The 270,849-nt window shown below is 42.2% G+C and overlaps 1 protein-coding gene across 2 annotated transcripts; it reads left to right on the top strand.

Annotated features, from left to right (window-relative positions):
• Positions 1-50,139: 50,139 nt before the first annotated feature.
• MAN2A1 (mannosidase alpha class 2A member 1) lies at positions 50,140-258,171 on the top strand. 2 transcript variants are annotated; one of them, XM_025292149.3, is made up of 22 exons: positions 50,430-51,149; positions 90,215-90,472; positions 97,701-97,845; positions 116,483-116,654; positions 133,589-133,716; positions 143,317-143,490; positions 146,394-146,580; positions 150,390-150,567; positions 159,922-160,124; positions 162,913-163,095; positions 167,411-167,525; positions 168,636-168,703; positions 200,210-200,375; positions 202,515-202,733; positions 203,451-203,573; positions 206,638-206,752; positions 226,114-226,247; positions 229,015-229,156; positions 231,707-231,840; positions 241,091-241,285; positions 253,496-253,606; positions 255,366-258,171. In XM_025292149.3, exons 1-22 carry the CDS (start codon positions 51,015-51,017, stop codon positions 255,516-255,518), a joined length of 3,438 nt encoding a protein of 1,145 aa, XP_025147934.3. In that variant the 5' UTR covers positions 50,430-51,014; the 3' UTR covers positions 255,519-258,171. The 2 variants fall into 2 exon arrangements, with proteins under 2 accessions (XP_044803183.2, XP_025147934.3); XM_044947248.2 differs by lacking the exon at positions 143,317-143,490 and having other exon boundaries at positions 50,140-51,149.
• The last annotated feature ends 12,678 nt before the right edge of the window (positions 258,172-270,849 follow it).

Below are 270,849 nucleotides of genomic sequence, written 5' to 3'. Positions count from 1 at the left end.
ATGCTTTGGCCCCTGATGAAAAGAGCTGACCTATTTGAAAAGACCTTGATGCTGGGAAAGATTGAAGGCAGGAGAAGGGGATGACAGAGGATGAGACGGTTGGGTGGCATCACCAACTTGATGGACATGAGTTTGAGTAAACTCCGGGAGTTGGTGATGGACAGGGAGGCCTGGTGTGCTGCAGTCCATGGCATTGCAAAGAGCCAGACACAACTGAAAGACTGGACTGAACTGATAGGACAATCAAAGGTAGTTGAGGTGTGGGGTTTGGGCACTCCTACAATATCTGGGCACATCTCTGTCTGTAGTACTCCTACACTCAACCTCTAATCATATGCTACAGAAGCTTCGATAATTCTATGCCGTTTTAAGCTCTCCATTCCTGCCCACCTAGACCTACTAAAACTTTGGTGACATATGTATTTTTGAAAGGTATTTATGAAGTTGCCATGACCTCAGAATCTCTTCTCTCACTCATCCCCTCCAATGAAATTTTGCCTTATTGTGAGATTAAAAAAAATGCACACAAAGCTGAGCTTAGTTTTGTCCTTAATTTTTTTAATATTTATTTTTAATTGGAGGATAATTGCTTTACTAGTCCTGTCCTTTAAGCAGAGAGTAAGATCATTATTTTCACTGCAGTGTAATTAGTTTAAATCTCCTCTTTTTCTTGCTTCGCTGTCAGCCACAGAAGTACTTCTTCATGACACACTTAGAACTAAGAAGGAAGTGTGCATCTCACACAGGAAGAAGTGAGTGTGTTCACAGACCACAAAAAGCATAACTGGCAGTTTCCTGGGCCAAGCCAGAAGTGTGGCTTGCAGTGGGAATGAAAGAATAGCTTGCATCTCTTCCCTCTGAACCCTAGTGGCAGAATGATTTTCTGAAAGATGACACTGATCATCTCATGTCCTTACTCACAATTTTCCAGTGGTCTTCTGGATACAGGAGACAGGCAGCTTCCGCAGCCCACCACTAAAGAGCCTTACCCTCAGGCCCACAGCTGCTAGTTCCAGCCTCCTGTTCCACTACTTATCAGCACTGCTACGTGGAGGTCCCCCAGGGAATCCTTCCTTTCCTGCATCACACCCTTCACTGTGCTTTATCCCTGGAGCATCCTCTGTCCCATACAACCAAAATTTGAAATTACCTTTTCCTTTCCAGAAAGTATAAGGCTGTGTTCCTACTAGAATAACTATGGGCTTTGGACTCAGACAGATTCACTTTAAAATTCCATGACCTTCAGCAATTTTTTCACTTTTTTAGCCAAAAAAAAGCAATGATAGTAATTCTCTTTGGGGAGGATGGCCATAAGAATTGTGAATGCATTTAGATGATCAATACATATTTCCTTTCCTTTATCACTGAAATAGCATTGCTTTCTATTGTGGGTTTTTGAGAGCAGGTCTTATTGTTTCTGTAAGACGATAGGGTCCTTGAAAGCAAGGAAGGGTCTTTTCTTAAGCACATTTAAACATTCTCTAACACGAAGAAGAGTGTCTTGCACTTAGAAAAGTAAAAATGAAAGTGTCAGTCACTCAGTTGTATCCAACTCTTTGCGACCCATGGACAGTAGCCTACCAGGATCCTCTAGCCACAGAATTTCCCAGGCAGGAATACTGCAGTGGCCTGCCATTTCCTTCTCCCTTGCTAAATTGCTGACCCAGGGATCAAACCCATGTCTCCTGCTTGGCAGGAAGATTCTGTACCACAGAGCCCAGTGCACGTAGACAGTCATCCATAAACATATTTGATGGCCGAATAAATAAATAAAATTTCTGGTCCTCTGTTGGATAAAAGATAATGGCTTCAAGGAAAATGGGGCCTACAGGATGGTGGAGTAGAAGGACAGACGCTCATCATGAATGCAGAGTTCCAAAGAGTAGCAAGGAGAGACAAGAAGGACTTCCTCAGTGACCAGTGCAAAGAAATAGAGGAAAACAATAGAATGGGAAAGACTAGAGATATCTTCAAGAAAATTAGAGATACCAAGGGAATATTTCATGCAAAGACGGGCTCGATAAAGGACAGAAATGGTATGGACCTAACAGAAGCAAAAGATATTAAGAAGAGGTGGCAAGAATACACAGAAGAACTGTACAAGAAACATCTTTATGACCCAGATAATTACGATGGTGTGATCACTCACCTAGAGCCAGACATCCTGGAATGTGAAGTCAAGTGCTAAGGAAGCATCACTCGAAACAAAGCTAGTGGAGGTGATGGAATTCCAGTTGAGCTATTTCAAATCCTGAAAGATGATGCTGTGAAAGTGCTGCACTCAATATTCCAGCAAATTTGGAAAACTCAGCAGTGGCCACAGGACTGGAAAAGGTCAGTTTTCATTCCAATCCCAAAGAAACGGAATGCCCAAGAATGCTCAAACAACCACACAATTGCACTCATCTCACACGCTAGTAAAGTAATGCTCAAAATTCCCCAAGCCAGGCTTCAATGGTATGTGAATTGTGAACTTCCAGATGTTCGAACTGGATTTAGAAAAGGCAGAGGAACCAGAGATCAAGTTGCCAACATCTGCTGGATCATCAAAAAAGCAAAAGAGTTCCAGAAAAACATCTGCTTCTGCTTTATTGACTATGCCAAAGCCTTTGACAGTGTGGATCACAAGAAACTGTAGAAAATTCTGAAAGAGATGGGAATACCAGATCACCTTACCTGCCTCCTGAGAAATCTGTATGCAGGTCAAGAAGCAACAGTGAGAACTGGACATGGAACAACAGGTTGGTTCCATATCGGGAGAGGAGTACATCAAGACTGCATATTGTCACCGTGGTTATTTAGCTTATATGCAGAGTACATCATGAGTAATGCTGGGTTGGATAAAGCACAAGCTGGAATCAAGATGGCTAGGAGCAATATCAATAACCTCAGATATGCAGATGATACAAGCCTTATGGCAGAAAGTGAAGAGGAACTAGAGTCTCTTGATAAAAATGAAAGAGGAGAGTGAAAAAGTTGGCTATAACTCAACATTCAGAAAACTAACATCATGGCATCTGGTCCCATCACTTCATGAAAATAGATGGGGAAACAATGGAAACAGTGACAGACTTCATTTTCTTAGGCTCCCAAATCACTGCAGATGGTGACTGCAGCCATGAAATTAAGACACTTACTCCTTGGAAGAAAAGCTATGACCAACCTAGACAGCATATTAAAAAACAGAGACAACACTTTGCCAGCAAAGGTCCATCTAGTCAAAGCTATGGTCTTTGCAGTGGTCATGTACAGATATGAGAGTTGGACTATAAAGAAAGCTGAGCGCTGAAGAATTGATGCTTTTAAACTGTGGTGCTGGAGAAGACTCTTGAGAGTCCCTTGGACTGCAAGGAGATCCAACCAGTCCATCCTAAAGGAAATCAGTCCTGAATATTCACTGGAAAGACTGATGCTGAACCTGAAACTTCAGTACTTTGGCCACCTGATGCGAAGAACTGACTCATTTTATTCATTTCCCTGATGCTGGGAAAGATTGAAGGCAGGAGAAGAAGGAGATGACAGAGGATGAGATGGTTGGATGGGATCACCGATGCAATGGACATGAGTTTGATCAAGCTCTGGGAGATGGTGATGGACAGGGAGGCCTGGCGTGGTGCAGTTCAAGGGGTCTCAAAGAGTCGGGACATGATTGAGTGACTGAACTGAACTGAACTGAATAGAGTTATTTCACAAAATGTTGCCATGATCAGCATTAATGATAATTATGGAAAATGCATTCAATAACTTATCCAGTTGTAGCCTAGCCTGTCTAGAGTTCCTGGGCATGGACATGAGAATTTCCACTTCACAGAAAAATTGTTGGCCTTATGTTCTGCACAAAAAGGGACCAAGAATCACAGAAAAATTAATTCATTGACATTTGATGTCCTTACATTTGCAATGTGAAGAATGAAATAGGCGCTTACAGTTTCCTGTTTAAAATTCTCTTTAATAAACTCCCACTCCTGTGGAGTGTGGATGGCTGCTTAGTGTGTCAGTGAAAAGGATGCTTCAAATCCCACGAGAACAGGAAGGTGCGCACGAAAGGGACGTGCTATGGACAGCCCAGGTGGGACACAGTGTCTCCCCACAACAGGGACAGAAAATCACACTGAACTTGAAACTGAGGTTCAGCGTATAGAAAGGCTGGTGCTTCCTCAGGAGCAGAGCTGTTGGACAGAGAAGATGCTGGAGGAGTTTCTGTTGCCTCGGAGGAGACGTCTCCGTCCTCGCTCGAGAGAGAAAGAAGAGAGAAGTGGCTGTGATGCTTTCGAGTGTTTACTGCTAAAACTGCTAAAAAAGCACTCATAGTCTTATTAATGATGTAAGAGCAGGCTTGGTTTTATATTGCAAGGGAGGAATGAACACTTGTTGATGTTTAAGATCCATTAGGACTTGCAGGTAAATTGAGACTTTTGACAGACGACCTTGAAACAGAGCGCTGCAGCGTGCTATTTCTCTACCACCAGAAAGAAAAGACAGTTTTGACAGCTGAGAAATGGGGACTAGATCTTGAAGTCATTTTTTTTCCTCTTAAAGGAATTTGAAATATAAAACTTGGGACAGAGGTCACATCTTGGTTAGGATACTCAGGAGTTTAAGGTAATATTAAGAAGGCACACTGACTTCTAATCATTAAGTTTCTGAGGGAAAACAAGTGATACGATTCAGTGAGAATTAAATTTAGAGCATAGTTTAACAATGCTTCATAACTTCACAAGGACAGATACTTATTCAGTTGGACCTTTATTGCTGTATATAATATTGATGGAAAAATACAGGTTAACATAAAAACTCTTTGATGTAAATGCATGATAACAGTTGCATGTTTATTTCTCCAGCTCATTCTCTTTGGGGCAATAAATATGATGCAAATTAAACAATGGTGCATTTTATTAGCACATTCAAGACTTTTTATAATCTGGATTATTTTTTCAGCTCTTATAAAACCGTTTTAAAAGAATGAAAATCACTTTTCACTTTAATGATTGACTTAATAGCTAGTGGATAATCAATGACTCAAGATTGTTTTTCTGAAAATCTAGAAATAAAGCAGGAAGTAAAACTGAAGGGAAACAAAATAATGAAATTCTAGGATCTATCACTGTCACAAGATACAAAACATTTAACAAGAATCAGGTTACCAGCGGTGACGTTACTGTTATTCTCATTTACCAAATATGACTGTTAACACTAGAGGCTTTTTTCAGTTTCTTTCTGACCTAAGTCTATAAATAAAGAAAAATATCTTACAATTACTTATTATCTTGTTGAAGGGCAGCTCTTGCTGACACCGTTTCTAAGATGGACTCCCTTTTTGCAGCCTAAGCTATATTTCTAAGTTTTACCTTATGATGTGTAAATATAACAGACTTAGTGAAAAGACAGAATACAAAACGGGAGCTCATGTTTTAAGGTGTGCTCTTCTTTATATTTTCCTTCAGTCACATAGCTGATACGAGGCCATAATGTTTCCCTAACCAATGAAAACAGAGATGGAAGTATTTTCAAAAAAGTGTTCTCCCTGGAACTGATCAAAATGTATTAGTCTTTATTTCAGCCTAATTATCCTCAATAAACACCTTTGTGTTTGGTCTAGAAGTTTTTTTCTTTATCTCCCAGGTATTCTCTCTTAATTGCTTCCACATTGTAAAGAATGTGAATGTCGTCATGACAACTAAGAGGAAATTTTGCCACCAGAAGTTACTCAGAACACAATGAGATACTAACTGTCAGGCCTTCCAGTGTTGGCTGAAATGATAAAAATGTTCTCTGTGACTCCCACCTCAATCAAGACCAAAGTACTTTGGACTAATCTGTCTGCTTACATCAGGAAAAAGAAGTGTTTGCTTTTATTTTTTGTGTGGGCTTAGCTGAATACATTTTATAGTAGTGGTACATTGAAAAAGAATGCTTACAACCTAATTACTTTTCATGGACAGGGAAAGCAGTGAATACTCAGTGGGAGGAGCATATAGCCCATCTTAAAGCACATGTAGTTTCAGAAAGGTGCACCAAATTAAACACGAATGGGCAGGGCTAAGAACTATAGGGCCTGGTGTACTTTTGGGTGACAGAACTGTGAAGCAAAGCATTCAGGAGGTAATTATGAAGTTAGCAGTTGCTTTTGAGGGACAGGACAGATGATGTTGGGACAACTCATGTGGAGAGGGTTTTGTGGTGACCGGTGAGGAGGTCACAAGGATGTTAGCTTCACAGTAATTCATTAAGCTGTACATTTATTTAGTTTTCTGTATGTGTTTCATTTTACAATAAGTAGTTAAAAATTTTTTAAGAATATATAGCTTTAGGTTATGAGCATAATTCTGTAAACTATAATCTTGGGGCATAGTTCCTTGGACTTTAAGCAATGCCTTTCCCTTTATTTGTCTCAATATTGTACAGAAAGACTTAGGGACCAAAGAGACAGATCAAGAAGAAATGCCAGCAAGCAGGGAAAAACTAAATACTTGAAAATAAAATTTTACTTTAAAATTGCCTTTAAATACTTATTATTCAGGGTAGTAATGGTATTTTCCCAAAAGGCTACATGCTGAAGCATTTATAAACACAATATCTGAGAGCTGCCTCAGAAATAATCCAGTGGGGGGTGAGATATGTGGAAGGTGGGGTTACAGGTGAAACCAGCGTGCCCATATGCTGATGACTGTTGAAGCTGTGTGACTGGTGTACAGGAGGTCATTATACAATACTGTCTACTTTTGTGTATGTTTGAACACTTTCATAATACAAAAGTCTTACAAGTAAAACGTATTCTAAAGTAAAAAAGAGTATACATATTTTATGAAATGCCTTAGGATACTGTAGTCTTTATGAGGTTTGTAGCATTCCAATCAATGTATGTACCTAAATATGACTATTTGTAAAAATTCTAACAGAACTATCTTAGAGATGAGCCCTTCATTTGGGACTAGCTCAATTACAAATTAATAGCTTAAAATAATTACAATCATAAAGTCTTGTAACTGAAATAAGACAAGTCTAGCGTGTAAGCAAGTGGGGAGTTTGCTGCTCTGGCCTCAGAGAGTTTCTCCTTATCTCTAACTCACAGTGAGGAGAGGAAGGGAGACTTGACCAAAGTGGACCCTGAACAGCCACAATGGAGCAGAAAACTGAATTTATTCCTTACACAACGCAGGGGAAAGTGCCAGAGGACAGAGATGGCTTCTAAGGAAGCAATGGAATTCTTTTTTTTTTCCCTCAAGGTACCATACCTGTTCTCTGGAAAGTAAAGTAGTTTGTTTTGTCTTACACATTGTCATTTATTTAAAGTAAAATGTTAAAGCTATACATAAATTTGTTATAACTTACAATCTCATATTCCTCCCATTAGAATTTTATTCATTCTTAAGCTAACAACTTATCAGTGTAAGAAAAAAATATCTTCTCCTGGATCAAAATAGTGCTCATAATCAGCTTCTTTAGCTGCTTTCCTACTTACTGCCATCTTCTTTAAGATCACTGTCCTCTAAAAGACAGAAAAACAGTTTACTCAGACCAATTCTTAAATAGAAAATCCCTTTTCAGATGAAAAAGCCCTTTAAGTATCTTTCTCAAAAGTATAAGAAACATATACAAGTCCCAGCAAACAAACAAAAAAACCTACTCTTTTTATTTGGAAAGAATTTCAACGTATACAAAGATACAAGAATATTACAGAAAAAACCCAACATTAACTTTACTCAGATTCACCTACTGTTAGCATTTTACTCCATGCTTTGCTTTTGCTTCCTTTCCATCTATCTATCCCTCTATCCATCCATCCATCTTGTGAATATACACATATATGTATGTATGAGTATATATGTATATAGTATTTTCATCACCAACTTGAGGGTAGCAGGTAACCATCACCTTCTTTATCCCTAAATACTTCACCATATTAATATGTTTCACAATATTAGTGACATTCTTTTACATAAATAACCACAATAGTTTCCAACTTCAGTAAATATACAATGAAACATTTGAAAAAATTTACCATCCATATGTCAATTTTACCTATTAACAAAATAACATCTTCATAGCATTTTTTCCCTCCAGCATGTGATCCAGTACAGAACCAAATATTGCATTTATGTATCAGCCTTTCAATGGAACATTGAAACAGGCTTCGTCTTTCATGTTATTGATTTTTTTTGAAGTATATAAGAATATACAGCAATATCTCTCATTTAGGGTTGTCTGATATTTCCTCTGATTTGATTCAGGTTATACATTATTGACCAGAATATCACATAAGCAATGTTGTGTCCTTTTAAATGGATTGTATCTAGAAGGGTATGATGTCTATTTGCCCTTCACTGGTGATGTTAATTTTGATTATGTGGAAAAGGTGTTGTACTATTTTTTTAATATAAATTTATTTTAATTGGAGGCTAATTAGTTTGCAATATTGTATTGGTTTTGCCATACACTGACATGAATCCACCACGGGTGTACACGTGTTTCCCATCCTGAGCCCCCCTCCCACCTCCCTCCCCACACCATCCCTCTGGGTCATCCCAGTGCACCAGCCCAGAGCACCCTGTCTCATGCATCGAACCTGGACTGGCGATTCGTTTCACTTATGATATTATACATGTTTCAATGCCATTCTCCCCAATCATCCCATCCTCGCCCACAAAGTCCAAAAGACTGTTCTATACATCTGTGTCTCTTTTGCTGTCTTGCATACAGGGTTATTGTTACCATCTTTCTAAATTCCATATATATGTGTTACTGCTGCTGCTGCTGCTAAGTCACTTCAGCCATGTCGGACTCTGTGTGACCCCACAGACGGCAGCCCACCAGGCTCCCCCATCCCTGGGATTCTCCAGGCAAGAACACTGGAGTGGGTTGCCATTTCCTTCTCCAATGCATGAAAGTGAAAAGTGAAAGTGAAGTCACTCAGTCGTGTCCGACCCTCAGTGACCCCATGGACTGCAACCTACCAGGCTCCTCCATCCATAGGATTTTCCAGGCAAGAGTACTGGAGTGGGGTGCCACTGCCTTCTCCGATATGCGTTACTAGAGAGTCATTATTTGTTACCTTGTAACTATTAAGCAACCTACGAGGATTTCTTGAAGACCATGCAAATATCCTGCTCCCCTTCAAAATTACCCCTATATTCAGCATCTACTGGTGACTCTATCCTGGGACAATCTTTGGGAATTAATATTTATCCAGCCTCAGTTTCCCTCTGTGTTTGCCACTCTATACTCAGCGCCCTACTATAAGCAAGAGCCGTCCTTCTCCCCTCGATTTATCCACCTATTATCAGTATGAACACATGTATTTCTATCTTATAATTGGTTTATAATTCATCACTGTACTCAGTTATTTTGGCATGAAAATTGTACCATGTTTGGCTGGTGTTACCACCTTCAAACTGATCTCTATTATTTTTTAAATCACTTCCTTTACTTCTGGCATGACAAAATGTTATCGGTTCATCTTGCACCTCTTCTGCTTCTGTCCTGTAAACAGCCCTTTCTCTAAGAAGCCCTGATCCTCACACTAAGGGATGTTAGTGATGAGAACTTTTCCCGGCTTCAGTGTAGTTATGGTATACGTTTGAAACACAATTATTTGTTTACGGCAGGTGGTTTTCCATTATAGTCTTTTCCCCCTTTTCATCTTGGTGAGATAATTTTATTTTCAATTTGTAGCACACTAAATGGCAACCCACTCCAATGTTCTTGCCTGGAGAATCCCAGGGACAGCGGAGCCTGGTGGGCTGCCGTCTATGGGGTCGCACAGAGTCGGACACGACTGACGTGACTTAGCAGCAGCAGCAGCAGCAGTGTGCTTCCAAAAGCCAAACCTGTGCTGAAAGGTATGAGAGCCATGGAGCGCCTTTCGTCTCTCCCCTACCCTACTCACTGTCCGCATTGTAGGTAACCAGGTTTACCGTTCTCTGGTTCATCCTTTGGCTTTAGTTTGGGAGAGTTGCCATAACAAGACACAACGGACTGTATGGCTTAAATCACAGAAGTTTCTTTTCTCACAGATCTGGAGGGTGGCAGTCCAAGACCAAAGAGCCAGTGATGCTGCCCTCCTCTGAGGCCTCCAGGCCCGGCTGCCCATCTGCTGCTGCTCTGTATGGACAGCCGGGGCTCCTGGCGTCTCTGCGTGTCCTGACACCCTCCTCCTAAGGACACCAGTCAGCCTCTTATTTGCTGTTGTTGTTTGGTCGCCAAGTCTTACTCGACTCTTTGCGACCCAGTGCACCGTAGCCTGCCAGGCTCCTCCATCCATGGGGTTCTCCAGGCAAGAACATTGGAGCAGGTTGCCATTTCCTCCTCCAGGGATCTTCCTGACCCAGGATCGCACCCGCGTCTCCTGCACTGGTAGGCAGATTCTTTTCCACTGAGCCACCAGGGACGCCCAGCTGGTACTTTACATCAACCCGAAGAAATTCTTACAACAAATGACAAGAATGCCAGCAAAACACAAAGGGAGCCTCGCAACTCCAAACATGGGGCTGGAACCCCGGCTCCTGTTGGGCAGCACTTACTGCACCCTAGTTTTTAGCCCTTCATCAACCTGTCGACCCGAGAGCCTTCCGACAGGGCCCTCGGGGAAAACAGCTTTCACCAACCCTTGCAAGTTCTTCTCTGCTCAGATGCTTAACCCACTGTATTTCTCATGTCTCAGAGGGGACGCACTCCCTCAGTACCCCTGCTGTTATCTGGCACTCCGTGTGGTCAGCAGTCGCTGGGAACCAAATGTGAATCACCTTCAGTAACTGACTGGAATGAGCCTTTGCCAAAAGCTTGCTGCTGCTCTGTCTCAGTGCAGCACCAGCCCAGAACTCCCCCAAAAGGAGCAAAGTGTGGGTGACGGGTTTTGATTTTTTGGTCTCGCCACATTGTGATGGATATTATAAACAGTGCATTTCTACTAATCTGAAAACCAATGGTATTTGTTCTTAATCAGATGGTTCAGCTCTGATGGTTACTGTTCTTAATCAGATGGTTCAGCTCTGATGGTTACTCTGCAAGCCATGTGATATTGTGCTTTTGATAGTGAAGTACTCGATCTGGAGTGCTGTGCAGGTCCTTTGATTTTAGGTCGAGCTGTATACCAAGAACATTTCCCCCACTAAAGCACCGCCATTTATCTGAATGGATTTATAAATCCACCTGGGGTTAGGGTCCACCCTGGTGGTCTCATTTTAACTCAGTTACCTCCTTAAAGGTCTTATCTCCAAATACAGTTACATTCTTAGATACTGGGGGTTAGTACTGCAGCATATGAATTTTAAGGGGACACAATTCAATCAATAATACATACCTATGCATGAGTCTGAGTGAACTCCGGGAGTTAGTTGGTGATAGACAGGGAGGCCTGGCATGCTGTGATTCATGGGGTTGCAAAGAGTCGGACATGACTGAGCAACTGAACTGAACTGATGCTTATTTTTGTGGAGAAAAGTAGATATATAAATGCTTTCTTATTTCCCTTGTTTTCTACACAAATGGTAGCATAGCATTTATATTTCTTTGCACTTTTCTGGCTTATTTTTTTTCAGAGGCATTTTGCTAAATATAGTTTTGAATTTTAGTATCCCTGGAGAAGGGAATGGCTACCCACTCCAGTATTCTTGCCTGGAGAACTCCATGGACAGAGAAGCCTGGTGGGCTACAGTCCATGGGGTCACAAAGAGTTGGACACGACTGAGTGACTAACACACACACATACACACACACACTCACACATCCATTATGTACCATCTGCTCCGTATGTCCAATAGACTTTCAAGATTCAAGAATTTTTACTATGAGTAATGACTGCATGGGTCTTAGCCTCATAGAAATTATGTTTGGACTAGACGCTGAGGAGTCATTTTGGATTTCTGGCTTACCAAGGGGTCCTGAAAAATACTAATTTCTAGGTATAGTAACTTAATCCATTGAGGTGGATATGAAATAATTAAATAGCAAAAATTCACATGGCTAGCTAGGAGGCATTTGATGTGTGAGATAAGAAAAATAACTCCTGACAAGAATAAGAAATTTTTTTAAAGTATAAATTAATATTTTCTCCAGAAAGCAGGGTGGTCTGAATAATCCTTCCCATTTTCACAGCAAGCAAAGAGAAAAAGCATAGAAATATAAAAGATATCTCTCAAATGCCTCTCCTTCGATCTCAATACCTGAAAGCAATGGCACTGTAGATTGCGTTGTTGTTCTTTGGTTGACAAATCTCACCTGGCCCTTTGCAGCCCCATGGACTACAGCATGCCGGGCTCCTCAGACCCCCACTGTCTCCCAGAGCTCGCTCACATTCACGCCCACTGACTCAGTGCTGTGACCCACCTGCCTCAGCCTCCGTCGTCCCCTTCTCCTCCTGCCCCCAATCTTTCCCAGCGTCAGGGTCTTGTCCAATGAGTCAGCTCTTCCCATCAGGTGGCCAAGGAGATTCAGCTTCAGCATCAGTCCCTCCAATGAATACTCAGGCTTAATTTCCTTTAGGGCTATAGTCCATGGGGTTGCAGGAGTCAGAGACGACTTGGTGACTAAACCAACATTTGCCACAAAATGATGGAACCAGATGCCATGATCTTGGTTTTTGAATCTTGAGTTTTAAGCCAGCTTTTTCCCTCTCCTCTTTCACTTTCATCAAGAGGCTTGCTAGTTCCTCTTTGCTTTCTGCCATCCGAATAGTATCATCTGCATATCTGGGGTTGTTGATATTTCTCTCCAGCGACCTGGATTCCAGCTTGTACTTCGTCCAGCCCAGCGTTTAGTATGGCACACTGCACTGAACTTAAATAAACAGGGTGACAATACACAGCCGGACACCCTCCTTTACCAATTTGGAACCAGCCTGTTCTGGTTGTTCCATGTCCAGTTCTTGCTGTTGCTTCTTGACCTGCATACAGATTTCTCAGGAGACAAGTAAGGTGGCCTGGTATTCCCATCTCTTCAAGAATTTTCAGTTTATAGTGATCCACACGGTCAGAGGCTTTAGCGTAGTCAGTGAGGCAGACGTAGATCTTTTTCTGGAATTCTCTTGCTTTTCCTATGATCCAACAGATGTTGGCAATTTGATCTCTGGTTCTTCTGCTTTTTGTAAATCCAGCTTGAACATCTGAGAATTCTCATTTCCCATATGGTTGAAGCCTAGGTTTAAGGATTTTGAGCAGTACCTTGCTAGCATGTGTAATGACCACAATTGTGCAGTAGCTTGAACATTCTCTGGAATTGTCTTTCTTTGGGATTGGAATGAAAAACTAAGTTTTCCAGTCCTGTGGCCACTGCTGAGTTTTCCAAATTTGCTGGCATACTGAGTGCAGCACTTTCACAGCATCATCTTTTAGGATTTGAAATAGCTCAACTGGAATTCCATCACCTCCACTAGCTTTGTTCATCGTGATGCTTCCTAAGGCCCACTTGACTTCACATTCCAGGATGTCTGGCTCTAGGTCAGTGATCACACCATCGTGATTATCTGGGTCATGAAGACATTTTTTGTACAGTTCTTCTGTGTATTCTTGCCACCTCTTCTTAATATCTTCTGCTTCTGTTAGGTCCCTACCATTCGTCCTTTATTGAGCTCATCTTTGCATGAAATATTCCCTGGGTATCTCTAATTTTTTTGAAGAGATCTCTAGTCTTTCCCAGTCTATTGTTTTCCTCTATTTGTTTGCATTGATCACTGATCAATGATCAATTGATCATTGATCATTTCTTATCTCTCCTTGCTTTTCTCTGGAAATCTGCATTCAGTTGGATTTATCTTTCCCTTTCTCCTTTGCCTTTAGTTTCTCTTCTTCTCTCAGCTATTTGTAAGGCCTCCTCAGACAACCATTTTGCCTTTTTGCATTTCTTTTTCTTGGGGATGATTTTGGTCACCACCCCCTGTACAATGTTACAAACCTCCATCCATAGTTCATAGACATTCTGTTCACCAGATCTAATCCCTTGAATCTATTTGCCACCTTCACTGTATAATCATAAGAGGTTTGATTTAGGTCATATCTGAATGGTCTAGTGGTTTTCCCCACTTTCTTCAATTAAAGTCTGAATTTGGCAATAAGGAGTTCATGATCGGAGCCACAGTCAGCTCCTGGTCTTGTTTTTACTAGCTATATAGAGCTTCTCCATCTTTGTCTGCAAAGAATATAATCAATCTGATTTTGGTATTGACCATCTGGTGATGTCCATGTGTAGAGTCTTCTCTTGTGTTGTTGGAAGAGGGTGTTTGCTATGACCAGTGCGTTCTCTTGGCAAAACATTGTTAGCCTTTGCCCTGCTTCATTCTGTACTCCAAGGCCATACTTGCCTATTACTCAAGGTATCTCCTGATTTTCTACTTTTGCATTCCAATCCCCTACAGTCATAAGTACACCTTTTTCGGTGTTATTTCTCAAAGGTGCTAATTCTAGAAGCAGATTAAGTTTGGTCTGTACAATAGCAAATTAGGAACTTTGGTGGCTAATTCAACAGACATAAACTTGCTCAAGATTCCATAGCTGAACCCTGAATATACCTTATTGAAACAGAGACCAAATTTCTTGGCAGAAATTGTCTAACTGTGAAAAGTTTGCACAGGTTTCAGAATCAGACATCTGCATTTTTGTCAAGTGTCTCATGCCATCCTGCCAAATCATTTTTTCATGTTTGAAGAATCTGCTACTGTATGTATAGGTCAAGTGGAAGTCAGGATCTAGATTCCCATGATGGAAGAAAAAATAAGAAGCTGGTTTACTGTTACTGACTGAATTGTGTGCCTACAGAATTCATGTGCTGACATCCTAACTCCAGTGTAACTGTAATTGGAGATACAGTCTTTAGGAGGTAATTAAGGTTAACTGAAATCATGGGGTAGGGCTCTAATTTAATAAGATTAGTGGTGTTATGAGAGGAGGAGGATAGAGAGTGGCAGGGGAGGGGGAAAGAGAAAGAGAAATCTCTGCCGGCACACTAAGAAAAGGTCATGTAAGGATACTCTGAGTTTCAGGCCATCTGCAAGCCAAAGAGAGGGCACTCACAGAAGCTGACTTGGCCAAGTCTCGACCGTCTACTCACAGTCTCTGAACTAACAGAAGCATACTTCTGTTATCTGTTGTTTAAGCCACCCAGCCTGCGGTAGCTTGTTACGCAGCTGTGCTGACTGATACACTTGCCCAGACCCAAGCAGATGCTTTCCTTCCTTAGATCCTCTCCTTCTGGAGCCAAGAATCCAGAAAAGGTTCAGATGCAGAGAGCTTATGTTCAGGATGACAGCAGCAGTTCCAGAGTCCTAACCAGACCCTCCCATTAGCATTTAAAGAATCCTTTATCACAGTTATTACAGAAACATGACTTCACATAAATGCAGAAATGTAATTATATATGTGTGGTATATCTTTTCAGGTTTCTTTCTTTGCCTTTTCTGCTTGATTCCATTAACTCTCATCCAGCACACCCTCCCAGCCTTTTCCCGCCTCAGCCAGTCACTTCTGGTACAAGTACTTTTCTGCAACTTGCTTTTCTCATTTAGCAATTGCTCATGAAAATCTATCCACGGTACCAGGGAGAGCATTATTCATCTTAATAAGTGGCTGCATTATATTCAATTAATTCCATCATAATTTATTCAGCCATTCTCCTTGATGGCCATTCTCTGTCTCTGCATCTTTTTCTATTATGAACAAGTGGCATGACTTGGGCTGAGCTTGAGAATCTCCTAGCCTCCCCTGTGACCCTCTACTTAGTTCTGAGTCTATTTCTCTGCATAATATTGTACTTTTATGAAAGGGGAAACACACACACACATATATATAAAATTTCTGGAAAGATACACACAGATGTTGTGAGGTCTTTGATATTCTTTCAATGAACTACCCTTTTACTTTATGTTAACCAGAATCAGAATTACTGTTTTTGCAACCCAGAACCCTAAGTGGTACACCAGGGTTCCCATCTTAGCTTCTACAGTTTTTAGCTGGGTGTTCTCTCTGAGTTCACACTTCCTGGTGGAATTAAAAGAGACTGGAAAATATATACAATGTGGTTGGCTCAGTGCTTGACACATGCTAGGTTCCCAATATATGGTGACAAGAATCATCCTTAATAATAGTAGTTACTGATAACAGTTAAAGGACATGGATGAGGATCAGTGGAAGACATGAAAGAAAGTGAGCATCCAAATGGGACCAGGCTCAAGACATCATCTGTCCTTCAATGAGAAAGATTTGGGGTTACTGACAGGACCAAGTAGTATTTGTATGCCTAATCATTTATGACCCCATATTTCCATTCCCCAGTGTGGATTCAGGCCCTCTTATTTTGGCCCTTCCACTGTCATCACAAAATTCCACATTACAAGAATCCCTTGTGATATTAACATGAATACTGAAAGGAGAGAAGTAGTAGATGCATCTGATAACAAGTATTGGCCCAGAATAGGTAAAGCAAGGAGACAGCTCCTCCCACCCCAAAGGCTACCCTTTCCAAGTGCCACATTTAAAGTGCCATTTGATGCACTCCAAAAATGTGTATATCCCTTTGAATTTGCCTTTACCACGTAAGGGTATGGTCACAGCAGCTATTCCAATGAAAGGAATGTCTACATTTAGATGCCGATATTTTAAGTGGGTCATGAAATTGAATTTCCCTTTAGTAGAGAGCATCTGTTGACAGGGATGGCAGAACTTTGAGTGAGTGTAGTTAGGAAGGAGGGAAGAAGCCTTCTGTCTTTCAGATGCATATTCATGGGGAGACTCATAAAGCTCTTTGAGAAAAGTTTCATTTATATATTTGATTCTTGATAATTAAAGCAACTGACTGAAAGGGAACCATTAGCTTCACAGTTTTGTTGGTAACTTAGTACTGTTAACACATGGCAACTAATGTGTTTACCATATTGTTCAGCATTTATTTTCTGTTTGTTTTTAGAATTATGAGATAAATTTATTTCCATTGAAAATTATCTACCTCACTTTTTTGACCAGATGATTTCCCTTTCTTAAGTTTTCAGTTTTTTCTTTGATATAGTTGATATTTGCCATTAACTGTCTTTACAATTTTTTAGTAAATTTGTCTCAGTTTTTAACTAGTTTACCTGTGGTAATTAATTCATGCTCATAGCTAAAACTTTAAAGAATATGAATGTATATACTCTGAAAAGCACAAATATACCTCTCACCACAGTTTATCTCCTAGAGGTAGTCACTGTTCACAATCTCTTGTGTATCCTTCCAGAAATAATTATATTTAGGAGAAGGCAATGGCACCCCACTCCAGTACTCTTGCCTGGAAAATCCCATGGACGGAGGAGCCTGGTGGGCTGCAGTCCATGGGGTCGCTAAGAGTCGGACACGACTGAGCGACTTCACTTTCAGTTTTCACTTTCATGCATTGGAGAAGGAAATGGCAACCCACTCCAGTGTTCTTGCCTGGAGAATCCCAGGGACAGGGGAGCCTGGTGGGCTGCCGTCTCTGGGGTCGCACAGAGTCGGACATGACTGAAGCGACTTAGCAGCAGCAGCAGCAGCAGATATGTATTTTCCCTTTAAAAAGGTATATATATGATCTAGTATATAACTAGAATATCTTGAATACTTCTCTATATCTTGAGTACATCTACATCTTATCTATCCATGCTAATTATGAGATTCCTGTAAAATATTTAAATATATGTATATTTGTATACATGTATATTTGTATACATGTTATTTTAATAGCTGATCAATACTGCATTGCCCTGGATCTACGATAATTTTCAGTCTTCAATTTATCAACATTTAAGATATTTAGAAGTTCTTTGGTAGATTACTATTTTATTGAAGTATATTTGATTTAAAGTATTAATTTCTGGTGTACCATAGAGCAATTCATATATATATATCTCTGTGTAAAAGTTTCAGTATTATATATATATTCAGTTATATATAATTCAGCTATATATAATCTTCCCAGATTCTTTTCCATTATAGTTTATTATAAGTATTGAATATAGTTCCCTGTGCCATACAGTAGGACCTTGTGTTTTTATATACAGTAGCTTATATCTACTAATCCAAAACACTTAATTTATCCCTCCCTGACCTTTCTTCTTCTGTAACAATGAGTTTGTTTTCTATGTCTGTGAGTCTATTTATGTTTTGTAAACAAGTTCATTTGTATCATTTTTTAGATTTCACAAATAAGAGATATCATATTTGTCTTTCTCTGTCTGACTTACTTTACTTAGTATGATAATCTCCAGGTTTATCCATGTCGCTACAAATTGCATTATTTAATTCTTTATTTCTGAGTAACAGACGTCTTCTTTATCCATTCATCTGTTGATAGACATCTAGATTGCTTCCATATCTTGGCTATTGTAAACAGTGCTGCTATGGACACTGGAGTGCATGTATCTTTTCAAATTAATTTTCTCCAGATATATGCCCAGGAGTGGGATTGTTAGATCATACGGTAACTATTTTTTTTTTAAGTTTTAAACATATTTTTATTTTTTTGAGGAACCCCCATACTATTTCCCATAGTGGCTACACCAATTTCTATTCCCACCAGCAGTGTAGGAGGGGCTGCCTTTTCTCCACACTCTCTCCAGCACTTATTATTTGTAGACTTTTTGATGACAGCCATTCTGAACTGCTGTGAGGTGGTACCTCACCGGAGTTTTGATTTGCATTTCTTTAATGCTGAGCATCTTTTCACGCATCTGTTGGCCATCTGCATACCTTCTTTGAAGGAATGTCTATTTAGGTCTTGCCCACTTTTTGACTGGGTTTGTTTTTGAGTTGTATGAGCTGTTTGTATATGTTGGAAATTAAGCCCCTGTTGGTTGCATCATTTGCAAATATATTCTCCTAGTCTGTAGGTTTCCTTTTCATTTTGTTTATTGTTTCCTTTGCTATGCAAAAGCTTATAAGTTTGATTAGATTCCATTTTCTTATTTTTTTCAACTGCCTTGGGAGATGGACCTAAGAAAATACTCCTGCAACGTATGTCAGAGAATGTTCTGCTAGCGTTCTCCTCTATGGCCTCATAGTTAAGTCTTTAGGCCACTTGAGTTTGTTTTTGTGTATGATATGAGGGAGTGTTCTAACTTCATCGATTTATATGTGGCTGTTCCGCTTTCCCAACACCACTTGCTAACGATACTTGTCTTTTCTCTATTGTATGTTCTGGCCTCCTTTGTCAAAGATTAATTGATGTTAGGTGTGTGGATTTATTTCTGGGCCATCTATTCGGTGCCATTGATCCATAAGTCTGATTTTGTGCTAATATCATGCTGCTTTGATTACTGTAGCTTTGTAATCTTGTCTGAAGTCTGAGAGGGTTATGCCTCCAGGGTTGTTCTTTTTCCTCAGGATTGGTTTGACAGTTCTGGGTCTTTCATGGTTCCATATAAATTTTACAATCATTTGTTCTAACTCTGTGAAAAATGTCATGGATAATTTGATAGGGATTGTATTAAATTCGTAGATTGCTTTGACAGTCTGGCTATTTTAACAATATTAATTCTTCCAATCCAAAGCATGGGATATGCTAGATTACTTTTAATAAAACGATGGATATCAATTAAACTATCCATCCTGTAATTGAGTAATGGTTATCAATTGGCCAGAGGAGAGACTTGAAATTCACCAATATCCAACCCACGCCAGCCTCTGTCCCAATAACAATTCATACTCTGCTTCTCTAGGAGTGCTCGATAAACCAGTTAACTAAAACAACAGCCTTCTGAGCATCACTACTCTCGTCAGTAAAATATACTTATGCTTTTGTTTCTAGGTGAGAGTTTGCTATGATTTAGGAAAACTGATTATTTTGATGGCCGTTAGATAATTTTCTTTTGGATGACAATGAATGCTCACCAGAAAGGCTGTGGATCAGTAAGATCTCAGCTTAGCCTGTGTACATTGCATAACTGTCTGTGTGATTCCCATACGAAATGCAATAATAGCAGCGAGATAATTCAAAGTGAAAAAGAGGATTCAAAAAATCTTCTACAAAATGCTCCAAATGCCTCCCACTTATCTCATTTATTTTTGTAGAGTTTTTGGGTTTTGTTGCTTTTGAGTGTTATACAATTTTTTAAAATGGAAATTGACTTCTTACCTTTCTATTAATGGATAGATTTCTCATTTTTGGTTGGCATTCCCTTATTTTGTTGTGTTTACTAGCATAAAACTAATAGTGAATATGAACAATTTTATCTTTAAGTTTTCATCTCTTTCATTTTCTTAATGGCATAGATCTCATAAATAGTCTCTTTTCATTCTTTTATTGACTGCTTTTATTTATTTCTTGAGTCATCCATATTGCAGATACCCCAAGATACATGTGTTACATGAACTTATTTTCACCTTTTCTGTTACATAAATAATTCCCAATGCAGGACATTCCTGTGCCTCTTAGAATGGGCTCAGCTGTCACACATCGATGGATTAGGCATTCTCCAGCCACTTCTTTATTTTACTTCCAGCTCTGAAATCAACATTATCTTCAGCTTCTTGACGCTTCCTCCATTCCTCTGTGGCAACATGTGAAAACTCTTATGCTTCAGAAAAAAATACACTACCAGAATCAAAACCAATATTTTAATTAGATTGGCTGTCAATTTTCAAGGTGTATTCTTCTTCGTGTTCTCAGTACCTTAGAACAGTGGCCCTTAGTAGATGGTTGGTAACTGCTTGTCAGGGGATTTATTTGCTTTTTTGAATGGATCCCAACTGCTATATGTGCAACTGCAAAATTATGCTTGATGATGGACAAATTTGAAAAAGAACATAGAAAAATAATGACTGATTTGTTAGGCTGAGGAGGAGTAGTAGGTACTTTGCTACCCTTTATCACTAGGTATGATTGTACTACTGACTGATGATAAAGTTCTGTGCGAGTCAACTGGTACAGGCCTGTGCCTAAATTCAGAATGGCCTCTTCTTATGCTAACAGCTTGGGAGAAGGCAATGGCACCCCACTCCAGTACTGTTGCCCGGAAAATCCCATGGATGGAGGAGCCTGGTGGGCTGCAGTCCATAGGGTTGCTAAGAGTCGGACATGACTGAGCAACTTCTTTCACTTTCCACTTTCATGCACTGGAGAAGGAAATGGCACCCCACTCCAGTGTTCTTGCCTGGAGAATCCCAGGGACGGGGGAACCTGGTGGGCTGCCGTCCATGGGGTCGCACAGAGTCGGACACGACTGAAGTGACTTAGCAGCAGTAGCAGCAGCATACTAACAGCTTACTCCTTGGAAGACGCTTACTCCTTGGAAGAAAAGTTATGACCAACCTAGACAGCATATTAAAAAGCAGAGACATTAGTTTGCCAACAAAGGTCCATCTAGTTAAAGCTATGGTTTTTCCGGTAGTCATGTATGGATGTGAAAGTTGGACTATAAAGAAAGCTGAGTGCTCAAGAATTGATGCTTTTGAACCATGGAGAAGACTCTTGAGAGTCCCTTGGACTGCAAGGAGATCCAACCAGTCCATCCTAAAGGAAATCAGTCCTGAATATTCACTGGAAGGACTGATGTTGAAGCTGAAACTCCAATACTTTGGACACCTGATGTGAAGAACTGACTCATTGGAAAAGACTCTGATGGTGGAAAAGATCGAAGGCGGGAAGAGAAGGGGACAACAGAGGATGAGACGGTTGGATGGTGTCACCGACTCAATGGACATGAGTTTGAGTAAGCTCCGGGAGTTGGTGACAGACAAGAAGGCCTGGCGTGCTGCAGTCCATGGGGTGGCAGAGTCGCCACGACTGAGTGACTGTGCTGCACTAACAGCAGAGTGTGTTGTGGTCTTCCTCTGACTTTCCTCAAACACTTTTTGACATAGTAAAATTCAACTGAAAAGAGCATTAAGATCTGGATTAAGGAAAATGATTAAAAATTAAAGCCCAGATTGCTCATCCACACTATTTAGCACCTTGCTGTAGCACCACATTTAACCCTCCTGACACCATCAGGAGGTAGGGTTACTATTGTTTCTATTTTAGAGATAAGGAATCAAAGACTCTGAGAAGTTAAATAACTTATTTGGGAAGGCCCACTAGCTGGAGTGTGTCTCCCAAGTCCTTATAACCATAATGGAGCCTGCATAAGCAGTTCAGAATGGGGAGCTGGCAGGTACATCTATTTTGTTCCAACAGGATTAATGGGCTGATTGACTATTATTCTTTGTTCAAGGGTTTTCACTCTTGCTTCAGCTTTGTTTACCCAAGACTTAGATAAATCAGAATATAACTGAAGAACAAATAGGGTGGATCCATCAGGGAAATTATTTGTATGAAAGATAAAGACATAGGCTGTGGAAGGGAAAAAAAAAATAGGGAAAGCAACAATAAAAACTATGTTCTCATTCTTCATAAGGAAACAGTCAAGACTGCAGGTCTGATCTAAGGCTAATCACTCAGGACCAGAGAAGGCATCTGTTCAGACCCATAACAATCCCTGGGTCTGGGGCCAAAGGTGTTTCAAGCAAGATCACCAAGGGGCTATTTCTTACTGTCTCTCTGAGGCTTCGGGACCAGCACTTTCTAAGCCACATAACCAACCACATATGGACCAAGGGGGCACGTGTGGGTGAGAGACACTCTACAGTGCAGCCTTAAGGGTCTTGGGTGCAGGAAGCCGCAGCAAACACTTAAACAAAACCCCAGAAACAACTCTCCTCATGAGCTCATGTGGAACAGCCCTCACGTCCGTCCTTGGCTCACAGAACCTTCTTTTCCTCCCTGGCCTTTGGACTTAGTCCCACTGGCTAAGGGTCATCGGTACGAGAATTTACCAGGAGAATTTACAAGGGAGAGCAACCTTGTGTAGTTTTTGTTATCAAATACTGTTGTTCCAAAAAGGTGGTGAGCTCTTCAAGGGCAAAGATAATACTATTTTTGCCACTCTAGTAGGACTCAGGACAATGCTGGGCATAGCACAAGCAAGTTGATAAGTCCTCATTAACCTGACACGAGTTTATTCAACGAGTTTGATCTTACTGTTAGCAACTCAAAAGACGGCACAAAGATTGCTGAGAGGTATAAATGAGAAGCACCCCTCCTTCCTGGCTATCACCCAGGACAGCACTGTTTGGAGAAGATTGAAATGCTTTCTGTCTCTACCTACCAACTCCCTGGGAAGCCAAGCCGAGCCTGGAACGCTGCTTAACAATGTTAATGTGCGTCTGTAGGCGGTCAGGCAACTCTGAGGCTTGCTTTCCACCTTCCCCCACTTCCTGAGATAGAACTCTTCTGATTTTCAGAGAGCGAGGGAGACTCAGGGCTGGGGGCTGGAGAACAGAGAGACGTATTTACAGGGATGCAGACTCCACTTTGTGTACACATATCCTACAGGAGTGTACAGAGCACTGAACTTTGTAACGAGACAAAGTTCTTTGCTTAACCCTGTCTACCACATCAGAGTAAACTAGGAGCCAAGAACCGAGAAGAGACGGGATGCTGTAGGCAATTTAGAGGCCTTCTCACTGAAGCAAGTAAGGTTTCATATAAAAAATAGCCACAGCCTCTAGATCTCAGTGACTATGGGAAGAATAAAATACCACAACATGCCTGACAGATTAGTCTTTCAGCTCTGCTGTTTATTTATACTTCACCACATACTTTCTTGACTAAGACCCTGTTTCTCTAAAAAATGTTATTTCCAGACTTTACCCGCTGCCAGGTTTTTCTGCTGATGACTAGGTGTTTATGAATTTGCTTGCCCTCTGACAGAAATAAGTGGTGGGCTGACTTGTGGTTACAGCTAAGTCTGATAAAGCATACTTATCCAGTGCAGTCAAGAACCAACACTGGTGCAGGAATCAATAACGTTTAGCCTAATTCCTTACTGAACCTCCGCAAGAATCTCATCTCTTTGAGCCCCATTTTATTCTTATAAATGAGCAGGTTGGACTAGCTGCTTTAAAGGATCCTCCACCACCCTCATGTTCTATGCTCTCATCTAGGAGAGAGCGCTGTACGACAGAGAGGTCCAACTGCAAACTGGAAGACGAGGCTTAAGGTCCCCACCTCGCCATATAACAACTCATCAAACTTTCCTGAGCCCTGAGTTCTTTCATCTACAAGATCCATTCAAGTTCTAAATTCTACGATATTTTATGACATTGCTTACTGAGTCTGAAAATATCACAAACATAAGGTCTCAGAAATTACCTTTAAGATTGTTGTACTACACAGATTGCATCCCATAAACAATCTAATTTGATAATCGACCACCAGCATTTATTGTGCAAGCGAATCACTTATCTGCACAACTGTGCAGGGACGAGAGGATGCATATTTTGCAAACATCACTCAGCAGTGACGATTTTATTTGCCTGATCTTAACTGAATTTTAGATCACTTAATATTCAGCACTAACTACCACCCATGATTGGAGGCTCCTCCAGTATTCGTGCCTGGAGGAGCCTATGGACAGAGGAGGCTGGTAGGCTATACAGTTCATAGTGTTGCAAAGAGTCAGACACAACTGAAGCGCCTTAGCACGCACGCGTGCACCACCCATGATACGTGGTTTTCGTGAGGTTAAACACTGTTGAATCGCTGAATTCTATATTTTTAACAGTCTTGGTTGTCTGCTTTCTACAGAATGGTGCCACTGGAAAATGGACAAACAAGTCCAGATTGGAACCTTCACCCAATTGGCCATTGGAAAAGCGCATTCTGAGGTGCTTATGTAGTCTGCTTCCTGTAGTAGCTTCTGCTTCATGGTTTGACCAAATCAACTCCTTCCTTTCTTGGGGAATAAAGTGCCGTTTTTGTACCAGCTTGATTGGAAGTAGGCTGCTGTGTAAGGTCTGAGAGGGCACCGAGTGAAGAATGGCTGTTGCTGAAGACAGAACCTCTCAGGCGCAGAGGCGGCCTGCACTGCTCTGGGGGGCTAACCGTGTGCTCATTGTTGTCCAGACTGTCTGGCTGGCTTTCCTCTAAAAGAAAGAACAGAAGTGCTGGCTGCCGTAGATGGTCTCAACCCTTGTCTGGCAGCCGCCAAAGTCAAAGAGGGAAGAAAAGAGGCGGGAAATAACATTCATTGATCACCTCTTGTGGCAGCAGACGCTGCTGACCTCATGCAGTGCTCACGAGCTGGCATCAGACGTGAAGCAGCCCCGGGCGCGGCAGTGAAGGCAGGCCTCCGTCTCCGTGCTCCAGCTCTGCTCTTCTTCCCCAACTGTCCCCACAGAGGCTCTTCTCGCTCGGCAGCGAGATGACACCAGTGCCATCCTCACGTCCTCCTGGCTCAGCGAGCCCATGGAGGGAAGACTTCTCCTTCCCAGGTGTACACAGCGATCCCAAGCAGGGTTCCCTTTGGGACACGCTCCGCATGCCACATGTTTATGACTGAACCAGTTTCCCACTCCCCTTACCCAGGCATGCCGAGTGTGTGCAAGAGTCAGGGTGGCACAGTCCCAGTACGGAGGTGGGTGGGGAGTTTCTTTAAAAAACCAAAAAAAGAAGGGGACTACCCTTGCTGGAGAGACAAAACCTCTGTCTGTCCAAATGGCTACCTCAGGTCAATGCAATGAGCAACTTAAAAATAATGCTGATGTGAGATGTCAGTCTGGATGTTTCCTCAAGCAGAAGGGAACTGAGAATGCAAAAGGGGAAGGTAAGGGCAGTTCACCAAACATCAGTGCACATATACATTAACATACATTTATCAGACAAGCCACATAAATCTGTCTTCTTTCATCTTTTGATGAGTCTTGTGCAGAAATGGCAGCTAGCTTTCTCTTGGATACATATGCAGTCATCTAGATTTAAAGGCATATGGTCTATCTTGGATCGCTTACAGTTTGCAAGATGGCTCTGGAGCCAAACTTGCTGCTTATTTCATGCCCTGCACATTTAATTACTGCTTGATGTGAATGAAGCGTTTTATCCGAAGCCATGTGCTACTGAAATTTTAGATGGGTTGAGTCATAAAACAGTTTTCAACAGATTGAGGGAATCTTAGAGGGAAGTTTGTGAAGAAAGTTGGCTTGATCTATCTCACTGTATCTCATAAATGTTTGAGTCAGTCTGAAGATTGCTGGATAAGACAACAAATACAGGTGTTCCTAGTTTAAGGCTTTTCTGGAAAATTTTTAAAACCACAACTCTTCTATTGGGGTTAATCAGTATTGGTAACTGGCTAATCATTATTAGGAGTTATTTCTGAAAGAGAGAGGCATTTCCCCTAGTCACGTGTTTCTTTCGGCGTGGGGGGTGTTGTTCTTTACTTTTAGTTTGGTGCAAACTAATTTCTCTGCAGCAGAGCTTTTCTTGGTTTCACCTTGGCTCAGCTTCCGTGCCTTCACACCAGTTCAATCCTTCCTCTAGCTGGTCATCTCAGGGGTGTACTAGCCTGGGGCATGGAAGAGGCAGGAACTGGGGAGCCTCTGCAGCCTGGTATCTCAGCAAATAAATAAAGAGCTTATGAGTCCTGCTGTTCTGTCTCATGGGTTGCTCTACCAATTTCAAATTATGTAAATGAAGTAAACAGCTCGGTTTACTTGAGGAAACAATGCTAGCGAACTGCCCGGCGTGGTGTCTGGCACGTGGCCCTCATCGAGAGCGCCAGGCCTGGTTCTCATCGCCAGGCTCCGCCCACACCGGCTCCTCACGTGTTGGAGGTGGGACAGCCCCTCCTCACCCCAGGCCCTTCAAGGCTGCTCTGAGCTGCCCCTCGCCTTTTCTTTCTTTACTGCCCTCCCTTTGTGCCAAATAACTCTGACTTTACAAAAAAAAATTTTTTTTTTTTCTTCCTTTTTTAATTCAAGCTCTGATCCTAAGAAACAGAATAGAGAAAGCAGTTTTACTGACTTGTTTAAACTCCTCTGGAGCATGGCACCCTCTCTCCCCGTCAAGAGTCTTCACACAGGCTGTTCCTTTGATCTTTTCCTCTTGTGTTTGTGCCTTCAGCTTGCTCACAATCAAGGCCTTAGTTTCGATTCCTGTCTCCTGCAGAAAGCCTTCCCTGACACTTGACCCCACATCTCCTGGGTTTTCTGTCTCCTGGCACATCAGACCTTCCCTCTCACTGCAGGGCTCATCCTGGTGACTGGCTCAGACAGACTGTGAGTTCCAGACAGGGCAGAGACCGTGTTTGGCTCATCGGTCTGTATGGATCATTGCGCCCTCAGCATCTAGCACCCAGCAGGCACTTGATAAATGTGCTTCCTTGGAAACACACGTCAGCTCCTTTTCTAGAAGGGCCCCAAGGATCATTTACTCTTTTGTGTCTCCTCAGTTACCCGTCTCCTGGGGCAGTACTGCTCTGATGGGGGAAACGTCCCTGAGCTGCACCGGCTGGCAGAGTAGACACTAGCCGCGCCGCTACTGAGCCTTTGAAATGCGGCTGTGCGACCAGGGGCCTTGCGTGAATTTAATCTGAATTCAATGTTCGTAGCCACTTGCTATCCCATTGGCTGGCACGGTCCAAGAGGGTAAGTTTTAGAAGTTTGTTTCGAGGAGCTGTGATTCTCAGAAATTTAACTTTTCCAGGGGATAGAACTGTCACAAAATTCATAAGTTTGGCATTAACAACCAAGTTTAGTTAACGTTTGGAAGTGAGTTCCCAAAGAACACACATGTTGCATCATTTTGGGGGGCTGTGTGGGGCATCTCAATTTTAGGCAAAGAAGTGCTGTGCTTGGGTTAGCATGCCTGCGCTGATACCTTCTGCTGTGTGACCCTGAGCAAGTCACTTAACTTCTCTGTGTCTCAGCTTCCTTACCGAGAAAATGGAGCTAACAGTTTCTAACTCAAATTGTGTTAAATGAGAATGTGCTGCTGCTGCTAAGTCGCTTCAGTCGTGTCCGACTCTGTGCGACCCCACAGATGGCAGCCCACCAGGCTCCCCCGTCCCTGGGATTCTCCAGGCAAGAACACTGGAGTGGGTCGCCATTTCCTCCTCCAGTGCATGAGTGTGAAAAGTGAAAGTGAAGTCGCTCAGTCATGTCTGACTCAGTGACCCCATGGACTGCAGCCTACCAGGCTCCTCCGTCCATGGGATTTTCCAGGCAAGAGTACTGGAGTGGGGTGCCATTGCCTTCTTTGAATGAGAATGTGAGTGTGTGTTTATGTGTGTGTGTGTGAATGAGCGAGAACAGTCCCTGGCTCATATCATATTCTCAAAAATGCTAATCTCTATAGTTATTTCATTTTTCCATGTTTCTAAATCAACATGGCATTTGGATATACATGTGTGTGTGTATACACACACATCCCAACAGAGCCACTAAACCTGCTTCATAATTTTTGATCAGACAGAACAAGAATGTGAGTGTAAAGTGCTATGTGAGGGTTAGAGGACAGGTATATCAGAATGTTACACTGGATCATTATTAGCGAAGGTAACTCATTTTAGAAGGGTAAAATATCTTCAAATGTTATTTTAAAAGAGCAACACTATTCCAAGTAGGGAGGAGAATTTTGGCTCGCAGGAAGATTTCTGCAAACATTTCTATTTTCTTCTCCACTGTTGTCACCTGACAGGTTGCCCTTTTGCCATCCTCTCAACAGGCAAAATGTTCAGTGGGCAGCTGCCACATACCATGTGCCAAGGGGACGGAAATGAGCTGATGCAGTGAGTCGAACATCCACCCATTCAAGTTTTACTATTCGAATCAGTGTGCTCTACAAAGTCTGTATATCCTCTGTGGCCCTGAAGCCCCATTAGAAACCGTGAGAGGAAGGGCAGGAGACAGGGAGATGGGTCCCGGAGTCAGTAGCTGATTTGCAAGCCTTAGGAGTTTGCATGAAAGGCAGCAGTATAAGTCAGTCATCAGCTGTGATATTCACAGTGAGAGGGAAGAAAGAAAGACGAGAAAGCCATGAAATGTTACTAGGAAGTCAGGCAAGTAGAGAGAGCCACCCAATATCACTCATACCTTATTACCAGTTCTTCGTTTTTTATGTAAAGTTTTTTTATGTGTGATGCATGTGCGGGGTCTTTTTTAAGAAACAGAAAAAAAGAGTCCTCCTCCCTCTGGTCAATGGTGTGTGATAAGCTACTATGTTCTTTCACACAAGAAATGGAAATGAACTAACCACAAATGCAGGAAGATAAGGTCTACAAAGCAATATAAAGTTTTTACTTCCTCTGTTTTTCTTATGTTAGAAATTGGGGAATCATTCTGAATTTCAAATAACCTGCCTGGTCCCAATACCAAACTGTGGCATATTTTTGCAAACTTAGATGCATTTAAAAAATGTTTTGTAAAATAAATCTTATATAGAGAAGAAAACATATAAGAAGTAATTCTCACATGGTATTAGAATATCTACTGAATTGTAAATAAGGAAGCATTAATTTTATTGTCAATATAAATACAGAGCAATAATAGGGAGTCGCAGATGCTTTGAACACTGTTGGAGCTACTGAAATGACACAAATTAGAGTTTTAACATGCCCTTATAAACTATCACTATTTTAAGTGCAGAAATATCTGGACTCATCACTTGTTTTTGTATCTTTGATTTATTATTATCCTGGGGAGATTAGACTATGGTGCTTGGAATTCTAATTGACCCTCCATACTTGAAATTATTCCCTTCTACCACCTAGCAACTAGAAAATAGGCAAGCATTTAGGGGGAAAATATGTTTAAATATACAGTAAACTGAAAAACACACATGTAGGAGTGAGACACGACTTAGCGACTGAGCAACAGCAGCCCTTTCTTTAAATGTCTTCCTGGGTCTTTGAAAAGCATTCGTTTTAGCACAAAATTGCTTCTTGGATTAGAATTAGGACCCTTTGGGAAGGCTTATAAAAGCATTCACTTTTGGAAGGCTACTGGGTTTCCAGGGTGATGAGTGAACCAGATCAGCAGTAACCATAAAATGTTAGGTTCTGAGGTCAGAGAAGCTCTGTCCACCCCTTATTTTGTATCTGAGAAGGCCGAAATCACAGAGGCTGATGGCCTTGCCCAGGCCACACATGTCAGGGTAAGGCTATTCCTAGAATGGCACCTCTTGACCTCATCTGGTTGCTCCTTTGACCATAGCACGCACCCTGGAATTCAGTAGCACCCAGCATCCCCTCCAATGCCTGGCAGTTAGTGGGCTTACAATAGATGTGTACTGACTGAGCGGCCTAAGAGCCTCAATAATTTAAAATACCATTTAAAATTAGTTACAAACACTGAAATTTTCAGACAGGCTAGCCAATTGCAACAAGATCATTTTGAACAAGAAGAGGGACTGCTGAATAATATAAACAGGAGGAAAGAATTCAACCATAGCTTGTAGTAACCAGCTAAAATGTCCCATAATGAGGGGCTGGAAGAGCTGGTCACCCGTGACCGTATCAGGAGCATGAAAGCATCCTTGGCGATGATGGAATGAAACACAGAATGAGATTCCTTTGCTTTCTGCAGCTGTTCAAACAGCAGGTGAATGTTCAGAATGGCTCCTTAGAGAAAACAGGGTGACATTTTGACATCCAAAGGTCTTGAGATAACCACAGTAATGAGAATGACCACTGAGGGAAGACCATCCTTCTCTTATACTGAGTTAGAATATAGCTATTTTGAGCATTATTATTCAAAAAAATGGAAATTTTGCTTAATTTCCATTTATCCTATTGTAAGTCTACCAGCATTGCAAAGCAGAGGCATGATTGATCTTAAAATGTCAATCTTGCACCTAAGGAGAGGAAGAAAAGATTTATTTAAAGAATAAAATGTCATAGGGGTTCTTGAGAAAAGCTCCTGGGTTTGGGTTTTCTTTGACAGCCAGGCTTCCAAATGAGTAATTTTCCCCTCTGTACATTTTGTGGCAGATCCCCAGATGGCTATGAGTGAAGACCTACAGACTGGCAAATGCTTCCATGTTTCAAAGTCCCGTTTGGCAATTAATCTCGCTGGGTGCCGACTTTCAGTATAGAGTTCTTGGGACTGAACAAAAATCTCTTCAGGACTTTGGGGTGATGATAAAAATCTATGCCTGGACACACTGATCCCAGTGAAAATGCATCCACCAGGCTGGGGTTGGCGATGAAGCAACTGGCATTTAATGCTTTTGGTTTAGTGCTAGGGGCTCAGGGAGGCAAGTGAAACCCACAATTTGGATAGCTCACCTGACTGCGTTTTCAAGTATGAGTGGGTACAGAAAAATGTGAATGGATTCATCAGAGAGCCTGAAGAATTCTCAGCATCTATACGCAGACTTCACACTGAAGATTTAATATGCACATTATTCTATATTTCCAGCATCTATAACAGTGTCTGCCTAGCATGAAGTAGGCATTTGATGATTATTTGTGAAAATGTTTCAGTGTTAAAATTAGAGGAAATCTCCCACTGTTTAGATGCAGAAGGAAATTTATATTATTTATGAAAATGTATCATTATTTTATGACCTTTTCAGTTAAAAAAAATGAGTTTAAAGACACCTTGGATTTTACCTAAATTGGCCTCATGTTTCAGAAAGAATCTTCCTCAAATCACCCTGGATTAATGAATTCTATTTCTAAAGACATTTAGGTGGAGAATGGCTATGCATAAAGTCCTGTGACTGCCATATTGGCCTTTTCGTGCGAGGATGAATGATTCCTCTTCTTCAGGTATTCTTTACTTTCCAGAGGGTGGGCAAGGTTAATGGTGCCTGTTGCCATTGCTCTGAGCTAGCTGAAAGACCCCTAGTCATCCTGACAATCTGGAAAACCAGGTCCCTCCTTTTACCCTTGCAGTCGTTACAGAGGGACAAAAGGCCAACAGGAGCGCCACTGTCATTGCTGAGCACCGGACCAGGAAAGAACCACTCCAAAGGCAGGAGTTTGCGACCCCCTCTCACTCCTGGGGCGCATGGGCAGGGAGCCAGTCTCTCCAGGGACCAGCAGGCCGCCAGCTCTGAAGAACCTGCCATGTCTTCCTAGTGGAAGGGCAGGGCAGAGGTGTGAACACAGCTGTAGCTGGCCGCAGCGACTGCTCCAGAGCACGGCCCCAGAGAGAGAAGGGACGGGCTGTCATGGCCTGGGCATGTCACTTCAAAACAATTTATATTTTTATATCCTAACCCTTATGGCAGAAAGTGAGGAAGAACTGAAGAGCCTCTTGATGAAAGTGAAAGAGGAAAGTGAAAAAGTTAGCTTAAAGCTCAACATTCAGAAAACTAAGATCATGGCATCCGGTCCCATCCGGTCCCATTCATGGCAAATAGATGGGGAAACAATGGAAAAAGTGGCTGACTTTATTTTATTTGGCTCCAAAATCACTGCAGACGGTGAGTGCTGCCATGAAATTAAAAGACGCTTATTCCTTGGAAGGAAAGTTATGACCAACCTAGACAGCATATTAAAAATCAGAGACATTACTTTGCCAACAAAGGTCCATCTAGTCAAGGCTATGGTTTTTCCTGGTCATGTATGGATGTGAGAGTTGGACTATAAAGAAAGCTGAGCCCCAAAGAATTGATGCTTTTGAACTGTGGCGTTGGAGAAGACTCTTGAGAGTCCCCTGGACTGCGAGGAGATCCAACCAGTCCATCCTAAAGGAAATCAGTCCTGGGTGTTCATTTGAAGGACTGATGTTGAAGCTGAAACTCCAATACTTTGACCACCTGATGGGAAGAGTTGACTCATTTGAAAAGACCCTGATGCTGGGAAAGATTGAAGGTTGGAGACGGGGACGACAGAGGAAGAGATGGTTGGATGGCATCACGGACTCAATGGACATGGGTTTGGTGGACTCTGAGAGTTGGTGATGGACAGGGAGGCCTGGTGTGCTGTGGTTCATGGTGTCACAGAGAGTCGGACACAACTGAGCAACTGAACTGAACCCCCTAAAGGTGACGGACTAGGAACGGGGCCTTTGGAAGGTGCTTGAGTCATGAGGTTAGAGCCTTCAAGAACAGGATTAGGGCTCCAAGGAAAGAGATCCCACAGAGTTCCCTAGCCTCTTCTGACACTCAGGGGCTCAGTGAGAAGCTTGCCTCAGCATGGGCCCTCACCCGACCATGCTGAGCTCAGACCTCCAGCCTCCAAATCTGTGAGCGATAGGTTCTGCTGTTTATGAGCTACCCAGTCTATATCGCTATAGACACTTGAGCTGACTAGGACAGGACCAGACCAAAAATGTCATTATTGTTGCTTAGTTGCTCAGTCGTGTCCGACTCTCTGTGACCCCATGGACTGTACCCCGCCAGGCTCCTCTGTCCATGGGATTCTCCAGGCCAGAATTCTACAGTGAGTAGCTGTTCCCTTCTGCAGGGGATCTTCCCAACCCACGAATTGAACCTGGGTCTCTCGCACTGCAGGCAGATTCTTTACCATCTGAGCCACCAGGGAAGCCAAACTAAGAATGTTCCTAGTAAATTTTCTAAAAAAATAAATCCACCAGGAAGCTACCTAGTCCTGGTTTCCAGATTATACAAAGTTTGTTCATTTATTTATTCATTCAACAAATAGAGCATCTCAGACCAATATTATGGATTGGCTTAGTAAATATCTTTGCTTCTCAGCAGAGAATCAAGCAAGAAACTTACATGTGACTTTGGAGTATCCTTCTAAATAATTTCTATAGGTTACATAGTTACATGCTTATGGTCAAACATACCAAGGATAAAGGGAATATGATCTAAATAAGATCACCGTTCAAAAATTGCTTAAAAGGTCTGAAAAATTTTAAATTGAAGAGACAGTCACATGAAGTCAGGGTCTGAATGTTCAGACCCTGTTGAACCAGCAGTATCAGAACTGCTATATCTTAGCAAATTTCACCCTGAGGGGTAGCATAATATATGAAACCAAAAATGCACAGGTATTTGGTTTCCCAGTGGCTGTAGGGTAATACTCTCATTTATTTGGAATCTGTCAAGGAAACAGTTTACTCTCTCATTTATGTCTCAATTTATGTTTTTGAATTTTTAATAAGTTTTATTGATTTTTCTTGCCCATTTTTCTATGACACACAGAGGAAAGTAAATGAAGTGTTTTAGAATATTCTCTCTAAATGCCTTCCATAAAACGTGATGATATTGCTTTTCGTTTGAAGAGATCTTGGATTTTCTCCCCTGCCTTGTGTCAATGATAACATCATGGGAACAAAAGCGTTCCTACCAGTTCCTGACTTGGTATCTATATGGCTGTGAGTGAAGACATGGGCTTTACCCACAAACTGCTAGGGTCAGATTGCTGCAGACATGAATTAATAACTGCAGAACCAATGTATGGCTGTTACCAGGAACCAGAGAGTTAAATCCAGGATCCCAGACAACACCTGGAACCAAGAGTGGCAGGGATTTGTATTTGAGTCGTGGTGGGGTTCTGAGGTGTAAGAGGGAGGGTGAGATGGAGAGATGCAGAAAGCCTCATCACAGCACGCAGTGGTTTCTCCTTAGGAGAGGCTGGTGGCTCATTGTGCCTGTCAAGTAGGCTAATGTGCCTGTAAATTTCCTCTGACAGAAAACACATCACAGCAACAGCAGCACCAGAAAACAACACAGCCAAACTGTGGAAGACTGAAAGCCCAGCGCTTTCCAGGGTGATCAGAATGTAACAGAGTTAAAAAAAATACAAGGCACTGAAAATAAACAAAGAAAGGCTAGGAAGAAATGAGATCACTTTCTAAGAAAAACGCATTTATCATTTATAGGCCAAAGGAAATGCTTCTTCCACAGCCATTTTTTTTTAGATATATTTGGCAGTCTCAGTTCAAGGTCAAAAAATATCAGAGGGCAAAAGGAACATGACTCAAGATTTAAGATTTGTCGTGACTGGCTTTGTAATTGCATAAATATTAAATATGTAGAAATAATTGTATGCACATTATCTCCACATCTCCACTCGTTGCTTTAATTTTTAATGTAATCTTTTATCCGCCTTTTCCTGATCTGGCTGTGGGTCTGTGATTTGCATAGCTAGAATGATCTGGTGCCATCAATTTGGTAATGAAGTCCCTCATTGAACAGAAGAGGCTTCTGAAGGATTACACAAAGCTGCAGGAAAGAAGGGCGTGGAAATGGAGTTTTATATTTCAGGTGAACGGGAAGTTTATTTTACAGCACATTTTCCCATTATAAATTTAATATGGCGACTTTAAAATAAATTTGGAAAACAGAGAGGCAAAAACACACCTGCGTTTTCGTCACCCTAACAGTGCTTTACACTCTGGTCTCTCTATACGGAAGCGTGCAGATTTTTAATATGGATGCAGTCGTGTTCCGTGCGTGTGTGCATGCATGTGTACAATTCTGCACCTATGTTTTTCCTCTTATCAATATGATTTTCATAACTATAGCCTTTATGACTGTAAAATAGTAACAATAAAGGGGTCCATAACTAGACTCATCCATCAGATTTCCCCGGTGGCTCAGATGGTAAAGCGTCTGCCTACAATGCAGGAGACCCGGGTTCAATCCCTGGGTTGGGAAGAGCTCCTGGAGAAGGAAATGGCAACCCACTCCAGTATTCTTGCCTGGAAAATCCCATGGACAGAGAAGCCTGGAAGACAACAGTCTTCCAGGGGTCGCAGAGAGTCGGACACGACTGAGCGACTTCACTATCAGATTTCTTGTGGCTAGCAATAGCAGAGTAGTGAAGCGTCTGACACTGGGGCCAGGCGAATCAAACAGCAGCTCTGCTACCTGACTTTGTGGATTTGGACAGATTAGTGAGGACTATACCTCAGTTTCCTCAGATATGAAATGGGCATAATAATAGTGCCTCTACTAGAGTGTTCTTGTGAGAGTTAAATGAAAGAATCTGTGGAAAGCACTTAGCCTGCCTCTTTCATACAGTAAGTACTAAAACTAAGTGTTATTAAAGTCAAAAAAGTCAAAAAACATTACACTGGGGTTTAAAAAAGCTTAAGTTCTACAAAACTGAGTTTCCTGAGACATTGTCAACACCCTAGAAATCTCCACGTGCCCTTTTCCAGTAACAACTCCCCGCCTCCACCACTAATCAGATATGATGGTTAACCCTTGCTTGCTTTGCCTCATAGTTAAATATCTAAGTATACTACTCTAAGAGTACAGCTTTATTTCGCCTATATTAAACTTGATATAAATGGAATCTCTCTTTCTCTCTACCTGTACCGCCCCCCGCTTAAATATCATTGTATTTAAGAAGCACACAGAAACTTCCCTGGTGCTCAGGTGGCTAAGACTCTGAGCTCGCAATGCAGAGTGCCAGGTTCCATCCCTAGTCAGGGAACCCCGTCTCACACACCACCACTAAGAGCTTGCACGCCGCAACTAAAGATCCCGCCTGCTGCAAATGAGATCAGGCATAGTCAAATAAAAAAGTAGTAAAAAAAAAAAAAAAAAGCACACAGTCTAAGGCTTGGTTAGGTTGTGATTAAAAAAAGCTTTGGACAGGGAGCCAGAGAACTTGGCTTCTGGTCTAGTTTCCATAAGATCCTGAGCACATTTTTTTTTTTTTTGCTTCTCTGGGGCCTCCATGTAAAAATGTTTGGATGTGCTAAGTGTCTTTGAAGATATAGAGTACTAAACTGCTAAGCCCTTCCTCTTTGAGTATTGTGTTGGCATATGAGAAGTCAGAGCCAGGAAGAATCCAGAGAAAGGCCTGGGGCTTGCTGGAAATAAGCCTCCTCTTCTCAAAATTCAAGCCAATAACAGTGCCAGCAAACAAAAGGCTACAGAAAAATGAAACTGATGATCCCACATCGCAAATAATTTTCTCATTTCTAATATGTGTACATTTAGAGATGTAATTGGCCTTAACGTGCACAGGGACTATTTTCCCAGGATAAATCATAGTCATTAAGAGCACGTTAGGAGTTTGGAGTTCAAATAAATAATCACATCATATAAGCTTTCCAGGCCAGAGACAGTTTTGAACATTTTAACCCATTCTCCCCGTGGAAGTATTTTTTTTCTCCAAATGCTGCCTGGGGTAAGGACTACAGGCTGGCTCAGTGTCCAGTCGACCGTCCTCTTACGGCAGCTTTTGTAATGCAGAGACTGGAAGCTTAAAACACATCCTAGACTTTATGTACCAAGAGCTATGGATATGAATTAGGTCTGTCAGTTAAATACACTTACACAAGATTTAGAAAACACAAGGGAAGTTGAGGTAAGACTCTTGACTTATGACTGTACTTCTCTTATAATTAGGTTAATGGAAACATTCTTCTAGAGCAACGTTCCATAGCTCATTACTCACCTCCCAGCCTCCTGGAAGACAAGAGGCAGTTTACGGCAGCTATGAGGGCAGTAGCTTTTTGACCCCACCTTCTATCACAGGGTGATGTTCTTGAACCCCCTGCTCTGGTCATTCTCCGCAGTAATGGCTCCACTGACAGGCAACTCTGAGTGCTGGAGCTGTGCATCCTTACAGGCCTCGTCTGTCAGCTCACTTCTCCAACCCCGACATGGAGTTTTGTGAGCACCCTTTATTAAATACCTCCCTGCTTAAAACATTTAGAATTGTATCTGCTTGCACCAAACCCTGACTGATACACATCCTAGATATTATTTTGGAAAATCTATTCACCTAATAGGGTTAGGGTTAGGGTTAGGGTTAGGATTATAATTCAAGATGCAAAGTATTATAACTTTATAGAATGCTACAGCAAATAGGGGAGGGGTTTTGAAACCAGAAAAAAAATAAAGCTATATCATTTAGTAGCTATCTATCCTAAAGCAAGTTATATAACTTTTTTTGTATCTAACTTCCTATATATTCATATATATACACACACATATACATATATATATATATATATATATATATATATATATATATATATCAGTATACTAACCTTGCAGAGAAAGCAATGGCAACCCACTCTAGTACTCTTGCCTGGAGAATCCCATGGATGGAGGAGCCTGGTGGGCTACAGTCCATGGGTCGCTAAGAGTTGGACACGACTGAGCGACTTCACTTTCACTTTTCACTTTCATGCATTGGAGAAGGAAATGGCAACCCACTCCAGCGTTCTTGCCTGGAGAATCCCAGGGACAGAGGAGTCTGTTGGGCTGTCGTGTATGGGGTTGCACAGAGTCGGACATGACTGATGTGACTTAGCAGCAGCAGCAGCATACTAACCTTGTAGAGTTATGAGAATTAAATGAAGCAACAGAAGCAAAGTATCTATGACCTTAGTACCTAGCACCGAATTGTCACTCACTTTGTAGAGTTCATTTCTTTCTTTCCCCATGTTGGATGTCCTTTAGTGATTGAGGTGATTATAAAATAATTTGGGGGGCAATTCCTCTCAAAGGACTTTTTAAAAAACCTTGTAGGAACACAAAGATTTGGCACTGATTCACAGAGGCAAGACGAATAGGTTTGAACTCAGCTCAAGAGCAGACTTCTGAGTACTACTGATTTACCCCAACTGGTGGCTCAGGGCTCAGATAACTGGCTAATTATTTCAACAAATACTTGTCAAGACTCAACATGCCAAGACATCACTCATTAAGGTATAGTGGTAAATCAAAAGGTTCCTGAATTCCAAGAGCTTGCATTCTACTGGGAGAAGTGGACACAAAATAACTCAATACATAATTACAAACAATGAGAAGGACTATGAAAAACAGACATTCTTCCTTTAACTCTCTTTCCCTTACCTTCTCATGACTCATCCCTTCTTTCAGCTTCCTTCCGTGAGAGGAAAGGCACAGGGAGGTGGAGTTACGCCAATAATGCTGAGATTCTTAGATAGGTGAGTAGTTTCAGGACACGTGAAGGGACTGGAGCCTGTTACTCTTTCATGGACACCAACAGAAAGCAGAATATGCCTGTGTGAGAGACAAAGGAATGCGTCAAAGCGGCCTCAGCATGCTGACCCAAACCCCTGCGGTCAAAGGGGAGGGGGCCAGCTGGGTGCTGCAGATACCGCGGTTTTCTGTCCCAACCAATAAGTACTGAACTGCTTTCGTAGTGTTTGGCAAGCAATCCAGCTCCTTGTTTGGGAGAAGATGTTCCTCGGTGGCTCAGTGCTGCTCGCTGCACATCCAGCTCTGAAACTGACCCGAGTGAAGGCTGGTTTGGGCCCCACACCCTTGGTGTGCCAGGAACAGTGTGTAGAGACGCCCAGGACCCTCTGCAGGTTGCTTTTCTCAACAGGTAGAGGGAGTACAATAATGGGATCCTGCATCCTTTATACTTTTGTGCAATCATTAATATTTTCTAAGGTTCTAGAACTTTGTCCATGGGAAGGCAGAAGGAGAAGAGGGCGTCACTGGGTAAGATGACTGGATGGCATCACCGATGCAATGGACATGAACTTGGGCAAGCTTTGGGAGACGGTGGGGTACAGGAAGGCCTGGCGTCCTGCAGCCCAGGGGTTGTGAACAGTCGGACATGACGGGCAACTGAGCAAAGACAAAGAACTTTGTTTCTGCTGCCTTCCAAACTCTCTCCCCAGATGTGATGTCTTTAGACAATTGAAGACCTCAGACAGATTACAGAAACAGTTGCCAGACTGAGAGAGATACTCTCCAGTTACTACCAAATGTAACCTGAGGCTTCTGTTTGGATATACAGCCTCTCATTTCCTGAAGAATGGTGCTAGACCTTCTTGAAACTTCACCCTGTGTCTTTTCCTATTCAAGATGTCACTGAGTGTTCATTTTAACAAACCTCCACTGCAAACATATATTTACATGGGTAGGGAAAACAGGAAAAGGGCAGAACATATGTTCACAGCCGCAAGCAACAGCCTTGACGATTGCGCTTGAATCCTGGGAGAAAGGGTCATTTGCATGTCCTTCTCAGGGTCCACTTTCCTTCAGCATCAAGACAGGGAGAGAAAATTATAGACTTGCTCCACAACAAACCAGTGTTGTCCAATGATCTATGTGGACTCCACTCTCCACCTCCCACAGTGGTGATTTCAGACGTTCTCTACCCCATTTAGCCCTTATGGAATCCATTTTCCCCTTTCCCAGAGAAGGCATCTGGGGAATGTTCTCCTAACACATCCTGTGCTATCTCTTGAGTCCTGCAGCAAATGCTGAAAAATAGCTATTATTATCTCAATGTGATACATTAGAAAATGGTGTTTTGGAGAATTTATGTAACTTTCTCAAAGTGACAAAAGCTGTGTGTCCTGGAGAAGGAATCAGAAGAAGCCTTTATGACATGGGACCTTCCTCCTGTAGGCTTCTGGAAACAGGAGGAGCTCAGTTGGTAAAGAATCTGCCTGCAGTGCAGGAGACCTGGGTTTGATCCCTGGGTCATGAAGATCCCCTGGAGAAGGAAATGGCAACCCACTCCAGTATCCTTGCCTGGAAAATCCCATGGACAGAGGAGCCTGGTGGGCTGCAGTCCATGGGGTAGCAGAGTTGGGCACGACTGAGTGACTAACACACACACATTTTTAATTTTTTGTTTTCCTATGAGGTTCCAGCCTCCTAAGCCACAGAAATGTATGCAGTATAGAGACTATTTTCTTTCACTTTTTTCTAGATACATTCTCTCATAATATAAGGGTTAGATCTGTAGCTGCCTCTTTTTCTAATGATAGACTAACTGCTATAATCCAAAGGGTTAATAAAACCTCTCTTATCTTCCCCAAAGCAAAAAATTATTCCTGGGAAAGGACCCTAGCCTGGTTCTGAAGGTGCTGAGGAGCCTGGAGGGTCATCTCTCTAGTTATTTAAATGTCAGCTAGGATGAGGCCCTGGGGCTGAAGACATCTGGACTAAGAAGGAGACCCTCTCAGGAAAGGGAGGGGGACAGCTAACCTCCTTACCTTCATAAGCAGATAAAAATTACTTTTCCCTGTCCCTTGTCTACAGAGTATCTGGCCACTTACGAAAGAAAATCTCCATTGGCTTTCTTCACTTTGTCCCGGGGTAAGGCCCAGGGCAAGCTGGGAAAGGGTAGCATGAAGCTCTTACTCACTGTGGGGTCATAAGGAATCTGCCTCTGATCCAGAACACCTCGTGTGCTCACTGGGGGTCAAATGAATAAAGATGGATATGAAAAACCCACCACTAGGCAACTCAGAGGAGGGATAAGAATGCACATATTTCCAGAGCATGAGATGAGTAGCTACTAAAAAATACCTGGTCATAGTTGAAGAGATAGAGAGATAGTGTTTGAGTTTCCTTACATAGCATGAGCAGGAATTTGCTGGTGGACAAGTTGGCTGAAAGACATTCTAAACAAAAAGAATTAAGACAAGGATTTGCGGCACACCTTTGTTCAAGTTTTTGTAAAACTGACCCTTTCTTCAAGGTGGTGCTTAACTTCTGTTTGCCACAACACTGTCATATTAACTTTAATAGAGTAAGACAGCTTACTGCCATCTTCCAGAAAGTAGTTCCAGTAACCATACAGGTTGACAGTATTAGTAGTGTGCATGGCACTCCTTGGCAATGGTAAATGTGTGGTATGTGCAGCCATACATAGACCATTCTGCCTACCCGTTAGAGACAAGCTGTTCAACAGAACTCAAGTGAAGACTGTATGTGAAGGTATGATAGGAGATAAGCTGGATAGAAAGGCAGAGGTCAGACTCCCGGGCTTATATCCAAAAAACCCCAAAACACTAATTCTAAAAGAAACATGGACCTCAATGCGCATAGCAGCATTATTTACAATAGCCAAGGTATGGAAGTAACCTAAATGTCTACCAACAGATGAATGGATAAAGATGTCTCACACACACACACACACACACACACTATACACACACACAGTGAAACAGTACTCAGCCATAAAAAAGAATGAAAATTTGCCATTTGCAGCAACATGGATGGATTTGGAGGGCATTGTGCTAAGTGAAATAAGTCAGACAGAGAAAGACAATTACTGTATGGCATCATTCATATGTGGAATATAAAAAATACAACATACTAGTGAGTAAAACAGAAAAGAGGATACAGAGAACAAACTAATGGTTATCCGTGGGGGAGGGGCGGGGGGGGGGGGCAAACTACCGGGTGGGAGACGAGCTCGAGGATGTACGCACAACACTACATGCGGAGAATACACGCAGTATTGTGAAGTAACTGTAAATGGAAAGCAACCTTTAAAAATAGCATTCATTTTTAAAAGAAAAATAAACAAAGGCAGAGGTCAGAACTTGAAGGAACCTATGGTCCATACTACTGTGATCAGCATCAAATGTGATGGCACTGGGAAACTACTGATGGATTTTAGGCAATACTAGGAGATCGAAATTTTAAAAATTTCACAAACAGGGGATATTGGAAAAGTCATGATAGTAAGAGAAGGCAGGAGACCTGGTAAGAGATGGGTAGGAAGACAGCAGGAGTGCATGATAGAAAAGGACGGGGAGGAGGCTTCTTGGGTGGCTTCCTGTTGGGAGTGAGCCTCTCTACCAGCCCTACCAGTGATCCCCATCACTGTATCTTCTTCTCTATTATCTCGATATTTTACTTAACTCTTCTTTTTCCTGTGTCTTCAATCTCTCTCCACTTCACCCCTATGGCCTTCAGTTGCCCCAATATATCAAAGACTTGCTTCTGCTCACCCCTAGTTTTTCACATGAGTATTTTCCCCTGAGTTATAGTGGCTTAATTCCCTCTTCGGACTGGGGAAATCCTATCCTAACAGTGGCTGAGTTGCTCCTAAGTAACACTGCAATAGCTAACAGAGCCACAAGGGACACAACCGAAGCTTCTAGGTTGGCTTACCACACTTTGAGAGATGCAGCCATTAATGTGACCACAGGCTAAACTGGATTCAGACAATTTATTACTTGCACAGCAAAAACAATATCAATATAGCGCTATCTCCGCACATCTCTATCCCACTGAAGGACACTGGACTGGAGGGACCCAGTGATGGAGACAGGAGCAATGGTTGATCTGCTACTGAGAAGCCATCTCAACCATAGCCGGGCAGTTTCTAGACCTACACAGCTTAGAGCTGTATTTGCAGGAAGGTGCAATTAAATGGAATCAAAGTAATCAACTGAAATGAGGGAGATGGATGAGAAATGGTTTGATGGCAGCTCCTCACAAGAAGCTTAACTGCCCTGGCCGAGAAGCAACTGCAGGGCATTCCACCGAGACGCTGGTCAGACTCGGCTGTCTGGTCTACGTAAAGCTATGTAGCGCCAAGCGGTAGCAGAGCTGTCTCTTAGTAACTACACCCCTGACTTTTCATGCATCCAAGAAAGAATTATTATTTTCAGGAATTTAGGCCACCCATTACCTAATTAACTCTACTGATTAACTGCAGGGGCTTGAATCAAACATTTTCTATTTATCTTAGACTACTTCAGATGAGAGTGACCAAGACTTTGACTCCTGGCAGGATGAGCAGACCAACTTGAAAGCTAAATGGCAAACAAGACTCCCAGCCAGAGCTAAGCCAGCTAAGCACATCTCAGTACTCCTGAGACAGGCCTTGATGCATGTGCAGTCACTTCAGTCGGGTCTGACGCTCTGCAGCCTTATGGACTGGCTCCTCTGTCCATGAATACTGGAGTGGGTTGCTATGCTCTCCTCCAGGGGATCTTCCTGATCCAGGGATCAAACTTGTGCCTGTGTCTCCTGCATTAGCAGACAGAATCTTTACTCACTGAGTCACCTGGGAAGCCCCAGAAAGACCTTTGCTAATTGCTAAGTCACTTCAGTTGTGTCCGACTCTGCGACCCCATAGACGGCAGCCCACCAGGCTTCCCTGTCCCTGGGATTCTCCAGGCAAGAACACTGGAGTGGGTTGCCATTTCCTTCTCCAATGCATGAAAGTGAATACTGAAAGTGAAGTCACTCAGTCGTGTCCGACCCTCAGCGACCCCATGGACTGCAGCCTTCCAGGCTCCTCCATCCATGGGATTTTCCAGGCAGGGGTACTGGAGTGGGGTGCCATTGCCTTCTCCGCAGACAGACCTTAGAGAGCCACTATAATGCAGGAGATACATCGCTCCACCTGCCCTGACTTATGCATCTCAATGCAGCAACGGTGCTGGCATTTGAATGTACTTCACTTTGATTGGTCAGGAGTGATGTGATTGTCTATAACCAGTTGCATTAGATAGTTTATACTGGTTTTTGTCAGGCAAGTATAAGTCTGATGTCCACATTGAGAAGTAGTGTCCTGCATGCATGCGTGCTAAATCACTTCAGTCACGCCCGACTCTTTGTGACTCTACGGACTGTAGCCTGCCATGCTCCTCTGTCCTTGGGATACGCCAGTCAAGAATACTGGAGTGGGTATGCCTCCCTTACTAGGGGCATAAACTGTATTAGGAGTGTTTTCTAGTCATTTATCAGGGCGAGTCAATTTTGTGTCCCTTGTGATGGACAAACCCCTTGGTTAAACCTAAATTATTCCTGCAGAGCAGGGTGCAGTGCTTCTGAGGAGAACAATCTGCCTATCACAGCCAACCAGCCTAGCCTTTACAGCAAGAACTGCTCCAGGTAAACTAGATGCTGCTAATAGGTTTGTAGTCCAGCAACAATGTTTTGTTGACATGGGGGTCAAGGTTTGATTTTTCAGTGTCCAAATCTGAACATCTGTTAAGTATTTGGCAGTAGGGTCAGGAGACAGTGATAGACACAACAGTCAAATTCAGAGCAGTAGCTACAGTCTGGGGAAAGTATAGAAGAGAATTTTCTCTTAGCTAGTAAACAGAGAGCACATGGGACTGAATAATCTCAGGCTGGGGCAACCATATTAATGTTCAGAAAATCAATCTTGTTCTGTCATCGTTGGTGGAAGTCATCCATCCAAAAGGTCAACAGTCTTGAGTGTAAGCTCTAAGGACCAAGGAGCTGTGTCCTAAGGTCTAAGGGTCTAGGATCTAAGTTAAGAATGGGTATTCAACTACCAAAGCATCCTGAGACACCAGGCCAGGTAGTCTACAGGTAAGAGCTGAGGGGTCAGTGAGTGTCCCCCCAGTTCTCAGCTTCCTGGGGCTTCAGGCGCCCCTCCTTTCCCCGCTGTGCTGTTGCCTTCCTTCCACAGCCACATGAGGGGCTCAATCCAAGTCTGCAGCACCCACTTCCCTGTTTCTTCCAATCCTATAATTTCTAACCAACATCATCTGCTTGAATTTCTCTCTCACTGTCTTTTCCCTAGTATAGCTTGTACCATCCTAGAAGCTCTCCCGCCCCTGAGGTGTGGGTCTTGCCAGGAACATTTTGGAGTTGCCATCTCTCGTTCTTAATCACCCAACGCCCTCTAGTTCACATAGATCTTATGAAGGTGTGCTTCATACTTGCTGCTTCCTGCTGATCACCTGCAGTCAGCCTACTGCTGTCATCACGAACAACCACATGAACCTGTGTGATATTCCGTGGACTGTCAAGATGATCAACGTTTCTGTAGGCTATAGTAAGGAGGATGGCGAGGTATACTTGTAATAGGAAGAAGCAATCTGCCTCCATAGTTCATCTGTTTCTTTTACTTTAACCTTTGTATTCTATTGCTTTTGCTATGACAATGATGCCCATAGCCTGAAATAAACAAGACAGTCCATTCTCAAGATTCTCATCTTTAACAGTATAACACTTTTCCATTCACATAGAAAAAAAGCTGCAGAACAGAGAATAACATTTTCTTCTTGGGTGTTTGCAAGAATATTGTGATAGGATCTACATGGACAGCTGTAAGAACAAAGGATTCTAACACCAAGAAGTCTGCTATAACCAACCGCACCTCCCCTTTTAGTATGAAAGAAGCCTGAATTCTAGAGAAAGATGGTTCTTTGGGACACTAATCCACCATCTTCTAAATCTACTGGCTTTCTGAATAAAGTTACTATTCCTTGTTCTAATAATTTGTCTCTTGATTTATTGGCCTGTTGAGCAGTGAGCGGTTCAAGCCTGGACTCAGTAACATGCTGTTGGACCTGAAAGGTACAAGCCAGCTTTTGATGGTTTTTACAAATAAGTATAGAGAAGACAGTATTACTCACATTAGTAGCTATACCAAGTGCCAGGTACTGTATTGATTTGCTCCAGTAAAAATACTGCACCTGAGGATAGCAGCCACAATTAGAATTACCTCCTGGCTAAGATTATAATCGTCCATGGTGAATTTTTAAGATCTACTTCTGCACTGGCCAAACTGGTGAGTTAAATGAGAATAAGATAGGTATCAGCACCCGTGCTTTTTTTCAAGTCTTTTATGGTGACACTGAACAGGAAGAACAAAGCTGACTCTATCCTGGGTCTATTTCTTTTGCTTTAACCTTTGTATTCTATTACTTTCGCTGTAGGTTAATTACTTAAGGGATGTTGCCTATAGTTTAAAGTATACATAATGGCCCATCTCAGGGAGCCCAGCCTCCCTTGACTGATATTAAGCTAAAATACCTTTTTTAGCTCACAAGAAACATCCTGACCAGGCTCACCCGTAAAGATCTGCAGGAAAGAAGAAATTAAAATATTTCCTCCAGAGTCTGGCCAGAACTCAGAAATATTTGCAAAAACGCATCTTCCATTTTTACTCTATCTCCTCATCTCCTCCTCTTGCTCTGTCAAAGAGACCAATATCCAAATCTAGGCGAGATAGTTCACTGGGACACTGATCCACCATTCTCTAGGTCTGTTGGCTTTCTGATAAAGCCACTATTCCTTGTCCCAACACAGTCTCTTGATTTATTGGCTTGTTGTGAAGCAAGCAGCACGAGCTTGGGCTTGGTTAATAATATTAATTGCTTTAGTGTCTTGGAAGAGAGTGAAATTTCCAGGAGCATCCACTTAGCTCTTCCTACTCTAATGGCCCTCATCCCAGGGGTAAGAAAGCCAAAATGGGGATATAATCTGTTCTAGACCTCAGAAAATAATTACGCAGTTGGTTGGTGTGTGGATGAAGTGACCTAATGACCAACCGCGAGCTGGACACGAGCTAAGGCTTCATCTATCAAGTGACCATGGACACGAGCTAAGGCTTCATCTATCAAGTGACCGAGAGAAACTGCAGCTTTAGCTGAAGTGTCACAGTGGTGCTGTGTGTCCCCAGGAATTAGCATCAGTTCAGATCCAAGATCCAGAAAACTTCAGAAGATCTAGTTCCTTTTTTCCATTGTACTACCACTCTAGTATATGGCCACACATTCTGGGGGGACAAGGTTGAGGGATCATTTACAACATGTACTGTGGCAATGAAATTGAAGTCCCGTCCGACTCTTTCCGACCCCTTAGACTATAGCCCACCAGGCTCCTCCATCCATGTGATTCTCCAGCAAGAATACTGGAGTGCATTGCCATTTCCTTCTCCAGGAGATTTTCCCGACCCAGGGATTGAACCCGGGTCTCCCGCATTGTAGGCAGACCCTTTACCATCTGAGCCACTGTGGCAATGGTGCAAGGTTAACTCCTAAAGAGTACACAGACTCTCCTTCAATCAAGGGGTTCTGGGTCTGTGAATTGATATAGGTCTAAAAACTGAGAGAATCCACTGTGGTGACTCAGGTGGGATTTTGGCTACCTGATTTAGAGCTTTTCTTGTTAATAAATATCAAGTAGTATTCTCTTAGGGGGTTTCCCTGAGGTCTCAGGTGGTAAAGAATCCAAACATGCAATGCAGAAGGTTCAGTCCCTGGATTGGGAAGGTCCCCTGAAGGAGGGTATGGCAACCCACTCCAGTATTCTTGCCTGGAAAATCCCATGGACAGAGGAGCCTGGTGGGCTACAACCTATGGGGTTGCAAAGAGTCGGACACGACTGAAGCGACTGAGCACACATAGTATTCTATCAGGTTGCCTTTCTTTTTCCAAGGGCCTCTCTGTGGGCAGGCATTCTGATTGATTGCCTGAACACACCTGCTGCCCTTGCATAATGCAGATGGAGTCCCATCATTGGTGGTAGTCTGCTAATTTGGGGTTATCCCCATCATTATCAATGAGTCCGCCTTAATAGTGGCATCACTGACAGTCACACGTGGCTACAGAGGGAAACATGCACAGACATTTTCAGAGATGCATGTCTTCCTCTCACGAATGTATGTGTCAGTTCTTCAGTGGGGGAGTGTCTTCTGGGCCTTTGGGGATGGGTATGCAGATTACATGCCCTAAGTCTAAGGTAACATTTCCCTCAACTTTGGATTCCCTGCTGCACATTATGCCAGGGAAGCTCAGGGTTTCAACCTCACAAATTTCAGGCAACCAGTGAGTCTAAGTTTCCATCAATCAACTGAGTAAAGTACTACAACATCTCTAGCCACGTGAGTTAACACATATAATAAAAAGCATATTAATAAACTTGGCTCAGCACACTATTACATTCCATCGTCCATGGTCTAACACCTCAGAATCTATACAAACACACGTTCTCCAGGTTTCTGCCTATATATTAGAAAAGTCTTGTCATTCCTTTCCGTGTAAGTTACTCCTTCCTCCATCACAGTGTGCACCTACATCCCCAGGAACTTGCTGTAAATTGATTTTAGTTGTGACAACACTGGTAGGAGAAGGTGATTACCATGGTTTTTGAGGAGAATGTGAATTTCCTCTCAAGGCACCTGCCCCAGGTGAATTTTCAAGCAGAGGAAGCCTACCTCTTCAGAAACTGGAGGGCAACCTACTTCCACTAGTGAGAGGGGCTCAGAGTGACACGTGGGTGCAAGATTGCCCGTTTTCTCTGGGTCTTATGCACTCCAAGTTTGGGATCCTGTTATTCAACAGCACTCTAACTTTTACATGAGAAACTTAGCATATCCGTGAATTTGACAGAAGTTGTAAGGCAGTAACATGAAAATGAAAATGTGTTTGATTTTCAGCAATATCATTTTGTCACTACAATCAGTGAGCTTCCTTTAGAATTGTACGAAATCTCTGTGGTTCCCTTACCGTAATTTGGAACTGTGCTTATTATTTCTCTTTTTAAGCAGTCAAAGGAACTTAAAAGAATACATGTCACCCCACAATCCTTACAGTTACCTCACAGCCGTAACAGTCCCGTGTAACCGCCACTTGGGGCCCCAAGGCACTTGGTAGCCCGTCACATTCAGCCACAGGTGGCTGCTTAATTGGGATGCCCCCAGCACCGCAAAGCCCTAGCCTCCTAATTCTGCCAAGGAACTCAGCACCTAGCTCAAGCCCAAGTGTCCAACCAAACTGAACTATCTCTTGGGACTATAAGAAAAAAAGCTTAATAAAAAGAATTATGAACTACCACAGGGTTTTGGACTAATGAGAGATTCACTACTAAGATGAGTGAAAATACAGAAACAGCCACTATAGGGAGTCAGTCTTACAAATAATCGTGGGTTGGGAGAGTTGTTAAAGACGCGCTCTCCCTGTGCTTCCCAGGGCGCGGCCGGGCCGCCGAGTGGCCGGGACAGCGCGTGTGCCGGCGTTCCTCGGGAAGGGCCCGCCGTGTGGGGCTTGCTGTGAATCTGGCCTCCAGGGCGCTCAGAAAGTTATCAAGGACGTCAAGTCCGTTTTTAGCCCCTCTACTACGAAAATGGTTGGAAGGCGTCACTGACGAGATAGACTTGAGTTTGAGTAAGCTCCGGGAGTTGGTGATGGAGACGGAGGCCTGGCGAGTCCATGGGGTCGCAACGAGTCGGACACGCGTGAGCGACTGAGCTGACTGAACTACAAAAACACAGCTGGAGAAGTGCGCGCAAACTGCTGGTCCCTGAGCAACGCAGGAGCGCGGCACGGGGAGAGCCGGGTACGCTGCCAGGGCCTGCCCGCCGATGGACCAAAACCCGGCAGAAAACGCAGTTCTTCCCGGAACGTCTCCTCAGCCTTCCCCCCCGACAAGGCTTCCGCCTCTGCTGGCAGAGGAACGCTCACTTCGCAAGGCCCAGATCTATTTCCCCAGTGCAGCCAAAAAGGGTGAGCTGGGCTGAGACGCAATGGAGACACCGCCGGCACAGGGTTTCCCTCAGGTTTCGTGGCCTGGGGTCTAGACCTGCCGGGGGCTCCTGCCCTCAGGTTTGACCAGTCAGGTAGGCAACGGAGGCAAGGGGGAGTCTGAGCACAACGCGCAGCCGCCTTCTCCTCACGAGTCTCTGCCCACGGCCCCTCAAGCCTGGGCCTCGAGGCCACGAGACCCAGTCGACGAAAGGGAGGCGGGGAGACAGAGCGGCGGAGCCGGAGCCTGGCGTCTGTCCTCCCGCGCGGCCGCCCTCCCGCCGCGGCGCTCCCGAGGCCGGAGCGGGGCGGGCCCGGCGGGCGGCGCGCGCTGATTGGCCGCCGGGGCGCCCGCCCCCCCGCCCGCGCGTCGGGGGGCGGGGCCTGACGCCGCCTCGGCGCCGGGGCCGCGGGCGCCCACTGACCGCGCGGCGCTGCTCCGCCGCTGCTCCGCCGCTGTCTCCGCGGGCTCGCGGCGGCCGGCGCGCGGGCGCCGAGGGGCGCTGCAGAGCCGGCGTTGCTTTTCGCGGCGACCGCCGCCATCGCCGCGCGTGCGGGGCGGGCGGGGACTCGCGGCTGCGGCTGGAGCGGGCTTCTCCAGGGGAGGCTCCCCTCCTGGCCCCGTCGCCCTCCCCCGCGCGCCGCCGCCGCCCGCCCCCTGCGCCCCCCAGCGCTGTCCTGTCCCCGAGAGCCCGAGGGCCGGGGCGGCGGGGGCGGGAGGCCGGCCGGCGGGCGCGTACTCTGAGGAAAGTCCTGTCAGAGCCGGGCGCGCCCCGGCCCGGCGGCGGCGGCGGCGGCGGCGGCAGGAAGGGGCTCTGCCGGCGGGCGGGGGCGGCGCCTCGGGGCGGGCCCGGCCGTCCCGGCGCTAAGTTGTGGGGCCCGGCCCCTCCCTCCTGATTTCCTTCCCCGCGGCTCCGCGGACCTGGTCCCTCGGCGCGGAGCTGCCGCGCCCGCACTCCTGGGCGGAGAGAACGCGCCGGCCCGGCTCGAGAAAACTTTTCCTGCCGACCCGGTGCTCGCGACGGCGGTAGCAAGTCCGCGCGGCGACCCTGCCTGCGCCTGCCCCGCGCGCCCCGCCGGCGGCCGGCGCGGAGATCCGCGGCCAGGGCGAGCGGGCCCCTTCCGGGCGTGAGGCGTCCCGCCCCGGGGAGGGCGGCGGGCCGGGCCGAGGGCCGAGGGCGCGTGGGGGCGCCGGAGACGAGGTGAGGAGCGCCGCCCGGACCCGCGCCCGCGGCGGAGAGGAGCGCCCGCAGGGCGAAAGCCCAGGAGCCGGGAGCCTCCGGCCGCCGCTTCCCGGAGTCCGCGCTCCGCCGGCTCCGAGCGGGGACCGTGCTTGGGCGCCGGGTCTATCGAGGAAACATGAAGTTGAGCCGGCAGTTCACCGTTTTCGGCAGCGCTATCTTCTGCGTGGTGATCTTCTCGCTCTACCTGATGCTGGACCGGGGTCACTTGGACTACCCCAAGAGCCCGCGCCGCGAGGGCTCCTTCCCGCAGGTGAGCCCCGGGGAGTGGGGCCGCGGGGCTCCGGGAGGGTGCGGGCGGAGCCGGTAGTTACCCGCTGCTCCGCCGAGGCTCCGCGCTCGGGCAGGGCGAGGCCCAACTGGACGGGGGAGGCTCGGATCCTCCTCCCACCCGGGCGCCGCGGCGTTCGGACGGCGATGGCCGCGACCTGGGAAGCCGCGGCTTCCCGGGGCGCGCAGAGTTAGCAAAGTACCGGGCGGCCTGAGGTGGCGGGATCACGCCCCGGGGCCCGGGCCTGCGGGGGCGCTCACCTGCCGGCCGGGGCGCCGGCGCGTTGTGCGGCTTGCTCGCGTGCAGCGCCCCCTGACAGCTGTTTGGGGAGCCCCTGGCCCGCACAGGGTTAAGCCGCCGCAGACCCCCTGCGCGACCTCGGTCGCGGAAACCGATCGAGCAGACCCCATCTGGGTGTTTTATTTGTTTTCTAACTCCACTGTCTCCGGAGACATAAAAGTTTATTTGGTGTTGCAGATCTCCAGAATGAAAATCTGTAGGGTTGATTTTGGTGTCGTCATTCTTCAGCTGTTACCTCGGGTTTGTTGGGCGCAGTCGGGAGAACCTGGGGAAGCGCGTGTCATTCTCTAGCCGGAAGCTGTGGGGCGCTCCGTCCCGGGCCACGGTCACACTGTCAAAGGAACTGGGAAAACGACCCATCTTCAGTCTTTTATTTAAAGTTACTAAAAATAAGCGAACGGAACAATCGGTTTCTATTTGGGAAGATACCGCGCCGCCTGTGCGATTTGTTTCGTTATTTGCCAATGATCTGTAATATCTAGAAATTTTAGTAAAACTGGGTAATGTGTAGTATCCCCTGCAATGAATGAACCTGAAGAACCCCCAACCCCGACAAGCTGATACATCAGCTACTTAACAGCAGAGAAACGTAGGACGTGAACAAGTTGGCGTTTTTTGTTTTGTTTTCTATCTTTTGTGTGACACTGTAAATAACCAGAGAATATTTTTGCCTTTTGTTCCGGTGATACACTGGGACAAAAGGCTTGAATTTAATGAAATTAGACTAATTTTACCTGAATTATTATGAAAGTGAAAAAAGACCATGTGACACCATTGTGAATGGTGTCATCAATATACTTCACTCAAAATGCTTTGCAGATGAAGGATATTAATAATCTGATTGTAAACAGATGTATCAAAAAATTTTAAAGCTTTTGCTTTTGTTACTGAAAATGCAAGTTGTGTGTCTGATGCACAGTGAGGCCAACAATACTAAAACGTTGGGGTCTGGAACAGAGGCAGGTTTATTGAGGGTCATACAAGGAAATGGGTGGCTCATGTCTTAAGAGCCCCAAAAGTACTCAAAGCTTTCGTGAAAGCCTTTTTAAAAGCAAAAGGTGAGAGAGGGGCATGGTTAATTGTTGCAGACTTCTTGGTGTCAAACCCTTTATTCTTGAAGTCAAGTCATGGTAAGGTAAGGACGTTCCTGTAAATCTCTATGTAACGAATATTATTCTCTGTCCTGACAAAAAAAGGGCGAGATCCCAAGGGACAACTTTCCCCACCGAGTTCCGGGTCCCGGCTAAGAGGTGGCGGTCTCAGCTGCGGCTCCCTCAGGGCCAGGGCCCCAGACCCTGCCCCGGCCATCGCTGAGGAGCCTGGCCCCGAACCCAGCTGGCCCGCAGGCTCCTCAGGCTCTGGCCGGCGGGCCCAGGGGCCCAGGCTGTGTCCGTGCAGATGGCTGCTGCCATCAGGTCGCAGAGGCAGGGATGTAGGCAAGGGTCACCGCCGCCTCCAGGCTTGGGCCAAGGGGTGCTGTGCTGGGCTTAGTCGCTCAGTCATGTCCAACACTCTGTGACCCACTGGATTGTAGCCTGCCAGGCTCCTGTGTCCGTGGGGATTCCCCAGGCAGGAACACTGGTTGTCAGGCCTTCCTCCAGGGGATCTTCCTGACCCAGGGATCAAACCCAGGGCTCCTGCGTTGCAGGCGGATTCTTGACTGCCTGAGCCACCAGGGAAGTCCAAGAATACGAAAGCGGGTAGCCTGTCCCTGCTCCAGGGAACTTCCCGACCCAGGAACCGAACCGGGGTCTCCTGCACTGCAGGCGGGTTCTTTACCAGCCCAGCTGCCCGGGAAGCCCCAAGCCAAGGCTGGCGGTGACTTTGGGGAGGGCTCTGAAGCCCGGCAGGACACGGCTCTCAGCCTGTTCCCTGGGACCTGCAGCTCATCCACTTGCCCAAGGCCAGAGAACAGGCTGGAGGGGTTGGGGGAGAAGGTCAGGATCCGCCTCTTGGCCTCACTCTCTAGTGATGACCTCCACCCTACAACTATAGGCTGAAACCACCATTGACTGTTGGTTGCCAGTGGGCGGGGCCCACTGCGGTGCCAACCAATGGCTGAGCAGGACCACTAACGGTCTCTCATTGACCGTTGGTTGCCAGTGGGCGGTGCCAACCAATGGCTGAGCAGGACCTGATAATGGCGTAGTGATGCGCAACAATGGCTCTGTTCTGAGGGCTGCAGCTGCCTTGCTCTCTACACTTTTACGTAGTATTATAGAGAAAATGGAGAAGGCAATGGCAACCCACTCCAGTACTCTTGCCTGGAAAATCCCATGGATGGAGGAGCCTGGTGGACTGCGGTCCATGGGGTCACTAAGAGTCAGACAGGACTGAGCGACTTCACTTTCACTTTTTACTTTCATGCATGGGAGAAGGAAATGGCAACCCACTCCAGTGTTCCTGCCTGGAGAATCCCAGGGATGGCGGAGCCTCGTGGGCTGCCGTCTATGGGGTCGCACAGAGTAGGACACTACTGAGGCGACTTAGCAGCAGCAGCATAGAGAAAATACGGTGGGATGAGCACTATGGGGTATCATTAAATACAGAGTTTAGAGTTTGTCCAGTGCTTGTTGATGAGATTGGATAAAATAGTTAAAAAAAAATGGAGGGGAGGGGTGACACCCTGGGGTTTTAAGCCTTTCTAGAATATGTTGTATAATTTTGGGGCTTAACTTGCTGTGATTTTCGCCCCAGTAGTCCCACTTTCAGAATTTTCTCCATTAACAGGAAAAAACCATAAAAACTGATCTTACTCAGAATGTTATCTTGAGTAATATCCTTTGGGCTTGACTTGATGATCACTTGGAAATGATTTATGCAAACATCTGAGCTTGAGTTCTCTGGCAACCTTGACATTTGACTATTTCTAAAGAAGTGAGTGACTCATTTGGTCTCTGGAAAGTCTTAGGTGAAGTTAATTCCAATATTTTAGCATCCAGCCCTAGTTCTCATGAAGGGACTGGAGTCCTGCTTAGAACATAAAGCATTTAATGGAAAGTGACAGTAGCTGCTGGAAGAGAAGGCCGTCTGCTTATTTTGTTTTCAGACACAACTAAGCGACTTCACTTGCACCTTCATGCATTGGAGGAGGAAATGGCAACCCTTTCCAGTATTCTTGCCTGGAGAATCCCAGGGACAGCGGAGCCTGGTGGGCTGCTGTCATGGGGTTGCACAGAGTCTCACACGACTGAAGCGACTTAGCAGCAGCAGCAGCAAGGGGAGAGGGTTTGAAAAGTGGAACTTTTTATACTTAAGTTTGTCTTTCTGAGATTTTCATACTGGATTTTCAGTGCAAAAGACACCTTTGCTGATTTAGTTTTGAAGAGCCACTGAATCCCCAGGCAGGTGGACTGGATAAATATTCTTATAGCCTTGTATGTCTGATACTAGCCGATGTGTTTTAGTCTTACTTGATAAACTGCATTCACACAGTCACCACCACGTAGGTGAGGAAGCTCAGGCATGAAGAGAGTAACTTGCCCAAAGTCACACAGCTAAAAGCTGAGATTTCAACAGGCAGCCTTTGGAGTCTAAGCTCTCAGCCACTATGCTGTACTGCCCCTAGTGATCCTTTGCCTACTGTTTAGGCTCCAGCTTCCTTGTAGAAAAAAAGAGCATGTTGGCTTCTTAGTGTATGAATTTTTTAAAAGGAATTTTTAATATGAAGCCCTAATGAATGTGCTGCTGCTGATTTTTTTTTCTTTGATGCTTTTAAAAAATTTGTCAATTTTGAAATAATTATGGGGTCACATGCAAGTATAAGTAATAATACAAAGAGATAACATGTATCCTTTAACAGTTGCCCCCAGTGGTAACATCTTCCAAAACTGTAGGGTAACACCCTGGATATTGATATCTTGATATAATGAAGATACAGGATATTCCCATTGCCACAAGTACCCCTTACGTTGCCCTTCTATAGCCATGACCACTTCCTTCCTATCCCTTCCCCTTCTAGCCCCTGGCAACTACTCATCTGTGCCTCAATTTCTATAATTTTGTCATTTCAAGAATGACAAGTGAAATCGCATAATGTGCAACCTTTGGGGATTGGCTTTTTCCACTCAGTGTAAATCTCTGGAGAGACATCCAGGTTGTTACAAGTTTGTTCCTTATTATTTTTCGTTGATGTTGTCATCTTTTCATTTTTATTTTGTTCCTTATTATTAGTATTCCATAGACAGAGCATAGTTTGTTTAACCGTTCACCCAGTTGAAAGACATCTGGATTGTTTCCAGTTTGGGATAGTTTATTTTGAATAAAGCTGCTATAGACATTACAAACATTCACATACAGTTTTTGTGTGAACACATGTCCTGATTTCTCTGTGAAAAATGCCCAGAAATACAATTGCTGGGTCATATGGTACAGGCATAGAGTTTCCCACATAGTTCAATGGTTAAGAATCCGCCTGCCAATGCAGGAGCAGCAGGAGATGCAGGTTCAATCCCTGGGTCAGGAAGATCCCCTGGAGGAAGAAATGGCAACCCACTCCAGTATTCTTGCCTGAAGAATCCCCATGGAAAGAGGAGCCTGGCGGGCTACAGTCCACGGGGTCGAAAAGAGTTGGACTCGACTGAGCATGCACACACACATACTACACACATAAACACATACACATTCTACAGGAATACCTCAGAGATGTTGTGGGTTCAGTTCTAGACCACTGAATGTGCTCCTTTTTATGAAACATTTAATGCTTGAGATGTGTACCTCTCCTACAATATCTTCCAGCTCACTTGAGAGCTAAATGTTATAGTGGAAACCATTATGCAGCATAGCATCCCAGCATTTGAGTTGATTTTTATTTTTTTCACTCCTTCTAGCACCTATGTACACCTTAGTCTGATGAGAACAGCACACAGTGAAACTAGGTGGCACTGAGTTATGTTTCTTTGATGAGTTTGGGTTTTGAATCTTTAAGGTAGTCAGTTGGTCACTGTGAGCCGCTTTTGGTGTCTAGTGGAATGGTTTTTCTAGAAAGGGATTGATTTGCTCTGAATTGTCCATTTTAGTTTCTTCCAGTTAACATGGAACCTTAGGTGGTCCATCATGTAAACAAGATATGTTTTAAAACTGTCTTCAGTTGAGAGCAGTCTATTTGCTTTCGTTGTTTTTCCCTCCTCCCCAAAGTCTGTGTTTGCCACCGCCTGGCCAGACTCTGGTGGAAGTAAGCCCAACTCTGGGTGCTCCACTTTCTCCACCCTGCATATAGTCCTTAGAAGGCTTTCCTCTCGGTTGCTTGGAGGAATTGCTTTGAAGCCTTGAGGCAACAGTGGCTTTTGTGTGTCTATTTCAGGGTTAATAAATCTCAGCTAGAAAAATTAATAAAAATTCCACTCTGAATGAGAGGTTGACCAGAGTCTAATGCCCTGAATATGCTTTGAGGTAATGTAAGAATTCAAGCAAATGGAAAGGAGAAACATTGTTAAGGTGTTCCCGAAATTCTTTATTACTTTTCACAAGCAGATTTCACCGGTTGCTTACTATCTACATTGTGTTTAAGCAGATGGCGTATTAATGTCTTATATTTGGGTCTGGAGAATTAATGACTCAGGTTGTGTATAACAAAGTATCGATCTTTAGTATAGCATATGATATAGGGGTTAATTTTACCTCTTGAAAGATCAGAGATTGAGATTGATGGCAAATGTAAAATTGAAGTTCAGATTTTATCTTTGTGCCCAGATAACATTTATCAAGTGACAAAGTGGGAATGTCTTTAAGTATCTGATAGAAAGGCACTGGTAGAGGGAGACTTTTCTGCCCTTTTTTTTTTTTTGACTTTGACTATGAAAGTATAATACACCTATAAAAATATGCTAGAACACTTTACATCTCTACTACTTTCTTAAGAGTTAACATAGTATATATTTAATAAAAGTTGACCTGAGTTCCCACTTGTTTTTTCTTGTTTTTAAAATCTGTGACTCTCAAGAGTAATAAATAGAAAAATATGATCTTTTCTGCTTCTCCACACTTGAGTGCACTCCATTTATAAATTGTAGCACTTGTTGCTGGGGTTTGTGCAGGTGTGTATCAGAGAGTTTGTTTCATTTCCTGAGGTCTGCTGTTTGAGATCTGTGACTTCTGGGAAGTGATGGAACTTTGACCATGGTGGCGTCCAGGGATTTCAGAGAAACAAGTAAAACAACAGGAAAGGCCCGGAAGAGAGGTGGTTCCTCTTCCTCTTCCCGCGTCCAGCAGTCCTTCAGCGCTTCTCGCACCTGCGTGTTTCACTAGAACTCGAGGGTCTTCCTACAGACAGACGCTCGGGACTGCACCTGGCATGAAGGCTTAAGTTTTTTAAGTTTTAAGTTGAATTCAATGCTTTATTTCAGCACTGCTATTAGGACTTAACCAAATACTTCTGCTTGGGAGATGTTGCAATCTTATTTGTCTAAAGGAGATTTTTTTCTGTGACTCATTAATTGGCATTAAGGGATATCTGGGCTATGGATAAAACACACTAAAATTACCACTTTTGCTTGTTGTTTTTAAGTCAGCTATTGCTGTTGGTGATAGCTGTTAAAAGTTTGGCTTTTTTTTTTTTTTTTTCACAGACTGGACTAAGTGTTTAGATTTCCTAAAAGGAGTAGTTCAGTAGCTGCTGCTGATTCCCTGCTTTGCTCTTAGTTTTCCCTTGTTGTTCACTCATTTCCATGGCGGTCTTTAAGAAAACAGGAGGCTATTCAATAACTAGGATTCAATCTCCAGCTGCTGAATTGGACCTTCTGCCCTGGTAGCATCATCTCTTACAGTAAATGGAGAACTCAGGAGAGGAGGAGGAACTCTAAAGAGCAAATTAGTTGTGATTAGTAAGTTGATCAGGAGAGGAGGTAGACCATTTTAGCTAAAACAGGTTTCTGTTTCAGTAATAGGTGTTAATAGCAAAACTGCTATTTTTAAGGTTGAAACCATGTTTAGGTTCAAACAGGTTTGAGGGTTGATTGTACTGAAATGGAATTCAGACCTAGTGCTTGGGTATTGCTAAATGTGCTTTATGATAGGGAAGAATTAAATAATTTGAATTGAGTGAATTCAGTCTCTTGAGGTTACAATGTAGTTTTTCTGTGAGACAGTGTATTTAAGTTTAAGGTTATGTTATTTATACTTTTATGCCAACCGGTGCATAGTTGGTAGCCGGTAAATATTTTATGTTAAATTTGTAAACTTAACTATTTCTAAAGAAGGCCTCCCCGGTGCACCCTGGTTTGTGTGTGTGCCCCTCCCCTGGCGCCTCGCTGCCCTTGCTGCTGCCGTCTGTGGCTGCATCCTCAGGGTGGGGAGCTGTCCTGGGATCCGTACGCACCCTACCATGTGTCACAGCATCACTGTCTTTACCACGGGATGCCAGAAACGCCTTTGTCCGACTGGGAGCTACCAAAAATGTCTCCAGACATTGCTAAATGGCCTCCTGAGGAAAAATCAACCCTTTGAAAACCTCTTTGACTTCACTCTCGCCAAAGACGTGTTCTTTATGCTCATCGCACTATGTTGGAATTTTGCATTTTAGGAAAAAGTGATTAAAAGGCTCAATTCTTTATTTTTTAATTAGAGTTGATCTACAACATTATGCTAGTTTCTGGAGTATAGCAAAGTCTATTTAGTTATACATACGTGTGTGTGTGCTTTTACGTATTCTCTTCCGTTGTAGTTTAGTACAGGATATCAAATACAGTTCCCTGGGCTATACATTAGGACTTTGCTGTTTGTCCATTCTCTCTATGTAGTTTGCATCTGCTAGTCCCAGTCCAACCCTGCCCCCTGCGCCTTGGAAGCCACAAGTCTCCCTATGTCTGTGAGTCCGTTTCCGGCTCATGGTGAGTTTATGCGTGTCGTGCTTTAGATTGCACGCATGCGTGATATCATACAGTGTTTGCTTTCTGTTTCTGACTCGCTCTGTTTAGTATGATCATCTCTAGGTCTGTCCATGTAGCTTCAAATGGCATTATTTCATTCTGGTTTTTTATTTCTGAGTACTACTCCATTGTGTGTGTGTGTGTGTGCACGCGCGCCACATCCTCTTTATCTGTTCATCTGTAGAGGGACATTTAGATTTTCCCTCTGTCTTACCTATTGTAAATAGTGTTGCTGTGAACATAGGGGGCTACCCTGGTGGCTCAGTGGTAAAGAATCTGCCTGCAATGCAGGAGACCCAGGTTTGATCCCTGGGTCAGGAAGATCCCCTGGAGAAGGGAATGGCAACCCACTCCAGTATTCCTGTTTGGAGAATTCCACACACACAGGAGCCTGGCGGGCTACCGTCCATGGGGTTGCAAAGAGTTGGACACGACTAAGCAACTAACTTAGTATGAAGATAGGAGTACATGTATCTTTTCGAATTACAGTTTTGTCTGAATATATACCCAGGAGTGGGATTTCAGGATGGCAACTCTGTTTTTAGTTGTTTGAGAACCTTCCTTCTGTTCTCCTTTGGGGATGCACCAGTTTTCATTTCCAACAGCAGTGTAGGAGGGCTCCCTTTTGTTCACACTCTGTCCAGCATTTCTTGTTTGTGGACTTTTTAACGGCGGCCGTTTTGACCCGTGTGAGGGGTGCCTCTTGTAGTTTTGGCTCACATTTCTCTAGTACTTGAGAAGGGGAGCATCTCTTCTCATGTGCTTATTAGCCATCTGTGTGTCTTCTTTGAGGAAGTGTCTATTTAGGTCTTCTGTTCATTTTCTGACTGTGTTTTTTTGTTGTGTGAACTGTCTGTATATTTTGAAAATCAAGCCCTGTCGGTCTCATTGTTTGCAAATAATTTCTCCCAATCTGTAGATTGTCTTTTTGTTTATGGTATTCTTTGTTGCGCAGAAGCTTGTAAGTGTGAGTAGGTCCATTTGTGTGTTTGTGCCTGTATTTCTTCTACTGCCTTGGGAAGCTCAGGAAACACTGGTGCAGTGTATGTCACAGGGTGTTTTGCCTGTGTTCTCTTCTGGGAATTTTATGTCATGTCTTATATTTAAATCAAAAGGCTTAATTCTAATACTCAGGGATAACTAGCTTTTTCTTTTTTTCATGACTGAAATGTGTCCTTTAACTAGATGCCCAAAATTCACTTACATTTTTAGGATTCCTCATTACAATATGTTACAGAAAATACAAGCGTAGATTATGTTCATATGGAAGTTAGAAACGGAATATTATTATACTGAAACAATGAAAAAAAATTGGGCAAACTTTTTATTCTGAGAAAAGCATTTGATCAAATGATAGTAAATAAGCCATCTTTTCGTTTATGCAAACTTAGTTAAAGGTTTAGATTTATTCCCCTTGCCTTTTAGCACAGGAAGATAAGATATATTGATTAGTAATAAGGTAGTATGAAAGGCATATGCAAAAATAATTTGAGAGATCTGAAACTTTCTCAGGCAAGCTATTTACTTTCTTCAGAGTATTACTTGTTTTATTTCTTCTAATTATGATGACTTTGGTTACTGCATTTTTTAATTCCTTCTTGAGATCAGAAAAAGCTGGGAAGGAAACTAGAAAGTCGCTGATGGAGACTTCCTTCCCGTTCATTTCATTTTGTCCTAACTAGGCTTTTTAAAGAAAGGGGTGGAGATGGGGTGGGACAAGAGTGACAGAAGTTCTGGGCAAATGCTCTCCTTCCTTTTGCCTGGGGCTCTGGGCTTGAACTCTGGGGAAGTCAGGTAACTCAGCCCAGTCGGGCCTGCCGCCTGTTGTTGTAGGACCACAATGGGAGACTGGAGCTTACATTTTTAAATGGTTAAATAATTCACGACGTGGTCACTCTTGTTCTTGTGTGAATTGAATCGTCTCTGGCTGTTTTTGTGTTATAAGGGCAGAGAGGAGTAGTTGGGACAAAAACAGCATAGCGCACAAAGCCTAAGTTACCGTCTGGCTCTTTGCAGAAGTTCGCCAACCCCTGCTTTAAACTGTATTTCTCTGTTATTAACATTGGAAGCAAACAGTGTGGTTAGATCTGTTGAAGCAGACGTAGGCTAATTAAAAACAAACAAAATTCTTGTAAGCTGGTTATTAGGTTAGCATTACTCAAACTTAGTTTGTGTTTTGAGAGTATCGTTTAAAACTCCTGTTGTCTGCATGTTTCATAGATTTTTTCAGATGTCCTTCGGGAACTTCTGTGTTATAGCGCTGATATGCTTGACATGTTTAATTTGTTTCTCTTCTCCCACCTAAAGATTTCTTACTCTAGGACTGCTCTGGGATGGAGGGTTCTGGGGCAGGAACTGTGCAAAATTGATCCATAGTCTTGAGATGGAAACCGTGACTTTGTTGCATTTTAGATTTGTTGTAATTCACAGGTGGGCTGAGTCCTGAGTCTGATCTGACTGCTTGGATTGCCCAAGTCCAGGTATCTTCTTCATAAGCCAGAGATCCAGGCCAGAACTCGGCAGTCATCCCTGGGACCCCGAGGACTGGTCAGCTTGGAGGCGAAGAACCGACTTCCAGGACGTCCGCAGGGCCCCGTGCTAGTCTGTTTATCCAGGAGTAATTAATTGCCGTTAGTTTCGAGCCTTCTCTATGCTTCTCAAAGATTGTGTGTGACTCCATCGCCCCTTGTGGCGGCCATTCTCCCATGTACGTCCTCAGAGCCTTGGCTGCCACCATCAAAACGCAGTGATTGCACATGAGCAAAACGGCTGTAATGCAGCTCATTGAGGAATGCAGCTTTAAAGTTTTTTCCCTCATTTTAAAATATATTCATTTTTCATATGTAAATAGATTTCCACACTGGCTTCCTATGCATGTCGTCGCCTTCAGAAGTCGAGAGAAATGAAATTCCTTTTGGAGAGTCAGAGCAGGTCTCAAGTGAGGCCTGATCCTACCAGTGAACCTCACTGTCCTGAATCAGGGGTCTGGAGAGCCAGGGGACCTGCGGTGGTCGTTTTCTTCTAAATACATGTTTTGTCCAGATCTGCCGGTGTTTGGTTTTGTGGTGGAAGGCGGGGAGCTCTTCCTCTCCAGAGTGAAGCTGCGCTTTGGGCTGACGGCGTACTTTGCAGCGTTTGCCCTCTGTTCCCTGCCGCAGGTGTGGAGGAACATGGAACATGGACTCTATTGGTCTTGGCTTTTGTGGCAACATTTTTACCCTTGGAGCATTAGAGGATGGAAGCCTGACAGTATGACTCATTCTCAGAATTCTTTTCTGCATAAAATAATCCTGAATGTGCATTTTTTTAAATCCAGTGAGGTAGTCATTCTCTTAGCAGTCATCAGAATCTCAGAAAAGTCATGAAAACGTCATGGAAGTCTTGGAGTTGGGCAGACCCTTCCAGGGTTGGTAATTTAGTATTTGATTTTTCAGATAAGGACACAAACGTGTACACTGGACCTCAGCAGTTTTTTTCTTTTTTGGTCTGTGTCCCGTCCTGTCACAGCGTTCTTGGGACGTGCTGCTGTCCCGTAATCTGGGGAGCTTCCTGTTGTCCCGTCGCCAGCGCCGTTTGCTGGCTCGCTGTGTGTTACGTGCTGTGCAACTTGTGGCCGACCTGCCAGATACGTTCCTTGCTTTGGCAGAGCTTCTTAGTTGTGGAGACACAACTGCCATTTGTGAGACAGCTAGAGACAGTTGAGCGTTTAGTTATTCTTTAAAAGAGTTAATTTTGAGAAGTTAGAAGACTTCCTGGCACACAGCAAATGCTCAGTAAATGCTAGTTGTTACTGATGAACAGCTTTAAATAGTACACGTGAGGTACCAGGCACTGTTGTAGGTTCCGGGAGCATAGGAACTAAGAGTAAAACAAGAGTCCAAGGTCTTAGTTTGTGTTTTCAGTATGAGGGCGAGGGCCTTAGAGTTTAGAACTAGGTTCATGTAGTGGCCTAGCTCAAACTGACCATGACACAGCACAGGGCTAGGCTTTCCTGATCGGGTAGGACTTTGAGGGGAGAAAGAACATTCCTGTGTGAAGCATGACACCTCCAAAGGCTTGGAGTCCCAGTGGAGCCTGGCCGCGTGAGAAGGGCTGAGGGGATTGGTTTGATTTATGACCTTTGAACTTGTAGAGTAGCTGGGGAAAACACGGTAGGTCATTTGGGATCCGTTTGTGAATTGCCCTGCGAGCCAGTGCCGGGAATTATGGGGTGAACCATTCAGAATCGTTGAGTATGTCAGGAAGCTGCTTGAGAGAACCAATGTTGGAGAATTAATTTCATAGAAAATTTTAGGCCTGGAAGGGAGCTAAGAGAATATTCAGTCTGAATTATTCTGGTAACAGTGTGTAGGAAGACTCAGAAGCAGGAAGGCAGCTGAGAATCTGTTTGAGGTAATACAGACATGAGGCAGTAAATCCCTGTACCAGTATTGAATTGGCTGGAATCAAGAGGCAGAGGGGAAATATTAAAAGAAGCATCCGGGTTTCCTCACAGATTTGATAAAGGGTAAGGATAGGTGGCTTGAGTTAAAACAAGTTCTCCCACCTTTGTCCTTTGGAGCATTTGGAGACTGCTTGCTGTACTGTTTGCAGAAGGGGGTAGTTGGAAGGATAAGCTGGTTTGGGAAGCCAAGTTCAGTTTGGTTTGTGATGAGGTGGTTGTGCGTGGAAATAGCCAAGTGTGCTGGCTTGCCAGAGGGAGAGAAGGGGAGGGAGACGCGAGTGAGGAGCCTCGCACGGGCGGGTGGGGCGCGCACTTGGGACTTGGCTTTGTGAACGGAGAGCCAAGCGCCAAGCAGCACTCCTTACAGCCAGAGCCTACGCGCCTTAGGTTGAGAGTACTGTGTAGCAGATGTTAATAAAAGGCAGCAGCTTGTATTCAAATTTTCAGAAACCAGCTTATTGATGAGCATATCTCAGAACAGATAATGCTATCATAAGGAAGGATTTCAAAGAAGCATTTTGGTAGGAAATGAAAAAAGGCCCATCTCATCTTTGGCCCTAATTCTGGTCTGGAATTATTTCTTCTAGGTTATAAGAATGAAAGTAGATTATGTGTGCAGGTTTGTGTTGGAGGCTGGAGGAGGGAGAGGGGGAGAGAGAGGAGATTAAAGGGCCTCACAGCTCAAGGTCAGTCTGAACATCTCGGACGTCTGCGAACACCCCCAGTAAAGGAGAGCCTCTCCCATCTGACTGGTGAGTGGCCCCCACACCACTCTCATCCCAAACTGAAGAACTGTGTTGGTCCTCAGGGCAATTCTTGAAAATTTTTAGGCCCGAATGACGGCACTCAAGATGCAAGGTACTTCTTGTGACTTTCGGGGGAGAGTAAACTAGTAATTGTTTAAAAAAATGAAGAACCCAAGAAATGTACATCTCTAGCTCTTTGGTAGCCGACAGTATGATATTTAGCAGGTCGCTGTGTTGTGTTTCTGCGTGTGAAATGCCGTGCACTTCACTGTCACACTTGTTGTGCCCACGTGAGCATCATGCCCCTTTGCACCCTGGAGAGCAGCTGATTCAGACCCTTTTTTTAAAAACAATTATTTTATTGGGGTATAGTTGATATACAGTGTTGTGTTAATTTCTGCTGTACAGCAAAGTGATTCAGTTATACATATATATAATATTTTCACATTATTTTTCATGCTTTTTCCATGATGGCTTGTCGCAGTATGTTGAGTATAGTTCTCTATGCTATGCAGTAGGACCTTCTTGTTTATGTGTAATAGTTTGCACCTGCTAATCCCAAACTCCTCATCCATCCCCCATCCCGCAACCACAAGTCTGTTCACTATCATACAGATTTTTATAAAGTCACTAGAAAAGGATCAGTGGCAACCCACTCCAGTACTCTTGCCTGGAAAATCCCATGGGCGGAGGAGCCTGGTGGGTTGCAGTCCATGGGGTTGCAAAGAGTTGGACACGACTGAGCGACTTCACTTTCACTCTTCACTTTCATGCACTGGAGAAGGAAATGGCAACCCACTCCAGTGTTCTTGCCTGGAGAATCCCAGGGACGGCGGGGCCTGGTGGGCTGCCGTCTGTGCGGTCGCACAGAGTCGGACACGACTGAAGCGACTTAGCAGCAGCAGCAGCAGGAAAGGATTGGTAAAACTTTAGAATATTTGATGCTTGTAAATAAAAGTAAGGAAATTCAGAATTTATAATAATTAAGATGGGGCTTGTCTAAACACCTGACTCTTGTGAGTAAGGAACAGAGGGGCTTATACAGGAAACGGTTAGTATGAATAAGACTAAAGGTAGGCTGATTACCTACCTACTACAGTCCTGCCTTCAGGAGGTTCCCCTGAACAATTTCTGTGTGAAAAACTGTCTTAGACATGACACTTGCCTTTATTTTAATAGGCTGATGCTGTTCAGGTTGATTTGCTTTTTCCATTATTGGCAGTTATTCTCTTTTTACATTAAAATCGTGTTTATTAAGACTACTTGTGAAAATTATGTCGATAGAACTTTTATTAGGAGAACCTAAAATATAATATATGCCTTTCCTTCATGGAAAATGAGTTTAGGTAGTATAAATAGATCATGCATAATAACCCTGTGTACAAAGACAGGCATATGTCAAAAAAGATGAGACAGATTAACAACATAGAGCAGAAGTCTTTGATGAAATAAATATATGACGTATAACCCTGGTTCTCTGGGAATTTTTGCATTCTGAAAGTGCGTCTCATGAACTTTTGTGCAAGTTCTTGGGTGGGATACAATGTTGACATATTATTTCAGAGTGCTATATTTCAGAATAGAAATTCCATTAAAATATGAAATGTTTTAGAAGAAAAATCAGTGTGGTTTTTTAAAATGTTGCAAAATATAAAGAAAAGTAATGTTCCTTAGAGCAGTTTGCAAAGTGTGGAATTAAAGAAAGAATTCTATTAGTCAACACCTAATTTGCTAGTGTCAATTGCAGTTATTAAATGTATTTGAAAGTAATAAAATTGCACTGTATGAAAATATTTTACAGCTGAAACATTTTGTGCTATCTACAAGCCCTCGTTCTCATAATCATTTTTAAAAAGATGCCCGTTTTGCAGAACTTAGCTTTGTATGGTGCCTGGGTGCCTCTAGGTTGCCTCAACAGGAGGTGGTTTCCGTGCAGCTGCGTTGGGTTAGTGTGGGTGGGCACGGCTGGGTTCTGATCTCCGCGAGCGCTGGACACCCACGGGAGGAGAGCCTGCAGGCCGCTGCCGGCAGCTGCGGTGCTGCCCGTGCTTAGGGACGTGGGGAGGACGGGGTCACAAGGTCGGGGCCTGCTGTTTTTCTGGGTCTGGGCCGGACCCTTTGTGGGGATTGCAGCAGCTGCAGAGTGGTTGTCCACATGCGGCCATGGCTCTTCCGGGCCCCCTGCAGGAAGAAGGGCTGGTGGACGTGGAGGCCCAGCTCGCCCCTTGAGGGCAGCTTGGCGCTCCACCACACTGCCTTGGTGACTGTCGCGCCTCGGCAGGCGCGTGATCCATGAGGGACGGTTTCCGGGGCCCAGAGTGCCTTGGCCCCTGTGTTTTGACAGGGTAGTATGTAATTAAGTATTCTTTGTGCTCACATCATGAGGGCGTTTATTTCCTTGGATGGACAAGTAGAAGCACAAAGACAGTACCTTGGAAGAGCTTCAGGCACGATAAGTTCTAGGTTTGGGAAGCCATTGAGAGGTCATTAGTAATTGGTTTGGGGCTTGTTCGTAGAGTTACATACGTAACTGTGGCCACAGCTTTAGTTCACACTCTCTCTGGCCTCAGCAGTGCACATCTTAAGGGGTGAGTGGTCACTTGGGTGACTTGTCATTCAATCAAACCACAATTTCTTCCTGTTAAGAGCCTGAGACCTGACTAAACAGGGTTTTTCTGAATAGTTGAGCAGCAGCTAACTGCCCTGGGCTGTGGTGGGACCGCGGCACCCCTGCTGGAGCACGGGCTCTCTTTCACCAAGTCACTGTTCCTGTATCTAGCTTCAATGCAGTGGTTAACTGGGAATGTGTGAGAATTGCCTGGTGAGCCTTTTACAAAATGATATAAGGCAGACCTATGCACTCTGTCTCTGGGTGATCCCACTCGTCCCCACGGCTTCAAATTCGCATTGGTCCTGGCCGCTCAGGTTTCCACGCTCTCCTGCCGTAGGCATGCCTGTCTGTGTGACACCGCCATTGAGCGGTCTCATGGCCCCAGGACGGAACCTTTGCCCCTCTTCGTTCCTCCCCAGCGTGTCCTCTTTTCTCAGGATGCCACCCCACCCTCTCAGTTCCCCAGCTGCCTGAGCAAAACTAAGGGGCCGCTTTTCTCTCTTTCCTGGTGCCTCGCGGCCCCCCCCTCCCCGCCCCGGCTCGTTTGTCCTGGCAGAGCCTCTCACATTCCTCCACCTGGGCCTCCGTGGCCCTGGTTACCCTGGCATTTACCTGTAAACTGCAGCCACCTCTTACTCCACTGCTGCACTACAGTTCCAGAGGAGCTTTAACATGCTTTTTGTTCTTTGATCCCAAAGCGTCAACGGTGATGATACGGGTGTTTCTTTCCTGGTAAAATATGTTCAACCATGTCTTTTCCCGCCTCCTTCATGTAAAGATAATATATAATCTTGTTAGATCGCAGCACCCCTGGGAAAGTAGCGGATAAAGTCACATGGTCTAGCCTTCCTTGATCCATGGTACGAGCTCTCAGCTTCTTAGGCTCCCAGCCCTCCACCCCTTCTACGCGCATTTGGACAGACTTCTTACGCTGCAAGGGTCAGGATGCTTGCTGAGCTTCATGTAGGTCAGCTCTCTGCCATCTGTGTTATTGTTCAGTCGCTCAGTCGTGTCCGACTCTTTGCGACCCCATGGACTGCAGGATGCCAGGCCTCCATGTCCATCACCAACTCCCGAGGTTACTCAAACCCATGTCCATTGAGTCAGTGATGCCATCCAACCATCTCATCCTCTGTCGTCCCCTTCTCCTGCCTTCAATCTTTCCCAGCATCAGGGTCTTTTCCAATGAGTCAACTCTTTGCATGAGGTGGCCAAAGTATTGGAGTTTCAGCTTCAACATCAGTGCTTCCAATGAATACCCAGGACTAATCGCCATTAGGATGGACTGGTTGTATCTCCTTGCAGTCCAAGGGATTCTCAAGAGTCTTCTTGAGCACCCCAGTTCAACATCAATTCTTCAGTGCTCAGCCTTGTTTATAGTCCATCTCTCATATCTGTACATGACTACTGGAAAAATCATAGCTTTGACTATACAAAAGCTTTGACTATACAGACTTTTGTAGGCAAAGTAATGTCTCTGCTTTTTAATTTGCTGTCTAGGTTTGTCATTGCTTTTCTTCCAAGGAGAAAATGTCTTTTAATTTCATGACTGAAATCACCATCTGCAGTGATTTTGGAGCCCAAGAAAATAAAGTCAGCCACTGTTTCCGTTGTTTCCCCATCTATTTGCCATGAAGTGATGGGACTGGATGCCATGATCTTTTTCTGAATGTTGAGTTTAAAGGCAGCTTTTTCACTCTCCTCTTTCACTTTCATCAAGAGGCTCTTTAGTTCCTCTTCACTTTCTGCCTTAAGGGTGGTGTCATCTGCATAGCTGAGGTTATTGATATTTCTCCTGGCAATCTTAATTCCAGCTTGTGCTTCTTCCAGTCCAGCATTTCTCATGATGTACTCTGCATATAAGTTAAATAAGCAGGGTGACAATATACAGCCTTGACGTACTCCTTTTCCTATTTGGAACCAGTCTTTTGTTCCATGTCCAGTTCTAACTGTTGCTTCCTGACCTGCATACAATTTTCTTAGGAGGCAGATATGGGTCTGGTATTCCCATCTCTTTCAGAATTTTCCACATTTTTTTTGTGATCCTCACAGTCAAAGGCTTTAGTGTAGTCAGTGAAGGTGTATTAGTTTCCTAATAAATCACAATAAACAGTGGCTTATACAAGAAAAAATGTATTATCCTATAGTTCTTCAGGTTAGAAGTTTGAAATAGGTCTTACTTGACTAAAATCAAGATGTTGGCAGGGCTGCCTCTTTTGGGAGGCTTTACAAGAGAATATTTCCTCACCTTTCAGCCTCTGGAGTCTGCAAGTGTTCACTGGCTCTGAGGTCTCCTTCCAACTCAGCGTTGCTCAGACTTCCTGTTCTGTCTCTGTGTCTCCTCTGATTCTGATGCATCTGTCACCTTCTTTTCCATTATATGTGATTATGTTTGGACTTCCTGAATATTCTAGGACAGTCTCCCCATCTCAAAAATCTTAACTTAATCACATCAGCAAAGTCCTTTTTGCCATGTAAAGTAGCAGACTCACCGATGTCAGGGATTAGGACGTGGACATCTTTGAGGGCCATTCTGCTACCACACCGGGTGCTGTCTAACCTGGTTTGTGTGTGAAGGCTGACTTAACACTCATAACTGTCCTGTGAGTTAGTTCCTAACATGTGATCCCTGTTTTACAGATGAGGAAGACTGAAGCAGAGGATTATGTAATTCACCCGAGGTCATGGAGCCATTTATAGTGGAACCATAATTCAAATTTGGCTTGGCTTTATTTTTATTCTGTTTTATTTTCCAGCTTTATTGAGAAATAATTGACATATAGCACATAAGCTTAAGGTGTACAAGTGATCATTTGATACATATAGTGAAATAATGTTAGTTGACATATCCGTCACCTCACATAGTCACAGTTTCTTTTTTATGGTAAGAAAACATACATATACAGTGTCTTTAACTGTGATCATCATGCTGTACATTAGACCCCAGAGTGTGCTCATCCTCCAGCTGGTAGTTTACCCCCTTTAATCAGCATCTCCCCATTTTCTCCTCTGCCAGGCCCTGAGTGACTGCCACTCTATTCTGTGTTTCTGTGATTGTTTAGATTCCACATGTAAATGATACTACATATTACATGTATTTCTTTAACTTACTGCACTTAGCATAATGCCCTCAGAGTTCATCTGTGTTATCATAGATAGAGGAGTTCCTTCTGGCTCTTATGACTGAGAGTGTGTGTGTGTGTGTGTGTGTGTGTGTGTGTGTGTATGTGTGTGTGTCTGTGTACACCACATTTTCTGTATCTGCTGATGGGCACCTAGGTTGCTGTGTTGTCTCGGCTGTTGTCGGTAATGCTGCAGTGAACGTGGGGATGCAGGCATTTCTTTGAGATCCTGTTTTCATTTCCTTTTTGTACATACCCAGAAGTGGCATTGTGGGATCCTGTAGCGGTTCTGTGTTTAATTTTTTGAGGAAACGCCATGCTGTTTTCCGTAATGACTATACAGTTTACATTCCCACAGAGAGTGCACAAGGCTCTCTTTTCTCTACACTCTCACCAACACTTGTTACCTCGTCTTGGTAACATTTTACCCATTACGAGGTGATGCTGTTGTTTTGATGTGTGTTTCCCTGATGATAGTGGGCTGAGCACCTTTTAATGTACTTCTTGGCCATCTATATGTCATCTTTGGAAAAATCTGTTCCTCTGCCCAATTTTTAATCAGATTTTTTTTTTTGAACTACTGAATTGTATGAGTTCTTCATATATTGGGTATTTATCCCATATTAGATATATGTTTGCAAGTGTTTTATTTTTATTCCATAGGTGACTTTTTGTTTTGTTGTTTGCTTCTTTTGCTGTGCAGAAACTTTTAGTTTGATGTAGGCTAATTTATTGATTTTGCTTTTGCTGTTTGTGCATTTGGGGTCATATCCAAAAAATTGTTGCCCAGATCAATGTCAAACATTTTCCTTATGTTTTCTTCTAGGGGTTTTATAGTTGCAGTTCTCATGTTTGAGTCTGTTTCAGTGGTATAATTTGGGTTCTAATTCAGTTCTTCTGCCTGTGGTTTCTCATTATTCTCAACATCATTTATGGAAGAGAATGTCTTTTCCCTGTTGAATATTTTTGCCTCTTTTGTTAAATATTCTTTGACCAGATATGGGAGGATTTATTTCTGAGCTTCTGATTCTGCTCCACTGCCTCTGGGTCACTTTTTATGCCGGTACCATACTGTTTTGATTGCTGTAACTTTGTAGTACAGCTTGAAATCAGGAAATGCCAGCTTTATTCTTTCTCAAGATTGCTTTGGCTTTTTGAGATCTTTTATCATTCTATACAGATTGCAAGATTGTTCTTTCTATTTCTGTCAAAAATGTCATTGGAATTTTGATAGAGATTGCATTCAATTTTGATAGGGGTGGCATTGGGTAATATGGACATTTTAATAATAATTGTTCTTTTAACTTATGAACAAGGAAGATCTTTCCATTTCTTTCTGCTGCTGCTGCTGATAAGTCGCTTCAGTCGTGTCTAACTCTGTGTGACCCCATAGACCGCAGCCCATCAGGCTCCCTGTCCCTGGGATTCTCCAGGCAAGAACACTGCAGTGGGTTGCCATGTCCTTCTCCAATGCTTGAAAGTGAAAAGAGAAAGTGAAGTCGCTCAGTATTGCTCGACTCTTAGCAACCCCATGGACTGCAGCCCACCAGGCTCCTCTGTCCATGGGATTCTCCAGGCAAGAATACTGGAGTGGGGTGCCATTGCCTTCTCCATTTCTGCTCTAATATATGTTAATTCCTTCTGCTAGCTTTGGGCTTAGTTTATTTCTGTTTCTCTATTCCTTGAGTTGTAAAGTTAAGTTGTGTGAGATCTTTCTTTTTCTTAATGTGGGCATTTATCACTATGCGTTTCCCTTTTAGACTTGCTTTTTCAGCATTTCCTGGGTTTCTGTATGCTGTGTTTCCATTTTCATTTGTGTAAAGGTGTTTTTAGATTTCCCTTTGGTTTCTTCTTTGACCCATCAGTTATTCAGAAGTGTGTTATATAATTTCCACATATTTTTGAATATTCCACTATTCTTCCTGTTAGTTGATTTCTAGTTAGTTTCCAGTTAGATTCCATTCTGGTGGGAAAGGATACTTGATGAGCTTTCAGTATTCTTAAATTTGCTGCCTTGCTTTGTGGCCTATCCTATCATCTGTGCTGGAGAGTGTTCCTTGTGTGCTGAGAAAGAATATGTGTTCTGCTACTCTTGGATGAAACGTTTTATATGTGTCTGTTAATCTGTTTGTCCTAAAGTATGGCTCAAGACCAGTGTTTCCTTGTCGATTTTCTGTCTGGATGATCTATCAGTTGTTGAAAGTGGGATATTAAAGTCCTGTCAGTTCAGTACAGTTCAGTTACTCAGTCGTGTCCGATTTTTTGCGACCCCAAGGACTGTAGCATGCCAGGCTTCCCTGTGCATCACCAACTCCCAGAGCTTACTCAAACTTGTGTCCATCGCATTGTGATCCCATCCAACCATCTCATCCTCTGTCGTCCCCTTCTCCTCCTGCCTTCAATCTTTCCCAGCACCAGGGTCTTTCCCAATGAATCAGCTCTTTGCATCAGGTGCGAAGTATTGGAGTTTCAGCTTCATCATCAGTCCTTCCAATGAATATTCAGGACTGATTTTCTTTAGGATGGGCTGGTTGGATCTCCTTTCTGTCCAAGGGACTCTCAAGAGTCTTCTCCAGCACCACAGTTCACAAGCATCAATTCTTTGGTGCTCAGCTTTCTTTATGGTCCAACTCTCACATCCATACATGACTACTGGAAAAACCATAGCTTTGACTAGACAGATCTTTGTTGGCAAAGTAATTAATGTCTCTACTTTTTAATATGCTGTCTAGATTGGTCATAACTTTCCTGCCAAGGAGTAAGCATCTTTTAATTTCATGGCTGCAATCACCATCTGCAGTGATTTTGGAGCCCAAAAAATTAAAGTCTGACACTGTTTCCACTGTTTCCCCATCTATTTCCCATGAAGTGATAGGACCAGATGCCATGATCTTAGTTTTCTGAACGTTGAGTTTTAAACCAGATTTTTCACTGTCCTCTTTAACTTTCATCAACAGGCTCTTTAGTTCTTTTTCACTTTCTGCCATAAGGGTGGTAATATCTGCATATCTGAGGTTATTGATATTTCCCCCAGCAATCTTGATTCCAGCTTGTGCTTCTTCCAGCCCAGCATTTCTCATGATGTACTCTGCATAGAAGTTAAATAAGCAGGGTGACAATATACTGCCTTGACATACTCCTTTTCCTATTTGGAACCAGTCAGTTGTTCCATGTCCAGTTCTAACTGTTGCTTCTTGCATACAGATTTCTCAGGAGGCAGGTCAGGTAGTCTGGTGTTCCCATCTCTTTAAGATTTTTCCATGGTTTGTTGTGATTCTCACAGTCAAAGGCTTTGGTGTACTTAATAAAGCAGAAGTAGATGTTTTTCTGGAACTCTTTTGCTTTTTTGATGATCCAATGTATATTGGCAATCAAGCTTGAACATTAGTCTCCTACTGTTACTATATTATCTGTTTTTCCTTTGGGTCTGTTAATAATTGCTTAATATATTTTGGTGCTCCAATGTTGGGCACATATATATTTAAGATTGTTATATCTTGTTGATTAATTGATTACTCTGTCCATATATAGTGACTTTTTTGTTTCTTTTTACCATTTTTGGCTTAAAGTCTATTTTGTTTGATAGAATTATACTTCAGTTTTGGTTTTTATTTGAACAGAGTATCTTTTTTTCAAAAATATTGCTAGTTTTTTTATTTATTTGACTGAGTTGCACAGCTTGTCGGAGAAGGCAATAGCAACCCACTCCAGTACTGTTGCCTGGAAAATCCCATGGATAGAGGAGCCTGGTAGGCTGCAGTCCATGGGGTCGCTGAGAGTTGGACGTGACTGAGCAACTTCACTTTCACTTTTCACTTTCATGCATTGGAGAAGGAAATGGCAACCCACTCCAGTGTTCTTGCCTGGAGAATCCCAGGGACGGGGGAGCCTGGTGGGCTGCCGTCTGTGGGGTCGCACAGAGTCGGACACGACTGAAGTGACTTAGCAGCAGCAGCAGCAGCAGCAGCACAGCTTGTGGGATCATACTTCCCCAGCCATGGATCCAACCTGGGTCCTGGCAGTGAAATCACTGAGTCCCAACCACAGGACCACCAGGGAATTCTCCTGAATGTCTTTTTTCTACCCCTTCACTTTATTTATTATTATTATTTTTTTTACCCCTTCACTTTAAATCCTTGTGCCTCCTTAAAGCAGAAGTGAGTGTTGTGTAGGCAGTATATAGTTAGTCTTGCTTTTTGTCCATCCAGCCACTCTGTTTTTTTATCTTCAAATTAAATACATTTCCATTTAGAGTAATTACTAATTGGTAAGAGCTTACTAGTGTCATTTTGTCATCTGGCTGTTTTGCAGTTCCCTTGTTCTTTATTCCTTTGTAACTTGATTTTCTGTAGCATTATGCTTTGATTCTCTTTATCTTTTGTGAATCTGCTGTAGCATTTTGCTTTGTGGTTAACATGAGGATGAGGCTCACATGAAACATTCTGTAGTTGTCAGTTCAGTTCAGTCGCTCAGTGGTGTCCGACTCTTTGTGACCCCATGAATCGCAGCACGCCAGGCCTCCCTGTCCATCACCAACTCCCAGAGTCCACCCAAACCCATGTCCATCGAGTTGATGACGCCATTGAACCATCTCATCCTCTGTCGTCCCCTTCTCTTGCCCTCAATTTTCCCAGCATCAGGGTCTTTTCTAATGAGTCAGCTCTTTGCATCAGGTTGCCAGAGTATTGGAGTTTCAGCTTCAACATCAGTCCTTCCAATGAACACCCAGGACTGATTTCCTTTAGGATGGACTGGTTGGATCTCCTTGCAGTTCAGGGGACTCTCAAGAGTCTTCTCCAAAACCACAGTTCAAAAGCATCAATTCTTTGGCACTTAGCTTTCTTTATAGTCCAGCTCTCACATCCATACATGACTACCTGAAAAACCATAGCCTTAAGTAGACAGACCTTTGTTGACAAAGTAATGTCTCTGCTTTTTAATATGCTGTCATAGGTTGGTCATAATTTTCCTTCCAAGAAGTAAGCATCTTTTAATTTCATGGCTGTACTCACCATTTGCAGTGATTTTGGAACCCAGAAAAATAAAGTCTGACACTGTTTCCACTGTTTCCCCATCTATTTCCCATGAAGTGATGGGACCGGATGCCATGATCTTAGTTTTCTGAATGTTGAGCTTTAAGCCAGCTTTTTCACACTCCTCTTTCACCTTCATCAAGAGGCTCTTTAGTTCTTCTTTACTTTCTGCCATAAGGGTGGTCATCTGCATATCTGAGGTTATTGATATTTCTCCTGGCAATCTTGATTCCAGCCTGTGCTTACTCCAGCCCAACATTTCTCTTGATGTCCTCTGCATAGAAGTTAAATAAGCAGGGTGACAGTATACAGCCTTGATGTACTCCTTTTCGTATTTGGAAGCAGTCTGTTGTTCCATGTCCAGTTCTAACTCTTGCTTCCTGTATACAGGTTTCTCAAGAGGCAGATCAGGTGGTCTTGTATTCCATCTCTTTCAGAATTTTCCACAGTTTATTGTGATCCACACAGTCAAAGGCTTTGGCATAGTCAGTAAAGCAGAAATAGATGTTTTTCTGGAACTCTCTTGCTTTTTCGATGATCCAGCGGATGTTGGCAATTTGATCTCTGGTTCCTCTGTCTTGTCTAAAACCAGCTTGAACATCAGGAAGTTCACGGTTCACATATTGCTGAAGCCTGGCTTGGAGAATTTTGAGCATGACTTTGCTAGCGTGTGAGATGAGTGCAATTGTGCAGTAGTTTGAGCATTCTTAGGCATTGCCTTTCTTTGGGATTGGAATGAAACCTGACCTTTTCCAGTCCTGTGGCCACTGCTGAGTTTTCCAAATTTGCTGGCATATTGAGTGCAGCACTTTCACAGCATCATCTTTCAGGATTTGAAGTAGCTCAACTGGAATTCCATCACCTCCACTAGCTTGTTTGTAGTGATGCTTCCTAAGGCCCACTTGACTTCACATTCCAGGATGTCTGGCTCTAGGTGAGTGATCACACCATTGTGATTATCTGCGTCATGAAGATCTTTTTTGTACAGTTCTTCTGTGTATTCTTGCCGCCTCTTCTTAATGTCTTCTGCTTCTGTTAGGTCTGTACCATTTCTGTCCTTTATTGAGCCCATCTTTGCATGAAATATTCCCTTGGTATCTCTAATTTTCTTGAAGAGATCTCTAGTCTTTCCCATTCTGTTGTTTTCCTCTATTTCTTTGCATTGATTGCTGAGGAAGGCTTTCTTATCCCTCCTTACTATTCTGCAGTTATAACAGTCTATTTTACCATGATAACAAGTTACCCTCGATCATAGACAAAAATTTTACCCTTTTACTCCCCCTTTTGATGTTTTGATATCATGATTTACCTCTTTTTATATTGTGTATCCACTGACAAATTACTGTAGCTAATAGTTATTTTAATGCTCTTGTTCTTTAACTTTTTTTTTAATTAGAAGTAACAATACAGGCTACCATATTACAGTATTAGAGTATTCTGAATTTGACTATATACTTACCTTTAGCAGTGTTTTTGCATTTTCTATATTTTTGTGTTACTAATAAATATGTTTTCAGCTTGCAGATTTTTTTTACAGAATTTCTCGTAAGACAGTTGTTGTGGTAGTAAGTTCCCTTCACTTTTGTTTGTCTGGGAGAGTCTTTATATCCTCTCCATTTCTGAAAGAGAGCTCTGCCAGGTAAGGTATCCTTGGTTGGCATTATTCTTCTTTCAGCACTGTATCATCGCAGTCTCTCCTGCCCTGTAAGGTATCTAAGATTCCTGCTTAGAAGTCCACCAATAGCCTAATGGGGGATTCCCCTAAAATTTACAGGTTTTTTTTTTTTTTTTTTCCCCCCCTCTTCCAGCTTTTTAGATTTTTGTCTTTGACTTTTGTCAGTTTTATTATACTGTGTCTTGGTGTGGATCTCTTTAAGTTTATTTGGTGACCTATTAGCTTCATGAACCTGTTATCCAAATCTCTCCTTAGTTTGGGAAAGTTCTCTGCCGTTATTTCATTCAATAGGCTTTCTGCATCCTACTCCTCAAACTCCAATAATTTGCAGACTGGGCCTTTTACTGGTATACCACAGAACACGGAGGCTTCTAAAATTCTTTCTCATTCCTTTTCTTTTTTCTCCTCTGATGTGATGATTTCGATTGATCTGTCTTTGAGCTCACATGTTCTTTTTTCTGTTTGGTCAAGTCTGATGTTAGAACTTCTATTGATCATTGTATTCTTCAGCTCAAAATTTCTTGTTTGCGTCTTGCATGTATTTTCCTTCTCTTCATTGAACTTCTCATTTTGTTGTTATATTGTGTTCCTGATATTCTTATATTCCTTATCTGTGTTCTCTTGTATCTCTGAGCACCTTTTCAACAAGTATTTTGAATTATTTGTTGGGCAATCCCTGTATCTTCTTTTGTTTGGGACTAGTTACTAGGGGTTTACTGTATTCCTTTGGTGGAGTCATGCTTGTTTGCCTAGTAAAGGTACCTGCATTTGAAGAAGCAGTGTCCTCTCCCAAACTCCGTGGCTGAAGCCTCTCCCCTGTGCGTGGGGCATGCTGGAGCGTGCTGTGACCCCAGGTCGGGTGGCTCAGGGCCTCAGTGCAGCCACGTGTGGCTGCGTCAGCTTTGGGGGTAGTGTGGTGTCTTTTGGCTCAGGCCCCTGCGTTCTGTAGCGTTGATGTGTGTGGTTTCTGGCGAGTGCTGCAGGTGTTTGCAGAGGGCTCCAGGGCTGTTTGAGTCCTCAGGGGCCCTCCTGGGTTCAGCAGCTATGCATCAGACCATATGGCATGATGGCCAGCATGGGTGTGGACACATCTGGCTGCGGGGGCCAGCTGCAGGGACCAGGGTGGTGGCCAGGCTGGTTGCAGACATGCATGGCGCTGTGGGGCTCCAAGTCAGGCAGCAAAGCTGGAGCCAGCTGTGGGTGCGCAGGTGGTTGCAGGCATCCTGCTTGTTGGTGTGTTCTGGTGACGGCTCAGTCCCACTGTGGGCGTGCAGCGGCACGCTGGGGACAGGCACTCAGGTGGCGTGCAGGTGCCAGCTGGCGGGTCTGTGCCAGCGGGCACAGCGGCGCCTGCAGTGACAGCGGGTGGGACCTCGTCCTGGCCGACACGCCGCTGCGGGGCCTGCTGCAGGCCTGCCTTCCCGGGCTGCACAGTGTCGCGTGAGGAGGCAGCGGAGGCTGCTGACGGGCATCAGGTTGGCAGCATCTTGCAATGCCTGGCTGGCCGCCGCAGAGGCCTGAAGCGGCTGCTGATGTGGCTCCCGGGCTCCAGAGAGGCTGGGTGGGGAGAGCAGAAGAGGCTCGGGGGCTGGTGTTAGGGAGCGTGCCCGCCTGCGGATGGGAACTGGGTGGGGTCTGCGGGGCTCCCGTGGCTGCCGTGCTGGGCCTGGGCTCCTTCGGGAGCGACAGCTGAGGCTCTCTCTGGGAGACAGGCCTCGGAGCCTCTCCCACTGCGGCTCCGTGGCTGCTCCCTGGAGCCCGCTGACCCCGTGTCGCGCAGCCTCTGTGGGTCTCTCCACGCAGTACTCCAGAGTGTTGAGGACGTTGGCCCCTTACCCTGCTTCCTTTCCGAGAAAGAGGAACTCTTTCCAGCTGTGGAGTTCCCCCTTGGCACTGAGCAGCGCCAGCTTGGGGGATGGGACAAGCAGGCAAAGTGAAGCTGTCGCCCTTCTTTCTGTGTGTGGTTTTCTCGAGGGTTTTTTGTTCCACTGTGTTGCTGAAATTCTGTAAGTAGCCTCCAGAGCTCTCCCAGAACAATTTTGTTTGTGGATAACTGTCTAATTGTTGATCTTTGTAGGAAGATGGAGGTGAGGGTCTTCCATGCTGCTGTTTTGGTGACGCCACTCGTTTGACTTGGTTTAGAGTCTGCTCTTAATCACAGTTGTTGTTCCTTCAATGTAGTTTTAGAAAGCCGAACCTTTGCTACAGTAGTAGCAGCAGCGATGTCTTCTGGAGTGTTTACTTAGTGGCAAAGGTGAAAGTGTTAGTCACTCAGTCGTGTCTGACTCTTTGTCACCCCATGGACTGTAGCCCGGCAGACCCCTCTGTCCATGGAATTCTCCAGGCCAGAATACTGGAGTGGGTAGCCCTTCCCTTCTCTAGGGAATCTTCCTGACCCAGGGATCAAACCCATGTCTCTTGTGTCTCCTGTGTTGCAGGCAGGTTCTTTACTGTCTGAGCCACCAGGGAAGCCCTTCCCGTTGGTGGCAGACTCAGTGCTAATTCATTTATACCATTGCAGGCAGTGGGTATTAGCACCACATTTTGCCTATAATGAAACTGAGGCTTCCGAAAGTTAAGCTGCTTTCTCAAGGTCACAGTGCTGGTAAGTGCTGAAACTAGGATTAGAACCCAAGTAGTGTGATCCAGAACCCATCTACTTGAACTTTTTAGCTAAACTGGTTTTACCTTTATTTGGTAAAAGGGATCATTAAAAAGAAAAATAATCGTCATTTGCTGGTATTAAAAATGTGATCTCCTGCCACAGGAACACAAGATGGGTGAGAGTTACTGTCCCGTTTAAACGGAGGATCAGATGGTGCAGGTCTGGGAACTCACGCCACCCCATGGGGAGCTGAGCGATGATTTGCCAAGTGGTTGACTGTCTGCTGCATCCTCTTAGGCGGCAGCCTCCAACCTCTTTGGCACCAGGGGTTGGTTTTGTGGAGGACAGTCCCCACTGGCCGAGGCTGGGCGGTAAGGTCAACCTCTTAGGCACTTGGGGTTGGTTTTGTGGAGGACAGTCCCCACTGGCCGAGGCTGGGTGGTAAGTTTCGGGACGCTTCGGGCGCCTCGCATGTCTTGTGCCCTTTGTTACCACTGCATCAGCTCCACCTCAGACCATCAGGCATTAGATTCTGGAGTTTGGGGCCCTGCTCTCTCACTGAGATGCATGACTTCAGAGACACAGGTCCCAAACCTACATGGTCACCAGAGTCACCTGTGAAGCATAAACATTGCAGTTTCTGGGGCCCTACGTGACATTCCAGGGTGGATTCCAGGGATTTGTACTTTTGAGCAGCCTTTACAATGAGTCTTGATGGTCACTGTTGGAGCCTGTTCACCCAACTACACTCACTACACGAAGGGCACTTAAGTGACAGAATCCAAATGCAGAAAAATCCTGATGTGATGGAGTGATAGCTGACTCTAACAAAATTAGATTTAAAGGGGAAGAAGCATCAGGTATACACACAAGCATACAATGAGGTCAAGCTTTTTTCGTTAGGATGCTGCCTCTTTAGAATGCTGGTTGTATACATGTAATATTATTTCCTCTAGAGTTCCCTTAATTATAAGTTTGATTTGGTTGCATGAAGATTTCATATCACTAACATATTAGGAAGGATTCTAGAATTGTTTCAGGGTTCAGACGCCCTCAGTCACCCTCGTCAGCTGAAAATCATAGCTCATTGAGCCACGGTTGGTGACGGTTGTGAAACCTGAAGACATTTGATTGGACTGTACAGAATCCATAATCTTTGCTTTAGAAAGGAAGCCGCATTTTTTGCTCTACTCACGAGGTCATGATGGTCACCCTGTGGCTGAATATGGATCGGTTTCTCTCTCATTTCCCAGACAGTCCATAAAAATCATCCTATTTATTTAGGACTCCTCATTCTTTTCTTACCTACGTTTCGGGTTACAGTGAAGATTTTATCTTTCTTTAAAAATTGTTAGTTTCATTTGTATTTGTACTATAGGTGTATGTGCCACAAAATGACAGTTACTGCTTCTTTGTCTTAGAAAAAAGTGTTGCACACTTTTTTCTTTAAAGTAAATATTTTCAGTTCTGTTTTGTGCCAGGCGTTGTGCTCGGCATCAGAATGCAGTGGGTACAGTGGTGAGTAAACCGCTGTAGTGCCTGTTCTAAATAGAGTGATTCATTTAGTGATGAAGATGGGGAAAAAATACATGGATAAAATCGGCAAAAATACTGTGGAAGAATCAAAACAATAAGCTGACAAGAAGTGTGACACAAGGAGGCCTATTTTAGAGAGGACGCCTGGAGAAGACCGGGCAGAGGGGCGTCTGGGAAGCGGCGAAGCGCTGTTTACAGAGAGGGCCCGCGCAGGATCTGGGTGAGGCGGGGGAGCTGGCTAAGGGCAGGGACGAGACAAGGGGTGGGCCGCCGTGCCGGCGCAGACGGTAAGGACCCACCTGCAGCCTGGGAGACCTGGCTTCAGACGCCTGAGCATCTAAGAGCAGCACAGCACAGGAGAAGGGTGTGGCTACGTAGAAAGCGAAGAAGAACTGAAGAGCCTCTTGATGGAAGCGGAAGAGGAGAGTGAAAAAGTTGGCTTAAAGCTCAACATTCAGAAAACTAAGATCATGGCATCTGGTCCCATCACTTCATGGGAAATAGATGGGGAAACAGTGGAAACAGTGGCTGACTTTATTTTTGGGGGGCTCCAAAATCACTGCAGATGGTTATTGCAGCCATGAAATTAAAAGACACTTGCTCCTTGGAAGAAAAGTTATGACCAAGCTAGACAGCATATTAAAAAGCAGAGACATTACTTTGTCAACTAAGGTCCATCTAGTCAAGGCTATGGTTTTTCTAGTAGTCATGTATGAATGTGAAAGTTGGACTATAAAGAAAGCTGAGTGCCGAAGAATTGATGCTTTTGAACTGTGGTGTTGGAGAAGACTCTTGAGAGTCCCTTGGACTGCAAGAAGATCCAACCACGGCATCCTAAAGGGGATCAGTCCTGAGTGTTTATTGGAAGGACTGATGTGGAAGCTGAAACTCCAGTACTTTGGTCACCTGATGTGAAGAGCTGACTCCTCTGAAAAGACCCTAATGCTGGGAAAGATTGAAGGCGGGAGGAGAAGGGGACGACAGAGGATGAGATGGTTGGATGGCATCACTGACTCAATGGACTTGAGTTTGAGTAAACTCTGGGAGTTGGTGATGGACAGGGAGGCCTGGTGTGCTGCGGTTCATGGGGTCGCAAAGAGTCAGACAGGACTGAGGGACTGAACGGAAGTTGGAGGAGAGAAAGAGTGCAGTGGGGAGGTAGATATGCAGGTCCTTGTTGAGTCTAGTGTGAGGTGTTTCAGTTTTTTTTGTTTTAAGTACCATGAGAAACTACCACTGGGTTGATTAAAGGTGTTCCATCTTAGGAGGGCGTGGTTGAAGCTGTGGATCTAGAGAATTCCTTAGGCGGCTGCTTGGACTGTAACGGAGGGCAGCCAGGGGCGGCCAGTAGCACAGCCACTGCCCTGCGCCCTTACCCTCCGCCTCCGAGCAGGCAGGAGTCGCCGGCCCTTCGAGGTCCTGCTCTGCCTTTGGTCCGGGTGGGCCCCTCCGCATGCCAGCAGTCCTTGAGTGAGCTCGGTGCTCTCACTGCGCAGAGGGTGGTCCTTGGGTGGAGAGCGAGGTCAGAGGTCACAGGCAGCCCCCTTTCTCCTCAGGGTGCCCAGCTCTTTGGCCTCCGAGTAGCCGCCGGGCTGGAGGCCCAGGAGCAGGCGGGCAGCCTCCGAGGGCTCCCATCTCCCCACAGCCCAGGCCTGGGGGTGGTGGGGACCCTCCCCTGTGCACCTCTGCCACCCGTTAGCAGCGGCCCTGTGCAGGGACGCAGCCTGGGCCCCTGGGCCCGCCCTCCCAGTGCCTGCGGAGCCTGCGGGCCACTTGGGCTCCTCAGATGACCGGGGCAGGGTCTGGGCCCTGGCCCTGAGGGGGCTGCCACTGAGACCGCCTCCTCTTAGCCGGAACCTGGACTCGCCCTTTCTTGTAAGGACAGAGAAAAACATCCCTTAGAGAGAGATTACAGGATCATGGTTACCTGACCATAACCTGACCTCTAGGACAAAGGATCTAACCACATGATGTCTGTATCAGCTAACTGCATCCCTCCTGTACCTTTCTAGAAGAGGGCTGTGCTGAAACTTTCAGTAACTTGGGCTCTCAGGGCCTGAGCCTAATGACCCTGTCTGTGCTCCAAACGCCAGTGTCACTACTGTTTGGCCTCGCTCTGCAGGGGCACAGGGACTGGTGTTTTGGTAACGGGTACGGCCCTTGAAGGGAATGGCAGGGCTGAGGGGACACCAGAGGCTTTTTTTTGGATGGGTTGTAGTATTAAGTTGAACCCTGAGAAACTGGTGACATTTGACTATTTCCAGCTTAAGAGAATGGTAATTTCATATTCTTTGACCTAATTTAATCACGATGGTGTGATCACTCACCTAGAGCCAGACATCCTGGAATGTGAAGTCAAGTGGGCCTTAGAAAGCATCACGATGAACAAAGCTAGTGGAGGTGATGGAATTCCAGTTGAGCTATTTCAAATCCTGAAAGATGATGCTGTGAAAGTGCTGCACTCAATATGCCAGCAAATTTGGAAAACTCAGCAGTGGCCACAGGACTGGAAAAGGTCAGGTTTCATTCCAATCCCAAAGAAAGGCAATGCCTAAGAATGCTCAAACTACCGCACAATTGCACTCATCTCACACGCTAGCAAAGTCATGCTCAAAATTCTCCAAGCCAGGCTTCAGCAATATGTGAACTGTGAACTTCCTGATGTTCAAGCTGGTTTTAGACAAGGCAGAGGAACCAGAGATCAAATTGCCAACATCCGCTGGATCATCGAAAAAGCAAGAGAGTTCCAAAAAAACATCTATTTCTGCTTTACTGACTATGCCAAAGCCTTTGACTGTGTGGATCAAAATAAACTGTGGAAAATCCTAAAAGAGATGGGCATACCAGACCACCTGACCTGTCTCTTGAGAAACCTATATGCAGGTGAGGAAGCAACAGTTAGTACTTGGAACAACAGACTGGTTCCAAACAGGAAAAGGAGTACGTCAAAGCTATATATTGTCACCCTGCTTATTTAACTTCTGTGCAGAGGACATCATAAGAAATGCTGGGCTGGAAGAAGCACAAGCTGGAATCAAGATTGTTGGGAGAAATATCAATACCCTCAGATATGCAGATGACACCACCCTTATGGCAGAAAGTGAAGAGGTACTAAAGAGCCTCTTGATGAAGGTGAAAGAGGAGAGTGAAAAAGTTGGCTTAAAGCTCAACATTCAGAAAACTAAGATCATGGCATCCGGTCCCATCACTTCATGGGAAATAGATGGGGAAACAATGGAAACAGTGTCAGACTTTAATTTTTTGGGCTCCAAGATCACTGCAGATGGTGATTGCAGCCATGAAATTAAAAGACGCTTACTCCTTGGAAGGAAAGTTATGACCAACCTAGACAGCATATTAAAAAGCAGAGACATTACTTTGCCAAAAAAGGTCTGTCTAGTCAAGGCTATGGTTTTTCCAGTGGTCATGTATGGATGTGAGAGTTGGACTGTGAAGAAGGCTGAGCGATGAAGAATTGATGCTTTTGAACTGTGGTGTTGGAGAAGACTCTTGAGAGTCCCTTGGACTGCAAGGAGATCTAACCAGTCTATCCTAAAGGAGATCAGTCCTGAGTGTTCATTGGAAAGACTGATGGTAAAGCTGTAACTCCAATACTTTGGCTACCTGATGTGAAGAGTTGACTCATTGGAAAAGACCGTGATACTGGGAGGGATTGGGGGCAGGAGGAGAAGGGGACGACAGAGGATAAGATGGCTGGATGGCATCACTTACTCGATGCACATGAGTTTGGGTGAACTCCGGGAATTGGTGATGGACAGGGAGGCCTGGCGTGTTGCGATTCATGGGGTCGCAAAGAGTCGGACATGACTGAGCGACTGAACTGAACTGAACTGAATGTTATGCTATTGAGGAGGCCTTACCTTTAGAAGGGGAATTTGATGAGGCAGTGTTGAGGGAATTTAGCCAAAAAGAATACCTTTGAGCCATTGAGAGATGGGTGTAGAGATCGCCAGTGGAGTGTTGGCCTTTGAAGCAGAGAGACAGGAGGGCACATATTCTTTTCAGTTGTAACAGGAAGAATGATGTGCAGATACAGCTGTGCTCGAGTGGTCATAGTTATGGCAATCCCAACAGTGAGTGTCTTATATGGGGCAAGTAATTGCATAATGAATTTTTAACTGTAGCAGTAGATGTACATAGATTGATTCTGTTGACAGGACAGTATGAGTACTGATCCTGATTTGCTGGTAGTAGGCTCTGAATTTTCTCTCAAAAGTCTTTGCTATCAGTGATTTTTTTTTCCATTTACTCAGTTATTCTCTTTCACCAAAACCAGAATAAATCAAGTATTGTGACCTTCTTTCCCACTCCGTGGCAGTCAACATTGTGACCTTCCTTTAGAACTGATTAGCAAATCAAAGAATAAAGTGGTTTTCTCACAAGTGATTTTCTTGCCCTACAGAAAATTGTCTTTTTCAATATTACTATCAGTGTTCTTTGACTTGTCAGCATAATTGAAACATTGTCTATGATTTTTGTTACTTTAATGCAGACTGCAAGTGTATCTTTTTAAAGTCATATCACTCTTCTCTGACATGTATACAGATTTTGCTTATGGAAGTATGTGTATTTCAGGAATTTTAGATGTTTGGAGCAAGACTTTATTCTACCACATAATATAGTTTAAAAAATGATTCTCACTAGACTGTTATGCTAATGTATCCCCAGGCCATGATTTTCTCTATGGACTTACTATTCAGCACAGAGTTCCAGGTACTGATCACTCATTGTATCTTTAAAGCTACAATGAACTTAAAAGTCATCATAAGTGCCTGCCTGATCCTTTTTCATGGAGCATCGATCACCTGTAATGTTAATTTGCATAGTGCTCTCATCCATGGGTTATGGGACTGCGGCCACAGTGAGCACCTTCCCAAAAGAACTGAATTAACTCTTTTTCAGTGTGTTCTTTTAAGCTGCAAGTAACTTTGCAATGTGCATGGCTCCAAAATTATCTTATCCTGAAAGTACAGAAAGATCTGGAGAAACATAGCACCCATGAGTTAATTTATACGTTATAAGTGCCTGGTAAGACACACGGCATCTTTAAAAGCTCTGGAATGGTGGCGTTTTAGACTAAGGTTTTATTTTATGGGTGTGTAGCTTTTACTGCAGTCCAGACAAGTCAACACATTCTAATTCTGCTCGGAATCAGAGGAACTTGATTTACTGTTGTTACCTGCTGTGGTAGAAATTGTAAGTATCACTGAAGTAGGCTTGTGTCTTTGGTGCTGGAAATATTCAACAGAACTCATCAGAAGTGATTTCAAAAAGCGTCAGTCTGGGGTATTGTGATGATGAGTGAAGAAACATTTTCCCCTGTTTCAGACACAGCCTTTGACAGTGCATTCAGTTCAGTTCAGTCACTCCGGCGTGTCCGACTCTCTGCGACCCCATGGACCACAGCACGCCAGGCCTCCCTTCCATCACCAGCTCCCGGAGTTCACTCAAACTCATGTCCATTGAGTCGGTGATGCCATCAAACCATCTCATCCTCTGTCGTCCCCTTCTCCTCCTGCCTTCCATCTTTCCCAGCATCAGGGTCTTTTCCAATGAGTCAATTCTTCGCATCAGGTGGCCAAAGTATTGGAATTTCAGCTTCAGCATCAGTCCTTCCTATGAGTATTCAGGACTGATCTCCTTTAGGTTGGACTGGTTGGCTCTCCTCGCAGTCCAAGGGACTCTCAAGAGTCTGCTCCAACACCACAGTTCAGAAGCATCAATTCTTCAGTGCTAAGCTTTCTTTATAGTTCAACTCTCACATCCATACCTGACTACTGGAAAAACCAGAGCCTTGACTAGACAGACCTTTGTTGGTCCACTTAGGAAAATGTATATAGATTAGACAACTGTCTACCTAGCTCTGAAATATTTTTCGCTTCCTTGGGTGGACTCTGGGTTATGCCAAGGGATTGCCTTTGACCGTTGCACAGAGAACCAGTCAGCCGATATGGATGTGTGTCTGTAAAGATTTGTTCTAATGTTGCTCAGCTGCTGACCTGCAGCCTCCACAGTTCAGCTAGCTTCTCCTTGGCCCTGACCTGGTGCTGCACCGGCCCACCAGGTTTCCTTTGCTTTGCCGTTTCTAGTCAAGGATTGATCCATAGTCAGTCTCTCTTTTCACTAGGAGAAGTGGGGCTTGTCCCGCAGGGTGAGTTCTTTGCTAAGACCTTGCACTTCCTGCTTCTCTCTACCCTGATGAACAGGCTTGAGTTCTCCCTTGTGGAGACATGGCACCCCACCCTAGAGGTGACTGCTGCCTTAAAGGCTAGAGTTCTGACCTGCAGTGGGCTATTTCTGTCCTATATGTCTAAGTAGAGGGGCTCCCCTGGTGGCTCAGTCCGTAAAGAACCCACGGGCAGTGCAAGAGACTGCATGCAACATAATAGACCAGGGTTCAGTCCCTGGGTCAGGAAGATCCCCTCAAGGTGGAAATGGCAAGCCACTGCAGTGTTCTTCCTGGGGAATCCCATGGGCGGAGGAGCCTGGCGGGTACGGTGCGTGGGGCCGCAAGGGCCGGCCATGGGGAGCAGCCCTGCCGCCTGCCCCGGCGCGCGTCCGCGTGGGGGCCGTGCGGGCTCTCAGGCGCGCGGGCTCTGCCGCCATCGCGTGCTCCTCGTCTCTCCGCAGGCAGAGCTCCGGACACTGCTCCCCAGCGTTGTCGCGGCCCTGCCTGTGAAGGCCCTCCCTGCTGGCTTGCTCCCCTTGTGTTTACCTTTCTCATTCTGGAACACCTCCCCTCGCCCCTTCAGGCCTCTGTGAGCTCTCACGCAGCTTGCTGAAGCGACCTTCTCTGGGTAGATAGCACTCTGTTGATCTTTTTTCCCTCCTGTTGTTGAACTGGCCAATACCTGGGACTAGAATTATTCTTTCTCTTGGCTTCCCATTATAAAATCCACAACCACTCATAAGAGACTAAAGAAAGTATAAGTACCTGTAACCAGTTTTACCATCTTGATCACAGCTTTCTGTATGTCATTTCAGTTCAGTCACTCAATCTTGTGCGACTCTTTGCAAGCCCATGGACTGCAGCACACCAGGCCTCCCTGTCCATCATCAACTCCTGGAATTCACTTAAACTCATGTCTGTGGAGTCGGTGATGCCATCCAGCCATCTCATCCTCTGTCATCTCCTTCTCCTGCCTTCGATCTTTCCCAACCTCAGAGTCTTTTCAAATGAGTCAGCTCTTTGCATCAGGTGGCCGAAGTATTGGAGTTTCAGCTTCAGTATCAGTCCTTCCAATGAACATTCAGGTCTCATTTCCTTTAGAATGGACTGGTTGGCTCTCTTCGCAGTCCAAGGGACTCTCAAGGGTCTTGTCCAGCACCACAGTTCAAAAGCATCAACTCTTCGGTGCTCAGCTTTCTTTATAGTCCAATTCTCACATCCATACATGATTACTGGAAAAACTATAGCTTTGACTAGACAGACCTTTGTTGGCCAAGTAATGTCTCTGCTTTTGAATATGCTGTCTAGGTTGGTCATAACTTTGCTTCCAAGGAGTAAGCGTCTTTGTATTTCATCGCTGCAGTCACCATCTGCAGACCAGACCACCTGACCTGCCTCTTGAGAAACCTGTATGCAGGTCAGGAAGCCACAGTTAGAACTGGACATGGAACAACAGACTGGTTCCAAATAGGGAAAGGAGTACGTCAAGGCTGTATATTGTCAACCTGCTTATTTATTTCTATATGTATCTTTTATTAAAAAGGTGAGTAATCATGTCATACATACAGTTTTAAAACTGTGTTTTCATCACTTTATCTTCTGAAAATGGCTTCTCAATTTTTAAAATTGTATTTCTAAATTTTTACTGACTAAAAACTATTCATGACATTAGTTATATTGTTTGACTAGTCCTTCACTTTGGGACATATAGATGTTTTTTTCTTTTCTCCTTTCTGTCTTTCTGTTATTTACTGGTGAGAGACATTTCGTTTCTGGGTGTCCACATTTGTTTTGCTTTCCACGCGTTTGTTTTGTTACACCTTCATGAGGCCTTTTTGCAGCTGTGGGGCAGGCTGTTGCTCTGGCACAAACGCAGTGTGGCCTGGTTTGCTCATGTGGGGAACCATGTCTAACGCGTGTCTGTCTTTCTGGCATGTAGCGCTGCGCCTGCGCAGAGGGTGTTCACTCAAGCGTTCTTGTTGCGTGGAAGAAGTGTAGAGAGCTCTGTGACAAGCACTGAAGTACTGTGTCTTGGGACCCGGGATATCGGAGTGAACAAGACGAAGATTGGGACTGATGTGGGTTGCCGTTTCCTGCTCCTGGGCGCCCTCCCGACCCTGGGATTGAACCCTGGTCTGTTGCATTGCAGGCAGTCCCCTGCACTGCACGAGCTCTTGACTGACTGAACCACCAGAGAAAGCCCTTTACTTAGACATGTGTGACAGAAGTAGCAGCCTCCTACAGACCAGAGGCTGAGGGTTATTCTATAAAGGAAAGTTTGTGTGTAGAGGTGGCAAGCCTCTACGTGTGAGGATCAGTTAAAAGAAACAAAAGTACGCAGTGGAGTAGAAGCCGTCTAAATGACTTAAGTGCAGCTGCTGGGGCAGGTTCACGCCAGGCTTTTCACAATACAGCTCATTAAAGGAGTTGACCAGATTTTTCTGTTGATGGTAGTTCTTGTTTAGGATTGTTCACTAGTGTTACTGACTGAAATGGAATGGTTGTTTTCAAGTTCATACTTTTTGTTCTTTTAAGTAACTGGACTCATTTGTACCTCAATTTAAAATTTCATACCTGAATATAATATGGTATTGCACTTAGTGTTTTAGAGACCTGAAGGTCTTTTAGGACTGGGTTTGGGGTAATAGGAAATACAGGCCCCAGTCTTCTTGGTCTGTGTTTTGCACATTTTAAAATATGACTAAACAGAGGCTGCAGCCATGGAGCAGGTTTTCTGCTGTACACAGGCATCTCACCCTGCCAGCCGCGTGCCCTTCCAGTGACCCCACGTGTGCAAGAGAAGAGTGAAGGCTGAGCAGCTACCATCTTGGTCAGGCACATAGTTTCAAAAAAAATGCTGTCTGTCTCAGTAGAGCTGTCTTAGAGTTTCATATAGCTGTCTTTTTCTTTTTTATTATAGGGTCAGCTTTCAATGTTGCAAGAAAAAATAGACCATTTGGAACGTTTGCTAGCTGAGAATAATGAAATCATCTCAAATATTAGAGACTCAGTCATCAATTTGAGTGTATCTGTGGAGGATGGTACGAAAAACTCAAAAGGCAATTTCAGCCATGGTGCTGGCTCTCGTCTTCTGCCATTGGAACATTTGCCCCTCGCAGTTGGCCCTGGAGACTGTCTGTTTGCTTCACAGAGTGGAAGTCAGAGCTCAGATGTACAGGTAATGTATGCGTTCATTAAGAATCACTGGGCTTTGATTTGCTTTTGTCTTTTTAGATTTGATCTGGTACCTGTTTATAGTTGCTAAGTTCTTCGGATTATAGTTTCCATTTTTGTAAAATCATTTAATTGGTCACATGATCATCGATGTTCTTTTTAGTGATAAAATTATGTAATTCTATGTTTCTCCTAGTTTTTCTTTCTTTTATAATATGTGACTATGGCCTTTTCTGTGTGCTTCTTAGGTTTTATTTTCTATATTAGTTGAAAACCTTTAGAGGTTTAAATCTTGGCAAAGAGATTTTTTTCCCCCTTCCTTTAGAGAATACGAGAAAAGCCCTGCTCTTTCTGTGTATCTGCTATACATAAGAAGTTTCACACAGTGTGATGTCAGCTTCTCTTTACTGAATACGCCTCTGTGTGAGGGGAAGGGAAGAGCTCTAGAACTGTCCAGGATGAAGGTTGCTGTCCACCTGTGGTTAAGGAGCACGCCAAGTGTGGCGAGTCTGAGTTGAGATATGCACTGATATCCACACAAAGTGTTGAAGATTTAGTGTGGAAAGAAGAATGTAAAATATCTTGCTTATTTTATTTTGATTATATATTGGGATGGTAATATTTTGAATATATTGGGTTAAAATATATCATCAAAGTTAATTTCACCTATTTTCCTTTTTTTGGTTTAGTCAGAGCTGTATTTTAAAAATTAGTTGTGCAGTTATAAAAGGAAGTTGAAATATATTTCCCTAAACATGATCAGTTTTACCATTTTCATTTAGTAGGAGATATTCTCATTCTCTTTATGATCTATAAGGCTATTCATTTTTCTGATTGATTTCCTTTCTATAAAGGGTTTATTTATGAATTTTTAGCTTGATCCTGTTTTTATTTCTAGTATTTTTAGTTTGTTGCCCAGTAATATTTAAGGCTACTTTCAGGTAGTAACTGTTGGGTTTTAATTTTGAGATATTATATTTTGGATTTCAAATAACTTCTATCTTTCATTTATTTATTTGTTTATTTTTTCCTATCTAGGTAGTATGATTTTATTTTCTTTATACTTTGGCATTTATTTACAGAGACCTTCCTCTGCCCTGGATTCTTTTTTTTTTTTAATGAAATAAAGATGAATATTTTTAATGATAATTCACAAAGAAGACAGATGATGTAAATCATTAGACACCTTAACAATAAAGAAACGAAGATATATAAAGGAGAAATCAGAAGAAATATGAGGGAAAAGAAAAATATAGAATCATAATGAGATGTATTAACATTTCTCTGAGAATATCGAGTGCAGAAAAAATAAGAATAGGAGCATCTTGAATGATGTCATTAATAATTTAAATATAATTGATTTATATTTAATTCAGTTCAGTTGCTTAGTCGTGTCCAACTCTTTGCAACCCCATGGACTGCAGCACGCCAGGCCTCCATGTCTATCATCAACTCCCAGAGTTTACTCAAACTCATGTCCATCGAGTCGGTGATGCCATCCAGCCATCTCATCCTCTGTCGTCCCCTTCTCCTCCTGTCTTCAATCTTTCCCAGCATCAGGGTTTTTTCAAATGAGTCAGTTCTTTGCATGAGGTGGCCAAAGCATTGGAGTTTCAGCTTCAACATCAGTCCTTCCGATAAATACTCAGGACTCATCTCCTTTAGGATGGACTGGTTGGATCTCCTTGCAGTCCAAGGGACTCTCAAGAGTCTTCTCCAACACCACAGTTCAAAAGCATCAATTCGTCGGCACTCAGCTTTCTTTGTAGTCCAACTCTCACATCCATACATGACCACTGGAAAAACCATAGCCTTGACTAGATGGACCTTTGTTGGCAAAGTAATGTCTCTGCTTTTTAATATGCTATCTAGGTTGGTCATAACTTTCCTTCCAAGGAGTAAGCATCTTTTAATTTCATGGCTGCAATCACCATCTGCAGTGACTTAATTAATTTATATTAATCATGTCCTACACAAATATATTTAATATTTTGTACTTCATACATTGTTTTTAGATGTGCATAGGATATTTAGAAAAGCTGGCAAAAAGGTAGACATAACTAAATTCCAGAAAGTAGAATTCTTTTTGTTTGTGTGTGTAATTCAGTTATACACATATGTTATTTGTGAAATTATTTTCCATTATAGGTTATTAGAAGATACTGACTATAGTTCCCTGTGTTATACAGAAAACCTTTGTTGCTTATTGCATATCTATTTTTTAAAATTAGAAATCTAGAATTCTATTCATACTAAGTCAAACAAGTGGAATCAAAATGTCATAAACTTTTTAGTTAGGCAAAGATTCATAAGTTTTCTAAAATATATACATATTATTTATATATATGTATACAAAAGCTTTTTTAATATGCTTGATAAAGGCTTGAGAAAGAACATAAAAAAAAACCAAAATCGATGGAGAAATTGGAAAACATAAACTAAATGAAATGGAAACACTGAATATGAAATAGAAAAAGTGAAACAAGCTAGATAAAAGTAAAAGATTCTCATACAGTCTGGTTGTTTTTAAACATGACTGCTCATTAGAAACATATCTGGACCTCTGTCAAAAAAGCAATACCTGGGCATTTGTATTTTTTTAAAAATACCAAAATAATTCTGCTATGCATCTAGATTTCAAAAAGTGATTACAGGTTTTTCTATTAAATGGTAGTTTTGGTGATATAGAATTCTATCTATGATTTTCTGTTGACCAATCATGATACAATGATATTAAGTGAGTAAGAGTTACATCATCACAATAGTAAAAGATGTTTATTAGTTTTCACCATCAATAGCCAGACAAAAAATAAAATCTATACAAAAAATTGTATAGATTACAATTGTAAAGTATAATGGGAACTTGATTTATCTAACAATATAAAATAATTACATGCAGTTTAGGGGGTCAAGCAGAGTGATGTGGTAAGTGAAAATACATACATACACATGTTTTCATCTGCTAAGCCAGGCTGTGTCTTGGTTGGTGCATTTACTCCGTTTGCGTTTAAGGTAATTATTGATATGTAGACCAGAATTCGATCCCTGGATTGGACGATCCCCTGGAGGAGAGCATGGCAACCCACTCCAGTATTCTTGCCTGGAGAATCTCCTGGACAGAGGAGCTGGTGAGACACAGTCCATAGGGTCACAGAGTTGGACACAACGGAAGCAAGTTAGCATGCCCGCACACATGATCCTGTTACCTTTTTCTTAATTGTTTTGGGTTTATTTTCTGTAGGTAGGGCTTTTCCTTCTCTTGTTTTCTGCCTAGAGAAGTTCCTTTAGCATTTGTTGTAAAGTTGATTTGAGGATGCTGAATTCTCTTAACTTTGCTTGTCTAGAATGCTTTTGATTTCTCCATTAAATCTGAAGGAGAGTCTTGCTGGGTAGAGTATTCTTGATTGTAGGTTCTTCCCTTTCATCACTTTAAATATGTCATGCCATTCCCTTCTGGCTTGTAGAGTTTCTGTTGAGAAATCAGCTGATAACCTGATGGGGGTTCCCTCGTGTGTTATTTGTCATTTTCCCCTTGTGCTTTTAATATTTTATCTTTGTCTTTAATTTTTGTCAGTTTGATTACTATGTATCTTGTTGAGTTCTTCCTTGGGTTTATCCTGCCTGGGACTCTCTGTGCTTCCTGGACTTGGTTGATTCCCATATTAGGGAAGTTTTCAACTATTATCTCTTCAAATATTTTCTCAGGCCCTTTCTTTCTCTCTCCTCCTTCTGGGATCCCTATAATGTGAACTTTGGTGCATTAAATGTTGTCCAGAGGTCTCTTAGGCTGTCTTCATTTCCTTTCATTCTTTTTTCTGTATTCTGTTCTGCAGCAGTGATTTCCACCATTCTGTCCTCCAGGTCATTTACCTGTGCTTCTGTCCCAGTTATTCTTCTCTGTTTGTTCTTTAGTTCTTGTAGGTCTCTCAGTTCAGTTCAGTCGCTCAGTCGTATCCTACTCTTTGCGACCCCGTGGACTGCAGCACGCCAGGCCTCCCTGTCCATCACCAACTCCTGGACTCCACCCAAAACGTGTCCACTGTAGGTCTTTGGTATACACTGTTTGCATCTTCTCAATCTTTGCCTCCATTCTTTTTCCGAGATCCTGAATTATATTCACTATCATTATTCTGAATTCATTTTCTGGAAGGTTGCCTATTTCCACTTCATTTAGTTATTTTTCTGGGGTTTTTGTCTTGTCCCTTCATCTGGGACGTAACTTTCAGCTTTTTCATGGTGATTTTGTTTTAGTTGCTGTGGGATTCTGGTTCTTCTTGCTTCTTCTGTCTGCCCTGTGATGAAGGAGGCTAAGAGCCTTGTGTAAGCTTCCTGATGGGAGGGACTGGTGGTGGAAAAATCTGGGTCTTGCTCTGGTAGGCAGTGCCTTTCTCAGTAAAGCTTTAATCCAATTATCTGCTGGATTTGCACTCCCGCCCTGGTAGTATTTTGGCCTGAGGCCAGCCAGCCCTTGGGTCTACTGGCTCTGTGATTGGGTTATTGGGGACCTCCAAGAGAGTTTATGCCAAAGGGACCTTCCCAGACAGCTGCTGCCAGTCCCCGGTCCCTGTAGCGAGCCCTTGCTGACCCACGCCCCCACAGGAGCCCCCCAGCACTAGCAGGCAGCTCTTGTTCCCGTGGAGTCGCTGCTCCTTCCCTCTGAGTCTTGGTGTGTGCAGGGTTTTGCTTTTGTCCTCCAAGACTGAAATCTTTGTTTCCCCCAATCCTGTGGAAGTCTTGTAATCAAATCCTGCTGGCCTTCAAGGTCAGATACCCTGGGGATTCCCGTCCCTTTGTTGGGTCCCCAGTCTGGGAAGCGTGACGTGGGGTTCTGAACCTTCCCAAGAATGGGAAAACTTCTTGAGTGTTGTTGCTTTCCAGTATGTGGGTCACCCACCCCGATAACTTCCCTGGTGGCTCAAATGGTAAAGCATCTGCCTGCAATGCGGGAGACCCAGGTTCAATCCCCTAGAGAAGGAAATGGCAACCTACTCCAGTTATTCTTGCCTGGAGAATCCCATGGACAGAGGAGCCTGGTGAGACACAGTCCATAGGGTCATAGAGACTTGGCTACAACTGAGCGACTTCACTTTTCACCCCGATAGGTATGGGATTTGATTTTATCGTGATTGTGCCCCTGCTACATCTTGCTGCGTCTTCTTTATCTTTGGACATGGAGTATCTTTTTATGTTAGGTTCCAGTGTCCTCCTGTCGATGGTTGTTCAGCAGCTAGTTGTGATTTTGGTGCTTCGGCAGGAGAAGATTAGCGCATCTTCTGCTCCACCGTCTTGAACTGGAGGTTACCAATTTCATTGAATTAGAGAAATTTAAATTATGTATTTAGCTTGCATTTTATTGGTTTGCCAAAATGTTTGTTTGGGTGTTTTGTAATAGCTTAGAAAACACTCAAGCAAACTTTTTGGCCAATGCAATTTTTTCCTCCAGTAGCACTGCTCTTAGAGGGTAGTGGTGTTGAGAACTAAGGTAAGAAAGGACTCCTGCCTTTCTTAAACTTGGAGTGCGTCACTCATATTTATTCCGTTCTACAAATTGACAGAGAGCTATTTTAACGTTGTACCTTGGACGGGAAACTGGATCTTGGTGCAGGACCCTAAGGAGTGAATATTTTAAAGTTGGACAAAAGGAGTTGGCTCTGGCCTTGCTTTAGTGTGGAAGCTTTCACTGACTCTTGGGGACAGAGAGCATGATATGCTCTCGAGGCCGTGGCCCGCTTGTTAAGCCGGAAGCTGGGGACAGTGGGATTGGCTCTGTGCTCCAGCCTCATCAGCTAGTGTGTGGCCAGGTTCAGATAGGATCAAGATCCTGGGCTTTGAAGGGATATCTGTTTCTCTGAGGCTTGGCTGTGTTTAGGTTTTAATTAAGTACCTTTAAAGGGAAACAATAAAATCTTTTTTGGGTGGTCCTAAATCTGGGCCAGCTAGAAAGGAGTTGCAGAGCAGTCATGGAGCTCAGGCAGAGCGAGGCAGCAGGGTGCTGGGAGCTGCAGGGCCTGAGAAGGACCCGCAGGGCCAGTGGCGACTGTTCTGTCTCCTCTTCCTGCTGCTTCACAGACAGCCCTTCTTATCTTTGGGACATTTTATTTATATTGTAAGTTTCCAAGTAAAAGGTATGTTATTTTCTTAAAATATTTTGTGTTCACTTTCGTATAATTTGTTTGTTATCTTAAAAAACTGTGTTGTAACCCATTTATGTATTAATTAGGATGTAATTTCTCAAGTAGTTTAAATTTTACCAAAGGAGGGTTGTGTTCTTTGTCATACTTAGTATCACAGAGAGTATGAAAAATAAGTCTTTAGGTTTGTTTGACTTTGTTTTCTTGTAATATTTTTTTCTCTTTTTTCCCCCAAATGGATTATTATTTAGAAGAAATACTACTTTGGAACTTAGCAAACTTAGCAAACATTAATATTTTTTTCTTTTTTTCCCCAAATGGATTATTATTTAGAAGAAATACTACTTTGGAACTTAGCAAACATTTGAACACTTAAAAGCTAAATCTCAATTAAAAAAAAAATTATTTTAAACCTAGCTAACCCTGTTATAGTTTTATTTTTAGTATAAAAAAGGTAAACATACATAAGCTAAATTAAAGAATATCTATAGATCCATTTCCATTCAGATATAGAATTTAAAATATAGGAGATTGGTTATAAAATAAAGACAAATTATAAAATAATTTTCAGTACTTTGTTTGAAAATGCTAAAAATATTTGATCATAATGAAATTTTTTGTTAGCTCTTCAGTTCCCATCCTTTTCTATTAAATTGTATTGGAAGTAAAGTAGGGGAAGAGGAATTGAATGAAGTTATTTTATATTAGGAACAAAAGATGAACGGGGTTATTTATCAGGTTTATTATGTAGCACAATTTTAATCTTTATTTTAACTCTTTGAATGATGGTTAAATGTGTTCTGCCTTAACCTTTTTAGTTAAGGTCTACAGAAATAGTTTCATTTTTTTAAAATATATATACAAAGTACAGCAACAAGTAGTTTTGAGCAAATATTCCCAACATGAAGTTTAAATTAATAATGGTTATACATGATTAACTGGAGAAGGGAACAGCAACCCACTCCAGTATTCTTGCCTGGAGAATTCCATGGACAGAGGAGCCTGCCAAACTACAGTCCATGGGGTCATAAAGAGCTGGACACGACTTACTAACACGCTGCATACATGATTAAACTTAACTTTTTTGTCTTTCTATTTTAGATGTTGGATGTTTACAGTCTAATTCCTTTTGACAATCCCGATGGTGGAGTTTGGAAGCAAGGATTTGACATTACTTATAAACCTGATGAATGGGACACTAAGCCCCTTCAAGTCTTTGTGGTGCCTCATTCCCATAATGACCCAGGTAAAATCTGCACTTCAAAAATCTGGAAGTTATTAAGTCCTTGTAGGCCCAAAGTATTTTAATGAGAATTAGTTAAACCTACTTTTCAAATTTTGGGGATGTTATTCTCTGACTTTTAACATATTTTGTATGTTACAGTGTTCTCATTTTATCAATTTATGGGCCATTCAAGGATAATACTTGTGCAGTATCAAATAGGAATAAACACAAGAAGGTCTCAGCTTTGGGAGATGAAAAGTTACATGCGTATAAGGTAGTGATAGTTCATTTTAGTTACTTTGTAAATATTGTGTGAGAGAATTATTTCATGTCCATAAACTCTGCATTAGAAAATTCAGAATGCTCATGGTAAGGTTTGTATCTTTAAAATATAGAAACAGCATAAAGTGGTTAAGAGCCTTGGTTTCAAGCATGCATGAGTGTGAGTCCCAACCCCAACAGTGTTAGACAACTTTAGGCCAGAGGAAGTTTTTTCCCAGGTAGAGACAGGATCAAGTATTCACTTCATAGAGTGAAAGGTTCAAGGCACGTTGCACTGCCCAGGAATAACTGCTGTCATTGCCATTAATGCTGATATTCGTTCATGTGACACCTTTTGGTATTTATTGGGGCCAGAGATGTTTCCACCCAAGGTAGAGGAAAGTTGCTAAAATGATAATGGGAAATGTAACTCAATGTTAATCTTTATTAGTGTGAGGACACAGGTAATGAGTAAATGACCCATGAATTAAGTTGCAGGATTTTTTGGAATGTACTTCCAAAGACTTTTGAAGGACTGACTTACCTATGCTTCTGTTTGTTATTTTTCTCAATTTCATTGTTACTATCAGAGGCACCATATTCATTTACTACTTTGCATGTTTTTGCTCTCAACATTTGATTTTGTCATATTCTTTTCCACTAGTTTATATTTTTATGTGTTTCTTTCTCAGACAGTAGAGCTTGTTGCTTTACGTCTGGACGCATGCTTTGGTGAAGCCCTGCCTGTGTGTGTTTGCCCACGCATGCTGCTTTTAGATGTGAAAGATAGTCTCCAAGACAGAGCTTGGGTGCTGAAGCGTTCAAATCTCTAGTGTACTTCAGTATTTAGTATGAGAAGAAGGACTATATATATATGAAATCAATATTCTGAAAATTTGTGATGAGCAGTTACTACACATCAGCTTCTGATTTGGTTTCCTTGTCTTTGGTCTTAATGTCTTCATCTAGCTCTATTTGTCTCATTGACGTTTCCTCTTATGTGTTTTAAGTCATCACCTCAGCAGGTAAAGAATCTGCCTGCAATGCAGGAGACAAAGGTTCTGTCCCTCAGTTGGGAAGATCCCCTGGAGAAGGAAATGGCAACCCACTCCAGTATTCTTGCCTGAAAAACCCCATGGACAGAGGAGCCTGGCGGGCTACAGTCCACAGGGTCACAAAGAGTCGGACGCGACTGAGCAGCTAAGCGTGCAAGAAAGCCTGCACCGTGTAGGGGCTGCCGATTCGGGGCCAGCCTGAGTGAGGCATGCCTCCAGCTGTCCCTGGGCTTGTTTATTTGTGTATCTATGAAATGGAGGTCATGTAGGTGGAGCAGCATCGTAAGCGAGATTGAGTTATAAAGTAAATGTAGAGCGAGATTGAGTTATAAAGTAAATGTAGAAGGTGATGAAAATCATACCTAATCGAAATTTCTTTTGCTGTTTATTTACCCACGTGAGCACCAGATTAAATAGTACATTTGCATTTAGGAGATACATATGAAAGACATACTATCTTCATTTATATTTGGATTCACTCATTGAGGTGAGGTGCTCACACTTCACCTATGGGATCTGAGACCGTAGGACGGCAGATTTTTTTTCTTCCCCTATAAATCTCATTTACTCTGAAATATCCCTTCATTGAGTGAGATAGTGGCCAAGCTGGTTTTATTATTTATATTGTTCTCTCCTCTTCTTTTCCCTGCCAATCTTAGTTTAATTCTTATCACTTAATTGCGTTTGTGATGTGATTCCATTATGTTTCCATAATTCCAAATCCATAATAGGAGTTCCAAGGAATTCCTTATAGGTTTATAAATACACTTAACCAGTGTGTTTCACAAGACCTCCTCATGTGAACACAACTCTCCTTCCTTTTTTATTTTTTAGAGACATTTATTATCCTTTCCTCTTTTCTGCCATCCTCAATTTCCACTGATCTCATTTCTTGTTATTCTGTAACATGGGGTCTTAACTGAAATAATAAAATTTGTAGTTTACCAGGCAGGGTGCCAGATGTTTTATAAACAGCTAATGCTGACAATAACTTTTGAAGGTTAGTGCCACTATTCATGCTGAAGGTGTTACCAACTTGCCAAGGTTACACAGGCAGTAAGTGGCACCTGAGTACTTCCCTGTTGGTTTACCTGGATCGGCAGAGCGGCAGAGAACGTGGGTCTCTTGTTACACACTGTCCTCATTGCCTAGCCCAGTAGTTGGCATATAGTCTTCGCTAAATATGTGTAAAGCCTTCACTGACTTGCCTCCATGCCCCTTCACAACTTTTTCACACTGTGTACACACACACACACTTGATGCTTGCATATCAGCACAGATACAAACTTTTTATTGGTCTTCTTACTGGAGTGTAAGCTCAATGAGGGCTTGAACTTTGTTTTATTAACTACTGGGTTGTTAATACTCAAACAGTAACCAGCACATAGTACAGACTGATTCAGTTAAATAAGCTAATGAACAAAGGAATATGGAACAGCTGACTTATTCTTTGGCCTATTCTCTTAACTGTCCTCCTTCTTGTTGTCTATTTATTTCCATTCCTTTAAAAAATAGCTTCTTTAAAGTGCACTGTATAATTTTGAATACCAATAACAAATAATGTTAAGCTCTTAAAGGGCAGGGACTGTCTCTGCCTTTTAAACTTTGTTTGCATTAAGCTTCCTGTTGCAGTTGGTGTGTTGTTCTGTGAGAAGGCATTCTGAATAATTGTCCCTGACTAATAAATGAATCTGTCTGTTGGTATCCTAGCAACCACAGTTGAATCTTTTTGTCTTAGTGAAAGATGTTAATGACCTTTACCCTCAGGCCCTTCTCCACTTGAGTCAAAAGTAATGGTCAGAAACAGACCTTTTAAAACTAAAGCAATTTTTTGCTATCAAGCAAAATGCTAGAGAAAAGAACCTACTGACTTAATTTTCATTGCTCCTTAACAAAAATAGAATTTAGATAACTAAATTATTCTGTAAAAAATGGAATCATTCAGATCATGAAAAACCACTCTTCAGTAGAGGAAAAGAGATGAGTATGTACACATACATTCCAAGTTAAAATGTCACTCCGTGATAGGAAATATTTGTATAATACTCCTAAATGAACGTGCAGTTTACTTGTAAATGAAATTTATAGAGAGCTTTTCTTTTTCTGCAGCAACAATTTAAAACAAACTTTAGCCCAGTAGTTGATTTCATCAGTGGAGTTTTGTCTGTTGGGGCTAGAAATATTTGAGATAAATTTTTAGGAAATTCCTATATTAAGTCACCATACTTAAAAAATTATGTTCCTGCATTTTTGTGTGTGGAGATATTTTTCTTTTTGGGTTGAATTGAAAAGGTACATTTCAAGTTATATTTATATATTAATAAAATTTCTAACTATGTCTTTTTCCAGTACATAAGGACATGTAACCATTATCATGTGATATTTTATATGGTTTACATGAGTTAAAACAGACTTGGAAAGGAATTAAGTAAATGCTGATAATTGTGTACTGTTACGCTTTTGAAAAGTTTTGAATCATAGACCATGAAATTAAATGTTAGTTGACTGATACATGTTCATGTTGTATTTAATAAGCTGATTAAAACACCATTACAGCACCTTTATATCTACAATCTTAATTCTTTGCTTCCTGCTAGTTAACTGTGGAAATAGTTAATTTTCCTTCCAAGGAAAAAAGTGTGTAGAGAGAAGATAAGGTATACTAAATGAAAAATTGGACAGCATATTGCTAGTCAAGCAATTTGTAAAATGAACATTAGAAAATAATCTCCCCATGTGGTGTGACTCCAAAACAGAAGGAAGATCTGGGCCCAAGAGTTGCATTGGAAAATAATTTTCTTTCATGAGTTTTCAGTTCTTTTGCAGAATTTTTGACTCAAGAGTGTTTAGGATTTTCAGCCTTTTTTTTTTGAAAATTAAGAGAACGATTTTTGCATTTTGTATTATATGATAATTTGAAATGAGTTTGCTTATGTATCCTTATTCTTAAATAGTCAGTGGAAAAGAGAAATGTGAGGACGTCACAGGGGGAATGTTATTTCCCAGCTCTTCTGTTCAAATACTTTTAAGCACAGTCCGGAGAGAACATTTCTGGTTCTCCATGGGTGAGTGAACGTCCATGCAGGCGAAAGGCCGAGGGGACAGAGCTCAGGCTGCTGGAGGAGACCGCCAGGTGGAAGGAGGCGGTCGGGAGAAGGCGAGCTTTGTGGCAACAGTGGGGACTGCATATGTTTTTCTGTTTAGTTATTGTGGGGTAAAGTGAGTTCTTTGATTTTGGCTACTGTACAGGAAATTTGTGTTTCTGGAGCTAAGACACTGTGACCTTCATTGCCTGTGTGGCCTCAGGGAGTGTTGGGTGTGCGTTATTTAGTGTAACCTGTCCTGCAACCCTGAAAAGTGGTAAATTCAAATCCCATTTACCAGGAGAGGACAGTGGGGCTAGAGTAAGTGTAGTTGTTTTTTCAAAGTTAAACAGTTATAAAAGTGGCCGAGGATGGTGAATTGGAGCTCAGATTTGCCTGATGCTAAGCCTCATATATTTTCCATTTACTATACTGTCTCTTAGGATACTTTGTTTAGTTCAAATGACGCTGGTATTTCTTTTCTTCTTGCTTTATGGGCATTGGCTAATTTAGCACATTTATCTGAACTTTGGCTTGTTAATAGAGTTGCCAGATTTAGCTGGGGAAAAAAGAAAACAACAACAGGCTGCTCATTTACATTTTAACTTCCTATAAACAATGTATAATTTTTTACATGTGCTGCAAATATCATATGGTACACACTTACACTAAACATTTATTATTTATCTGAAGCTCAAATTTAACCTGTCATCCTGTATTTTATCTGGCACTCTTAAATGTTAAGAAATTTTGGCACTTGTTTTTAAGAGATCTCTAGAATTGGTATATTGATATTCCTTTTTAGAGGGAAATAAGTCTGATTGGGCTCTCACTGGACTGTATTCCTTAGGAGCACAAATGTCAGGTAGCGCCTGAAATGTAGGTAATTATTAAACATCTTGCAGTTACCCTATTTTGGTTACTTTTGCCTGTCTTCAATCCTGGGTGCTTCAGAGCTCACCACTGTGCTGGCTATACAATTAAGTGCTGGTGCATGGAGACTTACCATGTTCCAGGCACTCTTCTAGGTGTGTGTGTGTGTGTGTGTGTGTGTGTGAAAGCCGTGTCTGACTCTTGTGACCCCATGCGCTGTAGCCCTCTAGGCTCCTCTTTCCATGGGATTCTCCAGGCAAGTCTACTGGAGTGGGTTGCCATTTCCCGCTCCGGGAATCTTCCCTGACCCAGGGATGAACCCACATCTCCTGCACTGCAGGCAGATGCTTTACTGTCTGAGCCATGTTTTGAATCCATCCATCCTGTCAGCGACTTTATGATAAAAATCGTGTTTTCACCCTCATTTCACAGATGAAAAAACAAAACAAACTGAGACAGAACAGAGGATGAGTGCTGTGTCTGTGGCAGGGCTGGGTGTGAACCCGAGTCATCTGGGTCTGGAATCAGAATCCATAACTACTTTTAATATTGCCTCTTGCAGGTAATGCTTATAAAACCACACAAAGAGCTTCTAGGAAGAATGTCTTTAAGTTTTTCTAAGCCAAATGTCATCTACTTTAGTATTAATCGTATAAAACATCTTAGTGACCGTTGCTAAAGTAGACACCTCACTACACTGTACGCTATCCTTTCTTTTCTTCTGTCCTTATTGAAACAGATGGCTTAGTCCTTAAATACTGCATTAGTACATGAAATGGTGAGTGGTTTTTCTCATTGCTATATATTGTACAATTGGAAAGTGATTGAGAAGCAGTATTTTCCAGATTTTAAATGATTTCTTCTAGAAACTTTGATAATTTGCCCAGTATTGGCTTGCTCATAAGGCTAAGTTAGTAGACTCCTCACATATCCTAAGAGTAATGCCCCCAAAGGAATATGCGTGTCTCTCATAGATACTTTTCATTATTTCAACTGACCAAACTTTGTTTGGACACGACTTACTAGTCTGGAAGTATCCTCATTTGGTTCAGATAAATACTCAGGGATGAAATTCTTAACACGGGAGGGAAGTAACACAGGGAAGCACAGATTTAGACAATATTTTGGAGGGTGACCTCACAATTGCAGGTGTCAGGTATCAAGGTATGCAGGTCTTTTAAAGGGAATTTAGAAAAGCAATATAGAAAGAGGTCACATTTGGTCATTATACAGCTGCAGTGTGAACCAAATCCAGCTGTCCTGATCGAAATGCAAATGGATTCTTGTGGTGCTGGGTAGAATTTCCAGTGACAATATCTTACATAGGTTAAAAAAAAATGCTGTATCTCAAACAAGTTAATGGAAGTGAAGCTGATATGTTTTAAAAACTATTAGATGATACTGAATCACCTGGCAAAAAGGTTGGGTTCTTTTGGATATCTGAGTTCAAAAGCATTTAGAGGAATCAGCAGGTTTCTGAGTTTTCAAAGACTCATCTTCATTTTTGACTCTGCTTCTACTCTCTGCTGAAAATTTACTCAATTCCCTTCACTGTGCCTTCTTGGCCTCTATTTCCCTGTATTTGTTTCCACTGAGATCCATCACCATATTTAGCAGAATAATTGCAGTGGCCTCATGTCTTGTTTTTCTCCTATTTTTACCTTGTTCAGTTCAGTTCATTTGCTCAGTCATGTCTGACTCTTTGCGACCCCATGAATTGCAGCACGCCAGGCCTCCCTGTCCATTACCAACTCCCAGAGTTCACCCAAACTCTTGTGCATCGAGTCGGTGATACCATCCAGCCATCTCATACTCTGTTGTCCCCTTCTCTTGCCCCCAATCCCTCCCAGCATCAGGGTCTTTTCCAGTGAGTCAGCTCTTCACATGAGGTGGCCAAAGTATTGGAGTTTCAGCCTCAACATCAGTCCTTCCAATGAACATCCAGGACTGGTCTCATTTAGGATAGACTGGTTGGATCTCCTTGCAGTCCAAGGGACTCTCAAGAGTCCTCTCCAGCACCACAGTTCAAAAGCATCAATTCTTCAGCGCTCAGCTTTCTTCACAGTCCAACTCTCACATCCATACATGACCACTGGAAAAACCATAGCCTTGACTAGACGGACCTTTGTTGGCAAAGTAATGGCTCTGCTTTTCAATATGCTATCTAGGTTGGTCATAACTTTCTTTCCAAGGTGTAGGCGTCTTTTAATTTCATGGCTGCAGTCACCATCTGCAGTGATTTTGGAGCCCAGAAAAATAAAGTCAGCTACTGTTTCCACTGTTTCTCCATCTATTTCCCATGAAGTGATGGGACCAGATGCCATGATCTTCGTTTTCTGAATGTTGAGTTTTAAGCCAACTTTTTCACTCTCCTCTTTCACCTTCATCAAGAGGCTCTTTAGTTCTTCTTCACTTTCTGCAATAAGGGTGGTATCATCTGCATATCTGAGGTTATTGATATTTCTCCCGGCAATCTTGATTCCAGCTTGTGCTTTTTTCCAGCCCAGCGTTTCTCATGATGTACTCTGCATAGAAGTTAAATAAGCAGGGTGACAATATACAGCCTTGATGTACTCCTTTTCCTGTTTGGAACCAGTCTATTGTTCCATGTCCAGTTCTAACTATTGCTTCCTGACCTGCATATAGGTTTCTCAAGAGGCCGGTCAGGTGGTCTGGTATTTCCATCTCTTTCAGAATTTTCCACAGTTTATTGTGATCCACACAGTCAAAGGCTTTGGCATAGTCAGCAAAGCAGAAATAGATGTTTTTCCGGAACTCTGTTGCTTTTTTGATGATCCAGTGGATGTTGGCAATTTGATCTCTGCCTTTTCTAAAACCAGCTTGAACATCTGGAAGTTCACGGTTCACGTATTGCTGAAGCCTGGCTTGGAGAATTTTGAGCATGACTTTACTAGCGTGTGAGATGAGTGCAATTGTGCGGTAGTTTGAGCATTCTTTGGCATTGCCTTTCTTTGGGACTGGAATGAAAACTGACCCTTTCCAGTCCTGTGGCCACTGCTGCGTTTTCCAAATTTGCTGGCATATTGAATGTAGCACTTTCACAGCATCATCTTTCAGGATTTGAAACAGCTCATCTGGGATTCCATCACCTCCACTAGCTTTGTTCATCGTGATGCTTCCTAAGGCCCACTTGACTTCACATTCCAGGATGTCTGGCTCTAGGTCAGGGATCACACCATCGTGATTATCTGGGTCGTGAAGATCTTTTTTGTACAGTTCTTCTGTGTATTCTTGCCATCTCTTCTTAATATCTTCTGCTACTGTAAGGTCCATACCATTTCTGTCCTTTATCGAGCCCATCTTTGCATGAAATGTTCCCTTGGTATCTCTAATTTTCTTGAACAGATCTCTAGTCTTTCCCAATCTGTTGTTTTCCTCTATTTCTTTGCATTGATCACTGAGGAAGGCTTTCTTATCTCTTCTTGCTATTCTCTGGAGCTCTGCATTCAGATGCTTATATCTTTCCTTTTCTCCCTTGCTTTTTGCTTCTCTTCTTTTCACAGCTATTTGTAAGGCCTCCCCAGACAGCCATTTTGCTTTTTTGCATTTCTTTTCCATGGGGATGGTCTTGATCCCTGTCTCCTGTACAATGTCACGAACCTCCGTCCATAGTTCATCAGGTACTCTGTCTATCAGATCTAGGCCCTTAAATCTATTTCTCACTTCCACTGTATACTCATAAGGGATTTGATTTAGGTCATACCTGAATGGTCTAATGATTTTCCCTACTTTCTTCAATTTCAGTCTGAATTTGGCAATAAGGAGTTCATGATCTGAACCACGGTCAGCTCCCGGTCTTGTTTTTGCTGACTGTATAGAGTTCTCCCCTCCAGTACTCTTGCCTGGAAAATCCCATGGACAGAGGAGCCTGGTAGGCTGCAGTCCATGGGGTCGCTAAGAGTCGGACATGACTGAGCAACTTCACTTTCACTTCTCACTTTCATGCAGTGGAGGAGGAAATGGCAACCCACTCCAGTGTTCTTGCCTGGAGAATCCCAGGGATGGGGGAGCCTGGTGGGCTGCCATCTATGGGGTTGCACAGAGTCGGACACTACTGAAGTGACTTAGCATACAATAGCATAGAGTTCTCCATCTTTGGCTGCAAAGAATATAATCAATCTGATTTTGGTGTTGACCATCTGGTGATGTCCATGTGTGGAGTCTTCTCTTGTGTTGTTGGAAGAGGGTGTTTGCTGTGACCAGTGCGTTCTCTTGGCAACACTCTATTAGCCTTTGCCCTGCTTCATCCTATACTCCAAGGCCAAATTTGCCTGTTAATCCAGGTGTTTCTTGACTTCCTACTTTTGCATTCCAGCCCCCTATAAGGAAAAGGACATCTTTTTTGGGTGTTAGTTCTAAAAGGTCTTGTAGGTCTTCATAGAACCTTCAACTTCAGCTTCTTCAGCATTACTGGTTGGGGCATAAGCTTGGATCACTGTGATATTAAATGGTTTGCCTTGGAAATGAACGGAGATCATTCTGTTGTTTTTGAGATTGCATTCGAGTACTGTACTTCAGACTGCATTTCTTTTGTTGACCATGATGGCTACTCCATTTCTTCTAAGGGATTGCTGTCCATAGTAGTAGATATAATGGTCATCTGAGTTATATTCACCCATTCCCGTCCATTTTAGTTCGCTGATTCCTAGAATATCGTCGTTCACTCTTGCCATCTCCTGTTTGACCACTTCCAATTTGCTTTGATTAAATGCCTAAGATTCCAGGTTCCTATGCAATATTGTTCTTTACACCATCGAACTTTGCTTCTATCACCAGTCACATCCACAACTGGGTATTGTTTTTGCTTTGGCTCCATCCCTTCATTCTTTATGGAGTTATTTCTCCACTGATCTCCAGTAGCATATTGGGCACGTACTGACCTGGGGAGTTCCTCTTTCAGTATCCTATTATTTTGCCTTTTCATACTGTTCGTGGGGTTCTCAAAGCAAGAACACTGAAGTGGTTTGCCATTCCCTTCTCCAGTGGACCACATTCTGTCAGACCTTTCCACCATGACCCGCCCGTCTTGGGTGGTCCCACAGGGCATAGCTTAGTTTCATTGAGTTGGACAAGGCTTTGGTTCATGTGATCAGATTGGCTAGTGTTCTGTGAGTATGGTTTCAATGTGTCTGCCCTCTGATGCCCTCTCGCAACACCTACCGTCTTACTTGGGTTTCTCTTACCTTGATTGCGGGGTGTCTCTTTACGGCTGCTCCAGCAAAATGCAGCCTGTGCTCCTTACCTTGGACGAGGTCGCCCTTCCTGACCTTGAACGTGGAGTAGCTCCTTTCGATCCTCCTGCACCCATGCAGCTGCAGCTCCTTGGACGTGGGGTTGCTCCTCTTGGCCTCCGCCCCTGACCTCGGATGTGGCGTAGCTCGTCTCGGGGGCTGCCCCAGACCTTGGTCCTGGGGTAGCTCCTCTTGGCTGCACTTCTGCGCAGTCCGTCACAGCCAGCGTGCTTCTACACGGTCCGTTTTACCTTTTAGTTTATTCTTTACCTGGTGGCTCAGATGGTAAAGCGTCTGTCTGCAATGCAGGAGACCCGGGTTCGATCCCTGGGTTGGGAAGATCCCCTGGAGAAGGAAATGGCAGCCCACTCCAGTATTCTTGCCTGGAAAATCCCATGGACGGCAGAGCCTGGTAGCCTACTGTCCATGGGGTCGCAAAGAGTCCGACACGACTGAGTGACTTCACTTTCTTTCACTTTACACTCACAGTACAGATAGTTTTGAAAACCCAGCTCAGAAAACCTTAACTTACTTCCTTCTAAGTTTTTGGTGAGAAGCAAGGATGGTTTAGATTTTCAGTGATCTGATCTCACTTCTGTTTATTCAGTATCTTACTATATTCCCACTGTGTAAGGTGCAGTGAGGCCATACCCAACTGCCTTCTGCTCCCTGAAATTGATACATCATTTCCTGGCTTAATGTCTTTTCCGGCTCCTCTTGCCTCTGTTTGAAGCTTCCCCCTTTTCTCTCTAACCAAATGACATCTAATCTAAGAATCTCTCTTCCATTCTTCTAATAGGAACTTACATTTCTTTATTCTCACAGCATTTTGTTTATATTTTCACTGTAAAATGTTTTCATTGAACTTAGCTTTATTGCTTTGTCATTATTAGATGCTTGGATTGTGTTTGAATGAATAAACCAGAACAGAAAGTTAATTAAAACTCTTTCACAGTTTATCAGGGGGAAAAGTAAGGTTATTTTATACTAGAAATATTGGAATTAAAATTAATCAGCATGTGAGTTATGGTAACATCAGTTAAAGTTGTTTGTAACCCCTTAAGTGTAGGATTGGACGTTGCAGTTGAACATTGAAAGGTTTGACAAGTGATGTAAGAAACTTGTTGATCATTTATTAATATAGAATAACTTAATTACTAAAATAAAGGAGCTTTCTTTTTTAATGAACTCTACTTATATTTTTCAATTTGAAAATATGTTAAAATGGAAATTACTTGAAGCATGTTGGATTTTTTTCAGTGTTTATTATCTGGATATATCGCAGAATCTTTTTATGTTTTCTTAACAGTTGGTACCTATATGAGTGGAATTAATGTACTCATTAAAAAGTCATTATTGTAGCAATTAAAACCTTAACAGTGTAACAATGATTTGAGGGGCATGCCTTCTTCCGGATGTGTGTGTGTTTTAAATCATCTTAGGGCTGACAGAGCCTTTATAAATATAAAATAGAAACTTAGAGATATTGTTCAAAGATTATTGGGTTAGTATCAGGACTGTGAACATAATAGAGCTAAAAGTATGTGGTGTCTTTGACCTTTGGTTTCATTTTCAGTTGAAGTAGTAAATTTGCATTTTTTACTCCACATGCATATTTTTTCCAGTCCTTTTAGCCATACAGTTCATTCATCTATCAAGTACTTACTGACCTTTTGCTGTTGTGGACTGTACCAGGTGCTAGAGTCATGAGAATTGACTTGTTTGAAGTTCAGCTTGCACTGTTTATCTAGGCTCACTTCTAAAACTTGCATGACCTGGGGCAAAAGTACATGGAGGCCTTCAAACACTATGTGTAAACATTTAAACGTTATAAATCAAACTAATACATTGCTAAATAAAATAGATCTTTTCCTGTTGCCTTAGGATATAATAGCTCAGTGATCTGGAAGGCCAGGTGAGGATTTAGAGTGCCTGGGCTGCACTTCCGCATTGGCTGTGCTGCTGTGGGGAGCGTTAGCCTCTGGGCAGCCCGGCCCTGCCTGAACCCAGGAGGATTCTTCTGGCAGACACCCCAGCCCTCTTCCCACACCCCTGCAAACTGCACCTCCTGGCTACTGCCAGGCTATTGGCCACCTGCAAGTTCATCTGTCCTGGCAGGGGTGGCCTAGCAGAGGCCCTGGGAGGCTCAAGAAGCTGGCTGTGGGATGATCAGACGCGGATATCCAAGCCCTGGGGACTGAGAAGGGCACCACACAGCCAGTGGGTGGGCATGGCCTTTGCCTGGTGGGTTTGTCTTGTGGAAAGGGTGGGCTCAGAGGAGGAGCAGGGAGACCCCTGGGGTCCAGTGCGCAGGGCAGGCGCTCCTGCCCAGGCCCCTGGGTGGTCCTGTATGTGCCCTCTACCAGACAGACGAAGCGCTCCTCAGACCTCAGATCCCACAAAGCCTACAGACTTTAAGCTAGATCACAAGTCCACAATTTAAAAAATAAATTGTGTTTTGTTAGTGAACAGTTATTAGGTGTGTATTTATTTATGATTAAGAATAAGCAATAGTTTTCAACTGTGTTATTTTTATATTTTAGAAATTAAAAATTTTTCTGATAAAATAGTGATAATGACTTTAGAATTATGGCTGAATAAAACTTCTAATTGTGTACTCTTTGTTTTTAACATTTCCCCACTTATTTAAAATAGTGATTAGCTGTTTTATGGGTGATGGTGTTGTTAGAATGTAAAAGGATAAATTGAAAGGTATTCTTAATGCTGTTCTAGCCCTGTTTCAATTTCTAAGTATATTCAAGGGAAAGAAAAAGGCTGTGAATTGACCATTTAAGTAAATCAGTTTGCATCTGAATGTCCCAAGATTATTAAATCTCGACATAGGAATGTAATTTTATATTACAAAAATTTATCCCATACAAGTTTTTTAAAATGCTATCTTTGTGATTGGTCTCATGTTAATATACAGTTGGAGTTTTACAGTAATTTAGAGAAGAAAGAGTCAATTCAGTGTAAAAGGGAATACTTGATTACTCTATTGTATAAGAGCAATAAAAGCTAATTTACTGTTATATTACGCAGTATTGAAAACTGCAAGAGGCTATCTTTCTGTTCATTCTACATTAATTGTGCTGCATTGTAGTGGTATTCATATCTATTATAGATGAGTTTTATGGAAGCCTTTTAAGTTGACATCTCTGAGCTTGTCTTCTAGCTCTCGTAAATATCTTTGACATATTGTCTGCATGATTGTTGAAGGGCGAATGAAGTGTTGAAGGCAAAATGGATTAATCAGTCACTGTGATTCCTCTATGAACACTCCCCTGATAAACTATTCTTTGAAATGGCCTGAGTTCATCACAAAGTATAACTTATGAAAATAAGTAGTCGTATTTTAAAAAAGCCTTTAACTTATTAAACGTCATAAAGACTATTTCTTCTAAATTTGCCTCTTATGCTTGTATTTTATTATGAAATTAATTTCAGAGTCATTTCACTGCTGGTAGTTCTTTTTTTTAATTGAGTTTATAAGTCAAATAATTCGGATTAATTTTGACTTGTGTTAAAATTTAGGTAGAAAGTGGTGTCTTTGTTGTTCAGTCGCTCAGTCATGTCTGACTCCTTGCAACCCCATGGACTGCAGCATGCCAGGCTTCCCTGTCCTTCATCATCTCCCAGAGTTTGCTCAAATTCATGTCCTTTGAGTTGATGATAAAACCCAACTATCTCATCCTTTGTCGTCCCCTTCTCCTCCTGCCTTCAGTCTTTCCCAGCATCAATGTCTTTTCCAATGAGTTGGCTGTTTGCATCAGGTGGCCAAAGTATTGGAGCTGCAGCTTCAGCATCTGTCCTTCCAATGACTATTCGGGGTTGTTTCCTTTAGAATTGACTGGTTTGATCTCCTTGCAGTCCAAGGGACTCTCAAGGGTCTTCTGGAGTCTTAACCACTGGACCACCAGGGAAATTCCTTTTGGGCTCCACTGTTAATTTTACCACATTTACAGTGACTTCCTCTGCTAAAGTCTTGAACCCCTGAAATTATCCATGAAGACTGGAGTCAATACGTTCCAAAATCCTGTTGCATTGATATTTTGACCTCTTCCCATGAATTGCAGATGTTAATAATGGCATCTAAAATGGTCAGTTTTTTCCAGAAGTTTTTCAGTTGACTTGGCTCTGACCCATCAGAGAAATCACCATCTATGACAGCTGTATGGTCTTATGAAAGGTATTTCTTAAAGCATAAGACTTGAAAGTCAAAATTAGTACTTGATCCATGAGCTGCCGAATGGATGTTGTATGAGTGGGCATGAAACCAATGTGAATGTTGTTGTGTATCTTCATCAGAGATCCTGCGTGACCAGCTGACCATTGTTAATAAGCAGGACTGTTTTGAAAGGAATCTTATTTTCTGAGTAGAAGATTTCAGTAATGGGCTTAAAATATTCAGTACATCCTATGGTAAACATACCTGCTGTTATCTAAGCTTGCTCTTCCATTTATAGAGCACAGACAGAATAGATTTGCATAATTCTTAAGGGCCCTTGAGGTTTTGGAATGGTAAATGAGCACTGGCTTTAACTTCAAGTCACCAGCTACATTATCCCCTAACAAGTCAGTCAGCCTGTCCTGTGGGGCTTTGCAGCCAGGCATTGATTTCTCTTTTCTAGCTAACAAAGTCTGAGATAGCATCTCCTCCAAAGAATGCTCTTTCATCTACATTGCAAATGTCTTGTTTAATGTAGCCACCTTTGTTCATGATCTTAGCTAGATTTTTCTGGATAACTTGCTGCAGCTTCTACATTAGCACTTGCTGTTTCCCTTGCTGTTGCACTTGAATGTTACGGAGATGGCTTCTTTCTTTGAACCTCATGAACCAGCCTCTACTAGCTTCAGACTTTTCTTCTTTATCTTCCTCAACTCCTTCAGCCATCATAGAACTGGAGAGAGTTAGGCCTTGGTCTAGGTTTGGCTTTTACTTAAGAGAATGTGTTACTGGTTTGATCTTCTATCCAGAGCACCAAAACTCTCCATATCAGCAATAGGGCTGCTTAGCTTTTTATCGTTCATGTGTTCATTGGAGTAGCAGTTTTCATTTCCTTTAAGAACTTATCCATTGCGTTCATCGCGTGGCTATTTCAGGGCAATTCATCTAGCTTTTGGCCATCTTGGCTTTCAACAAACCTTCTTTACTAAGGTTAATCATTTCTAGCTTCTGATTAAAAGTGAGGGATATGGGACTCTTCCTTTCACTTGAACATTAAGAGGTCATTGTAGGGCTATTCACTGGTCTACTTTTGATTTTATTTTGTCTCAGGGAATAGGGAGGCTGGAGGAGGGGGGCGATGAAGAACGGCCTTTAGAGCAGTCAGAACACTCAGTTCACCGTCTTACACGGGCGTGGCTCGTGGAGCCCGGAGCAGTTGCAGGTGTAGCGTCAAGATCGCTGCTTACAGTTCATGGTGACAAATATGATCACAGTTAAAAATTTTAGAATAGAATTACTGAAATGTGACAGACACATAAAGTGAGCAAATGCTGTTGGAATGATGGCCCTGATCTCTTTGTTTGACAGAGGGTTGCCACAAACCTTCTATTTATAAAAAATGCAACATCTGTGAAGCCAAATAAAGCAAAGCGCAATAAAGCAAGTTATGCCTGTACTGGATTAGGCTCCATTCTCATGACATCATTTTATCTTCATCATCTCTTTGGAGACAAGGGAAGTTGCTCAGTCATGTGCGACTCTTTGCAGTCCCATGGACTGTAGCCTACCGGGCTCCTCCGTCCATGGAATTTTCCTGTCAAGAGTACTAGACTGGGTTGCCATTTCCTTCTCCAGGAAATCTTCCTGACCTGGGGATCGAACCAAGGTCTCCTGCATTGCAGGCAGACGCTTTACCTTCTGAGCCACCAGGGAAGCCTGTCTTTGGCAACATTATGTCCAAATACAGTCATATTCTGAAGTTACTCGCTGTTAGGACTTCAACGTATGCATTTCAAGAGGACAAATCCAGCCTATTAAAGGGACATAGAATGAGTTCTATGCTAACGTATTGGGTAACCAATATGTTTAAGATGTGGAGCCGTTTATTTAATTTGTAAATAAATTGTATACTTTTCAAAATTGGAAATTAGGAATATCTTTTATTTCTCCTTTGACCTGGTTTGATTGTAGAGATGTGAAAAGGGTAGTTAAAGGCTGATGATTATTATAATAACAACGGCAGCTGCAGCCATGTCATCAAGTGCTGTAGTGTGTCCTGAGCTTGGGTAGTTAAAGGCTGCTGCTGCTGCTGCTAAGTCGCTTCAGTCGCGTCCAACTCTGTGCGACCCCATAGACGGCAGCCCACCAGGCTGTCCGGTCCCTGGGATTCTCCAGGCAAGAACACTGGAGTGCGTTGCCATTTCCTTCTCCAGTGCATGAAAGTGAAAAGTGAACGTGACGTCGCTCAGTCGTGTCTGCCTCTTAGCCACCCCATGGACCGCAGCCCACCGGGCTCCCCGTCCCTGGGATTCTGCAGGCAAGAGCGCTGGAGTTAGAGGCTGATGACGCTTGTAGCCGCCGCCGAGCCGCCGAGCGCTGTAGCTGGGGCATGGAAAGGCTGAAGTACTCAGGTAGTGCTCTGTGGTGACACCCAGCTTAAAAGTGTCCCACGTCAAGAAAGTTCTTTAACGAATATTTTAAACTATATCCTATCTGGCGCATAGCTCCAATACCCATCACTTTGTGGGTGCTCAATAAATAATTGTAGAATGAACAGATTTCAGTTAAAGCCAAAGGGAGAAATGCAGTCCTAGTGGCAGTGCCCATTAGAATCTCATGTTTGCATTGTCAAGAGTATATTGCCTGCTCAGCCCTTGCACGTTTTTGTTATTTGTCAGCAAATATAGTATGCATTGACTATCACTTAATTGTAGACAGACAAAAGAAATAGCTCATGGGACCCTTTGTATTTTAGACCTCCCACATGTTTGAGACTTGGAAACAATAGAACAGCAGTTTTGCCTGTCTGTATAGAAACTCCCCTTCCTGTAAGATGTCACAGATAAGAGGTGATTCTCACCGAGGACATTTTATCTCCCACCAGTAGGTGGGATTGACGGCTGTGTGTGTTTTGCCTCAGCTTCTTGTCGTGTTGCTTTATTACTTGGCTGGATGGGGCTGCATTTGGAACTATAGATCTTGTTAAAAATGTTTCTTAATAGTCAAATTGTAAATGTCTTTAGATAAAATTTCCAGGATATTTGAGAAGTCGTAGGAAAAGGCAAAGAACTGAGTTGTCGCAGTTCTTTTTTGAAAACAACTTTATATGGATGTGTATACATTTGTTGTTTGATTATTGTCAATTTGTTCTTCAAAAAAAGTAGAATAATGAGCAGCTTTTTGGGAACTCATGGCCATTTTTGGCAGAATTCTTCTTGTTAGTATTCATAATATTTCTGTAATTACCTTATTGCTCTGTCTCTAGGCTTTTGATACACTTTGTACTTGTGATTTTCTTTTTCTTAGTTTTGGGTACTTAATGAAGAAGAAATTTTAGATGTGCTATGAGAGAATAAACGGACTTCACTGGTGGCTCAGTGGTCAAGAATCTGCCTGCAATGCAGGAGACCAGAGTTCAAGCCCTGGGTTGGGAAGGTCCCCTGGAGGAGAGCATGGCAGCCCACGCCAGTGTTCTTGCCTGGAGAATCGCACGGACAGTGGAGCCTGGTGGGCTGCAGTCCCTGGGTCACAAAGTTGGACGGGCCTGAGCAACTGAGCAGCAGCAGCAGAGAGAATAAAATTTTGATTCTGTATTAAAAGAGTATTACGTCCAACTTGCTAATGTTGTTTGGGTTTTTTTAATTAAAAAAAAATTCCTTAAATTAGAGATAAATTATAAGTAGTTGAATTAGATACTGTAATTGTTAAGTATGAATAAATGTTTTTCAGCTTTCTCATTTTTCTTATTGATATCTGAATTTGTACAGTTTTCAGAGTCTTTTTATCATTTCAGTATTAGTGGCTTTTTGAGTCTCATGTCCATTCAGTGGAATTTCATTAACTGAAAATATTTGCTAAATTTTTAGTTGTCTTTGTATGAATGAAACCCCTAAGGTTATACAAAATGCAATTGAGTGTGACTGAGTTTACATCAGACCTTTGTGATATATTTGTGTCTTAATTTAGGTTGGTTGAAGACCTTTGATGACTACTTTAGAGAGAAGACTCAGTATATTTTTAATAATATGGTTGTCAAGTTGAAAGAAGACCCACGGAGAAAATTTATATGGTCTGAGATCTCTTACCTTTCAAAGTGGTGGGAAGCTATAGATGTTCAGAAGAAGGATGCTGTTAAAAGGTTTGTTGTTTAAAACTATTGCTTTTTGAAATTAGGTAATATTAAATACATTAATTTTGCAGTGAAACATGTGTTGACTTTTCAGAAGGTGAAAACTCTTAGCTTTATAAATGAAACTTAAAATATTTCTCCATATCCTTTTATTACCTTGATTCTGGTTCATTTCTGAAAAAGTGACCTGAAACTTCTCCATTGAAATTCTTATGTTCCAGCTTTGTCCTTGCGATGGAATTACTACGTCAAAGGGGCTTAATGTTTTAAAGATTTTTTTGAAGCATATAAATCAAAGTGATCCCTGTAAAGGTGGTTTCAGTGTGTTCTTCATTTAGAAATGTACCAATTTCTCTGCATATTAGCAGATGAAATTCTCTGCATATTTGCAATGTAATTTTTTTTCTAAAACATCAATTTAAGTATTGGAAAATTTGCTTAGTGATAAAATTTTGATTAGTGATAGTGTTACATGTTTTCTCATGTATGCAGGCAGAACTTTCTGTGAACTGCTTGATCCTGTACTTTGCTTACTGATTTCTAAGAGTACTTATGCACACATATAAACCCTTATTTTTTATGAACCTTTAAATTTCTTCTTAATTCTTAGTGTTTGACAAATAGACTTCAAAAGTTTTTATGTAGTCTAATGTATTGATCTGTTTTCTTGATATTGGCTTTTCTGTCATACCCGAGTCTTAGCCTAAGAGGAGATCTTTTCCCCCCCTCTTTAGTGTTTTTACTGCTCCCTTTTATAAACCTTCCAGTTTATTCTTTAATGTGGTGTGATGGGGGCTTTTGCTTTGCTGTCTCCCTCCTCCCGCCACCCGCCCTGCTTCCGGGAGTTCAGGGTTTGTCTTAGCATAAACTACTTTTTTTTACTTATTTAGTGTCACATGTGCACCACCTACTGTATCGCTTCCTGTGTTAAGTACCTTACAAACGATAACTGATACTCTTTGCAGTAATCCTGTGCAGTGAGTCCAATGAGTGTCTTGATTGTACCGATGGGGTCACCCAGCGGGACATGCCACACTTACCGTCCAGGCCAGCCTCAGCCCCATAAGCCCTTCCCTTACACATTCATTCTCTCCACTGACTTGAAGTGCCATCTTTATTGTATTTAAATAAGCATTGATTTCTGGGCTTTCTGACCTCTTTCATAGACTTTTCCGTGTAACTGTAATTGTTGCAAGCTTATGAGGTGTTTCATTAACAGTTTAAATCTTCCTTTATTTTTCTTTATTGAAAAGTTCTTTTCATGAGTGACTGCTTAATTTTCCCAGAGAGCTTTGGGATTAATTCTTCCTACTCTATCTCCCAAAAAAGAGGGGGAAGATTTTGAGAGGTATTGACCTAAATGTTTAAAGGTATTTTCGGGAGAATTGGCTTTCCATTATTATCTATCAGACATTTTTTCTTCCCTGACAGCATCCTTAAAATGCTTACAAGAGTGGTTAGAAGATGTCAGAAGTGAGGGCTGTAGGCTCTGAGAGTCCTGCACTCACCAGGAGTAACTGTGGCACCCAGAGGCCGACCCCTCTTCCTCGCTTGCAGCGTGGCCACAGGAGACGGTGGTCAGCACAGTCTTCCGGTCAGTCACGGCAGGCTGGGATTCCAAGACACTACATAAAATGTATTGACTTTTTAAGTTGAAATGTTAGCAGCTGATTTATATTAACATGCACACATACACATCCTTAATTAAAATCAAGCTATCCACTGGTTTGCAACTTTTCAAAAATTAAGAACTGCCCTGTAATGCTCTATGGAATTGGTGCTTGTCAGATATGTAATTGTTTTTTTTTTAACTAAGTTTAAAGACAAATTTTTCTGTCTGTCTAGGTCTTATGTTGCTCCTTGAATATAAATAATGCTTTATAGTTTCTTAAATTATTATTTTATAGTGTTTTACTTAGATTGTGCAGATTTTAAGATTTTATTCCATCTGTAGGTTTTTTTCCTTATTATTTGGTGGGACCTGATTATATTTTTTATCTTGATTAGATTGGCTGAAGCGCTTACTAGTTTTGTTGGTTTTTGTACCCCCACTTGTTTCCTAAAAAACTTTTTGCACTGTACTGATATTTACTCTTGACTTTTCTGTTTTTATTTAATTCCTTCTGCCTGTTTTTTAACTAGTGCTAAATGGGCCAGTTGATTTACTTGAACAAGAAGTATTTCTCTCTCTGTATTTGCCTTTTAACACTGCTGTTAACCAGCATTCACATTTTTATGTGTTATTGTGTTAATATGATATTTTTTCCTAAATTATCTGTAACTGTATTATTGTTTTCTTTTGCCATATATCTAGGTATGTATAACTTATTACTAAATTTTTCATCTATCAATTCAAATACTTTTCATCTTATCTGTTTTGCTCTTACTGATTAGTTTTATTTCATTTCCTTATAATTCAGTTATCTAGTTGTTTCTGGTCTCTCTTTGGCATATGCTTTTTAATTTTTTTGTTATATTTACTGCATTTTATGCGATTTTTTTCAAGGTTTTTTCTTCCCACTTCACATTCAGTTATCGGTCATGTAGAGCCTGTTCTTTTCTGGCTTCAAATGCATGGTTTTAACTATGCTTTTTAATTACCCTTTAGTTCTGGATTCTTTATATTGTTGTTTATGTGTCCAAACATTTTCTCTTCTTTTTTTTAAACCCATCCTATGAGGAATAACGTATCCACACCTGGAATTTGTTTCAAAACAGACAGTGTGACTTCAATCACATCCCTTCCTTTTCTGACTGGTTGCTGCTTCCATCTCATTCACCTGGTTTCCTTTTAGGAAATGGTCTCCAAACACAGAAGTCACATCTTTCATTTTCCTGCCCCAGGTCAGACAGGTCAGCTGTTATCTGAGCTCAGCCAGTCAGTATATTATTTCCCAGGATCGTCAGTCCTTGGAGAGTGACGTGAAGGTAGACAGCTGAAAGGAAGGGAACAGGATGGAGGGGAGGCTGGGGCCATCCACTGTAGCACTGGTGCGTTCACAAGAGGCTTCCTGCCCTGTGGCAGAGCCCCTGTCGTGCCTGTGGCATGCCTTCTCACGGTTTCCAGTCCTCTGTTTAGCCTGGACTTGTAGCTTGCCCTCAGTCCTGTGTGCCCACGACAGCCTCCCCAATACATTTCCCATTCAGAGTCAGTCAGTGTTGCTTGTGGGGAAGAAAGCTAGCTGATATGTTGTTGTTTGGAGAAGGCAATGGCACCCCACTCCAGTACTCTTGCCTGGAAAATCCCATGGATGGAGGAGCCTGGTGGGCTGCAGTCCATGGGGTCGCTGAGAGGCGGACACGACTGAGCGACTTCCCTTGCACTTATCGCTTTCATACATTGGAGAAGGAAATGGCAGCCCACTCCGGTGTTCTTGCCTGGAGGATCCCGGGGACGGGGGAGCCTGGTGGGCTGCCGTCTACGGGGTCTCACAGAGTCAGGCACGACTGGAGTGACTCAGCAGCAGCGGCAGCGTGTTGTTATTCAGTCACTCAGCTGTGTCCTGCTCTTTGTGACCCCATAAACTGCAGCACACCAGGCTTCCCTGGCCTTCAGCATCTCTCTTGAGTTTTCTCAAGCTCATGCCCACTGAATCAGTGATGCTATCTGACCATCGCACCCTCTGTCATTCTTCTCCTCTTGTCCTCAAACTTTCCCAGCATCAGAGTCTTTTCCAGAGAGTTGGCTTTTTGAATCAAGTGACCAAAGTAGTGGAGCTTCAGCTTCAGAACCAGTCCTTTCAGTGAATATTCAGGGTTGATTTCCTTTAGGATTGACTGGTTTCACCTCTTTGCAGTCCAAGGGACTCTTAAGAGTCTTCTCCAGCACCACAGTTTGAAAGCATCAGTTCTTTGGTGCTCAGCTTTCTTTATAGTCCAACTCTCACATCCATACATGACCACTGGAAAAACCATAGCTTTGACTAGACGGACCTTTGTTGGCAAAGTGATGTTTCTGCTTTTTAATACACTGTCGAGATTTGTCATAGCTGTTCTTCCAGGAAGCAAGCGTCTTTTGATTTTGTGGCTGCAGTCACCCATCTGCAGTGATTTTGGAGTCCCAAGAAAACGAAATCTGACACTGTTTCCACATTTTCTCCATCTATTTGCCAAGAAGTGATGGGACTGGATGCCATTATCTTTGTTTTTTGAACGTTGAGTTTTAAGACAGCTGTTTCACTCTCCTCTTTCACCTTCATCAAGAGGCTCTTTAGTTCTTCTTCACTTTCTGCCTTAAGGGTGGTGTCAAGTGCATATCTAAGGTTATTGATATTTCTCCCGGCTATCTTGATTCCAGCTTGTGCTTCCTCCAGCCCAGCATTTCACTTGATGTACTCTGCATAGAAGTTAGATAAGCAGGGTGACAACATACAGCATTGGCATACTCCTTTCCCAATTTTGAACTAGTCCATTGTTCCATGTCCAGTTCTAACTGTTGCTTCTTGACCCTTATACAGGTTTCTCAGGAGGCGGGTTAGGTGGTCTTAACAAGGTCCCATCTTGTTAAGAGTTTTCCACAGTTTGTGGTGATCCACACAGTCAAAGGCTTTATCATAGGCAGTGAAGCAGAAGTAGATGTTTTAGCTGAAATATTTCTCCTCAGTTCCTTTGTTGAAGAGCAGGGCTCCAGAAAGGAAGAAAAAGGACACATGCGTTTGTTCCCGCTGTTTTAGATTCTGAGCTTGTCCTGTTGGCATCACTGACGCCTGTGGCATCATTAGCACCTAGCGGCCTCACTGACAGCATTGTGCTGTGACTGCTAGTGCAATGCTTATGCAGTGGTTTGCTTTTCCCTTTTTGAAGATGAATCTACGGATTAAATGTCTGTAGCTAAATTTGCAAGCTAGCTGTTGCAGAGAAGAACCTGTTAATTCTAGCAGAGTTCTCTGTAAGCTTTTATTGTCCCTGAAGAATACCAATTGATTATGGGAATTGAACAGAAACATAGCTCAAGTGATCCTCATAATCTATGCTAGCAATGACGTGTTTGACTCTTCCCCCTGTGGTAGCAGTATTCAGCTCTATAAGCTTTTTAAAATGAAAAATCTAGTTAACTAAAAGGAGATTCATGCAGACAACATCTACCTTCTTTATTTTATGTGACTCAATCAAGTATAGTCATGGTTCCTCCTTGTAACACATAGACAGTGGATTTAACAGAAACTGCCTTGTTATCATCAGCCCATTTTCTGTCTACTCTTGTTTTATTTTGAAAATAACTGGTATGTTAACATTCTTTTTACTTTTTAAACTTCATATTTGAATATTTTTTAGCTAAATTCGGTTTAAATACTATGTGATATTTATAATACATAGAAATGTGGACCCTTATTCAAACAGCTGAAACGTTAGCCTTAGCATTTCCTTTGACTGTCACCCAGCATGTTACATATTCATTTTCCCTCTGGGCTCTGAGATATTGAAAGGGTTTTTACATAGCATTTGCTTCTGCTACTGAGACCAGTGTTGAAGTGAGAAGCCCATTGAACTGTTGGAACCTAGAACAGTTTATGTGTTTGCCAGTATCTTGACCAGCTTCTCTGTGTGGACCTCTGATATGAAATAAGGCTCCAAATGTATGAGTTAGATATTGTCTTGACCAGGCTTCTGGATTACATTGCTTTGCCAGGCCTGCAGTCTTTCATCCTTCTACCATTCCCTTACATCTTTTTTTCTTAGGTTTATAGTTAAGTAAACCTTCTACCCTGTCCTAATAACTATCTCTGCTTACTGAAATCAGGAATGTTTGAGGTTGCTTTCTTAAATAATACAATTGCAAACGTATTGCAAACTTACATACATTCTATATCTTGAGTTCACTAGGAAAAATAACCTTTAAAGTTCTTACACTAGCTAATTTATTATACATTTTATACAGGTCAGATTTTATGGTATTTAACCAAAGGCTGCTATAAAATTTGCAGAGCGATGAGAAGTCACAGTGTGTCTTGTGATGTTCAGAGTAAAGTGCAGGTTTGGATCGAATTTAGAGCCTAAAGATACACAGCGTTTCATCAGAGGAGTCAGAGCAGTGCCCGTGTCTCAGATGGCTGATTCTAGTAGTGAAGCAGAGGTGCAGGTTTACTTCAGAAAGCACGTACTCCGTCCCGGCGCCCGCCCTCCAGTCCTGGCTTGTCCCTCCCCCTCTCATTCAGTTCAGTTCTGGCTTCCGCTGCATCAGATAGGGGCAAAAGCCTGGAGCGCTGATGAGCTGCTCTGTCTGTGGGTACTTTTCAGTCCTCCTAGGGGATTTCTTTGCAGTGTTGACACTGACCACTCCATTCACCTTGAAATTCTTTCCTTTTTTGGTCTTCTGTGGCCCAGAGCTCTTCTCCTGGCCCTAGGCGTGTATGGCTGAACAGAGCTTTTTCTTCCCCTTCATGACTCCCTCCTCTGCCCCTTCCTACACATTCCAGCTCTCACCTGTGTGCGGCTGCTGCTTCTCCTCTTCAGTCTGCGGGCGATGCCACACCGCTGTTTTAATTTCCAAGTTTGCAGGCTAAAGTTCCAACCTCACTTTCTTTTTCCCTTGTCAAGGGTAAGAGTTAACACCTAACACTGAGTGGTTACTCTACTCAGTGTAGAAGGCATATTCTCAACAGTGCTATGTATTCGTTCAGCTGGTCCTAGATCATTCCTGCGTGCTGAGATCCTGCATTATCCTCATTCTCCTGCTGGGGAAACCAGGGCAGAGGGGGTCAGGAGTGTGTCTCGGGTCCCAGTGTATGAGCCTGCCCGTGTCTCTTCTTGGCTTCAGATGCCTCAGTGACATCCAGCGTCCACAGGCCCAGTGCGACCCCTCCACTGGGCACACCCTTGCTCGGCCCAGTTCCCGCTCACATGTCTGCCCTTCCCTCCATCACTTCTCCCCTCACACACCTCTCTAAGCCCCGCTGAACCACGTGGATGTCCTCAGTCACCGTTATTCTCTCCTTCTTAGGAATCTGCTCATGAGTTTAGCTGAGAATTTTTTTTTTTCCTTTTGTGCATTGGATAATCTCAATGCTGTTTATTCTTTAAGACGCAACTGAAATATTACCTCACCTCCGAAGCCTTCCCTTATTTTCTCCATCGTCTATTCAGCAAGTATTTACTGTGCTAGACTCCAGGGATACAAGAAGTGAATTAGAGTTACCTGCTCCCAGCCCTCAGGGCAGGGGAGGGAAGACAATGTAATTAACACAGTATCACAATAAAGTCTTTCCTTCTATGGAAACAAGGGGGTCTTGGAAAGCTTCCTGAAGCAAGTGGTATTCAAGTTGAAACTGGAAAGGCTATTAGAATAGCCAATAGCAGAGGGTGGGGAAAGCATTCCAGGTTATGAGAGGAGAATTGTGATTATGGGCCAGGGATTCGCAAGAACGTGGCCTGTTCAGACGCCTGAAAGAAGTTTATTAGGCTGCAGCAGAACAGGGGAGGGTGTGTGTGCAGGGCTGAGCACAGTGCAGTCCTCAGGGAGGTGCAGGTTAAAACTGCCCCCAGGTGCTATCCAGAGCCCCTGAAAGGGGCTACAGTCAGAAGGACTGACAGCTCCAGGGCTTGGGAAGGATGCGGCGACCGTAACTCTCTGACACTGCTAGTGGGAATATAAGATGAGAAATTACTTCCTGAAAGGCTGCCTGAGTTTTCCAAAGTTAAGCATTCATCGACTTTCCAAGACCTTCTTGTTTCCATAGAAGGAACCTGCTTTACTGTGATACAGTTTTCATTCCATTGTCTTCCCTCCCCTGCCCTGAGGGCTGGGACTAGGTAAATCTAGTTCCTGGGGGCTTCTTCCTAGGCATTTATCCAAGAAAAATAAAAACATGTTCACAAAAAAAGACTTACATAGACATTTTCATAGCAGAATCTTTTATAATGACTTCAAACTGGAAACAGTTCAAATATCCATCAATAGAATAATGAATTAAAATTTTGTGCCATATTTAAACAATGAATTATCACTCGGCAATGAAAAATAATGTTACTGAAATATACAGAAATATGGATGAATCTAACAAACATGTTAGCAGAAGAGTCCTGACAGCAAAGCACATTGTATGGCTCTGCTTTGTGAAGCCTGAGAGTAGCTCATCTATTGGGGTAGGAGTCACAAGGTAAGGATGTCTCTTTCTGGTTGTTACTGTTGGGGGGAATTGATTGGAAAAGGGCAGAAGGGACATCTCTGAATAGCTTATGTCTTATTTTCGGTAGTAACGAGTAGAATTTTGGGCAGTAACGGGTATAAACAGTTGTCAAAATACATCAAACTGAACACATGTATATTATGTGTTGCTATATCTCAGTTATAAATACTTTAGCAAAAATGATCAGCCATAACATAATGATATATGTCTATTTATTGACATGGAAAGATGTTTATGGTATATCAGATCAGATCAGATCAGTCGCTCAGTCGTGTCCGACTCTTTGCGACCCCATGAATCGCAGCAGGCCAGGCCTCCCTGTCCATCACCAACTCCCAGAGTTCACTGAGACTCACGTCCATCGAGTCAGTGATGCCATCCAGCCATCTCATCCTCTGTCGTCCCCTTCTCCTTCTGCCCCCCATCCCTCCAAGCATCAGAGTCTTTTCCAGTGAGTCAACTCTTCGCATGAGGTGGCCAAAGTATAGTATTAAGTAGAATAAACTGGTTAAAAACTATGTCTACCATAACCCTTTATGTCTTTATAGAAGGACATTAAGAGTGAAATTTTCAATTTTATTCTCCAACTTCATGTATTTTCTGATTTATTTGAATGAGAATTTTATTGCTTTTATTTTTAAAAAATGAGAAAATGAAATACTATTTATTATACAACGAAATATTTAAAGTGTATCTTACTGAAATTTTACAGAAACTATTAGTTAAACCATCTAATATGATAAATATTCTTAAATGAAATTTCATGACTATTTTATGCTATAGTTTTGTTTGTTTTTAGTGCTTAAAAGAAATCAGGGTAGTATGGCATTTATAGTTTAGAGAACAGTTTAATTCATATTTTAACATAAGTCTGAACATATAAAGGGTACACAGTGAAAGGAAAGGTTCTGACGACTCCTGTTTCTTTGTCATCTAACTTCACAGGAGGCAGCTATTGTGATCAGACATATATAATTTATACAGAAATAGGAAAAGATACGTTCAGGTACATATGTGCAAAGACACGTTCATATGCATTATGCAAATGACAGCGTGCCACGCACATTGTGCTTTTTTTGAGTGCATCTTTTTTATTGTAGTGTAATGTATATAACCCAAAATTTATCATTTTAATGTTTCTCTGTGTGACATTCGCTGGCATTACATATATTCACATTGTTTTGCAACATACCCATCGCCCATCTCCAGAACTTTTTCATCATTCTAGATTGAAATGCTGTACCTATTACACAGTAACTCCCCAGGCCCCTTCAGTCTGGCCTGGCAATCACCATTCTGCCTCTGTCTCTGTCCGTTTCACTCTGTAGGTGAAATCATACAATGCTTGTTTTTTTGTGTCTGCCTTATTTCACTTACCATAATGTGTTTGAGGTTCATTCATATTGAAGCATGTGTCAGTTCCCTTCTTTTGCAGGGCTGCATAGTGTTCCGCTGCATGAATATGCTGTGTTTTGTTTATTCATTCATCCATCAGTGGACATTTGGATTGTTTCTACCTTTGGGCTATTGCAAAAATGCTGCTATGAGCATGAGTATATAAATGCCAGTTTGAGTCCTTCCTTTCAGTTCTTTTGTGTGTATACGCAGAAGTGGCATTGCTGGATCCTGCAACAGTTCCCAGTTTGATTGCTCACAGGCCTCCCGTACTGCCCTCCATACGAGCTGCCTGGCTTCACGTTGCCACTGGTAGTGCTTGAGGTTTCCAGCTGCTCTGCCTTTCTTATCAACACCCGTGTCCTGTTTTTCTTTTCTTTCTTTTTTTTTTATAATAGCCATCCTAATGAGTTTTGTACCATGCTTTTTAAACTTAATATATCTCAGAGAATCTTTCAGGAAACTTTCTTTTTTAAAGACTGTATAAAAGTCTTTGTTATGAGTGGGCCTTAATTTAACTTCTCCTGATTAATGGCCCTGTATTTTCTTTTACGGTCTCTTGTGAATGCATGGAGTATATCTTTATATTTAGTGTATACAGTCGGCCCTTGATAATCCTCAGAGGATTGGTTGCAGAGCCTGCCTCGGATACCAAAATCCTTACGTGAAATTGAGTCATATTTGCATTTAACCTACACACATTTCTCCTGCATACTTGAAACCATCTCCAGATTACTTATAATATTTAATACAATGTAAATGTTATGTTGATCAGTTCAGTTCAGTTCAGACACTCAGTTGTGTCCAACTCTTTGTGGCCCCGTGAACCATAGCACGCCAGGCCTCCTTGTCCATCACCAACTCCCAGAGTCCACCCAAAGCCATGTCCATTGAGTCGGTGATGCCATCCACCCATCTCATCCTCTGTCGTCCCCTTCTCCTCCTGCCCTCAATTTTTCCCAGCATCAGGGTCTTTTCAAATGAGTCAGCTCTTTGCATCAGGTGGCAAAGTATTGGAGTTTCAGCTTCAACATCAGTCCTTCCACTGAACACCCAGGGCTGATCTCCTTCAGAATGGACTGGTTGGATCTCCTTGCAGTCCAAGGGACTCTCAAGAGTCTTCTCCAACACCACAGTTCAAAAGCATCAATTCTTCGGCGCTCAGCCTTCTTCACAGTGCAACTCTCACATCCATACATGACCACAGGAAAAACCATAGCCTTGACTAGACGGATCTTTCTTGTCAAAGTAATGTCTCTGCTTTTGAATATGCTGTCTAGGTTGGTCATAACTTTCCTTCCAAGGAGTAAGCGTCTTTTCATTTCATGGCTGCAGTCCCCACCTGCAGTGGACTTGGAGCCCAGAAGAATAAGGTCTGGCGCGGTCTGCACTGCTTCCCCGTCCGTCTCCATGAGCTGCTGGCAGTTGTCAGTGCAGCGTCAGTGCTGTGAATTCCGGCTAGGCTGCGGCAAATCCAATTTTGCTTTTGGGACTTCCTGGAAACTTTTTCTGTTTAAAATTTTCCTTCAGAAGTTGGTTCAGTTTGCGGACACAGAGCCTGCAGATATGTAGGGCTGACTGTACAGTGCTTTTGTTTATTTTTATCTATTTTCTGACTTCATTTTAATGAGCATAGATAAAAGTATATATGCATTTTAAAATTTGATAGTTATTGCTAGTCTTAAGTAACAATACCTTTTTCTAAACATCCTTGACATCACAGTGTGTTGTACAACTTTTTGATCTCATTGAAGTTTTAATTTGCATTTCCTCATGAGTGACATTAAACGTCTTTTCATTTTTAGCAGCTAGTTATTTCTGAAATATCTGCTTCATATTTTTTGTTTGCATTTCTTTGGGGTTGTTGGTATTCTTTTCTAATAGGAACACCAAGATTTAAATAGTTAGCAAAACAGATATGATTCCTGCCTTCGTGAGCTGGTAGTCTGCTGGAGGACAAAGACCGTGAACATGAAAATGTGTTATTAAATTTTGTGAAAAGTGCCATGAAAAAAACTTTTGGATTTTATGCAAGATAACAATTTAGGTGGGGTTTGGGTGGAGTGTGTGTTGGCCAGAGAGGCTCCTAATGGATGCATTACGAGCCAGTGAGGCAAATATTGGGAGAGGCTCCTCCAGACAGACAGAGCATAGACTGCAAACTCAGAGACAGGATATGGTTGGCGTGACGTGAGGAGGAGGTGAGGACAGACGGCTCACTGGCTGTTTGTCCCTCGTGTATCCTCTGAAGATGGGCGTCTACAATACTCAGAAGAATACGGGAAGTCTCCCGATTTATTATCTGAGGAGTTTTAAGAGAAAACTTATTTTTACTCTCTTATTAGATATTCCTCATGAAAGGCATATAAATCAGATAATCTGATGAGCAAATGTTTTTAAATTATTAATTGATTCATTGGGAGCCTCCATCTTTTTAAATTTTCCATTTAACTAGTTTTTTATTTAAGAATGAATCCCTGTGTATCATCATGTGTTATTTCATATTTCCCTAGATGTATGATTACAAATTCAACTCTTTTTATCATGTGAAATTAATTTGTGATTCTTTGATGCTGTCAAAATGATGCATTGTTTGCTACTAAGTTATCTGTAACAGTGTCCCCGTTTGGGGACGAAAGCTCTTGGCGTCTGTCCTTCTGTGTGTGACCAAAGTCTGAATGTGTGATGTGTCTACACGGGGGAGAGGGGCTCTCAGAGAAAAGGGCTTGCCGCTTCCTGTGCTTGGCGAGTAGATTCACTCTTCACAGCACAATGAGCTTGACAGAGATGCTCAGCTTACTTTTGATCAGTATCTTCTAAAGCTTTTTATATCAAGCTTTCAAGCAGAGAAATTGTAGAAACAGAGAAGTGCATAGTGGCTTACAGATCAGCTATTTCAAAAAGTAAAATAAGGGTGTTGTTAATTGTGAAAGTTAGTGCCTGGCTTCCTATTTTCTGGACTTGCTGCATGTACGTACTCCTTTGTCTCTGTCTCTTTCCTTGTCTTTTCATTTGTTTCTAGATCTCTTGTTTATTAGGAAATGTTAGGAAGGGCATTCATGCAAAAAATTAACCAGAAACCAGACAGTGTCTTGGCAGAAATTAAACAATAAGACCCTATGAGGTCAGCGCAGCATTTTTGATTTTGCTTTTCCTTGTTTTTTTTCAAAGTGATGATAGTGGCTGTTATTGGGGAGTTAGAGCTGGGTGACTTTGTTTACAGTTTCTTCATCCTTTAAGTTTATCACTAGAACAGTAGGCATCGCTCTCCTAAAAGCAGTGCAAGGAGCTTGCTTGCTCGCTTGCTCGCTTTTCAGAAAGCACCTCTTATTGGAGCATCGTTGATTTGCAGTGTTGTGTTGTTCCAGGTACATAGCAGTGGGTCAGTTACGCGTGTGTCTGTGTGAATACGTATATGCTTCTTCAGATTCTTCTTCGTTTCAGGCTGTTGTGAGATATGTGTTCAGTTACGCGTGTGTCTGTGTGAATACATATATGCTTCTTCAGATTCTTCTTCATTTCAGGCTATTGTGAGATATGTGTTTCCCTGTGCCGTACAGTAGGTCCTTGTTGCTGTACTGCCCTGACAGTTGCAGGGAAATGGCTCAATTCATGCTTGTTGAGTGCTAAGTGAATGGAAATATTACTTGGGAACACCTGTATTTGCTCTAAGTAGCTTCTTCTCTGTTTCCCATTACTTGATTTTAAAAAATTATAAAAGTGTCAAATGTACAGCTTGCAGTCTGTCTTAACTTTATTTTGTTTCGTAACAATGGCAGTTTTAAATATGGTGCTTTTTGTAGGATAGCATGGCCTTTCTGCGATTGCCTATAAATATTTTTCCTGGTTAGTTCCTGGAGCGTCATTTCTGCGAGACTGTCAGGACTGCGTTTTGTCCCCGTCACTACACGACGCTGACGGCCGCTGTGCTGCATTAGGGCAGTGTTTGCGTGTTGATTTGGACCATTTTGTCTGTCGTTCCTCGGATGCTCCCTAAGTGCCTACCGCATGTGTCCTGGGAGCCGGGCTGCACATGGCGCGCCTGTGCGCTGCTGCGGTTCTCATGTGTGCATGCGCCTTGTTTTTAAACTGGTCAAGTGGCAGTTCTGCTTAACACAGTGAGTATATTATATGAAGCCTGGCCTTCCTACCTGTGAGACTGTCTGGTTTATAATCCGGTTTTCAGCATTCCTATGTGTGGACTAGAGAGTGAAATGGTACTCACTAACCTGGTTGTCTGGCCAGGTGTCCGTCTTAAATCATGCTGTCTGTCCTCTCCCATTCTGTTCCACGGGTTAGAGAAACTGTGCTGAGAAAAGCTACAGCCTGCGTTCTTCCTGGCTTGCTGTTACGACAGCACTTGCGCCTCTGTGAGCGCCTCGTGTAGTTTTTGTTAAAAATCTGTTTGAGCCACTGCACGTCAGCTCTTTGTCTTCCATGACAGAGCATCTTGGCTTTCTTACGAGCTTGTTTCCAATCACTCTGAAGATTTGAAAAACCAACTGTAATCCATGCTTCCCCAGTTACTTTAATAGCTATTTTAATAATATAAATATTTGTAAAATTTATTTCTCAACTTTATATTCTGACCCACTGATGTGTCTGTTTCTAAGTTGCAGTTATATGGTAGCTTTTTAAGCTGTAAAAATGCCTTTTACCAAGCAGAGGTGTGGGTTGCTCTTGATGACTCTCTCCTAGGTGGTTTCAGGATATAGTCGCAGATTTATTTTTATCTCTAACATTTCTTATTGCCTCAGTTTCCTCTTACACTTTCCTTCTACTTGTTCCTTAACTCTCCTTTGACTGTTTTCTCCAAATTCCCTATCCTTTTCTATTTCCTCTTTGTGCTGTTTCTTCAAGATGTAATCTGTATATTGGCCTTTTCCCCTAAACTTAGTTTTCTTTTTTGTTAGTTTCTTTTGACTGCCTCATTGTCACATCAAATAGCCTTATCCAAATTTATATGTATCACATTGTAAATTGTAAAATGACTCCCTTCTCAGCTGAGCTGTGCTGTGTGAGCAGCACCAGTCTATGAGACACCTGGAATCCAGTCCCATGTCATACGTGCTTTAGTGCTCGCTCTTATTTCAGGCGTTTCTTGATTCCCGCTGATGCTTCCTCAAGCGTCTCCTCTCTCTCCTTCCTCGTTCATTTCTCATACATAAGCCATGTTCCAGATTGCGTCACTTCATACCTGCATTTTTCACCCCTTTTTAGCTGACCCTTCCCTGTCCAATTTATTTGCCTATGTCTTTGCACTTCAGCCAATCAAAGACTTTATGTTAATACTGATTTTAAACTGAGAATCTCATTCATGGATTCCCTATTCATCTAGCAGCAGAGTGCCCATTATACGCCAAGTGAGTTTCTCGGTGCTGGCCTGGAGAAGTGAACACAGCAGCACGTCCTGGTCCCTTCTGTCCTGGAGCTGATGTTGTAGCGGTTGGTAGGACGAGGAAGGATGGGTATCCTGGAGGCTTCTGTGGGTGGGTTTATTTGAGCTGAGAAAGGAAAGACAGGAGAAAATAGTTAAGAAAATGATGAAAAGCAGTTAAATGAGCAGGGGCTTTCATGCCTCCCCTGTATTACAGATGGGATAGTCTTTAAAATAATCACTGTGTACAGATAAGAATTCAATCTCTAATCTCAGTAGTATCTTAGACATCATGGGGAGGGGAAGGGGTAAAGTATTTACAAATGGAGTTGAAGAAATTTAATATGCATGATTATTTGCTGGGTTGGCTGTTTCTTGGAGCCTATTTATGCCTATGGGACAGGAAATATGTAGCAAAATAAAACTGGCAGAAATAGATGAAAAATTCCATTGTCTGAGTGATTTTTTTTTTTTCCCATTTAATCTTAATAGTATTCAGATTAGTTACTTTATAGTTTCTATTCTCTGTTCAGGAGAAGCACAGAATTTGTTTTGGCCAGTTTATTTGTGATGTTTTCCCAAAGATCTGTTTACTGAAATACTGAGCTAAGGTGGCTAGAGATTAAACTCCAAATCTTTTCTGACATCTCAGGCTTCCAAGTACTGGCCATAGGTATAAGGGTCTGGGGCTGCCGTGGCCTCTAGAGTGTGGCTAAAGCAGGCAATCAACAGAAAGAGAAGAGGAAGAAGGAACCTTAAATGAAGTCCTGTTGGCAGGAAAAGTGGGACAAAATCGCCTTGGGTTTCGTTGTGTTCTTAAAGAGATACAGTTGTTAGGAATGCCCATCTTCTTTCTTGTAAGTTCTGATGTGGGCCTGTGAGAAGCTGAGGTTCGACTGGGTTTCTTTAGATACAGTAATGAACCATCATATTCTCCGTGGGAGATTGCATTAGTTGGTGATCCCCATGGTGACACAGATGTAATTAATACCTTTTCATTTTACACAAGGAAATCATTCATTCATTCACTTTTAGAAATTGTGTCCTTATCCATTCTGTCATTGGTTCTGTGTTTGAAAAAATCAGATGTTTTGTTAATGCTGTAGCTTGTGTTATATGCCTTGTATAAAATTATTCTTTATGCTTCTGGTCTGTTTTAGTTAAATTTGGCTTGATACTTGGCTGTTAAGTTATAGGTGTTCAGTGATGTTTATCCTTATTAAAACTGCTTTTCCTTCTGAAATTTTACAGCATTTTCAAAACCACCTTGTCACAAATTCAGAAGTCTGTGGCAGTTAAGATGTTTGCTAAAGTTCTTGACATTTATACTTCCTCATGTCGTTTTTCAGATTTTTTATTAGTTGATTATGTTTTTCTTTCTCTGAGAAAGATGTAACACTTTGTATGCTGTTATGTAGAGGAGAACCCAATGAACAGATGATGATAATGTTAGAGCTTTTCACTCAATAATGAAAGATAAACTTTATAGCCTATGTTATAACTGACTCCGGAGCAGGGTGCTCTATAATGTCTTCTGTGTTCCCAGAAGCATGTGTTACGATTAGATTTACCTTTATTATCATTACTTTTGTAGTTTGCATGATTAACTTATTAATGTCAGAAGTACTAAAGTAAGTATGATAAAACAAATGCTGTGCTTAAAATGACTGTCCACCAGTAGACACTCCTCAAGCATACACTCTGAGTAAAGCACTTTGCTAGGTGCTCAGCAACATCCAGAAATGAATGAGACGTGGCTGCTGACTTCAGGAAGCTGTGTGGGAGAGCATATCCTTTATGAAATAGATCTCCCAGAGTCACCTGTGTGGCTTTGTCTTTAGGACAAGTCACCTCAGATACTGTGCCATGCATGCTTCATCACCAGTGTCCCAAAGTGGAAATTCACGCACTGTGTGTTTTTTTTTTAATTAGTGTAAATACCAGTTACATTTAAAGGCTATACCTAATGTTTATGATGTCTTACTTTTTTATTTCAACTTTTCTTATATATGTTAATGTAAATTCTTATGTTATTTTCTCCCTAGTTTGCTAGAAAATGGTCAGTTTGAAATTGTGACAGGTGGCTGGGTAATGCCTGATGAAGCTGGTGCACATTATTTTGCCATAATTGACCAACTAATTGAAGGACATCAGTGGCTGGAGAAGAATCTAGGTACGTATGGGTGTCTTTCTCTTCCGTGCGGACTGTGCTGTGCTGTGCTTCGTCGCTCAGTCGTGTCTGACTCTTTGCGACCCCATGGACTATGGCCCGCCAGGCTCCTCTGTCCATGGGGATTCTCCAGGCAAGAACACTGGAGTGGGCTGCCATGCCCCCTGCCAGGGGATCTTCCTAATCCAGGGGTCGAACCCAGGTCTCCCATGTTGCAGGCAGATTCTTTACTATCTGAGCCACCAGGGAAGCCCAAAAATACTGGAGTGGGTAGCCTGTCCCTTCTCCAGGGGGTCTTCCCGACCCAGGAATCGAATCAGGGTCTCTTGCGTTGCAGGCAGATTCTTTATCAGCTGAGCTCTCAGGTAAGCCCTGGTAGCTCATGTGGACTACTTTGGGCAGTTCATTTTGGGAAAGGTGAGATGGGGTCTTTTATTTTTTTAATAATTAATTTTTCTAGGACTGATTATTATTGAATAATTTATTTTTCGTTGATTTATGTCTTTTGGATCATAAACTCTGTTATATAGGTATAACGTGGTCACTTTAAGGATCATCTACCTTGTTTCACCTATTTTATCAATTTTGTTTATTAATTTTAGTATTTTCTCCGAAAAATATCCCACTGGAATTTTAATCATATATTAGTTAAGACTCTTGATCATAAAAGGCAAACACCTAATTGCCAGAGATGGGGCAGCGCCAGGGCAGACTGGGCCCAGAGGACTTGGACTGTGCTGCCTGGGTGCTGTCTCTTGGGCCTGCTCACTCTTGCATCTCCTCCTGGGGAGTGTGATAGCCGGAGACAGCCAGGACTCTGGTCTTCCTAGCCCAACAGGAGGAGTCTGCAATTAATACCTTACCTAACTGGCCCGCTTTGGGTTAGATGGTTATTTCCGAGTCAGTTTTTTGTGGCCATAGCTATAGGAGCTGAAATCACTGAGACCTGGTTAGTTTGATGCAAATGGTCTCAAGGAAAGAGAGATTTGAGGCAGGGTCAGCCCCACTTGAACCAGGTGAATGGGTCCTGTAAGGGGAAGAGGATCCTGAACTGATAAAATCAGTTCATACAACTCATAAGAACATGGGACTAATTGAAGTCTTTGTGATATATGATATTTGCATTGTGCATCATGGTAAATGGGGCTTCCCTGGTGGCTCAGTAGTAAAAAATCTGCCTGCCAGTACAGGAGATGTGGGCTCGATCCCTGGGACAGGAAGATCCCCTGAAGTAGGAAATGGCAGCGTACTCCAGTACTCTTGCCTGGGAAATCCCGTGGACAGAGGAGTCTGGCAGGCTACAGTCCATGGGCTCACAAAAGACTCGATGACTAAAACATCAGCAAACAGCATGTGTGTAATTGTGTTCACATATTTTTCAGTACAATTCTGTAGTTTATAGTAAATATACATTTGCAATTGAAATTATTTATATTTTATTGTTTAAAAATTTTTTAAAATTATTCTGTTAGAAATGACACCCTCCCACCCCGTTAATATTGACTTTTTATTTTGGAATAATTTCAAATATAAGCATTCTAAGAGTACTACAAAGAACTCCCATAAAGCCCCCAATCACACTCACCGGTTATTAACATTTTGACACATTTGCTTTACTTTTTTCTCTTTCCATATTATTATTGTTGTGATTCTCGTAGAGTAAGTTGCGGATAACATACCTGTACTGAAAAGAGTTAGCATGGCAGGTCAGATGTTGCTATCCTTAGAAAGGTCTTGCTAGCAGAGTTGTTCTTTGGTGGGTGTCTGAGGTATTGAATTCTTCAACGATGAGTAACTCACTGTGTTTAAACTGCTTGTAAACCCAATGTAGCATATGTTAAACACTTGTTTTCCTTCTGGGAGTTGAATCATATTATGAACTAGACAGTGGGTACCCACATGTCCAGACTCCAGTGAAAGGCCTGGGTACAGTCTCTAGTGAGCGGTTTGGCTGACCGCCGTTCGGTGTTGTCCGCATTCCCTGGTGCAGTAGTTGACTCCATCTGGGTGATCTGGCAGAGGGAGAGCTCTTAGAAGCCTGGGCCTGGTTTCTGTGGGCTCTGCCCTGTGTGCCTTTTGTTTCTGCTCATTTTTCTTTGTATCTTTTGACTATAATGAATCATAGCTGTGAGTTTGACTTTATGTTGGGTGCTATAAGTTTTCTTAAATAAAGAAGTCTCTGGGTGGACTTAGGGACCCCCTACTTAGTGTCACTTTTCTTGAATACGGAGTTGGCCAAAAGTTTCCTTCAGTTTTTAAGTAAAAATAAAAGACACTTTTTTCCCCCCATCAGGAACTTTATTGAACAAAGTATTCACCATTTTATTCCACTACCTTCTGCCATTTTTCAGGCAACTTTATAATTCCGTTTTCCCAAAACTTTTTGTTTTTTTTTTGAGCAAAGAACTGTTCCAGGTGCCTTTTTATAGTCTTCCAGGGAATTGAAACTTTTTCCATCAAGAGAATTTTGTAAAGACTCCAGTAAGTGGATTTTGTAGATTTTTTCTTTATGGATGTGTAATTGACATGTAGTGCAACATATAAGTCGTAACTGTAGAGTTCTGACAGACGTATATACCCACGTAAGCCCGTTTTCATCATTCTAGAAAGTTCCCTCACCCCTCACCCCGAGCTTCCCCTGCAGCCGAGCGCTCTGCGTGGCTCTCACTGCAGCCCGTTTCCACTGGTTTCAGGGCTGCCGCTTTGGGTCTGCCTTCGTGTGCTCAGCATGGACGTTTTCCTTGCTGTCCTGTGAGTGACTGTCATTTGCTCCCGTGAAACCCTCCCGGCAAAGGGCAAAGGGCAAAGGGCAAAGGGCGCGGGAGTGCTGGTGGTGTCACAGCGTTGTGCAGCCGCGACCACCATCTGTTTCAGAACGTCATCAGTGTCCCCAGGAGGACCCTCTGCTTCACTGATAGTCACACCCCTTTCTGAGTCCTTCCTTCTGTGTCCTAGGCTCAGGTGACCACTAGTCTCCTTAGTGGAACACACACACACACACACACACACACACACACGCACGCAGATTTGACTGGTCTGGACATTTCACATGAATGGCATCATACAACGTGGCCTTTTGGGACTAGCGTTTTTACCTGGCATAATGCTTTCATGGTTTATCCATAGCATGTATCAGGGGTTTATTCCTTTTTAATGACTGAATAATATCCTGCTGTATGGATATACCATATTTGTTTATCCATTGTTTTCCACCTTCAGCTAATGGGCATTTAGATTGCTCTCCTTTTTAGCTGCTCTGGGTGATGCTGCTGTGCACGTTTGTGTAAGCTTTTGTGAGGACAAAAGTTTTCATTTTTTTGGATTTTTACCTAAGAGTAGAGTTTAATGAACACATTTGAGAATATTAATTTCCTTATTGTAGCTTTGACTGTAGTGAGAATACGTGTAGTGTTCTCAGTTTTGTTTGCTAAACAGTTTGGAGCAGCTTGTTTTGGACACTGTTTTTACATTTGATTTGGGGATACTTTTTAAATTAAAATAATTATTTAAATAATTTTAATTAATAAATATTTATTAATAAGTATTAATTAATAATAAATGATTGTTTAAATAATTTTAAATAACTAATTATAGTTCCCTGATGGCTCAGATGGTGAAGCATCTGCCTACAATGCGGGAGACCCAGGTTCGATCCCTGGGTTGGGAAGATCCTCTGGAGAAGGAAATGGCACCCCACTCCAGCACTCTTGCCTGGAAAATCCCATGGATGGAGGAACCTGGTACGCTACAGTCCATGGGGTTGCAAAGAGTCAGACATGACTGAGTGACTTCATTTCACTCCACTTCACTTTAAAATTATTTAGTCTTTGGTTGTTAATTTCTGTTTTTATACATTTTATTGTATAAAACCGACCATTAGAAACTTTAAATTTGAGTTTTTAAGGTTATCTTTTGCCTAAAATATGCATTTTGTAACTGTTGTCTCTGACTCATCTTAAGTTCTAATATTGTATTTGAAATGATCCAATTTTATTAATTATGTTATTCATATTGCTCATGTTTTGATTTTAAGTCTATTAGATTTGCCATCACTTAAGTGGTATGTTTTACTCTTTTTAATGATTATTTCCTGTAACTTTTCTTGCTTTTACTTTTATATATTTTAACAATCTTATTCTTACATGAAAACACAAAATCTTTCCTGGTTTTATTGGCACATACGCCCTCTTTTTAAATTTTGGATTTTTCTTATACGCATTTTCCCTTAAATTTGTCACTTAACCCCCTTTTAAAAATATTTACTTATACCAAGAAAAATCCTGGCGGGATACTGGATTTCCCTCTAAGTCTCTGTGTAGCTTTCACCTCCTTTCATATCAGTTTTTAAAAATTCACTCTTTTCTCTGTCATTACACCCCAGGGATTCTTTAATCTGTTGCAGCTAGGTTGCTCTATCCTGTGTATCAGGTGATTTTGATTGAAAAAGATCACTGGTGGTGATAAAATCTCAGACATCACTGTAACTTTTCATGTTGGATTTTACTCTTGTTTGTAAGCTTATTCTGCCCTTGTTATTCTGGACAATATATGAAGAAGTGAAGTCGCTCAGTCGTGTCGAACTCTTTGCAATCCCATGGACTCTAGCCCACCAGGCTCCTCTGTCCATGGGATTTCCCAGGCGAGAATACTGGAGTGGGTAGCCATTTCCTTCTCCAGGGGATCTTCCTGAACCAGGGACTGAACCCGCATCTCCTGCACTGCTAGGCGAGTTCTTTACAACTGAGCCGTAAAGGAAGCCGACTCATTGGAAAAGACCTGATCCTGGGAAAGACGGAAGGCAAAAGGAAAGGGGCAGCAGAGATGAGATGGTCAGGCAGCATCACTGACTCGATGGGCGCGAATTTGAGCAAACGCGGGAGAGAGCGCAAGATAGAGGCGCCTGGTGCACGGCAGTCCCTCAGGTTGCAAACGACCGGGCATAACTGAGCAGCAGCATCGCATTCCTAGTGCTTGTTTATCTTGTAACTGGAAGCGTGTACCTGTGACCACCTCATTCAGTTCCTTCTTCTCCCACTCCCACCTTTGGTGACCACAGATCTGATCTCTTTGAGTTTGCTGCTTTTGAAGTATAATTGATCTACAACATATGTTCCTGATATACAACATTGTGACTCTGTATTTCCATACATTTCAAATATGGAATCACAGGACTTATTTTGCAGCTGGAATTTTGTGCCTGTTAATCTCCCTCACCTATTTCTTTCTTCTTGCCAGTCTCCTCCCTTCCGGAAACCACCTGTTTATTCTCTGTGTCTGTGGCTCTATTTCTGTTTTGTTGTTCATTTGTTTTCTAGCTTACACATGTCAGTGAAATCATACATTGTTTATCTTTTTCTGTCTGACTACTTCATAGGGCAAATTGCCTCAAGCCTGGTAAATGTTGTCAAAAATGTTCTTTTATATGCCTGAATAGGGTTCTGTTGTATATTTGTATGTATACATACACATATGTATGTGTGTATATGTACATGTGTGGGTATGTATATATGTCCACCGATGCACTTATGGACACTTAGGTTGCTTCTGTATCTTGACTACTGTAAATAATGCTGCTGTGAATGTGGGGGTCTGTGTATCTTTTCAAATTAGTGTTTTTGTTTTCTTTAGATTAATTCCCAGGTGTGGAGTCGCTGGGTCATATGGTAGTTCTCTTTGATTTTTCGAGAGTTTTCTGTAGTGCTTACTGTAGTGACTATGGCAGCTTGCATTCCCACCAGCAGTGCAGGGCTTCTCTTTCTCTACATACAGTTTCTTTCAACTGAAGTATGTACAGTGTTTTAGACATAATGCTCTTGTACACTTAATAGGCTATGTAAACATAACTTTTATATGTACTGGGTAACATTTTATTGTGATATTCTCTTTATGGCAGTGGTCTGCAAGTAAAGCCTCAATATCTCCGAGGTATGCCTATATGGAATAGGATGTGTGTAGGTTATATGAAAATATAATACCGTTTTATATAAGGAACTTGGCATCCAAGGATTTTGGTGTTTTCAGGCGTCCTGGAAGCAGTCTCCCTTGGATAGCAAGGGATGACTGTAGTTAGATTCACATGCGTGTTTTTTTGAACCATGTAAGAGGAAGTGGGAGACATCTTGTCCCTTCAGTGTTACTTCCTAAGAAACAGAGATGTTTGCTTAGATAAGCAGAAGATGTCAAATCAGGAGTTTTAGCAATGATACCACAATCTAGTTCACAGTATATTCAAACCTCGTCACTTGTCTTAGTAATGTTCTTCAATAAAAGCTGCTGTTTTTCCTCTCCCAGCCCAGGGTCATGTATGACATCTAGTTGTCACGTCTTTTTGTCTCCTTAACCTGGAACACTCCCTCAGACTTTCTCTGGGTTTCTTAACCTTGGTATTTTTGAGGAGGTCAGACTTCTGTTGTAAAACGTCTCTCAGTTTGAGTGTTTCCCCTTATCGTTAGCTTCAGCTCATGATCTCTGGTCTGTCTGTTTTCCTGGGATGTCTCCACCGTTCTTTCCTGTGGGCTCAGTGCGTCTCGTCAGGAAGTGCTCGTCGCCTCTCTGTTCCCTGCTGGTGGCGCTGTCCGTGACCAGTCATGGCTTATGTTTCTTCTCTGTTCTTTACCTTTCCCCCCTTTGTGGGAGACACATTGAGAACAGGTAAGATTCCTCATCAAACTTGAGTATTTTAGTTTTAGGATCTGTTGATGAGTTTCTAACTCCACCATTCCTTCCGTAACTATTGGTTTTGCTGTTGTTTAGTTGCTTTGTCTGACTCTTGGGACCCCATGGACTGTAGTCTGCCAGGCTCCTCTGTCCGTGGGATTTCCCAGCAGAGAATACTGGAGTGGGTTGCCATTTCCTTCTCCAAGGGTTCTTCCTGACCCCGGGGTCAAACCCACATCTCCTGCATTAGCAGGAGATTCTTTACTGCTGAGCCACCAGGGAAGACCTGATTATTTGTTAGCATTTTACTAAAAGGAAGATGTTTCTTTTTTATTTCGTATTTGTGAGCTTGTGGGTTTTGTTTTATTCAGTGGGTTCTAGTCCAGTACTACTGTTCTTTATCTTGATGCCCCAGTTGTCCCACATTTGGCCAATGGAAGCCCCTTCAAGCTATCTCCTGATTTATTTTTATATAATATGTTTCCATGACTCTTTGGCCATTTCTTGACTTTATGCCCCAAATAATCTGTTCTAGGGTTATCTTGTACTTTCCCAGTCTCAGCCCTGAAATAAGCTGTTTCTCTGAGTTTATTATAGAGCATAGCATTTAGAGGTCAAAATCTAGGAGCAAAGTTCAGCTAATTGATGCTGAAGTGCTTCTGCATCTAGGCCTTCCTAGTGCAGTGAGCTAGGAAATGTGCGTGCGTGCGCACACACACGCACACACACACACACACACACACACATAGTTTGTTTAAATATATACGTATGTTTGTGTGTTTATTTGTACATTTATTCATAAGTTAGTACCGCTGTGTCCTATTTCAGCTCAGTACCATAGGGTCCATTCTACTCGCATATTTATAGGAACTGTTTTGCAGTTCCTTCTCTCAAAATATACAACCTGGCTACTTTACCTAACTAGTTTGCTCAGTCTTGGAATTCATGAAAGTTTCAGAATTGCTAAACCTATGCTACTACAAAAAAACCCAAAGTACTAAATAGGTTCAAGATTTCTTTATAATTTTTTGGAGGTAAATCCCATATGTGAAATGGGCAAACTTTATATGGCAACTTCTTTTAGTTTTGACATACACTGTTGGTTCTCTGACAGTTCAACTTTTCCTTCTCAGTCTGCTTTGCTGGCTTCATCTTCAGTGTTCTGCAGCGTTCTCTCTGTTTTCTTTTCTGTTTTTCTATGTAAACACCTTGCATGGTAATCTTTACAGCTATAATCAGGATCAAGATTAACTCATTTGTGTAATCCTAAGCCAGTGTAATCCTTTCTTCAGTTCAGTTCAGTTCAGTCGCTCAGTTGTGTCCGACTCTTTGCGACCCCATGAATCGCAGCACGCCAGGCCTCCCTGTCCATCACCAACTCCCAGAGTTCACTCAGACTCACGTCCATCGAGTCAGTGATGCCATCCAGCCATCGCATCCTCTGTCGTCACCTTCTCCTCCTGCCCCCAGTCCCTCCCAGCATCAGAGTCTTTTCTCCAACACCCCAGTTCAAAAGCATGAATTCTTCGGCACGCAGCTTTCTTCACAGTCCAACTTTCACATCCATACATGACCACTGGAAAAACCATAGCCTTGACTAGACGGACCTTTGTTGGCAAAGTAATGTCTCTGCATTTCAATATGCTATCTAGGTTGGTCATAACTTTTCTTCCAAGGAGTAAGCGTCTTTTAATTTCATGGCTACAGTCACCAACTGCAGTGATTTTGGAGCCCCCCAAAAATAAAGTCTGACACTGTTTCCACTGTTTCCCCATCTATTTCCCAGGAAGTGATGGGACCAGATGCCATGATCTTCGTTTCCTGAATTGTTGAGCTTTAAGCCAACTTTTTCACTCTCCACTTTGACTTTCATCAAGAGGCTTTTTAGTTCCTCTTCACTTTCTGCCATAAGGGTGGTGTCATCTGCATATCTGAGGTTATTGATATTTCTCCCGGCAATCTTGATTCCAGCTTGTGCTTCTTCCATCCCAGCGTTTCTCACGATGTATTCTGCATAGAAGTTAAATAGGCAGGGCGACAGAAGTTAAATAGGCAGGGCGACAATATAAAGCCTTGACGTACTCCTTTTCCTGTTTGGAACCAGTCTGTGTATGGAAAATGCTAAATAGATGTTTGAGTGAAAAAAATGCACGGTTAGATTACTTATGTCTATGTATAGGTAGCATATAGAAGCCTTCTTTGAGAATCCTGAATAAATATTTGCATACTGCCCAATGAATAATCTTATTTCATTAATTCTAACCTGTGCGTTTATTATGTTGATTTTTCATATGTTATCCTCTGTGAAATTGAGGTGTATCTTTAGTCCTTTACCAGAATTGGTGTGAGTCAGGTGTGAAAAATTCTATTGATTCCTTCTTGATAGCAAGTACCAGCATCAGAATGTCTTAAGATTTATAAGGACATAACAGCATAGTTATTTTGGCCAGTTCTGCTACTGTGTTATGTGATGATTTAGCACTATTGTACGGTATAGAAAGAGAGCCTAAAATCCCTTAATGTTGGGATTGGAGAGTAGAAGTTGAAATGACTTAGATTAGTTTTCTGTGTTGTATAAGAACAAGTTGCAGGCTTTTGCAGCTCCACAGAGGACAGGACTGTTAGCTCCTGGAGGGCAGTGGCTTGGTCCTGTGTGTTTCTCGGGCTCCACTGACTGCAGCAGCTTTCCAGTATCTATCAGATGACAGAGTGCTCACTTTAGCTCCAGCCGATTCACTTCCAGTGTGAGTCACCCTGCCTGGGAGGACGGCCGGGGCAGAGTCCTTCTCTCGGGGGTCTTGCAGGGAGTCTCACTAAGGGTGCTCTGGGCAGCCCTTTATCTTGGAATCCAGGAGACCAGGGAGCTCGGGTGGGTCTGAATGTGTTGTGACTTCTTCTTTTTCATTTATCAATTAAAAAAATAACACTTATTCTCTTTATCAACAGGAGTGAAACCTCGGTCTGGTTGGGCTATCGACCCGTTTGGACATTCACCAACAATGGCTTATCTTCTAAAACGTGCTGGATTTTCTCACATGCTTATTCAGAGAGTTCATTATGCAGTTAAAAAACATTTTGCATTGCATAAAACACTGGAGTTTTTTTGGAGACAAAATTGGGGTATGTAGGGTTAGATGAAAGTAGATCTTACTTGACCTAGATATTATTTCACAGGGGTTATGACCTCTTGCTGTTATGGGTTTTATTCAACGTGTCTTTCTTGAGAATCAGGTTGCTTAAAGATATACATAATTATTTTTTCAATATAATCGTGTCAGGAGTCTTTTAAGCATTGGTAAAAATTTTTATCTATAGAACATGGTAGATTCTTTTAAGCCTAAAGGAAGTAAACAAAATAAGAAATTAGTCTTTTGCAACTAATGCTTTCATTTGATTCTATTTTTAAATGTACCCATTTTACCACAAAGTTGATTGCATTAGAACTGATGTTTGTTTAGTTGCTAAGTCATGTCCGACTTTTTTGCGACCCCAGGGACTGTGGCTCTTTGGACTCCTCTGTCTGTGGAATTTTCCAGGCAAGAGTCCAGGTGTGCATTGCCATTTCCTTCTCCAGGGGATCTTCCCGACCCAGGGATGGAACCCGGGGCTCTGCTGCGTCTCCTGCGCAGCCGGCTGACCCTTTACCACTGAGTTTCTGGGGAATCCCCGCCAGTGTTCCTTCCTTCTGCCTCTCCTGTCTCTGTAGCTAGTTAGAATTGCCTTTTAAAACCTTCCTCTTGCCCTCCTGGAACAGCCGTCCTGTTTCCTTTGTCACTTGTTTTCACACTGTTCTTGGTACCCAGGGGATCCGCGGATGTACGCCTCCAGCTCTGTGCTGGAGGAGGGGTGACAAGATTCGACCCTCCCGAGAGGCCTCTGCCTTTCCCACCCCCAGGCCATTGTCTGCTTACATATTTTTACTTAGTGAGTCCTTATTATGGGACATGCATTGTGTTACATGCTTTATATTCACTCTCTCATTGAACCTTTGTAATTATTGCTAAGTTAGGTTCTGTTATTATAGGACCTCTTAAATGGTGAAAAGTGGAGGCCCTTTGCCAAATCTCATACAGGTGATAGGTACGAAGCCTGGATCTAAACCCAGTTCTGTGCTCTTCCGAGGCCTAGGCCCCCTGACCTCTAGCATCTGCTGCCAGCTGTACCAAGTTGTCAGTAAAATGTCATCTGAAAAAGGATTTCATTATTAAGACTGTTCAGCCATCACTGCATTACATCATACTTGTTCTCTGGGTAATCTAGACCCTCGTTAAGTGTCTTAGGAGCATCATCTGTAGATTTAGACAGTATCTTTCTCACGGGCACTGTTGTTTTTTCAAAAGGAAACAAATTAACTATATAACTTATTATCCTGGAAAACTGAACCTGTAGGGCAAACAAGAGCTTCTGGGGGGTTGCATCCTATATAATTTTATCAGATGCTTAGGAGCATATTAATTTTTGTAGAAAAGGGATCATTTATTTGAGGAAGCCCTACTTAAATTATTGCTTACATTCAAATTGCTTATAAATATCAGTTGGCATAAAATTAATACTTTTATGCACTTAATACTATGCTAAGAAGAAATATAGAAAACATCGTTGCCTGTAAAATTATAGTCTTAATTTGATAAAAGACTAACACCACCAAATGCAGCAGATAAATTGAAATGTGTAAATGAGCTGCTAAATAGTATGGTGGACCTACCCGATGTCTTTGGATATGTTGCTTGAAAATGATGTTTTGGAATTAAGGTGAACTTCTTTGTTTGTTCTGGTTGTTAATGAAGCAGTTGTTTTCAAATTTTTTAAAGGTATATGGTGCTTATTTGTTTTTTCTTGTTGTCTGTCTGTATTATAAAAGCAATACATTGCTGAGAATTGGAGATCTGTTTGTAGAGAGGAAGAGATATTTACAGGTCAGAATTAAAAAACAAAAAATGGCCATTTTTTAACTCTTGTTAAAGCCCTCCAGTCTTACTTTGTGGGAGGCGTCTTACCTCTCAAGGGCAGTGATGCCAGGACATACTGGCATTGAGGTTTCAATTAAAAACAGTTCTGTGTTGGGAAGCAGTACTCGTTTTCTGTATCTTTATTGTTTGCTTTGTTTTGATTCTTCTTCTCTTTGCTTTTGAAAATTATTTTTACTTTTCCTCTGCCTCCAAGGAGAACAGTCAGACTGGCCCTTCACTGGTAAGGGGCCCTCTACAAACTCTGCTGCAGAGAAGGCAATGGCACCCCACTCCAGCACTCTTGCCTGGAGAATCCCATGGACGGAGGGGCCTGGTGGGCTGCAGTCCATGGGGTCGCTGGGAGTCGGACACGACTGAGCAACTTCACTTTCACTTTTCACTTTCGTGCATTGGAGAAGGAAATGGCAACCCACTCCAGTGTTCTTGCCTGGAGAATTCCAGGGACGGGGGAGCCTGGTGGGCTGCCATCTGTGGGGTCGCACAGAGTCGGACACGACTGAAGTGACTTAGCAGCAGCAGCAGCACAAACTCTGCTGAGTGCACTTATTTCTTGTCACTGAAGACGAGTATTTCCCCAGTATTTTCACAAGCCCTTCCCTCTCCTTCTCTTATTCTCCCAGTCCCCCGTTTTGCTGCCTTCGTGTCTTCTTCACACCTGGCCTCTGCAGCTAATGGTCCCTCTCAGAGTCCCTGCTCCCCGAGGCAGGCGCAGATGTGGCAGGCGCTGGCAGCCAGGGGTGGCCGTAACTTTGGATGAGCTGGCTGTAACTTCTGCTCATTTATATCCTTCCAGGTCAGCAGATGCTGCTTTAGGATGGGGCCTTTCTGTTTCAGTTAAGTTTAGACAGAAGATGTATGCAGACACTGAGATACAAGTGTCGTCCTTCTGGCTGGTGGCCGTAGAATGCTGCTGCGGTGTGTGTATTAGTAGTTAGAGGGGTTGTTGCTTTAGGATGGAGCTTGCACTGTGTATGTGTAAAGCGGTGGCGTTTTGAAAGTTTGGGGATGAAACCTGTAAATTTACACAGGTCTGTCTGTTGCTGTTTGCTGTAGATCTGGGATCTGTCACAGACATTTTGTGCCATATGATGCCCTTCTACAGCTACGACATCCCCCACACTTGTGGACCTGATCCTAAAATATGCTGCCAGTTTGATTTTAAACGGCTTCCTGGAGGCAGATACGGTTGTCCCTGGGGAGTCCCCCCAGAAACAATATATCCTGGAAATCTCCAGAACAGGTATGAAAATATGCATTTTATAAGTCAGCATCTTGAACAAGTAAGTATTAGTGGCTTGTTGCTGAAGAGTTATATAAATGGTCTTTGGTAGCCAATATTATCCTTACTCAAGGCATTCATTCAAACGAGATTTAAAGCAGCTGAAAATTGCCAAAGCCTTGCCTGTTTTTGCCTTCTGTGTTATAACTTAATGGAAAGTGAACAATAGTAGATCAGTGTACAGTGGATAACCTATTATACACTGTTACTATGATCTCCTTTGCCTTTATTATAAAAGCCTCCTACTGTGTTTGATTGATTTCATATACTTTTGTTGATAATAAAACTTATAGTCTCTATGGTATAAATTGGTAAGAGAAGCAACCCAATTGCAAAAACATGTTTATTGAAATGGATCACATAAAGAGCGTAATTATCTGTTCCCTTAATAACAATCTCAGTAATCGTGAACACTGCCCAGCTCTGATGAATACATGTCTTTGCATCTTTCTGAAGTTTTTGACTTACCGAAAACTTTAATTAGGAATATTTATTCTTAAAAATTGTTAACTAAAAATCAGGAAATGAATTACTTATTTTTTCTTAGAAGAAAACTGTCCTAAAGATGGAAGCATCTCATTAAATCAAGCTACCTATACTTCTAATTCTGGTGCTTTTAAAAGTTTAATTTCTTCACTGTAAAATTAATGGTATGTAATACACTAAAATAAAATACTGTGTTGTAATATAAGACAAACTCTGCTAGAAAAATAATATAGCCTTTTAAATAAAGTAAGATTGTTGCTCTGTGCTCAATAAAATCTATTTTTAAAAAAGTGTGTGTGAGGATGAAGGTATGATTTGGGTCTCCTTGCACTGATTGAGCCCTTGTGGCGATAAAGGAAATATTGCAGTGTGAGCCTCTCACTGTGGCAGGCATAAAAGTATCTCAGCATGGCCGTCTTCTTAACGTCGTGGATCCTTTATGTATATCAAAATCTGGCTTTTATAGTTGTTTTGAAAAAAAAGTATCCCAAGATTCGGGATCTATTTGGTTTCTTTTTTGGTTCCTGGAGCGGTGAAGACCCTGGACAGCCTGCTCGGGTCAGGCTCGGGTCAGCCTGCTGGGGTCAGGCTGCTTGGACAGAAGCGGATAATCCAGTGCAGTTGCCGCAGAGGCGCAGCGGGAGGGGGTGGCGGTGGCTTGGTCAGGGCCGGGGGAGCCTTGCCTGCCTTCTCGGGAGAACACGTAGCTGTTGGCCGCTAAGTGGGGTTTGCACGCCTCCTCTTATTCCAGTGGTCAGGGGCTCCGGGAGACTTCTTGCAGGCTAGCTCGGGGAATCCCCGTGCACCCACAGATGGTGCGAGGCCCCTCTTTTTCTTTCTTGGGTGTGGCTGAGAGTGCCTGAGAGCTATTCTGCGCAATCCTGTTGATGGTCCTGGAACCCTTCCAAGACTACCGGCCCCCTCCCCAACCCCCCTCAGAACACACCTTGTGTTCAGTCAGTTCCAGTGATTCTGAAAGGGGCTTCCAGGCACCAGGGACATACAGATGAATGAACCGTATAATGCTTACATAGATTTTTTGTTGTTGTTTAGCTTATAAGTCTTGAAGTCTTGGTTCTGCGGGTTATTTCCCATGCAGATATCACCTTCCTTGTGATGTTCAGAGATCAAACATGGGCATTCCAGTTTAATGGCACTGGCTTTTTTAACACCCTAAAGCAAATGATTTTTAACTATCATGCACAGGTGATACGTTCACTATGCTTAGTTTATCAGGTTTCTCTACTTTGAAGACAAAGAAACTCCATTCTTTATCAAATTGGGTTTTAGATCTAGTACCATATAATTTGGGCTTCTCTGGTGGCTCAGATGGTAAAGAATCTGCCTGCAATGCAGGAGACTGGAGTTCAATCCTTAGGTCAGGAAGATCCCATGGAGAAGGGAATGGCTAACGACTCCAGTACTCTTGCCTGGAGAATTCCATGGACAGAGGAACCTGGTGGGCTACAGTCCATGGGGTCATAAAGAGTTGGACACGGCTGGGCAGCCGATACTCACTCACCGTGTGTTTTACGTATGGTCATGGTTTACATGTCAGGTGATGTGACGTCTGTTCCAGTCAAGTTGCCCTTTCCTCCCTGGTAGAGTAAGTGCAGAGCGATTGCAGCTGCGCACCTGTACCTGTGATGTGGCCGAGGCACCTGTCACAGGTTGCCGTGTGTAACGAGTGTCCACTCCCGACCAGCTTGGCAGTGTGGCCCCTTGGCTTTCCCAGCGCTGACACTTCCTGAGCAACAGCCTGGGAGTCGGGATGGATGCTGTGTAGAAAAGGCACTTCATCAGAGTCTGTGCTTGCTTTCCTCTTCTGTGTTTCACACATATACATGCAGAGCATGGTGTATCTAGTAGTGAGCCTTGGGATGCGTTTTTGTGCTACTTGCCTGGAGGATCTAGCTGGATGCTCATTTATACTTTATCTTATATCTGTGATTCATGTACATATTTTTCCTCTTGTTTCCTTAGGTCTTATACATCTTCCTGTGTGATTAATCTCATTGTATGTGTGCTTTATAATTATAAGTAATAATTTAAAATTGTTTTTTGGGAAATATGGAATATTAGTAAATTACTAGTAAAAATTAAGTTCTATATTGAACGGTAATCTCAGGAAACTAGGTATTATATGTTAAGTAAGAATATTATGGTTATATTTTACTCACCAAGTTATTACATTTTTGCTAATTTAATATTTGCAGAACAATTTCAGAGACCATCAATATAAAAAGAGCATATGAGATTCTAAATTTAGTTCAGTGTTTTTTCATAGTTTCTGTAAAATGCCTCCTTCCATCGTCGATGTTCTTTGAGATTTCTTCATAAATTTTTATATCGTGAATTAGAATCTACTTCTGGATAATCCTTGAAGTGAAAATTGGAATACTGAATAAAAAACCATATTTGTCATCTATCACTGTTTTTTAAGCTTTGGCACTAGAAACATGGAGAACTCCTCAGGGTTCATCTGCTTGTTTAATTTCACTTTCAGAAGCTCTTCCTCTTACTTTGTGTTCCCAGGCTTTCTCAAACGGGGCCCCCATTCAGCGTCTCCCAAAAGGTTTTCTAGACAGTGTAAGAAAATGAAATACAGAAGCCTATCAGCACGTTGTATTTAGCTGTCCTTTTGAGTCATGGGTTAGGGCCCAGAGAGAGAGAAACCAGAATAGCTCATGCCGTTCCTTAGCTATATCTGTTGATCAGTATGAAGGACACTGTGAGAGACACTCAGATTATTGATGGAAGAAGTTGACTAAGTTGGTTTTCTTCCTTTAGAAAAGGAAATACGGTTCTATAATTGGCTTCATTCAAAATAATTTTATGTTTAATTAGGCAATTTTATTTTTTTTAATTAGGCAATTTTAGATTAAGTTAGAGAAAGGGATATTAAGTCAAAGCAAGTCAGAGTTCATGTAGATGAGAAATCTATCTTCTTGGACTGAATTATTTTACGGCACAGGCTATCTGGCAGTCAGTCTCTGTGGCTAACCTTTGGGAGGGCACTGATGCCCTCAGGAATTTATGCCAAAGCTGTCATATGCCTTTATTTCTCTAAGGATATTCCATGGAAAAGCTATGGGGTTTTCCCTCTGATAAGAGTTTATCAATATTTTAGAGGGATAGTAAAAATCAGTGTAGTAGTTTAGAATAATCTGCCTCATAAATCGCGCCAAGCGAGAACACAGGCAGAACGCATGACGCTCTGTTTTTCTGCGGCTTCGTAGCGAGTGGCCCCGCTGGTGTTAGTGGTGCTCCTTCTCCTTTTGCAGGGCCGAGATGCTTCTGGACCAGTACCGAAAGAAGTCAAAGCTCTTCCGTACCACGGTGGTCCTGGCCCCGCTGGGAGACGATTTTCGCTACACCGAACGCACCGAATGGGATCATCAGTTCAAGAATTACCAGCTGCTTTTTGATTATATGAACTCTCATTCTCAGTATAATGTTAAGGTAATGAGAAATGCTTTATCATGATGCCGTATTTGAAGGTGAACCTTCATTATTAAAGGAGGCTGAAACACAACAGCCTTAGTTTCTTCGTCCCGCATCCTAGTATTTCTTAGAATATGTAGTTCTTCTGTAAAAGTGTGATTCATGAAGGGGTAAATTATCTTACACTACTGTTCCATTTCTAAAGTTACCCCTTTCTTACCACTCACTGAGGATTAAAGAGGCATTGCTTTGTGTGGTTGAAAACACGTACCTACTAAGTTGTGATGTTCGTTTTCCAGTGATGTCCTGTTTTCCTACTGGCGCTGAAAGTTTGCTGTTTCTCTCAATCGCTTCCTGTGATTTAGCAGTGTGACTGGCAGATGCAGACGCACATGTCAAGAATTTTGCAAACAAATGTCTTGTATCAGAGACTACACTCGCATTTTCCTTAGATGAGAAGTCTTCTAAAATTAATCATTCGTCTGTCATCCTTGCTCTTTTTCTCCCCCTCTGGAAAATTTAAAATGCACCCTAAAGTTCTGAGAATAGCATAAATTCCTCCCCCCCACACTGCTTCCCAATATCCATGATTCAGCTACGGCACTCATCAGCTCAAGGTCACCCTTGTTTCCGCTGTGCTCCACTGTCATCTCACTCCTCTAGAATTTTGGAGCAAATCTCAGAGGGCATGTATTTTTGTCTATAACCATTTCATTATGTATCTAAATGATAAGGACACTGTGGAAAAATATGATCGTAATACCATTATCCCATCTGAAAGATTAACAGTAATATCATATAACCAGACACATCCAATCTCACTCATCTCATCAAAGCGTTTAGCAGATGGGTTGCATGAGTGAGGCTTGAGCAAGAGTCACGTGGACCCTGTGTGAGAGGCCACTTACCCAGCAGTGTACTGTGTGCACATCAGAGCTGTTGGACTTACCACACTGAGAATACAGTAGAGAGGAAGTGCGGTTACCTGTGGGAAGTAAATTCAAGCTTATTAAGGAAAATCACATAATACTGAATAGATGAATAAGCTTAAATAAAACATCACGGTGATTCGAGATACTTAAAACCGAATTTCAGCCATGTCATAAACCTTGAGTACTGGACCTGTGTGTAAGTCATCTCTGTGCTTCCCTCCAAGAGGAAGTGCACACAGGGACCGTTGATCGGAGGGACGCGTGCATACGTCTCGAAAGACACCTTCCTGGGGAATGGTTCCGAGGTCTGCAGAAGGAGCCACTGCATGACTCTGAAGAATTTAATCCTGTCTTTAATATTTTACCTGTTTCCTCCTTTGCCCACTAGAAAAATCTTTAAAGTAATTTGAAAAGTTAATGTATCATGTACATAGGAGTGCATAGACCATTAAGTACACAGAGAATATTTTCAGTTTTTAAAACACCCATGTAATATTAAAAAGGATATATATATATATATATATATATATATATGTATAACTGAGTTACTTTGCTGTATAGCAGAGATTGGCATAACATTGTAAACCAAATATACTTCGTTTGAAAGAAGAAAAAATCACCACGTAACCCCTATCCAATATGTAGAACATCTCTAGTCTTCCAAGTCTCTACCAGTTCCTACAAGAGTAACCATTGCTTTCATTTGTATTTTTTAATTGGAGGATAGTTGCTTCACAGTTTTATGCTGGTTTCTGCCGTCTGTCAATGTGAGTTAGCCGTGGGTGTGTGTCTGTCCCCTCTTGCTGAACCCCCCCTCCCACCTCCTGCTCCACTCTGCTCTTCTGGGTTGTATCTTTGTGATTGGTGTTGCCTGTTTTTGAATTTTATGAGAAGGGACTCTTAAATATGTGTTATTTTTTGTCTCAATTTTTTTTTTTTTGGCTGCACATTATGTTTTTGAAATTCATCTAATGTTATGGGTTACATGTGGCATGTATCATGTGATATTGATGAGCATACCACCATTTATCCATTCTGTTGTTGGTGGACACTTGGATTGTTTTCAGCTTTGGTTTATGACAAGTAACACTGCATTGACCGTTTTCTGCAGTGTATGTGTATGAGTTTATGGGGGTATAAAATGGAGTGGAGTTTTGGGGTTATTGGGTATGCACATGTTCAACTTCAGTAGATATTGTCAAATAAAATTCCAAAGTAGACCCACTGGATGTCGCATCCTCTGACAGTTTCAGTGGTTCCTCTTCCTTACTCAGGCTCGTCTTATCAGAGCTTTTTTCTCCTTTTATGATGGATGTGATGGTTTTATTTTGTATTTCCAGTAGTTAATGAGGCTGACTCTCTTCTCATAAGTTTATTGCTATTTGGGTATCCTCTTTTGAGCAGTGCTAAGTCTTTTGATGATTATTTTATTAGATTGGGTCGTCTGTCTTTTTCCTAACCATTTATATTTCTCTTATGTATTTTGGATTGAGTCTTTTTTCAGATTAAAGTTATGCAAATGTTATCTCCCACTCTGTAGCCTCTGTTTTCTCTCTCTTAATGCTATCTTTTGAGGAACAGAAGTTCTTAATTTTAATGGAATCTTATGGTTAGTGCTTGTTATGTTTTGCTTAAAAACTTTTGTTTACCCATGGTCGTGAAAAGCTATTCCTTATGAAGCTGTACTCTAGAAGTGCTGTTGTTCTACCTTCAACATGTAGGTCTGTCTATAGTATGTCGGAAATCAGTCAGTTCAGTTCAGTCACTCAGTCGTGTCTGACTCTTTGCGACCCCATGAACCGCAGCATGCCAGGCCTCCCTATCCATCACCAACTCCCGGAGCTTACTCAAACTGTCCACCCAGTCAGTGATGCCATCCAACCATCTCATCCTCTGTCGTCCCCTTCTCTTCCTGCCCTCAATCTTTTCCAGCATCAGGGTCTTTTCGAATGAGTCAGCTCTTCACATGAGGTGGCCAGAGTATTGGAGTTTTAGCCTCAACATCAGTCCATTCAGTGAATATTCAGGGCTGATTTCCTTTAGGATGGACTGGTTGGGTCTCCTTGCAGTCCAAGGGACTCTCAAGTGTCTTCTCCAACATCACAGTTCAAAAGCATCAATTCTTTGGCGCTCAGCTTTCTTTATAGTCCACCTCTCACATTTCATACATGACCACTGGAAAAACCATAGCCTTGACTAGACAGACCTTTGTTGACAAAGTAATGTCTCTGCTTTTTAATAATGTTTGGAATAGATTGTTGTATATTGTCTGAGGGGAGGGATCAAGATACTTTTTGCCCGTGTGAGTATCAAGCACCATTTATTGAAAAGACCATAGTTTGCCCATTTCTATGCAGTGTCATCTCTGTTGTTAATCATGAGTGGAGATGGATTTATGTGTGGGTCTGTGTCTAGACTTTCTACTCACTTTTGTCTATTTAACCAGTTTCATACTTTCAGCTTCATAGTAGATCTTACTATCTGATATCTGATAGTTCTGTTCTTCTCTTCAGCACTCTGCCTTCTTTATGGTCCAACCCTCACTTCCGTACATTGACTATTGGAAAAACCGTAGCTTTGACTATATGGACCTTGGTCAGCAGAGTGTTACCTCTGCTTTTTAATATGCTGTCTAGGTTTGTAATAGCTTTTCTTCCAAGGAGCAAGCGTCTTTTAGTTTCATGGCTGCAGTCACTGTCTGCAGTGACTTTGGAACCCAAGAAAATGAAGTCTTTTACTGTTTCCATTTTTTCCCCTTCTGTTTGCCTTGAAGATGGGACGGGATGCCATGACCTTCATTTTTTGAATGTTGAGTTTTAAGGCAGCTTTTTCACTCTCCTCTTTCACCTTCATCAAGAGGCTCTTTAGTTGATCTTCACTTTCTGCTGTAAGGGTGGTGTCATCTGCATATCTGAGGTTATTGATTTCCTTTATTTCAAGAATTTTTGTCCTTTAAATCCTGGCTGCTTTGAGGGCCCTTAGATATCTTCAAACATTTTTTTCTGTGTATTAAAACTTGTTTGTCTACTTGTATCTGTTCTCTGTGAGATGTTTAAAGTTGCTTAATCAAGCTGAAAGTGTTAAGCTTATTTTCTTCTAATAAAGGACAAACAGAAGTAAGCAATTGGATTTAGGTGACTGAGAAACTGACGTTGGACTAACCCAGTCAGCCAGTTTGCCATTGATCATGACTTATTTAGCAATCTATGTAACCTTTCCTTTTATGTCGTCCTGGTAGAGGAGTTTAATGTTACATTTAAGATTAAGGTTATGTTTACGATTATTTGTTGCTTTTTAGTGTAAAACATTTAAATATTTTTGTTCAGTTATTTTTTGGTATCCCAAATACTTTATTTGAGCTACCAAGAGACTATAGAAAAATTTACTTTAAATTATTTATTTATTTTTAAACTACTCTAGCATTGCTAGAGGATTATATTTCAGTCCTTTAAGTTTGTGAGAAAGCTCATCAGGTCACTTACATCAACTTTGCTCTGGGATTTTGCCAAGAAGAAAATATTTTCAGTCTGGGTAGTACCAAAAATTAACTGAAATATTTTTAAAAGGGTGTACTCTCTTTTTGATATTAACTTTCTAGCATGTCACAGATCCCTAAAATTTGAAACTGAAAGTGATTTTTGTTATCTAATAGTAATCCCTTATTACATAGATGAGAAAGTGAAAGTAAAAGTCCCTCAGTTGTGTTTGACTCTTTGCGACCCCATGGACTATACAATCCACAGAATTCTCCAGGCCAGAATCTGGAGTGGGTAGCCTTTCCCTTTACCAGGGGATCTTCCCAACCCAGGGATCGAACCAAGGTCCTGCATTGCAGGCAGATTCTTCACCAGCTGAGCCACCAGGGAAGCCCCATATGGATGCGGAAAGTGAGACTCAAAAACACCTACCTCAATGACCGTTATGCCACTGTTACTACGTCTCCTCCTCTGATCTCATCTGTGCCTATTGGGTCTGTAGTTAATGCTGTGTCCTGGTATTTGTGAGCCTCATTTCTTGTATGTCCACACATAATCTACTTCCTAGTAAGTGTATTCTGCTTCCTAGTAATGAGATTGGGGAGTAATAATTAATATTAAATAAACTAAAGTATATTGAGAGGTTGATTTGCTATTAACTCTCTAAAGTGCTTTACTTTTTAATTTGTTTATAATTTTATAGAAATATGATTGATATATGTCACTGTTTATGTTTAAGGTGTATATTAATAGCATAATGTTTTGACTTACCGATACTGTGGAATGATTACCACAATAAGTTTAGTTGGCAGCCATCATCTTGTATCAGATCAGATCAGATCAGATCAGTCGCTCAGTCGTGTCCGACTCTTTGCGACCCCATGAATCGCAGCACGCCAGGCCTCCCTGTCCATCACCAACTCCCGGAGTTCACTGAGACTCATGTCCATCGAGTCAGCGATGCCATCCAGCCATCTCATCCTCTGTCGTCCCCTTCTCCTCCTGCCCCCAATCCCTCCCAGCATCAGAGTCTTTTCCAATGAGTCAGCTCTTCGCATGAGGTGGCCACAGTACTGGAGTTTCAGCTTCAGCATCATTCCTTCCAAAGAAATCCCAGGGCTGATCTTCAGAAGGGACTGGTTGGATCTCCTTGCAGTCCAAGGGACTCTCAAGAGTCTTCTCCAACACCACAGTTCAAAAGCATCAATTCTTTGGTGCTCAGCCTTCTTCATAGTCCAACTCTCACATACATACATGACCACAGGAAAAACCATAGCCTTGACTAGACGGACCTTTGTTGGCAAAGTAATGTCTCTGCTTTTCAATATGCTATCTAGGTTGGTCATAACTTTCCTTCCAAGGAGTAAGCGTCTTTTAATTTCATGGCTGCAGTCACCATCTGTAGTGATTTTGGAGCCCAGAAAAATTAAGTCTGACACTGTTTCCACTGTTTCCCCATCTATTTCCCAGGAAGTGATGGGACCAGATGCCATGATCTTCGTTTTCTGAATGTTGAGTTTTAAGCCAACTTTTTCACTCTCCTCTTTCACTTTCATCAAGAGGCTTTTTAGTTCCTTTCTGCCATAAGGGTGGTGTCATCTGCATATCTGAGGTTATTGATATTTCTCCCGGCAATCTTGATTCCACCTTGTGCTTCTTCCAGCCCAGCGTTTCTCATGATGTACTCCGCATGTAAGTTAAATAAGCAGGGTGACAATATACAGCCTTGACGAACTCCTTTTCGTATTTGGAACCAGTCTGTTGTTCCATGTCCAGTTCTAACTGTTGCTTCCTGACCTGCATACAAATTTCTCAAGAGGCAGATCAGGTGTTCTGGTATTCCCATCTCTTTCAGAATTTTCCACACTTTCTTGTGATCCACACAGTCAAAGGCTTTGGCATAGTCAGTAAAGCAGAAATAGATGTTTTTCTGGAATTCTCTTGCTTTTTCCATGATCCAGCGGATGTTGGCAATTTGATCTCTGGTTCCTCTGCCTTTTCTAAAACCAGCTTGAACATCAGGAAGTTCACAGTTCACATATTGCTGAAGCCTGGCTTGGAGAATTTTGAGCATTACTTTACTAGCGTGTGAGATGAGTGCAATTGTGCGGTAGTTTGAGCATTCTTTGGCATTGCCTTTCTTTGGGATTGGAGTGAAAAGTGACCTTTTCCAGTCCTGTGTCCACTGCTGAGTCTTCCATATTTGCTGGCATATTGAGTGCAGCACTTTCACAGCATCATCTTCCAGGATTTGGAATAGCTCAACTGGAATTCCATCACCTCCACTAGCTTTGTTCGTAGTGATGCTTTCTAAGGCCCACTTGACTTCACATTCCAGGATGTCTGGCTCTAGGTGAGTGATCACACCATCGTGATCATCTGGGTCGTGAAGATCTTTTTTGTACAGTTCTTCTGTGTATTCTTGCCGCCTCTTCTTAATATCTTCTGTTTCTGTTAGGTCCATACCATTTCTGTCCTTTATCGAGCTCATCTTTGCATGAAATGTTCCTTTGGTATCTCTGATTTTCTTGAAGAGATCCCTAGTCTTTCCCATTCTGTTGTTTTCCTCTATTTCTTTGCACAGATCGCTGAAGAAGGCTTTCTTATCTCTTCTTGCAATTCTTTGGAACTCTGCATTCAGATGTTTATATCTTTCCTTTTCTCCTTTGCTTTTCGCTTCTCTTCTTTTCACAGCTATTTGTAAGGCCTCCCCAGACAGCCATTTTGCTTTTTTGCATTTCTTTTCTTGTATAGATACAATTAAAAAAGAAGAAAAAATTTTTCCTTGCGATGAGAACTGTTAGGATCTGCTCTCTTCCCAGTGTTCATACATTTCGTTCAGCAGCGTTAACTGTAGTCGTCATGCTGTGTGTATCACAGTCCTGGCTCTTACTTCGCTTAGAACTGGGGTTTGTACCTTTCGGCCACCTTTGGCCAGCTTCCTTCCCTGCCCCTACGTCTACTCTCTTTTTCTGAGCTGTTCATTTTTTGTTATATTTCACATGTAAGTGAGGTCACACAGTATTTTTCCTTCTCTTTATCTACTTGGCATAATGTCCTCTAGTACAGTGCTTTGCTTTAACAGTTATTTAATTCTCTGAGCATTTTCTGGTAAGCACATAATTAGTCCTGTTATATTTTAGGAGACAGGCACAAATAGATTCGCTTGCCCAAAAATAACTATTTGGTGAAGCCAAGATTAGAGTAGATAATATAGTTTAAAACTGCTTTTCTTAATGGTACTGGTGAACATATTACAGGGCAGGAGTAGAGAGAAAGACATGGAGAATGGGCTTGTGGACACAGTGTGGGAAGGAGAGGGTGGGGCAGCTTGAGAGGAGCATTGGCATGAATGCATCGCCATGTGCACAGTAGACAGCTACTGGGAAGCCGCTGTCCACAGGGAGCCCAGCCAGCTCTGTGATGAGCTAGGGGGGGTGGGTGGGGGGGTGGGGGACAAGGGCGGGGGTCGAGGAGGGGCATGTGTGTGCCCACAGGGTTTCACCTCACTGTGCCGCAGAAGCCAGCACAACATGGAAGACAGTTATCCTCCAAGTAAAATGAATGTAAAAAGTTAACTTTGAAAAAGCTGCTTTTCTTTAATGTAAGCATAAGGAATGGAATAATCATCCATTTTGCTGTTACAAAATTCATTATATCACAGATTATGAAAACTTACATTTGTCTAACTAATATCATTGTTGTGTTTCCAGTTGATATTTTGCCTTTGCAGTGGTGGAGTAACAGCCAAAGCTTATACCTCTATTTGCCAGTCGTGTTTCTAAGCATTTTACTTAGGATCCTATCAGCTGTAGCATGGAGACGTGCAGAAACATTATATAATATGCTCAAAACTATGTGTTAGATAAGTGGTGGAGAGAGCATTCAAACCCACATCGTCGGGATCCAGCTTCTGTGCTGCTCTTAGTAACTGCTGGAGGGCCACTAACTGGTTTTGACTACTTTAATTATTTTTCTGCCACATTGAATCAAAAATGGCTCACAGTATCTGTGTGTGTATATATGTACTGGGTTGGCCAGAAAGGTCTCTTGGGTTTCATTACATCTTATGGAAAAACAAATTAACTCATTGACCATGTATATATGTGTGTGTATGTATAAGATCAGAAACAAAAAAATTATCATCTTTTTAAAAAGAACACATTCCTGTTTAATTGTCTATTTACTTCTAGCAACACTACTTTCAATATATGTTTATGAGATCTTGTATAATATTTCTTTTTTCCTCTGATTTATAGACTAGTTTGAGATCATAAAAATGGATTTATGTACCAGTAATTTGAGTCATTAGTCAGAAAAACTTTTTCATTTGAGCAATCAACCTTGCAATTCTCATCCCCTTTTCTGTTTTACTTCTATTGCTCACTGTTACCTACTGGTAGAGAAAGTCCTTTTTTTTTTTTAAATGACCTGCTGTTCTTAAAGTCTCTCTTTTCTCCTTTGTAAGAATACAGACCGGGTAGAGTAGAGGCCAGAGGAGAATATGTGGATATGATATGTGGAAATACTTAATAGCTATAACAAAGCTGTTCTTCCAGACTGCTGTAACATGTACTTAAAATACACACCTTTTATTTTTGCTGTTTCCCCTACTTGCCATTCATCTCTGGATTATGCCGTAGCCCAGTCCTTGCACACTTGGAGATTCTAGAAATGGATAAGGAGTTTTCAGATCCACACATTTGTAGCTCTGATTAACTCTTCTAACTGCTTACACGTGCAAGTTTTCCCTTAGTGTTTTGGGACTTGATGCAAGTAAAAGACAATCACTGAGTGCTTTTCCCCCTGCATTTAAGTAAATCTGAGCTATATATTTATCCTAATTTGGAAGCATGCCTTAAATATTTATTAGGAACTTTTCCTTTCAGCACTAAAAGTAATTTTAAGGTACGGATGAATGTGTGAATAAATGAAATGTAACTTTTTTTTTTTTTTCCCACTAGATACAGTTTGGGACTTTATCAGATTATTTTGATGCACTAGAAAAAGAAGCTTCAGCCAATAGTAGGAATAGCCAATCAATGTTCCCTGTTCTAAGTGGAGATTTTTTCACTTATGCTGACCGAGATGATCATTACTGGAGTGGCTATTTTACATCCAGGCCCTTTTACAAACGAATGGATAGGATATTGGAATCCCATTTAAGGTACATTTACCTTTAGAGAGCTACATTTATTTTTTCACTTCTTTTATGTTATCATTACCTGTCTGTAGAGTTTTGCATAGTATACAGCATTTATGTTGTATGTGTTTAATGTAATTGTAAAATTTTAATGCAATCAGAGCTATATCTTTGGAAATAATCAGATTTTTACAAGGGTTTTGCTCTTGAAGGAAAAACAGTTTCTGTAATTAGGTTTTCTGGGAGTTGTACTCCGTATTTTCTGTTTTTCTGACTGGCCCCCTGTGTTACCTGCGCTCTGCAGCAGCGTTCAGCGGCATCACTGAGTGCCTGCAGGCCGGGAGCCTGGTCAGCCGGGTTACAGAGGCGGGAGCAGGGCTCAGAAGGGGCAGACAGGCCCTCAGCCGCCGGGGGCAGGCCTCAAAGACCATCCTCTAAGACAGCTGTGTTCATATTTGGGAGGACTGGGGACTCCATCACAGCTCTTATTTTAAAACACATTTCTATAGATATGGTTTTCTGCTTAAAGAAGAAAATTTAAGAGATGGGAACTGATGGAGGCAAAATGATTGGTTGAAAAATAAACTGATACGGAGAAGACAGAAAAAGTCAATAGAAAAAACATTAAAGCACTCTATACACCTGCATTATCCAGTTCTTTTCGATGACTAGCCAGTAGGCCTTTCTGTAGTGAGAAATGCTCAGTTCTCTGCTGTTTGTGCAGCGTAGGGGCCACCAGCCATGTGTGACCAGACCACTTGGAATGTGGCCAGCATGACTGCGGAGCTGAAGTCTCAATCTTACTTAATTTTAATGTACATGGCCACATGTGGCCACATGTCACAGTGGAGAGCGCTGCTCTAAACAGCTGAGTCTCACTGTTTTCAGACGCTCAGAAACCTCCCCAAGGCAGTCCTGTGGCTTTTTCTATATGCGTGGCCCAGGAGAGGAACCTTCATGATGAATTCATTGTCCATTCAGTTCAAAATAGGAAATCATGATGAGTAATTTTCATGATGAATCTTGGTATTATAGATAATAAATTATATGAAACCTACCCTCTTCTATGTACTAGTGGATATTAAGTATATATTGGACAGTATTTTTCTAAAAATCATTAATTTCTTTAAGTGTTGTACTTTGGTATAGTGGTATAGTGGTATGTTTATTATTTTTACCGTTTCTGTGATACTGTTTCCACAAACTAACAGTAACTTATTAAAAAAAACCCTAACCTTTGACTGTTTGAGGGGATAGTCATTAATGTGCCAAATGTATGTATATTATTATATTTATAACAAAAAAGTATTTGTATATATAGATATTTCTGCATCCTTAACCAATAGAATATTAGTTATCTGTTACGTTATTCTAAACTATCTATGATAAGAACAGAGCAAGTACTAAATAATGTAGAAATTCTTTTGGGCCACTGCATAATTTTTTTAAGTGTCAAGTATTTTTTGGTGGCAAAAAGTTATGAGTATTGGTTCAGTCTTATTTTATTGAACTTAATTAAGGTGCTACTTGAATATATTACTACTGGTAATGTATTTTGAAAATTCTCCTGCTTTAAAATAAAACAATAAACCATACAGTAATTTGAATTTCAAAATATAATTAATTTATTTGAAACTAAGTTTATTGTGTGAAAAATTATATTTGATCCTCAACTCATTTGTAAAAATAGGTGTATAAATTAGAAAAGTACAAAAAAGAAAATATTCTTAAAATCCACTTGTTTAATATTTTGGAATATTTATATGTATATGTACTCTTCAGTGCGTTTGCTCTGGATATGTCTGCCTACATACTTATAGTCTTCTTAATTCCAAGAGAGGGAGTCTCATGCCGTCAAGAAGGCTTGTAATTTTAAAAAGTGGATATTAAATTTTTATCTGTTTTTAAAAAGTAGAGATTATTTAGTGTCTTCAAAAATTCCAAGGAATTCTTTTTTAAAAAGAGCAGTTTAAATCTTTTCTTTTTTCCTGATATCTTGCTACATTTTCATGCTGCCTTGATTTTTCTCTCCGTCATCCTAACGTTTGTCATAAAGATCCTTCTTATATTTTTCACTCCATCAAGCTGTGTCTCTTTTTAAAGAACCTTTCAGAAACCTATCCTGAACCATATCCTTGGATGGAAAAATTTAAAGGTGAAAGTTATAAACTCTCATATTCTTGCTCAAAACTATTCTTAAGCTAAAGTATTTTTATTCTTTTTAAAATAAGTGAGGAATGCAGTGCATGACTTATCAGCCTTCAGGTTATATTGAAACTCCCCTGTAGCGGGCATGTGTGGCCGTTCTCCTGTGAGGCCGGCTCCTGTCCCTGAGCTGTCAGGCCGCCACCCCTCCCCTCCTTTGCTGTTAGTAACGCTCACGGGGCCACGCACTTCCCCACCGTCTGCTCCACTGTACGGGTGAGAGTCAGTGGCCTTCTGGTGAAGTTCACGGTGTATGTCTACACTGTGGAGAAGGAAGGACAGAAACACTTACCTAGTTCCTACTGCTTTCATACGTTACATGGCAATGGACGTGTCTTGCTGCCAACAGATACTCACTTCTTCCCCTTGTATCACTGAGACATGGTGAGACATGGTGTTCTTTGATGCTTAAGAATTTAGATGTATTAAGTGTATACCTTGGTGGTTTTATAGAAATGTTTATTATCAATATTTGTCTTATAAATTGATCATACTGAAATCATGGATTTCTTTTTAAGTTTGAGAATGTATCATTGATATCTCTTTTAGGTAGTAAATTAAAATGTTTGTTTTGAAATAAAAATTAATGACTGTTTTATGCAATTAGGGCTGCTGAAATTCTTTACTATTTCGCCCTGAAACAAGCTAAGCAGTACAAGATAAGTAAATTTCTTTCATCATCCCATTATGTGATGCTGACAGAAGCAAGACGAAATTTGGGACTCTTTCAACATCATGATGCTATCACAGGAACTGCAAAAGATTGGGTGGTTGTGGATTATGGTACCAGGTAATGTAATTACTGAAAAGTGAACTTAAAATCTTTTAAAATTTGGGGTCATAAGTGTTTATCTTTTGATGAATTTTTTTTATTGTAATACTGAATTTTTATTGAAGGGAAGCACACTAAATCAAACCAATTTCAAAGATACATATGTCATGCCAAGAAACATTTTCAGTTATGCTGACAACCCAAAATGCTTATCTTTGATGAAGATTTTAATAATCACATCTCTTATAAGTGTTGCTATAGAAAAACCATCAGTATTCACAACCATCATTTTTTAAAGAAATCTCTTGACAAAAAGTGCTGGCCATCCCAGCTTTGCATGGTAGTGCCTTTCTGTAAATGGTGTAGTAAAACATTGTTACAAAACTGACCCCGCTTTTCCCCAAGTAGAGTGTGGTAATTGAGGCTGCCTTCTTGCCCAAGGATTTGGTATCAAGTAAATCATAGCTATAATCCAGGGCCATGCAGAGCTCCATTTCATTATATAGCTATTTAATTCCATCCTATCATATCCATTTACTCTTGGATACCTCATTTTTTAACAGGGGCACTGACAAAAAACACTACGTTTAGAAGAATAGCCAGGAAGTAGAAGAACTGAGAAAGCTTGTCATATATAGATGATACAAAGAATTGGGGTGATAAGGGATGGTCTGAGTATTGACATCAAAGCCATCTTCAGCTCTTAGACGGTCTGTTAGATGAATGAGGGGGTAGAATTCCATTATTTTCATACTGCAGATCAGAAACAGTGATGACTGGCTTTGGCTCAGAAGAGCGGGGCAATTTGTAAACTGTGCTTCCCAATAAGCATAACCTTTTGTAATAGTGAGATTTCCATCATCATACCAGAGTTGAGGCTATCATTTGTTAGGATCTGTGCAGGTGAGATTCTGACATTGGAGGAGGAGTTTTGCCTATTGTTTCACCGTAGTTTAGTATTTCTTCCAGATTACTCTTTGATAATATTTTAAAATCATTAAAAATCTGATTTTCTTAGATTTAAAAAGTGAATCTCTTTTTATAGATATTCTCATAGGTAGAAAATGTACATAAAGTCATTCTTAAAAAACTGTTCTACAGCGGATACTACTAATTGTAATAGTGTTAACTAGATTCGTAGTTATAGTATTTTGACTGCCTTTCAGAAGACTTGGTAACAAATATTCTGGAGGTTCCATTAGTTGCCTTAAGTCTTAAAAAATATATTCAAGGTAATACCTTAAATATCTTCTCAGTTTTCTTGTGGCAGATATATCTGGCATTGTTCTGAGTTTAAGCTGAGCTTAAAGTGGAAGATACTTACTGGATGATAAGGATGTTATTGCTCCCTCAGAAAGTGTTTTTGAAAGTAAGGTCAGATACTCCATTTTTCTTTTCACCTGTTTCTGTTTTCTTGGTTTCTCAAGAGTTTAAAAGTGAAGCTGCTGGGAGTCAGGCCAGAGCAGAGCTCCTAGGAGGACACGGAGAGTCCTCCTCCTCCACTGACCGCTCTCTCCCTGGCTGCTGTACTGAAAGGGATTAGGGTGCAGGTCATGGGGCTTTTGTACAGAATATTTTCTGTCTCATGACCTCTCCAGAAGGCCTGCCATTAGTTCTTCCATGTATTTGGTGTTGTTTTTAACTTATGAAAGCATTCCAATAGAAAATTGCATCTTAGAGAAAAAAGACACAGTAATTCTCATTGTACTTGACATTTGTAAATCTGCTTTGTCAGCCCTTCATGCTTCATTGAAAAGCCATAAACAATTATCAAGTCATTAGCACACACATTTTTAAATAGGAAATTTCAAAACAGAAGTTAGAGAATTATAACTAAAGGAGCAGCTAGTATAGGGTGATTTCTTGTTCTTGAATTGTTGACTCCTGTTGATTCACATGTTGGCAGAGATGTGTCTGTGAGCAGATGTGGGCATTAGGAGCCGACTTTGGCTGCTAGTGAGAGTACCTGGAAGCTGAACGCACCGCCCGCACGTCTCCAGGCTCGGCCAGGTGCGCCGCTCCACAGGGCATCAGAGCCCCAGGCCGTGGGAGCCCTCTCTTCTGCCTTCTCAGGGTGATCCTTCAGTCATGCTCTCAGCAGCAGATTGAGTGTTTATGTAATTATAAATTGGAGAGCATGTGTACATCATGGCATGTTTGGAGGTTAATTCTAATTATGGCATAAAAATCATGAAATCAAAAATGAATTAGACTAGGCAGTGTTTTGCTGGATGTTTAGCTTAAAAGTGAATCCTGGGACTGTGTGAAGAAGGGATGGTAATGAGGTCAGTTACAGAGAGATTAAGAATTCTGCCAATGGCGAAACTGTAATAAAGGTAGGCAGGAGAGATGAATGAGCAGAGGGTGAGAACGAGGCTCCTAGCGCGTAGTCTCCGCTGGTGGGTGCAAGCGTGGTGATGGCCCCTTGAACAGCAGCACGGGTAACGAGCGAAAGCGGCCTCCTCGCTGGTGCTTGCTACGCTCGTTTCATAGTGTGAGAAGGGTACATTGGGAAATCAGAGGAAACTTCAATCCCACATTGATGAAATGTTGAAATGTATAAAATTTTGTTTTTTCCAATTTCCTCCAACTTATTTACTAGGGTTTAGCTTTATTTTGTTTTTAGCAAAATAGCTTTATACATCTTAAGAAAGTATTTGGGAAATGCACTGTCTTCAGTGGTCATCTCATAAGAAGACTACGTACGTGCCTTCAGGACGCAAACATTGATTCATGGCATTTATTCAGTTTAATTAGGACTCTTTAAAACACTAATAGGAATAAGATTTTAGCAGGTGCAGAACATGACTTATTCTGTAGGTTCAGGTAACCTCATAAAGATAGCCATGTAGATAATAAAAATAAACTTAGATTGAAGTTGTTGTTTTCGTAACTGAGTTGTGTTCATTCATATATATGGTCTTTTAGTCTTATGAAAACACTATTATTTAGTAAAATATTTGAATAGAATGAGAAATTTAGCTGGACGATTGAACTCCAATCCATAAGATTTTAATACTGTGGTTACAGATTTACTATGTAAATGCACTTAATTAATAACTTGCTGATTATGATCACTTACATCTTTGAAGTTATCTAATTCTTGTACAATTATTTGTTGTTGTTGAATATCAACAAAAATATTTTAACACACAGATCCAAAATTGCTTTCTGTGTTGGGGAAGATAACGTAATTCCTCTATAAACATCTGAGGGTTGATTGAAAGCATGACTATAAAAGTTTCTCTACCAGCTTCTCCATCATGAGTTTACTTAGGGATACCTGCTCTCTAAATCTTTAAAGAAACAAGATGGGACTTTGGCAAGGAGGGCGGTAGGGGGGAAGGGCGGGAAGGCATGTTTTTTTCCAAAGTATAGTGCTTCACCAATAGCTGGTAATGTTCCAAGATTATATTTTAGATTTGAACTTGAATCAGTCGATTCATAAGCATCTCTTTTGTTCCTCAGACAGAAACGCACAGTTTGAATACAGTTAAGAATTTCAGTGACAAAGAAATAGAACAAGAACAAAGACAAGTTTGTTATCTGATCTGTGAGAAACTTTTTTCTAATTCTTTTGAACAAGAACATGAAACTAAATTCAACAAAATATCTATTCGAATTCTTTAGGAATTTAAATTCTTTGAAGTGTGTATACTGATTGAATGTTCTTGTGAATGAGAGTTAATCTTATATATTCTTTTGTTGTTATTTCAGTGCTTGTTAAAGATTTTTCTAAAGTGAAACGTGAACTCATTGCTGTTGGTAGAATGCTTTAGAGCTATTGGGGTCATCGTGCTGGCTATTGTTATTATTTAGTATGATGTTCATGGAGAATATAAGTAGTGTGGATAAGTTTATGTGTTTCAACTGTATCCAGATGGTTTGCTATTGAAATGAATCCTTACCAGTGATACCTTCTGATTAACTTTTCCCTAAGTACTTCATTCAGAGTAGAGATTCATGATAGTTTATGATAGGTTTTAGTTTGAATACAGGATGAAGATGATGGTGGTTTGGCCATAAATAAAACAACTGAAAATGTTGTATACAGATGAGTTGATGTACAGTGTGTTAACTTCTACCGCATGGCAGTGATTCAGTTATATACGTATTTTTTATTTTCCTTTCCATTATGGCGTATCACAGGATAGCCTGTGCTGTGCAGTAGGGCCTTGTCTCTCTGTTCTATGTGTAATGGTTTGCCTCCACTAATGCCAGGCTCCCAGTCCGCCCCCCTCTCCCCTCTCCCTTGGCAAGTCTGATCGCTGTGAAAATACTGTATACTGATGTTTGAATCACTTCTCAGATGAGTAAAATTTTTGGTTCACAGACTCTTTCATTCACTGATGAATTTAAAGAAGATAATTGGACATTCTGCACTGCTGCTTATTTTGAAGGACAAACACTCATACGACTCTTACTCTTCGGATACCTTCCTAGAAATGGTTAGTTAATATCTTCTATTTTCATAATCAAAATGAGTGATTCTTTTCTTCTTGGATTGGGAAAGGGAGTGAGAAGCTTAATAAAAAGAGGCATTGAAATATAATTATTTCTTTGTTAATTATTTGAAATAATTTGTATCGCTTTATATAAATTACCTGTGTTCTTTTTTCCTGTAAATGTGTCTCTATTTGATTTATGGTGTGTATTTTCCGACAAAATCTAAGCATGAAAAATAAAATAATGAACTTATTTCAAGGTGTGCGAAAAATTCAGACTTTTAGAACACTTAAGATGATATTGTAAGGTAACTAGACTTTATACTCCTTATTTTCCTTAGCTTTAATGAACAGCTCCTTGATAAGTGAACTGCCGTAAATCCTGAACCTGTTCTTGCTGCATTTCCGTTTGAATGATCCTAAATTTTCTTCTGGTTTCCCTATGAGTCCAAGCAGTGCTCTGGGCAGTGTTGAGATGCAAGAGCAGAGCAGTGACTGAGGAGTTAAGAGATTAGCTGTTAGTCTCACCTCTGCCCCTCTGCAGGGGCTGAGGGCGTTACATCTGTGAGCCCTCGATCCTCTGTAAAACGGAATGATGTATGCCTTAGCTCGCTAGGGTCAGATGAGTTAGTAAAACAGACCATGCCCTGAGAGGAAGAGCTTGGTATCTGCAGCAAGGACCAAGGGTTCAAAAAATTTTTTATTGCAATCCTCTTTACACTTCTACTTAGTAACTCAGATATTTAAAAATTGTTTTTTATTTGTCAGACTTAAGTTTCTAAAGATATGAAGCATGTGACACAAAAGGAACATAGTAAAACTTTCTGCAGAATTGTCGCTAGAACTGTGATTTATTTGGTTACTAATTAGAACTACCCCTTATGGACTCCAGTCCCTGTAACACATGCTATGCTTAAAATCTAAATACACAATACATATTCATAGACACAAGGTTTGTTTGCTTTGGACTTGGATGGACTTTATGTAGCTGGAAAGAGGCTTGTTTTTTCTTTTCTACTGTGCCCTTTTCATGTTTTCTTCAAGGTATTATTACACAGCTAATTTTGAAACTTGTTTTAAAAGTAAAATAAAAACTTCTGTTCATTTTTCTAGGATTTGAAACAAAGAACGCAAAGTTCTCTGCCACAAAAAAATGTAATAAGTCTGAGTGCAGAGCCAAGGTAAATAGTGTTACTTCTCATAAACTTTGACCACTTCTGTGATTTGACTTTTTGGATTTTCATGGTTTTGCTCTGGATCCATCATATATTTTAAGGCAGTAATTCATTTAATCAGCTTATTAATTTAAAACATCTGTTTGAAGAATGGATTTTTCTCCCATGGCTGTGTCATGCCTGTGTGTGCTAAGTTGCTTCAGTCATGACCAACTCTTTGCAACCCCATAAACTGTAGCCCGCCAGGCCCTTCTGTCTGTGAGATTCCCAGGAAAGAATCCTGGAGTGGGTTGCCATGCCCTGCTCCAGGGATTTTGCCCACCCGGGGTGGAACCTGTGTCTCCTGTGTTGCAGGTGAACGTCTGCCCTGGAGCCACCGCGGATGCCGGGCAGTGTCATGTTCAGAGCTGACAGCTAACAGTGCCTGGCTGGGACATGGGCAGCCACACAACTGTGAGGGTAGCTCTCAGCAGAGGCTTAATGTGCGATGGCAAATATGTAGCTTTATTGAAAAATTACCTTGTATTTAAATAATATTGATTATTGTTTAGAGTATATTCTTTCTTAATTAACTTTCTATTTACTTACCTTGTTTTCATTAATCTCTGATCATGTATTTTAAAATGGAAGAAGATATGTAATTACTGTTAGAAGATAGTGTCCTACTGTCAATTGTTTACTACATAACTATCATTGTGCTTGTAACACTGCCTCAATTTCACACCGTAGATTTATCTTTAAATGGGAAAGGTGCTCAGTCAACCTAAAAATGGGACATTTAATTTAGATTTACAAAAAACATTTTATGTTTTTATTGACAATTATTTAACCAAGTTATCTACTTTTAATTGACCCCAAGTATCAATCAGTCAGTACCCAGATACACGTTATCAGTTCAGTTCAGTTGCTCAGTCGTGTCCGACTCTTTGTGACCCCTTGAGCTGCAGCACGCCAGGCCTCCCTGTCCATCACCAACTCCTGGAGTTTACTCAAACTAATGTCCATTGAGTCAGTGATGCCATCCAACCATCTCCTCCTGCCTTCAATCTTTCCCAGCATCAGGGTCTTTTCAGAGGAGTCAGCTCTTCACATCAGGTGGCCAAAGTATTGGAGTTTCAGCTTCAACATCAGTCCTTCCAGTGAAGATGCAGGACTGATTTCCTTTAGGATGGACTGGTTGGATCTCCTTGCAGTCCAAGGGACTCTCAAGAGTCTTCTCTAGCACCACAGTTTAAAACCATCAGTTCTTCTGTGCTCAGCTTTCTTTATGGTCCAACTCTCACTTCCATACATGACTACTGGAAAAACCATAGCCTTGGCTGGATGAATCTTTGTTGGCAAAGTAATGTCTCTGCTGTTTAGTGTGCTATCTAGTTTGATCATAACTGTCCTTTGAAGGAGTAAGTGTCTTTTAATTTCATGGCTGCAGTCACCATCTGCAGTGATTTTGGAGCCCCAAAGAATAAAGTCTGTCACTGTTTCCATTGTTTCCCCATTATTTGCCATGAAGTGATGGGATTGGATGCCATGATCTTAGTTTTCTGAATGTTGAACTTTAAGCCAACTTTTTTACTCTCCTCTTTCACTTGCATCAAGAGGCTCTTCAGTTCTGCTTCTCTTTTTGCCATAAGGGTGGTATCATCTGCATATCTGAGGTTATTGGTATTTCTCCCAGCAGTCTCGATTCCAGCTTGTGCTTCATCCAGCCCAGCATTTCTCATGATGTACTCTGCATATAAGTTAATAAGCAGGGTGACAATATACAGCCTTGACGTCTGCCTTTTCCTATTTTGAACTGGTCTGTTGTTCCATGTCCAGTTCTAACTGTTGCTTCCTGACCTGCATACAGGTTTCTTAAGAGGCAGATCAGGTGGTCTGGTATGCCCATCTCTTGAAGAATTCTCCACAGTTTATTGTGATCCACACAGTCAAAGACTTTGACATAGTCAATAAAGCAGAAATAGATGTTTTTCTGGAACTCTCTTGCTTTTTCCATGATCCAGCGGATGTTGGCAATTTGATCTCTGGTTCCTCTGCCTTTTCTAAAACCTGCTTGAACATCTGGACGTTCACAGTTCACATATTGCTGAAGCCTGGCTTGGAAAATTTTGATCATTACTTTACTAGCGTGTGAGATGAGTGCAATTGTGTGGTAGTTTGAGCATGCTTTGGCATTGCCTTCCTTTGGGATTGGAATGGAAACTGACCTTTTCCAGTCCTGTGGCCACTGCTGAGTTTTCCAAATTTGCTGGCATATTGAGTGTAGAATTTTCACAGTATCATCTTTTAGGATTTGAAATAGCTCAACTGAAATTCTGTCACCTCCACTAGCTTCGTTTGTAGTGATGCTCCCCTAAGGCCCACTTCACATTCCAGGATGTTGGCTCTAGGTGAGTGATCACACCATCGTGATCAACTGGGTTGTGAAGATCTTTTTTTCTGTACAGTTCTTCTGTGTATTTTTGCCACCTTATAGTTTGGTAATATAAGTTTTTATTATCTAAATTGAGAAGTTGAGTATCACCTCTTATATGTTTTAGAATAAAAGGCTAATTGTGAAGTGTAATGCATTATTTTCACTAGGTACACTTTATTAAAGGTATTTTAAAATAAATAGGATCACAGTGATTGCAGAAGTTCTACAGTTGCTAGTCAAGCTGAGTTTGGTTACACACAGACTACAGCCTTCGCTGACTACACCTCTTCCGTGCGCAGGGACTCACAGCAGATTTAGGCCACACCTTAGAGCAAGAGTATATTTCAGCAATACTTCAGTTCAGTTCAGTTCAGTTCAGTCACTCAGTCGTGTCCGACTCTTCGCGACCCCATGAATTGCAGCACGCCAGGCCTCCCTGTCCATCACCAACTCCCGGAGTTCACTCAAACTCACATCCATCGAGTAGGTGATGCCATCCAGCCATCTCATCCTCTGTCAACCCCTTCTCCTCCTGCCCCCAATCCCTCCCAGCATCAGTCTTTTCCAATGAGTTAACTCTTGGCATGAGGTGGCCAAAGTACTGGCGTTTCAGCTTTAGTATCAGTCCTTCCAAAGAACACCCAGGACTGATCTCCTTCAGAATGGACGGGTTGGATCTCCTTGCAGTCCAAAGGACTCTCAAGAGTCTTCTCCAACACCGCAGCTCAAAAGCATGAATTCTTTGGTGCTCAGCTTTCTTCACAGTCCATCTCTCACATCCATACATGACCACTGGAAAAACCATAGCCTTGACTAGACAGGCCTTTGTTGGCAAAGTAATGTCTCTGCTTTTGAATATGCTATCTAGGTTGGTCATAACTTTTCTTCCAAGGAGTAAGTGTCTTTAAATTTCATGGCTGCAATCACCATCTGCCATTATTTTGCAGCCCCCAAAAATAAAGTCTGACACTGTTTCCACTGTTTCCCCATCTATTTCCCATGAAGTGATGGGACTAGATGCCATGATCTTAGTTTTCTGAATGTTGAGCTTTAAGCCAGCTTTTTCACTCTCCTCTTTCACTTTCATCAAGAGGCTTTTTAGCTCTTCTTCACTTTCTGCCATAAGGGTGGTATCATCTGCATATCTGAGGTTATTGATATTTCTCCCGGCAATCTTAGATATCACTAAAGTAATACTAAAGAAACTTACCATCTCTTTTGGCTGACAAAAAAAGAAGGGATTAATTTGAAAAGAAAATTTAAGTCTTAAGTTTAGTCTTGCTAAAGTCTTAAAAGCTTTCATATAGCCAAGCCATAGTTAGGATGAAAGGATAATGATACTGAAAGAAAAATCTGTTATAAAATTGTAAAACATTTTCTTTGTCTTAATATAAGTAATGTTTTGATGAATTTGGGATTGTATGGCAATTTTTAGTATATTGTGTCCCTAATAAACTGTGGTGTCAGTAAATCTATTTGGCTTTAGGCGTAATCCTCTTATCTGTTACCTTTTTTATCTTTTCCTATTCTGGTAGCGGCAGATCTCCTTTTTTGCTGACTCTGAGAATGACCTGTGTGCTCTTAGGAAGCCGCGCTCCACCCCCACCCCTAGTCTTCCTGGACACGTGTCAGGGCCAGTGGGCTGTTGTGGGGTCAGAGGGACGGCTGTGCTCTGTGGTGTCTCTTCTCTGTGCAGCCCTTGCCTTGGCCAGCTGTGCGTGAGACTCAGCTTTCCTGATGCTAGAGGGAGAAAGGAGACAGAGTCTATTAATTGAGGATAAATATATTTTTGAGCTTTAATAATGAACAGTTTTAATTAAAAATAAGCATAGACTTTTTGAGTCTATTAGGAAAACAGTCGCTTCTTGATATTTCATTTTAAATAGTTTCTGTTTAAATAGTGTTCATTTTAATATTATATCTTCAGAGTTCTTTTCTACCAAATGTCAATGCTACTGTTTCCATAGTTAAGTGTGTTGGAAATGCTTAGGATTGTCAGATTCTTATTTTTATCTTTACTGTCCTTTCTGAACTCTAGAACCTCATGAATAAAACCACTTATATTTTTGGTTTTAAATCCACTTTTTACTTGTTAGCCACAAATTATATGAGTTGTTGCTCTTTGAATAAAATCCATCAAGAATGGAGGACTGTTGATGTCCTTTAAAATGGAAGAGTTTCGTAGTTTTGTTTTGCAGGTTCTGGAAGTTAGAGTTCTTATCTGTGCTTCTCAGTCTTTAAGTCAGCAGTTTTGAAAAAGCAGCCATGACTCAGGCTTTTCTTCCTCATGAGTCTTCTGAGATGCTCTAAGGCTTAGTTTTATTTTGATTATAGGAATAATTCTAATTTGAACAACATATTATTAGTCTCAATAAAGCGTGCATTCTCAATAGGGAGATGTCTTCCCCAGGAGGATAATATTGGTTCTTGGGCCCGTGGTGATGTTGGGGTGGGGGATTAAAAAAAAAACCCATATTCTTTTGGAAATGCAAAGCACAGATACAATACATAATAGTCCCTAGCAGATGAGCATTTTATATGTAGTATCAAAATTGTGTGGAGGAATGATTAGGAAAAAATATGTATGAAGAGAATCTTTAAGGAGGTTATAATGACAAAAGGTTGAGAAACACTGGTCTAAACCCATGCAGTTTAAATAATACATGTAGAATGAATTTGATCATGCTTCTGGCAGCATCACTTACAGCTATAACCTGACATGATTTTGTGAGCGTGTAAAGTGGTCCATGATCTTCTGAGAGTGACATAGTACTTGCCCGTGTGCCTAAGTGAGTTCACAGGGTTATGTGAGCTGTACAGTAAATACATTCTTAGCCTTCGTATAGATAGCATATGAAATTACAAATTAAAAGTTAGGGTACCCTGAACAAAGATGTTACTGTTTCTCTTTATGTTCACAGTTGCCTAAGGAAACCAGTTGTAAGAGCATTTAATACAAAGATTTAACAGGATTAGGGACTGAGGATGCAAGGTGAAAGTCTGAGACAGACAAGGAGATCTCAGTCTGCTTTCAGTATTCCATCTGCTCAGGCAGGACAGGATTACATGTTGCTACAGCACAGGTCTGCAAGTCATGTGCCTGACAGGGTAGAAAGTAACTTTTCTTTTAATGGTGGATACTTTGAAATGCCACCAAGTATGTAATAAAAGGGCTTCCCTGGTGGCTCAGTGGTAAAGAATCCACAGATAGACACAAATATGATCCCTGGGTCAGGGAGATCCTCCTGAAGGAGGAAGTGGCCACCCATTACAGTATTCTTGCCTGGGAGATCCATGAACAGAGGAGCCTGGCAGGCTACAGTTCATGGGTTCACCAAGAGTCAGACAAGACTGAGTGACTGAACACCAAAGGCACAAATGTAATCCAAATTATATTGAGATGGCTTCTGTAAATCTGAAAGTTTAATTTTTTCAAGTAGATAAGTTTTTAGTTTGAAATCACTATTACAAATTTACCTTTATATGCTTCTAATTATTAGAAAGGTATTTATTAGTAAGGAGTCCTACATCTTTTTTGGCCAGGAGAAAAAAAATGAATTAACTAGAATAGATAGCATTAACTATGTGGAGACACAAAGGAAGTCAGTGTTTTCTAGGCTTAGGTTACTTCAGAATATCAGCCAGATTAAAAAGGACAGAACTCCAGAGCAGGCACTCAATACCCCACTCACTTGAAATGTTGCCATTCATTTGTTGGAGGACCTTGATTGACAGCATCATTTTCTTTTTAGCTGTCTCGGTTCTGAAGCACCAGAACCCACATTGACTTCTATTTTTTCTTAATCCTTAATTGTCATCAATTGGAGAGTCTTTTGGATTTTAGCTTTACTCATCTCTGACATCCGTCCTCTCTTCTCTTTCTGTTGCTTTTGTTTTAACCAATCCTTTATGTTTTGCGTGAACTACTGTAATAGTTTACTGTCCTTAGGCCTTTCTCTGTACCTAAGTTATTAACTATAATTCAGCTCTCTGACGGGTCTACCCAAAGCCACTCTGAAAAAGTTACTTGGATAGAAATGGCAAGGCTTCAGACCTAGACTCGAAAGTCGAGAAGTCAGGGAGGCCACCTGGGGTGTGAGGGAGCAGGGTTACTCTCCACTGCCTGAGGGGAGGCACCTGTAGGGGACGCAGAGGAAAGAATGGCAGCGGCTTTGGAGAGGACCTCCTACAGCTCACACTGGCCCTCATAGTTCACATGTTTCCCACGTGCAAAACAAAATAAGTGCCCCCTCCTCCCAAGATGCCCAGGGTCTCATCCCGTCACGGTGGTGGCGCCAGTGTTTGGTCTAATCAGGTCCAGCGTAGCTCGTAGTGTGACCGGGGGTTGATGCTGGCTTTTTTCGGCCAGTGTAGTTGTCTGAAGTGTATCCCACAAGACTGTAAACTCCTTGAGGGTTTATTTATGTCCACCACTGTGCCTCTGGTGTGATAGCATGGTAAGAATTTAATAAAGATGTGTTACAACACATTGTATTATTGCTTGAAGAGAAGATTAAACTTTAGATACCACATATGCATAGACTATGGTTCACATTCTGTGTGAAGATGTGGTATCCTGGTATATATTCTCCTCAATGGAATCTTTCATTTGACATTTGGAGGTTGAGTGACAGAAGACTGCCAATCCACTAAATACTAATATAAATAAAAATAAGCAGTAATTCAATATATTTTAAATTTGTTCAGCATTTAGACAGCTGTTCATTTGAGATTTCAGAGTATAGTACCATGAGACTTGACAAATTTGGCATCACATCTCAGCAGCACTGCATTCTTAAAGAGTTAACTTTGTTGGGATTGCATTCTTGGGGCCTCTAAAGAATGAATGAATTCAAAAGATACACCCATATACCTGAATGAGTTTATTTTGTCATAAGACTTTTGCTATTGTTGTTGACATAGACTATTTGCCTAATTCTACATTTTGTATTTTTTAATTGGAGGAAAATTGATTTATAATGTTGTGATATAATGTCATGGTTTCTGCCATTGTATTTTTGATATTGTTATCAGACACGGTTATTCTGATAGTAATTTTCCACTAGTGAGATGGGATTCAAGGCTTTGGAGCATTTTCTGATGGGTCATTATGTCATAAAATCAGAATATATCTAAGGAAGTACTTAACATCTCTACCAGTTATTTAAACATAAGTTTTAAGTGACGAAACCAAGTTCAAAGCCTAATTTTTTTGTTTGGAATGTTGGCTTTTTGTTGGGGGAGATGGAACAGTGATAATTAGTGTGAGGACTGAGCTTATTGCTCATGGTTTATGATGTTTGAGCTCAAGTCTCATCATGTACTAGAAAGCTAGTGTAGAAATGTCTTCACATTAGTTAGCAGAAAAATAAATGGATACAATCAAGAAGGTTTTTTTGTTGTTTCTTTTTTTCCCTTGGAAATGGCTGCATTTTATAATTATCACAAGGGAATTCAAGGTGATAATAGACTACACAATTCTCTAGGCTCTGACTCTGAACCCTTGCTTAGAAAACTAGTTTATAACTTTTCTTCAATGGAGAAATTGTTAATGACAGTTGTTTGATCATATCTGATTCATTCGCAACTCCATAGACTGAAGATTCCTCCCAGGCTCCTCTGTCCATGGGATTTCCTGGCAAGAATACTGGAGTGGGTTGCCATTTCCTTCTCGAGGGTATCTTCCTGACCCAGGGATCGAACCCATGTCTTCTGCATTGGCAGGTGGATTCTTTACCATGGAGCCCCCAGGGGAGCCCTAACCGACAATACTGGAGACAAATAAGCTGGACTAGTCTAAGTCTGTCTGGGTGTTAATTGCATAGTCTATTTGCAAATTAATATTCACTACTGGACTTGAAGGAGCAGTTCCCAAACTCTGCTCTGAGATACTATTCTGTTTAAGTATTAATTACTTTTGAAGGGTATTTGTGTATTTTTATCTGTGTTCGATCTGAGTTGTGTTTTTAAAACACAACGTTTTAAAAACGTTGACTGTTTTTAAGACATAGATTGACCAGTTCTCTGATTATCCAGAAACACTTTTCAGCCTGTTTGTTATCTGGAATATTTTAGAGAGGATGTTTTAACCAGAAGACTGAGTGGAATATAGTACATTATTTAAACAACCAAAGTTTCTTAGGGGATTGGAAGAAACGTACCACCTTCCACGTACATTTTGTGTTAAAACATCTTTGCCTAGTAGTCGGAACGGTTTGGGAACAATCATGTCTGATAAGCAAAATAAAATAACCTTGTCTAGAGTTTGCCGTTCTAAATCAGTCATTTACTGGCTTGCTTTTTACCCGACTTGTAAGGGAAGTAGATCTTTGAGGAGAGAAGAGGGGGAAAGACTCCACCTTTCTCACACTGTTCTCCCTGCTCTTACTATTTCTATTTAGTTTATCATATCAGGAATGATGAGTATTAATTCCTGAAATACTCTTTCCATCTCACATTGCCTTAGATGAAGTAATACCTATTGTATGTTTCTTAAAAATATTGACAAAATATTGATGCTTCCATTTTATATGGTGACTGACTAGGAACCCTGAAATTGACTCTCAGTTTTTTATTAAAGCTCAGATGTTGAACAATCAAGGAGCACCAAAACCTTAATTTGACAGTCACCCTATTGCGGCAGTCTAAGATAACTGCACACTGCAGTGCTGATCAAACTGGACTAAAAAATGCACCTGCTCACTAACCAATGATAAACAGAAATGAAAATAGCATGCAGGTTTCTAAAAGCAGGCGTGGAGACTGATTCCCTTATGTCTACCCACAAGGCTTTGAAGGGGCTTCCCTGTGGCTCAGATATCTGGTAAAGAAGCCGCCCGCAGCGTGGGAGACCCAGGTTTGATCCCTGGTCCCCTGGAAAAGGGAATGGCAACCCACTGCAATGTTCTTTCTTGCCTGGAGAATCCCATGGGCAGAGGGGCCTGGCGGGCCACGGTCCATGGGGTCGCACAAGGTCAGATGCAATTTGGCACACAGCACAAGGCTTTGGAATGGACAAGAGGGTGCTGCTTTCTGTAGCTCAGGAGGCAGCTGTTCTTCCCTTTCATCCTCCTTGCCTCAGATCTCTGTTTACAAATCCCCGCTTAACTGGCCAGCTAGACCGATGGGTGCTCTGTGCCCATGGCACCCGCCCTTGCTGCCGACAGACCGCTAGCTAGCCGGCTGGGGCTTCTCTGCCCCCAGGAGTTCAGTTGAACCGTGCGATTACCTTAAAGCAGTTACTTACTCCCCAGTCAGTTGTTCTTGTTACTGATCTCTCATAATTTGATTTTTATAAAACTGATGAATTAAGGGTAAAGTTTTTTTAATCATTAAGTTGAGTGCCTTGGAAATTTTCAATAATGGTAAGTCGCTGATAAATACCAACAAGATGCCTACAGAAGATTTGGGAAGAAATTGTAAAGATGTAGAAGCACTCTGTGCTCAGATTGCCTAATGTTTTTGAGTGTTTAAATTCTTGGTCTTTAGAAAAACTAGGCTAGAAACCACAAATAATTTATCATATGTATGGTTATGCAGAAAATATGACACAGAATGCCAATTAGTGGTCCCATAATCAAAGCAGAAGCTTTGCTTTTGCATCAGTAGACTGGGGCATGATACATATTTGTATGTTTTATGATAAAGTCTTTCATGGTGAAGCTCTGCAGAATGATGACTAATGGAAGATGTCCTTAAAGATATACCTATGGCTGATTCATGTGGACAGAAAACAACAAAATTCTGTAAAGCCATTATCTTTCAATTAAAAATAAAATTGTTTTAAAAAGATGTTCTACTTTAATATTTACTTTCAAGTAGGTTTAACCCTTTCAGTTAACAGAGCTATTGCCAGCCTTAATCACATTGATGGTTTTCACTGTGCCTGTATTTTACAACCAATTTGGGGACTGAATCTGCCAGAAATAAAATAGGCAGGAACAAATAGGGGAACTGATGATAGAGCACTGATCTAGCACAGTATCCACTCAGGGAAACATGCCATGCTGGTGGCATGGGCCGGGAGAATACCTGATGTTGTTTGTTGAAGGCAGAAGCCCTGGGTTTTTTCAGAGCAGCAGAGCTGGTATAGAAGACCCAGCGCTGTAGACAGTAGCCCCTGGGCAGTAGCCTTTCGGGAACGTCAGACCGCATCTGTGCCTGGGAGCTTATCTTCCACTCATTCTTTTCTCTGTTACTGCATCTTTACATTCTTCAGGCCTTAATAACAAACTGATTATTTCCTTTATTTCTGGTTTTCCATCTCTCTTGCTAAAATTAGCTGCATGAACACAGGGAACTTTTATTTTTGAATCCCCTGGCAAATAACTGGTACATGGTAGGTGGTCAACAAGTATTTGTGAAATAAGTAACTCGAGGCAAGAGGAGGGCTTGAGTCAGCACTGCAGCGACGGCCGCGAGGCACCTTTCTCACACGCAGGGCCTAGGTGGGCGAGGAAACGGGGAGTTATCATAGAGCCTGCGAAAAAGCCCTGAGAATTCTGAAAACTGGTGTAACGTGAAGACTGAGAAGAACAATTTATCTTAAAACAGTTTATTACAGAGACCAGGAAAAAAATTTTTTAAACTCTTTGTAATTCTCAGTTTGAGTCATAGTCCCTAAGGAAAAAGTAACAGTGGCAGGGAAAAGGGCAAGATGCTGTAGAAAGGGGCGGGGGGTGTGAGATAAGGCAAGACTGTTAGGGTGACAGGAGCAGAATCTGCATTAGTGACGTTTAAGAGTGAAGCTGACACGGTGAAAGAGTGTATCAGTGACATGAAGAAAAAAATGAGATGCTCTTCAAGAATGCAGGGAAAAGGAGGACAATGATAGGTATGAAGGACAAGAGTTCAACAAAAGAATCCTGGGTTTTCTGTAGGAAAAATGTTAGTAGATGCAATAATCAAAGATACAATGAAAAGTGTTCTGAGCTGAGGAGGCCTTGCTTTGTAGAGGAAAAGGGCTAAGTTCTTGGTAATATAAATGAAAGGAGAGTCAGCCCTAGTGCATCTTGGTAACTTATTTCAACTAAAAGGAAAAGGACATTTTGTAAAAGTACCCAGACAGAGAGACAGATATTGTGTAATATGGCACAAAAGCTAGACTGACTTAGGTTTCTGCTCTATAACAAGTCTGTGGAGTTTTGAAATCATTTTGTCCTCAAAGTTACCTTTCATATGTGAAAGTAACAAAGAGGCATTTTCAAAATTGAAAACATTTATAAAGCATACCACAGATATTCTTTTCTTCTTTTAAAAAAGAAATTTTAAAAATGTTCCTGCTAAACTTAACTCACCTGACTGATAAGTGCATCAAAATTAAGAAGGCATTGGAAATAATTAGACATAGTGAAAATCCATCACTAAACTGAATTAGAATTTCCCATCTAGTTTTGGCAGAATTTGTATAATGTAAAGGCAGTTTGCTAATAGTAATATTGAGCTATGGTTTCGAATTATGTTAACATCTGAAAGAGGTAGAGAAGCAGAGCATGTAGAGATCTTAGAAAGCAGTCATGTTGCCTTGGGAAGATTTAAAAGTTAGAAGTTTGCCGTCACTTATTGTCACTGCCCCACTGCCTCTAAAAAAAATACACAGCTCTGCTGAGAAGTCCCTGGAGGTCTAGACCCACACGCCCGCAGGCCTTGTGGGTAGCTCCACTGGGACGGCCGCTCACACCTCTGCCTCCGTGTGTTTAAATGGAATCCCTCCCTGCCTGAACTTGTTCTGTGGTCCCAAGCTCTCTGATAAAATTTTCGCATCGTCATCCAGTTCCCCAGGCCAGAAACCTGGGCCTCAACTTGCAAGTGATCATGTGCTCGAGATTTTCATTTAGTGTCCCCTTTCACTCGCAACAGTCTGTTTGTTTGCACAAGAAATCATGGGCTTACTCTGATTATTTTTGTCTCTTCTCTTTCACTTTCAACTTGGATCCAGACAAACACGATGTCTTCTTGTGTTGTTTATTAAATGTATCTCAATTTTGTCCATATTTATTCGGTGCCAGCTTTCTCCCTTGGGTGTGTCCCTGCCGCATACATTTGTTTGAGGAATTAAGTAAGATTATGTATATGAACTTAATTATATGGGATCTAGCACTTAGTAGGCACTCAGCAAGTGTAAGCAATGATGTTGTAACTCTTCTGCTCAAAACCCTTCTTTTTCCCATTGCCCTAAAGAAAAATTCCCAGAGTCTTTAACTTGGCTTTTCTGTCTGCATTTTGATTTCTCTTGTATCGTCTTCCATATGATACTCTAGCCTACACTATGAGCTCTAACCTTTCAAAAGCTATCAGTTTTTTGACTTGCTATGTTCTGTCTTATTTACAGGTCTTTGCTACCTGGAAAAAAACATAAAACAAAAAAACCCTTTCCACGTTGCCCCCAAACACACACATATGCGCGCACACACACACACTTGGCTTGAGTAGTTCCTGATTGTCTTTGAGAACTCAGCATTGGTGCTGCATCCTCTGGACCCTTTCCTCATGCCCTTGAGTCGGGGCTGGGTGTCGCTCTGCACGCTCTCACACGAGCGTGTCCTCACTCACCGTTGCTTCTCTTGCCGCATGTGTAATCTAAAGAGACTTGCTAAAAGCCTCCTGAAGGCAGAGGCTGAATCTCGCTCAGCATTCTAAACACGGCGCCTGGCAGTCTCAGGAAAGGCACTTTGTAGTGTGTGCCAGGAGCGTTTGGACTGGACAGTGTGCTGGGAGAAGTCCACCCTGCAGAAATAATCATATATAGATGTGAAGAGAATGTTAAAGATTTCAATGTTCATCAACAATAACTATCAGTGAATTTGTCAGATATTCTATGTTGGGACTTCCCTGATGGCTCAGACAGTAAAAAAATCTGCCTGGAATGCAGGAGACCTGGGTTCGATCCCTGGGTTGGGAAGATCTCCAGGAGTAGGGAATGGCAACCTGCTCCAGGATTCTTGCCTGGAGAATTTCATAGACTACAGTCCATGGGGTCAAAGAGTCAGACATGAAAGCGACTACTTTTCTTTTTTTGTACTTTTCTACTTTTCTACTTTTATTCCTGTGTTCATAAAGTTCTATATGAAGTTTTACAAAGATGCCAGACTTGCTTTTATTTTTTTAATAAAAGCAGAATGGGATTGGTAAATTCTGAGGTTTTCGTTTTATGTTTTTATGAAATCTCTCTTCTGAGTCCCATGGAGGAAAGGAAAATGACTTGTTTGAATGGAAGAAGTTGTGATTAGTTGAGTCAAATAAGGAAAAGTGCTTGGCTTGTAGGACATGTTTGCTGAATTGAAAACTAAAAATTGAAATGGAGGAGGTGACAATTATGAGAAAGAAGTTATGTAGAATATTTGATAGGCAGTTAAGGACTTGTTTAAAAAATAAACAACCCTTTAAGGGAAAGCATGTGTATAGTGATGAATCTTTATGGGGAATTTTCTACTTTAGGAGAACTATCTCTTGCATTCAATGTTACTTTGTTTTTGGTACTAGTTGGCTTCCCTGTGTTACCCAGTATTATTTTTTATGTGTTTAATGAATCACTTTGGGTTGTATTAGACTGCCTACAACAAAAATCGAAGGCAGGTAATTTTTCTTATGTACGAGTTTCAAGGTGGGTAGTCCAGGACTTGTGATGTGTCTCATGGGGTCATTAAAGAATCAGGAGTTTTTTTTACCTTTCAGCTCTTTGCCATCCTAAGCCTATAGCTATTGTTCTTATGGTCTTAAGATTGTTCCTGCTTTTCCAGACATTGCATCTGTTTTCCAGCCAGGAATGGGGAGGAGCAAAGGATGAAAGTTATGCCAATTGAGCCTGCTGATTTTTATTAAATTGGTGATATAATAAATTCCTGGGCTTCTCAGGTGGCACAGTGGTAAAGAATCCACCTGTCACCGCAGGAGACCGAGAGACTGAGGTTTGATCCCTGGGTCAGGAAGATCCCCTGGAGGAGGACATGGCAACCCGCTCCAGTATTCTTGGCTGGAGAATTCCACAGACAGGAGCCTGGTGGGCTACAGTCCATGGGGTCAAAAAGAGTTGAACATGACTGAACCACTGAGCATGTGCATGCGCGCGGGCACACACACACACACACACACACAGAATAACTTTCTAGGAATCTCTACCCTGTGTGGCTCAGCTAGTAAAGAATCTTCCTGCAATGCGGGAGACCCAGGTTCAATCCCTGGGTTGGGAAGATCCCCTGGAGAAGGGAAAGGCTACCTACTCCAGTATTCTGGCCTTGAGAAGATACAGATCTATATGAGAATATATAGATCCCTATACAGTCCATGGGATCACAAAGAGTCAGACACACACAGAGTCAGACACGACTGATTGACTTTCACTTTCACTACTTATTGAATTCCGATTACATTTTTTGTTGGCCAGAACTATGTCACGTGGCCTACCCCAAGCGTGAGAAATCAAATGTTTTGATCTTTTTTTTTAAGCTAGGATCATTGTCATCCCAAGTAAAATTGGGTTTCTTTTGGCAAAGTAGAAAATGAGGATGACCATGGAGTAACCAACTGGTAGCGTCTGCTCACTGAGTTTATTAACTAGGCCATGGGGCAGCTACCATATTTTCTGATCATTGGCTTACCCTTTCCTGCTCCCTTCCGCTCAGAGTGGACTTGTGTTTTGTGTATTATAGATACAGATCTGTGCTGAATACATCAGTCCTGGGTATTAAAAGCATCTTAAAAATATGTCCCCAAGACTGTCCTAGCAGTCAGATAGAAAAGTCCTATCAGAGACTTCTCTGGTGTTTCAGTGGTTAAGAGTCTGCCTTCCGAGGCAGGGGACACGGGTCAGCCCCTGGTGGTGGACTGATACCCACATTCGTGGGGCAGCTGAGTCCCTGCACCTCAGCTCTGGAGCTCACGTGCTTAGGAGTCCAGGAGCTGCATCTCAGACCAGACACAGCCAAAAGTAAATATTAAGAAAGGAGAAGTCATGTCAATCACAGCTATTAAAGAAACAGAGTTTTCTGTTTATTCCAAAACCGAAACGTAATTGACTATTACACAATTACACATTAGGAAAGAGAGGAAGGGGTGTCTCACAAAAGCAGATGTGTGTCCTGTTGGGAACCGGGGATTTCATATATGAAGAAACTAGAGTGTCCTTAAACCTCCACTGTTTCTTAGTGACCTGTTTTAAGACCGGGTTAAAGCGCACTTGTTCTGTAGTTCCGTCGGTTGGCCGTTCGGTGCCAGATTTAGTCTGTGTAGCCCTGTGCAGGATGGATGCTCTTCCCCCCTCTTTCACTTGTTGGTTCTTTCTTGCTCAGAATCTGGACAGAATCGACAAGTAGTATGTAACTCACATTATGGTATAGCCTCTAAATACAAGTCCTTAATCCTTTACCTGAAATCTTCAGGGCTAGATATTTATTTGTGGATTTAGAATTTCTAAAATTTTAGGAACCTGATAGGAATACACAGTTGGCGTATTATATAATACTTCAGAGTCTGGGGCAAAACTCATCAAATACTTTAAAAATTCTGACTATTCAGACTAAAAGGAATAAGTAATTATATATAGCTTCGTGTCAGTTCAGTTTAAGTTTTGCCATCAAAAGAACTTTGAAAAATCTTGTAAAACTGTAGATTAGTGGTTTGAAGAGGAATGAAATTGTTTGACATAATTAGTGAGTTCCCCCCAAAAGGTATAGAAGCCACCATGATTCTTCCAACTGGCATCAGATTATTACCAAGGTGTTTGAATGCCTCGACTCTTCTCTGTCTGATTTTATCCCTTTTAAAGATCTCTTGGAAAATGTCTGCCTCTCAGGAAGTCTTTGCAGTTTGAGCAGTGCTATCTCTCCACATCTCTGTATCCCATCTCCCGGTCACAGACATAGTTAGGTGCTGACTTTTCCAAAAAAACAACATTTCTTATTCCATTCTTGTACCTCCTGAAGTAATAATTTTTATAACTCTTACATTAGCCAGTTTAAAGTTTATGATAGAATGATTTACATAATATAATTATTTATTATATATACACTTTTGCTGTCCCTCTTAAGTTTGAAGACAGTGTTTGTCAGTAGCTACTCTGTCTCACGTGTTGTTTCCTAAATGACTCTCCTTAGTGCTTTCAGAGCATGGTATCTTACATCAACCCGTTTACCAATTTTACATAAACTTGCTCAGACTCTTCCCAGGTCCCTATGATTGGTCTGTTTTCATTTTTGTTCCTAGGTACAAAACTATTTTAGATTTATTAGGTTTAGATTTTATTTTGAAAAGTGATTGAACAGACTCTTTTAAATATTTTAAGGTTTATTTGTTTAAGAGCAATGGCAAAGTAGTTGTGTGCTCAGAGAACATTTGCTAAGGTGCTGTGTTTTAATTGCCTTTTTATTGTTTATACTTTAAATCAAACTTTATTAACTAGCTGTGTGGTACTGGTTTATTGTTGTCAGATTATCATACAGAGAATTAAGTTTACACTTATGTTTTAGTTGTGTGATTTGTCTAATGAAATTAAAGTGATTTTGCACATTGCATACAACATCTTATAATTACTCCAAGGACCACAGTCAAGAAAGTGCTGAAGATGGAGAGAAGTAACGTGTGCCTCTGTCTGTGTAAAAGTATGATATTATTTTAATACCTTACAATATGAAGGCAGAGTTAGCTTGGGGACTGTCACCTGTATCTAAGAAGGATTATAATTTCCAGTTATGATATTTGGAAATAATTTGTAGAATCTAAGAAAAATTTGTAAAGGAGATGAAACTGTGTCAAAGAAGAGCTAGCGTTGGCTTTGGTGTGTCTGCCAGATAATGCCGACTTTGAGTGGCCTGTTCTGTTCCCGCTTGCAGCGCCCAGGCTTCTCCCGCCGTTAGCTGGAGCCATGCGCTGTGAAAGCGCTGAGGTAGATCTGATTCCTGGCACGCGCGTGGCTGCTCTGAGCGGCCCGTGTCGGGTCTGAGGACGGGCGCGTGTGTGAGTGTGACGCCTCAGCTGCGTGTTTCTCCTGGCTCTGTGCGCTCTTGGCCCTCTGTCCTCTCGCTCCTCCTCCCAGCGTCCGTCGTGTCTTCTGAAACTGCTACCACAAAGCTCATGACTCAGAGCAGTGCAGAGCACAGGCGGAGGAGATGCGGCTTATTTCAGTCTTCCATTCTTCTGAACCAGATTTTTTTTCCTTCTAAATGCAGATTAATAAACCGTGCACTACCAGAGGAACAAGGAAAAGGGCCCTGACAAGTCAGGGCGGGCTTCAAGCCCATCTTGGACTTCAGAGCACTTCACAGCTTTGTGGTAAAAGAAGCATTTTAAATAGAGCCTTTGGACTTATTTCACCCTTATTTGGAGAGTAGCTTTATTTTATTTTTTAGGCAAGAAAACAAAATGTGAAGTTGAGGTACTTTTTGACCTAAAATGTACTTGGTTTTAGATTTTGATATTTTGTAGGTGCTTAACATATACTCAGAGTACTGTTGGTGTTTGGATGGTGTGAGTGCTTTTCTTAGAAACGTGTTCTTTATCCCTTGTGGCGTGGTGTCTCCTTCACTGTGAGTGACGTTTTCTCTAGTGTTTTGCATCTTCTTCAGTCGGTTCTTGGGATTGTAGAGTTTCTGTCCTAGAACCGATGTTGTGTAAAAGTGTTTTGAAAAGAGAGAGTGCTTTTGTTTTGTTGTTTTCATATTTTTACCTCTTACAAGGTGGCTCACTAGCATGAAGAGATGTAGCACCAATAAAAAGTTGTTTGCTCTTCACCAGAAAACCTCACACAAGATACATTTTCATTTGTCAACAAGGAGATACAAAGTGAATACAAACATTTGCCATTTTTGTCTTTAGCAACAAAACAACCTTATTTTACTGCATTAACTTTTAAGGTCTTTTTATTTGTGAAAATCAGCTTGTTTATGTACTGTGCATTCCTCCAAAGTTACGGCATTATAGTCACTGGAGAAATGAAATTTTCTTCTAGTAGATGAAAATTACATTTTGATTGAACATCATTCCTTATGCAGTCACCCATAAATATAATGTCTTTTGCTGTCTTTTCAGAAAATGGCTACAGATGTGATTTCTGAATTGACAAGAAAATAGAACATCTTAATGTTTTAGGTAAAACAGATGGTATTTTTGTTTTAGGCAAAGCTATCTCAGAGTGAAGGGAACTTAATTGGTGACAAGGCTCTTGGGGTCAGCCAAATTATGTACAGTTTTTGTGTCTGTTTCTTTTTATTGCTTTAGTATCAAAATTTTAGAATAGTTGGATAGGAATATTTATCCTTTTCATTGATTTGCCATTTTCTGTTATACAGTGGGAATAGTTGCAAGATTTTTCAACCTTATTTTGTTTTAAAAAATTATAAAATGAAGTGTGGATTCTACTTTGATTGTGGTTTTATTTCTGCTTTTAGAAACGCTTTTCTCAGTGTAGGCACGACTGAAATATGTAGTTGTACTTGTGAGGGTTAAGACTTGATGGTACTGAGTTGCATTTGCAGCTGTGAATCCTGGGAACATTCACGATACTAACTGTGCTCCTGTCCTGCTGGGCTTTGGGCAGGGCTCACTGTCCGATGCTTGGAAAGAGCAGAGCTGTGAAGGGAGCGCGGGCTGAGAGTTGGAGGCTCCTTCTGGTCCCACCTCTGTCACCAGCCAGCTCAATGTTTTTAAACGTTAGTTCTTTTTGCAGTATGTCTTGAAGAAGAGAGGGCTGTAGATAATCCCCAGTGTTATGTCCAACTGACATTTAGTTGTCTGTTATATACAAATCATTTATAAAGCATTCACTTGCATAAACACTGGGAAAGGAAGTTTTGAGGTAGAAAACTCTAGAAAATAACCAAGTTGGTTCAATAATTGGGACACAGGAGAAAGAAACTATTTTCCAAAATATCATGAATATTGCAAAATGAAGACCTGTGATATAGCTTGGGCTCCCCTGGTGGCTCAGCTGGTAAAGAATCCGCCTGCAGTGCAGGAGACCCTGGCTTGATTCCTGGGTCGGGAAGACCCCCTGGAGAAGGGATAGGCTACCCACTTCCATATTCTTGAGCTTCCCTGGTGGCTCAGACAGTAAAGAATCTGCCTGCAGTGCAGGAGACCTGGCTTCGATATTTTTATTCTTGGTTTTCTGTTGCCTTCCTTCTACAAGTATATTAGAGAACCATTGGAGACAGAAAACTATGAAGTGTTGCTTTTTAGAAATGACTATGAAAGCTTTTATCACTGCTGTACCCTTAAGAGCCTCAGCTCTACACTTTTTGAAATTTTAGGGAGAGTGAGCCTATAATTTCAAGATACCTTAAATAGCAAAATTTGAACCACATCTTCCAAGTGCCATTCTTCATAAATCTATTTAGAATCAAGCTTAAAAATCACCACCAGCAAATCATTTTTGTAGCCTATATGGCGACTGAACATTCTTCTATTTAATTTTTCAGCACTGCTTTATTATAAGACATAGGTTGCAAAAAATAATAAGCTATTTGTATTGTAAGCTGAAAAGAATGAGAATCATAGAGTAGATCTGCAGCAATCTCTTCTGAGGATGGCAAGAAAAATAGACATTTCAGCTGTGCGTTTAGATTTGCAGTCAGGTTGATGGAAACAAATAGCCCCAGGTCATTCACCTTAAAACCTAAATGAAGAAACAGTTGGCCAACCGGAGGTGTAGAATTGGTATAGAATTTAAAGGCTCAAGAGACAGTTTTCTATGACAGTTAACCTGGGGTATCCTCTAATGCACGTTAATGAAGTCTCCTTTATGTACAGTTGGGAAGGTCCCCTGGAGGAGAAAATGACAAGCCACTCCAGTATTTTTGCCTAGAGAATCCCATGGACAGAGGAGCCTGGCGGGCTACAGCCCATGGGGTCGCAAAAAGTCGGACACGACTGAGCGACTAATACTTTTACTTTTCCTGGAGGAGGGCCTGGCAACCCACTCCAGTATCCTTGCCTGGAGAATCCCCATGGACAGAGGATCTGGGCAGGCTACAATCCGTGGGGTCTCAGAGAGTCCGACATGAGTGGGTGACTAAGCACATGCACATTCTCACTGCCTCCTACAGAAAGTTAAACTCCTGAGGGAGCAGCTTGTGTGGTGTTCGAGCCATTTAGAGAAGTAGCCTTTGTTTCACCCCCTTAAAGAAAGCCCGTCCACCCCATCCTCCCCCTGCAACTGGTCGGGGGCCATCAGAGTGAGGGCTCGTTGCTGAGGTGCAGTGGCGTGGAGCTGCCTGATCAAGGAGCGTTCTGAGAGCCTTGGAGAGCTGGAGCTGGGGTAGACTCTGCTTCCAGCACGTGCACCCCAAGGCCCTCACCCGCTGGAGAAGGGTGGGCCGCCTGCTCTGCCTCCAAGAGGCCTTAGGGTCTGGCTGGTTCAGTGTGATTCCTGGCTCTGCATGGTTTTAGGATTTCATAAGCTGGCTGTAAAGCTGCACAGAGTTAAGGAAAGCACATCCTGTATGCTTTAGGCCCTGTTCTAAAGGCTCATCAGTGCTAGCTGTTTGGTATTGTTTTTATTGTTGTTAACATCTGAAAGGTGGGAGGAGAAGGGGATGCCTGAGGATGCGATGGTTGGATGGTATCACCAACTCAGTGGACGTGAGTTTTGGTAAGCTTCGGGAGTTGGTGATGGACAGGGAGGCCTGGCATGCTGCAGTTCGTGGGGTCGCAGAGAGTCGGACGTGACTGAGCGACTGAACTGAACTAACATCTGAAAAACTCTGTCACAACAAGTCAGTTTTACTCTGAATTAAAAGTAGTAAGAATATTCCCTTAAGGTGCAGTTTTCTTTTACAATTTTATTTTTGATTTACTGCTTTGCCTATTAGTATTATAAGCAAACTTAATTCTCTACACAAAGTAATATCTTGTAATGTAGAACTCTCTGGAATAGTTACTTAGTAGCTGCCTGTTACTCGTCTCACGTAAGGACTCTTGTTAGTAATGTTTTACAGGGCCTCTGGATTTAGTAAGGCGTCTTCAGAAACCCAGCGCTTGGTTGGCAACAGCAGGTTCAGGGGCTGCTCTCATCACTGGCCCATGAAGGGCGCCCTCACGCTGGCAGCACCTTTGTTTACATTCCTTTTGGATCTTGTCCTTGGGTGAATGGCTCCCATGAGATTAGATTTATAACATTTTTGTCCATGAATTTTAATTTATTTCTCTTAAATGTAGAAAAATTGCTGAAATAAACTTTCACATGTTAAGAAATTCAGGCTACATTTATGCACTACTGTATTCAAGTAAAATCCTAATTTTGATTGCTGAGATGAAAGTGTTCTAGTCCTAAGTGTTGAATTATTTTTCTTCTTAAATGAGGCCAAATAATATATGTTATTGAATCAACTGGAAGCTTCCAGAAAACATTGTGTTTTATTTTTCCTCTTGCTAGTATAAATTCTATATCTGGTCATGGAAGAGAAGTGTGATGGTTATTATATAGTTTCTAGGAAAGTTTTTATGGAAAAACCATTAAATGTCTAGTTAAGAAGGCCTGTTTTTTAGAAATAGAAGGATTTTTAAACTGAGAGGCCTTGGGACTTATATGAAAAAGTCTTGGGCGTATGTACATTTCTTCAGTGAATGGTGTCTGCGTAAGGTATTCAAAGGTTAAAAAGTAAGCAGAATTTTAAAAGGTTAAGAATAACCACCTTGGTCAGTGTAAGGGACTGTTAATCATTTGATATTTACAAAATGCAGGGCTGGGAGTTTTCTCCTCTGCTTCTGGGTTTTTGTTAGCTGTGTGCACTTGCTCAGGGACAGTGTGGATCTGGGCTCCTCAGACCTTGTAGCCGGCGGATGAAAAAGCAGGAGGGAGTCCGCCACGGGAGAGGGGTCAGAGTGACACCCTTCAGTCTTTCCTGGGCCCAGCTCCAGGAGCCCTGAGCTCTGCCCACTGCCCTTTGCCCTCCCTGCCTCCTGCCCCTGTTTCCAGCACTTGGGATTTTCTCTTCTGTGTGCGGTGGTCTCTGTGCTGGGAAACCGGAGCTTGGCCCTCATTTTCAGGAGGAGCAGAATGACCTGGTGTGTTCATTCCCTAGTGCTGTTTTAACAAATACCCACACACTCAGTGTCTTGATAAACTACAAATGTATTATCTTAAACATTTAGAAGCCAGAAGTTGAAAATCAGTTTCACTTGGGTGACAAGTGTTCGCAGGGCTTGTCCCTTGCGGAGGCTCTGAGGGACAAGTCTGGTCCTTGCCTGTTGTATCTTCTTGCTGTAGTTGTGTCCCGAAGGCGTGTCCGAGTCTTTGTGGCCCCGTGGACTGCAGCGTGCCCCGTTTCCTGTTCCATCAGTTTCTCGTGGTCACCTGCAGTGCTTGGCCTGCAGCCCCTTCCACACACTGCCCTATCTCTGGCAGGTTCTAAAATCTCGTGTCTTGCTCTACTTTTGAAAAGCTTCCTGTTTAGATTTCTGGGCAGTTCCCAATGTTTGGTACGTGAGCTAATGGGAAAGCCAAGTGTATACATGAAGCCTCCTGCATATCCTCCAAGTGCTTTTTAGCCTCTTTGCCCGCGCAGTGAAGCTCCTCTAGGCTTTGTTCTGGGCTTTGCATGGAACTCAGTCTTGCCTGTGCTGAGAATTGGCACAACCCAGGGTAGAAAATAGCTCGAGAAGGCAGCTCTCTTCTCTGAAATTCTCCCTTGAGCGATTCTCTGTTGCCTTCAAGCAAACGATTACTGTATTTTACCTGGTTTCCTAGTTGCCCATAGAAGTGAGAGCTCTTGTCACCAACTACGTTACCTCTGCTGGAAGGGGGAGCATCATTTACTGTTCAGTTTCAATTTGGTGAAAGAAAAATGCTCATTTTCTCCACTTGAGTGTTTATATTTCTATTGATTTTTAAGAACACTTTACAGATTTCCTGAATTTGATCTCCTTTTATTTTTTCATTCTTTAATCTTACTTTTTAATATAGAAAATGTTCTAAGCATTTTGTTATCAAATCTGTCAGCCTTTTACTTTATTGCTGTATTTTCTATTATGGTTAAAAAGATGTTTTGTACCGCAAACTTTACATTTATTTTTCCTACTTGTTTTCTATCATTTTTTTTCTGTCTTTAAATTTTTTTAATTCATTGAGAATCAATGTTGGCATTTTGTTTTAGTGCATCTATTTACCATATGTCTTGCTCATCTATTTGTAGAAATATCATAAGATTATTTTGTTCCCTTTCTCCCAATAAGAGGATTTCAGTGGGATTTTGGTTGGCGGTTGGCATAAATTCATGAATTTATGGCATAAAATTCATGAATTAATTTTTGGAGAATTGTATATTTTACAGTATTTTAGTTTTCTCACCTAGAAAAGTATATTTCTCTTCATTTTTTATGTCCCTCAATAAAGCTCTGTCAGCCTCTTTGTATACATTTTGCTTATTTTGTGTAAAGTTAATTTCTAGTTTGAATCCTCTCCTGGTTGATTCTTAACCATGCTGCTGCTGCTGCTGCTAAGTCACTTCAGTCCTGTTCGACTCTGTGCGACCCCATAGACGGCAGCCCACCAGGCTCCCCCGTCCCTGGGATTCTCCAGGCAAGAACACTGGAGTGGGTTGCCATTTCCTTCTCCAATGCACGAAAGTGAAAAGTGAAAGTGAAGTTGCTGAGTCGTGTCCGACTCTTAGCGACCCCATGGACTGCAGCCCACCAGGCTCCTCCGCCCATGGGATTTTCCGGGCAAGAGTGCTGGAGTGGGTGCCATCGCCTTCTCTGTCCTGACGCCATCTTTGTGTGTATCACGCACACTCTGTACATAGAGTGTGCAGAGTCCTTACTACCTCCTCTCTTGTACTGAACTCAGCAATACTCAGCACAGGGCCTGTGCGGTCACAGTCGCAGGTTTGTCACTGCACGTGGCAGGAGGCGCGCTCCTCTGTCCGTTCCGTATTGCTTCCTAACGCAGCCGGGTGTCTCGTGGTGGCTGTGTGTGCGTGTGTTCTGTGCACCCATTTATCTCCTCTGCCTCCCCACATCTTATCTGAACTCTTGTTGAAGGTGTCTGTAACATGTGTGGTTTTGTTAATTTCTCTCATTTAGATTTATGTATGCTTTACCTAGAAAAGCATGTGAGGTGGCTCAGAGAACCTGGGTTGATTAAAACCTCCATCCCACCATCCATGTGATTTGTATACCAGGGTCCCTGGTCAGGACACCAGGAGGGTCTTGCAAGAGAAAGGAGAGAGTTAATTGCTGTTGATATTCTTCTTTGTGTCAGGTCTCAGCCCTGGGATTTTCCAAACATTTTACTATATAACCCTAACTGCAAGCTTGTCTCCTGATTTTATAGATAAGGATCTTAAAGCCTCTCAAATTATATGTATGATTGTTGGCTTTTGAACTTGAATGTATCTGACTCCAGAGCTTAGGAATCACAGAACTGATTGTGATTTTTGAAGGTCTAATGTATCTCAAAAAAGCTTCTTTTTGGTTTTTTAATATCTTGATTTTTATTCTGATGGCTATTATGGTAAGCATTATGTTTTAAAACTAGAAAACTAGGTGGACTATATGAATATAAGTTCATATTTAGAAATTGTAGTTTTTGTAAACAGGTAAAGCTACATATTTTCATATTCAGAATAACTTAATGTAAAGGTTACTACTCTTTATATTATGCTCCACTAATGGGCTATTTAGAGAAGTTGAATATATTGTTTGAAGTGAATTTTTTAATATGCTGTCATTGATTAATAATCAGACAGACTGAACTCTAGTTTTTGCTTTTATTCTTAACTTTCCCTTTGATCATGAATCTGTCATTGCCCTCATCTTTGCAGAGGGGTTAATTACATAGTTTTTCAACCATATCTTTTGAGGAATTAAAATAATCAAAATGAAAACGACTTGATAAAACCAGAAAGCTCCTCACTAGTAGGTATTATTTACAAATGATAAAGTCTCCCCCTGAGATGCTTGTTTTAGTCGTCCGTCAGCTGTTTATTGAACGTTATTTCATGCAAGGTACTGCACTAGGTGTGTGAAGGAGCAGTTACTGTTCATATAACCTGGTGTGTGTTTAATTGGTTTTAAACTTTACTAACAGGTGGCATTTTTCGTTTATGTCTTCCTTTCACCTCCATAAATGCATGTAATATTTTTTAATGTTTATTAAAACTGTAGTTTAGTTTTTTAATATTTTTTAATATCACTTGAATAATGTTTTTGACTGTTGTTTGAATATGCAGTAAGGTCATAAGATAAATGACCTTATATACTTTCATATACTTATATGTAAGTATATACTCTTATATACTCTCATATACTTATATGTAAGTATATACTCTTATATACTCTTTGGTATATAAGATTTTTTCTATTCCATTGATCTAGTTTATAAGTTTTCTTTCACAAATGTACTGAAATGTAAATAGCTTTTTGTTCATCCTGAGCTTTCTGAAGAGAGAATGTCTGTGGGGATCTTTGGCATCAGTGAAGAATCTGTCTTCACATCTGTGGAGTTTTTCACAAGTAAATTTGGAGCTAAGGGGATCTCCACAGGAAACCCCATTTGTCAGAATGGTTGTTATAGGCATGTCCTGTGAGTCCAGTGGTTAGGATGGTGAGGGGTGAGGCTGAGTGCTAAGCCCGTTCTGGCCCCTCTAACCAGTGGAATCTTGCCGCATACCTGACCTCGTGAACCTCAGCTCTCCTGACTGCGCAGTAATGGATGAAACGCTGTGTCTTGTAGGTTACAAGTCTTCGGACCGAGCTTGGCACACAGGAAGGCTCTGTGGGTGGTACCTCCAGTGGCACTCTCACCGGGGGCCTCTTCCTTCATGCCGCCCTGGGTGCAGTCCTGGGAGGAGGTCCGCCTGGTCCTGGTCATTGGTTTATAGCAGGTGTTGGTTAGATCGGCCAAAAAATAGGAGCCAGAGGACCACTGTTGCCTTAACATGACTCGAATCATTTCTACAAAAGAAGTTAGGGAATTTTAAATAGACTCCTCTTCATTAGAATCTTCAAGCACAGAATCACATTTACATTGAAATTCTAGTTCTTCATAAAATGATTCCCGATCTGACATGAACAAGCAGATGTTTCTCCTCCCCGTTTTCTCTCAGCCGCGATAGATCATAGTCTCATTTGATTGGCAGGTGACATATGAGTGCTCTGTCTGCATGAGGTGAAGGTTGTTCTCTGTATATAGAGACATGAGATAATTGCCTGTAGCCCCAAGTCATGGGGGCTGAGTGTCATAATGAGGACTGGGAAGCTGCTTGATGACGGGTGGATCGGAAGCCAAGGCAAATGTAGGAGAGACTGGGGGGAAAATAGTTCTGAGCTTCCTATGCAGTTTCTTCCGAGGTAAAATAGAAATGAACTATTCCCCCTTTTCAGGAATATTACTGTTTTCTTTTGTCAGTGTGGATGAAATATTATTTTTTAATAAGTGAGTATGATAGTTGGAAAAAAGGAAAGATATAAGCATCTGAATGCAGAGTTCCAAAGAATAGCAAGAAGAGATAAGAAAGTCTTCCTCAGCAATCAGTGCAAAGAAATAGAGGAAAACAACAGAATGGGAAAGACTAGAGATCTTTTCAAGAAAATTAGAGATACCAAGGAAACATTTCATGCAAAGATGGGCTCGAATAGAAGCAGAAGATATTAAGAAGAGGTGGCAAGAATACACGAAGAACTGTACAAAAAAGATCTTCACAACCCAGATAATCACGATGGTGTGATCACTCACCTAGAGCCAGACATCCTGGAATGTGAAGTCAAGTGGGCCTTAGAAAACATCACTACGAACAAAGTTAGTGGAGGTGATGGAATTCCAGTTGAGCTATTTCAAATCCTGGAAGATGATGCAAATTTCAAATCCTGGAAGTGAAAGTGCTGCACTCAATATGCCAGCAAATTTGGAAAACTCAGCAGTGGCCACGGGACTGGAAAAGGTCAGTTTTCATTCCAATCCCAGAGAAAGGCAATGCCAAAGAATGCTCAAACTACCGCACAATTGCACTCATCTCACACACTAGTAAAGTAATGCTGAAAATTCTCCAAGACAGGCTTCAGCAATACGTGAACCTTGAATTTCCAGATGTTCAAGCTGGTTTCAGAAAAGGCAGAGGAACCAGAGATCAAATTGCCAACATCCGCTGGATCATGGAAAAAGCAAGAGAATTCCAGAAAAACATCTATTTCTGCTTTATTGACTATGCCAAAGACTTTGACTGTGTGGATCACAATAGAAAATTCTGAAAGAGATGGGAATACCAGACCACCTGACCTGCCTCTTGAGAAATCTGTATGCAGGTCAGGAAGCAACAGTTAGAAGTGGACATGGAACAACAGACTGGTTCCAAATAGGAAAAGGAGTATGTCAAGGCTGTATATTGTCACCCTGCTTATTTAACTTCTATGCAGAGTACATCATGAGAAACGCTGGGCTGGAAGAAGCACGAGCTGGAATCAAGATTGCCGGGAGAAATATTAATAAGCTCAGATATGCAGATGACACCATCCTTATTGCAGAAAGTGAAGAGGAACTAAAGAGCCTCTTGATGAAAGTGAAAGAGGACAGTGAAAAAGTTGGTTTAAAGCTCAACATTCAGAAAACTAAGATCATGGCATCTGGTCCCATCACTTCATAGCAAATAGATGGGGAAACAGTGTCAGACTTTATTTTTCTGGGTTCCAAAATCAATGCAGATGGTGATTGAAGTCATGAAATTAAAAGACGCTTACTCCTTGGAAGGAAAGTTATGACCAACCTAGATAGCATATTGAAAAGCAGAGACATTACTTTGCCAACAAAAGTCAAGGCTATGGTTTTTCCGGTAGTCATGTATGGATATGAGAGTTGGACTGTGAAGAAAGCTGAGCGCTGAAGAATTGATGCTTTTGAACTGTGGTGTTGGAGAAGACTTCTGAGAGTCCCTTGGACTGCAAGGAGATCAGCCCTGGGATTTCTTTGGAGGGAATGATGCTAAAGCTGAAACTCCAGTACTTTGGCCACCTCATGCGCAGAGTTGACTCATTGGAAAAGACTCTGATGCTGGGAGGGATTGGGGGCAGGAGGAGAAGGGGACAACAGAGGATGAGATGGCTGGATGGCATCACTGACTCGATGGACATGAGTTTGAGTGAACTCCGGGAGTTGGTGATGGACAGGGAGGCCTGGCGTGCTGCAGTTCATGGGGTTGCAAAGAGTCAGACACGACTGAGCGACTAAACTGAACTGAACTGATGATAGTTTAATATGAAACCTATTGGTTCCATTCATAATTGAAAGGTTTAAAAAGTCTCATGTTTGGAGATACTGACAGTGTAACAAATGTCTTACTACTGAACACAGTAGTGACAATGAAAATTTACTTCATTTGTGGTGGTGTACTTATCTCCCCGGAAGCGTAACTCATGTATGATCGTGCTTTCTCTGTACTCTGCTTGAAGCATACATGGATAGGAGTTTGTGTGTCAGGCAGCTGTGTGCTGTGATGCTCCTGAACGTGCTGTGAATCTCTAATTATGTGGAAAAAATTGTTTTCTTAGTACAGCATTATACTCATTATATACTCCATACACTTTTCTTTTGAATAGATTCCTGGCATGATAATCACATAATCATTTAGTACAGTAGAAACATCATTATGGTCAAATACTAATTAGCTACTAACACGAAACAAAACAGAACCTAGTTCACAGCATATTATAAAAATCTGTTTAATACTGTACAAAATGAAATATATGGTTAAAATTATTATTTGCTTTAAGTGTGAATCACTTTTGTATCAGAAAGAATCAGTGTTTTGTATGCTTGCTGCCTAAGTCTATTTCTTGGATGCATTGTATTTTATTATCAGATCCTTTATGACCAGCTCTGTGTAGTGGGGCATCCAGAGATTTGCAGTGGAAATTCTGGACTCCATTCTAGGTCTTCCTCAGGGCTTCTACAGAATTAGGAGGCTGGCCTAAGCCTTTAGCCTACAAATACAGACTACAGAGAGCTCTTCTCATACTGGCGCTAAGCCTCTGGACGTGTGGGGTTCCATAGTAAGCCACTCGTTTCTGGGACGCTGCTTTGCATGTCTGATGCTGGGCGTGAGCGATCCTTGACCGCCTTCCTGCCCTCGCGCAGCTGAGGGAGGTAGTGCAGTCTAGTTGGTAACGCTGAAGCCCCTGGCATTTGTGGCTCTCCAGGCGTGAGTGTGGCTGGAGAACCGTCGGGGAAACCTAAGCTCCGGTGGAGGGTGGTGGGCGGGCACACACGGGCTGGCAGATGCCTTCAGGGGAGTCTGCCCAACATGCCTCTCAGGGGCAGTGCTCTCCCTCTCCTTGCTTCATGGACACAGTGGGGTTTGGTCTAGGACTTTGGGGCTTCAGTGCCTTATGTAGATTCTTGCTTTGTTTTGTCTTGTTTCTGACTGCATGCTTCTGACGCTCTTTTCTCAAATACACATGGGACCTCAGTGAACGCAAACAGTGTTAGAGCTCGTCACCCTGAGGTGCACTGCAAGTCTAAAAGGAGCCAAAGACGCTCTTATGTTGTTACCTTTGGTGTATTACAATACTGAGTCAAGCAAAAGCGCTTCTCCTGATAACGTACGAGTCAACGTTTCATGGGTTTCATGCTACATCCTCCTTTTCCTTTATCCTTCACTTTCGTTTTGATCACTGTATTTATTTCCTAATGAACCATTTGCAATGCAGCTGGAACGTGCAGGACACGTGCTGCTCGACTCTGAGACGCACTGAGCAGACAGTGGTAGCTGGGACCCCGTCTGCTGGAGTACCGGGTGACGGGGGCGTGGTTGGCTGCCTGACTCTGTGTTCCTGAAGTTACGGGAGCGGACAGGAACGTACGTGAAAGTACAGGAAATGCCATGAAAAGGTTAACTAATGAATCAGTTATATTGTTAGTCAGGTATCCTCTCTGAAATGCTGTTTCTTGTGTTTGAAGATAATATGTTGTAAAAGTATTATAAAGTAAAATCATAGGTCTTACAAAGAATGCATAATTCCTGAAGTCTGTGACGTGATCTAGAACGTTTCTGCTCACAGGCAAAGCTGTGAAGCGGTGAGGACCTAATGCTATTGAGGAAACCAAGGCTGTTAAGGGCTTCAGCTGACAATATCTAAATATCAAAGAATTGAGAGAGAAATGTAGGAAAAATGATTAAGATCTTGAATATTCTTAACAAATATAGTTATGTTTAAAACCATCATGTAAAAATTAAATGTTACTTGATGGATGTGTGCTAATATAAGGTATTATTGGAAAAATTTTGCCAAAACCCCACTTCATTCTAAGAACTGCACTTATTTGCAAATGTTGCCTAAACTTATTTTAATAGTCTTTATTCCCTTTTCTAGCTAAGTTCCAATCAATTTTTTTACCACTATTTATTATAAGATTTCAGCCTCTTATTTTAAGTGAATTTGCTTCAAATGATCTTTCTTCTGGGACCAACTTTCTGGGATAATAGGGACCCCTGTTTATAAAGTACGTGTGTGGCTGCGTGTATAGCCATATATTTCACTGTGTGTTAGTCCTCTAAAGTGAATGTCAGAATTTTAATTGAAATTAATTGTGACTAAAATGCAAACGTTAAGGGATTCCCTTGTGGCTCAGCTGGGAATCCACCTGCAGTGTGGGAACCTGGGTTTCATCCCCGGTTGGAGAAGGGAAAGGATACCCACTCCAGTTTTCTGGCCTGGAGAATTCCATGGACTGTATGTATAGTCCATGGGGTCACAAAGAGTTGGACACAACTGAGCGACTTTCACTTTCAAAATGCAAACAGGCAATTTATGTATTTTTGTATCCAGATTAGGCAAGGATCAGGATATTGTATAGGGCTGCTTATTTCAGATTAATAAAACCATATGTGCATAAGTCATTTTCTAGGACATAGAAATAGCGATAGCAGTTCTGTTGCTGTCTTTCGTTTGTAAAGCATTCATTCTTAGGAAGTGAATCATTGTTTCACTGCCCTTTGCACAGTGTGGTGTTTGTTGAGATGAAAATTGCCTGTTCTCTGAAAGTTTTACTGGAATGTTTCTGAAAACTCTTCTCCTTGGGTTGGTTTTATGCTTATCTGTGAGTTGAAATCTTACGAATAATGTGAAAAAAGGACAAATGTTTTGAGACCCCACTAGTAAAGCAACTGTTTTTACAGGTATCTCGTGGTCTATAACCCTTCAGAACAAGCTCGAAGCTCTATAGTCTCAGTCTGTGTGAGCTCATCCGCAGCGCAAGTGTCCTCTGCTTCAGGAAAGCCTGTGGACATCCAGATGAGTGCAGTGTGGGACACAGCGACTACCGCCTCACAGACAGCCTACGAGGTATGCGCTCTCCATGCAGCGGACGGAGGCACAGCCAGTGCATAGTTTGTCACGTTGCTGTTGTTGTTAAGTTGCACAGTCATGCCTGACTCTCTTGGGACCCCATGGACGGTAGCCTGCCATTCTCCTGTCCATGGGACTCTCCAGGCAGGAACACTGGAGTGGGTGTCATTTCCTTCTCCAGGGGATCTTCCCGACCCAGGAATCGAACCCAGGTCTCCTGAATTGGCAAGTGAATACTTTACCGCTGACCACCAGGGAAGCCCCACTCACTGGCCAATGAAATGACTCTAAAGGAAAATAGATCCTTTGTTTTCCAAAGTATTAACATCTTTGTTAGTGTGTATATTACATGTTATTTTTAGTGCACTATGAGTATGTATATTGTTCGTTTTTGTAAGTGTGTATATTGTAACTCTTTCCTGATTCCGTATAAAATTTTGAACTTTTTTGCCTAACTCAATTTAATGAGTTGTAAGTATTGAAAGTGAAAGTGGAGAGTGAAAAAGTTGGCTTAAAGCTCAACATTCAAAAAATGAAGATCATGGCATCTGGTCCCATCACTTCATGGGAAATAGATGGGGAAACAGTGTCAGACTTTATTTTTTGGGGCTCCAAAATCACTGCAGATGGTGACTGCAGCCATGAAATTAAAAGACACTTACTCCTTGGAAGGAAAGTTATGACCAACCTAGATAGCATATTCAAAAGCAGAGACATTACTTTGCCAACAAAGGTCCATCTAGTCAAGGCTATGGTTTTTCCTGTGGTCATGTATGGATGTGAGAGTTGGACTGTGAAGAAAGCTGAGCACCGAAGAATGATGCTTTTGAACTGTGGTGTTGGAGAAGACTCTTGAAAGTCCCTTGGACTGCAAAGAGATCCAACCAGTCCATTCTGGAGGAGATCAGCCCTGGGATTTCTTTGGAAGGAATGATGCTAAAGCTGAAACTCCAGTACTTTGGCCACCTCATGCGCAGAGTTGACTCATTGGAAAAGACTCTGGTGCTGGGAGGGATTGGGGGCAGGAGGAGAAGGGGACAACAGAGGATGAGATGGCTGGATGGCATCACTGTCTTGATGGATGTGAGTCTGAGTGAACTCCTGGAGTTGGTGATGGACAGGGAGGCCAGGCATGCTGCGATTAATGGGGTTGCAAAGAGTCGGACATGGCTGAGCGACTGAACTGAACTGAACTGAACTGAAGTATTGAAAAGAAGATAAATACCTCCTTCTAAATAACTGGATACTTTCAACTTTCATTGCAAAGATTACAGTAACATCCCAAGAAAGAAAGACTTTTTAAATAAATAAGATGCTTCTTTTCTAAGATATAATTATGAAAAAAGTGTCTGGGTTCAAGTCCTAGGTGTTTTGGGAAAATGTCTTGAAGTATGCAGTGTTAAATTGAGCCCCCCCATCACCGGAAATGTTGGACTGCTAAAATTCGGAGTAGGACTTAAACTGTATTTCTGAAGACACAGACAAAAGCTAGGGAATCTAAAAGAGAATTAAAAGGCATTGCTGGCTGCTCTTACGAATTTATTATCCTTTAGAAAGAAAAGAAACTATGATACAGGTTTTGATCAGATTTTACAGGAAACCCCTCATCTCGAGATTGGAGCAGAAGCTCCTGAAAGGTTGGATCATGTCCCTTGGTGGGTGCCTCCTCCGTGCCTGTTCAGCGTCTGCTGGACCTCCCAGGCATTGATGTCTGGTATTGACTGAACTAATATGCTTGATGTTTACATTGTTATATTTATTATTTTTCATTTTGCATGTACTGAATTACTATAGTGTGTAAAATGATTCCTAAAATCACTGTCACGGTAAACCCTTCCATCATGGAGAATTTCCCCATCTGAGCATCCATTAAGAGCACTGTAGGGCAGTTGAGGATGGTCACATAATTTCGTATATTGAATAAAAGCCTTAATGTCTTTGATAGTCCTACCCACTTGAATTTACTAGGTTCCCTAGGTAAATAGAAATGTGAATACTCCACCCATAAGTTATAAAAACATGGAATAGTATTATATTCTTTCTTAAACATAGTAGTTGCTTATTTTTACTAGAAATACAGTTTCCTTTCAGTAGATTGCATTTCTCTTTAATAACTTCTCTCCTTTATCTTTAAAGATATCTTTTCTAGCAGAGATGCCACCATTGGGACTGAAAGTGTATAAGATTTTGGAAACATCAAGTTCAAGTCCACATTTAGCCAAATATGACCTATATAATGGTAATATAGCAAATGAAGGAATTTTTAACATGAATAATATAAAAAGTGCTCAAGAAGCTATAACTCTAGAGAACTCTTTTATTAAGCTGCGCTTTGGTCCATCTGGGCTTATGGAGGTATGTTCCAAGTAGTTCTGAAATTTACAGAAGGCATGTCACTTCTGTTATAACATATGTAGATCACGTGTGTAAAGTGGGAGCAGTGGACACGGGTGCTCTGGAGGGAAGGATGGGGAGCTCAGTGCACCTCCTCCTTGTGGCCGCAGCTCCGCCACCGCTCACACGTGTGGCCTGCGAGGTGCTGCCCCGCGGCCGGCTGATACTAGTCCACAAGACGCGTTTGCGATTGGCGGCTATTTAGAAATGTTTATGGAAACTTTGAAAGTAATTAGACTGAGTAGATTTATGCCTATTAAATCTAATAAGAAAAAATGAGTTTATGTTTGGCATATCACTTTAATTTTTTTTTAATTAATTCACTTTCATTGTACTTCACCAAAATGCTGCTCCATGCATAATGGAAATAAAAATAAATTCACTCCTTTACTACAGAAAGTTTGAGAAGTACTGGCCTAATGTCTTAATTTGTATATCTCTTTCTTCTTTGGTGAAATGTGTTCTTTTTGTTCTATTGTGGAGGTTGTCAGTCCTGAGGTTTTAAGTATAAAATTTGGAGTGTTCATCCAAGAATTGTGAATATTACAGGCTGAATGTTAATCACTTATAAATCTATCACAAGGTAATTTTTTAAAAATAGACATGCATGTAGCTAGACACAGTAAGTTTATGTCTTAATACTGACTTATACTAAAAAGATTTTTTTTTTATCCTTAGGAAATGCTAAATAAAGGAGATGGTAAAAGTCTTGAAGTGAAAGTACAGTTTTCATGGTATGGAACCACAAGTAAAAAGGATAAAAGTGGTGCCTACCTCTTCTTACCCGACGGGGAGGCCAAGGTAAGAGCTGATGCTCAGAGCCGTGACTAAGCACTTACTGAGAGAGTAGTGAGGAGCATAGTAAATGTATCTCAATATTATGGTCATCTATTAGGAATAAATGAATTAGCTCCGCTCATATATCATTACTGACACTTAGCAATTTCTAGTTGAGTGTTAGGTGAACAGTAATTTCCCAGTGTTGAAATTCAGTAAGGATGCTACAGGGGACAAGCGCTCTGTATGGAAAGAAGCTAGGCTTGATTTGGGATTAGGGTGCTGCTGAGTTGTTACGTACCTGAGTGGCATGGCAGAGATACAGGCACAAAATTCCTAGCCATGTGGGAAAGATAGATTGACCACTGAGCCATTTTTCTTCTTAACATTTAGCACTTTAAAAAACAAACAAACAAAGTATTCTCCTACCCTGACTGCACATTTAATGCATAAAACTGAAGAACACAATAATATTTGCTGGCTATTCTGCTGCTGCTGCTAAGTCGCTTCAGTCGTGTCCGACTCTGTGCGACCCCATAGACGGCGGCCCACCAGGCTCCCCCGTCCCTGGGATTTGCCAGGCAAGCGTACTGGAGGGGGTTGCCATTGCCTCCACCGGCCGGCTGTGCTACAAGCCCATGAAAACCTTTGCCAATGTTGTATTTTTACCATATTTTATTCTGTGTGTATCACAGCGACCCACTCCAGTGTTCTTGCCTGGAGAATCCCAGGGACGGGGGAGCCTGGTGGGCTTCCGTCTCTGGGGTCACACAGAGTCGGACACGACTGAAGCAAATTAGCAGTAGCAGCATGTGAATATGTTTTGTTTTTCATTGTGACAATGCTCATAATCTGATATGCTCTTGGAAAACACATTTTAATACACACTTCTGTGATTTAGAACTTTAGCTGTAGGATGAACGAGGTCTGAGAGTCTGATGCGTTACATGGTAACTATAGTTGATAGCACTGTGTTGGATTATTGATATTTGCTAAAAGAGTAGAACTTAGGTGTCCTCACATTAAAAAAGTGTGTGTGTGTACTATATAGATATGTGGAAGTAAAGAATTTCCTGTTGTTGCATATGTACATTTTACATTTTCTCCCAATACTTTATTACTGTAAAATTGTGATAAGCTTTCTTTGTACAGTGCTAATTATTTCCTGAGAATAATTTTCTAGAAGAGTCATTTTGTGTGTCTGGAGCCTTTTAAGGCTTTTGACATATAGATACTACTTATCTTCCTTGTCGCTCTAGAAAGATACATATTCATTCCAGCAGTGTGTTTTTGAAAGTAGCTATCTAGCATACTACTCTAAACTCTGAGAATTAGCCATATTAAATACTTAACCTATAATAATAAATGAAAAATATTTTACTGTTATGATTTTTGTGATTATTAGTAAGGTTGAACTTTATAATGCTTTTATTTATCTTTCATATTTCTTTTGTGAGTGTCCTATTTAAGTTCTTGGCCATTTTTATACTGATATGACTTGTGGATCTATAAAGATTTTTTTATATATTATAAAATTAATCCTTTTTCCTATTTATTGAAAAATATGTCCTCAGTGTATCACTGAGTTTGTTATTTTATTTTTCTGTTATACTCGTTCTTAATTTTTGTGTAGTCAATTTTGTAATTTTTTCTTTAGAGTTTCTTCCTTTGCTTTTACACTTACACCAACTTTCTCCACTTGAAGATAAATTAAATACTCTGTGTTTTGTTGCCTAGGGTCCTGTCTCCTAAAAAAGTTGCTTTTGCTCTAGAAAAGCCTGCTAACCAAAATCAAATATAGATGTTAAGGGATTGTTTAGGTCATGCTCAGAATTCTAGTTATTTGTTGTTTCTGTTTTTTTTAATCATTGAGGAATTAAAGGTAAGCTAGTAGACATTTCAGGATGAGCAGTGGATCCTAAATATAAGCTACATCAGTGTTTTCTCACTTAACAGCTTTTGTCATTACACAGGCATTTTGTTTTGACTGACTTTAAAAAAAAAAATAACTATGCTATACAATATTATACACAGTTGTAATTACTATTTTATTTTTAAAAATTATTTTATGTTTAAATAACTCTAGTATTAGATAGTAGGAAAAATAGAATCATCGTATGTTTACAAAGAAGAAATAAAAGAACACCAGGGAAAGGGACAGCTGGGTGTGCCGGGAAAAGGTGGGGACTCAGACATCCCCCTCCTAGGTCCCACCCTCCTCCACGCTTTCTAGCTGTGTGGTGACTAGGTATAAGAGCTTTGTTAACTGTAAAGCATTATAGTAAATTCAGAATATTTTTCCCTAACCAAAGAGGTAAATATGGAAGAAAATTACACAGTACTGAAGATCTTGTGCTGCAGACTAGCTTTGTATGCTGCTGTTGAGCCTTCTAAGATGTGTAATACTTAAAATTCTTCATATGTGCTTTAGATTTCATTTCTTTACCGTATAAGTTATAAGTTTTATTCCCATAGTTTCTTGATTCTAGATTCTAAATAATGAAAAGTAAACCAGTGGTTGCCAATAGTTTTTCCAAGTTTGTAAGTTGGCTTCATATCCGCTTAGTTCTTTGAAGTAACAGGGCAGTGTGCTTTATAGAGCAGTGAGCCTGGCTGGGATTGAGCCGTGTTCTGAAGCCTGCTTCCAGGTTGTTTGAGATGAGTCCCTGTGGTCCTTCCAGCCACGTGCTCCAAACCCTGAACATTAGGGGGCCGTGGTTATAATGTTTGCCTGGGAAACAAACGTCACTGCTGTAAAAGTATTGCTCTTTCTCATAGATAACATAGGAACCATATAGAAAAATTTTAGTTAGAAATTTTTATGGCAGGGAGAAATGTTTGTAGATCTTCTAAACCAATCAAGTTGTAACTTTTTTATTTTCTATTTTCAGCAGTTTTTGTCTAATGTAAAACCATATATTCAATTTTTATAGCATGTGCATAGTCTGATACCTTATAAGGTTTGGTTTTCACTTAATGTTACCAATATCACATGATATGTATTTGCCAATTTGGAAACTATAATAAACATCCCTTGGAAAAATTAAAAGCCAAAACATTTTTCTTAAAAATGTTATTTCCTCCTCAGCCTTATGTTTACACAACACCACCCTTTGTCAGAGTGCAGCGTGGAAGGTTTTATTCGGACGTGACTTGCTTTTTTGAACATGTTACCCACAGAGTTCGACTGTACAACATACATGGTAAGAAAACAGAAATGCAGTTGTGAAACATGTATACTGATTCTTGAATTCTTGCTTTTCTTGTGTCAGTTTTAATAATTTAGCAATTGGTTTTTGAAGATGACATAATCGTCTGTCTAAACCTGACCTCATACTCATCATATGACTTTAAATGCTGGTATTTACCCTTCGATAATCAAAAACGGTCAAACACTTAACTCCCTACATATACATGTTTTTTTTTTCTTCTGTATATCTTCTTGTTCTAGGGGGTTCCTTGGTGGCTCAGAGGGTAAAGTGTCTGCTTGCAGTGCGGGAGACCTGGGTTTGATCCCTGGGTCAGGAAGGTCCCCTGGAGAAGGAAATGGCAACCCACTCCAGTATTCTTGGCTGGAGAATACCATGGAGAGAGAAACCTGGTGGGCTGCAGTCCATGGGGTCACAAAGAGTCAGACACGACTGAGCAACTTCACTTTAACTTTTTCTTTCTTATTGCAGTATTTGTCATAAGTTGTGAGCTCTTTTATCAAATCTAAAAACAGTATAGTATTTTTTATTTTAAGAAATAGAAATTATATCAAATGTGGCTTTCAATGAATGGATCACTGACTACCTTTCTCTCTCTCACATACACACAACCTGCCTCAAATATAGAAGTTATTGCCATAGTTAACATTATTAGAATTTAACTTTAGAAGAAAAATATTCTATGCTCATTCTGTTTGCTTACAACTCATTAGCTTGCAGCATATAAAATCAGGCAGTTTATTACTTTTAGCACAGTATTGAAGTAGCTTCTTTGTTAATCAAGTGGTAAGAAGTAGGCCTTTGATCTGTTTGGAAACTGAACTGTGACCAGTAGCTCTGGTTTTTCCATATGATTTGAATGGACCTATGGTTCCCAGTCTCAGAATTGTATACTTAGGTTGGTTGATTTTTAATTCACTGTTTTTAGCATGGAGTACCTTTCCAACCACACTTTTAATCCTAGTAAGCAGACCATTTACTATTGTATCAAATCTTTTAGTAAAAGACCTCATAAAAATGCCACTTTACATGTTTTGTTGCTATAAGCTAAGATGAAAAAGTTAGAAAAGGAAAATATTCTTTCCCTGAATCTGTAGACAGGTAGACAAAAAGTGTTTCAAAACAAGTAATAAAATATATGGGCAGGCACTGTTTACTTTTTGGGTATTATGGGGAAGCAAAGGCTACTCTGGGCTTCTGTGGTGGCTCAGCAGTAAAGAATCTGCCTGTCAATGCAGGAGATACGGGATCCATCCCAGAATTGGGAAGATCTTCTGAAGAAAACGGCAACCTCATCCAGTATTCTTGCCTGGGAAATGCCATGGACAGAGGAGCCTGGCAGGCTACAGTCCATGGGGTTGCAAAAGAGTCAGACACGAATTCACAACTAAACAATAACAAAAGCCTACTGTGTTCAGGGAATTTCTTATTTAGCTAAGTTCAGTTTTCAGATTTCAGTGTTTGACTTTGTTTTTAACTTTTTTTTTTAACTTAAAATCTCATCGATGCAAAAATCTAACATCAGCTCAAGTTTATCCCACGCACTGAGACATATAGAGGCAATCTAAGGTCTGGGTATTTATGTTTTAATAATTATTTTTGTTTTGGTAATACTCCAAGTACCCAGTAGAATTTCAGGTATGAACAGACTTCATTATGTGACTTCTTATGTGATATATTTTCAGGGTAACCCATGAGTCATATGTTGAATTAAAAAGTAAAAAGTTCTTCTAGATGGCAGGGAGAATCATACTAGACACTAACTTGGTGTCTTTTGCAATTATCTGCAAACACTTTGAAACTACAAGAAAGTCTGTAGTTTTGAAATAATCTTTGAGTGATTTTAAGTCAGAAGCACTGTTTTTGGCCTCGTTTTGTACCCTCACATAGGCCATTGTTTAGCATTTGTGAGAGCCCTAAAATTCCATCTTCAGCTATAGCCACAGGTTTCATCTTACGGATATAAAGTAGCATGATCACACAGAAGGTGTGCCTGTCTACTTTAAATTTGCTTAAAACGACTGTTTTTTGATGGGGAGGTTCTGTCTGGAATCCAGCACGGTGCAGCCTCGGTCCAGACCTGCTTGGTCAAGTGTGGTTTACTGTTGCTTGTCATCAGTTATTTTGAGAAATAGGCAATGTCTCAGAGTGGGCTTCCGTGCTGGCTCAGTGGTAAATACAGGAGAGGCAGGTGTGATCCCTGGGTTGGGAAGATCCCCTGGAGAAGGAAATGGCAACCCACTGTGGTACTCTTGCCTGGGAAATCCCATGGCCAGAGGAGCCTGGCGGGCTATACAGCCCATGGGGTCACAGAGTCAGACACGACAGAGCAACTAAGCAACAACGTGTCTCAGAGTAAATGCTGAAGCAGCTCGTCAGAAAAGTCTAACTTCATGTTCCAACAGGTGTGTCTGCTTAACTGCTTTTGCTTTTGTTTAATTGCATTTGTTCATCAGTGCAGCTTCTGAGTTTTCTTCTTTTGTCCACAGGATCTGGGTCTCATATCAAAGGGTGGTTTCTCTGAACTCGAGGGCCCTCTTCCAGTTCTGTGGCTGTAGCTTAGCTTGCTGTCTTGCTTCAGCAGCCAGCTTGGAAGTTATTATGCTCTGCCTTGGCCTGTTTGCTTAGCCCAACAGATAGGCACTCCTCAAAACTAAGTAGCTTGTCTTTCTGCCTCTCCTCCCCTCCTGTCCCCCACTGAGCGGTCAGAAAGGCCCAGGGGCTGATGGGCCCTTAGGCAGGAGCAGGGCAAGAGATGTCACCAGCTCCCCACCCGCCTTCCCTGCTCTCCAAGGTGGCAAGGCTGGCTCTGATTAGTCAGTTAAGAAATAGAGGTTGTTTTGAACTGGGCACTTAGAGTATTAGCATAACAAAAATAATAATTAAAAAATAAAAAGAGCTCAGATTGCCCCTAGATGTCTCAGTGGGTGGGATAAATTGAGCTGATGTTAGATTTTTGCAGCTTGAAAGCAGGAAGCTTCAGAAATTTGTGTGAAATGACAGATAAGTTAGATAAAATGTGATTTTAAAGTGATTCCCCAGATGAGCTTTACTGTACTTGCTTGGACTGAACCTGAAACCAGCATATGTAACTATTCAAAGTGACAGATCCATCTTTCTTTTTACTGTTTCAAGCCTAGAGCATTTTTCTCCCAGCAAGACTGTGGAGAAAATGGAGATACTATATCACCTGAAGCACTTTCTTTCAAACTGTACACCCTCCCATGTTTGTATTTGAGACCCTCTCAACGTATCTCTGTCCTGGGGAAAAAAAAAAAAAGCCCAGTTGTGGAGCTGGATTCTTTTCCTGGTGGCCTCTGTCATCTATTTCTATCCATCCTTGTTTCATACGCTGCTGCATGAGGGCACAGCTTGTCTGGATCCTGTCTTCATGGGTTTTAACTGAATCACTCACCCAGGCCTGCGACTGAGATGTGATATCTTCAGGGTGCTTGCCTCTCTAGGTGTTCCCGATACCTGAAGAGCCCTTGGTTATGTGGCACTCAAGTGTCTGTACTAGGAAACGCTTCTCGACTTCAGCCTCGTGTAGGACTCCTTGTAAGCTAAGCTTCTGAGTAACTGATCAGAATGCATAGACAGACTGACCTGATGTTTGGTGCTATGAATATTTCAGCCAACTTTCATGCTTTTGTAAACTGACTTTGGTTTAAAATTTCTTAAGATAACAGAAATATCTGTTATTGAATTTAACTTATGGATCTGTTTTCTGACATAGACGAATTTCCCCTTTTAAATTGAGAATACAGTTATTTGAATGAGTATTAATGACTAGAGCCTGTTGTTAGTACTAAGTTCAGGATCCAAGAACAAATGGGGGCTGAAGGGAAGGAAACTATTAATATTTTATGATTATATATTGTAACTATTAGTTTACTAAACCATTTAATCATACAAAAGATTGTCTTATCTCTCAACAACAAGAGTAAAGAAACAGAAAATGAGGTAATATTATGGATTGCCTTACTGAATATCTGTTATATTAAACCTTTCAAATTCTGTTTACTTGAAACATTCTTTTAAAAACCTAAGGTAATGCAAATCTGAAAAAAATATATTTAAATTCCTCAAAATCTTTTTTTGTTACTCTTTGATTCTTCTCTCCCTAAAGTAACTTTTGCCCAAATTAAGCTTTATCAGAAAACAAAGTCAAGGACAAAAGTCAAGCAACACTTCCCAAATTACATAAACTATGTGGTCATTATTGATTTTGACACAAACTGATTTGGGAGGCCTGGGTTCAGCCTGGCTTCTGGTTTGTTCTTGATTTGGTATTTAACTTCAGTTTCTCTATTTGTGTTCGCTTCAGATTCTGAAAATAATAAGCAGTACAGTTTAAAGTCTCTCCTTAACATCATTTAAGCTATTGAAAACACTGTGGTTTTATTTTCATTATTGTTCAGACATCATATTCAAAAAGGTTCCCAGAAATATTGAACTAAAAGAAATCTTGTGCTCATGAGCTTTAAAAACTCCAAAAGATCAGAGAAATTTCAGAGATTTCTAATGAGACATTATGCTTTGCCTCATAAAAGGTTAAATAAGAAACCCTTTTCATGGTGACCATAATTTAATGAAATGCCCTTTAAGAGCATTTCATAGTTTCTAAAATATTCTTTTGTTTGTAGAAAATAGCATTTTTCTGGAGGAACAGGTGAAAGAGGTATGGATTCATTTTTTATTGTAGTGTAATCATCTTTCATTAAACTGAAACTTTAAGTGTTACCAAATATGCTACTTTATCTTTTATCATTAAGCTTGGATTAGAAGATAGAATATGATACAAGCCAAAAACCCCCTTGTGTTATAGTAATTTGATACTTTACCGGCACCAAAAAATGCCTGTCTTGCAGCGATGATCAGTGAGCGACACTCGCTGGTGTAGCTTCGCTTGTCTTCGGAGCTGTAATTAATTATAGACTTTGGAGGCCTCGTTTTCTGACATCAGCCGCTGCGTTGAAGACTTAGATTGCGGTTGGTTGCCAGAGTGTCCTGCACGTAGTCACTGGCACTCGGCTGGGGTCTCAGATCTGTTACAATATACACCCGCGAGGCCTTTCCCTCCCTCAGAACTGCGTTCTTCTAGGCAGCTATTTGTGAGTGAGTGAGTATGTCAGTGTAAACCATGTTTAAACCCTTAGGAGAAATATCTAAAATGCAATACGTTTACCTGTTTTCCACCAATCATGTTATAAAAGTGTAGCATGTAATGGATTTTGGCAAAGAAAGTACAGAGTAGCCTGGGGGTAAAATGTAATGAACTGCCATCAAAAAGTATGGAAGAAAAGACTTTCCTTTGGCTGAAATGACTGATAATTTTATTCCATGGGCATATTCGGTAATCAGAGAGAGCTTGCTTAGTTTTCCTTCTGTTTTGAATATATAATCTAAATGGATTCATAACATGACCCTTAACTTTCAGAGAATCGAAATAAACTTTATCCAGTTCAACATGTTAAGAGAGTTCACACTGGGAATTAGAGATCTGAACCTTTAGTTTTGCCTCTAAGCAAACTAGAATGACTTTGGTTTGCTCTGTAAGTTCTTAAGAGAGAAAGACTGGATGGTCAATTAGGCATCACCATCAAGGTGTCTTCACAAGACTTACTTTCACATGGAGCTTCTCTGGCGCTTGGCTTCTTGCTTCTGAATTCATTTTCTAAGGATGTTTGAATCTGGGGCCTCATCCCTGGAGTCCTTTCACTCACAAACAAGGTCTCAGAGCTTCGCTGAAATTGTTTTTATTTCCATAAAAAGATTCATGAGGATATTAAAATGGTTTGCAATCAATCTCTCATTTTTCCCAGGACTGCATTCCATATTTAGCTTGATTTAAGAGTAAAAAGCATTAAGTAACTTATGACTAGGAAGACTTAGGTAATTAAAACATTTTCGGAATATCATAATATGCAATTGACTGCTAAGGATTTTTTTTTCTGTTAATTGGAACTTAAAAAAAAAAAATGAAATAAGTGGGTATGTGTTGAATCTGATTATTCCCAACAGGCATGAAAGGGAAGGTTATTTTAAGGGACTATGCATACTTTCTGGTTGCACAGATTCGGAGCTCACAGGTCATCTTGGGGGCTGTTTGGCGGCAGCTGCTGCTCTGAAGGCAGGGCTTCCTAACGGGAACCGCATCACCCTCCACCAGTGTGCCCCGAGCTCAACGGAGACGGCGGGGCCGGGGCGGGCCGCGCAGGGGCGCGTGGCGGTCAAGAGCCCAGGCCGCAGGCACAGCCCGGGCCCTCCAGTCCAGCCCTCACACCTGCTTCATTTGACCTTGTGCCGGTTCTGGCCTGCACGGTCTCGGTTTCATTATCCTGCAAACGGTGACAGTAACAGTCTTGCCCAGAGTGTTGGAGATAAACTGAGCTGCTGCACACAAAGCCCGGCACGTGCTGAGCGCTGTATCTCCTTCACAGGTGCAGGCCCAGTTACACAGTAAGTCATTGGAGGTTTGGGGAAGTTGGGGAAGATTTGATTTTAAAAAGTGAGCTTTTGAGAGGCTTGGTCTTGGAGAAATGTCATTTGAATGGACAGGAAGGAGGAAAAGTAGATCACAAAGTGTCAAGTGGATTTGTTGAGATCAAATTCCCTTGTTCTTATAAGAATTTGAAGAATCTGTGTCCTTTACATTTTTGTAAGTTGACATCTAGTTTTTCTTTATACATTTAAATTTTTGCAAAGGATGTTATATTTGGCACATTGTAAATATTGCCATTTTAAAAGAAGCATAACCAGTGCATAGCAGTTTGATACTAAATCATGCATTTTTGAAAAGCCTGAACAAGCCCTCCTTAACAGTTAATTTCATATCATTATTTTCTCCTTGAATTCGTGTTTCCATTCTACTTCCCCCACCAAATTTTACCTCAATATAATACTTTATACTTAAGAGTCTTATTATTGGTCAACTTTTCATTATTCTTCTGAAAGATATATACACACACACACACATATAAGTTTTAAGATTCTATCATCCTAAAACTCAAAAGTATTAAATTTCTTCTAGATTGAGTTATAAAATTATTACTAATAGTATGTAATTGATCAAAACATATAATTAATAATATATTACCATTTTGATAATTTATAAACTTGAATAGAAATATATATATTTTTAATGATAGCATGTTAATATTTATTTTTTTATTTTTTTTAATTTAAATTTATTTATTTTAATTGGAGGTGATTACTTTACAATATTGTATTGGTTTTGCCATACATCAACATGAATCCACCACGGGTGTACATGTGTTCCCAATCCTGAACCCCCCTCCCAGCTCCCTCCCTGTACCATCCCTCTGGGTCATCCCAGTGCACCAGCCCCAGGCATCCTGTATCCTGCATCAAACCTGGACTGGCGATTTATTTCTTACATGATATTACACATGTTTCAATGGCATTCTCCCAAATCATCCCACCCTCTCCCTCTCCCACAGAGTCCAAAAGACTGTTCTATACATCTGTGTCTCTTTTGCTGTCTCCCATACAGGGTTATCATTGCCAACTTTCTAAATTCCATATATATGCGTTAGTATACTATATTGGTGTTTTTCTTTCTGGCTTACTTCACTCTGTATAATAGGCTCCAGTTTCATCCACCTCATTAGAACTGATTCAAATATATTCTTTTTAATGGCTGAGTAATACTCCATTGTGTATATGTACCACAGCTTTCTTATCCATTCATCTGCTGATAGACATCTAGGCTGCTTCCATGTCCTGGCTATTATAAACAGTGCTGCGATGAACATTGGGGTACACGTGTCTCTTTCCCTTCTGGTTTCCTCAGTGTGTATGCCCAGCAGTGGGATTGCTGGATCATAAGGCAGTTCTATTTCCAGTTTTTTAAGGAATCTCCACACTGTTCTCCATAGTGGCTGTACTAGTTTGCATTCCCACCAACAGTGTAAGAGGGTTCCCTTTTCTCCACACCCTCTCCAGCATTTATTGCTTGTAGACTTTTAGATAGCAGCCATTCTGACTGGCGTGAAATGGTACCTCATTGTGGTTTTGATTTGCATTTCTCTGATAATGAGTGATGTTGAGCATCTTTTCATGTGTTTGTTAGCCATCTTATTGAGATGAATTGTACCTTTTGTATCCTAAATGTTTATGCCTTCATTGGTGAATGTTACTTATTGCTAGAGTGAGATAAGTTTCAGCTTTTATTTTATTCTTATTTTTTGTTCTTATAAATTTAAGGCAAAGGAATGTTGAAAACATAAATAAGTAGGTGGGAATAGAAGGAGTTTAGTTATGGGCATGTTATCTAATTCCTTGAATTCCTTCTGAGTTATGTTCCATAAATCACAGTGATCTATTGCCAAACAGTAATCAATTATTTTTAATGATCTACTGTCTGACAATGTTATTAGGTAACCTTCAATTTTGTTGAAAACCAGCAATTGGAAACCGTGTGTTTTGCAAAAATCTTTGTTCCTAGTCATTAAAGTTCAGTCAGACACCAGTACTTTAATTGTTCAGCTCCACAGGAGTTAGGGTGGGTAAGAGGAATGCGGCTGCCTTTGTTTTTTTGTGTGTGTATTTGTTTTTTTTCTTTGGTGGGTGGGGAAAGTTAGGAGAAGGAATTGTCAAAGTGTGGTTAAAGAGGAAGAATCACGTGCCTGCATGGCAGGTTTGTCTCAGTGAAATCTGATTTTCCTCTCTAAAGGCAGCTTGGAAAAGAGCATGTTTGTGAGGATGGGAGGCAGGCCACTCCAGAGTGACTGTCGGTGTGGAGGCAGACAGACCATGAGATTCCTCCAGCATTCCTCCCTGCCTGCACTAGACCAGCCCAGGCCTGTAATGCAGGTCACGAGCTGTTTATGCACCTTCTGGGAGGAAGCCAGGGTTAGTGAGACCGATTCTGTTTGGGATTTGAAAGAATGTTAGTGATGTAGGTGTTATGTTCCTCCAAAATGAGGCTTCCAAGAAAGCGTGTTGTTTTTTAAAATCAATGTTTATTAGAGGGAAAAAAATAAAAATAAAAAGGACAGCTTCCTAGTTTTGTTGTCTGTGTTTCAGTTATTAGGGCTTTTTCACCCATAGCATACTTAATTGGTATAATCTTTAACCAGAATTTGCAATCTGTGTGATCAAAATGTTGTACCTTTCCTAGTACGCATTTACTTTTTGCATCATTTTGAGAGTTCGTGAAATGAAAAGCATAAAATGTGTTGACTAGTGCCGAGCTCATGACAAGTTAGTCAGTAAGTAGGGGTAGTTATTTATCTACTGCTTTATGAATGAAACACAGTGATGCATTGTCACTTTCTTAAGTTTGAGTCTTGGAGTGAAATTTACTAAACTTTGTATTCATGAAAGCAGATGTTAAAATTTTCACTTGTGGAGAAATAATCAGTGTGAACATTTACAGACCTGGAAATCACCAAGTACCTTAGAGGATAAGTTAGATCTTGTAATGGATGATAAGTTGAGTTAGTCAACATGAAGAAAAAGGTCATCTGGTTGTGGGAATTACTACCATTTCTATTCTTGGTACATTCAGATAGGAGTACATTTTTTTAAAATATAGTAATGATAATATTTGCTTTAAAGAAACATCATCTCCATGCTGACCTACTAAATTTATCATCATTGTGAGAACTGTCATTTAAATGTATGTGCCTACCTAAGCAGTATGTATTAATTATTAGTAATAACCATGTGTCAGTTCCCAGTTAAGTTGGATACATATATTTAGAAAAACAGTGTCACAAAGTAAACACACACCAGGAACATTATTTTTCAATTTCTGATCACTTAAATATGAAACAAAATATTCCCCAGATTGAAGGGGAGCTGTTCAAAATGAGAAGCCCTAGTTTTCCACGACAGCTCTCCCTGTCCTGCTTCTGTTCTGATGTGAGGGCCCAGGCCTCTGTGCTGCGGCACAGATTTGAGAGAAGGGCCGAGGACTGCAGATTGATCACAAAGTTCCATTTTTGCCTCAAAGCCAACATTTTAAGGACAGTCACTGAAGACCTTGCTTTAAGTCTTGGATGGGTGTCTTTTAGGATGTATTCTGCATGATATCCTGTCTGTGTCACATTTCAGTTAAACTTCTGTTTGGTGGTTGGGCACCTCTCTTGGGGCTCCCATCATCACCTTTTGTTTTTCCAGGTGGGGGTGGGCCAGTTGCTGTTTTTCCATCTGATCTGATGACTTGTCCTCAGCACATATTGAGTGCCACTAAATAAGGTACTGAATCCTTGCTGGACCGGGAGCGAGGCTGTCTTTTGCTCTTTCTCCCACGCTGCTGCCTCTCGTTCCTGTAACGGTTTCACTGTCATGAGCGAGCTGTGTGACTATCAGGCATGTTCCTTGGAAGAGTGTATTGTGCATATCAGAATTGCTAGAGTCAGATGACCTAGACAGGTGGAGAGGGCTGAACTCGGCCATTCTGGGTGGATTTAGAATAATCTGATGAAGAGAGTGTATGTGCTGAGGAGGTATGCCTGGGATTCTCAAAGGTTGCTGTCAGAGCCACAGCTCCGGGCTTTCTGTCTGCACCACCCAGCCATGAGCCCTTCCAGGCTGCTTGCCCCACCTCTTCTTAAGGCCCAGGGGACACATTGGAAGTGCCATCCAGTCTTTCTCCCCATACACAAAGGACTGCTCTTCTTGATTTCCTTCAAACCAGTGCTGAGCAACAGAGTCCACAGGGTGCTGCTTTCTGACCCTTAGCTCTTGCCTACTTAGTTTCATTTTTTCCCAGCCTCAGAAAATGTTCTTTAAAAAAAAAAAAAATGCTTAAAATTACTTTTATGTATAAAATGCAAATACATAGTATTTATGTCTGTATGTGCACACATATTCTTTTGACAAAATTTCACATGCTATAAAAAAGCTGGCTTAAAACTCAACATTCAGAAAACTAAGATCATGGCATCCGGTCCCATCGCTTCTTGGCAAATAGATAGGGAAACAATGGAAACAGTGACAGACTTTACTTTCTTGGGCTCCAAAATCACTGCTGATGGTGACTGCATCCATGAAAGTAATAGATGCTTACTCCTTGGAAGAAAAGCTAAGACCAACCAGGACACCTGATTAAAAGGCACAGACTTGACTTTGCCAACAAAGGTCCATCTAGTCAAAGCTGTGGTTTTTCCTGTGGTCATGTATGGATGTGAGAGTTGGACTATAAAGAAAGCTGAGCACCGAAGAATTGATGCTTTTGAACTGTGGTGTTGGAGAAGACTCTTGAGAGTCCCTTGGACTGCAGGGAGATCCAGGCAGTCCATCCTAAAGGAAATCAGTCCTGAATACTCATTGGAAGGACTGATGCTAAAGCTGAAACTCCGATACTTTGGCCCCCTGATGGGAAGAGCTGACTCATTGGAAAAGACCCTGATGCTGGGAGGGATTGGGGGCAGGAGGAGAAGGGGGCAACAGAGGATGAGATGGCTGGATGGCATCACCCACTCAGTGGACATGACTTTGAGTAAACTCCAGGAGTTGGTGATGGACAGGGAGGCCTGGTGTGCTGCAGTCCATGGGGTCACAAAGAGTTGGACGCGACTGAGCAACAACAACAGCATAGATATAGCATAAAATCTCTCTGAAAAATATTCCTGTCCTCTGTCCACTACTTAAGACAGCTAATACAGATATGTGGGCCCTTTCTTTCTCTCTCTTACACACACACACACTCAAAGAAATCTGTAATGTTATATCTGTGTCTGTTTTGAGCCTAAAGTGTATCAGACTGTACGGATGCTCTGTTTGCTTTCTCTACCAGCCCCTTCTCTGCCGGGACAGAGAGCTGCCTCATGCTTTTCATTTGCTGCAGAGCGTCCCGTAGCGTGGATGTGCCGCCTGGTCTTGTTGTCCGTTGGCCATTGGCGGCCATCTCGTGCGTTTCCCCAGATTTCTCCTCTTGGCACCGGTGCACTGTGCGTATACTTGTGCTCATGATTGCTGTCCGTTCGAGGTAGATAGGAGGTAATTAGGGTGTGCGCCTTTAATATTTAATGTATGTTACTTTATTGGCTTCTCAAGTGTCTGTGACACTTCAGAAGAGATTCTGAGATTGTTTTAATGAAATTTTAGGTTTTGGCAAGCCTTGTCCCTTAATTTCATTTAATTCGGTAGCTCTTGTAGTATATCAGATCGCAGATCAGTGCCTTTTCTCCTTGTTTAAAAATAATCCGGAGCTCTCTTCTCTGCTTAGAGTTCCTACAAAATATTTCTCAATCCTTGGTCTGAAGGTAATTTCAACATTTTCTAGTAGTTGGTCTGCCATTGAGACATGATGGCTGAGAGGTTTAGTCCTGATTCTGCCAGACGTTGTGATCTGGGGCAGATAACTTCCTCCTAGGCTTGGGGTCAGAATTGATGGGTTATTAGATGTACGCAGTACGGTCCATACTAAGCACTTGGTACCTACTGATTGTGTTTCTCCCACACAGCTGCCTCTCTTCACTCAACTCTTCAGTACCTCTTATGTGCTGGGAGCATAAAGATAAATAAGACATGGTCCCTTTACACAAGGAGCTGAGATTGTAACAGGAGTGTGTTTGCTCAAAACGAAAGGATTTCCTCCTCATCTTTCCATGTGAGCCTTATCTATAGCCCGTCTGCTTTCTCCCCTGCCAGCCAACTGCTGCATGGTAAGGGACAGCCTCTCACATTTTCATTCTTTCTGGCTAACAGTCATTCAGCCCTGAGCGTGTGCCCAAAACGTGGCTAAAAACTGAAGTGTGAAGGTGTGTGTAAGACAGTCTGTGTCTGTGAGATGCTCACAGGCTGCAGGGAGGAGAAATGGAAGAGCACCAGGGTTCTGAAAGACTCCTTTGGCTTCTCTGCTACAGCTTTCCACCTGTGAACTGGCTGAATTTTACTTTGCATTGCGTGTATTAATAAGGATAAAGAATCTCCATCCTGTCTTCTGCAAGAGCACAGAATATGAGGAGCTATTAATAGCCAAAGGGCGCTTCGTTCTCTGTTGAAACCTGGAATGTCCTCACACCAACTCTCAGTTCCCTGTGGATTACTTTTGCAAAGTCAGAGGCATTTTCTTTCCCAGGATTGAGCTAAAACTAGAGGGCCTTTAAAACCCCTGGCCATCTAGAGCCGTTGCTCAGGTAGAGCCATTTTAGTAAAAGTATCTTTTGCTGCCACATCCTGCAAAGAGGCAGCAGGTCACTGAGACCAATGGGCTTGTACCCCCGCTTCCTGGGGACTTTTCCCCTCAGTCCAGTGAGCTTTGTTGGGACAGGCGCATCTTCAGACTCTTGACACAGAGTAGGACATGTTCAGTCGCTCAGTTGTGTCCAACTCTTTGTGACCCCATGGACTGCAGCACACCAGGCCTCCCTGTCCTTCACTGTCTCCTGGAGTCTCCTCAAGCTCGTGTCCAGTGAGTCGATGATGCCATCTGACCATCTCATCCTCGGTCGTGCCCTTCTCCTGCCCTCCATCTTTCGCAGGAATAGGTCTTTTCCAATGAGCTGGCTCTTCCTGTCAGGTGGCCAGAGTATTATAGCTTCAGTGTCAGTCCTACCAATGAATATTCAAGGTTAATTTCCATTACGATGGACTGGTTTCATCTCCTTGCTATCCAGGGGACTCTCAAGAGTTTTCTCCAACACCACAGTTAGAAAGCATCAATTCTTCAGCTTTCAGTCTTCCTTATAGTCCAACTCTCACATCCATACATGACCACTGGAAAAACCATAGCTTTGACTAGATGGACCTTTGTAGGCAAAGTGATGTCTCTGCTTCTTAATATGCTGTCTAGACTGCAAGGAGATCCAACCAGTCCATCCTAAAGGAAAGCAGTCCTGGGTGTTCATTGGAGGGACTGATGCTGACGCTGAAACTCCAATACTTTGGCCACCTGATGCGAAGAGCTGACTGATTTGAAAAGACCCTGATGCTGGGAAAGATTGAGGGCAAGAGGAGAAGGGGACGACAGAGGATGAGATGGTTGGATGGCCTCACCGACTCAATGGACATGAGTTTGGGTAAACTCTGGGAGTTGGTGATGGACAGGGAGGCCTGGCGTGCTGCAGTTCATGGGGTAGTAAAGAGCTGGACATGACTGAGCAACTGAAATGAACTGAACTGAACTAGGTTTTTCATAGCTTTTCTTCCAAAAAGCAAGCATCTTTTAATTTTATGGCTGCAGTCACCATTTTCAGTGATTTTGGAGCCCAAGAAATAAAGTCTATCACTGTTTCCACTGTTTCCCCATCTATTTCCCATGAAGTGATAGGACCAGATGCCATGATCTTAGTTTTCTGAATGTTGAGCTTTAAGCCAACTTTTTCACTCTCCTCTTTCACTTTCATCAAGAGGCTTTTGAGTTCCTCTTCACTTTCTGCCATAAGGGTGGTGTCATCTGTATATCTGAGGTTATTGATATTTCTCCCAGCAATCTTGATTCCAGCTTGTGCTTCATCCAGCCCAGCATTTCTCATGATGTACTCTGCGTGTAAGTTAAACAAGCAGGGTGACAATATACAGCCTTGACGTACTCCTTTTCCTATTTGGAACCAGTCTGTTGTTCCATATCCACTTCTAACTGTTGCTTCCTGACCTGCATATAGGTTTCTCAAGAGGCAGGTCGGGTGGTCTGTATTCCCATCTCTTTCAGAATTTTCCACAGTTTATTGTGATCTGGATAGTCAACGGCTTTGGCATAGTCAATAAAGCAGAAATAGATGTTTTTCTGGAACTCTCTTGCTTTTTCGATGATCCAACAGATAACTGGCAATTTGATCTCCAGTTCCTCTCCCTTTTCTAAATCCGGCTTGAACATCTGGAAGTTCTCAGTTCACATACTGTTGAAGCCTAGCTTGAAGGATTTTGAACATTACCTTGCTAGCATATGAAATAAGCACAATTATGCAGTAGTTTGAGCATTCTTTGGCATTGCCTTTCTTTGGGATTGGAATGAAAACTGGCCTTTTCCAGTCCTGTGGCCACTGCTGAGTTTTCCAAATTTGTTTGCCTATTGAGTGCAGCACTTTAACAGCACCATCTTTTAGGATTTGAAATAACTCAGCTGGAATTCCATCACTTCGAGTAGCTTTGTTTGTAGTAATTCTTCCTAAGGCCCACTTGACTTCACACCACAGGATGTCTGGCTCTAGGTGAGTGATCACACCATCATGATTATCTGGGTCATTAAGGCCTTTTGTTTTGTACAGTTCTTCTGTGTATTCTTGCCAGTCTTCTTAATCTCTTCTGCTTCAGATAGGTCCTCATCGTTTCTGTCCTTTATTGTGCCCATCTTGGCATGAAATGTTCCCTTGGTATCTCTAATTTTCTTGAGGATATTTCTAGTCTTTCCTGTTCTGTTGTTTTCCTCTATTTCTTTGCGTTGATCACTGAGGAAGGCTTTTTTATCTCTCCTTGCTGTTCTTTGGAACTCTGCATTCAGATGGGTATATTTTTCCTTTTCTCCTTTTCCTTTCACTTCTCAGCTATTTGTAACACCTCCTCAGACAACTGTTCTGCCTTGTTGCATTTCTTTTTCTTGGGAGTGGTTTTGGTCACCACCTCCTGTACACTGTTACAAAGCTTCGTCCATAGTTCTTCAGGTACTGTCTATCAGATCTAATCCCTTGAGTCTATTTGTTGCTTCTACTCTATTATCATAAGGGGTTTGATTTAGGTCATAACTGAATGATCTACTGGTGTTCCATACTTTCTTCTACTTAAGTCTGAATTTGGCAATAAGGAGCTGATGATCTGAGCCACAGTCAGCTCCTGGTCTTGTTTTGCTGACTGTATAGAGCTTCTCCATCTTGGCTGCAAGGAGCATAATCAATCTGATTTCAGTATTGACCATCTGGTGGTGTCCATGTGTATAGTCATCTCTAGTGTTTTGTTGGAAGAAGATGCTTGCTATGACCAGAGCGTTCTCTTGCCTAAACTCTATTAGCCTTTGCCCTGCTTCATTTTTTACTCCAAGGTCAAATTTGCCCATTACTCCCAGTTTCTCTGACTTCGTACTTTTGCTTTTCAGTCCTCTATGATGAAAAGAACATCTTTTTTTGGTGCTATTTCTAAGGGTCTTACTGGTTTTCATAGAACCGTTTAACTTCTGCTTCTTCGACATTAGTGGTTGGGCCATAGACTTGGATTACTGTGATGTTGAATGGTCTTCCTTGGAAAAGAACTGAGATGATTCTGTCGTTTTTGAGATTGCACCGAAGTATTGCATTTTGGAGTCTTTTGTTGAGTATGAGGGCCACTCCATTTCTTCTAAGGGATTCTTGCCTGCAGTGGTAGATGTAATGGTCATCTGAATTAGATTCACCCATTCCCATCCATTTTAGTCCTCTTTCCCCTCCAAACATTTTCTTCTTTGAAAAATAATAATTTTTCTTTGAGAACTCAGGGATACCTTCTTGCTTTTGTTACCATTACAGGTCTCATTTATTTGGTTTGTTCATAATAAGTATATTAAGTTTGACTTTATTTTAAAACTCTGTCCTGGCACAGAATTTAAATTAATGTCTTATTGAGGTGCAAATGGGCGTGAAGGCTCCTTTTAAAGGAGCTTTAAGCATTTGTTGCCCCAGTAGGATCGGAGCATAATAGTATTGACCTTGAGAAAGATGATTTTCTCAATAGAAATAATTTATCATTGCTCGAGGTAGTGAGAAATTATTAATTTTTTTCTCAGAGCATTTTTTTTTTTGGTCAGTTTTCCGGAGATACATGACTCCCTCCTTTATGAAGACTACTTCATTTTATGTATTTTGTTGGCCCCTGAGATAATGTTCCATCTAGAGAGGAAAAAACAGAAAGCAGCACTGAAAACCCTACAAATGCTTGCAGTAACGCAGAGTCACTTGCTGTCTGCCGTTTTTCCTAACGCCCATTAACTCTAGCATCCCTAGTGCTGCATTTTGGGTTTGGGGCTTCTTTGGTTCATTTGTGAATACTTGTCTATTAAATTTTTTATATAATTCATTTGGTTGTAGAAAAATAATCTGGTTACTGTAAGTATACTGGAGGGAAAGTTCACTTTACAAGTAACGCATTTCCTAGTTCAGAGAAGTTCCTGTTGCTCCGTTACCAGTGTGTGTGTGTGCTTGCCCCCTGCCCCAGCTCCTGGTGGTGGCGAAGTTTCCGTCAACTGTGTTGCTAGGTTTATCTGGTAATCCGCAGAAGAAAATGTATGCAGGTATATGTGTGCATCTAAGTAGTAGAGGCTAGTGGTTCACACTGTGGCTGTGTGTGTGCTAGGTCACTTGAGTCACGTCTGTCTCTCTGCAACCCCATGGACTGTAGCCCGCCAGGCTCCTCTGTCCATGGGATTTCCCAGGCAGGAATACTGGAGTGAGCGGCCATTTCCTCCTCCAGGGGATCTTCCCGACCTAGGGATCGAGCCTGTACCCCTTATGTCTCCTGCGATGGCAGGTGGGTTCTTTACCACTAGCGCCGCTTGGGGAGCCTATAAAGCAGGGGGGAAATGGTATTTCCTTCCTCCACCCATGAAGATATGCTCGTCATGGTGAGACAGTGAGGCTGGCTCTGGTGAGGTTGGTCAATCAGAAGAGCACCGTCTACCGGAAGAGAACCTCTGTGAGCATCTGAACACTACATTAATGGAGGCTGTGGCCCGTTCAGTATTGTTACCATGTTATTATTTATGGTGTGCGATTTCCAGTGTATTTTTCACATAAACCTATAATGCTTAAGCCAGCTGCATTTATGTGTTTTCCACAAATCCTGCATATTCAAACTTCCTTTCTGCTTGCTGTCACCTTCTATAAGCTCTGGGGTTTCTTCTTAGCTCCTGGAAAAAAGTCTTCCTCACTTTATTTCTCCCCTCCCTGTGTGATGCTAAAGCTGAAACTTCAGTACTTTGGCCACCTCATGCGAAGAGTTGACTCATTGGAAAAGAGTCTGATGCTGGGAGGGATTGGGGGCAGGACGAAAAGGGGACGACAGAGGATGAGATGGCTGGATGGCATCACCAACTCGATGGACGTGAGTTTGAGTGAACTCCGGGAGTTGGGGATGGACAGGGAGGCCTGGTGTGCTGCGATTCATGGGGTCGCGAAGAGTCAGACACGACTGAGCGACTGAACTGAACTGAACTGTGTTTCTGTAGACAGCCCTCTGTGTCTAAAGAGGTGCTGGTTATCAGCGGGGTGACAGGTTGTGTGTGAGGAAGGGGAGAGCTGAGTCACGAGTCACAGCTGTGGGAAAGTGTCTTGGGCTCCAGGAGCCTCAGAAAGCTTCAGCTGTATGTGGCCACTCTTTCTTCTTTGACCACTTTCCTAATTGCTGTCTTTCTTAGAAGATCCTGTGGTATCTTTTCTACCCACTTAACTGTATTAAGTGTTCCATTTATTTATAACTCCTCTCCAGCTCTGAAATAGACCCAAGGGTTCACCACAGACCTGAAGATATACTTAGAGTAGCATGACAGATAGAAATTAGTAAATACTTTAGGCTTATCCAAAATAAAAATAAAAATGTCCTACATCTGGGACTTTTTGAAGCTCTCCTCTCTCTGCTTTATATAGCAAAGGGAAAAATGAATCACTCCATAACAAGGGATCCTAAAAGATATCAGACTCAATTAAAATTGACTGAAGTTCTGGGGAGCTCTCCAGATTATACTCCACAAATACTAATACGGTAGTATCAGTTTCAGCCATAAATCATCTCGCTGGATCTCCTATCTCTTTTCCTGGAGAGAGATCATGGACAGTAATATACTGTCTCTTGAACCAACAGAGTGTAAATTTCACTGCTCATAATTTCCAGTGTGTGGAGAGAGCCTGGTGAAGAAGTAGCCCTGAATGGCTCTGCTGGGGATGGCAGCTCAGCTGAGTGGCGGATGAGCCTGTAGTGGGCTGACCTCCTGTCCTTCAGTGTCCTCTTTCCCCTCTGTGACTTCCTGCAGAATCATTTGCATGTTTCATTTCATGTACATTTATCTCATTGCAGCCTCTTAATCCTTCTGTTGAGTTATAGATGATCTGAATAAATGTTTTCTATGGTCTGACTTTAAAAAAAGATGAATTGTGACACCGTTCAGTGTATGAGGGATGGTAAAGAGAAAGTTGGAAACAGGGGAACACATGTAACTTTGGAAGGAGTTCTGTATAGTATATTTAAGAAAAGGGGGGCAATTATTTTTTATTAATGTATTGTTCAGTTACTAAGACGTGTCTGACTCTTTACAGCCCCATGGACTGCAGCGCGCCAGGATTCCCTGTCATTCACTGTCTCCTGGAGTTCGCTCAAACTCACGTTCATTGAGTTGGTGATGTTATCCAACCGTCTCATCCTCTGGCACCCTGCCCTCATTCTTTCCCAACATCTTAATGTAAATATTGTTTTGAATTTAGGAGTAGAAGGACAGTCTGTGGAGATTTCCAATATTGTAGACATCCGAAAAGAGCATAACTATGAGATTGCAATGAGAATTTCTTCCAGCATCAACAGCCAAAACAGATTTTATACTGACCTAAATGGATACCAGGTAATTTTCCATTAAAATGTTTAAATGATGGTTTAATATGTACCTTTTATATATGATAACAGGCACGTTAATTTTGGATCCTTTGAAAAAATATACTTAAGGTTGCAAATTTCTAAAATAAAACTGAATTTTAACGGACACTTTTAGGTTCTCTATCTAACCAGGTTTTCAAGGATAGAAAAAAATATTTGCAAGATTATTTTGTAAAACATCTATTTGTAAGGATTTGTTTTTTCAAAGGAAAATTTGGGGACCGCTATGCATGTTAAATACCTTGATATATATGAATTTTTCTAGTAGAAGGAAATATTAATATTAATTAGGGATTGATAGAGTATACCTTTTATTTCCTCATAAGGAATTGGTCTATCCGTATTTAGTTTGTTCCACATATGTTTTTAAATGTATGCTTTAACAATGGGCTCTTTTCAATTCCAGGAAATCCTTCTCTACTGATGTATGTGTGTGTGTACATTTATACACATACATATATGTGTACATAGACACAGACATACAGATAAAAACATCTATCTGTTTAGAAATGTGAATAGCTGTATTTAATCAAAGTGTTTGTGAAATAGTTTGAAATAGTAATGGGAAAATTGATTGGTAAAATTTTTTTCAGATTTTCATTTCTCTAATTTACTAGAGTGCTCTTGATTGCTACCTAAATCTATATGCAAAGTATATGTGTGTAACAACATATATTTGAAATAATACTATTAAAAACATGAGCATGTCTCTGAGACATTAGCATTTTAGAAATTTCTGACTACGAATAGAAATAATTTCACAAATGCTATTACTCTGATTTTCAACTGGGATGAGTGGAAAGGATTGTGATAATTTTCTCTTCTACAATTTCCTGCAAAAGTTAAATTTAAACCTTTGCAAAGCATAAAAATTGCAGCATGCATTTTAAATTAACATGTTAATTCTACTACAGTTGTTTGGCTTTCAGATGAAGCCCTGGCTTTATGGTGATTCATTTTCCTTGTGTACAAAAGAAAGGCTTTTCTAAGTCCTACAGAAGCAATAATTTGTAGATGTGGGTGTATACATGAATGAAAAAACTTAGTACAAATGAAAATGTGAATTTTCTTTACAAAGATAGAGCACATTAATAAATAGGAAAACATTATTTTTAAGACTGTAAGCTAAATGTTGCTTCTTTTTTAGAGTAGGCCATTTCTTACGCTTTGAAAATAATAGTTGCTTGGGCCAAACTAGAAATCTAGACCCACAGATGGGGAGGGTAGCAGCTACACAGTCGTGACAGTTTTAGGTGCCTTTTTTCTCAGTATAAACTCAGTTGGAGTAGAAAGATCAGGATTGGCGATTCCGTACCAGCTAGCCTTCGTGCCTTCCTTTTTAAAAAACATTTTACAGGGTTGGTTTTTTTTTCCCCTTCCAGGTTGTTAATTTCCTAGGGCTGTGATACAAACTGCCACAAACTGGGTTACTTAAAACAACAAAAATGTATTCCCTCACAGTTTTGGACTTCAGAAGCCAGAACGAAGGTGTAGCCAGGCCTCCTCGCTCGGTCAGCTCTAGGAAAGGGTGGCCTTGCCTCTTCTGGCTCCTGGGGGTCGCTGGCAGTGCTTGGCACGCCGTGCGTTGCAAACACATCGCTGCGGCTCCTGCCTCTGCTCTCACGCGATCTCCTCGTGTCTCTGCGTGTCTGTATGTCCAAATTCCCCGTTTCTTGGGAGGATACTGTTCTTTAGATTATCTCCCACCCCAACCCAGTGTAACTTGGTTATCTCTGCAGAGGCCACATTTCAAAATAAAATCACATTCACAGGTTCTGAGTGAACATGAATTTGGGGGGACTCTATTGAGAACCAACCAGTAAATTGAATGACTGGTGAAGATTGAGATGTTATCTGTGAAATACCCAGTGCTGTGCCCAGTGTTCATGGACACTCAGTAGGCGTGAACTCTTGTGCTTACATTGTACTTCTTCTGTTCTGAGTTCCATGTTAAAGTTTCGTGAGTTTAAAAGAAGACATGACATTTTTATGTGGTGTGAGTAAGATTTCTGATAATAGAGTCTCTGTTTGACATCTCTTCCTGAGGTTTGAGTGAGTCTCCTTGACCCAACCAGCTTAGTTCATTATCAGTCTCTCTCAAAAACTAAAGGTAGAGTTGTATTTCATGCATTCAGATAGTAAACCAAGAAAAATTGGAATTTGGAACTGTCTACATTGAAACTAAACAAGAAGAGTAAGCATTGAATAGTTTTTAAATATAAAAATGCATTTGATTATTACAACAGAGTATGTTAGAGGATATGGTGGCGAGATGTGTGGTATTTATTAAAACTGATTCAAGAATTATGAGAGACATTTCTTGAAAGGGAATAGGGAGCTATTAAGCTTTGCATTCATTACAAAGCCAGTACGTTAGATTTAGATGAGAAATGAATACTTAATACCTTTACAACTTGTTTTATGCAAATATGGAGAGCTAGAAGACTTTTGTTAAGGATTTTTATTCTGAATTTAAATAGTAATACCTATTTTAAAAAAAATCTAGATAAGTTCTGCCTTTCTCACTTAAAAATTTTCTAAGACGCTCATGATTTTTCTTCATCTTGAAGAATGTTTTAATTTCTAAGTTAGCTGTTCTGTTGGACAAGAAAGGTGCTATACCTTTTTCTATTTGGGAAAAAAGCCATCTGTAGTCAGTAGTAATGTTTTTAAGTACGTTTGTAAATATCACTGGATTTTCTTTTTTTCTTCACGATAATTGTTTGGTCTTGCAGATTCAACCTAGAGTGACAATGAGCAAATTGCCTCTTCAGGCGAACGTCTATCCCATGACTACAATGGCGTACATCCAGGATGCCGAGCGCCGCTTGACTCTGCTCTCAGCTCAGTCTTTGGGTGTTTCGAGTCTGAAGAGTGGTGTGTATTCTGTAGATGCTCTTTGCTCTTAGTAGTCTCACTTTCTGTTAGTTGTGTGTTTGTTACCTTCCTCAGTCACAAGCTTTTTTCTTTTTAGAACCAGACTGTTAATTTTGAGCTTTGTGAGACTGACATAAAACAATAAATTTCCTCAATCTTCAGATGAAAACAAACCCAAAAGTTCACAAAACTGATGATTTTTAAAGATAATTTACTTTTCCCAATAGCCCATTGTTTGCAAAATTCTGTCATTGTTGTGACTGAATGGATATGGAAATTCAGACTCCGACTAAACTAAATTTAGATAATTTGAAGTTTAGATATTAATAAATTAGCCAGGGTTGCCAAAAGGGGAAGTTGCAGTTCAAACTTAGGTCCTTTTCTGAGTCACGTCCTCCTAGGATGCTGCCGCCTGAAAGGAAAAAGGGAGCAGAGATGATACGGACATGGTGATAAAGAGGCGGCAGACACGACTGCATAGACGCCAGACGGACCGAGACTGGGGGGAGGAGGAGAGAGATGGCAGACGCTGGTTGTTGTCTGGGAAACTTTCTATTGGGAGACTTGTCCTTCATAATACCTGTTTTTAATTATTTACATGTCAGTTGCTCCTCTTTGCTTACATACTAAGAGTTGTAAGACAAGTGTGTCACAGAGCTGGGCAGGTCATGAGTGAGAGTACTTGCCTGGCGTGGTCATTTCATGCTGGGCATATGCATACATTCTGTACTCCATACACAGGAAACTTTACTGTCGATCATTTTTCCTTGTGGCCTTCATTACACAAAATCCTGAGATCATGTCACCCAGACATGAATGCAGTTATAAAAATAAAAATGGCCTCACCTCGGGGATCCAGTAGGGAGTGCTGAGATTTGGGTGAATTGCAGAGCACACCCCCCGGTGTACAGACCTTGTTGCTGTGGGGAACTGGCCCAGCGTCGTCACCTTCTTCAGCTTTTCACAAAAAGCCCATCTGGAATTTTACAAGAAGTCGCCCATTCTGTAAATGTTGACATAATTTTTTAATAATCAGAATGTAAAACCTGTTGGTGTCAGATACGACTCCTGAGCTACCCACTTTTAAACGCTGCCTAAAGTTCCCCAATTTGGGCTCCACACTGGGGTCTCACAGAGTTGGACAGGACTGCAGTGACTTGCAGCATAGGGGACTGGACCTTAGGCTTCAAGTAGTCATGCATCTAACAGTTGTCTCACTTCTCTGGTAAAGACCCTGCAATAGACGCCCAGGCACCCTCGAGTTTGCATAACTCCAGACATAAAAGCAACTTGAGTATAGGCGAGGAGCTTACTATGTGTCACATAGTGTGTGGGCTAATATTTGAAGTCAGGGAGAAGACTGAGAAAGGACCGAGAGATTGATAGACTACCTTGGATGTGAAGTGGTAGAACTCGAGACAAGCATGGGGACAATTAGCCCCAGGGCCTGAGCAGCACCTTCTAGACAACTGTCTTAGAAAGTGTGGAGAAAGTGACAACAGAAACTCTAACCCTCCATGGTAACTTCATGTGCTTGTTACCCAAACCGGAAGGAGGAACCACATTTGGTTTACCTATGCGAGCATAATAGTTACTAACACAGTCTGTACATTTTCCTTTTACTCCAAGTGATTGCTCAGTACAGTAGCAAATATTAATGGATGGGTAGGTGAATATATATATTTAAGTGTGTGTGTGTGTGTGTGTGTGTGTGTGTGTGTGTGTTACTTAGTCGTGTCCGACTCTTTGTGATCTCATGGACTGTAGCCCACCAGGCTCCTCTGCTCATTGAGTTCTCCAGGCAAGAACACTGGAGTGGATTGCCATTTCCTTCTCCAATATATTTAAGGTAGTATAACTTTAATGGTTTTTTTTTTTTGTATAATCTTAGACATATAAATATGTCTCTGGTGATCTTCTTTTAGTTTGTAATTTCATAACCTAACTATTAGGGTTATAGCCTAAACTAGAGGAGTTGTAGAATTACTGCATAGCAAACAGAGGAACCAAATATAACAACTTTTTGAGCTAAAGGAGAAAAGACCACTGGGAAATCACTAATACAGTATCAGAGAGGGAAGGGATTACACAATGGGTGTCCCCAAATCCTCGGGCTTCAGAGAATCTCCACACATCAAGTAACCTAAAATGTTACTTCAGATCCTTTTTAGATCTGTCTTTCTGTATTTTTCTTATTACTCCATGTGTGATATATCTATTTCTTAATGAACCTCATAAACATTTTTCAATTCCAAATGCTGTTGCTAAAAATTTGGAGGCCTTTATTCTGTTGATCAATATTTTTAAGTTTTACTTTCATTTTGATCTCTTCTATCCCATTTAAATTTCTTATCAGATTTTACAAAATGCTGATGAAGACAAGAAGAAATACAGTCCTGTTTTGTGAATTTATACTAAATGCTCTGAGCTGTTATTGAAAGGAACCCCATGGCTTCCCCGACTGGAGGGGAAGCGTACGTCTAGACTCTGCTTTATATTTGTGAGCTTCTCAGTGAATAACCCTAGCCTGTTTGTTTCCTTGTTTGCTAGGTCAGATTGAAGTTATCATGGATCGAAGACTCATGCAAGATGATAATCGTGGCCTTGAGCAAGGTGTCCATGATAACAAGATTACAGCTAATTTATTTCGAATACTCCTAGAAAAGAGAAGTGTCGTGAATACGGTAGGAAAGCAGCTCTCATGTCCCAGTGTTGACTGTTCTTTGCCATCCAAAAATGGGACCTTATACTTTATATTTTGCATTTTCCAATATTGAGATGTCTTTATATTAGACTTAGCCTATATTCACAAGAAAGAGAACTTCAGTTATATGTATCATGTAAGATTCATATTTAGGCATTTTATTTTTTGTTTTGATTATTATGTAGATATAAAACAATGTTAAGCAATCAGTTTGGATAAAATTTCCTGAAATTACTTTGACAGAAGCAAGAGTTCAGTCTAAAGAATAGACCTTAGTCATATACTTAGGAGATTAAGTTTGATCAGTAAATGTATTTGAAACTTTAGTGCACTCATGCTAGTCTTAGACTCATCTATTGAAAGTGGATTTACTTGTCTGCTTTCTTGTTCAGTTTTCATTTCTCAAAGCAAAAATCCAGCATTCTGTGCAGAGAGTCTGGCAAAAACTCTGTTGGGCATGAACTCACCTGACAATATACTCCTTGAGAAGGCAGCACCAGTTCCCCCCGGAACCCCCGCAGACTGCAGGCCCCCACCTCAGGGGCCCCCGACGCGGCCCTCCTCCTTCTTGCTCTGTTCTCTGGCTGTCTGCACCAACCGTCAGACCTCTCTGCTCTGTGCAGCCGGTGGCCTCCCGTCCGCCTTGCAGATGGAGCAGCGCTCTAGGGGCTCCCGGTCCTGGACCCCGGGCGTCTGCTCCCCGCCTCCATCTCCCTGTGCTGACCTCCTCTCCTCCTCGGCAGGTCCTCCGCCGTCCTGGAGCCGACCCATCGCCCTCCCCAGGGCCGTTCGTTAGTCATCCTCCCTGCGTCCGCGGCCCTGCCCCTACAGCCTTTCTGCTGGCTTGTAAGCACGGTTTGTTTTCTTCTGTTAAACACAAACCCACACGCAGCTGACGCTCAGCCTCTCACCCGCGTCTCCCTGCAACGGCCCCTCCGCGCTGAGGCCGGGCTGCCGGGCTGCGTTGGTGCCCTCTCCCCTCGTGCCGCTGTGCTCCGGGCGGGATTCGGCTCTTCGGCTCCGGGGCCGCTCGCCCCAGCGGGTGTGGTCGGTCGTCATCTTACCTCCTTGCGCAGCAGCATCTGACACTGACCGTTGTCAGGTCCTGAAACACTGCCGAGCCAAGGCTCCCGTGGGCCCTGCGTACCTGGTTTTCCTCCTGCCTCTGGGACGGTTCTTTCTGTCTCTCTCTCCGATAGCTCTGTATTCAGCTTTAAATATTAGAGCCCTCGAGGCTCAGCCCCGGGCCTTCCCCTTTCCTCACTGTGTGTGTTATTCCTCCGCATCAGCTGGGACTGACAGATACAAACCCTCAGCTTCAGTTTCACCTCTCGCCTTGAGACCCACCCATCTGGTTGCTTCCTGGCATTTCTTTGTGCGTTTCTAAGGGCATCTCAAGCCTGACACACTCAGAACCACGGTCCTGATCGCCCCCTTCCAAGTGCCCCCTCTCTGATAACCAGCACTGCTTTCCATGCAGCCCAGGCCGCTGAGGGTCGTCCCTGGTGGACGTTCTCCCCCACCTGCTGTCTTTGCACCGCAGTCTTCACCTTCATTTAGGCTGTATCGCTGCCTAAATATTTCAAATCTACAAACTTGATTGCTTCGACAACTCTAATTTTAACTAGCATCTTGTGTTTTCTGGAGGTAGGCTGTGCGCAACCCCCCCCTGCCGTCTTCTTTCTGCCCTGTCTGCTCTGAACTCAGTGAGCAGCAGCTTTGTTTTCGAAGCCGAGTCTGTCCCACAGTGCCCTGCTTCCCGGCTCTGCCTTCGCGTTGCTCCCGACCGTGGCTCGCGGAGCCCCCTGCTCGCGGCCCTGCCTGTCCCGCCTCCTCCTCTACTGATGCGTGGTCTCCCTGTTCCCGCCCTGCGCCAGCTGCTTTCCCTCAGGCCTCAGCGCTTCCTGTGCGCCCGGCCTTCCCCGCACCTTTGCACATGCCTTTCAGTCTCTACCCAGCGATTCTTCGTAATTAGGCGTTCAGATCTGAGTCTCCTTCAGCAGCTTCTTCGGCTTGACCAGATTCGAACCGCCCTCAGAATCATGCACGTTTCCTGTGTGTGTGGTTGTGTGGTCATTGTCCTTCTCCTCCTGTGGGCTTAAGAGTCGCATCTCCGTCTGCTTCTAGGATGGTTCCTGGCACAGCAGACACCCAGTGTGTGTTGCATGCACGAGCACACAAGAGCGGCAGTGCCTGAGCTGGGAGAGCACGCTGCCCCGCTGTCCTTACCGCAGTCACTGCTCGCTGCCGGTCGCCCTGGCAGCGTTCCGTCCCCCCTGGATTCCAGGGACGTGTCTGCATCGTCTGCATGTGCCCCGCCCGGCCTCCTGGCCCGCGGTAGGCATTTTATAAATAAAATACTGGTTGGTTTAGTGAAATGGCAGCAGCTAATTAAGGCAAACAATTGTCTCCGTATTTAGAATCTTTTAGGAAAAAGGTTTTAATATCCCCTTTACATGTCAATATTTATACCAGTTCTTGGGACTCATGGTTTAAATCAATTACTGACAAGATAGCTTAGTTTAGGACTAAAGTGGCATACAGCAGTCCTCGTCTGGGTGCTGGCGGCTGCTGTCGTTTGCTTCTCCTGAAATGCTTCTGGCTGATGAGTTTCTCTCCACAGATACTAATTTACAAAACTTCTGTTAACTATAGCAATAAGAATTTTTTTATGTCAGATCTATAAAGCTGTCATTTAGAAGTTAAATAATTTGTTTATTCTCATTCAAAACTCTTTGCATAGTGATTGATTTCAGTTTGATGCAGAGTTTTTATAATCCTGTCTTGGTTAAATTCGTCTTTTGCTCAACTATAGATTCTTGGGCTTAAGTCAATAGTTTCTTTTAAATAAAAAATGAGCCAGAGAAGAGAAGATGCATTTTAATTTCTAGTGAAATTAATTAAAATGACATTTGATTAAGAAATGTTACATATCATGTAACTTAAATTTTCTAGAAAGTGTTTTTATTTTCAACTAGACTAATGACTAAAATGTCGATGGTAGAAATTGACATGGGGAGACATTCCCTGGAAAGGAAGGCTTTTTAGTGGGAAGCTTTGAACCTGCTGGATCCTCATGGTGATACTCCTGGATGACTAAATGGAAGCATCGTGTTCTCGAGGCCTTTGCAGAGGCAGTGAGAACAAGATTGGAATGACAAACATCACTGGGAGAGGTGTACATGCCCAGCGGAGGACTGCCACTGTGTGAGGTCTTTCACAGTAATGACGCCCAAGGCTCAGCAGAAGAACAAAATAGAAATTATCTCATTAGCGTTGACGTCTTAGGATTTATTTCTTTGACCCCTACTTCCTACCCTTCCTGCTGGCAACTAAAATAATAGTAAAGGGGACAGTGAGCTAGAAACATTGCACTGGAGGCACTCATGTGTCGCAGTTCATGTGTAACACTCATGTGTAACACTCATGTGTCGCAGTTGGGTCGTTTTGCTTCTGGACACCAGTTCTTTACATATAAGGAGAGGGATTTTGGAGCCATCAGGTGACAATCACAGGTGCTGACTGGGCTCCAGGAAATGATAGCAAGAAGGAGGCTGGTCAGGTTTAAGGGAGATGCTTATGTTAGGTGACCAGAGGGCCTGCTGAGCATGAGGATGGCTGCCTGGCCCACGTCAGAGCCATAGTGCAGCCCCACATGGCTGCTTCTCCTCGAGGTTGGGGGCCCAGTGGGACTTCATTTCCCAGTGCTTGGGGTAAAAAAAAAAAGTATCTGTTTGGATAAGTTTTCATTACTGTAGTCATTTCGATAATTTTAAATATGAAATCTCCTGGGTTATTTTTTTTTCTCTTGAGAGGACTGAAAAACAAACACTATTTTAATGCCATATGGAGCCGCCACAACATGTCTAGTAGGGCCAGTCACTCCAGTCACTCAGTTGTGTCCAGCTCTTTGCAGCCCCGTGGACTGCAGCACGCCAGGCCTCCCTGTCCACCTCCCAGAGTCCACCCAAACCCCTGTCCATCGAGTCGGTGATGCCATCCAGCCATCTCATCCTCTGTCGTCCCCTTCTCCTCCTGCCTTCGATCTTTCCCAGCATCAGGGTCTTTTCCAGTGAGTCCGTTCTTCGCATCAGGTGGCCAAACTGTTGTAGCTTCAGTTTAAGCATCAGTTCATCCATTGAGTATTCAGGACTGATTTCCTTTCAGATTGATTGGTTTGATCTCTTTGCAGTCCATGGAACTCTTAAGAGTCTTCTCCAACACCACAGTTCAAAAGCATCAAATCTTTGGCGCCCAGCCTTCTTTCTGGTCCAACTGTCACATCCATACATAACTACTGGAAAAACCATGGCTTTGACTAGATGGACCTTGTCGGGAAAGTAGTATCTCTGCTTTTTAATATGCTGTCTAGGTTTTAATATGCTAACCTAGACAAATAGAGTTTCTTCCAAGGAGCAAGTGTCTTTTAATTTCATGGCTGCAGTCACCATCTGCAGTGATGTTGGAGCCCAAGAAAATAAACTCTGTCACTATTTCCATTGTTTCCCCATCTGTCTGTCATGAAGTGATGGGACTGGATGCCATGATCTTAGTCTTAAGCCAGCTTTTTCACTCTCCTCTTTCACCTTCATCAAGAGGCTCTTTTGATCTTCTTCACTTTCTGCCATAAAGGTAGTGTCATCTGCATATCTGAGGTTATTGATATTTCTCCCAGCAATCTTGACTCCAGCTTGTGCTTCATCCAGCCCAGTGTTTTGAATGATGTACTCTGCATATAAGTTAAATAAGCAAGGTGACAATATACAGCCTTGACGTACTCCTTTCCCAATTTGGAAGCAGTCCATTGTTTCATGTCTGGATGTAACTGTTGCTTCTTGACCTATGTACAGATTTCTGAGGAGGCAGGTAAGGTGGTCTGGTATTTCCATGTCTTGAAGAATTTTCCACACTTTGTTGTGATCCACACAGTCAAAGACTTTGGCATAGTCAATAAAGCAGAAGTAGGTGCTTTTTGGAACTCTCTCGCTTTTTTGATGATCTAGCAGATGTTGGCAATTTGATCTCTGGTTCCACTGCCTTTTCTAAATCCAGCTTGAACATCTGGAAGTTTTTGATTCACATACTGTTGAAGCCTCACTTGGAGAATTTTGAGCATTACTTTACTAGTATGTGAGATGTGTGCAATTGTGTGGTAGTTTGATCATTCTTTGGCATTGCTTTTCTTAGGGATTGGAATGAAAACTGACCTTTTCCAGTCCTGTGGCCACTGCTAAGTTTTCCAAATTTGCTGGCATATTGAGTGCAGCACTTTCACAGCATCATCTTTTAGGATTTGAAATAGCTCAACTGAAATTCCATCACCTCCACTAGCTTTGTTTGTAGTGATGTTTCCTAAGGCCCACTTGACTTTGGACTCCAGGATGTCTGGCTCTAGGAGAGTGATCACACCATTGTGGTTATCTGGGTCATGAAGATCTTTTTTGTCTCGTTCTTCTGTGTATTCTTGCCACCTCTTCTTAATATCTTCTGCTTCTTTTAGGTCCATACCATTTCTGTCCTTTATCGAGCCCATCTTTGCATGAAATGTTCCATTAGCATCCCTAATTTTCTTGAAGAGATCTCTAGTCTTTGCCATTGTATTGTTTTTATCTATTTCTTTGATCACTGAGGAAGGCTTTCTTATCTCCTTGCTATTCTTTGCAACTCTGCTTTCAGATCTTTCCTTTTCTCCTTTGCTTTTCACTTCTCTTGTTTTCACAGCTATTTGTAAGGCCTCCTCAGACAACCATTTTGCCTTTGCATTTCTTTTTCTTGGGGATGGTCTTGATCACTGCCTCCTGTACAATGTCACGGACCTCCGTCCGTAGTTCTTCAGGCACTCTGTCTATCAGATCTGATCCCTTGAATCTGTTTGTCACTTCTGCTGTTTAATCGTAAGGGATTTTATTTGGGTAATATCTGAATGGTCTAAGGTTTTCCCTATTTTCTTCAATTTAAGTCAGAATTTGGCAAGAAGGAGTTCATGATGTGAGCCACAGTCAGCACCTGGCCTTGTTTTTGCTGATTGTATAGAGTTTCTCCATCTTCGACTGCAAAGAATATAATCAGTGTTATTTTGGTGTTGACCATCTGGTGATGTCTATGTGTAGAGTCATCTCTTGTGTTGTTGGGAGAGGGTGTATTCTATGTCTAATAGGGTAACTTGGCCTATATATTGCTAGGCTTCAGCTCTACACTAAATCTTACCACTCTGTATATTTTCATTCTCTCTCCTTCTCCCTGTTTGTCTTTTCACCCCATTCTTTCTCCTACAGTAATTTTCTCTCATTCATTTATATTGCATTGCTTGTTAATATAATTAATAAATTAATTAATTATCAACATTTATCTGGTTCTCATTATGTCAGGTCATTCTAAATAAACAAGGGTGACTAAAAAGAATGATCTCTTTCTTAATAATTTAGCAGGTTTTTATGTAGATGAAATGGAAAGCTGTGATGTTTAGGCAGTGGATAACTCAAGTGGGCTTAATGAGGGACACCAAGGAGCCTGGCAAGAAGTTCTGACTTATGAAATAAGGGCTTAAACCCAGTGGAGAAGATCTCAACTTAATGTGGTTTGCATCAGAATGTGCTAGAAATTCTCTTTAATCTCAGGTAGGCTGCGGAGAGAAAGCCAGACCTAGACAGTCTGAAACCTCCCAACCTACAAGAAACCAAATAATGTTTGTAGTAGTAGTATATCATGTATTGTAACACTGGTTTATAGGTTACACAAACATGTAAAAAATTCCTATAGCAAATATATTTTATAAATTTTGAGTGTATCATCAAGGTTATGGTTCAAAGATTACCTTTCTAGGAGGTTAATCAAAGTAGTGATAGCTTCACAGTTAAATATATTGTTGAGCCCCTTATTGCTATAAAGCTGTTAAGAAGGTGTGTGAATCATGGTGCTGTGCCTGAGTCTTTGTCTCATCCTGCCTGGCCCGCGTCCAGAAATGTTTGTGTTCTCGGGGCTCTTCTGGCACTGAACCACAACTCTTACGTAAACTTCTCTTCCTTTCTTGCTTAGGAGAACATAAATAGCACAGCTCTTGAATGCCCAAAGTACTTACATTCACGACAGTGTATTATTTGGCAAGACTTTTCCTTAACGTGCTTCTGAGTCTGCATCTTTTTTTTTTTTTTTATCCTAAATTAGTTGAACGGTAAGGCTTATACTTTTAATTCCAGAGTGAGCGCTGTTTGCTCTGAAAGGTTGGGAGGGCGCTGCGGTGGCAGTTCCTGCATCATACAGGCCAGAAGAGCAGAGTGGGCCTGCCTGCCACAGGCACACGGGGCTTTTAACTTGACCTTCCCAGGCCCCTCCCCGTAGAATTCCGATTCAGTAGATTTCGGTTCAGGTCCAAGGATCTAGGTTTCATAAAAGTTTCCCAAGCCACTCTGATGTCTGGTCAATCTGAAGGTCGGGAGAACTGATTAGGGTTTGAAGGATTTGCACATTATTACTTCTAAGGTATAGATAATCTATCAGTTAGTATCCGACCATCTCACTGGAGTGTCCAAGGATTCCTCCAAGAGCACAGAACAAAGCCAGAGAGCTTTTCTGAATGTGTCTTGACCTAGAAGGGATTTAATGCCTCTGAATCTGATAAAGCAGGTGTTTTCCTTTCTGTAAGAAGCTTTTATCTTTTATTACTCAAAAGTGGTTTTGTCAGCAGTCCTGACCTAGATTATGAAGTCCTTTGATCTTTGAGTCCATTTAAAGCTTCTTATTGAAAATGTTCCCTCTCTCTTCATGTTACTCTACAAGCTGCATTAAATTTCAATGTTGTTGAAGGATATTATTTTATATACTTTATTTAATCTTTCCTTAAAAAAGAGTGTGGGATGGATAAATTTTTTAACTTAATATTTTTTACCTAATGTTTTTCGTCAGTATCTTAATATTGTAGTGTCCCTCTGTTGCCTTAATTTTTTTTCCTCTATTCATAGCCTGAATTGTAACGACATCTATAGTTTGCTGCTGGCAAGATGTTCACCACTCTTTGCTAACACCCTCTGTTCAGCGCTAATCTGACATTCTGAATTTTAAGCTCTCTATCTTCTATAAATCTTTCTTTTCACACAGATAAGTTGTCAAACCTTTTATTTGAGCCATCTATTAAAAAATATGCAAAATCAGAAGATATCAGTGAAATAGTCATTTCCAAAAATAACAATGCAAAATGGAAATATCCCCAAGTGTTGTTGGTGATCACAAGGCCTTTCTACATAAATTATGTTTTTTTCTTAGTGCTTTTCTGGGTCTGCTTTTACACCTTAGACATTTTTGGTTAAGATTCTACTTAGTCACTGATTTAATTAATTGTGTATGTCATCTACCATATGTATATTCCCCAGTCCTGGTAGATTTACTTAATGTTTGAACGTGCTGAAATGCTTATCTGTAACCACACACCATAGCAAAGACTAAAGTATTTTAAAACTATGCTGAATAATTGTACACCATGTAAATGTGTGATAACTATTCTGTAACAGGTGTAGTAGTTCCAGCTTTTGGAATAAGGTAAAGCAAAACATCTGGCAATGATTTTACCAAATTTAAAGAGAATAGATGATATAGATATGCTACCTGTGTTATTTTAAAGCCTTATTTGTTTTGTTTTGTTTTTTTTTTTAAAATCCTATCATTGGGTAGAACATAACTTTATATATTTTATATATAGAATATGTATATAAAAATTTTCATATAAAGTTCTATATATAGAACTTATAGAACATAATTTTGGATTGGTACATAACTTCACAGTCTAGTCAAATGTATAAATGAAACCATGAGAATATAATAGATAAAACCTGAGGGAAAAGAGACAACATTTGATGATGTACAAGATATGTGAACATCCTAATCTGTCCACTTTAAGAGTTTTGTGGTAGGCTGAGAAAGAATCTTCATATAAACTAATTCCTTGTCCTAGAATGTTTGTGGAAATGTTCTCGAGACTTCTAGTTTTAAAGCAGTGCAGAGGAGAGGTTTCTACACATGGAAGTTAATGTTAAGTGGGCACTGTTTTCTTCTATTGCTTAGAACTGAACTTGGTAATCTGCTGTGCATTGTCTAAACTTATTTATAAAATATAGTGAAACCAAAGTATTAATATATTTTTATATTTCTTTCCTGTCTGAACCCTGCCTGCTGATTCAATTAATACTATGAGAATTGCAGATATCTAACTGTTACACATTCTTGTTTTCTCTTGACAGGAAGAAGACCAGAAGGCAGTCAGTTACCCTTCCCTCCTTAGCCACATAACGTCTTCTTTCCTGAATCACCCTGTCTTCCCAATGACAGAAAAGGTCCCCGTGCCCACCCTTCAGCTGCTGGGTGGATTCTCTCCCTTAATGTCACCTTTGCCCTGTGACATTCACCTGGTTAACCTGAGGACAGTGCAGTCGAAGGTATATCCCCAAGTATATCTATGAAAAACTGCCTTTTTGTATTATACGTGGCATGAGGGGTGGGAATGAGAACACTGTGAGGCTCGCTCTTGCTTCAGGGGGTGATTAAGCCCACTGCGCCTTCGGGCAGCGTCGTTGTGCCTTTCGTCTGACTGTTGCTGTGCAGTTTAGAGAATGTCCTTAGACTTATTTTATTCTCATAAAAGTCCTGTGTGGTGAGCAGATCGGGAAGAATCAGCTTCTATTTACAGATAAAGAAGCTGAAGCTGGCCTGAGGTCACATCACTAGTAGGTGGAAGAACAAGGAGAGCGAGGCCTGAAGATCAGCTCTGCTGGTGTTTGCCGTTTGTTTCTGCCTATTCGCCAGTGTTTCTCAGGAGTTAGAGAGACAGAAAGCACAGTGTTTAATTATTTCTGTACCAGAGGCTTTGTACATTTGTATCTGTTCTCCTAAAAATATAAAAAATCCTAAAATACTCCTAAAACTTAGCATTGAGAAACCAGCTATGTAGGAGAGGTATAAAGATATGTTAGAGGAAGTAACAAGGGAAGATTTTGTTAGGTATGGAATGTTAACTCAGATTGCTTGGGTTTACCTATATGCCTAATTTTAAAGTCAGATTGCATTTGTGGGGGGAAAAAAAAAGATGAGAGGTTTGGCATTTTTATGTTTTGTAGAGCTGTTTTGATATTGTGGATTGACATACACTTAGCTGGAAATAGTAAGTGGTTATGGATTCTGTGAGAAATATAAAAAAATTACCTGCATGTGAAAAGAAGAGAGTGTTCATGTTCAAAGACAGCATAAGAGGGAAAAAATGTTTAGCTTAAGAATAAAAAACTGAAGCGTATCAAATAAAGGAAGGATCAGTACATACAAATTTGGACACTTAGTGCTTTAAAACTGGACGTCCACAATGGGGAACTTTTGTCTGAGTGTGCACGAGAATACATGTGACGAGTAATGACGAATACAAGTGGATGTTAGAGGCCTGTGTGTGTACCCCCGTGTCACGGGTACACAGAGGATGGCATGAGTGAACTGCTATGTGCCAGTTACCACTACAGGAACTAAGGGGCGCAGCCATGAACCAAGCAGACAAGAGCCCTGCCTTTCTGAAGCTTAGATTCTAGTATGAGGGGAAAACTGAAGATCAAAACTCAGAGAACACATGTTAGATGGTAATAAGCGTTGTTTTGAAGGGGGAAAAGGAGGGACGAGCACCTTCAGGAGGTGGTTGGAATAGGACGGTTGGAGAAGGCATTGCAGAAAAGGTGATACGGGAGTGAAAATCTGAAGGAAGTCAGGGAATAGGAGACTTCGCAGATTTCTGGGGATAGAGTCGTCGGGAAGAGTTACAAGCACACGGAAGGCCTGAAGGCAGGAGATGCCGGTCAGAAAGGAGGAGCCGGAGCCGTGAGATTCCTTGCTGTGTCCCCCCTCTGAGAGCAGAATCTGCACCCAGTAGGTACTGTGTAACCCTTTGTTGAGCGAGTGTATCTTGAGAGCACTCTCTCTAGGATTTTGCTGTGGTCTTTGCGGGTCTACTCTGACTCAGGGAAAGAACACACTTGAGATGGACAGCCTCTCTGAGGTGACCTGTCATTGACTCCTGGGCTCAAGAGAAAGATAGGAGAGAGTGGAGACGCCAGCCTCTGAGCCCCCGGCCGCGCCCTCTGGGCGGGGATGGTGGAGGGCACTAGCAAGCGGAAGGCGCCCAGGGCTCTCGGGTCCATGGTGGCTGCTGTTCCTTAGCCTCGCTCCTCGGGGAGTCTCTCCTGTGACGGCGTTCTGGGAGCAGCCCAGCTGATTCTGGGAGGTTTGTCCCTCTGCAGGTGGAGGTTGGGTGTAGAGTGCAGGGTTTTTCCTCCAGGGTTTTGCTTGTTTTCCAGATTACCTCTTTGTCGTGGTGACCTGTTTCTTTCATTTTTCCTCCTGTTGGCTGTCTTCCTGGGATATAGAGCTAATCAGTTTTGTGGTTAAAAATTCCATTGCCAGGACTTGGCCTGTGGTCCAGTGGTTCAGACTCTGTACTCCCAGTGCAGGGGCCCGGCTTCAGGCCCTAGTCAGAGCACTGTATCCTGCATGCTGCACCTAAGAGCCTGCGCGTGGCAACCAAGACCCCCCAGGCCGCAGCCAGCATCGTGCAGCCAAAATAAACCCCACTTCCCACCAGGTTCGGCTTCCCTGGTGGCTCAGACAGGAAAGAAGCTGCCTACAATGTGGGAGACCTGGGTTCAATCCCTGGGTTGGGAAGATCCCCTGGAGAAGGGAATGGCTGCCTACTCCAGTATTTTAGCCTGGAGAATCCCATGAACAGAAGAGCCTGGAGGACTACAGCCCATGGGGTTGCAAAGAGTCAGACACGACTGAGCAACTGATACTTCACTTTCCCCAGCTGGTTCATAGCCGTGGATCCTGCAGGCTGGCCCCCACTGGCTGCAGTCACGTGAGGTCCCGTTGTCCCTCTCACCTCTGGGCAGACGGACCGCCTGCACCCCTGCTGCATGCCCACTGCGTGCCCACGGACTCCACTGCCATGTATGAAATGGGCCTGATGGCAGATATGTCTGCTTCAGGTCTGATATGAGAAACGGGTGAGATAATGCTGTGAGAGCTTTTGGAAACAGAAGCTCTTTGTAGACATACATTGTTGTCCTGAGGATACTTAGAGTACATGCCAACACAGGTGCAGACCGGGGTTTTAGCAGAGGAAATACAAAGCGATTTAACAGTCTGACCAGAAAGAATGAAGACTGAAATGCCGTAGGCGTAAGTTAATGCCTAACCACGTGATCAGAACTAAATATTTGAGGCTGTTTTACATTAGCTATCAGTTGGTTCCAATTTCTATGTTAGTCTTTGACTCTTAGCACATATTTCTAACAGTTTAAAAACTTGCCAGGAATCCGAAGGGATTCTTTAAAGAATTGCTCTCCATCCCCTAATCTCTGATAATGGGGAAGTAATCATTGAAGGACGCTGATGTACGTATTCATTCAAAGAAAACTTAGTACTTAAAAGGTACCCAGAGTAATTCCATGGTTATACTAGAAGAAAGACAAAAGTGACTCAATCCAGAAGCCAGAGCTAGGCATTTTGGATTGTGTTCTTGTTTTTGGTGTGTTGGCATCTCCCAGCATGCAATAATGCGCTCTTTGTTTAGAGACTGCAGTGCATTTTTCCCACTGAAGTAATTGGCCTTACTTCAAAGAGAGATTGGCCTCCAGGCAAGACTGGAGATCTGCCTTGGCCCATCACCTCACAGTATTCCCATGAGGAAAGTGTCTGCAGACCTCCGTAACATAACAGGGCGCATCGCCCTTGCTGCCTGACCCCTCCTTGCGTAGCATGATGGGGGCCCTCTGCCGGCCTGCGCTCCAGGCCGGCTCCCCTTCCAGCCCTGGGCTCCCCGCTCCAGGCTGCTGTCTGCAGGCTCCCCTTCCAGCCCTGGGCTCCCCGCTCCAGGCTGCTGTCTGCAGGCTCCCCTTCCAGCCCTGGGCTCCCTGCTCCAGGCCGCTGTCTGCAGGCTGTCCGCTCCAGCCTTGGGCTCCCTGCTCCAGCCCTGGGCTCCCACTCCTGGTGGAGGCAGGCTCTGTGTGCTCAAAGCTCAGAGAACACGTGGGACCTGGGGGGTCTGCTAACCCCCTGAAGTTAGCAGCTTTTCTAGCTAAAGTCCTCAAACTCACTGTGTCCAGGTGATACCAGAGAGATTATAGAAAAGACTTCCACAGATGTCTTCATCTCTGAGATTCTGATTCTGTAGATTTGGGGTGGAGAGTTTAGGAATTAGTAACTTTTAAAAACTCTCCTAGTGATTCTAGAAATTGCTATTATCTGCATTTACTGAATTGGGAAAGTAAGGGTTAGAATAAATAGTTAAAATTAAATCACCTACCTGTGAATGGCAGAATCAGGAGCCACAACCAGCCCTTCTGAACCTGGGTGCTGACTGTGATCTCAGAGGGTCACATTAAGATTTCGAGATTTACTACATCTGCCCTCAAAGTCCAGCTTTCCAGAAAAACAAACAAAACAGCAACAAAAAAGGTCCAGTTTTCAAAAATTATTCTATATTGATAGATGAGCTTGTTTTTACATAGACATATCTTGCTTTTTTAGTTTATAGTTTTTTTGTTTTTTTTTTTAATTAACTATGTCATATATTTGTAGTCAGATGAAGAGGAGAACAAACATGTCTTAAAACCCTGCCTCACAGCTGTATGGCCCAGTGTGCTCCAGCCACTGTTAAGGAATTTAAACGTTAGCCTTCTCATCCTGTGTATCTGGTGTCCAACTCTCTTCTCTTCATCACTCCCTTTTCTTGTGCTATCAACAGCCTGAGTTACAAAAAGAAGCTTCTGTGAAGGTTTGAAAACTGGGGAATAGGAGTACCACTCAAGTGCACTAACTGGGAACACCACACCCTCAGGAGAGGGAAGTGATTCAGGGAGAAGAGAGCCTTGGGAGAGGGGATGCTGGGAGAATCTCATGGGAGGATGAGCCATGGATCAAGCGAGAATGGAAAGTTCTGTCTGGAATGCTGATTTTCCAGGGATGAGGAGGAACTTGATTAAGCTGTTTAGCTAAGCGTCATGGAGCCATGCTGCCTTAATGCTTTGAGCAGTGATACCTACATCCACTCTTCTTGCAGATTGTTTTACCTGCTTTTATATTCAAATATATTTTTATTTCATTTATCTGTAGATGTGAAGTGAAAAGTGTTAGTCACTCAGTCGTGTCCGACTCTTTGTGGCCCAGTGGACTGTAGGCCTCAGGCTCCCCTGTCCATGGAATTCTCCAGATGAGGATCCTGGTGTGGGTGGCCATTTCACCATCCGAGCCCCCAGGGAAGCCCTCATTCCTAGACATCTGTCTGTATATCTCTCCTCTCTATCTGTATGTGTTAAATGTAACTCTTTATTATGTATGGGATTTATTTTGGTTTGAGCTTAACCGTTTCTTCTAGAGAGTTAACCAGTCATTTCAATGTCCGCACCACTTACTGAATAAAGTCTTCTCTCTCAACTTGTTTTCACCACCCCCTCCTTTTCTTGTAAGAGGGAGTTTAAGGTTTATACTTTATTTTGCCTTTCTTAAAAGAATTCATTGGTGCTTTATTGATCTCCCTAGTTTCTGGAAAGGTGAAAATTGTTGGGAAAAAATGTTCTTTGTTGTACGTATCTGAGGACACCCATCCACCTTCCCCTTTCTTTCTGTCATGCTACCTTGTTGGTTAAAACAGGATAACTGTTATTGACATCTTAACAAGTGCCCTGGAAAATGCATTTCTACTGGTTATTTCCTGCCTCAGGACTTGTAACACAGTGTGAGATTTTCTAGCCTTGCCACCTGCCAGAATGCACTGAAATATGAGAGGCGTTTGGCGTCGCCAAAGAATCTGAGCAGCTTGGAGCCGTGGCGTCGTCTGTGCGTGCCTGGCACGTCCCCGAGGAGGGCGGGGTCACAACCTCCTTGGAGAGTCCCGCCACAGTCGGGCCCCTCTGTTTCTCAGGAGGCGGCGTGTCCACAGGCGCCCTGCACAGTTGGCAGCAGTTACGGCTTGTGAACCCCACAGGAGCGGCTCCACTGTCATTTGCAGAGTTGCCATCCACCGTGCGGAAGGAGCATCTGCCTGTTCCTTTGCTTAGAAGAGACTGTCATATGTGGTGTGATTTTCAGGGTGGCCTTAAATCTTTTAAAATGGGATGAGTGGATGGCTGGGCAGGTTGTAAATGGGTGGAAATGATAACTTCTAAACCTTTCTTTCTGAATGTGTTAGTAAATCATGATTTTAGCTCTGTTGGAACCATTGATTAAATACTCCCATTTTCCAGCCTGAAATCAGAAGCTGGAAAGTCTCCTTAAGTGATCTCCTTAAGTTGATAACCTTTTGTTTTATCAAGTCAAAAGCGATCCTCCTCCTTCCCCTCAAGCCGGTGTCGGTCTGCACCGATCCGCAGCAGAGCAGAGGCAGAGAACGCAGCTGCGTCAGTGCAGGCTTGGGGGCCGGGCCCGCTGGGCCAGGGGCACTGCCTCCGCTCGCTGCCCAGCTGTCTCAGAGCAGGCCCTGCATCCTCCGACGCCAGTGTCCTCGCCAGTGGCCAGGCGGTGGTGAGAGTGTCACCCGAGAGAGGCCCTGTCAGGCTCCAATGAATTGATAGTTGTCAAGCATGTAGAATAGCATCCGGCACATAGTAAGCACAAAGTTTTAACAAGGTTCTCAACTGTGATCATTCAGTCATCAGCAGTTTTGCTGTTACTAATACTGAAATAAAAATAGTGGCACTTTCTTTTTAATTGGAAAAAGTTAAAGTTTATTGCCACAGTAAATTTTGATGTATCTTTGATGTGTATTCCTTATATAGTTTATTGCTGATTTCTCAGGTCGCTCCAGTACGACGTACCTAAAGCCGCCTCCGCCCCAAGTGCTGCACTGAGTGCTTTCTGTGAGCCTGATTTACCTCTCACGGCAGCACGAGGAGGGGAGGCGGGGTCCGTGCCCCTGTGTAGAAGAGGAAATGGGCTGGCCTGGGACTGCTGGGAAGCCTTCGGGGTCACACAGCCAGGGAGTGGTGATGCTCAGAGGCTGACTCTAGACCCCTGCTCGCTGCCTGGTACTGCCCTCTGCCTGGGACCGTGCAGACAGCGCTGGGCAATACCCGGCTTGCTTTCTTCTTGCCTGCTCAGTAATAGTGGAATACTCAAGAAGGCTGCATCAACCGTTGGTGAGGGTTCCTGCTGGAGCCAACCCATGCCTCCAGGCTAGCCTTCTCTGAGCCTGACGACCTCACTTGTAGTCAGATCTTCTTGCCCAGCCTTCCCCAGTCACTGGAGAAGTTTTATGAGCCCTGCTTAGTCTAGAAACTCAGTGTTGGTTTTTCCTCTGAGATAAGTTCTACAGTGCATTTTCCTGGTACAGCCTGGGAACATCCACACAGTGATTTAGCCCCAACGGTGATCTGTTCTACAAGGACAGTTTGACACTCACCCAGCACAGCGATGATACAGTTTCAAATTTATAAGTTTTCTTCCCCATGCCCCCCCCTTTTTGAGGTCTGGATTTCATTAATGTGTTAATGAATATAAAAAGAGGTCTTTCAAAAGTTGTTTACTCTCCTAGAGCGTATGCTGTGACGACTTGAGGGTAACTGGTTTTCCTGCATACGTATTCGAGTTAAAATCACAGTTTCCCTACTTTAAAAAACAGTTTTCTTGGAAATAAAATGTCTAGACAGACTTTGAAACTGAAAAACTGCTCCTTTGCCTCAGGTATTTTTGTTTGAAAACTGATCCTTTCATGAATCTTTGATTTTTAAAAACTTACACAAGATGAATGCCATTTTATTAGTCTTTTAGTCCTTGTAAAAATGATGCAATTTTAGTTTTTAGAGAAAGTAAAACTTCTTTCCCATAAGTGAAAATTAATTTTTATGACTTTAATCTCCACTTTTGTACTGTTTGTTTAAATCTTTTATCTAAAATTAAATTTCACTGGCAGAATCCTGAAAGTGTCTCCCTTCCCACTTTTTTTTTGGTCATCTTCAGTCTGCTAAAGACCTTATACAGTCATTATTCCAAGGACAAATGTTTTGCAGAAATTTTCACAATGCCTGCTTATCAGTGTTTTTTTTAATGATGGTCTAGATCCCATGGACAGAGGAGCCTGGTGGGCTGCAGTCCATGGGGTCGCTAAGAGTCGGACACGACTGAGCGACTTCACTTTCACTTTTCACTTTCATGCATTGGAGAAGGAAATGGCAACCCACTCCAGTGTTCTTGCCTGGAGAATCCCAGGGACGGGGGAGCCTGGTGGGCTGCCGTCTATGGGGTTGCACAGAGTCGGACAGGACTGAAGCGACTTAGCAGCAGCAGCAGTGAGTTAAAATGGCCAGATGCCAAGGATAATAGTGATAAGTGCTTTTGGAATTTAATTAAGAGGCCATCTAATTTGTGAATTTGAATCAGAACTCTTAGGACTTTGATGTATAGTTTGGACATATAATTTAGGACTATCCTGACTCCTTAGTTACAAAGCTATGATGCCAATAAAATAAATTTGTGAATAAGAAGTTAAAAGAGAATATTGTTTAACTTGTGACTGTTATGAAAATAACCAGTTTATTTGACCGATGATGTTGATATAAATAATAATATATCGAGGTCTTTCTCTGCTCCAGACCCTGGGCTAAGTCCTTATTATGCTGCCTCTTTTTATCTCTTTTTTTATGGTAAAGGAAAAACAGTTTTGCTGACAGCAGCTAGTAAATTGCAGAAGTAGGCTACAGCTCTTAGGCTGTCTGACTCCCAGCCCAGACGGTGACCCTCTCATTTCTACAGTCTCTGCACTAGCGCAGCCTGCCCTACGAGCTGGGCTGCCTTACACAGTGTTCTCAGGGGGTTAGCTCGCAGCATGACTGTGAGGAGAGCCCACATGCGTTAGCTCCACTTTACAGACGAGGAGACTGGCGCTCAGGAAGAATAAAAGAGCGTTCCAGGGTTTCAAAATTGGCATAAGTGTTATCCTTCTGTACATACTAAATACAAGGTTTTTTTTAATGTGCTATTTTCATGCTATTTAGGGGCTATGAAATTGTTTGAAATTTCATTAGGAATCTTTATCATATTACTTCAACTTGCTATGTGTATTATATGGTCCTGTGATGACTCAGAATCCCTAAATGATGTTTTTCTCTTCTTCAAAAAAATGTTTTAGCAGTACCACTGTAAAATACCAGTGTAAAATGTCATAAAACAGGTTATTCCAGCCAAGAGTCTGAGGTGAGGACAGATTTAAGTTGTTCAGTCACATTAAAATCAAATCAGTGTTGGGAATGCTGGCAGCTATTCAGAAAAGATGTCTCTGTAGCACATTAAAAATTTATGCCCTAGTAAGGTTGACCACCTCTTCTTAAAATCTTCTGCTTCTGTTAGGCCATACCATTTCTGTCCTTTATCAAGCCCATCTTTGCATGAAATGTTCCCTTGGTATCTCTGATTTTCTTGACGAGATCTCTAGTCTTTCCCATTCTGTTGTTTTGCTCTATTTCTTTGCATTGATCTCTGAGGAAGGCTTTCTTATCCCTCCTTACTATTCTTTGGAACTCTGCATTCAGACGCTTATATCTTTTCTTTTCTCCTTTGCTTTTCACTTCTCTTCTTTTCACAGCTATTTGTAAGGCCTCCTCAGAGAGCCATTTTGCTTTTTTGCATTTCTTTTCCATGGAGATGGTCTTGATCCCTGTCTCCTGTACAATGTCACAAACCTCCATCCGTAGTTCATCAGGCACCCTTATCTATCAGATCTAGTCCCTTAAATCTATTTCTCACTGCCACTGTATAATCATAAAGGATTTGATTTAGGTCATACCCGAATGGTCTCGTGGTTTTCCCTACTTTCTTCAATTTCAGTCTGAATTTGGCAATAAGGAGTCCATGGTCTGGGCCACAGTCAGCTCCTGGTCTCGTTTTTGTTGACTGTAGAGGTGGCAGGAATACACAAAAGAACTGTACAAAAAAGATCTTCACGACCAAGATAATCACGATGGTGCGATCACTCACCTAGAGCCAGACATCCTGGAATGTGAAGTCAAGTGGGCCTTAGAAAGCATCACGATGAACAAAGCTAGTGGAGGTGATGGAATTCCAGTTGAGCTATTTCAAATCCTGAAAGATGATGCTATGAAAATGCTGCACTCAATATGCCAGCAAATTTGGAAAACTCAGCAGTGGCCACAGGACTGGAAAAGGTCAGTTTCCATTCCAATCCCAAAGAAAGGCAATGCCAAAGAATGCTCAAACTACCGCACAATTGCACTCATCTCACACACTAGTAAAGTAATGCTCAAAATTCTCCAAGCCAGGCTTCAGCAATATGTGAACCATGAAAAGGCAGAGGAACCAGAGATCAAATTGCCAACATCCACTGGATCATGGAAAAAGCAAGAGAGTTCCAGAAAAACATCTATATCTGCTTTATTGACTATGCCAAAGCCTTTGACTGTGTGGATCACAATAAACTGGAAAATTCTGAAAGAGATGGGAATACCAGACCACCTGACCTGCCTCTTGAGAAACCTATATGCAGGTCAGGACGCAACAGTTAGAAGTGGACATGTAACAACAGACTGGTTCCAAATAGGAAAAGGAGTTCGTCAAGGCTGTATATTGTCACCCTGCTTATTTAACTTACACGCAGAGTACATCATGAGAAATGCTGGGCTGGAAGAAGCACAAGCTGGCATCAAGATTTCTGGGAGAAATATCAGTAACCTCAGATATGCAGATGACACCACCCTTCTGGCAGAAAGTGAAGAGAAACTAAAAAGCCTCTTGATGAAAGTGAAAGTGGAGAGTGAAAAAGTTGGTTTAAAGCTCAACATTCAGAAAACTAAGATCATGGCATCTGGTCCCATCACTTCATGGGAAATAGATGGGGAAGCAGTGGAAACAGTGTCAAACTTTATTTTTGGGGGCTCCAAAATCACTGCAGATGGTGACTGCAGGCATGAAATTAAAAGACGCTTACTCCTTGGAAGAAAAGTTATGACCAACCTAGATAGCATATTCAAAAGCAGAGACATTACTTTGCCAACAGAGGTCCGTCTAGTCAAGGCTATGGTTTTTCCAGTGGTCATGTATGGATGTGAGAGTTGGGCTATGAAGAAAGCTGAGTGCCGAAGAATTGATGCTTTTGAAGTGTGGTGTTGGAGAAGACTCTTGAGAGTCCCTTGGACTGCAAGGAGATCCAACCAGTCCATTCTGAAGAAGATCAACCCTGGGATTTCTTTGAAAGTTGTGATGCTAAAGCTGAAACTCCAGTACTTTGGCCACCTCATGCGAAGAGTTGACTCATTGGAAAAGACTCTGATGCTGGGAGGGATTGAGGGCAGGAGGAGAAGGGGACGACAGAGGATGAGATGGCTGGATGGCATCATTGACTCGATGGATGTGAGTCTGAGTGAACTCCAGGAGTTGGTGATGGACAGGGAGGCCTGGCGTGCTGCGATTCATGGGGTCTCAAACAGTCGGACATGACTGAGCTACTGAAGTGACTGAAGGTTGACATAGGTTTCCCTGGTGGCTCAGACAGTAAAGAATCCACCTAGAATGCGGGAGACCTGGGTTCGGTCCCTCGTTTGGGAAGATCCCCTGGAAAAGGGAATGGCTACCCACTCCAGTATTCTGGCCTGCAAACTTCCACGGACCGTATATAGTCCATGGGATCGCAGAGGGTCAGACACAGATGAGCCACTTTCACTTTCAAGGTTGATCAAGAACCTCGGCATATTCGTGTCTGTGGTCACATTAAAAAAAAAGGAAGAGTAAATGTGTCTATACCGTCAGTGTGCATTGCTTAACTTTTCCAAAGATTTTATTAATCCATTTTATTTATCATAAACATTTCCTGGTTTAGAAAATGTAAAATTGATTAAATGGTTATAATTGTAAATGTTCAAGGACTTAAAGCATTCAAGGCATTGTTACTTCAATTGGGTGCAGTTACTTGTATTGGGAGCAAGAAATTTTACTGCAAGAAAGTGTATACTGATCGCTGTAGCTGACTTGTGATTTTTAGTGTTTTCCTTTTTGCCTGAGCAAGAAGAATAGCTTCTGTAATGTGAATGTAAATGATACATCAAGCTAATGTGGCTGGCTTAGCAAGTGATAAGCATAACTAATTCAACTTAAATTTCTCTTATATAAAAATCATGAACCAATACATTAAAGATTAAAAATGTTAGTGCAATTAACAAAAATTAGTATTCAGTGAAGAAGCATATTTCAGTTTTAAGATGGATGATACATCAATCAGTGGCCAGATAAGGACCAAATTCAGGTATCCTTTATTCAGTTGATGGATTTATTAAAAGTAAGTTAAAATGAAACACTTTATTTGAAGAAACTTTGACAAACCAGTATGTAACATGTGGACAAAAGATAGCCCATGTCCTTAGAAACCGTGGAGGAAACCGAGGCCTGAGTGACTTGCCAAGGACTCTCAGAAGGTCAGCTGAGCGCCTGGGGAAGGCAGTGTTGTCGGGGAGTGGGCAGGCTGCGCCAGGAGCCTGAATGGGAGTGGGCGGGCCTGAAGTCACTTTAAGATACAAGAGCATTTGTGGCTGGGGACAGGGACATCGAGGGTGTGCAGTGGGGTCAGAATTCGCTCTCAGCGTCCCCGTGGCGTCTTGCTGTCTGCTCATTTACAGGTGGATGGCAAGCATTCCAGCGAGGCCGCCTTGATCCTCCACAGGAAGGGGTTTGACTGCCGCTTCTCTAGCAGAGACACCGGGCTGCTGTGTTCCACAACCCAGGGAAAGGTGAGCCGAAGGCCTGTTCTTCCTGTTGGTCTAGTGTGATTTGAGGTGCTTGCATTGTGCAGATGATCCTGACGAGGAGATGTCCATTGCCTTTCTGTGGACTCCGTCAGCTCACCTTCAGGTTTGCTCCAGTTTTCCCTCTTACGGAAGCCTGTCCAGTGTTCAGTCTCTTCTCCTTGTCGACATCAAACTGCCCCGGCAGACGGGTGCATGCTTGAAGACAGGGCCTCCTCGAGTCTTAGGCTTTCCGTTTCTAGCCCACAAAGCGGCTTCTTCCCACCCCCTCTATTCCCACCTCTCAGACGGCTCAGGTATGATCCAGTTCAGCGAAGGCAACCCCATGTCCTGCGGGGGCCAAGTAACTGCAGTGGGGGCTTCCCTGGTGGCTCAGTCAGTAAAGAATCCGCCTGCAGTGCAGGAAACCCGGCTTTGATCCCTGGATGGGGAAGACCCCCTGGAGGAGGGCATGGCAACCCACTCCAGAATGCTTGCCTGGAAAATACCATGGACAGAGGAGCCTGACAGGCTATAGTCTGTGGGGTCACAAAGAGTTGGACACGACTGAGCGACCAGCACACACACAAAGCGGGTGCAGGCTTGCAGTAGGGGTGGCGGGGACGTGAGACTGGCCGGCGGGGTGAGTCGGCTGAGGCCCGCAGGGCAGCTGGACTCCGTCCCAGGCCGTTGTCTCCCAGGGCCGGATCTTCTGATTAAGAGGGTGTGCATGAGTCCACCCTGTGCAGCCCAGCGGGTCCTCAGGCTGAGTACTGACCGCCAGCTGCACCTTCCAATATCTCTTCAAGCTGGCCTTGCTGGTGGTCCTCGTCAGCCACTCTTGGAGGGAAGGGAACCTCCAGCCTTACGCCTCTGGCTCCGACAGGCTGGGGCTGTCTGCAGCATGCCGGCAGGCCTCCCACACCAGGTCAGCTAGCTGACCCACTCTTGAAGACCTCGTAGACATGGTGTCAGACAGACTCAAGGGAGTCCATTCTGTCCTACACAGTTGGCATGTGCATAGCAGAGGCTCCAGAAAGAGGGGAGAATGAGGCGGTGGAGAGGCCTGAAGCTGCTTGGGGCGACGTGTCCATTCCTTCTGCCCACGCTGCATGTCATTGGCGCTCGAGGGAGCACGGATCTTTGTTATTGGTTTCACTGTTCTTACTCTCTCCCTTCTCAGTGAGGATCTGAGACACTTGGGTATGAACGTTTGTACTCAGACACTAAGGTGTTGAGTCTTAAGGGGGTTACACGACCCAGAGAGACAGATGAGAAGAACTGCCAGAAGTGAGAGTAGTTTTTTCCAAATAGCCTTCCTACCCTGTTAAGTGACTCCCTTACATGAGGGCCTTCCTGGGGGGCCTGGGGCCTGTCTCCCAGCTTCTCTGGTTCAGGAGGATGGTGGAGAAGCACCCCTGTTGGGGTGAATACTGACTGAAAGAGGATGTGGCTGTGTTTAAAGCTCTTGGTCTGAGGAGTCCTTTCTTTCATTGAGAAAGGCCCTTGCATACGATACGTTGTTAAGCAGCTGAGAGGGGTCCAGAAGACAGCCTTCTCCTGTTCCTGGGTTCCAGTTTCCCTTCAGAGTTGTCTCTGTGTTCAAGTGTGTGGAGGTGGACTTAATCTGCCTCCCCTGCCCCTGCTTTTTCACTAAAAGACAATTTCAAACATACTTCTCGCTTTTTCTCGCACTGAGTATATAGATGCACGACTTACCTGTCTTCAGAGCTGCTGCATACATGTAGTTTTTATCTCGCTTTAGATACAGGTCCAGAAGCTTTTCAGCACGTTCGCTGTTGTGAGTATCACACCTTCCTCATTGTCGCTGCTGCATTCCCCGCCAGACACCCGAAACGTCAGTGAGATCAACTTGAGGCCCATGGAAATCAGCACATTCCGAATCCACTTGAGGTGAACCTGGTTTCAGATTTGGATTGGAAAGCATTGGCTTTTATATACTTCTTGGTTTTACGTGCAATAAGAAGCACATTATTTTAGCTTCTGGCTACTGTGAGGACATGAATTCTGTGATTCTTTTTCTTAAACCAGTACAGTAGGAGAGAAAAAAAGCCATGCTACAAACTAGTGTTTTGCTTAAGTTCCTTCCATGCACTACTATCATCAGTATGAATTGATGCAACAAACGAAGAAATGTCTAAAGACAGCCTCTCAACAGATTGTATCTCAGGTTAAATGTTAACTAATTATATCTATGTTGGGGGTTGTAAAGAGATTGTTCTCAGTGTTCATGTTGCTGACCCTTTGTTAGTTTTACAAAAATACCCATTTTTACCAAAATGGAATAAAAAGCTGGTGGGTAATAGCTAATGGCCAAAATGGTTGCAATCATTCATACGTGTTAGAAGAACTTTATGTGTTGAAATATGTGGAAAAGTGCAATCCATCAGTCCTGATAATATATATCGTTGCTTTTACATGTTTTTCTACCACTTGACCCCTCCCTTCCTACCCTTTGTAAGTATTTCCAGAAATACCAGATTTTGAATCATTCAATAGTAGACAAAGAGGCATATTTTCATTACTTGACAATGTGGGATAGGTGCAATTTATTCCATTGTCACTTAGCTGGGAGAAGCGATTCCATAGGTACCATGACCTCTTCTGGGTACCACAAGGTGTCTTTTTACACAGCTCATTTGAATACAGATGTTCTGAGAAGGGGTTTTCTATTTTAAAATGATCATATCAGAATAAATGTGCCTTATTTTTTATAAGTCTTGTTAAATCTTTTGGTGTCCATATTACTGTTGGGGGAAGATGGGGAGTGGCTGGGGGAGCGGCGGGTACTTTCTATGACACATAAATTATTACTGTTGGGGGAAGATGGGGAGTGGCTGGGGGAGCGGCGGGTACTTTCCATGACGCATAAATTGTATAACTTTTGCCTGACAATGCTGGCCACGTGCTGATCTGTCCATTAAATGTGTGCTGATGTTACTCTAAACATTTTGACTATTTGAATGTACTGAGATGTCAGAAAACAAAACAAGGAAGAAAAATATTGTTAATTAAAATATGCTGCTGCCAAGGAGACTGCAACTTGAAGCTAGGATTTTGTAACAAGCAGAATCCACATACTGTTTTCATTTCACAAGAGTTCACCATTTTGAAGAGAGAATGCTTTAAAATAGGCCGTTTTGAAACCCACTTATATGTAACTCATCGTAATTTATCGTATTAGAGAATATGTTTGTTGAGTGAACTTCAGACGTTTGTACGTGCTAACCTCAAAGTGAAGTTCTCAACCCATGTGCCATTACAGTACTTTTGATAAAATTTATTTGGGATCATTGTTAACTTGACATTAAAATAAAACCAACAGTTAGAGTATTCCATTTTAGCATGGAAAGGATTCTTGACTATGTGCACTGCTGAAAATTCTCTGTGTTAACTAGTAGGTTTAGTATTATCTGACTTTAAACTTCCATTTTACCTCCTGCCATTCCAACATCTTCATACAGAAATAAAACATCAGTTCTGTTTTATCATGTAGCCTAGTTATCATCTGTATTTCCAGTCAAGATGCAGCTCCTTAGATTATTGTTCCATTAAGTTCACAAACTTCTTTCGCCTTTAATCATTAAGGAAATAATACTAGTGTTGATGAAGATATTACAAGAGAGTAATTTCTTGCAATAAACATGTACTGTAAGTTTCCTTCCTTGTTTTGGGGGGATAAACAACTAAAACAAAAAACAAACTTACTTTCTGTGAACATCTACAGACGTTAGGATTGCCAGACACAAATCCCAGGAATAAGATCAGTATTTTCATTGCATCTTAAGTGTAAAACCTTCCTATAGGAGTTCACTGTGTTCTGTGGTTCAAGTGGTTGTACCTAATTGTTCTGGAATCTCTGATCAGTTGAAATAAAAACTCTTGATGCAATAACAGCAGTCTTGCCACCCCTGGTTTCTGAGGTGGGTCTGTCCTGTGCTCCGTCGGGGTCTTACTCAGTGTGTGTGGTCACCAGCTGCTCACAGGTAAAGCAGAAATTCTCTTTCACCAGCAAGTTTCTGCTTTTTATTTTTAGAATAAATCATCAGGGAAATGAAGAGAGGATGCTTTTGCTTTGGGTTGTGGTCAAGAACTGATTAAATAATTTAGTGTCCCTGGCACACGCTACAAACCGTGCACTTCAGTTGTGATCTCAGTGGCGTATTTGTTTGCTTAGGTTTTATTACATTCAGTATCGCAGATGTTCAGTTGACCAAGTAGTTCATGACTTTCTCTCTGTCTTTTTTAAAATTTAATTTGGGGTTATAACTGCAGTGTTTGAGAACTTAGCATCCTTGTTTTCTGCAAATACTGATTAAAACAAAATGCTGTAAAACGTGTTGTAAAACATTGTAATTACCTTCCCATGTCTTTGTTGTATTTGTGCTGAAATGTTTCCACATTCCTTTGTCGGGAAGAAAATCTTTGTTTTCATTTTGATTATGTTGCTTTCCTTGAAATCAATAGGTTTTGATATTTTCTCTTGGAAGATTTTATATCTTTTTGGGAATATGTAATATAAGATATCTAATAAAAGATAAATCTTACCATGTCTGTGGTCCTCTAGAGCAGTTCTTAAATCTGATTTTGTAAGCAAGATACAGTAAATGTTTCGGTGGGTAGAGTGGAGGAATAAGGGCTTGTTTTGTCTTCTGTCATGAGTGAATTGCTCCTTCAGTCCATTTCCGTTGGGTTGGCCAAAAAGTTTATTCATTTTTTCCTCTAAGGTGGTTCTAGTAGCGCTTTATCTTCATCTAGTTGTCTTTATCTTCAAAACAATTTTGTTAGATTGTGTTGTGACTACTGTCATATCAGCATCTATTAAAATCAATTGGTGATTGTTGTGTAGCCATTTTAGTAATGAAGATGGAAGAAAAAGCAACATGTTTGGCATATTATGCTTTATTCAAGAAAGGTAAAGATGCAGCTGAAACACACACAGAATATCTATGCGGTGTGTGAAGAAGGTGTGGTGACTGAGCTGACTTTTCTAAAGTGGTTTGCGAAGTTTCATGCTGGTTGTTTCTTGCTGGACAATATTGCACGGCCATGTACACCAGTTGACGCTGATAACCATCAAGTGGAGGCGTCGAGAGCAGTCAGCGTGTGCCGCAGGGAGGCAGCTGCAGCGCTCAGAATGCCCAGACCACGCACTGAGAAGCACTCGTGCCAGCTCGCTTATGTCAATCGCTGTGATGTCTGAGTTCCTCGTAAGCAAAGAGAAAAACCTTCTTGACCATCTTTCCACATGCAATTCTCCAGTGAAAGGTAATAAAAATGTTCTGTTTTTAAAACAAATCGTATTGGGTGATGAAAAATAGATACTGTACAGTGATGTGGAAGGGAAGAGATTGTGAGGCAAGCAAAATGAACCACCACCAATCACACCTGAAGGCCAGTCTTCATCCAGAGAAGCTGATGTTTTATATGTGGTGGGATTGGAGTCCTCTTGATGAGCTCTTGCTGCAGTATGATTAATTCCAACAAGTACTGCTCCCAGTTAGACCAGCTGAAAGCAGCACTCAAGGAAAAGCATCTGGAATTGGTCAGCAGAAAACGCATCATCTCCCCCCAGGATTGCACAAGACGAGTTTCTCTGATGACCAGGCAAAAACTGTTACAGCTGGGCCGGGAAGTTCTGATTCATCCAGGTATTTCTCCAGACCTTTGGATTTCCATTTATTTTTGTCTTTACAGAATTCTCCTAATGGAAAAAATTTCAGTTCCCTGGAAAACCATAAACACACTTAAAACAGTTGTTTGCTCAAAAAGATAAAAAGTTTTGGGAAGATGAGATTATGAAGTTGCCTGGAAAATAGCAGAACGTAGTAGGGTAAAACAGCGGTGAGTACGTTGTTCAATAAAGTTCTTGATGAAAACGAAAAATGGGTCTTTATTTGTACTTTAAAACCAAAGGAACTTTTTGGCCAACCCACTAGCAGGCGAGTGGCAGGCGGGGGTGGTGGTGAACCCACGTCTGGGTTTGGGGGCAGCTTTGAGTTTGGGGTTCAGGAGCCTTCCCAGCAACACTTGTGCCTGGGGACCTTCTGGCCCGGTAAGGAGGGGAGGTCGTGGCCACAGTCCAGCACTCCAAGATGAGATGCGAGGGAGCCAAGATGTGACACAGAAGGTCCGTGCGAGCGGGTGCGGAAGGTAAGGCGTGCTGGAAGGGTGGGGGTCTGAAGACGTTTTCCAGCCTGCCGGCCAGGCCAGCACACAGCTTAGTGGCTTTAGGGGAATTTCCTCAAAGCCAGGAAGTGGGGGAGGGAAAGGGATACATATTCTGGAGATACATATGTGTTAGCCAGGCAAAGAATACACACTAACTAGGAAGTTTATACTTGTTTTGGGTGACTGACAACGTGAAGAGACTAATCAATTTATAATATATATACACTGAGCTGTAAAACCCTAGAGAAATATGAATAAAAATACTAATTTAATCATCAGATGATTAAAATTTTTTGGCTCCATATTATTTGATTATCAACATGCCAAACCGTTTGAAAGTTAAAAACGGGTAAAGAAAAATGCAGTTTAGATGGGCATATGCTTGCATTACTCCTGCAAAGCTGTGATGTGAAACCAACTAAGGGCAATTGCGACTGTAAATGGTTCCAGGCGTGGCTGCAGAGCGGCTGTAGTGGGTGAGGCCCCTGCAGTGTACATCGGCTTGAGCAAAAATAAGTGATTTGTTGTCCCCAGTACAACGTCAAGGGTGGACAGAACTCCAAATACAGCTGTAGCCAACCATAGGGTGATGTCGTCCGGGATGTGGTTTGTTCTCTTTTTTGCTTTCCTCTGAGTTCTCATCTCAGGCAAGGGCTGCACGTGTAATGGCAAGAGGGCTCCCGGCAGAGCCAGCCCTGCACCCAGCTGGCTTCCTGACCCCACTGGTAAGAGCACCTTCATTCAGACTTTCAGCAAAGGTCCCGGCATCGACAGTACTGGCGGTCATCTTGCTAATATCCTAGTGACGATGACTAGGGGTAGAGTTAAGTTCAACTGAGTCACGTGGGCAAAACATGTGAGAAATAGCCCACCCTTAACCCCCCTACCCCATAGAAACAGCAGAGAAAAGGGAGTTGGATACTAGGGTGCTTTGGATCCTAAGTAAGCAAAATACAGTAAGAAATACACTGCTGAGAAGAAACAAATGTGCAGACTTTAGAAAGCACACTTAGCTTTAATTTCAGGAAAGGTTCCATGGAAGAGAGAGGCTTGAAATAGTGCCTAAAAGATACATTCAACTTCAGCAGGTAGAAATAATATGCATGTTCTCCATAAAAGCCAGAATAAGGAAAGACGTAACAGCAAGCCTGAAGAACTGAAAATGGTTCCTTCTGTTGAGCGACTGATCTGATCTGTCCAGTAAAACGTTGCTGTGGTAACAGCAGGGTTCTTTCTACGTGTGCTGTCCCGTGTGGTGGCCACTAGCCACGTGTGGTCCACCAACGTTGAGGTGTGCTGCGTGCAAGTAAGGAACTGAATAGCTCATTTGAGTTGAAAAGCAACGTGTGTCTACAGTATTAACACTGGTCTAGAGCACGTGGTAATGTCTAAGACACCGGTAGGAAAAACAACTAAAAATCCACGCCGTTTGCATTTTTCGTTGATTGGGCACCTTGGGCTACAGTCCTGCCACTCGGTGTGGCCCTCAAGCCGGGAGCATGGGCACAGCTGGGAACTTGTCAGGATGCAGAGTCTCAGGCCCACCCCCACACCCGCTGAGTCACAGGCCACGTTTCCGCAAGACCCCTCCCCAGAGGGTTAACATGCGTGCTAAAGCATTGGCCCAGAACATTTGTCAGAAGCAAAGTCTCGCACGCCTGTTAGAAGGTCTGTTATCAAAAAGGTAAGAAGAAGTGTTGGCAAGGACGTGGAGAGAAGGGAAGCTTCATACGCTGTTACTGCTGTTCTTCGGGCTCGGCCCTGTCCCTTCTGCTCCAGTGTTTCTGCTTTCACGCCTTCCTGTAGCAGGCTCCTTGTTACTCTGCTCCGGTTCACTGTCGCTTTCTCAAGAATCCCCCTGGACCAGCCAGTTTACACTAGTCCTACGCCTACTTCCTCAGCGAGTATTTATTACCCTGCTGCTTTTCTTCTTAACAGAGCCAAGTGTGAAATGCCAGTGTGCCTTCCCCAGTGGAATGTAAGCGCTGCTGAGGGCAGGGACCCTAGCTGTTTGTGCAACTTTGTATTTCCACACTTGGAGCAGCAGGCCTTCAGCAGATGTGTGTTCAATAAATTGGTGAAAATGTTTATCACCGTTGAATGTTGAGAGACAATTGCAATTTTCAGAATAGGAGGCTGAGAAGTCCTTTACATCTTAATTGTATCGAAAAATATTTGTTCATGGTATTTTCCTGCTCAAAAAACCCTCAATAAGTTCCCATTACCCGAAATTAAAGCATAAATGTTTCAAGCTGCATTCCTAATTTCCCTCAAGGATGTGACCTTATGGAAGATATTATACTTGCTTCACAACCAGCCACTGGCCCTCTGGCTTCTTTGCTAATAAAATACTGATTTTCTTCACATATCAGATAGTCATGAGCCTCAGGAGGTGGGTTGTAGTTGGTCTAAATCAGTCACGATTTCTTTCTATAGCCTTGATGACTGATTTAAGAATTAGTTTGTGACAGTTTTGGCCATCGAACTGTCAGGAGGAGTCAGCTGGGGCCTTGCAGGGAGCATCCCTCCGTCTTCAGAAGGGCAGAGCGCCTCACCCTCATGCAGCCCCGTTCACAGGCAGCTTTGTGGAGTGTTGATGCTGGACCTGCCGCAGCCATTTCGCAGCCCTGCAGAGACAAGCCTGAGGAGCAAATGAAAACGAGCAGAGCCTGGTGCGTCCCTGTTGGTGCTGAGCTGCTGAGTGAGCCAAGTCCCACCTTTTCGTTACATGAAGTCATGACACGTTAGTATTTCAGCCCCTCAGAGTTCAGTGTTAGGTCACAAAGAACCTAAGGCGTTTAAACGGATGCTCTTCACGGCTGCCTCGGCACCTGACGCTGTTTAGAGTGGTGCGCGTGGGCTTGCCTGGCTCAGGTTGTCAGGGCAGTTTCTCAGAACACAGCCTCTTACTCTGTCCCTGTTGCTCCCACCGCCTTGCACATTTGCTCAGAATATTTAATAAAACTGTTCTTAATGATATTGCGTAGGCACTTTTTTCAAGTATAAGATGAAAAGATAACAAAGGCAAGATGAATGCAGGATGTGTGTCCCAGCAACATGCCCGAAGGGCGCAGAGCCCCTTTGGCCCAGCCCTGAGCGCCAGCCTAGTGCGGCTCGGCCTCTGTGCGGGGAGGTGAGCCCGACGGGTGGGCAGAGCCTGCCCTGGGGGTGGGGTAGGTGCCGGGCCGGCCCTCTGTGAAGCGCCCAGCTACCTCTTCAGCTGCTGAAAGAGTTTTTGCAGGAGATTTCTCTCATTGGAGGGCCGTAAGTGAATTTCTGAATCTCCAAACCAGGCGAAGAAAGGCAGCTGTGACGTAGTTTTCAAGCGCAGATTTTAAGGGTCTTCGTGGAGCCGAGCGTTCTTGGCCCCCATGCCCTGTGTAGCTTTCCAAATCTTGACTCACCATTGTAGTCTTGGGGCCCATTTTCTGATCCCAAATCTAAATGGCAATGCTAGCAAGCAAGATCGGAGAAGGTAATGGCACCCCACTCCAGTACTCTTGCCTGGAAAATCCCATGGACGGAGGAGCCTGGTAGGCTGCAGTCCATGGGGTCACTAAGAGTCGGGCATGACTGAGCAACTTCATTTTCACTTTTCACTTTCATGCATTGGAGAAGGAAATGGCAACCCACTCCAGTGTTCTTGCCTGGAGAATCCCAGGGATGGGGGAGCCTCATGGGCTGCCGTCTATGGGGTCGCACAGAGTTGGACACGACTGAAGCAACTTAGCAGCAGCAGCAGCAAGATGAGTCTCTAGGGTCTGGATGTATGAAACACTTTTACTAAAACCAAATGGAGCTTCATTGGTTGGCTTTCAAAGTATGATCTGAAGTTGCAGGGAGGCCTTTGTTTTCATCCAAAACTCGCCCCCCGCCCCCCTCCCCGGATCAGATCAGAGCACTTGCCTTCCTTGTGATGGATGTCCTAGTCAAATGCAGGATTGAAATCATCTTGGGATGGCTGTATGGAAGGGAGTTTTTAAAAAAAGCAATTTGACTCATTTGTTTATTTTGTCTTCCTAAATGGATTTTTAAAGCACAGTTAATATGATTAGTTTGAAGTTTAAATCTATTAAGGACAATCTACAGATTCCTCTTCACTGAATGCATGGATGCCCTTTAATAGAGCCTGATGGCAATTGGTTTTAGATTTTGCATTGAGTTCCAATAAACGTTAGTGGGAGTTGGCATTTGATCAGGATGCCTGCTCTGCGCTCTGGGGGAGTGGGGTTTTAATCATCTTGCTCTCCTGTCTGGTGAGGGAGAGAGATCCTGCCTGGAGTTACGGTGCCGTAAGTTATGGTACCTCACATCTGGTGGCACAGGTAAGGTCAGAGGCCAGAGGCCCCTTAGTGCGGGCAGCACAGACGTGAGGTACGCAGAGCCCAGGGGAAGGGGACGTGGCTTCCGTCTGGAGTACCGAGGGGAGGGTGGGCGTGAGCTGAGCGGGAGGATGGAAGTGTATCACCAGCTAGACGTGGGAGGCGGTGACCCCAGCACACACGCAAAACAAGAAAGCTCGTGTCTGGGGCAAGTGTGGTGAGGGGAAGTCACTGGAAGTTAGGCTGGACATGTTTTTGTATAATTCAAAGGCTCGCCCTGCTCTGTATTTAAGACTTTGAACCTACAGAAGGAAACGGAGATCCGGTGGTATCCATGTGCATATTGGCTGGTGAGCACAGCTAAGAAGGTGGAAGGAAAGAAGTGTGAGTGCCATTTTCAGGAAACCTTAATAATTGTCAGTCATTGTGAAGAAAAGGAAATGTGCATCCAAATTAATTTTTTTCGCTGTAGCCATGTGATGTTTGATCAGGGCAGTTATGAAATGTAAGTTTCTTGTGTGTGAGACCGTTGCCTGCAGTGCCCTACAGTGGTTCTATCTGTGAAATAGCAGCCTCACCCCCAAGCTTGGGCAGAACCGTGGTCCAGGGGACCGAGTCACCGGCCCCTGTTGTTAGTCCACCGTTGGTCTGCTCCGGGGCTGTCTCTGGGGGTCAGCTTGTCAGCTATAAACTCGGGAGTACCTGTCACCCAGCTAAGAATCAAAGAACTCATGAGACACGTTATTAAAATACTTTGAACTTTAAAGGGGTCTAATATTTTCAAGTTTAGCAGAACCTTGTCGTATGCGGTTTTCTTGGGCCTGTCTCACTGCAGTGTCGTGATGAGGGTTTGTAAGTCAGTAAACCTATGTAAGGTGAAGGCTAGCCATTTAGCCTGAGCCCACCTTTTTGGAGATGAGTGGTGAGTGAGGTTCCAACAGTTGTAGCCCCAGTTCTTTCAGCTTCAACAGTATGACCAAAGCGGAGCCCTTTGGGGACATTTCGGCTTAGAAGGGAACACAAGGGGCAAGAGGCCACAGGCACAAATGCCTGGCCCTTGAAACTGTGCACCTGGCTTCATTAAAGTCTCCGGAAATAGACCATGAAATGAAAGCTTTTCAGTATTTAAACAGAAAGCACCTATCCGAGCACCTGGCATCACAGAGCCAGGGGGCTGCAGGAGCTCCAACCTTGCCAAAGTTCCAAGTAGAAGGCAAGCCGTCTGTCTCGGGCCTGAGACTGTGGTGTGGCCATCTGTGGGGCTGTGACAGGCAGCCACCTGGCGACACGCGCAGGGCTGCAGGGGCTCGTGGCAGCCAGCAGATAATGTCGGGGCAAGGGGAAGTAAAGCAGCGCTGAATGTTGACTCCTTTTCCTCTTCCTTTCTCAGAAGGCATGACCAAAAGTAAAATAAGATGATGATAAAAATAATTGCCAACACTTAATGAATGTTACGTGCCAGGCACTGTAAACCCATGGTGTATTTCAGTTCAGTCGCTCAGTCGTGTCCGAGTCTTTGCAACGCCATGAACTGAAGCACACCAGGCCTCCCTGTCCATCGCCAACTCCCGGAGTTCACTCAAACTCATGTCCATCGAGTCTGTGATGCCACCAGCCATTTCATCCTCTGTCGTGCCCTTCTCCTCCTGCCCCCAATCCCTCCCAGCATCAGGGTCTTTTCCAATGAGTCAACTCTTCGCATGAGGTGGCCAAAGTACTGGAGTTTCAGCTTTAGCGTTATTCCTTCCAAAGAAATCCCAGGGCTGATCTTCTTCAGAATGGACTGGTTGGATCTCCTTGCAGTCCAAGGGACTCAAGAGTCTTCTCCAACACCACAGTTCAAAAGCATCAATTCTTCGGTGCTCAGCTTTCTTGACAGTCCAACTCTCACATCCATACATGACCACAGGAAAAACCATAGCCTTGACTAGCCAGACCTTTGTTGGCAAAGTAATGTCTCTGCTTTTCAATATGCTATCTAGGTTGGTCATAACTTTCCTTCCAACATGCAAGCGTCTTTTAATTTCATGGCTGCAGTCACCATCTGCAGTGATTTTGGAGCCCCAAAAAATAAAGTCTGACACTGTTTCCCCATCTATTTCCCATGAAGTGATGGGACCGGATGCCATGATCTTCGTTTTCTGAATGTTGAGCTTTAAGCCAACTTTTTCACTCTCCACTTTCACTTTCATCAAGAGGCTTTTGAGTTCCTCTTCACTTTCTGCCATAAGGGTGGTGTCATCTGCATATCTGAGTTTATTGATATGTCTCCCGGCAATCTTGATTCCAGCTTGTGGTTCTTCCAGCCCAGCGTTTCTCATGATGTACTCTGCATAGAAGTTAAATAAGCAGGGTGACAATATACAACCTTGACGTACTCCTTTTCCTATTTGGAACCAGTCTGTTCCATGTCCAGTTCTAACTGTTCTTCCTGACCTGCATGCAGGTTTCTCAAGAGGCAGGAGGAATGCCTTACAGCCATTGTATAAAGGATGTACTGTTATTATACCCATTTTACAGAAAAGGAAAGTGAAGGCTGATGAAATCGAGTTCCACTTTTGGTCTCTTGAGGATCTGAGAGGATCTTTGTTACATACTTTTTACGGCTACTGTATGGCAGGGTTGAGTAGCTGTGACAGAGACCATATGGCCCACAAAGCTGAAAATATTTAGTAATGGTCCATAAGAGAAAAAAGTAGACCTTTTATCTATCTGACTATAGAGTCCACTTGATGTAGAATCCCCACTTTAGTGAATGTTGAGAATATTCTAATCATAAAAGAATGGAAAATGTGGCAGAAGTGCAAGGTGCTCTAGACTAGGGAGCCTGACAATCTAGATTCTAGTCTCAATTGTGCAAAAAGTAACATTAGGTCCTTGGAAAAGTCACTCTTAACTCCTAAAAAATCTGTTTTTTCCCCCTGATCTGCTCATTAAAGCTATACTGCCAAGCTTCCAAATTAAAAGTTCCCCCAAACACTTTTTCTGGTTTACAAAAAGCTATTTTAACTGATCAAATAAAATGCATTTTTTACCAGTTCTCCATGGCAACGCTCACAGCTCTCGCCAAATAACCTTTTGAAGTCCTATTTCTGCATGTTAGGGGTATGGCACCTTTGGGTAGAAAGATGTTTCAGAATGGTAATATAATATCTGTTTAACTTATTTTTGTTCTGTTTTTGTGAATGCCAGGGTTTCCTTCCACCAAAACCACCTGAGCCTGAAGCTTTCTCTGGGAAGACATAAGGCTGAAAGTGAAGAGTAACATAAAAAATCCCAAAAGGAGTGTGTGAACGCCATTGAATTTCAAGCTGCGAGTCAGTACCAACAGCTCCTGCACGTGTGGGCTTGTGGTCAGCGTGCGGACCTGTGGAACGAGGGAGTCTTCCATTGCAGGGCGAAGATGAGAAGCCACTTTAAATCTCAGGGAGTTTTAGTCTTTGGCCGTCTGTGGTTAAAAATCAGTCCTGGTGTAGCTTTACCCTGAAAGATTAAGGGGAAGGATTGCTTAGGAAAAAAATACAGGCTGCCTTGTGATAAGTGCCAGAGATCCTGTCTTATGAAAAGAGGATTTGATGAGAAGGTTGGCGATGGGACTTATATCTTGTTCCAGTAATGCAGGGCTTCCCTAGTGGCTCAGCTGGTAAAGAATCCACCTGCAGTGTGGGAGACCTGGGTTGAGAAGAGACCCTGGAGGAGTGCATGGCAACCGATTCCAGTGTTCTTGCCTGGAGAATCCCATGGACGGAGGAGTTTGGCAGGCTACAGTCCATGGGGTCACAAAGAGTCAGACAAGACTGAGCAACTAAGTGTGCACGCGCGTGTGCGCACGTGCACACACACACACACACACACACACTCCAGTATTCTGTCCTGGAGAATTCCACGGACTGTATAGTCCTTGGGGTCGCAAAGAGTCAGACATGACTGAGTAACTTTCGCTTTCCAATAATGTGTCAAGGTCGTTTGAAGCAAGGCATGTGTTAATCTGGTGATACCCTTGTGACTCTTTTGTATGTAAAGTGTAAAGATTTGGAGTGGGAGTGGGAAGGAAATAATTTAATGTATATCTTTGAATTTGACCTCAGTCAAGTTTGAATCTGAAAGATGCTCTATGTATATTTTAGAAAGAGAAAGATGTCAGAACTTGATGCCCACTGTTTAGTAATGAACTTCCACTGGGCTAATATCAGCTACAGCCCGTTACTTCTCAAAGTGGTAAAGCCCTGCATCCACTGAGACTGATCTCTTCTGAAGATACAGGCTTCTGTAGTGGGATGAAGAGGGTGTGGGCGGGGGGGAGATTCCCGAAAGATTTGTCCATATCCTAACCCCTGGAGCCTGCTAACGTTATCTAAATGGGAAAAGGGTGTTTGAAGATGTAATTAAATAACTCGTGATGAAGTGGATTTTCTGGATGGGCCCTAAATCTAATGCAAATATCCTCACAAGAGACAGAATGGAAACATAGCCAGCAGGAAGCCAAGTGACCTTGGAGCAGAGACTGGAGTGAGCAGCCCCAGGCTCAGGAGTGCTGAGGCTCCTGAGGACCAGGAGTCCCAGGGGTTTCCTCCTCCAGATCGTCCAGAAGCAGCGTGACCCCGCTGACATCTATTTCAGACTTCGGCCTCTGCAACCGTGAGAGGATACGTTTCTGTTGTGTTAAGCCACACAGTCCCAGTACTTTGTTACAGAAGCCTCAGAAAAGGAATGGAGTATTCACAATCCATCTCTCCCAGCCGTCCTAATCCAGCCTGTCTGGGGATGCCCACGGGGCTTCCCCAGTGTCCCTGGGATCCTGCTCCAGAAGGAAAGGCTGTGGGATTATGCTGATTGGCGGCAGACACGCTTTGCCAAAAAGAGAGGAGCACCAGACTAGACCGGAGCCCCTTCGGCATCTGATTCATTCTGTGGGATTCCTCATCCACTGGCCGCGTACAGAATGACTGGGAATAAAGGCAGGAAAACGTGTGCAGCAATTTGCCACCATTTACCACAGAAGGTTACCTGTCTATTTCCAATCAATCTAAGTAAATCCTCTCAAGATGAAAGGGTGGGATACTTGTCAATAATAAACAATATGACTGATTTTTACTTCCCAGAAGCTTCATTTGTAAAGTACTTTTAATATGCAGGTTAATTTGCACTCTCTTGTCTCACAATACCTCTGTGAAGAAGGTCAGATAGATATGATTATGGATCTTTCAAAGCTGTGCATCTTAAAGCTGGAAAACTAATGAAGGCAGCCTGATTGAAGGGTAATTTTTTCTGACCCAATGCCCTGCTCATTGGCTTACTTGCTAGGGATTTATTGGACTTCAAAAGGGACTTGATAAATTCACAACATATTTACCTGGCTGTGTCCCTGAATAAGACTAGGAAAAAAAGTTTCAAAGAAGAAAAATAGAGATTTGCCTTATCACGTACCAAAACATACAGACGTAACATCTTTTATAGAGTATGATAAGGGTTCCAATTCATGTTGGTGGCAAAGAGGTAGATTATTCAATAAATAGCATGGTCTTTATTTAGAGGAAAATAAAATTGTATATCTACTCAAACACAGACAAATAATTGTCAGGTTAAAGAGTTAATTGCAAAAGTTAAGACTATACGTAAAATACAGATTTAGGATTGAAGAAGGCATGTCCGTGCACGGTGAGAACTTGAGAGTTGTAAAGGCAATTAGACAAATCTGATTATACAAATAAAAAATGGTGTGGCCAAGATGTCAGAAATAGTTAAAAGAAAAATAATATATGCTGGTAAATATTTGCAATATATATGTTATTAATTAATATACTCAATAGCTCTGGAGCAGTAACTCTGGGCCAGACACTGTACTTGGTGCTAGAACTAAACACTGAATAAGATAAGAATAGACTGTACCTTGTAAAACGTGTGACTGTGTAAGCAAGGAACCACACTGAACAATTTAGAGTAAGAAATGGCACCCCACTCCAGTACTCTTGCCTGGAGAATCCCATGGAGGGAGGAGCCTGGTAGGCTACAGTCCATGGGGTCACAAAGAGTCAGACACAACTGAGCAACTTCACTTTCTTTCACTTTCTTTAAGCATTATAAAGGTGAAGTCTGGATGCCACAGGAAAATATGGTATGGAAGAGTATCGACAGACAAGAGTTAATATTTACAATGTGTAAATAACTCATGGAAATCAATGAGAGAAACATTAACATAGAAAAATCAACAGATGTATACTGTAAATTCACAAATGGAGAAATACGGTTCACCAATAAATAAAAAGAATGTCTATCCTCAGGCGTAATCAAATATATGTAAACCAAAATTAGTTGTGGTGCTTTATCAGATTATCAAAGAGTGAAATGAGTTGTGATGAAAACTGCTAATGATAAGAGGTAGAGAAATGGGAACTCTCACCTATTTTGGTAGGAGTGTAAATTGCAGAAACTCTGATGATGCATATTAACACTCACAATTTAAAAACCGGTCTCTTTGTTCAGTGTAGTGTGAACCACATGTTTGCATCTCCCCAGAATTTACCGTTGAGACCCTAGCCCCCAGTGTGATGATGTTTGGCCATTTGAGAGGTAATTAGTGGTAGACACGTCATGGGGGTGGGGCCTCCACAATGGGATTAGTGCCCTTAGAAACAGACAGCGGAGAGCTTGCTTTCTCTCCCTCCACAGACGCACACTGAGGACACATTGTCCTGTAGAGTATTACTCAGCAAATGAGAGAGTGAATCCTTGCAT

The sequence above is a fragment of the Bubalus bubalis genome, chromosome 9 (assembly GCF_019923935.1).
Source record: "Bubalus bubalis isolate 160015118507 breed Murrah chromosome 9, NDDB_SH_1, whole genome shotgun sequence".
Taxonomy (NCBI): domain Eukaryota; kingdom Metazoa; phylum Chordata; class Mammalia; order Artiodactyla; family Bovidae; genus Bubalus; species Bubalus bubalis.
This window is presented reverse-complemented; position numbering and strand designations above follow the sequence as displayed.

Bases quoted from the DNA above. Each gene is read 5' to 3' on its own strand.
- MAN2A1 (XM_025292149.3), top strand. From the start codon at position 51,015: ATGAAGTTGAGCCGGCAGTTCACCGTTTTCGGCAGCGCTATCTTCTGC. The intron at 97,846-116,482 runs GTAAAATCTGCA...GTCTTAATTTAG, and splicing joins TCATTCCCATAATGACCCAG to GTTGGTTGAAGACCTTTGAT. The intron at 253,607-255,365 runs GTGAGCCGAAGG...ATCTCGCTTTAG, and splicing joins GTTCCACAACCCAGGGAAAG to ATACAGGTCCAGAAGCTTTT.